This window comes from Cyrtonyx montezumae, unplaced genomic scaffold (assembly GCF_038088225.1).
Source record: "Cyrtonyx montezumae isolate F1298 unplaced genomic scaffold, pur_monq_1.0 scaffold_17, whole genome shotgun sequence".
Lineage (NCBI taxonomy): Eukaryota > Metazoa > Chordata > Aves > Galliformes > Odontophoridae > Cyrtonyx > Cyrtonyx montezumae.
In genome coordinates, this window is record NW_027071903.1 from 5739036 (window position 1) to 6027393 (window position 288358).

At 39.7% G+C, this 288358-nt stretch overlaps 12 protein-coding genes across 12 annotated transcripts; 6 read left to right on the top strand and 6 right to left on the bottom strand.

The window, feature by feature from the left end:
• Positions 1–1119: 1119 nt before the first annotated feature.
• Positions 1120–74119, top strand: CMTM3 (CKLF like MARVEL transmembrane domain containing 3). Its single transcript, XM_065733143.1, has 6 exons — positions 1120–1129; positions 65817–65949; positions 70331–70486; positions 71857–71952; positions 72710–72827; positions 73893–74119. The coding sequence occupies exons 2-6, from the start codon at positions 65845–65847 to the stop codon at positions 73919–73921; spliced, it is 504 nt and encodes a 167-aa protein (XP_065589215.1). The 5' UTR covers positions 1120–1129; positions 65817–65844; the 3' UTR covers positions 73922–74119.
• Positions 3482–42614, top strand: BEAN1 (brain expressed associated with NEDD4 1). The gene is made up of 6 exons (XM_065733140.1): positions 3482–3674; positions 4420–4491; positions 10559–10693; positions 30144–30353; positions 32134–32275; positions 41724–42614. The coding sequence occupies exons 1-6, from the start codon at positions 3644–3646 to the stop codon at positions 42073–42075; spliced, it is 942 nt and encodes a 313-aa protein (XP_065589212.1). The 5' UTR covers positions 3482–3643; the 3' UTR covers positions 42076–42614.
• LOC136046545 (uncharacterized) lies at positions 45426–49149 on the top strand. Its single transcript, XM_065733141.1, has 2 exons — positions 45426–45747; positions 46324–49149. The coding sequence occupies exons 1-2, from the start codon at positions 45442–45444 to the stop codon at positions 47803–47805; spliced, it is 1788 nt and encodes a 595-aa protein (XP_065589213.1). The 5' UTR covers positions 45426–45441; the 3' UTR covers positions 47806–49149.
• TK2 (thymidine kinase 2) lies at positions 52953–62845 on the bottom strand. The gene is made up of 10 exons (XM_065733142.1): positions 62695–62845; positions 62479–62516; positions 62245–62319; positions 61234–61287; positions 59712–59801; positions 58016–58089; positions 55212–55300; positions 54802–54881; positions 54217–54297; positions 52953–53847 (listed from the first exon to the last, which is right to left on the bottom strand). Exons 1-10 carry the CDS (start codon positions 62813–62815, stop codon positions 53749–53751), a joined length of 801 nt encoding a protein of 266 aa, XP_065589214.1. The 5' UTR covers positions 62816–62845; the 3' UTR covers positions 52953–53748.
• LOC136046549 (chemokine-like factor) lies at positions 62910–65324 on the top strand. The gene is made up of 4 exons (XM_065733145.1): positions 62910–62995; positions 63080–63238; positions 63618–63713; positions 65165–65324. The coding sequence occupies exons 1-4, from the start codon at positions 62933–62935 to the stop codon at positions 65267–65269; spliced, it is 423 nt and encodes a 140-aa protein (XP_065589217.1). The 5' UTR covers positions 62910–62932; the 3' UTR covers positions 65270–65324.
• Positions 74120–85401: 11282 nt separating the features above from the next.
• Positions 85402–113861, bottom strand: CMTM4 (CKLF like MARVEL transmembrane domain containing 4). The gene is made up of 4 exons (XM_065733146.1): positions 113528–113861; positions 97137–97313; positions 88217–88315; positions 85402–87318 (listed from the first exon to the last, which is right to left on the bottom strand). Exons 1-4 carry the CDS (start codon positions 113711–113713, stop codon positions 87145–87147), a joined length of 636 nt encoding a protein of 211 aa, XP_065589218.1. The 5' UTR covers positions 113714–113861; the 3' UTR covers positions 85402–87144.
• An 11194-nt stretch (positions 113862–125055) lies between these two features.
• Positions 125056–150908, bottom strand: DYNC1LI2 (dynein cytoplasmic 1 light intermediate chain 2). Its single transcript, XM_065733147.1, has 13 exons — positions 150787–150908; positions 150005–150078; positions 149483–149599; positions 143362–143592; positions 138865–139031; positions 138470–138563; positions 137930–138065; positions 137150–137261; positions 136319–136378; positions 135495–135536; positions 134993–135110; positions 132265–132381; positions 125056–126927 (listed from the first exon to the last, which is right to left on the bottom strand). Exons 1-13 carry the CDS (start codon positions 150879–150881, stop codon positions 126821–126823), a joined length of 1470 nt encoding a protein of 489 aa, XP_065589219.1. The 5' UTR covers positions 150882–150908; the 3' UTR covers positions 125056–126820.
• Positions 150909–151703: 795 nt separating this feature from the next.
• TERB1 (telomere repeat binding bouquet formation protein 1) lies at positions 151704–166436 on the bottom strand. The gene is made up of 18 exons (XM_065734198.1): positions 166311–166436; positions 165289–165399; positions 164958–165086; positions 164356–164487; positions 163804–163864; positions 163612–163727; positions 163376–163498; positions 162758–162913; positions 161564–161695; positions 160801–160926; positions 159663–159844; positions 158593–158933; positions 157347–157387; positions 156299–156427; positions 155075–155242; positions 154516–154593; positions 153037–153154; positions 151704–151794 (listed from the first exon to the last, which is right to left on the bottom strand). The coding sequence occupies exons 1-18, from the start codon at positions 166390–166392 to the stop codon at positions 151731–151733; spliced, it is 2289 nt and encodes a 762-aa protein (XP_065590270.1). The 5' UTR covers positions 166393–166436; the 3' UTR covers positions 151704–151730.
• Positions 166437–167397: 961 nt separating this feature from the next.
• NAE1 (NEDD8 activating enzyme E1 subunit 1) lies at positions 167398–178880 on the bottom strand. Its single transcript, XM_065733148.1, has 20 exons — positions 178803–178880; positions 177739–177842; positions 177576–177636; positions 176662–176692; positions 175977–176048; positions 175577–175656; positions 175073–175182; positions 174657–174766; positions 174035–174097; positions 173743–173806; positions 173038–173129; positions 172378–172437; positions 172151–172284; positions 171148–171223; positions 170761–170800; positions 170053–170139; positions 168953–169045; positions 168430–168544; positions 168309–168358; positions 167398–167638 (listed from the first exon to the last, which is right to left on the bottom strand). Exons 1-20 carry the CDS (start codon positions 178856–178858, stop codon positions 167529–167531), a joined length of 1608 nt encoding a protein of 535 aa, XP_065589220.1. The 5' UTR covers positions 178859–178880; the 3' UTR covers positions 167398–167528.
• Positions 178881–182782: 3902 nt separating this feature from the next.
• Positions 182783–190933, top strand: CA7 (carbonic anhydrase 7). The gene is made up of 7 exons (XM_065734241.1): positions 182783–182846; positions 184757–184954; positions 187353–187471; positions 188080–188175; positions 188430–188492; positions 189981–190136; positions 190429–190933. Exons 1-7 carry the CDS (start codon positions 182807–182809, stop codon positions 190549–190551), a joined length of 795 nt encoding a protein of 264 aa, XP_065590313.1. The 5' UTR covers positions 182783–182806; the 3' UTR covers positions 190552–190933.
• Positions 190934–195861: 4928 nt separating this feature from the next.
• On the top strand, positions 195862–199560 carry PDP2 (pyruvate dehydrogenase phosphatase catalytic subunit 2). The gene is made up of 2 exons (XM_065733170.1): positions 195862–195920; positions 197900–199560. The coding sequence occupies exon 2, from the start codon at positions 197959–197961 to the stop codon at positions 199558–199560; it is 1602 nt and encodes a 533-aa protein (XP_065589242.1). The 5' UTR covers positions 195862–195920; positions 197900–197958.
• Positions 199561–277256: 77696 nt separating this feature from the next.
• On the bottom strand, positions 277257–280573 carry RRAD (RRAD, Ras related glycolysis inhibitor and calcium channel regulator). The gene is made up of 4 exons (XM_065733149.1): positions 280211–280573; positions 280055–280128; positions 279380–279584; positions 277257–277949 (listed from the first exon to the last, which is right to left on the bottom strand). The coding sequence occupies exons 1-4, from the start codon at positions 280563–280565 to the stop codon at positions 277672–277674; spliced, it is 912 nt and encodes a 303-aa protein (XP_065589221.1). The 5' UTR covers positions 280566–280573; the 3' UTR covers positions 277257–277671.
• Between the last annotated feature and the right edge of the window lie 7785 nt (positions 280574–288358).

A 288358-nucleotide genomic window follows, 5' to 3' on the forward strand; every position in this document is an offset into this window, starting at 1 on the left:
TGAAAAAATGTTACATACTTAAAATTCCATCCTTTTAATTAAGACAGCTTTAGGTACAGAAGGATTTCCTTTTGTTAGTGATTCCGCAGTATGTCCAAACTCAGAAAACCCTTAGCATCTTGCTGGGAATTCATTTTGGTTTAATGATATTCAAATCCATTGCTTGAAAATTGCCAACCTGAAAACTATTCTCACCCTAAGATTTCTTAGAAATGTGAATTAGCAAATATTAAATAAGCAATTGAATTTGAAAATCTAACCACCCATCCTCACCCAGCAGGGATCCCATTCACTACAGATCTTAAAAACATAACTGAGCTCATTGCTTGCCATTACCTCTGCTTGAAATACACCAGTAAGTCAGCCATAATCACTGAGAATGAAAGAAGTGAGATGGGGGCACTGATGCAGGAAACCCAGAAGTGCCCCATGCAGTGGCCTGAACAAAGAGAAGGATACAGTGGCTATGCTAATATCCAGGCCATGATATGCATGCAATATCTCAGACTCTTCCATTAAACATAAAATGAAATCCATCCCCACAAGGTTAACCCAACTCACTACACTCATGGAAGTGGACTCATAGGCAGTGGAATGATTTCATACATGTGGCAAATAGGAGTTATCTTGAACCTGAAATCAGCAAACCTGTTCCTCTCCCGTGTCAGTTCAGGGCTAGGTGTTCTATTTTGAGCCCATCAAATGTCACACGGTGCTTACATCGAACAATATACAGTGCAACATCAACGTATGCATCGCTTAGCGCCATTACACTGACATTTCAAAGGATCTTCACTGCCAGAAACCAGCTCAGTGTGAAACCATATGAACAGATAGTTCTATGGAGATGCATGGAAAACCTCTCTACCAGCACAGTTATCACTGGGATAGGGCCCAAAGGGTGGCAGTCTCACACCTGGGAGATGCCCTTGCCTGGCAGGCCAGGGCTCTGCACACCCCTGTCCTGGGGCTGCTGTCAGCAGAGGATGAGCCAGGTCCCTCCAGGCCCCTTTCAGCCTTCACTGCTGCACAGTTCCCTGAGATCAGTGGGAAAGGCACATGACTGCACAAATTTATGCCACACATATCAATCTGTGCAGCTGCTCTCTTTTTAAAAAAAGAAAACTATGTAAAAAATCTCTGAAAATAAAATGTCAAACAAAATGCTGCCGTTTTTCACAAAAATTAATTTCAAAATAAAAATTAGGCATTCAGATCCTCCATGCCAAAATGAGGGTGTTTTTTACAGTTTAAATATTTTTGAGAAGCAGGATGAGTATGTTTGGGTTCTGCTATCTGTGCAGGTCTGTAATAGCATCCCTGGATTAAAGGAAATGTGGAATCATCCAAGAATATCAGCCTTCAGCAAGGCTTCTCACACAGACTGCCTTTTAGTAGTACGTGGGAAAACAACCACCACTTTGTAAACTTCCATCTACAACGAGTGCCATCCCAGACCTTACAAAAATGTACCCAAGCTCCTGCCTCACACGCTCCTGATTTCAAGAGCTTGGGAGAAAAATTCCTCAAGAAAGTGACACCATTCAGAGGAGACACAGCAGCTGTGAACCGCTGCTGCAGGCAGACACTGCTGCTGGGGTACTGCCCAAAGTGTGAGGGCTGACCTCAGCCCAACAACTGGTGTGGCTCAGGAGCATGACTGAAGCAAAGGTGGAGCGCATGGAGTGAGAAGGTAAAATTCTGTCACACCTCCATACACACTGCAGAGTTGGAAATCAGGAAAGTGAGCAAAACGTTTGCCAAATGTGAAGTTGCTGCCCCAGAACTCGAAGTCAGCTACCTGTATATTCTCAGTTTGTCAGCTCTTTTCATTGTCTGAGAATAGATTTTGCAGCCAAACACGAGGCTTGCAGCCTGCTCGAATCAAGGTTAATGCGGATGCTGGCTACACATGAGGCAGTGTTTGGGAAAGATGTCATCACCAAAATCTGCATAAGTGCTGAACATTGGAAATATTGAAATTTAAGGTGGAGAAACAATCTTAATATTGTTAAGCACAATGTTACATACACAATTGACTCTTCACTGGGGAATCCAGTAAGCCAGCAGGCAGCCAGCCCGCCTGTCAGAGCTGACAACCAGATGCCCAACCAGATGACCAAGGGCCCCAAAAGGAAGTCAAGTGGCTTCCAGCTAATGAAGTGGTAAAGAAAGAACCTTTCAAGGAATCGAACAATCTGATGGGTTACTAATCATAAAATTAATATATAGTGATGAGTTAATTACATCTGAGATACGAAGATTTTGGCAAAAAGCACAAGAATTGCTGAGCTACAATGAAATATACTGATAAATTTCCAGTAACCTCTTCAACCACCTGAGACACGCTTAAAATGCTTGCCTGGAATAAAAATAAATGATAATAAAAAAAGAAAGAAGGGATCAATAAGAGCATCTAACTTCTTACAGGAGGACCTTAGAGTTCACAAGCTTTCTACTGACCTTAAACTTCATTATACCTCTGCAGCCAACACTTCTGACCCAGGGGGAAATGAAACAGCCCAGGTGTGGATTGCACAGCCACTGCAACAGGAGGGAACTGCTCAGAGGCCACAAAATCACGGCCAGCATGGAGCTGCCCCACAGCTGTGTGCTGCATTGCTCTCTCAGGGCAGTGTATATGGGAGCACTCTGCACTGTCTGCTTCATGTGGATGAGAGAAAGGTACTGCCAGTACTACACAGTTCCTACCTAGATCAGTCCGAAGTGCTGTTGAATGGCAACACCAAGAGGCTGTATTTCTCACACTCTTTACCAAAGCAGCAAATAATTTTGCTTTTTTTTTTACTTTTTCTTACCACAATGATCCATTGTGAAAGTTCATGAACACCAGTACCACTGTGGTTCTGTTGTGTGTGGTTCCAGCACTGTGGAACTTAGCATTTGTAATGAGGAACATCACTGGGGATCTCAGTAATAACTGGATCTCCCTATTGGAGACGGCTTTCATAGAATAACTAAGGTCGGAAATGATTTCTAAGACTAAGTCTATCCACCGACCCATCCCCACCATGCCCACTAAACCACGACCCACAGTGCCACGTCTTCACATTTCCTGAACACCTCCAGGAACAGTGACTCCACCAACTCCCTGCAGCCTGCACCACCGCATTACCGCTCTTTCGGAGAAGAAATTTCTCCTAATACTCAACTTGGATCTCCCCTGGCGCAACTTGAGGCCATTACGTCTCGTCCTAAGGGGCTCTCAGCCCTTACACTCGCCGCACATCTCCGGCTGCCCGCAGCCCCAGCCGCCCGCAGCGCCGCGCTCGGTTTCCCGCAGCCGCCCCCCGGCGCTCTCTCTCCCTCCTTCCCTCCCTCTCCCGGGGACACCAGAGGGGCGGGGAAGACGCGGGGCCGCCCCGAACCCGCCGCGTCGGCACCCCCGCGGCCGGGCCCGGCCCTCCCAGATGCGCGGCCCCGCGCCCCGCGCCCCGGCGGCGGGCAGGGCCGGGCAGGGGGAGCGGAGGCGGCCGGCGCTCGGGGGGAGGAGGTCAGCCGCCTCCGCCCGCCCCTCGCCCGCGGCCACCGGCCGCGGCCCCGCACGCAGGAGGAGGCGGCGGCTGCGCCCGCCCCGCCGCCCGCCCGCCCGCCCGCCGCCGGGGAGCCGCGGCCGAGGCGCATGGAGACAGCGGCCGCCGCCGCGGGCTGGGGTAAGGCGGGGAGCGGCGGGGCCGCGCGTGGAGCGTCCCCGCGGCGGGGGGCAGCGGAGCGGGGGCGGCCGCGGGAACTTGGTGCTGCGGGAACCCCCCAAAGAAGTGCCCGCAGCGGAGCACCGTTGGGGGAAGGCGCTGCGGCCACGGGCAGGGAGGTGCTGCTGCCCGCGGGCCCCTCTGGGTAACGGCGGGCACTGAGCGGCAGTGATTTAGGGCACGTCTTACCCGCGTGTATTTTGTGGAGTCCAAGTGTGTATCTTTGAAGTGCGAGTTATAAATGTTAACGCTTAAATGCACAGGCGGAGCGTGTGTATTAGATTTTACAATGGATTCATTCGGAGCCGGTTTGCCACACGCACGTGCCTGGTGCATTCAAGGTGTGCTCAAACAAAGCGGGAAGCGGTGGCTGGCTGACAGCGGCAGGTGCCCGTCGCGGTGGCTGGGAATGACTTACAACAATTACCATATTTACATAACACAGTGCTGTTTGTACACGGGGCTTTGAACCTCAGGAGCATAAAAGCCCTAACTCACAAAATTTCTCGGACCGGGGGGGATTCCTGGAAGTATGAAGCAACTCCTTGTTCATTTCTTCTGCCCCCATTCAAGTGCGATCGGAGTGCACATCCACATCTGAGATGTGTAATGCTGCCCTGTGCCCACGGACATACAGCGTCTCCTCTGACATCTGCTTCAAACCGAAACCCAACAGCTATTAAGGACTTTTTCTTTCCCTCCACAGTTCTTTTCTTCCATCTTCTCCTCGTCTCTGGGAGCTCCATCCGCATTGGGATAGGCAGCAACTCCAGCCTCTGTAAGTAGTTTCTCCTTATGTTTTAACTGCACTAACGCATGCTCACACCTGTGTACAGCTGTAGGAATAATGTAGCTGAAGTCCTCTGGCAGATAAACATCAATCTGTGAACAAGCAAATCTCCTCCTGACCAAGGAAACAACGGAGTTAATAGAAGCTGGGATCTTCACACAGACAAAACAGAGATGGGTGAAAGACCTGCCTGCAACAGAGCCACACAACTTGGCCTCAGGCACAGCTAGTTTGATATATATTTTTTAAATACTCAGCATTTTCTCCCACAACAAATTAACACATAGCTGCTGCAACTGGTCTACATATTGAGCACATCAGTCAAAACTGATAGCATTTTGGCACTCGCTAATGTAATGTGGCTAAAAAATTACTTCCAATCACTGAAATAAAATGCAGACATTTGCCTTCCTTCCACTCTTCTTATGACTGACTTTGGTATTTATTACATAGAAGTTTTCTGAAATAGAACACTGTAAGAGCCAGCTCTGCCCGTGGCATTGCCTGTCCTTCAGCAGAAAGCCACACATGCGAGAGGAACCACACAAGTATGTCCACACCCCTTGACAAAAGAATGAAACAATACTGATGGTTGTAAGCAGTAGTCATTATTAACAAGCAGTCAGAACCGCAGCCGCTGTCTGCAGTTTGTCAGTGAAGCACCCAGTGCTGTGGGGGCTGCAGCCAGCAGTGGGGATTAGCTGGGACCCTCCATCCTGCACACACCACTCCCCCTCAGAGGACTGAGAGTCCCTTATAATGTAAAGAAGCATATTTTAAAGTCAGGTAAAAGAAAACAAACCAACCGGTTTTCAATGATACCTTCAGTGATTCACTACATACATATCAGCTATTTGAAGAATGTGGCTTCTTTATAGCTAGAAAGTGACAATATAATTATGTATGTAAAGATTTGTGTGTCTTTCTGATAACTGTTTTGGATTATACTGTCCCAGCTGTTACATCTCAGAGTACAAGGAGTGCTCAGAGGTTTGTGAAATGTTGGTTTGGATGCCTGAATTGAGACAAACAGAAGTACAAAGTATGCAGAGTGCTTAACATTTGGCCTTAAGACTCCCACATTCAAACCTGTGCTCTTCCTGTGCAGCATTATCTCACCAAGCCAAGAAGGAACAAACAGGCTCATGCTGTGGCTTTCTGTACACAAGCACTGCAGCCAGGCTCAGGGATGTGCTCTAAGAACACTGCCCCTCTCCCCCAAACACCCAACAAAGTTTAGACCCTGTAACAATCTACTCTTAATTTCCTTTCAGTGATTTTTCCTCAAAGCACAGATGTCTTCTGAAGGCAGCACAGAGGTTCCCTTATCCCTTCACTTAAATATGCAGCCCAGTTTCCTCACTCCAAATGCGGACAAGTAAAAGGTGTTCAAATGCCTCCAAAAGTACAACTTGGAATTCTTTATTCTTCTCCCCTAGTAAGTCACATCTTGCTCAGTATCTTTCTTCCATCGATTTATTTTATGATGGCTGGGTATCATCTCAGTTACTCACATCAAGAATGGTTTTAATTTATTAGTCTGGAATCCACACTAGGAAGGTATCTGTTTCTCACCAAGCCTGACAGTTTCCCAGCCTCGTTTATGAGGATGTAGGCTGACAACACCAAATGGTTCGTTTTCCCTTGGTTTCAAAGACCAAAGACCTTGGTTTCAGTAGATTCTCCCCACCCTACCTCCCATGCCTGATTTAATTTTTTCGTGAAGAGAACAACAAACTAGAATTCATTCCTGTGAAACTATTGTGCAGAAGTACACAGATTAGAGTCCAGCCTTGCTCCCTACTGAATAAATGGTAATAATGGCTTAGTTTTTGAAAGAGAGCTGAACAAATAGCTAGAAGGAGTTAGACTGAAAAGCATCTCAAATAAGTACAAGGGGAGATGTTCTGGAGCTGCTGAGCACCATTAGCTCAGGCAGTCCATCATTTTGTTACTGTATAATGACTGTATTTGAGCTAGATGTTCAGTGCAGTAGATGCCCAGACACCTCTCATATGATGCTGAGAGGCAGACAGATCATGAGCTTTTGTGGTCTTAGAAGTAACTGTCTTCAGATGCTCTGGAAGTTTGGCTTCAAATTGAGAGCTGGCGGAAGCAAACAATTCCGTAGGCTCTAACAGCATTTATGCAAATTGTCAATTTAGCTCCAGATCTTAATACATGTGATAAAAATGAGTGCTGTATACACTGTTCACACCTATAACAATACGTATTTTGCAACAACTTCCTGCACTCCCTCAGACTTTTTGTTTTAACTGATGATATTATATGACATTAAGAAACCTACAGTCTCCAAGAGCCTGTGTGAAAATACTTTGCTGGAAGACATTCCAGCCAAAGCCACTTGATCACCACCTATTCTTCCTGCAGATCTTGCTTGTACCACACACGCTTTCCCTGGCCTCTGTAAGCTTCCATCATTCAGTTGCAAGCATGTTAATCCCTTTATTTTTATCATTACAATTAGGATCTTCCTTTCAGAATTGTTTTCCTGCATTACAAGGGATATATAAATAAATAGTTCAATACATGCAGTTTCATCAAGTTTTGCTTTTAAATCTCTCCTCTTGGAAATTAATCTTTTTTAGTCTCATGGTTTAAGGGAAACAGCTCTCCAAGCATATGATCTATACAGGTTTTCAGCACATTCACTTGATGCTGATTTACTTGCAGAACTGTGATAGGACTACTTCTATCAGTGCAATGGACGCGTAGAAGACCCAACTAAAACTAAGGCTTTATCATGTCGGGTCCTGAACTGAACAGAGCAATTGGCCTTGTCCATCCAGATTGCAGGTGTCGAGATAAGACAAAAGGCTGGAAGAGAAAAACAGTGACAGAGACATTCATTGCTTTGGATTGCACAGCAATCTAAGGAGAAAGGCAGGTGCTCCAAGCTCCTGGATGGGTATCTGCCCATTACTTGGCACACACACACACTGCAAAGACAGAAACAAAAAGCAGCTATTTGGGATGACTGACTCTTAAGTATAATTTGAAATGGACATTAAACGACACCAATATTCAACTCCTCATACTAAATATGCTGGTAAATTCAGATGTTCCTTTAGAAAGAATACAGGCCATTCAATAGCAGATTGACAAAACAATTACAGTGTATTCATACCATTGTGTGCTGGGGTACATGTTGTATGGTACACTGCTTCACCTCAGTCCCAATCGGAAACCATCATAACATATAGGGAGAGCACAAACTGGACACATCTAGAACAAAAATTTGTTGGTTTTTTTTTCATACTGCACTGTCCCTTATGGTAAATGTGATGGTTTTTGACTTCTTTTTTAATTTTGCAAGACAGTTTGAAGGAAAATACACAGTTGAAAAGTACATACAAGGACATTTTCTAAAAGGACTGCACCTTAAGCTAAATTTGATGTGATCATTTTCACATTCTTAAATTACAAATGTGAACTTCATAAATTCATTCAAATGTGTACTGATTTGGAATAGAGCCCCTGAAAACTGCCATCACCAGCGTGGGACATTTGGGTTGGACCAGGTCGGCTTAGAATTGGGAAGTGTGTCTCTGGAGGAGACTTTGTTAGCTCCCTGCCATCCACAGGAAAAACTGTTCTCAAAACTATTTTATCTCAAGGCAAGCTGTACTTAAAAGACAAAATACCATGCTCTAGCTTCTACCAAGACAGTTTCTTTTGTGAGAAAAGGCATTACTTTCCAAGATGATGTTTCTATCTGTACTCTACAAAAGAAATGTGATTATCTAGAATTTAAACATTACTATTGGTTCAGTCAGTGCTAAGGACCAATTTTTGCCTTCCTCTGTCCACAACTGCTCCATGATGTCTGGACTTCCATGTATTCCTAACACAAAATGTTTGTCTATTTTTTGTCCCCAAGTTTTAGTGGGTATTTTGCAGCTTCCCTTGGGAATGGTTGGAATTTGCATTATCTGGGTTCACAAAAGACATATTTTACTTTTGCTATACCTAGGGCATGTAGCTTTTGGGGATAGGTTTGTATACACATACTCTTCTTTTACTGTTATTGTCCCCCACTGCTTTTTAGCTCAAAGAATTGCATCTGCCATAATGTTTCTTACAGTTTACAACACTGGTAGTTCTCCCTGAAGATAATAAAACATCGCAGTGGTTTTCTAACATTTTCATAAGGTGCGCATCCCAAGGTGGCCTACAAAATTCAGGAATTGCTTCTGGAAGAGACCAGAGAGGCATCTGCTTCCAAGTCACTTTAAAGTACCAGTAAAGTGAAACAAGAATTTGATGCCATGTGAACGGAACTGCAGGAAAATTTCTTATACCAAAAAGGGATGAAATTGTAGCCATTGGTGTATGAGAATTGTATCCAACTAACACAGAGTCTGAACAAGAAAGATATACACGACTGCAGCAAAGTTCTAAGAGGATTACAATAATTAGGGCAACTTCAAACTAGCTGATGAACTAAGTGGACTTTAAGGAAAATATGAATGTGTTCATGAGATGCATTCTGGGACTGACTGTTTTAATGAATTTGTTAATGTTTTTTCATTGACATCACTTTCTTGGAGATGAATGCCTTCTTAATATTTGCAATGACAATATAAACAGTCTAAAGTTAACAAAGTTGTTCTACTTCTACAATGTTTTGTACCACGAAATAATGATTGCATAGCTGCTGATTCTATAATATTTTTATTCATTGAGAAACACAGACAGGAATCCCCACAACCTTAACTGCAGGGAACTCTATTCCATGTTACCCAAAGATTGTTTGAGATGGCCACCCCGAGCACAGCAGCCATTTGGGAAATGTACTGCAAGGTATTCCAAGAGCACAGAACAGTACGATCTGATTGCTGGGCTCCAGACTGCAGAGCTGCCAGGTACAAGCATACAATCAAAGACTTACTGCAACATTATGTTGTCAATGCCAGCAATATTTATAAATGCATTTGGGGTACTGACATTTTCCACTGGAGCAGCTGCGTGGAGAATTGGAAATCATGACCAATTACTCCTCGCTGCAGGATTTTGCAGCTATGAAGGCTAACAAAAAAAAGCTCTGAATTATAAACACAGGAGAGCTAACACAAACCTGATTTAGTGGAATTGACGGTGTTCCGTTGGGCACCAATTGTAACGTGGCCCTCTGCATGTTTGCTTTCAGGAGCTGGTGTTGTTTGAGTCAGGTTTGAACTTTTACTTGCCTGTATTTGGAATGTTTTAGATGGTTCATTCAAAGTAACCTGAATAAAGCTGTAGTACCTAGGGAGATTTAAAGGTGATTTCTGAGGAGTTTTTCAGCACAGAGGTCTTCCTTGCCAAACTTCCAATACTTTTTATTCTGTCATTAATGAAGTTTTCTTTCTGTTCTACTTCTGCCCCTCATTATTTGAAGGCCTAACAAAACTGTACAACAAAATGATGTCAACACTTTCTTTTACACACGCAGACGCACTTGTCAGAAAACAGCTGCCTTTTATCTACCATTACAGAAGTCCACGTTCAATAGCAGCACTAGTAAAATGTCATACAAAACACCCACAAAAAAACAACAAACATGAATAACATTCTTTGAAAAATATTCTTTCTTTCTATACTCTCTTTTCCTGGATAACTGTCAAACTGGTAAGGGGTTGTGAAAAAGTTCTATGTACGACAGAAGCCACAATTCAGACTTATGCAAGATAGCAAATTCTCTTTTTTTTCCCTCTGTGTGTATTAAGCTGGGGCAAAGATGGATTGCTTTGTTTTGGATGTTAGAGCACGTAAGTAATGCAGGAGGCTCTGGAACACGATGCCCTCATAATTTCTTTGTTGTATTTCACCCAAAGCTCAGCTGTCTCCAGCACTATTTAAATGATCAGAAACAACAGGCTAGGAGGCATTTGGTCGGGTCTCTGACCTTTCTCACATCTAACAACGAAGAGAGCATTTGCACCCCCTCAGAGGACATTAAAAATGAGGTGGACTGACTTTCAGTAAACACAAAGCTGTGTTACTCGGGAAGGAGCTGTTACACAAAGTCACCAGTTGTTTCTCTCCCTTGCAGATGAGCAGAGCATTCTGCCATGTAAGAAGGAGGAACTGCAGTGTGGCACCGGGCTCTGCCTCTCCAACTGGCTGCGCTGCCGCTACAGGAAGGACTGTGGCCGGGACTACATGTCCATCCAGCTGACATGCTCCAGTGAGTCACCCTGCCCTCCAAAGCAGGGCACACTCCTGCAAATGTGGATCCATTTTATCACTGAATCTGTCTGCAGCACTACACTGTTGCATGCAGGAGATTTGGTTTAGTTTTCCTGTTGCAAGGATATGGATATTTATAGGTTTATTTACTTACATCTAAATCATTATTCTACATGCTGATTGCAAGTGGAATAGTAAACAAATATCAGTGGTAGTGGGAATGGAATATTTGGTTCAGATCAAAATGCATTAAGCTAATGTATTGTGAAGGATGCTGCTCTGAAATGCCAGTTGGAAAAATAAAATTAAGAAGCCTAAAAAAGGGCAGGCGTCATTGCCAGAATCAATTAGGCACTGGCAGCTCTGCAGAGCAGGGTTGGCTGGGCACCCTGCTCTCTAAAATGGCAGCGTGAATAAATCCGCAGCAGGAGATCAGAGCAACATCTGGGGAACAGAGCAGAGGGAAGCAGTACGTCAGGTCAGCAATACCCAGTGCAGTTAGCCCATCATAAGGTGATTGCTGCAAGTGCTGCAGAGGCTCAGCCATTTTTTTTTGTCACAAAAGTTGAAAGATGACTTGGAGGATTTCTGATGAAACACACAAACTGTGTGTTGTAATCCCAGCAGTAGCCATTTACAAGCAAACTTCTAAGCTTTTTCTGTTCCTGTTTTTTCTTGTTAAGTTTTACTTGGTCATTTCAAGCTACAGTTTTAACTGATATATTCTTTTTAACATATATCCATTTTGTATCTAGCAACATCTAAGAGCACAAATACTTTTAGACATTACAAGTGGGACTGATCACATACTGCCGTCACTAATTACCTGCCAGAAACGTGTTGAATTTGGTTTCTGAGTTAACCCTGTACACAAAAGGCCATAGCCACAATTCTACAGAAATTCCAGACATTAATACAGAGAAAGCAGACTGACTGCTCTGGGAACAGGAAAGAGAACAGAAACCTGATTTCCAGGGGTAAGCCTGGCACGTGGCATCCTCCAGACACAAGAGAGCTGAAGGCAAAGTGCAGGCAGGAGCTGCTCAGCTCCAACTGCTTAACCTGCATATCCATGCTTGACATGCAAGCTGGCTTTGCAGTGGAGATCAGGCATAATACAACACTCTGTAGAACTGATCACAGTCATTAAACAGAGCAGGCTCCAGGTCTGTGGAGCATGGAAGGATCATAAGCTTATTATTGAGCCTACAGAAGGACAACAGTTAGCGTGCACAAGAAGACACAAGGCCTGAAGGGAGGCAAGACCTCAGTTTCTGCTTTAGCTGTTAACAATATCAGGAGAGATTAGAGCTAGTCATGGGATTTTCTGTGGCAACGTGTGGTGTGGTGGTGGAAGATCTGTGTGAACACAACAGTTCTAATGGTCCTGTATCTTGCCTGGATCATGTGAAAACCTTTCAGCAACATCCATCTGACAGAAATATGCATTATTTACTGCCCTTCCATGAAAGTGTGCATGAAGTAGGAAATAAGCGGCAACCAGCTCTTTTTAATACAAGTAAAAACCTATTTTTTCTAAATGCAAAGCTGTCCATTCAGCACTAATAAGCTACAGCAGTGACAGCTGGCAAATACTGTCAGTCAGAGGTTTGCTCTGAACACTTTACAGATTTAAGAGCTCCAAACCACAAAACCAACAGATGATTTGCAATGGTTACAGAAGTGCTCACAAATCACAAACTGCCCAGAGGAGAGATTCATTATTTTTCCATGGAAAGGCTGATTTTCAATTCACAGCTGAACTTGAGAGCAGTGTCATCCAGCAAGGCACTAACATCCATCACTTCATCTGTACCTTACAGGCGCAGGAATGTTTCAGACAAGGCAGGTGCCAAAGCAACTATGTTGTGTGCTAATCCTACTGACCAGCAGCCAGGCCTGTTACAATATCAGCACCAAAAGGAAACCTGTATGGAAAGATACACAGTTACATCTGGGGTTGTCTGATTGCCCCACACTGTGAGCACTGGCAAGGGAAACGTACATTTACTCCAGGAGATCTTGGGTTTGTCAGAATCCAAGAAGAGTGTGTGAGATCTGGTTTTTAAACACTGGCAGTGCAGCAGTCACAGAAGCAAATTAATGATAGATAAAAGGGAAATGATTCCTGTTCACTGTGCCATTAACACCTAACTTAATATAATGAATTCGCTTACATAGGCATTGGGTTGGAATAAAATAGCATTTATAAAATGAGGCACAGTAGTGCCTGTAATGGGGACTTCCTGTGTCAGTGACACCACCACGCAAATAGGAGAAGAGCTATGCAGGTAAGCAGAACCTCAGAAATGGTGGTTTCTCCCACTGTAAAGTAGGTTTCTCCATAATTCCTCAGCTCGCAGAGATGAAGTAGTTCTTTTCATAGCATACTCTGGGAGCTTAATTTTAGCATTTAAGAGTCAAAACACTAACACAGAAGTATTTTATTTAATGTGCAGCTACCATGAAATTCAGTCTAATGGGGAAGAGCATCAACTATTTAAAGTGTGAATGTATTTGACTGTCCTTCCTGTATCAGCAAGCCAGAATCAACTGTATTCTTGCATCTTTATTCTCTTTCTCTCCCTTTCTCTTTCTTATGCTCCCTTTTCTGAAACTGACTGACAGTGATTTTTTGCCATTAAATCCCCTTGAATCAAAGACAGAACCATGGCTGTCATAACAAAAGCATTGTACTGCGGGAACTAAAGTGAAGCTGCCCTGAGAAGCAATGCATAGATTTGTTCCAGTTGAGAAAACAAGCTAATATTTCCCTTGCCATAAGAGGAAATCAAATGTATAATCTTTGCTCAAAGGCTAACCACATATTTCTTCAGAAAATACAAGCAGCAAAATAGTGCTGACCTGTGGCACTTTGGATGTATTTGCCTCACGTACTCTTCTGCTTCCAGCAGCCACTTTAGAGTAGAGGCTCACACACATACCAACTTTTCAGCTGTCTTTTTGTGTCTCATATTACCTGTATGTATTTTTTATGTATTTCCCATATGAGTGGGACTTTGTTTGGTCTGTCAGTGGAAAGGGACAAGAACTCATGAAGATGATTTCACAGAGGTTCAACTTGTGCTGAAGCTGTCTCCAATCTGTTATTACTGCCCAAATAGGAACATGTTTATTCCTAAAGTAAGCTGCTAGGTAAAGTTCCAAAAATGGGCAAATATTTGGTGTTCATCTGTATGGTACTGCTATGCACCACTGAAATAGACAGTAAAGCCTGGTTTTAGTGACTATTAAAGAAACGCAGATGAGAAGCATGGCAGGGCACTGTCTTGCAGGAAAGAACTCCAAACATGAGAGAACCCATCTGTCCTGGTTCTGCCAATTTGTCCTGAGAAGTCATTTCTTTTTACTTTAATTTCACTTCTTTGCCTTATAAATGTACATAACTGTACTTATCAGCTTTGAAAATCACTATATTATAGGCACCGTAACACCTTTAAAAAGCAACATAATGCTATTCCTTATATTCAGAAATACCTCTGTAGCACAAGCTTCTCTATTAGGGCACAGACTTCAGCATCCCAAAAAGATGATGAGAGGTAAAGGGGAAAAACAAACAAACAAACAAAAAAACTGCCTTCTGTTTGGGGGTGCTGTTGCAAATCAGTTTTATAATCTTGTTAACTAATTGGCAAATTGCTCATTGCGATGATGGTTTTAACGATCTTGCAGTTAAGTTCAGAATTCACTGCAGCATGTTACTCTTACTTTTTCTCTGCTTGCTTAGTCACAAGTCGATGTTTTGGCCTCGAGTTAGATTTCAGTTCTTTGGAGCATTCATGAAGTCTGTTTGTTTCATTAGGAGAATTTAGACTGCTGTGGCAATTACTATATGGAGCTTTCCTGTTACAGCAGTACATGGCTTATTGCATACTAAAATGTAGTTGCTGGATTTGATTCGGAATGTAATGTACTACATTATTCCAGACTGGATTAGCAAATCTAATGGCAACATCCTCCTCTTCTGTATCTTCTATTTATCCTTTCTAGAGATCAACTTGAAAGGCAGCTTCTTCCTGTGCATTTATGTTCATCCAGTACATCCTTCCTTTCTATTTACTGACGAGAAGTTTCATTTGATACATATTACACTGCTTGCTGAGGACCAGTATTTGTAAATGTTGCCTGCTCATATACTACCAACTTTTGTAAGCAGAAACAAACACCAGACGTAACTGAAATAGCCTTCAAGTAACTGTTAGTTAGATCAGACTTTATCGGTGTTATGCATCTTTAGTTTGACAGCTCCTGTTTTGCAACTGTAGGGAATAGAGGTTTTAGAAAATAATGTGCAAAGAAGTTGGGCTTATAGTAAATAAACAGAGCCTGCATGGCTCTGGCACCCTTCATTTCCTAGCTAGACAAATTAGAAATAACAAATGGAAATCAGTAGCCTTAAGAAAGTGCCCATCAGCTAGACAAATACAGTTCCCATAGCACATGAGTATCCCATGAGTAAAACAGTGATGTAGTTTCTGAATAGACATTTCAGCAGTCTCTGAATTGGAGAGTTTATTATGAACAAAATCAGGGGTATTTAAAGCACATGAAGTGTGCACACAAGCACTTTTCTGAATGGAGACCCAACTCCTCTGTCCATAATATCTTTCTCAGGAAATAGCAGAACCCAGCTTTTTGGCACACCAGATTTACAAGACATTAGTTAAGTGTGAAATGCTATATGCAGTGAAGTGAGAATAAGATGAAGAATAGAGAGCAAGTAGAAAAAGGTTGGCAGAGCCAGGGGTCATATAACCTCCTTAAAGTCCTCAACTCAGATTCATCTTAAGTCATGAGAAATGATTTGGTTGGTTTCTTATGAGTGCCTAACAGAAGAGGTTTGTTCAGATCATTGCACTGCAATATTGTTTATAGCTGCCAGTCTTTGTTTCAGAGAGCACAGTGGCAAATGCATGCATATTGTACAGAAATACATAAGCAGGGCAAAATATAAATATGCAACGGTAAACAAGATCTTCTTTTTATCTGTCTTACTCAGCACTGTTAGACTCTCATAAACAACAGTAATTCCCAGTACTCGTAAATGCTGTTTATAAAGGAACTGAATGCTGCTGACATCCTTTCTGCAAGGAGAGAAGCAGAAGTTGTGCCACAGTTTGCTGCTGGGAGGGCCAAAGAAACGTATGTGCTGACGGTGTGAGAAAGGAAGGCTGAGGAGCTCAGTGTCTAACTTAGGTCATGTTCTAGGTGCTAGGAAGTTCTTCACCAGCTTTGTAACACTGTGCCTGTCATGAAAGCTATGTGGGCTTTGCTGAGTGGTTTTCTGGGAGCTCCACGTATTTTTATAACAAACTTCAGGGCAATTGCAGGGATTACATATGTTTTCTGTGAATTCAGATGTCTGACCCCAAGACTGTTGGATTAATTTGAACTTGAATTTGTAAAAATATCTGCATTTATGTACATAAAAAGCAGTGGTGGAAGCTGTGCCAGGTGAGGACAGGAGCAGGTTGGCCACGTGCCTCTGCTCTAACAGCCATGCTGGGGATTCTCCCAGGAGAGAAACATGTCAGAACTGACACAGTGTTTGTAGCAATAAGCTGTGTTGGCAAAATTCTTGTAGATGTCACCAAAATGTAAATGAACTCCACTGACTCAGGGAAGCAGTCTCCAGAAGACAGACACAGAACTTATTTGCATTTAGCAGAGGATTACAAATATCATTGTTCTCTCAGACCGAGACTCTTGGCTCGGTGTCGGCAGTGCAGAGATGCGTATCTTTTCCTTGAAGCTTTGAAACTGAAAGAATAAAATGTATATCCCTGTGCTTGTCAGCTAGCTGCTTTTCACACATTGCTTCAGGAATCCCAATTCTGAAGACTGGGAATATGGGGGAGTGCAGGCACAGTCTAGATATGCTGACACTGTGCAGTTTCAGTTTATTGTTTGGTGCTTGAGAAATTGCCTTCTTTGTCTCATGAGAGATACTGGCATCCTAACAGCTTGCAGGTTGACAGTGTTGAACCTCTTGACAGTAATACCGTGCCCTCCCTTTGAAAAGGGAGCAAGCATTTGGATTTGGAGGCCAGGCTGCAGTTCCTGATGAGCCCTGCTACACAGGGAAGCAGTGCCCTGTCACACACTACGTAGAGCATCTACAGCACCACATCTACAGCACCGGTACCAGGATCATTCTGTGGGGAATCCTCCCCCTTTGGGAGTTAATTCACCCAAGCCAGAAGGGAAGGGATCAGTTAGGAAGCCTCCCTCTGTCATCTCTGCCATTACAAAAGACAGGTGAAGTGGCATTCACCAAAGGGAACTAAAGCATGCCTAAAAGTCAGCATCTCTTATACCATGCTATAGAGACATGAAAACCTTGTTTCAGTCTGCTAAACTGCAGTGAATGAAGCCTAATTTTATCAGTAGGAATTGCCAGTGAGACTGAGAAGAGCTCTTTATTAAAGGATGATAAGTGAAAGTTAAGATTAAGGCTGACATCAGGCAAACCGACTTCATATTGATCTTGATTTGGGATCACAACACAGTGACTATTTGTGAAAATGTATGTGCATACCCATTTGTAGGAGGCAGACATGAGTTTGATGGTTTTTGATATTAAATTATCTCAAGTAAGAACACAAAGGACCGTGTTTACAGAGTCAGGAAGACTCTCAGTACTTCCAGTGGAGAAAAAAAAGAATCACTGAAATAATAGAACTATTACAGAAAAGTATATTTCAAATGTAACTCAATACACTTGTAAATAATGATTATAGTTACGCTCCTAACTTATAGATGCTTCTATAGAAGAATAATTAATCTGATATCATATCATGATCATTATACATACATATGCAAGTATACCAAAGCTGCACATGTAAAACTAGCACAAAAGCCTGAATGCAGTTTGGAAAATCAAAACAGAAAACAACAGCATCTCCCCAGCACATCCTATTAGCATCCTGCTCATTTTGATTCCTAGCCCAGTTAAGTGCCTGCTTCTTGGTAATTTCATGTTTGTAAATAATTGAAAGATGAGCAGATAACTGAGCCAGTGCACAAGATAATTTGACTTGATTGCTCACATAATGACTCAGGAACTGGTGATAATGAAAGCTTGTTCAGACAGAGGAGAAGTGGTGCAAAAGACAGTAGAGGGTGCCACACTTCATCACTGATACCTACCCCATGGGCAGTGAGACAGTACAAAAAGAAAACTTGTGCTAAATTCTTCACAGGAAGCGCAATCATAATTCATACAGTCAATAATCATAATGACAAATACTATACATTGTTGTGCTTCACATTATGCATTATTTTTGTTTCTCTGTAATTTTATGAGGCTGATATGTGCGTTTCTCTTTGCAGAGCTTTTTGGTAATCAAACTCTGATAAAGGGGAACAGAAGCAATAACCACACAAAGTGCTTGTGTGTCTCCAATTTTGTTTCTCTGTAGACAGGGTTTAACTCCAAGTAATGCCAGGGAGGAACTGCAGCAGGAACTTTCAGAACCAAAACCCTCACTGAACAGTCCTAGCACTTCTTGATCAACAAGGTTGCCTACACCTTCACAAGCAGTCAGTGCTTGCGAGCTCAGGTATATTGTTAGCAACAAGGCCATCTGTTTTCATCAACACTGTCTTCCTTAGCCCATCCCTTAAATCTGGTATTTCAGCAAACTATGCAGCAGCTGCTATTTAGAAAAATCTGTGATCTCATCCCCAGAAGGACTTAACAGGATCGTATTAACGAGTGAGACAGTAAATATCAATACAGCAGTTATTTTAATAATCCAAACAGATTTACTGTATCCTACGCTGTCAGCACAAGGGAAATCAGAGAGAGGGTCTGAAGTGAAAGTTCCTGCACTGTGTGCTACTCAGTATGGCCTTTAGAACAGACTGAAGTATGACAGCGTGCTCAGGCCACTTTCCCCAAGTGTTTAATTGCATGGTCACTGTGAAGACAGTGTCCAGTACAACAGGGACACATCCCACCGTATTTCGCCAGGATTTTATGTTTCTCTGGTAACCCTGGCACACCTTTTTTCCTCTTTTATTACTTTCATTGCTACATGATTTTCACAAAGAAGCTTTTTTCAGAATAGTGTTCACTTCTTCAGCTCACACACAATTTCTTCTGTGTTATATAAAATTGGAGGTATTTTCATGCTGTCAGCTCATTCACAAAGTCATTGGCTATTAATGCAAAGAATATAAAATTTCAATGTGTTTTAATATCTGATCGTCTTTTACATCTCATTGTTCACACATAAGACACTGTATTGGTCTATACTTCCACTCCAGAATCAACATAGCAGCACATCCAGCTACCCCATGCAAATCCTACTCATGTAGAGCCAAGTACACACAATTAAAATATCGAAGTTATAAATTGTTCTGACACGAGTTTTTTGCATTGCCCTCACATTCTGAGTTCTCCTGTACCGAAGGACTAGTTTTCTGTTACAAAATTGTTGATATCTTTCTGCATATATTTACTTGTGCACTTGAAAGGGATTAGAAGAGGATCTCCCTTCACCCTAGACACTCATTTTTCCCATCAAGAATCCTAGAGCTTTTTCTCAAAAATTATTTTTTTAAGTGGTTAAATGGGAGCAATTTAACAGAGGGCTTTCCTCCATGAATATTGATGAAAGTAAACGATATAGAATGGCTTGTATGAAGGTGTGTTGGGTGTTAGCAGCCCAGCTCAGAAAACAATCAGGAGTCAATCTGTGCTGCTGCAATGGACTAATAGCCAAAGAAAGATCATTTAGCCTCAGCTGAAAAATCAAATTGTGTCCAGAGATGAAATCACAGTTAATTGATGAACTGTAGGAAGAACAGTTCCTGACCTTTAACATCCGACTGAACGTACAAAGCACATCCCTTTGATGTGCACACTGCAGCTGCGAGGTGGGAGCTGCTTGGTATTTCTCCATGCTGTTCCAAGCAGTATCCCTAGAACAGCTTTTATTGAGGTAGTCCACCTACATTTATTTCAAACCACCTCTGAAAACACACTCATTTTCTGGAACTGATATATTTTCGTTGTTTGAAATGCTACAGAAATAAGCTGGGCTTACAAACAGCCTGTGTTCAGGTTAACACTTTGTCAGGTGCTCTCTGTGGGCATTACTGAGGATCTAACCTACAGTACTGCTTATTACAAACACCCATAGAACCCTTATACATCAAAATTTAATCAACTTGCCCATAACATATAATTATTAAACAAGAGCCTCATCTAAGAAAGTGTGCTCTCAGGTAAAGGCCAATTCACATTCTATTCTTACTCGGTGTCTTTCCATTATTTTCTCACCCAATTTCATTCAGTGGCAACGCAGAACAATACTCACTGCAATTTCTGCTTTCTGTACAGACAACTTTTTAAAAACCTCTTTGAAACTAATAAACAGTTATAAGAACAGGGAGAAATTACCACAGTCTACTTTTCTTATTGCCTTGAAAGAAATTGGTGCAGCATACACAGACAGAAATTTCTGAGGGCATTTGTAAATGTCAGCCCTTATGATGAGTCTTGTTATACAAGTTAGGGAAAAAACGAGGACTTATAACTTCTCAGCAGACAGGAAGGTGCAGTACCTGCTCTAGCAGCTGTCAGCACTCACCCTGTGCTGAAGCTGGCCCCATTTTATGTTTAAAATATGCACTCAAGCATTCTGCAGTTTATATAGAAAGGGGAATAAATATATAAATATACATCCCTAAGGGCCAAACTTTTTTCAAGTCCTTCTGCCACCATCTCAAAGAGCAATATCATATTACTTAAGCACAATGTGGAACCTATAAAACAAGCTGTACATGGAAGGCAGCAGTGTTATGTGACTCCAAAAAATACACTCCTTACTTTCACCTGGGGAGAAGTTGCTTTTTGCAGCCATTCAGTAGTGCAGGTCTTCTCTCGTTTGTACCTGATTCAAACACAAATATGGAAGAGGGCAGAATACCTGATGTGGACCAAGTGGCCCCTAAATGCTGTGCAGAATATGTGTGGGAAGGGCTTGGCTGCATGACAAGTTCTGTACTCTGATTTACCAATCCTCTAACTAAACAAGTCTTCTACAGCAAGCAACTGGGTTTTAAAGAAAGGGATTTTAGCCCCTAGGTTTTACAATAGTAATGTCTGAGTAATGTAATTTCTATAGATCTTCTAGTGCCCTTGAATTTTCATGGTTCCTTTAGCAGTAAAGACAGCGGGTGAGTGCAGCCGTCCCATGAATCAATATCTGTTTTGCTACTATCGACATTCCTGCAGCTGTCTCAGCAGAAGCACTGCTCAGACAAAATCTGAGTAAAACAGCTTCTTAATGGTACGAGAAAAAGCCCTTATTTATGCAGACAGATGCTGCTCTAGCTTTTACAGATACAAATGATAATGTAAGTCATACTGTAGGCACTGTAAGTTCTGGGGCATCAATACCATTATTCATATGGAACTGCATAACAACAGTACAAAGCCATTTTAATTCTTTCAGAAAATTTGAGTAATCTTAAAAGGAAGACATATTATATACGATAAGATACATTACATATCATAACACATCTTAAAACAAGATCTTCCAAAGCCAGTGTTTGTTACCTGATTTCTCTCAGCACCTATGTCCTGCATAACTACACAGTATGATATTTCTGTTGTAATTATTTTATATGAATTAAATATCAATCATTACATTTTTTCCTAGTAGATTATTACTACTGAATACAGGGGGTGAGGATGGATTAAGAGATAGGATCATTTCTATAAGCAAGAAGCAGTGCATAGCCAACAGCACTCTATGAGCGGTTAAGGTATCATGGGGATAGGATTCCTGAAGCCTAGTTAGTAGTTTAACCTCGGGGCTTTGTTGCAGGTACCATCTTTATTGGCTGTTTCCCAGAGTTTCAGATCACATGAGCAGGTCACAGATTGCTGACATGCTGGTTTGTAGAGTTATTTTAATAGTTCAGTGCAATGATGGGAAAATGCAAAACTTCAAATCTTAAAGGCAAAGAAAAGTTTGTAAGGAATCGAACTTTTCCATGTGAAAGTTGCCTTTTTGATTTCCCCCCAGTATAGATCAGGTTTTCTGCCTAGGCTACATCTTCCATAAGTTATTGTCTGCCCTATAGGTATCCCTGTAGGTCACAGTGTAATTCAGACATAACTCAACCTCCGAAAGAGAAGATCAGAAACATCCAGATTCCAGTTCAAGCAGACACTCTGATGGGGTAAAACAAATAATTATTTTCTAACTACAACTCTTCAAAACTATCCATCTCAAAATAAAAAGAAAGAATATTAAATTGCTACTTTTTTTTTTTTTCCCCTCAAAATAATACATTTATTCTGGAATACCAGAAGTTCTCATAATACAAAAATTGCCCCAGTCAAGCTACTGCCAACCTAGGCTGGATTTAAGCTTATGAAAGTAACTTTACCTTAATGGATAAAATAGGATTCTCATCATACTTATTTCCAAACCCTAACATGGAGTTTCTGAAAAAAAAGTAATAGCTTAAGGTCCCGCTTATAAAATTGTATTAGTTCAAAGTTATTTGTGTATGAGAAAATAGGGGAAGAAATATATTGTCCATCACAAAGTGGGCTCCAAAGTGATTTGTTTCACTGCAATGGTATTTATCATGTTGATAAAATAGACCATGAATCTGAAAATTGGTAGATTTTTCCTGTTAATTTGAAAGAGCATCTACACACGCTGCTGTGACATCAACATAATACCCTAAAGCCAGAGCATCTGAGAAGATTTATTTTCTGAGCCCTTATGCAGTCTCATTCTCTTTTCTTCTGACATTCCCAATTTGCAGGCTGCTGGTGATCCAATCTTATTCATTCTAGCTCTATAATAAGGATGTCAATGCAAGTAGAGAAAAGTCATTATCTGATAGCCAGTAGACATGATAAAAAGGCAGAGTTAGGTATCTCATAGGAAAGGCCACCCTTTCTGCCTTGGATGAGCTCCTCAAGGTCATGGGCAGCTTTTATACCTGTAAATATGCACCTAATTCACTTTAAGCCGAGTGCATCAGATAACACTGAAATATTCCTACCATACAGTCTGATGTTCCAAATAAGGTTTTAATGTTTTTCTCTCTTTTTATTTTTTTTTAACTATAAATCAGTACAAAGCTTTAATTATTATTAGAACATATGTACATACTGAGAAAGATCAAAGAGACTATGTTAGCTGCAGAGAAACAATCCACATTTATGGGTTCTGCCTGGTTAATAGAATAAACATAGCCTTGGCTTATGCTGGAACACCTCCCTCAGTAGCAATAATCAGATGAGACAAATTAACCCTTTGAATACAATGATATTTACCTCAATTTTAAAAATAACAAGTATCACAGTTGCAGCAGCTGACAGCAAAAATGTATTTATTCTTTGACTTTGACAAATGACTATTACATACTAGAAGATAAGCTGCCATCAAGATCTAATTAATGGGCTCTCTCAAGAAGTAAGAGAATGAAATAGTGTGAGTTACAATACATGAGCTACGAATTATAGCAGCTGGTCTTTAACCAATGAGCGTGTACTCCATGCTATGCCCTTTACAAGCCACAGAAGGTAAAAGTTTGAGGCAGTCCGTAAGATGTTATTACTGAATATCAATTGCATCTTAAGGGGCAGTTTAGTTTTGTGGGTGCAGAGCAGAAAAACATACATAGATAGGACTAGAGTACATGACTGGCCCCTGGGCTACACACAGCAGCAGCAAGCAGTGGGAAAGAGAATTAAATATGCTCCTGGGTCTCCTGAACTGAGAATTCTCCTTTTTCGCCATATTATTTATACAGCTCTCATAAATCTAATTAATAGAGAGGATAGTTTCCAGATTATTCTGGTCTTCCATTCCCTTGCTCAACTCTGCTACAAGATAGTAAGAGAAATGTAGAAGGACCAACAACGGCCTTAACTGTTCTTCACATCGTCATCAGTTCCTATTAAATACCACTTAAACGTTGAACATAATAAGGAAGCAGCTGCTCCTCTGTAACACTGGAATAATGTGATATACAGTGCTTCCATAGATGAACTGGTATGTAACTAGTGAGCTGAGCGGTTTTATTCCTCTGGTGCTAAAAATGCAGGGACATGAATTTGCTGTAGCATGACAGTGCGCACTAGTGTGCAGCTGCTTGAGGGACAGCAAGAACTCAGATGTTCAATGCACCGAGATGTTAAGGCAGTGACACTAATGCATCACAGCTGGCACAAGCCATTGCCACAGCCAGACTTAAAAAACTCTTCACTCAGCAATTCACTACCTTGCAGTTTTTAATGATAGCTGTAAGCTTACTATACTTTCTCAGTTTTTAAGACTTTTTGGGCCTTGGTTATTCCTACCTAAGTTTGCCATCTCAGTTTCTTGCAATCTACTTTAGGTTCTACAGCAGTTATTGGAAAACATGACTAGTTTCTTCCCTATCTGAACAGTTCAGAATGAGGCAAACAGAACACAAGTGAAAGCGCGGTGTTTTCCTCTTTTTATTAAGGATGAGGGGGCAGTGGAGAGAGAAGGATTAGGCTTCAGTTTTATCAGTGAGACTCTTAGACAAGGAATCAGAATAAAGCACAGATCCATAGGACATGTTTCATGGAAAATGTGCCAAATGTCACATCTGATGAAAGTAAATACTTATGAGAACAACTCAGTTTTGTGGAGTAACTGCAATCTTTGAAATGCTTTCACTACAGCCAGAGTCTGGAAAGGTTAAACAAAAATAAAAACTGGTTAAACTTCCATTCCATTTAAAAATGGCAGGTTGCTTGCACAAAAATAAAAGAGTAGAACTGAGTATAAATATAAATCAAATCCCGATTGGATTTTGACCTGGAGCTGCTCCCGGTTTATACGTGGGATAACCACAGCAAATCCCATCAGCAGATGGTATCCTGGTGTTTATCTAGCATAAGCAACTGTTCCCAGCCTTTCTTATAATCCAGAAGGAAGAGCTTTGAATCCAGTAGAAGTTCTGGGGGCAGGGATTTAGCTCTCATGGGGCATTTGCATTCAATGACTTGAATAATATCTCTCTCCCTCACTACAGTGATGCTCTGTACAAAGTCAGCAGCTGAAATCCAGAACCTTTTCCAGTTTGTTTCTGTAATACGCCTACTTTACTCACTTTGTGAGCTCCTGTCTGGGAGCTGCAGAAATAGGCAGTGTGAAAGCAGCTGCAGCCAGAGGCCTATTCCACAGTACAGCAGCAAGTGCATAATCCAATTGGTCACTCTTGGTCAGACTAAATCTTCATCTTTGATCAGGAAGTGTTCAGAAATGAAGAATCAACAAAATTTCTATCACTTCCACCAATCTAGTTCATCTGTGGGCCTCACTGGGATCTCTCAACTCCTTCTTGCCATCTGCCAATCTCCTCCCCTTGATAAAGAGGCTACAGATTCCAACACTGTCCCAAAGAGGGAAAAAAAATGAGGCAATCAGAAACATGCTTTTTACTGCTTCAGTGTTTGAGATACTTTACTGTGATCATTTGAAATCAAAGCATTATCCTATACTGAGCTTCCTCCCACTTGCTTCCAGTCCCATATGCTTCTGTTAATTTGATTCATTAAATGTAATAGGAGGAGCTAGATCAACCCCAAATAATTGTACTAACCCAGGGTGTCCAAGTAATGCCACTGCTCTGTCAGTGTTCTTCAGCTCTAGTTCAGAAAGTAATTGCCAAATCTATTCTGTCTTCAAGTGAAGCTTAACTGACCCCACCAGAGATGTAGAAATGCACGATAAAATGCACATCAAATTTCAGCCTGGGAAACAAAACCGTGACTGTATCTGGAATGACCCAAGTTCACTGACACGTCTGCATTCTGAGACACTGTCCTCTGGCATGATCGGACCCAGCTGCATCTACAGCATCAGTCACCACCAAGTTAGACACAACAAAGGAGCATCCCTTCAAAAAGAAGTTTATGAGGAGGAGAAACATACACCCCAGAAGTCCAGCTGTACTACATCTCCTTCAGCAAAGTTGGTCTGTTGAGATGGAAGGATCACTGAGTGTAATAAGATACTGTCATATTTAAAGGACTTTGTAGATGGATCATTTATTGTCTAACAGCAAACGGATAGTGTGGGCAATTTTCCACTAGTATGTTAATTCTAACTGAAGTGTTTGCTCAGCCGTATGGGCCTCCTGCATTCACAGAGCAGCCATATGGGCATTGTGCTCCCAGCTGCGCCTGCCAGAATGTTCCGTTTGCGTTGTGTTGGGTTACAGCTCTCATCACTGGATAAAAGCAGTGCTTTGTGCACACAGTGTAATTCATACTTAGAGGACTAGATCTCAAGTATTTGTGTTTGCATTGATCACACAGTGAAATTTCATTGAAAAACTAAACCCCTCCTCAAAGAAAAGGTTAGCACACTGCTACTGCTGATATTCGTATGGACTTTACATAAATTTACAGATATTTCTGTTCTGAGTGAAAAAATAAGACTTTTTATGTACAGAAATATATAGTTTATCAAAAGAATTGGTATTTGGATAAAAGAAGAAAAATCTATTCAGCATTCTTTGCCAGAATAACATCTTCTTTCAAAAAAAGAGTGGTCAGGTGCTGGAATGTGCTGACCAAGGAGACGATGGAGTCACTGACCCTGGAGGTATTCAAGGAACATTTAGACACTGTGTCAAGGGACGGCATTGCTTTGAGTGACATGGTTAGAGAGAACTGTTGGTGATAGGTGGACGGTTGGACTGGATGATCTTGTACGTCTTTTCCGACCTTGGTGATTCTATGATCTTTTGCCTCCCCAAAAATTCAAAACAAATACTTATGTGAATGCAGGGTCTGTAGTCATTAGTCACCTCAGTAGTTCCCATTGCAATAAGTCACTGTGGCTACTCACAAAGCCTGCAGGTCTAGAGTCACAATGTCAAATTGAACATAATACCACCAGAGAAGTTTATCAACCACATATTGTTTTAGGATCTGGGCTAAGGGGAGTGATTCATTCCTCTAATAAGAGCAATACTGTAATGTATCCTGTCTCTGCCAGAGACTTGGTTTAATTAGATTAAGAACATAAAAAAAGAAAGATTCATGAGAGTAAGAAACAGCAGATAAAACAGACATAGAATGACTAAGGGAGCCCTGAGAACATTCTAGATAAATGGGCTGCCTTGTAATAAAAAAATCACTCCTCAAGTACAAAAGGAGAGTACAGAATAGTACTTTCTGTCTGAAGTCACCACTAGCCCATTAAATTCCTATTAAGAAAAACAGGACCAAAAATTAGCGCTTATACTGAGTGGCACCACAGGAGCCTCCAGAGGAGTCAATGTGCTCAGACACAAGCTGATTTCTATAGCTAAACTTTAAAAAATCTTCTTTAAAAGTCTGCTCTACTGTCTTATTTTCTTTCCCATCCTGTTAGCCAAGTTGTTAACATGCTGTCCCAGCTTCATAAGATCTAATAGCACTCACTCAGCCTCTCTTCTTTTCCCCTGAATTTGCTGGGGAGTCTGTCACCAGTTCCAGTTCCACAATTATTTGATTTCAAAGGGAAAACCACAACCCAGCAGCATATGGAGGAACCTCACATCCCAGCTTCACCCTCTCATCAGGGTGGCAACAAAGTCAATTCTTCCCTTAATTCTGTAGTGGGAAGTGTCTATAGCAGGGGGGTTGGAACTACATGATCTTAGAGTTCCTTTTCAACCGAAACCATTCCATGATTTTCTGTGATAATTTTGTCATTACAAGTAAGCTAAAAGTACCAGTACATTATCTGCCAGTACTTTCTGTTCAATTTCAGAGGTGTCAGTTTCTTGCAATTGTGATTTAAACTAAACTGCAATATTGACATCTTTCAAAGACAGAATTTGCAAAACTGACCAAACAGGGCTACTGAAAGCCAGCAGGAGTACATACTGCTTGGGCACACTACCAACACAGATAGGTAAAAAACTATACAAATGGAAAACACAATTGGAATTTTGTAAACACTGAGAGAAGTTTAGTTCTGGCACACTGGCTGTAGGACCTGCCCCTCACTGCATATCCATTTCCTCCAAATTTAATGCTACAGGATCACTTTTCAGAAAATTCAGTCTTTCCTTTTGGCACATAATGCTTTGTAAAAGCTCGGCACATTTCTTGGCTGTCTGTCTTAATTGCTCATAATGATTCTCAGCCAACAGTCGGGTGCTTCTGAAAAATAAAAACAGAAAGAAAAAGCAAAGCTCCTGCATGCTAATTCCCTAGTCCGGTTTAATATTTCCAGTCAGTTCCCTCAACGTCAAGTGTCAGCCAGTGAGAATTTACATTGGCTTGAAGCCATCGTCGTTCAGTCTGTTGTGACTGCAAGACACCAAGTAGCATATCCCAAAGAGAGCTGGGAAAAGCGTGGATGTTTTCAGAAATCTATGTAGAACGCACTTGCACTTGTAAAAGCATACAGAACATTCAAGAGAGCAAAAATCTGTTAGTTTTAGTTTCTGTAGGAAACGAATTATCTGCTCAACAGGCATATAGCCACATATAAAAATATATTCATGCATTATTTGAAAGCTACTCTTGGTATATATATATACTGCATCTCCAGTAATTTCTTGCATCCATAAAATTCTGTTTTACTCATGCATAGTCTGGTCCTGAGCAGCTAATGGGAAGGGGGAACTTTCCAAAGAAAGTCAAAGACAGAAATAAAAATGCATACGTTTTATTACTTTAGTCACCTGTGAGTGGTTTACCTCACAGGTGACTTCTGGCCAACTAGATTTCTGAAACTTAGGACCAAAGGCACTTAAAACATCCATGTTGTTTCTCACACTTCTCATAGGTTTACATACTCATAATCTATAAGTTAGAGTATTTGTTTGCCTAAATTTTAACTGATCTGAAACTTCTTTCACCTATCTAGTTGCGTTAGTCTTCTACACCATATCTCTCTCCATACTGTGTGTCTCTGTCAGGGAATAAGTAAAATGGGAGCCATAAAAACAACTTCTTTCTGTTTGTAAACTGGAATGTCAAATGACTAAATCTTCACTTGCTCGCATCATTTACTAAGGTACACATTTCTTGCAGGCTTACATCATTTTATAGGCTATCATTAATTGTCACAGGTAGCAGACTGATTCCGTTAATCACCTGCATACTTAACAGTGTCATGATCACCACTTGGCCACCTCCTAACGTCAGGAGTGTCAGAGTCATCGGCTAGAAGTGAAAAACTTTCTAGTCAGAGAGTGTTCCAAATGGATGATTATCTTCAGATTCATTGTAAAGACCACTATATTTCTTATCTTCATTTTGTAGTCTCACTAAAATCTATTTTTAGTAAATACAAGAACAGCTTAGATGGAAAAAAAGTAAATATAGTCTTGTAAAGATACTGAAACGATCAACAGAGACAGATGGTTTCCAACATTTGGGCTGAACATGTGCATCCCTACACTGCATGCATTGCTGTGGTATCAGTTGGGACCCAGAAATCTTCTTGCAATTATTATTTTTTTTTTAATTTTAAGGTAGAAACAAACAGTATCATCATCACGTACACTCTCCTCATGGGACAGACTCCATTAATCCTTAGCACAATTTCTTCTCTTCCCAAGTACAAACTTTGTTTCCAAAGCTCTGCTGCCTTAGGCAAACAAGACAGATTTCCAGCTGCGAAAATTCATTTTTATCTCTTTAAAGAACACATACTAGTGCAAATTTATCAGATATGTAGGCTAAATACAGTTACTCTTTACTTAGATTATGCTAAAGCATACACAATTTAGAAAATATAGATAAGCAACTCAGTATCTCCACCCCTTTTTCACAAAGAAATGCCTGAAGAGAAGACTTGGAGCTAACAGAATCTGGCAAGACCCCTTTTAAAGCTTTTTCTCTGACCGACCCACAACTCTTTGAACTCCTCTGCTCCATATCAGTGTCTTGGGATGCAGACTCATCCCACAAGCTAAAGGATGCCCTGTTCTGCAACAGCATGCTCCTCTGCTTCACTCCTACCCAAAACTTCCACTACAAAACCCTGGAGCCTTTTCATAACTGATAGCAACACCTGAACCCTTTGTTCTGTTTGGGAGTGACATTTTTGAGTTTCAGAATACTTCCCTGAGTGGTGAAGTTCTTTCAGCATCAATCAGTTTGTGACATAAAGGGTCTTTCCAGAAATAAGCTATGCAACCATTGTGCAAGATATATCGTTGATTCCAGCAGGATAGTTCCCATAGCAGGAAAATGATTGCTTAGTGAATCCTCCAGAGTCAGTTAATTAACAGCTGAAGAAATTGGTCTGTGAAATGGTCTTTCCCTTACAGCATGAATTTGTACAATAGATTGTTTTCAGGCTGTCTCATAGCACTTCAAAACACCTTTAGTTTTAGCATGTCTGACCACACCTTATGCATCACTTTTCCTCACTGACATATTCTCCATCTTTGCTGTGCAGAAGTTCACCTGAACCAGAGCAGCCCGGCCAGTGAACCCTCCAGCTACAGTGAGAATGGCAGTGATGCCAGTTTACTTGTTTCTCCCCTTCTGGTGGCTGGAGTAGTGATCGGACTTGTGCTGTTTCTGTCCTGTGTCACCATCATCGTTGGCAGTCTGCGGAAGGACGGACGGCTGAGACATCCACATCAGAGGAGAGATGCTGCTTACGGTAAGAAACCAGCTAAAGAGAGTTCTTGGCATTATTACTACCTGCTGCTATGGGTAACAAAGAGTTTGGACACTGTGCAGCAGTGCAACGGCATCTCTTGAAAGGTGTATTTTCCCTGATACAATGCATGAGTTTTTCTCTGTCATTAGACTCCTGATAGTTTATTTTCATATACCACTGCAGCTCTGGTGTATAGCATATATTGTGTATTTTTGTTGGACAGCCAGGAATCTTTCACTTCTGCATTAAGCTACAAGACTGGCTTAACAATTACCTCTTTTCTTACCACTGAAGTTAAAACTGGATATAAACAAAACAGGGCATTAAAATGCCACAGAAAACTGTCAACATAATTAAAGACACTGATTTACTATCAAAAACATGTTGGTTTTTTCCCCCCTGTTCTTTAAAAGGACTTGCAGGTACAAAGGTGTTGTTTTAGAATTAAATTTCTGGCTAATTTGGGGCTTGCTGATCCGAAGTTAAAAGCCACTTGGTCAAGGAATTACACAGTTTGATTCTTCATAATGTAAGAAAAAAACAATTACTACTTTGTAAGTATCCAGATAGTAAAAATTCAAACTGTAAATATAGACTCATGAAGTGCTATGTAAATTTCACCTCCTTTGAAGTCCCTGAAGTCAGGCCAAGTGATAAAGGACAATTTTCAAACTGTTTCTTACAAATAACAATACTAAAAAAAATAGGGAAAAAAAGCATTAAGCATGGGGACATTTTCAAAGAAATTCAAGAGAATCATCTTCAACTAAATTGTGCCAGTCTGCCTAAATGAAAATTGTGTGTTAGCAGAAGACATCTTGCTATGTCAGCATGTGTCCCCCAGCCAGAAAGGGATCAGCAGGAGGCACGGTGGAGCTGGCTGCCTTCAGTGCCGAGCAGAAGGAAAGCACAGCACCTGATAGACTGTTAGTGCTGGTACAATTCCTCGAACACAGGCTGGTAGAGGTGAATGTTACCAGCAGGATGGACGTGCAGTTCAAGAACTGCACAAGTGAGTCCTGCCCTTTACTCTCTGTTAGAGAAATGCTGCTTTAATGTCAACTTAAAAGCTGGCCTCTGCCTCCAGGAACCATTTTTTAAAGCACTGAGTGAGACGGAAGGATCACTTCATATGGAAGAATAGGGGAGTTCAAGGAGTTGCAGCATTTCCACAATTCAGGACATTCTTAAGGAAATTTCAACTGGAATGCTGAGCATTAACTATCGTCGAAGATACAAAATAGTGCCTACACGGCATTAGGAAACTCCTGGAGAAGCTAGCAGGATTTTTTTTTCTAGTATTTTCCAGTTTTTCTTCTTTTTCTGCAAGCTCTTCTAAGAAGCACAGCATATTCTGAAGATACGCACACTCACAATCACACACCTAAGCCTGCTTTTAAAACCCTTTGCAGAGCTGGCAAGGTTTGGATGCGCACATTTCCCGGGCACATCAGCAGCCCTGCGAGTGCTTTGAAGTTGAATGCAGCACGACTTAGACATTTTCAGCCTTTGAGGCACAAAAGCTTTAGACTTTTGCACTTCGTAGGACATCGCTAAATATACAGTGCTTGTGCCAGCACTGCAGCTCATCCACAGTGACACAAGCTTCTCTTAAAAGAACAGAAACATCCTGTGAAACCTGATTACTATAAGCAACAGCAATTCTGCCTCAGATAAGTTTTGTTTTCTGTTTTCTGTTTTATGGCAGTGTTATAAACAGTAATAATGTCTCAGTGGAAAAAAAAAAAAAAAGAGCAAACAGTAACTGCTTGTTTTCCAGCTCCAGATGGCTTCTCTTATGGTGGCTCTTTTGGAGAATTGAGATCCACCTGCATGGAGGAGTTTCCCCCAGCTTTTGATTTTGGTTCCTATCTGGATACACTTTCTCAGGTCAACATCATGTATCCTGATTCACCTCCACGGTAAGCCCTCCTCTAAGTTTCTAACCATTATAGTCCTGCACTTGGAAAGCCTCCTAAGGGGAAAATAAAATTGCTAGACCCAACATCCACTCCAACAATGCAGGTCATACAGACTGCCTACGAACAGACTTTGCTTAGTTTAAGCTCAAGTTTTCCATGGTAGAATGGGTTGACTAAGTAAAAGCACCTGTACAGGCATTTCTCATCTACTGATATTGATAACTTTGATAGCACATGAATGAAACACACAAATAAAGTCATCTACGAACATCTTTTTTTTTTTGGAAGAAATTGTTTTTGAAGTTTCACTTGTGGAGGGAGGTTTTTTTCCCAGAAGAAATGCCTAGCTTTGGTTTCCTACTATACTGGTATTGTCTGAGAAAACAAGCCATGTCTCAGCTGGTGTCCATCGAAGTCCCACCCAACCAGTGTTTTACTGTCATTAGGTTAAAAGAGACGTCAGATTAATATCCCCTCAGAACCATAACAGACTTCAACAAATTAAACCACTTAGCCAAGTTTCCAAATAAAGCATATCTGTTCCTGTTGCTGCAAGGAATTTTCCTCTCACCAGCTTTATTTCACTGTTTGCAAGGATTTTAAAGCCCTTCCATTTTTCTTCTCTTCCAAGTACCACTAGCAGCTCCCCATTCCCTAATTCTTGCAGAAGTTATTGTGAAATAAGCAACCAACCTTGAAATTGACCTTTTGGTTTTTACCACCATTGTTCACACACGTTAAAGGTATGACAGCATAAAAGCAAAGAGTCAGTCTGCTCACAGCAGATCCCTCCCAGTGCATGTGGAAAACGTCTGAGTATCTCATTAGTAAGCCAGAAATTTAAAAAAAAAAAAAAAGTCATAGTGGGCACGTATTCATTGCAAAACTAAAAAAAAAAATTCCATATGCCCAGAACTCAGATATTCACATATGCCGAGACATCACAGATTACGTTACACAAATTAGTATGTAACACAGTCTCCAGCATCCCTCTTACCTGTCACTTACAATTGCAAAGCTAGCAGATGTTATTTGACAATCTAACTAATCTGACATGCCTCACAAAATAAAAATAGCTCTTAGTAAAACAGATTTTTAAAGATACTAAAACTTTCACGTTACACTTACTACGAACTTTACAACTGTTAAAAACAAACAGCAAAAAAAGTATTACCAGAAACTGCTCTAAACCTCTCCATATTTTCCAGCAAACCTCACTTCTCTGTTGACTGTGATGTCAATATCATTATTCTATCAGAAAGCACAACTGAAGAAAACACACTGTTCTGGAACACCTTGTAACCACACTTTACCTCTCAGTCTGGGATCGTTTATTCTATATGAGCATCTGTGAAGGACAGCTGCCAGTATAGCAATGTAGACTGAACCTGCACTGTGGAGCTGTAATTGCAGGAATTTGTAGCATCTAGTTACCTGGGGTAACAACATCACCACAACTGACTCATTTTCAAAGAGAGGCATTTCAGGAATGATACAGCAGTTTCTTCCATATCTGTATGCCAGAGTTCACACATCAGAAAATACAAGAACTGCCCACAAGTGACAGAAGTTGCTCTTTAGACTATCTGTATACTCTCTGTATGCCTCACATGCCATGAACTAATGCATGAAGAAATTCAGTTACTCCCTCCAAAGAACCAGGAGAAGGAGCATTACACAGAACAGGCTCCAGGCTTTCCGTAGTGTGGTACATTACAAGCAGCAAATAATGGGTGATCAACAGTTTTTATTTCTTTTAAGCAGACTGTGTTTTAAGTTAAGCTGTGCCCTTTAATGACTGCTTGTATACGTAAGCAGTAGGAAGAAGAGTGGAGAAACATTTTCATGTTCCTGCTTTAACATGTTCACAAGAAGTGGCTACACACTTTCCCAAGTGTTTCTGAGGTCTCCAGACAGTGAAAGCATGCAGCAAGGCCACAAGCATCAGGTGAGGAGCACATCAGGCAGGCCTTAATAAGAGCTCTTCTGAAGCAGCCTGGTAGTATGAACCCATGACCGCTGTTTTTTTCTATTCTGGGCATGTTCTGCAAGCAACCTTTTATGTATTATAAAGCCATACTAGAAAATAAATGGGCTTTTAGAGATAGTGTAAATATTTTAGCAGAAACCTCACATTGTGAAAAATTATTCTGTATCTGGTATCTAAACTTGCAGAACTTCATATAAACCCACTTACAAATTTACACTGGGGTTTGGACCCACACCCACAAGCCTTTACTAAAGAAGTAAATGAGCTGGCACATAGGAAACAACTTGAATGGGCACTTGGCCAGGCTTCTAAGAATAAGCCCAGATTCCACAGTACTTACTTCTTTAGCACACAGGTCTCAAAAAACTATTCTACAGGTTACCTCCATTTCCAATCAGAAAGCTGCCCAAAGCTGGATTTTCTGTCTCTATGGAGTTTCCTGTTTGGAAGCTTATATGTGGATGCACGTGGAGGACAGCACTAGACAATCTCTGCTTCCATGTGCATTCTCCTCTTCTGTAACCTGGCTGGCAAAAACTGCCCTGGTTTCTCCCCTTGCTCTACAGAATCACTCTGTGTTGGAGGGATATACAGGTGCTCAGACTGTTGGCTCCTTGAGATTCACCTGGAAGCTGAAAGGACCCCCAGGGGCCCTCACTCTGACTACACACAAGTGATCATTGCTTATCCCACTATTCTGCAATTCTGCGTAATGTGTCAAAAGGATTTTTATTATTGATGACTTTTCTTACTGCCACAGAAGTTACATGTTTTAGAAAAAATGTTTTGGCTAATCGAAGTCTTATTAAATTTTACGTCCTCACAACACAATTCGGAGAAATGTTCAGGAAAAGAGCTTAAAAGGTGGCTGAAAGTGAAGCTATGCAGAAGGGCATTTAAACTTACTACTGATACAGCATATATTCCACTGTAAGTTTCTCTTCAGAAAAGCACTGACTGAGAAGCACTATATGATTGCACTGTATTATGTGGGAGCCTAATAAGTTTCTCTACAGCTCTCTCTACACAGTCCTCCATGGCATAAAACCAAAGAGTGCATTTTCCAATGAATAGAGCATCAATAAAGCTGTGGAGAATTTGGACTGATGGATGCTAACAGCAGGAACTGGTGTCAGATGCAGCCTTGAAGCATAAACAAGACATGCTTGACCTCCCATGTTTAAAATATCACCAGGATCGGTCTTATTCCAAATTATAATGTTTTGAAGAGTAGGTTTACTGAAATGCAATTCCTCCTCCTAGTTTATGCAGTATAAGATTAATGCAAAGCTAAGATAGCATACCCAAAAGCTAATAATGCAACTGATTGCACGGACAGAAGCAAGAAAGAGGTAAAGGCAGCAAGGGAAGCAACTTCATTGGCAAATACCCTTCAACACACATTTGGAATGAAAGAATTCAATGAGTGAAAACTAGGTGTTCTTAATATGGTTTGCAAGAGGCATCAGCATTAAATCATTGCACACAGCAGTATCCTCAAACATACCATTTTAGTAAAAACATGCTTTCTGAGTTGACCAAGGGGTGACGATAATCAGTTCAGAACGGTTTCAGTAGATTTTGTATTGAGGCTTTAAACCTTGAAGCAAGCAGAACAGGAATTTTCACAGGAGAGCCAGAGGTGTGTGCTCAGCCACACATCCTCCCTTCTGCAGCTGTGCCACATCTGGGTGCTGCTGCAGCTGTCCCAAAGATTGAGCTGAACAAGAGCTGCTCCTGGAACCATTTCAGACCTCACAGTGCTGCCACACCAAACAAATAGCTAAATTCAAATCCAGAAAAGTCGGCTAAGTACAAAAAGCAGATCGACATTTAGTCAGCTGTGATCACATTTCTCTCTATTTCAGTGGTTTCTATCAAAGAAAGAAACTATAGCTCATAATTCAGTGCAAGCTGTATCAACATAGCAATGCAGATTTTCTGTAGGAACAGAAGCTGCCAAGAAAGTGATCAGCATTCAGTTATAGCTATTCAAGGTGCGGCTGCCCACTCTTAACTTCCCAGCTGAAAATTCAGTACAGAATTTTAAATATATATATATACACACACACACCATCAATGGGAAATGAATGTAAGATAAATGCCTTAGGATGTTAATAATTTTATTGCTTTGATATCTAAATTGAAAGTTGCTCTTGAGGCTCAATGTGATTATCACTACAGACATTTTCACTGATCATTTCCTTACATTTTACCTTAGATTTAGAGCAATATCATGCACTGAGTTTTGTCACTAGCTTGCCATAGTTGCGAGCAGTTACAGAAAAGGCCTGTGGTCAATTTGTCTTGACAACCCCCATCCACAGACATGCTCTTAGGGTAATTAATGATTTTCTAATGAATCTGAGAACTCAGTGAACATCTGTCAGATTGATTTTACATGAGTTGTAGAAAGGAAAAATAAAAACAAAATAAAATGGGCATGAACTTACCGCTTTCAAGATATTAAGGGTCCCCAACACTTTGAGGTGGTATTTTAATAAACAAATACATTCTGGCTGCCACTTTAAGAATTAAATAAAGTGAATAACTGAGACAAAGGAACATGAAATTATTTGCTATTGTATGAAAATAATGATTAATAAATGACTAATCAAGCAGAATTTGAAATAGTTTGTAAATGGACCTATATCCCAAATGGAAAATATTAATATAAAGAATAAACCTAAGAAAACACGATGCCTCTTGAGATATGCCACTGTAAGAGCAGTTCAGCCAACAAAAGTAACCTTTTCTCACAGGAGTTACACAGTTTCTTTCTTAGGCAAAAACATCAAGTAAGTATCCTTGGTGGTGTTCTCACCATAGCTTAAACCTGTCAATGCACATATTTTCCAGGAGAGTATTCATGTTTACCATCATTAAAAGTCAGCAGCTCATCAGCAAAACTGAAACAACAGAGGAGCAATTTTAGTAGAGTCGCAACACATAACAGATGAAGAAAACAAAAGGACATCTATCTCACTGTTTCATTCCCCAGATTTGCCTTTTATTCATTAGCTCCTGACTATGACTTAAAAAATTATCTGTGTAGAACCTTCTTCTTTCCCCAGGGAGTAGGTCATAATTTATGAATGACAGAGAATTAAGTAAAATGGTTTGTGTTTTGTTAGCAATACAACTTTCTAATGCTTATTGGAAGGAGACCAAGCAAATTTATTAAGTTATTTTTCAGTCCCCCAAACAATCCAAGTCAACAAAGTCAGCTTGAAGAGCCACTGTATTTAAGTTATGTTCTCTTCTTTGCAGGTCACACTTAGATTCAGCATGATGGAGTTAAAAGGCATCAGTCCTCTTTCCCTTTCCTAGCATTATTACTCCTTCAAAACTCAATAGCATAATCTGTGATGACAGTGAAGTTATTTTTACAAGAAACAGGGCAAAGAAACATAGACAGCAGCACATATCAGTGTCAGTAACCTTATCTTGCCTGTCTGTAAGGCACCATGAACCTTAAGGTACTATAACTGGGGGGAAAAAAAAACAGTTTGAAGTGAATTCACCACAAGTGCTACATACACCCGAGGAGGGCTTTCTATGCCTTAAAAAGAGACAAATGATGTTGAAGAGAAGCAGTATAACACGTTCCTGTAGTCCATTACTAAGTTATGGTAACAAAGTACTTTCTGAAAGCACTTGTTTTTTTGGTCTGAAGGGATTTTCCTTGTGAGTGTTGTACTAACATCAAACACCAGGCATTTTCCATGTGAGCGACAACTTCTCAGAACTGAATCCCAGATAAAATGACTATCAATGTATTTTTTGCAAGAAGCTAAGCAAGCATTTTTGGTTCCACACTGAAATCATGCAGCTGAAAATGCAAGAGAATAGAGCTTGCATGATTTCAGTGTGAAACCAAAACGAAAAAGAGTGGGAGCAGCAGAGCATGGGACACTTCCCTTTAGCGTCATGGACACTGGCTCATGTTGAAGCCACAGCTCTATACAGGTCCAAACTCTACAGCTGCCAACATCTCGGCTAGAAACAACAAAACTAGTTACTGTACTTAAATGATATGCATATAACTATAAATTTAATATAAGGAATGATCATTACTGATTGTTATCGATACAGTGGTTCCTGTTAGTGGTAGCCCTCATTATACAGCATCGGTTCCTCTTGCCCCCTTTGGAACTGGGGTCCATACTGGATTACAGGGAGGCAGCTCCTTTATGTCTGTCCCAGATTACTCTGGTTGCAAGTAAAAATAAAGAAACCTCAAAGCTATGTCAAAAGCTCAGAGTACACTGCAGAAACTTTGAGACTACAGGTGCAATGCTTTGAAGAGAATATAGAAAACTTAAGTATCCAGATCATAAACTGCTAATGCAATACAAGAGTTTACCTTAAAAACAAGCTACTGGAATGATTTGTAATTGCCTTCCTCACCATAAAGTACTGCCATGAGCTATAAGTTCCTTAACTGAAAAGAGATGTATTCATTATCCATTCTAAACAAGAAGAAAATAACACTATACAAAATCATAGAATCTTTTCAGTTGGAAGGGCCCAACTCCCCTGCAATGAACAGGGACACCAACAGCTCAGTCAGGTGCTCAGAGCCCAGTCCAGCCTTACCATGAATGTCTCCAGGGACTGGGCTTCCATCACCTCTCTGGGCAACCTGTACCAGTGCTTCACCGCCCTTACTGTTAAAAACATCTTCCTTTTATCCAAGCTAAATCTCCTCTTTGAGATTGAAACCATTTCCCCTTGTATAACAACAGACCCTACAAGTCAGTCTGCTCAAGTCTGTCCCCTTCCTTCTTATAGACCCCCTGTGAATACTGGAAGGCTGCTATCAGGTCTCACTAGAGACTTTTCTTCTCCAGGCTGAACCTGTTCCAGGTTTCTCAGCCTGTCCTCATAGGAGTGGTGTTCCATCCATCCATCCCTTGGATCGTTTGTTTGCATATATTGATATTTGATATTGATATTTGGAACAAAACACCAAAATGACAGGTTTTAAATACCATAATTTGCCACCTATGTGTCTTGATGCATAAAGGTCTCCTTCACAAAGACCATTTCAGTATTTATCTCGCTAGGCACGTTAGTTTTACAGAGCTGAGCTATAGTCCATGAAAGATATCAAATTAAATCCAAGGGAAAGAAACGCAGATGATCAGATAACAGCAGTGAGCAGAAGGCTCACACTGTGCCCATTCTCCTTCAGGTCAGTGGCAGATTCTGGGCGCTGGGCCCAGGCCCAGAATCAGCAGACAGAGAGGCTTCTTCCTTTTTGCAGCTCAGCAAAGGGATTCGCAATTTTCCACCTCAAAACTCAGATTACTGTGGGCTTTCCAAAACCAGAACTCTTTTCCCTCTTTTGCTATGGTAACAGGACCCAGCAGGTGCTATTCATTAGCCTGATTAAATCAGTCAAAACCAGTGGAAAGATTTCAAATAAATGAACTGTGCTTTAGGTCAGCAAAATGTAAATTAAGTAAAGATGCAGTTCAGAGGTAGTAATCCTGCAAACAGAGATTCTTCCTTGATTCTCAGTCTCTAACTGAAGTCTAAAATCTTGTAAAAGAGCAGCATGTTCACTTGGAAGTTGCAGTGGGCTTAGTGGAGACTGGACTTCAATCTCTTCCACATGCTGTATAAAAACAATTCAGCTTGTTCCTGAAGCACCTAGCTGCCTTCTCAGGACCTTCAGAGCACAGAGCCATGCTTTTAAATTCTGATGGAGAAGTCAGGATTTTCTAATCTGCATTCAAAACTGTTGACCTCATGAATATAAAAAAAGATAAAAAAGGATAAAAATAAAAGCACCTCTGGATATTTGAGTGGTTTGTTAAGATAGTGCTAAGATACCCCTTCCTTACTGAAAAATTTCTCTCCCCCCAAAACCATTTTCACCACGCACTCGTGGAACAATAGCATCAAAGCACTCTGAAGGAAAGGTTTGAACGAGTGCAGCAGGATGCTTCTAAGGCAAGGGCCTCTGTGGCTGATTTCAACAGGTTTAAGTTCTCTGTAACTGATTTGAGCTGCCCTGCTGCTAGTCACTTATAATCTACAAGCAGGGTTTATTAGCTTGGGTTTAGCCTGGCAGCAATGCAATTACAGGGGCAGAGAGACTGCCTGCAGTCCACTGGGAGGACATGTGCTAAATATCCTATGTTTCAGGAAATATTTGAGATCTTAATAGCTAGCTCTGCAGTTACTGCAGTTAAGGAAATGGGTTCTTAATTTGCCTGGCTCCAGCAGAATTGTTTTTCAGGTCAACTGATTGGGAGAAGAGTGGGAGATTTTGGCAGTGGAGAGGGTTTCTGCCTTTTTTTTTTTTTTTTTTTAATAGGAACCATTTTTGCCTCAATCTAATTAAAAATGGTCCTGAAACAATTAAACAAAGCAGTCATAAGTAAAGCAGGTCCAACGCTTAAAACATGATGCTATGCCTCTTAATCAATTTTGCCTGCATAGACAGTGAGCTCAGAACCTTCCTTCAAACCACTACACCTGGGATGGTCTGATAGGAGAAACAGAGTCAGCTGTTTTCTGGACAAACGGGTGATGCTAGGGCAGCCAGGTGGGGGACCCTCCAGGTAAGGGGCCAGAAGCACTGCTCAGCAGAGCCCAGCTCAGCACCAGGCTGCCAGCCCAGCAGGCTGATCTGCTCTAACACCAGGGCAGCAACGCCTCAGTGCAGGTGGAGTAAGGAGGCAACAGTCTCCCCTGGCTCTATCTTAATGGCACAAAGCCTGGACAGTCCTGAGCTGGCTCTGCACAGTAATCCCACAGACTGGTCTTCCTTGCGTTACTCCAATTTAGGAGGAGCGCAGTGGGGACTCTGATGAGTCTCAGAATGGTCAGCATGAGTCTGTCAAAATTATTCATCACAGCTCTGCACCTCCGCAAGGAATCCTGCTGTCCTGCAAGTACAGATCCACAACCCAGACAGCCCACCTGTGGCTTCAGACTGAGTACAGACAGAAGGATGTCCTAAGGACTTGTGAGTCAGGAAGGCGGGATTTAGTAAAGTAGTCCATCTAAAGCTCTTTGTACCTTCTTTTCATAACTGAAAAAAAAGGCAACACTGCTTTTTCCCCACCCTTTCTTAAGTTTGTCCCTTGCAAAGAGCTGAGATGTAGGCTGAACCCTGCTGCAGGGCCAGCAGTGCAACACCGGGCATAGGTACAACAGGCAAGCAGAGCCAGGCTCAGCACAGGTGCAGTGCTGCAGCCACAGCTGTGCTTCTGACAGCATCTGAGTTTCCCCAAGACCTCAAGGATTATCCTCAGGTGCCTGGAGATGTGCTTTTAAGTGATAAACTCTCAAGTGCCTAACATGGCAGGGTGAGCGAGGATGTGGGCTGAGGAACCACTAGACGATCCTTTCCTTCTCACTTTACCTGCCCCTGTTACACTGACAAGAATGTACTGTGGCATTTTTCACAGGAATCTAATGAAAAATTTGTTTTTCTTTCAGCTATGATGAATGCGTGGGGCCAGGAGCAACGCAAATATATATTCCTACAGATGATCCCCCCCCATATTCCCTTACGGACCCCTGTCAAAGAAATGAAATATCCATAAACATCAGCCTGGAGGAGGAGGAAGAAGCGTCAGGGACTGCAGGGCAGGCAGCATGCCATGCCACCAGGCTACAGGGCTGGCAGCAGCCAGTCCCATCCATCTCTTTGTCATCACTCCCCACAGAGGCTGCTCCTTGCTACGAAGCCGTGGTGCGTGAGCACAACATCCCCATCCCGCTGGTGCCAGTGGAAGTACTGAAAAACTCTCCCTCTGACTATCAGACCGTTCTGAGCCAAATCCTGTGAATAAAAGGGGCTTTGTCCTTCCAGCTTTCTGAAAAACTCAGACTGAAAAAAAACCAACACTTAAATGGAAGAATAAAGCCTCTTAAAGTTTTACCTATTTTATATCTTTACTAAGGGATGTAACGGGATCGTTTTTTTTATTTTTTACAGTGAATTTTGAAAGTTTACCTGAATTTCCCTCTTTGTGCTTCAAAGCGTTCCATGGTGTCACACAGCACAGAAAAGCAGCAGTGGTGCATCTGGCCTTCCTGAAGCATATCAGATCTCACTGCTGGTGCCACTCAGTGTACATATATGTTATCCAATCAAGTTTACTCCTCGATTTTATGGTAATTTGCATGCTTTAGAGCAGAAGGGAGGAGAAGAGCATTTTGTTGTCTTTGTAGGCGTCAGTAGTACACTTTATCCAGTGTCTTGGCAACAAAGCGTTTTTTTTAATTCTTTTTCTAAATATGTATACCCATAGACAGAAACAGAACACAGCCTGCAAAACATTATCAGCACCGTACGGGAGCCAAATAAAAAGAGGAATCTTTTGATACCTGTGTTTTTTCTTCAGATACCCCAGCCAGTTCCAAAACCTGCAGCAAATGTTTCTCAAAGGTGAGGAGCAAGCAGTGGGGGTGGCAGTAGCTGCCCCAGCACCAGCTATGTCAAGGGCACCACGCCCAGCTGCATGCGGCCCCAGGGCTGCACATCACTTGCTTGGCATAGGTGGACAGCACCTGGAACGCCAGCAGCTGCTCCATGCTGCTTCCCATCCCACTGCCTACACTGTCAGGCACTTCAGTTATGAGTCTATAGGATTAAGAAAGGACCCTGACCTCCAGTAACTGAAGAAGCATGAGGTGAATAGTCAATGCTGGCTTTGGCACACTCAGTAACAGAGAACCTCACTTTGTACAGAAGCTCCTCATATTAGACACGGCCCTCCTCGCTGACATTTTGCTATTCACACTAGCCCTAGTTCATAGGCTTGGGCTTCTCACACACTCTTCTGATGGATGCTCGCAGGAGCAGCAGAAGGAACCCACAGAAATGAGTTTCATCTTGCATGGTGCATATGGTCTCCACTTAAGGATCTCAACCAAGCACTCGTCAGCACAGTTGTCAGAGGCACATCTGCATTAGATCTTAGAGATTCTTGCTGAAAAAATGTACAATTTTTACTCTGCTAAAATGGACTTCAGGTTATTCCCTCACTAAGGATAAGTAAAAAGGAGTAGATGTAAACATGTAACTGTGTTTAACAGCAATCATCCATACTGGTAAAATTACATTTCAATTTTCTGTAAATACTAAATAATTTCCAACTGTAATCATTACTGAACACTCCAAAGATTGATGCAAATATAATGAATATATAGTGGGGAAGTAATCATTTGGTTATGTTCTGTACATCATACCATTGCTGAGTCATATGCACATGATGGGATCAGATAAGTAAGCATTTTTTTCCAAGCAGATAACAGTAAGTATGCGTTTTGCTAAAACAAAAGAAATCTTTCACAGATCTCCAAAGTTTCCAATGTGTTACACCCAGAGCAACAAAAACTCACAATTTTGTACTGCAAAATAAGCTGGTGGGCACTGCAGAATCTAGACTACATTCAGTATGTGTAATTTAATGCATGAAGTACCAGTGGAGACCATTCTGTGGCACACAAAGTATCCTGCAATAAGAGACAGAACTCTGCACTACACCAGGGCCAGAAGAGAAAACCAACACAGAAGTTTAGTAGCCAGTTTTATTGGCAGGAAGATAAGAAGCAAAAGGAAGCACAGAGGTTACAGGACACGTAACGCGGACAGACCAGAACTGTGGGCTGCTGCTGGGGGCTGGAGAGGGAATCTAGCAAGCATCAGAAGGTAAATGTGATTTTGGTTTTTGAGCATGTGTTTTTCCTACCTGTACAACAAAGCTGAAGGCTCTGCTGAAGGCAGGCCATTCACAAGTGTCTGCTGTGTTATACAAATACTTCCAGTTTCTGTGTGTTCTGGGCAGTGCTTCTGTTGGGCTGACATGGATTTCAGGCCCTGACACTACCTTTATATCAGAGGAAAATAATTTGATTTTACAGAATAAATCAATTTTAAGCAGACTTCTGATGAAAATGGGAGATTTATATTTTATGTCACGATAGAAATACTTTCCTAAAATTACAGTAGAGTGAATCAAAGTCGTTCCTCGTGTGAGGACAGGCAGTACCACCACGCAGGCTGTACGGCAGCACCAACAGCCGCTGCTCCCTGCGCTGTGCCGCACTGTGGGGCGGTCACCCACTGTCACACAGCACAGAGGGTGCAGTGGGACTCACCCATCCCAACAACCAACCAAAGCACACCGAAAAATGTCAGCAAAATGGACAGAGCACTTCAAGAGTAAAAGTCAGATCCCATTAAACTCAGAAGAAATTCAAAGCCTCTTATCAGACTTCCTCCTGAACTCTGGCATCACTGTAACAGTAATCCTAAGACCAAGCTGAACGTAGGCCTTGTGTTCATGACATGATTAATAGGACGCAGACTGTTTGGATATGCTGTTTCTCACCCGCAAGACAACAGCGCTGTAATTCTGTAGACATCTCCTCTTAGTATATAGATCTTTGCATACACCTTTTAGTAACGAACATACACACACTCAGTACAGCCTCTGTGCTTTCATGGTGCCAGTGTCACTCTGAGGCACTTCAGGAAGCATTGGAAACCACCACAAACACATCCAGAGGGACCTCGGAGAATCACTACAGCGCAGTGACCTTGAGACAGCGAGGACGACGACAATGTTTCCAACAAAACCCTTAAGCACAGCAAGATACACTGTATTTCCTGAGCACGGACCCCAGACGGGCTGCCAGAAATTCCAACTGGGGAAACAGACTCCGCACAGTTACAGTCACAGACTCCCACGAGCTCGGCCCAACGAGGGGCAGTGCAGGCCGGGCGGCCGCTAACGGCTCCGGGCCATCGCCCACGCGCAAACCCCACAGGAGCGTTCTGCGACGACGCGCGGCCGCGGAATGAAAGGAGGCCGTTCATCCGCAGCAGCAGCACGCGGATCCCACGGGGCCCTCGTGGCCACACGGACCCACGGAGAAAAAATCGAGGCCGCCTTACCTCAGCTCGGAGTCCACCGCGCCGCCGCCCTCACACGACCACGACGACCGCGCCGCCGCCACGCGCTTCCCGCTCTCGGGTGACACCGCCCCCGCAGCGCTGCCCGACGGCCGCCAGGGGGCGCGCCCCTCCGCCTTTCGCTTTCGGTTCGCGGCCGCCCGCCCCGCGCACGGACGGCCGGGCCGGGCCTCCGGCGGGAGGGGAGGGGCGGGGCGTGGAGGGGCGGAGGGAGGGCGGCCCCGCGGCGCCATGGAGGAGCCGGCGGCCGAGGAGGAGGAGGGGGTGCTGCGGGACTACGTGGCCTACTACGCGGCCCGGGGAGCGGAGGGGCGGCTGGCGGCGTGCGACGAGGCCGCCCTGAAGGCGAGGGCGCGGCGGCTGCCGGAGCGGCGGGGCGCGCTGGACGTGCGCGGCGTGGCCGAGCGGTGCCGGAGGGCCCGAGGGCGGCGGGGCGGCAGCGTGCTGCGGGACCTGCTGAAGGCGCTGGAGGTCCTGGAGCTGCTCTGCGTCAACTTGCTGCTGTCGCCGTGGAGGAAGGAGATCAGGTCGCTGAAGGTAGGCGGCACGGCCTTCCCCGGGGCCGGGGAGAGATCTGAAAAGAGCTCGTTTCAGAAGGGTGCTTTCAAAGTGACCTAATTCTGGGAAAGCAAAGCTAGAGCAGAACTCTGAATCACTGATAAAGAAAACGATACGTTCCTGTCACCCGTTAAAAAATAGGAGGAACACCTCTTTAGGAAAAGTTAAACCTTAGTGATTGATTCCACCAGTCCTCTGTTGAAAAGGTCTTCTTGTTCTTCAGTGGAAGACAAGACTCGCATCTGAATTCTCCAGTTTGATCAAAATGATTCTTTCCCTCTCCTTTCCTGCATATTGATGCTCTTGGCTGCTACCTTAATGGTTTTAAACTGGCATAACATCCCTGAAATTACTCTGCTACAGCAAGCAGGCGAGAGGCTGACAAAATGACACAGTTAGAAAAGCCTCACTCGAATTCAAAATCCAAACTTCCAAAAAATAGTTTTTAAAAAGATTGAAGTAATTTTGGAAGTAGTTTTGTTCTTATGGAGTCTTTCACGCTTCCCCCGTCCCCACCCCCAAAATGTTCATCTGTTTTTCACTGTTCTGTTTCAGACGTTCACGGGCAATTTTGTCTACTATGTTCAATCTGTGCTCCCAGATGACATAGTAAAAACAGTACTGGAGAAAATAGGTTACATTGCAACAACAGCAACAGAGTTTTCACTTGTCAGAAAGAGAAACAATGAGGAAACAAAGCAGACTGCCTTTGAAATATTCCTGGCAAGGATCGAGTGTGAAACCATCCTCGAAATGACAAATGAAGAAAAACACAGCGACTTGGAGAAGACCTTGCAGAAGAGATCACAAATGCACTGGCAGCATGAAAATAAGGACAAAGAGGATCAGACGCCTCAGAGAGAAGAGACTGAGAATCCAGAAAACAAAGAAAATAGCGAAACATCTTTGTGCCTTGCTACTCAACAGAAGCCTTCAACTAATAGCAGTACGTCCTTTGAAGCCGCTCGGAATGTTCAGATCAAAGATGACATGCCTCACTTAGCACTAACTCAATCCACTAACAGGGCTCAGGAACACCAAAGGCAAGTCATTAACACGGTACACTTTCCGGGCAAATGCTCAGACAGCGAGGACTTCTTGATCAAATATAGTGACATTGTCATAAGACAAACACCTATTTTCAGTGAGACTCTTTCTCCAGAAGCTTTTGAAAGAAAGCCAAGAGCCAGCCTAAGCGAGGACTGTGTTTTGTCACTCTCTGCACAGCCAGCTGCAGATGAGCTGTGGTCGGTGCCGCTCTCACCAGGAGCGAGCGGTCCACCAGCCTTTGCAATATTTGCTGACGGCGTTTGTGACCGTAAGAACTCTGAAGAGTATGAAGCTCAAGGAGTCCCCGAAGAATCGATCGAAGCAAAAATTAATGATGCTATAAACTGCGTAGACCCAGACCCTGCAGACAAACCCAGTGAGCTGAAGTCGCTGCCATACGAGGATGTCTCATCTGTCCAAAACTGCAGCATCCCTAGGGAAGAGGAAGTCTGTGATCTGTCATTAACCTTCACAAAACTACAAGTCAAGGACACTCAGGAAGATCTGATGTATCCAATAGAGGAAACTGGGCACCCTGAGTCACTCTCACGTGCAAGGACAAGTGACAGGAATATAAGAGAACTGAATCATTCCAGAATGAAATGCACATACTCAACTAATGCTGAAAGGCAGAGCAGAGCAGCTGCATTTATTGAGCCATCTTCAGATCTGTGCTGTACTGCTGGGAGCTTGGAGGAGCCCACTAGTAGTTCTGAAGGCAAGAGACTACTAATGGATAATGCACGCAGGGCTTCTGAGTGCTTCAGGCACATCAGAGAGCCCCCTAATCCCACCTACATTCCACCACAAAGTATTGATGTACGGTCTCCAAGCAGAATAAGCACCAGTCCACAGGGCAGAAGGAACCTCTTGCAGCCTGACAGTGAATCCAGTGAAGTAAAACCAGAGAACTATAATTTAAAAGTAAACGAAATCCAGGAGCCTTATGTTATTATTGACAAAACTGACCACGGAATGTTGTGCTAGCACACTTGATTCTAACAGTGCTTTTTATTTGCAATTTGCCTGGGGTTTCCCTGCCCTAGCTGTGGCCTTGATCATCTTTTCAAAGGAGATAATTAGCTTTGACAAAGCTAATCATAAATAAACAAAAACACCACTACTCTCGGACAGTAAATATTGAAGTAATTGAGCAAATTCTTAATGGCTCTTTCCTCATGAAATCACTCCATTTAATTCATTAACCAGATTCCATCTGGCTCTAATTAATGCCTGAGGTCTATTTTTAGAATATGGCATGCTGTACAGTGACAGGAACAGGTAAATATTTCTAAACTGGAAGGCTCTATAGTGTTAGAAACACTGCTGGAGTGTACTTCTGTTAATCGTGGCATTCCTGTGAGGCTGTGTTCTGAGCTAATCTTTCCCCTATGTTCAGTTTAAAGATAAGCTTAGAAAATTAGCATTCCTCTAAATTAGTATAAATTGTTTGTACCTGACTTTCATCCTCCCAAAATGTTAAGAGGAGCAGGTGGATTATACTGGAAAAGCCTCAGGAGCTAAAATGGAAGACCTGCTTTTTGCACAAACTGATGGAGTTCTGTCATCACCCAATTCCAGCACAGTAGGAGGAACACAGCTTTGACTGAACAAACACCAAATGACAAGACTTCAGCTTTGGATGGTGTTAAGGGGTTGGGAGAAAAAGGTATTACAAGTTTGCATACAGAAACTAGTATTTCTGCACTGGGTCTGGCTGAGATGAAGTTAACTATCTTAATAGCAGCTATGTGGTGGTGTGTTTAGGATTAGTAGCTAAAATTGTTGATACTGCACTTGCATTCTGGCTGTTGCTGAACAGCGCTTGCACAGCTTCAATGCCTTCTCTTCCTCACTCTGGCCTCCACTCCAGTGGTGGTGGGCAAGAAACTGGCAGCTGGAACAGCTGACCAGATTTAGCCAAAGATATTCATACCATATAACATCATGCTCAGCAATAAAACTGGGGTAAGAGAAGTTTTTGGTTTGTGGCTTCTTTTTGTCTACCTTTACATCACTTGTTCTTTTTTTCCTCCCCTCTTCCTTTCACTAATTAAATCTATCTCAAACCAAATTCTTGCTTTTGCTCTTCTGTTTCTCCTGTTGTGCAGGAGGTTGAGCAAACCAGCTGTGTAGGTGCTTAGCTGCTCACTAAGTCAACCCACCACAGCCTCCTTGCTCCTTCAAGTATTTATCTGTTCTTCCTAAGCATTTTAGTTTTTATAAGATGCATTTTTCCCCCTGTGGGGGTTATTAAAATTGCATTTTAAATAGCATGTTGTGTCAAATATTCAGGAAATCTTAATTAAGAACTGCAAAATCCCCTTCTCATCACAAATAAAGATGTCTTACAAGTATTTTGCTGACCACCAGCACTATAGATCCGTGTACCTAATGTGCCATTTTAATCTTTGCTGTAGCAAACAGCGTATACAAGAGTATTTAATAGCAAGTTACATATTAAAAAAACACTAAAGTTGGTTTCCCAAGAAACTAAAGACAGCCACTTGAAATAAACCACATGAACAGCCAAGCTGCACAAAATGTATGGAACACAGAACGGATATGTTCTGAGACTCTACTTTTTGTTAATGCTTTTGTATCTGGATTGAGGCAGAACCTCCATGGTAGATTACCAGGACTGCTAAGTATGCATCCGGCCTGCATTTGGAGGGAGAGCTGCTATCCACTTGAAACACTTACAGATGCTTTCAATCAATTTTCTTTCTGCTGCAAGGACACCTTTACCTTTTCTTCCTGTACAAATAGTAGGCTCCTAAGGTCTTGTACTAGAAGGTACTTCCACTTGCAAATCTGTATGGTCTCTACAGACACCAGCTTTACAGATACCTGTGAAGAAACTGGATTTGAAAAACAGCTGAAAGAAAAAACAAGACATATTTAATATGCGTTTGGCATCAGCCCTCCATACAACTGCTTCTGCGTGGGCACGGTACCAAGAACAGGGTTTAAAATCCTTGTAAATACAATTAGATCTGAGAGACAGACAGAAGGGAGAGCATGATTTCTGACCCCGTGTGATAGTGCCCTCCTGTCCCTGCTGCTATTGACCAGTACACCTCTGCTTAGCTAATTAACTTAAAGAAGAGCAACCACTTAAGCAGTACTGTTAGCCTGCAAGAGAGCTGCGTGAGCCTCTTTGTAAAGAAGGGTGATTTGTGTTTGTGAAATGTGTGCCTATCCCCTTGTGAGCTGTCAACTTTAATTGTGCTACAGCTGGCCCTGATTGTCAATGAATTGAATGGGGATTTACTGACTGTTTTTATGTCTTTCCATCAGAGACACAGGGCCAGCTCTGTTCCCAAATTTATATGCTACACACAACCACTCAGAATGGCTCAGCTTTCCCAAGCATGGGATTAGAGAAATTCTCTTTTGATCAGTGCAGACACAGAGCTTAGGCACCAGACCCAGGAGCTGGCTGATATTACTCCATTGCACTACTTCTCCCTGACGGGTCTATTTAAATAGTTGTTTTCCCTCCTCTTAAAATTCATATCACACATACATCCTTGTCCTGTCTAGAGCTCAACAAACACAGTTTGGCTTCATAATCAACTTTCTGGGTTTTTTTTGTTTTTAAAGCCAATAATGTAAACTAACTTTCAGCACAAAGACAAACAGAGCATACAGGCACTGAATGAACAAACAATTACAATTTGCTTCAAATTACAAATGAAGATCTTAAAATACAACTTGTCTGCTGAGACATAAACAAAAGCATACTTAAGAGGGACTGAGAAGGGCATGCAAAGATAAATGTCTCTGTTGTTCAGAGTGGTCTCCAAACAAGCAAAAGAAAAAACATAAAACCAAACAACCCACACGATTTCTAAAATATCACATTTATTTATTTAACTTCATGTGTATCTGAACACTGTGAGAGTTATAACCAGTAACCCACCATCATCACTAGAGGCTCCATCCAGTGAAAGTTAATTGGCACTGTTCTCTTAAGAGACACAGCTGATAAATCCTAAAAGTTTCCTTTTCACAGCATTAAACAATATAATCTCCTACAGTGAGTACGGAAATGGAACAGAATACAGCAGCATGTGCAGAGAAGCTCACTTCCAGCTCAGTATTTATTGTGGGCAGATGTGAGGGAGAAATAAATTATTTATCAGACAGGAGGTTCACCTCAAAAATAAATACAACCTAGTAGCATGGTACCAGAGTAAAAACCAGAGCTCCTCTACTGTATCACACCTGCCTGACTTCTGTACGTGTTCAGAGAGAACACTCTTAAAGCTGTATGTCTACACAACAGTTAATCCTCATCCTAACATAACACAAAAAAATATTACAAGCCAGTTTCTCTTACAAAACAAACAACAAAAACCAGATAAATGGCACCTGGACTACACACAAGATTATATTTAGGTTGGAATTAATCTTGGAACTACTAGCTTTTTGTTCTGAGACTAAACTTGTTGACAGCTTGCAACTGTTAGCCCCCTCAAATGCTGAGGAAAAAAAGAAGTAAAAAACCATAATCCTCACCTGACTTTTACCTGCTTTAGAAATGCACAGTAATTACTTCAACCTCCATACTCTACAGGAACAAGTCCTCAGACAGGACAGTAACTTGCTAGGAGAGCCATTATTTGCAAGAGCACACAGAGCTTCAAGTCTGAACATTTTAATTGCAACTGATGGCAGAATACCCAGACTCTGCAGGAGGAAGAGCACTGAAAAAGAGATGTTGGATTAGTTCCTGGTGTTGGCAGTAGTTCTGCATGCTAATTACACCAGTGAGCACAATTATCATCAAGGCTTCTTAGAACCTACAGTTTTGGACATTCACCTCTGAAAAGTTTAATCAAATAAGCAAGATTTAAACATCCTCCCCATGCCAGGAAAGAGCACACAGAAGGCCAGATGAAGAAAATGCAAATGTTTAACATTTTGATTTTTGCCAGACTCTCTGTCTCTTCAAGTCAGTTCATGTGCTGCTCCCAGATGTTACTGACTGCCAGGACACCTCAAACAGAATAGAGTAAATACTAAAAGTCCAGAAAACATATCCATCCAGATGAGGTATGCAATATGCAAAAGAGCTAATCAGTTCTCACACAGCTTGTAGTTTAGATGTGGAACTCACTGTGACAGGATATTACGTCAAAATGCTCATAAAGTGACAAGTTTCCAGAAGAAAATTCCACCGTGGGCCATTAAAGAGAAACGTATAGCTCAGGAAACCAGAAAAAGCCTGGAAGAATTTTAATGGCAAATGATCACTTTTTCTGAAATGGTTTACATGCTGTTCCAGGCTCTCGAGGTAAGGGGAAACTGTACCACAAAGGCTAACCGACCCACCACACCCATTGTTGAGAGGTGCTAAATTACTAGCATTTTCTGTACAGCAGAATTAAGTGTTTCTTCTCTGGACTGCCAGGCTAGCGTGCAGAATACACACCACTGGCTTCTACAACTCTCAATCAGACTGCAATGAACAACAATCTGCAGACAACTAAAACAGACAGAGCTATTTCTAGAGCTTTTTTCTTCTCTAAGAGACAAAAAGAACTTTGAAAGTTTAACAGAATGTCTCCAGAATGATCACTATTCCTGTACAAATAAGCTTCCATAAGATAATTATTTAATACATAAAACCCTACTTTTAAGCTAGAATTCTAAACCTTTAAAACAGAACTGAATCAAGTTCACAAGCTTCAGCATACTAATGTAGCACTCACTTGGAAACACTCTGCGCACTGATTATTTCTAAGTTGCACTGATTTAAAAAATAAGTAAATAAATACCCCACTAGAAGAAATAAACTGCATCTCCTGACTTGGAAAAAGCTGCAGTCATTTCATCTACAGCTATCTTCAGGTACATACAGCTACCATAAAACCACAAAATAAAAAAAGTGAGGTAACACATGAAAAAGCCAAGTAACTGAAAATTATGGTCAATAAGTTACAGATGTTCAAGCAGTAAGCAGTGGAAGACAACATTCAAGAGGGAAAAGTAGAAATAAAGAGCACCTCAACACATAAGCAAATAACCCCAAGAATTAAACACCCATTACATTTCTCTCTTTCCCAAGCCACAATAAAATGATCAAGGTATATACTCAAAGAACCATTTGTATATTTCTTTATAATAAATAAAGAGCAACTCAAATATTTAAGAACCCAGAGCAGTTAAGAAATCAATTATTTTTAGTAGTTGTATCGCCATTTGAAAGGAAATGCAGAGTTCCAAACACATTGTATTTTCACCAGTCCTCAGCTCAGCTATAAGAAGACAATTTCATGAAAACAAAGCCCCTTTAAAAACTCAGCCTAGAAAAACCCTCAGAACCACCATGCAATCAGTCTCAAAAACTATCTAACTATCCTTTTTCCACTGAATTTCACGGAACTATGGTAACACATAAGTTACGTTCAGAACTACAGCTGCATTGTGATGCATTGTAAAGCAGAAGAAAATGAGTTCAATGAAATGCACTGTACCAGTGCAGGCAGAATTATAGAAAGAACCCCTACACACCCTATTCTGACACAAGCAGAGCTGTTTAACAAAGCCATCTGAACGTGATGCACAACAGGGCATCCCTCCTCTTGCACGGAACTGCTTTTTAAACCACAAAAACAGAACTGTCATGGGAGGAAAGAAAAGGGCTATTTTATAGGAAACAGCAGTGAAATGGAAACGAGAAGACACATTTTAACAAAATAGAACTGACTCAGTAAAGTCGACTGAGAACCTAAAAACTTGGAATGGAACTGGATCATACTCTGTTTATGATTTGTGCCTGTACATTTCGTAGTGAGAAATTCACAACACCCTACAAGGCACAACTCTAAAGCAGAAACCATTAAACTCAAAAGTTTTACAAATATTCAACATTGTCCCTGTATCAGACTTTATAAACTTAAAAATACAACCATAAGTTTTCTATAAATGCTGCTGCATATTATATGGGTTTAGTATTTGGTCCCGGTTTTCTTCATACTTTTCTATCATTTTCTGCATGTCATGGTCAGCTCCAATAACCTTCAAAACAAAAACATTAATGTTACAAATAATTACATCATAATATATATTTGCTTCTGAGCAAAACAGAACTATCACTGAAGCACTCCTAAAAAACTGTCCAATTAGTTCTCCATTCAGAATTTGGCTTTCACTGGAAAGCTGTGTGTCTGATCCTGCTGCACAACACAAATGAACACCCCACAAATTCCACCTCAGAGTTACAGATCAGACTTCCACTAGACACAGTGGACGGCTACAAATGTTTTTTTCTCGAGTTATTAACAAAGCACCTTCATTTAGTTTAATTAACGTTCTTATTATTTAAAGAACACAATGCCACTCCCCTCCCCAACACGTTTATCTGGTTATTTCTAAAATTATACTTACAAGCACTGGGCAGGAAACTTTAAATAGCGTATGCTTAATGAGCCACTCTTCATAGAGCTGATGAATAGCTTCTAAATATTCCTAGAAAAGAGGCATTCAAATTACACACAACACCACCACAACAGTCAGCCACAGCACACAGATTCCTAAAACAACACTTGCAGAAGTCAGCACGCATGACAGATCATTTTTGTACAGTAAATCAAAATGACACAGCGAGGGAATGGAACAGGCTGCCCAGGGAGGCAGTGCAGTCACCATCCCTGGAGGGTGTCAAGAAAAGGGCAGATGTCACACGGAGTGACACGGCCTAGAGCAGTGACAGGCACGGGCTGACAGCTGGACTGGATGACCCTAGAGATCTTTCCAACCTTAATGATTCTACAACTCTAAATACTGAAGTTTTAATTTGCAAAGGAAATAATGGAGTACCTCATGTTGGAAAGGGCCCCCAAGAATCACTAAGTCCAACTCCTCTGGGCAGTAAAATTTTGAGGTACACTCGAGATGTGATTTTAGTATCTAGATCAGCATTATTATGTTTTTATGCTCACTGAAGCCACATATATTGAAGGAACTCTTTACCAGAGGAATGATTTTCTCTTCTTCTCTACATCTTCTCTTTAATCTCTCAAAACAAACTTCAGGAGATGTCTGCAGGTAAACTGTCATTAAAAAACAAACAAACAAACAAACAGGAAAAAAAAGCTATGCAGCTATATATAAGGATAAGCTTTAAAAGCAAAGAGGAAACTACACAAACCATGGAAGGAAAGGGTCCTGATTCAGGTACCACCACTCAACCTCCCCCTTTGGTGTTACTGCTAATCAGTCCATGAAGTATCAGAGCACCAGGCAGCATGAATGCAAAGCATCACAGATGCTATCATAATCAATAAAGTGACTATTTAAAGCCGAAGAAAAAATAAATTTTTCACCTTACAATAAAGAAACCACCCACAAACATGCCCAACCAGTTCCCATCAAAATTTTACCAATCAAATCAACGGAAACATCAGTGTTCTTCTGGATCCAGTCAAACCATTCAGTCAGGACAACATAATCCACCTCTGGCATCTTCCCACTGCACAAACATAAAGGTCATCATTCATTAAACAACACACAAAGATCAGTTCTAAACTCATTTGGACTGCTTTTACTTTTTCTAAATCTGACTAGAACTAATTTCTATTTATTCCAGCATATGACCAATAAGAACACAAACATTAATAGCATTATAAAGCAGACATTGTACAAAAGTTCAATCTTTTACTTTATCTGAAAATGCTTAATAGCATAAATTTCTATCTTTACCAGTTAAAAAAATCTTCCCTACTACAGTTAAGAAATAGTTACTTAGTGAGTAAGAAGAAAAAAACATTACATTGACACGCATGCTAAGATAATAAATGAATATCAACTGTCTTTGATACTCAAGTTGTTTATGTCAGGTCCATTTCAAATACACCTGAACCAGAAGGGCTTGACTGACTAAGGAGCACTGACAATTCATTATAGAAACCAAACAAAAGAGCAGTGGAAAAAAATAAGTAATTTTATTTATTTTTGTGATGTTATTAAGAATTGCTTATTATATTTTCACTGGTATTAGAGTCTTCGCATATTGCCATATTCCTAAATACTCAAACAGTGTTAGTTTTGGATTATTTTGTCTTCAAAATGAATTACAGTAAGCCATACTCCACACTCTTTCCTAAATGTCTGTAACTGAAATACAGGGGAAGAAAAAGATCCTATTTAGAGACTCCTGGTCTTCCCAGCTGAATAATTAAGATCAATTGCAATGTTTTAAGTGGCACTGAAGAAATGATTCCACAGGTTTCCTCAACCATTCTCTTGGCAACATCTTTTGATCACTTGCTTCACCATTCCTAAAGGGTACACCCTCAATTCTGCACTGATCTCTCCTGCACACAACATGCCTCTGCCCCTCTGTCAGCCCCCTGGATAATCACATGAGGATTCCTGGTCTGGTTCAAGGTCCATAAAGATGTAAGTTTTGCTGCATCTCTTTGAGAAGTCTGCTGACATTTGAATCCTACCAAGGTTTTATTGCAAAATTAAACAAATGGAAATAGCTATATATCAAAAATAACTAGGAACTTGTGAGGGTCAAAGTAAATTGTTCAGGCTTACCCTAAAAAATATCATATATACTCACGTGCACGCATTCAAAATTCTTCTACAGTTTTACACCTAACGTGAGCACGTGTTTCAGTGCTAACCTCAGATGTGCAATCACAAGAACTTGGACACTCGTGTATCTGTGCATGCCAGAGAAGCTCTCAGCAATTGCTCACAATTTAAGCTTTCCATCACCATGGTAAATCTTATTCTATTTCTCTCTCTGGGAAAAAGCCTGCAAAGCCAAAACACAAATCCTGAGTGACACTGGATCAAAGAAGAGCTGGGATCCCTGATATTCCACTGCTCTCCATCCCTTACTTAAACTAAACATTCACCTAGAACAGGATTTGTATAGTCTTGCTTTGATAGCAAGGGATTCTTCCCCTTGTTTTATGTATAATCCTTTTACATGCACTTGTATTTTGGTCTGCTATTGGTACCATCAGCTGGCTTCCCATCAGCTGTAACAAAACAAAGCAGGTGCCTTCTGTCCAACACTAAGGAGCACTAAAGCTATGAGACATCCATAATGCCCTTCAAATTTTTATTACAAAATTAATACACAGAGCTGGCACCTGCACACTTAGCCTTAGTTTCTTTTGGGACAAAAGCTATCTGTCTGCAGAGAAAAACACATCACTAATTAAAAACAAGGAAGACATTCCATTTACATTTCCACTGTACACAGACAGAGTAAATAATGTCTCTTCCTGTTCCTGTTTGCCTCACATCTGACTGTCTCGCAGTAACTTTCACACCAGCTTCATAGCTGACCAGAAGACTATGAAGCACAGATGCCATCTTGTGGCACGCACCTGCTCTCCCTGAAGACAAAGTTAAGAAACTGGTTTTGTCCCTTGAGACCACTGAAAAAGCCATTAAAACAGCACCACATATTTTGAATACACAATCAGCATTATAAAAAAAAAATACCAGTTCTGGTTCCTGCACTATTTTATTTAGTATGGGGCTGGTGAGACTAGGTAGAGTGCTTGTGCTATCTGAGACCACAGTATTACTCCCCAGAACAAAATAACCTCGGATAGACTTGAGTGCCCACACACACTGCAAGGCTGGGAGGAAGGGCCCAGTTCAGACACTGACATTTACAGATCAGCAGTTCTCCCTCTTTACTTAACAGTTGACCAAAGGGTTTCAGTCAGTATTGATCCTACAAATCCTGATCCTAAGCCACAGCACGTGAGAGCTGGAAGGCTTGTTGCTCGAGTTCCTGCTTGCAAAGCACAACAATCCTGGATGCTAGGTTTGGTAATACCATCTAGTTCTCTCTCTCTCCTGCAGTATTTTTCTTTATAACTCCATTTTTTAATTTTTTTTTAATCTATTCTGTACATGCTTGCTTTGATTTATTCAGCTGGAGAGCAGATAAATGTAATAAATGGTTTTATAAATACTAAAACATTCTAAACTCATCATCATTTCTGAAGAATGCTCACATCTGGCCCGGATCCTATGGACCTGGATCTACCAGCAGACAGCACACCCCATATGAAGCACTATGCCACCCCAACAAAAAGCTAACCAAAAGCAGACTGCTCACATACAAAATTACCAAAGAAATCATTGATTATTGATTTTTTTTTTCATTTTATTAAGCAAAGAAAATAAAGTAGAAAACAAAACACCATACCTTCTATACAAATTTTCTACAAAAATATATTTTGCACTGTGAATAGATCTCTCCATCATTCTCACTGGGGAAACCTAGAAAATAAAATTCAACAGTCACCAACCAGTTTACATTTTTTCAGCATCTGTGTCTCTTGAAGCTCATCGTTTCCTGTATATTATGAAATACATAACATTATCAGATCTTCCAAATCTTGAGATTAAAAAAAAATAAAAACAATCACTGGGGAAGGAACACAAAAACTATTATTAATTGCAATTGTGGTCACTACAGTGCTAAACATCTACATAACTAAATTGTTATACATAAACAAGTTTTGAGGTAACCACAGCAGTACTCCACTCAGAAGCTGAAGTTAAGAAGGGACACAAAATAAGCAGCAACCAACTTAGGATTTACACAGCAGTACTGCTGCTACCTGAATGCTGCCATCTTCAGGTGTATTACCGTGTCAATAGTGCAGACCTTACAGCAGAAAAATAATAACACAGATCTGAAGTTCTATTTTCTTGGTAAGTTTGCTTTCCTCTCCACAGATGCAAAAGAAATACCCTGATTCTAACTCAAAAAACTTATTACATGAACAATCTTAGGGCCTAAGTGTCCTACAGTCAGGGAATAGAAAAATACAGCACAGAGTCTGTCAAAAGGTGTTCAAAGGACAGAGAAACAAACAGATCTTGATTAGAAGGAAGATAATGTGAATTAAGACAGAGAAAGAAAAAAGACAAAAAAACAAGAGGGCAAACCATCTGAAATGGTAAGAAAAGTAAGTACTTTTCTTAACAGCAGACTTGAAGCCACATGGTTTTCTTATAAGAGATGTGTTTGGTGTTTTTTGTTGCTGCTGTTCAGACAAAGGACCTTAGTTCTACTTGTTGAGCCTAAATAGTCAATATTCAAAGTTTTAACACACAACATTGTATCCAGTTTTCAAATCCAATCCAGCAGCATCTTCCTTTGAAATAGACACTGGTTGATTTTATTTTATTTTCTTCTCAGCCAGAGTAGCATCTAAATGCCTTTTGCAACATCCTTGGCACCTCTAATGAATGTGGCAATGCGCAGATTAAATGTTAAATGTTAAATCTGTGAGCTTTCAGGTTTATCTGAGTTAATGGATATCTAAGCAGAAGCCCAAGAAAACTGTCTGCAAAATAATAGCTTGAAGTTATGCGTGACACACGCGTGACACTGGCACAGGCTGCCCAGGGGGGTTGTGGAGTCTCCTTCTCTGGAGATACTCACGACCCGCCTGGACGCCTACCTGTGTGACCTGGTGTAGGGAACTGCTTTGGCAGGGGGTTGGACTCCATGATCCCCTGAGGTCCCTTCCAACCCCTACGATTCTATGATTCCATGAAATGAAGCAGAAGAGAATTTTAGTGGAAGCATTTTGGAGAAACACAAGAAGCAAAAGCTAAATCTGTGCTAAACAGTGTGGAATACCTTCATGACAATGCATGCCAAAGGTCAGTGTGATGAAGATGCTGCTGCACACATAGCTCTTAAGGGTGCTGGAAAAGAAGCGTGTGCAGAGTTTGTGATATGTGCATCATCAGTGCATACTCACTGCAGGAACAAAGAAAGAATGCACAGAGAACCCTAATCTTTTGATGCAAGATTAAATTCTTATTCATAACCACATCTTATCAACAATAACACATTAAGCTAAAAGAACAATATATTTATTTACCATTGGTCTGGTATGCTGCTCCAACATTGTAAGCTGTATGTAAGTCTGTAAGGTTATCCCCCATCTTGAAGCATCCTGGTACATTAAGCCCTGGGGTTTGAGATGGAAGCAAGACAAAGGCTTTGGATTCTTTGTTTGGTTCTGTGGTTTGCTTTTTTATTATTATTTTTTATAAGGATGTGGAAAAAAAAAAGTTGTATACTTCATAAACTACATCAGAATCACTAAAAAATACCATAAAGCTGTCAATACGTTTTGAATTAAGCAATCATTTGTGCTCCACAATGCACAGCTAAGAACTACAGCCATGGCCCTTATGACATGAGGCAGGTGGAACGGCCACTGACACCAACAGGAATTTCTTTCTCTGCATCTGGAACAGCCAGGACCAAGGCACAGTTCATTTAAAACAGTTCAAATATATTTACTAATTAAACAATGCTAACATATTTCTGTGCAGTCTCAGACTCAGTACAACCAAGTCCAACCAGAAAAGCATATACAATTCCTGTAAGCATGACCTGGGCCCCAGAAAAGGTCTTTTAACACAGACCATTACAGTTGCTTCTCCCCAAGGGACCCTCAAGGCATTTCTCAATTGTTTTCTGCAACTTCTCAGATTCTTCTTCTCATTCCTTCAACTTCTCCAGTACTGCACATCAGTCTATCCCGAAGTGCAGAAATAAATTACCACTCTGACCTCCTTCCTTCCCTGTCCACAACCAGAACAAAAAACTAATCTCAAGACAGACTGCTGTGATTAGACACGACACAGCCCAGCGTGATTTCCCTTTTCATAACAAGGAAAGCATCAGCAGCTCCTAGATGGGAAAACTGACTTTTCTACAGGAACTATGCTAGCAGTAATGGCATCAGATACGTGTTCAGGCACACATGGGTAGGGCTGTACCCACAATGCTGTGTGTGACAGCAAATTCCACATGAGTTTGAGCACAGATACACATCTAACAATGTGATTTCAACAATGGAGGTGATCACCCAAGCACGGAAGGCTGACATCACATACCATTCAAACCATTCCAGACAAGAATTATCCAGATACGGTCAGAGCACTCAGATCATTGTCACATTTGTGCTCCGAGGCTGTGACCAAACTGCAAGGAACGGCAACTACCCAAAAGACAAAAGGAGCTCTCAATGCCCAGAACTGAACCTTCCACACTGTTGGCAGTTGAACAATATTCATAAATCAGATGCTGCTCACTTTCTGCCTTAGCACAGTTCCAGCACTTGGAAAGCAGGCAGGCACGCTGTCCCTCAGCACTGAGCCATGTGAAGACCAACTGGTAACCTCTGCTGAAACCAGACTTTATAAAAAACGTGTCCATTACCTGCACGTCTTTATCACAGTAAAAAAACTCTTTCTGCATCACAAAGCATTATTTTTTGCTCTATGAGATCATGCCCACACCTCCCTTAACAGTTTCAGTGACTCATAAGAAGTCCTCCTCAGTGTATTTCTAAAAGAACTGCCATCGCTGAATTTGTTTCTGTTGCTTACCAGGATATTATGACCACGAACATTCCTCCATTTACTCACTGGTTCTGTCAAAACCTTATTAAAAAAAAAAAACATCCCATGTTAAACATACTTAAGATTTGAAATAAATTCCTGATCTTACAATGCTGCAACTACCTTTAATAAGTACTTGTTTAATAAGTCAGAGTATTCAGGACATGTACTGAAAAGCTCACCCCCCTTTAGTTAACAGCAGTGAATCCTGAAATACAAAATGTAATGATAAACAAAAAAATGGACAAGAATCATTTCCATACTATTATTTTCATATCACCAAAGCAAGCCTTTGTTTTGATTACATAATCCTGTATTTAATTTCACTTTTCAAAGCATTTATCAATCTGATGTAGAAAGAATGGTTAGCTGATAATTGATTGTATTTCATTTCAACATCCTACTCATTTCTTCATGAAATATTTCACATGGGATAACATTTATTAGCAAAGGAACAGGAAATTATAATGCTATTCGAATGCTTTTATTTTTGCCATCTAAAAAACAACACGCATTCCAAAGTTCAATAACGTTTACAATCAATCAGAACAGCTTCTGCCTACCATAAAAGCCCCATCTGTTCCCTGAGGGTCTGAAACTCCAGCAGCACCACTCAGTGAGGTCAGTTAACTGAGTTTTTAAACAATACTGCACTGAATGCAAATTATCATTTGGGTTAATAATTCTTTATTCCAGATGGATCGTTAACAAAAAATATCTGCAAACCCAGCATTCCCATGTGGAACTCCAAGACCTTTTATCAAATTTGTTCCCAGATCCATCAGAAGAATTATTAACCATATACTACAAATCTCTTCCACAATTTGGCAATGAATGGGAGGAGGCAGCACATGGCTGAAGGTGTGCAGCCATACAAGCACTGCCTCACAGCCTGCTGCTGCTGGCTCTGTACCTAAGAAAGGACAACAGCTCTAAGTTAGCTGTGCTTCTGCCAAAGCAAACAGTCACTGCACGACGTAAACAACACAAACCCAGTACCTCGATGCTGGTAGTTTGTGCAAAATAATCCAGGCACGTTGTTTTCCCACTTGCAATATTCCCCTCGATGCATATCTGACAAAATAAATAAATAAACATTACTGCTTTTAAGAACTGTGCTACTGCGAAGGAGTAAAGAGCACACGCACACAGCACTGACACTGCTCCGCACTGCGGCGATAAAGGCACAGCCACTGCGCGCATCAGATGCCGCTCTGAACAGCAAATACTCACAACGGTCTTTTTATCATCTTCTTTTATCAGATGCTTATCTAAAACGGGAACAAAAATAAAACAAAAAGCGAGTTACGACCAGGAAGGAAAGCTACACACCAGCTTTACTGTGCGCCTTTAAACGCGAGCCCCTCCGCACCCCACAGGCCCCGCTTCAGCGCGGCGCGGGGCGACCGACGGAGCACGGAGCGGGCCCGGCACCGCCCGCACACTTACAGGCGCCGCTCCCGCCCGGCCCGGGCCGGCCCCGCAGCGCCAGGCCGCCCACCGAGCAGCTCCCCGCCGCCGCACCGCTCCTGAGGCCGCGCCCGGCCCAGGCCGCTCCCAGCCGCCACATCGCCCATCCCCGCCGCCGCGCCGCTCCTGCGGCCGCCCTCACTTCCGGCCGCCCTCACTTCCGGCCGCCGGCACGCCACTTCCGGTCACGGGGCGTGGTAAGAGCCGCGGCGGTACCATGGAAGCGGTGGACGCGGCGTTTCTGCGCTCCGCTCGCGGTGCGCTGAAGATCGCCCGCGTGGTAAGTGCCGCGCGTGTTTGTGTGCCCGCCGCTCCGGGCGCAGCGCGGCCCGGCACGCGGCTAGCGACATTTCCGCTCCCGCAGGTGGTGGCTTTTGCAGCCTTCGTCTGCTTCGTCGCCTCCCGCTCCCACGAAGCCTACACGGCGCTGGCAGTGATGGAGGCCGTGGTCACGCTGCTGTTCTTCCTGCTGTACCTGCTGAAGCTGGACAAGAAGCTCTCCTGGCTCTTCTGGCCTCTGGCCGTGAGTGCGGGCGCGTTGGGGCGGCGCGGCTCAGCGCTTCTCACACCTGTGGTGGTGGGCGGACCGCTCTGATCTTAATGTGTTCTCCTCTAGCCTCTTTCTGTTTGGTTTTTTCAAATATACGTGTTGTTTTAGTCTATGGAAGCGTAGCCGGGTTCCAGAAATTCAACTAAAAAAAAAAAAAAGAAGAGAGGTGAAACGGGGAAGTTCAGCCGCACGGGTGCTCTTTTCCGCACCAAACCACTGGGTGGCACCGTTGGTCCTACGTGGTTCTCGCAATTTAACCCCACCGTCACGGCTGCACGGCGGTTTCCTCCCGTCCCGCCCGGCAGGTGTCGGTTACCGCAATAAGCATTTTGCCTCCGCTGCCTTTTTGCAGGATATTTTCAACTCGGTGATTGCAGCTGTGTTCCTCCTAATCGTGGGCTTGTTTGCAGTCATCATCAAAACCAATCACGGGACGCTGGCTGGAGGAGTGAGTAGGAACATATTAATGGGCTTTGGTTCTTAAGGCGAATATGAATTGGTAGAGTTACATTTTTATAACACTGTAAATAATGTGGTTATGGAAGAGGACACCAACAGAAGTGATGCACGTTTAGCTTATCTCATTTATTAGATGTGAGTAACCCGCCCTTACTGCCAGAGCTTGAAATTCTGGGTGGGAGAAGACATTGTTCTCTTAGTGCCATCCAGTTCAGTTACAGGATGTAAGGGAAACACCTCCTCTCACTGAAGTAGTGGCAGCACATACATGCTGGAACTTCCCTTGTGATGTGTGTTGTTTCTCAGTTTGTCAAAGAAAACTACAGCACTTGAAAAGGTCTTTTCACACTGAAGATTTTCATATGCTTGTAATCCAACCAGTTCACTAGCTTAAGCAAGTGGTATTAATTCAAAGAAAAACTAATGTGACTAGCAAACAGCAAAGGGAAAAACTCAGTCTTGAACATTTTGAAACTTCAGTTTCCTCACATACAAACAAAGCTAAAATGTGATGAGGAACCAACAAAATAAGGAAGAAAAATCACCCGGGGAACTTGTCCCATGAAGATTTTCAAAATCAGCTTAAGAGTCAGAGAGCTGCAAAGCTGTGTCTTCATCAGTACCGACAAGCTAAGCAAAAAGGGTGCTTTGTGAGTGGCTGCTAGGAAATAATTTCTCAGTGGTGAGATGAGTAGCAGTTAAAGCTGAGGGCAGGAGACAAGCAGAAAGCTTGGAGAACAAGTTTGGGCAGAATGTATGGCATCTGCAGTGCTGAGACAAAGAGAACTGCCCTTAGGCTTGTGTTCCTAGGGCACAAGCTGTCTTGAAATCTGCCGTCCAGGAAAGGTGTGCCTTAGCACTACTCCTGCTGATCAGATATTGCAGTTTTAAAACACGCTGGAATAAAAAAAAAAGCATACTCGAGATCACACAGGCGGGAGCTGGGCAAGTTGTGTGTGCAGTCGTTCTGCAGGCACTGCTCCTGCTGCCTGCCTGAAGCTGTTTTCAAATACTTGTATGCATTTTCTCCAGTTTCAGGTAGAAGCTTTGAACTGAAAACCTGAGAAGAGAGGCACTGTTGCTTTCCTTCTAGGCTTGTTTCCGCAGCTGCTCACTTGACTTTGGGCTAAAAGTAGGTGAGGCAGTTGTTACAGAGACAGCAGGGTTTTCATTTTGGATAGAAGCACAGGTTTGGCTTCCCGTTCAAGGAGGAACCTCCTTTCCAGCTCCTCAGACAAACATCAGACTGAGCCGGGGCGTAGACTCCTTTCTGACAGGTTGAGGGGATTTAAATATGGATGTTATTTATCAGCTGTCTCACATCACAAGTATCTAAGCCAGGGCCAGCTTAGGGAGATGTAATTACTGCTGCTTTGAGGAATGGTAGGTAAGTCACTGCAGCATGAGAGGAAACTGACTGTGTGATTGTTACTTCTGCAGGTGCTTGGTCTTGTGTTGCTTGTTCTCTGTGTTGTCGACGCCGTTGTCCTTTCCCAGAAGATCAGCATGAGCAGACCAAGGGAAAGGAACACTCCTGCAAAATAAGACTTCCATTGCAGTGAAAGGAGATCCTCAGTGGTTGTTTTACTGCTCACTTATTAAAGAATATGGATTTTCGTGCGTTCAGCTTTCAGTGTTTTGCAAATGTTGTTGCTAAGTACTCCTACATTCCTGGACGTGGTTTCACTGTTGCACTCTCACCGTTTTAAACTTCGGAAGATTGTTCCGTGTGTAAGAAAGTTACTTTTAGAATTGTCTTAAATAAAAGCCTGTTATTTTACGCTCTTTGTGTAGTTGAAGTGAAAACGACTCGTGTGTTAGCACGCTGCTTAGAACAGATCTGTCACCCTCGCTGGTGGCCGAGGACCCCATCCACGTCAGCCTCCCCGGGCCGAGGAGCAGCTGATGCTGCGCCGTCCCTCGGTTTTCACGTTGCTGGGGATGGCGGGGAGGGGCCGGGGGGGTGCGGGCCGCCCCGCCCCTCCAGGGGCAGCCGCCGCACGTTTGGGGGATGCTGAAAGGTTGGGGGTGGGTTGTGGTTTTTTTTCACGTTTCCGCAGTGTCATGATTTCCGCTTCCCTCCTTCAACCAGCAGCCCAAACCCCGAGCGTCCCGCGGCCATGGAGGAGCCGGGGGCCGACGGCGAGCCGCCAGCCGGGCTGCGCTCACTGCTGCCGCGGGAACTGCTGTGCTCCCGCAAGGGGCAGCTGCTGCTCGCCGAGGCGGTAAGGGCGCGGGGCGGGGCTGCTGCTGCTGCGGGTCGGCGGAGCCGGGCGGGCGGGGATGGCGGGCGCAGCGCGTTCGGGAGCCCGGATAAACGCTTCCGCCGCCTCCTTACCTGGGCGGGAGCCCCTCCTCGGTCGATAACGTCCGGTTTCGATGCGCGGACTTTAGGCAGAAGGGCCGACCCGTGCAGCAGCACCGCGTGGGAGCGAAGGAGAATCCCTCCCGGGCAGTGGGTATTTAGGAATGCAGTTCGGAACAGGGCCGGGGAGTTACGGGTCGTAGGGCGCAGCTTCGGGAACGCCCCGACGGCTCCAGCTCCCCCCGCCCCGCGCTCACACTGTGGTCGCACTCGGGAGATCGCAGAGCCCGATTCCTCTCTGCTCACTGGCGCGCACCGTCATTACGTACTGTAACTTCCACTGGAACTCCCTGTACAACCCTCCAGCCACTCAGTGACAACTGCCACACAGCCTGGCTTTGTAACACCTCCAGAGGATGGTATATTTGAGAAATACCGCTGTGGTCATGGGATCACTCACCCTTCCGTTGCCGCAGGGAAGTGCTGGCTGGTTGTGCTTCCTCATAGCGGTAAGAACCGCGCTGTCCTGGCACAAGGGGGCTTATCCGAGGGCCGGCCGTCCCGAAGCTGCAGCCCGAGCCCACCCTGAGCTGCTCGCAGCCCCACAGACAGCACACGGCAGCGGTAGTTTCTCTCCAGTAGTGTGAGTTTGGCCAGGAGAAATCCCTGAGAACCGCAGACCCCTGAATGAATCCAGCCTGCATACAGCTAAAGGAATACGGGGCCGAATATTTGAAGATGAGCCTACATTACTATTAAGTGTAACTGTATCCAGCTTTAACTGTGTGTTTGTTGCTTTGAACGTCTGATTCCTCTGTGACATAGTGCTGATGTTGGGTGGGGTTTGTCCAAGTGCAGATTCTGAACAGTGCCTTTTATTCAGAGCTTCTCATTACTGTTACTGAATACATCATTATTACCCAGCACCTTCCCAAGGCACAGGGAGTGCACTTCATCTGTCAGTCTCTAAAGTCATGCAACTATCAGCATCCCCACATGGTAGATCAGGGCTTCTCTGTGCAGTTAAATAAATACCAAGTCATTTGTTTCTCTTCAACGTCAAAAAAAGCAAACCATCAAATTCTGAAAAATGTCTCCCACTGAAGCAAAGAAAGCAACTTGCAAATATACCTTGGCTGGAGTGGATGGTTCTACTTACAATCTGTGGCTGAAAGGAAACCAAAGTTGGCAAATTCCTTCAGCCCAGTGACCTCACTGGCTAGATCACTGGTGGATGTCACTTCATTACACTGCTTTGTTTTGTCCAACACAAGCAACCACCATACAATCAGTTCAGCTGTCATAATTTTACCACATCTCACTCAGTGCTAACCTTTAAGACAAAGGCCACTCAACCATTCCCATTTCCTTATCTTGCCCTTCTTGAGGTCCTGATGTACAGAGTGGACAATCTGGACTTCCTTTGGGAAGGAAAGCCTTCAGCCTTGGCAGAACACTCATAAAGAAACTCCAGTAGCCCAGGACTTGGTTGAGGGCAGCTTTTTAAAAACCTAACAGTGAGGTACATTCTTCTATGAAGTGAAAGTGGATGTTCACAGTGTTGGGGTGTGGTTCTTCATGTCAGCATGTACGTGGCTCTGTGGGCCACCAGTGCTAGGCATTCTGGCTCTTCCTCTGGAACAAGTCATGCTGCTGATGAAGCTGATAGCTGCTAGAAGCTTAATTATATTCTCAAATGTTATTCAGAGAAGGAAGTTGTTTTGATCTTCCTATGAATTTTTTATTCCATCTGGGACAGCCATGCCACCACTGAGCAGCAGTAACATCAAATGTGCGTATATGCCTCGCTGTCTCTCCTGATGCTGTTTATTCTTCCTGTCTGGCTCCTCTGCTTTCTAATTACCACCCTCGCTGACGAAATTCCCTTTTTCCCCCTCCCCTTTCTACTCTTTCCCTGTGTCATTATTTCTTCCATGTACTTTAAAACCCCTGCCTTCAGCTGTTTGTTTTCCCTTAGCACTCAAGTTGCTGTTTTAAAGGTCAGTATACCATCCATACTCTCATCCTCCACCAAAACATTTTTGTAGTTCCTAATAAAATATGGTATGAACATATGAGATCTTCCTGTGTAGCACAATGTATAAACCATTGTGCCTGTCCTTTTCCTCTTTTCTCATCTCTCTCTGAACTTCAGTTCACGACTGAAACCTCCCTGCTCTGCACACAGGCTCCTTGCAGACCCCCGTGCCCCTGGGTGCAGCCAGCCAGCCCTGCTGCTGCATGTGGGGGACCAAGAGCTTCACCTGCACCAGGAGTGCAATGGAAAATTAAGGAGCAGAGATCACTGAGGCATTCCTCTCTGCCAGCAAACAATAACAAAATACACTGCTGCCCAAAAGAGATCACCACTAGCCACTTCTGAAATATTTAAGCCAACCTGTTGTTCTCTGCGGAGAGTATATGAGCAACGCACATTTAGCCATGAGCAGTGAGAGGAGCACAGCAGGGTGTGTGTAGCTGTGCAAAATGATGTCAGCTGTTTCCTGGCATCCATGTCATCCCCAGGGGCTGCACTGGGTCTCTGTGCACAGGGGAGGCAAACGCCTTCACATATCCTGCCTGTGACCTCAGCACTGCACCAGTCCTCCCTTACAGAGCACGTTGCTTTAAATGTTGGAACTGACTGTATTTCACACCTTGAATTGATGGCTGGTTACATGATGAAGTCTGCAGCCAGATACTGCTCCATAGCGAAGGCAGCCACAACCACACTGACCTCAGCAGCAGGAGCAGCTCAGGCTCTTGAACTGCTCTCAAAAGATGCAACCCCAGGGGCAAAAGAAAACCCATAGTGTGAATACAAATTAATACAGCTGATAAAACATCACTCTCCCCATGTAAAATACATCAAATGAGTTCCCTTGCTGTATGAAAACTCTGGTAAGGCTGCACAGAGTATGCAAGCAACAGGCAAATAATAGGATAAATATTAACAGAACTCAGCTCTGATGCAGACCAGTTTCTTACAACCTAACAAAACAGGAACAATGCATAAGCTTTTAAAGATAAATATAGTTTCTTACTAAAAATGTCACATCCTCTCAAATTTCACCACCCAGTCCTAATGAATCTAAACAATACATTCCAGTCACTGTCATCCTGGTCAAGAACTGACTAATTCTTCCTGAATTTACAACAAAAACTTGCTAATTCCTTACATTAATAAATCACTTCAGCAGGACTGAACTGCTTATTTGCCCCCTAAACATAAATGGGCTCTTTTGATACATGTATTTGTGGACTGAGTGACTCTCATAGGAGCAATTAATGTCTTACCTTTCAAGGGTAATACAGGTATTTGCTGAGGTACAGGTGATGCTCTCACAGGAATGCACACCTGCAGCAATGAAAAAAAACCAGAGTTCTGAAATTCAATGAAGCAAATATACTTGTCATCTCAATTGAAACATTTAAGACTATTCAGGAAGCCATATCTGCCTTCCAAGGTGCCACGTGGGAGGGAAGTATGTCTATTTTTAAGACTAGATGAACAAGGATGTCAGAAGCACTCCAATTGAAAATTAAGAAAATCCTCCTTATCTAGTCCTCAGTGCCTACCCTATGGCAACCAAAACCTTTGGTCACTGATCATTTTTCCTGCCGTAGAAATACTTTGAACCATAAACTGCATATTAGTGTGTATTTCAATTGAATGGGAAAATGTGCTATTTGTAATTATTTTCATAAGATACATTAGGTTGGAAAGGACCTACAAGATCATCTAGTCCAACCATCAAATGGTGACAAATAGATCTACAGGGGGTAGCTAATACTCTCTAAAACGGTTGTCCACACTGAGAAACTGGAACCAGGGACTAAGAAATCACAGAATAACTAACTACAGTCTTTTTTATCCACTATCAGTAGGTGTGATTTCTTTCAAATGTAAAAACATTAGAAATGCTGAGTTACTTTGGGTATCTGAGCAATGATTTGCATTTCAAATGTGACCTGTCACGGTTGAAAGCTCAAAGCTCTGCTTGCTTGGCAAAGTTACACTCCACTTCCAGAATTATGTTGTCAAGAGTTGTTTACAATGCAGAACAAATTATTGGCTCCAATAGGTGAAAATCTACCAAGCTCTCAGGAAAGCCAATTGTACGCATACTGAAATAAATGACACAACTTCATATTTATTCCTCACCAAACAAGAAAATTCATTTTGTGCAAAAGAAGTAGGAAGCAAGATATGCCATCATCAGCCCAACTCTTCAGAGCTGCTCAGCTGCCAGAGGCTCTGCCATTCCATGCAAATAACAAGTGTTTTCCTTTTACTCCAGGTGCTGTCATTTATCATCTTTATCTGCTATATTGCATCTTCAGCTTCCGCATTCATGATGGCACCACTCCTAGAATTTCTGCTGGCATTGTTTCTTTTTTTTGCCTATGCCTCTAAACTTAATGAGAAGTTTAAAGGACTCTACTGGCCTCTGACAGTAAGTGAAATGTGAAATATAACCACAGATTTAACTGTACAGTATAACTTCAGAAAAGGGATGATATGGAGTTTAGGCTGGCTGCTAACAGCTTTTTGTTGTTGTTGTTGTCCACATTACCTTTCATTCAAAAGGTCCCAAAGCACTCTTTAAACTATGTTCTACAACATACTACAGCCTTTGAGGTATTGACACAAAGCACTGCATTATTAGAGCACAGGATTCATGCCTGATTTGGAGCAAATGGTTTTCAGAAGCAGCCAGCATCATCCTCAGTCTGCCCAGTGCTGAGGTCTCAGTGATACTGCTCCACTTGAAGCAAAACTGAGGCATACACTTGACTGTTACTAAATTCTCAGGTAAAAGCTGTTTAGATGCAGATACTCACATGCATTTAGATACTCATATGCAGACAGACAATTACTCGTGTTATGTGAAGATGTCCTGCTGCTCTTGCTGGCAGAGGGATGCTCACTCACACAATTGCTGGCTGCTCTTTAGGATATTTTTGCATTTGCAGTTGCAGGTAATTACTGCTCAGTGACCACTGGATGTCTCTGCTGCTTCAAAAACACAATATAAAGGAAGCATTAATCTAGCAGTACACATTCTTTGAAAGTAAATAAATCACTAATGCAGTCAATTTGGGCTCTCCCTTTGGTATAGCCTTGCACGAGTTCACTTTTAGTGAGATCTGAATCAGTGCTCTCCATCTGTAAGAACAGCATTAGGAAGGCCTTTGGTGGATAAAACAATGGTAGTGACTATGAAAGTCTGCCTGCTTTTCAGATAGCAATCTCAATTTCATCATCCAAAACTAAGAAAAAAACCTTTGTATGTTTATTATCTCCATTACCACAATATATTCCAGCCACAGAACGGAGGTAACTGACCTCACTCTGACTCCAGACAAATTAAGTTTCTCATAGGAATTGTCTTCTGAGACAGTAAATTACCCATCCCTCTGCCCTGAAAAGGAAGAATATCTGATCGTGAACAGAGGTCAAGATACCATTCTTTCAGCTCACGTGATTTACACATGCCCTACGAATCACAGTTCTTCATTTATTGAACAGTTCACAGATAAGGCTGCTCCAGCACATCACTGCTTGTGTTACAGGGCATGGCTCCTGCCCAGCAGAGCTGCTCTCTCAGGAGATAATACCAAGATTTCAGTCATACTTCATATACAAGTATTTCCCAGATGAACAGTTCATTTGCTGCGAAGTACCATGCTATAGTCATGTTCCAGCATCAGGGAAGTCCAGTAACAACATCCAAGGTTTACAACTGCTCAAGTGATTCTCAGAGGACTGTGTGTGTTGGAATTACGTGACTGATCTAATACTGTCACACTGCCTATCTTACAGGATTTCCTGCGCTGTGTCACTGCTGCTGTTATTTACTTTGCCATTTCAATCGCTGCTGTCTCAAAATACAGTGATGGAGCATCCAAAGCAGCAGGAGTAAGTAGACCACAGAATCATGAAAGCTCTCCTCTTAAGTAGTTTGGTGAACTGTGTATGAACACACATCAGAAACAAATTCTGACTCCACTGCAACTAGTAAACACTGCCAATTAATAAATGAAGAATTTGCCTAAAAAGCAGGGAAGAAATAGTTCGAAAAACAGGCTCAATAAATAGCTGTTTTCATCCTAGGGCTGCTGCTCAAAGTTAATGGTGTGACTTTGGGAAGACACTAATTCTGATTTGCAATTTCACTAGCAGTACAGGGAAGATAAAGCTCAACTGTTCCTGCAATAAACAAAGATATTCAAATTTAGGGAAAACAGCAGTAATAAATAATACATCTAACTACTAAGGATGGTCCCAAGTAAGTAATTTCACCTTTGTGCTTCAACTGCATAATTTTGCTTGCATAAATTGAAACAAAAGCAGTCATCACTTTTACCCTCTGGTGTATGGGCTGTTCAGAAGAGAGCCTTCACTATCACCACTGTGTGTTCAGAAATAAGATACAGCTTCTCCAGTTGCAAATTGACTCTAGGCATCAATAATTTATGCACCATAAAATTTGCATAAAGACATGACATGCTAGTGAAGAACTATACCCAGTACTGGAAGCCACCGACCTTTACCAAGCAATCCCAAATCATACACAACTTCAAAACAAAGGTCTTACTGTAATTTGTCACTCGGTTAATTTGGTTTGTCATTGGTAGACATGCTGTTAAGGATCACATTTATTTTGCCATTTTAGGTGTTTGGATTTATAGCCACAATAGTGTACGCTATCGATTTCTACATTACATTCAATGACCTGGTTACTTTTCTCAAGCAAGGCAGTTCTGAGTCCCCTGAAAGGCGCAAGTCAGAAGGTAGGTAAAATCTTTTTGGCCATACAAGCATGAAATGTGATTCTCTATTTCACCCTTTGTGTGACAGCCAGAGCACTCAAACAGCAAGAGTTTGTATTCTTGGCTACCAACATTTCATAGTAAGTTTTTGACTAAGCCATATTATGAAGATCCTCAGTATTAAACCAGAAGAACTGGAATGTTCGTGATTTATTAAGAACCTCACAAGCCAAGAATTTGATATTTAGTTTCTCAGAGTTGTGTGGCATTTAACTTTGAACTCCTAAATCCAATTATAGAAGTTATTGTGCAGCACAGATTTTTGTGAAAGATGACTTAAAGGAACAGATGATAGGAAACAGACTGTTAAAGAGATTAAAAACCATTCATCCCTGCCATTTGAAATGACCTCAGAACAAGATCAGGTGATTAGGGTGTAAAGTTAGAATCTTACTGGCCTGGAGATGGAGAAAAACTCTTCAACTTCCATACACGTGGTCATGCAGCTGAGTCGGGGATGTGACCATGAAGGTGTTCTGCCCCACAGCACTGCTGCTCCAGCACAAAACCTCGTTTATTCCATGGCTGTCAACTACAGGGGACAGAATTCTCTTGCTTCTTGCAAGCTGTCTCATCCTTGAGCAAGACGCATCTCTATAGGCCCACTGGGATTTCTTAATGCCCTTGAGCTTCTGGCTTTCAGGTCTGTTTAACTGGCAGTGCATAACCGTGACCTGCACCGAACAGCAGTACTCTGGTACAGGAAGCACACTGTAAGCAGGCTTCCTCCTGGTGGTCACACTAACAGAAATATCCTTGCAACTTCTTTCATTTGAACCGCTGTCTACATTGCTGTTGTCCAAGTGCCTCCTAGCAGCATTTCTGCCAAGAAGTCCTTTGTCATTTAAAGCTGTATTAGCAGGTTAGTAAGAACTGGCACGTTACAAATTTCCTCCTAAATATGCCACATCCTTCGAAGCAGGCACCCACAGAGGAGCAGCAGGTCTCTCAGCAAGAGCCAAAGCTGCTCCAATTTCCAATTTGTTCTCATTATTGTGTTTTATTTGGGTTTGTTTTAAATTTCAGATGAGAACTCGGATTCTGACTCAGACTGAAAAAAACAAACACCAGCCGAGTGTGAAGGGAAGATAATCAAGCACTTTCCTCTCTGCTGAATGCACTGCCAACTGAAACATCTCTCTTACTTCAGTCTCAATATTCTCTTTCTACATCACTGTTTATGGAATCACCAAAGCGTAGGGCAGTGATGTAGCAAAGGAGACTATTTCCAAGACCATTAAACACTCTTTCAAATATAATATCAGAAATAAGGATTCACAATACAGAACTAAGGCTTCTACACATTCCAACCTGCTAGAGGTCTACATCCAAATAACCCTTTGTTGTTCAGCACTAGAACGTGCTGAGTATATGGGAATACAGTATTTAAAACTTACAGCGGAACCTTTAACATGCTTTATTAATTCCAAGTCTCTAACACTTATAGCTTTAATACTTCTTGCTGTGCCAAAGAAAAGAGGCTCAGAATGCCTCTATCTCACTTATATTTTTCTTGATTAACTACCAGTATTGATCTCAAGTCTAAGCATTCCACTATCTCAACCACATCAAGGCACAGATTATAGTTGGTTTCAGTACATCACTATCTACTGCGTAAATGTTGATAGCAAACAAGTGACAACTAGAAATGAGCAGCAAGCACAGATCTCAGAGTGTAATGGTGCCTTAGGTGAGCTGGCTCGTCAGACATTATCACTTTTTAAGCTGCCTGGATGGGGTCATGTTCTCATCTTCTGCAATTTCACCGTTCATGTGGTAGAACAGAAGAGGCATCTTATCAGCCCCTTCCTACCATTTGTGTGGAAGCCCTTGTATGTGTGCTTGCACATATGGGTAAGGAAGGCTTGCCAGATGCCACCCAACCACACTATCTGCCTATCAGAGCCTGCACATGTTTGCGTGCAAGGTATCACCATCTGATCTCATGCTCTGTCTTGCCAGCATTGGTCCTCCAATGAGAAGTAGTTGCTCTGCTGGGTCCACAGAACAGATGATTGTATCTGAAAAACTCAGGATACCTGGGCCCCCAGAGGGCAATTTCCTTCCACTGTGAAGAGGTAAAAAAAAGCCAACCTCCAAACTGAAGAATGTCTGCACAAAATGAATTTTCTCAGCCTTCCTCCTCGTGAAAGGACAAGATTTACTTTAACATTTTTGGGGAAAACCTGAATTTACAAGAATGTGCTTTCATGGGTAGCACAAAATAACTTACAAGGTGTGTGTCCACATGTAAGCACATGTTACTTGGAAACAGCATGGCATGCTTCTCATATATGGCATCAGGTATGTTTCAAAGAAACTTGTATACATTAAAATAATTAATATAGCAGAACGTGTTGCTTAAAAAATAGTTAAAATGAGAGCAGATGGTACTAACAATAAATGAAAACAGAGCAAAAACAGCAAAAGCAGATTTCATTTGGATCAAAATGACTGCTTGGGTTCCAATTCCCTGCTGGCAGCTGGCTGCTAACAGGCAAAAGCACGGTACCTGACAGCGAGCTGGTGCTTGGGAAGGTGCTGGCCAGATTTGGAGATGCCTACCAGGCAGCTTCTACAACTCCTGTTCTCAGACCCCTGAAGGAATAAAAGCAAACCAGATGTTTGCTTCCAAATGTGATAAAAAATCTTTGCTTTTATGAGAAAGAACTCGTTGGACCTTTTCTTGTTTGAAACCCTCCTTTTTTTTCCTCTCTGTTGTCATGTTTTACTGACACTCACTGTGACATCAGGGGATCTGGGCTTTTTGTATTCAACTGTTTTGTATTTTTTTGTATTTTTTTAAGTGTACTGCATGCCACAGCCAGAAACCAGTACATGGTTAATATTTAGAAACCATGCTGGATTAAATCTCTTTTAATAGAAATGTTGGATGTCTTTACTTAAACATCACACTTTAATACCTTTGCCTCTGACCAGTGGGAATAACTCTGACATGACGGACACTGCATGCTGGGAAGCAGAGGACAGCAATGGCAGCCAATCACACATGGTTACATGTTTTGCAAGGAGAATCTTCACCATTACTTAAACAAAGAATAATAGATAACCAAGCATTAGTTTTTGCATATTTAGTAGGCATCAGATAATTAGTGGCAAGTAATAACATTGTAAAATAAGAAGGGTAAACCCAAAGGACACACAATCACTAGAAAACCTTGTTAAATTTACACATCAGAATACTCAAAATCAACAAAAATCAAGCAAACTTGCACACTGGTCGCTTCAGGACTTCATCAAGCACGCGCTGAATTGCCTGTTCACACAATTCAAGTATTTGATGAAATCATTTATTTCTAAGCAGTTAGCTCCCAGGGTCAAGTGGTTGCTTGATTCCAGCCTTTTAAATAAAAAGATCTGTTCCCACGATTGAAATAAAATACATTTGGGTATTTTATGAACAGCCTTTCAGAGAAGAAAGTCCAATTAAAATAATTCCTTTAAAGCCAATACTTTAAAGTCTGGTGGATGGCAGAGGTAGTCTGCTTGGCTTTTGTCTGGCTTCTTTTCCAGACTTTAAAGATCAAAAGCAGTGGGAGCACCGGTTTCTCTGTAATTCCAGATTCTTCACACAAGCCAAACGTTACACCTGTGGTGTGCTGCCTTATTTTATTTTGGTGAGCCAGCAGTATCATAATCAAACATGCCTCTTCAGTGGCAACACTCTCATTCCAAACAAGCTGTTCACAAAACTATACAGGTTGATGCCTTCATTACAACTAGAACTCAGTAATTTTCATTCTGAATTTTCTGAGCTTGCTGAACAGCACTCAGCAATGTTGAAACCTAGGAATTCAGAAGGCCTTTCCCTAAACCCTTCCAATTCAGAGGCTCTGCAGTCCTTTGCACACGCTGCCCATTACTCCAGGCTGCTTCTCACCTACGTTCTTCAAAGTCCTGAAAGCCTTACATTTCCAATTAACAAAGTGATTTCCACAGTACTATTAAGCAATACATCTTAGCCCACATGGTATTTGAGAAGCATGCATTCACCAGCCTGGCATGCTTAAAAGCAGATGACTATTTAATGCTTGGCATAGCAAGCAGATGTTTTTAATTCATTACGCTTTTGTTCACTGCACAGTTTTCTAAGCCTATATTTTACAGCTGCATCTTCCTCTGCTAGGAAAACAGCAGCCTGCATCATGAAGTGATGAGTACTTGCCACCAGATACTCTAGTAGAGCACGTTTTTGACACCTACACTTCTAGAATGTGTAAATAAAACAAAGCGTATGTACTGCTCAGGCTCAGATAAACCTTCTAACAGGTAGCTTATAACTTCCAACTTTTGAGAGATTAAAAACAGTCCTTCAGCAGTCAGGATACAAACTGTCCCCTAAAAGCAAAGACAAGGTACATACCATCTTATACTTTTACGTAAGATCCATCTAGAAAGCTTTGGAACTCTGAGCTTTTGTCGAGGAAGCACATGAAATTTAGATAAGCACTGAGAACATGAGCCTTCTTACAAGATACTGGAACTCTACGTGGAGTATTGGCTTAAAAGTCAGGAAGCAAACATCTGCTTTTTCTAAATAAATAGAACTGATTAAAAGAAATAAAAGCACACCCACCTACACTGCATCACAGCTCAGTCCTTTACTGGAAGATGTCACAGTACTCAGAATGTTGTGTAAAACTTAGATGGTAAAACAAAAATAAAATTAGATGCATTCAGATAACTCAATTTTTCCACCTACTACCTTGAAAAAGAGAACAGTGATACCAACGTTCATTCTCATCAGGCAATACTTGGGCTTTTATTTTATGTGTTTTGGATGTTGTCCATCACATTTTGTTAGCCCAATCCACTGCATTCATTAAATAAGAAACCAATTATAGTCTTCCCAGGAGAATGAAGTCAGTTTTCAGTGATTAAAAGACAGAATAAACATGATTTATTCTATTCCACAGCTGACAAAACTTCTCTTGACCAGGGAACACCATGCCAGCAGCAACACGCCATTACATCCAGCTACCAACCATTTGGTTTCTTCAACAGCAATCAATTACATTAAGGTCTGATCTCTAAGTGAGTCCAACAGATGGAACACAGCAACTTGTTAAAACCTATCACTGCTCACCTCTTGGCACAGGCAAAATGAACCAGTCTATCTTGGTGAAGAGATGCACAAGCACATGTCCCTCCATAGTGAATCCTTCCACAAAAGCTCACTGATCATACCCCAACTAATGTTACCCATGTCTGTTATCCCCGTGCGGGCTTTCAAGCATGCAATCCACATTCCCAATGAATGAGTATTCAACAACCTGTTAGTCTCCCCAGCTCCTATCCTCATTAACTCCATGCTGTCACCTTGCACCAAAGCCATCTGAATACCCAAAATACAGACTGCATCAAGGTAAGATACACCACCTTCAGCCCAGGAGATGGCAGAGCACAACCCACGCACTGCTCATTTCAGTCCTCAAATCCCTTCTCAGTCCAGAACACGATGCTGCAAACCCAAAATATGGTATTTTGTTGTTCCAGTGTACCAGAGAAAACTCCAGAGGTATCACAGAAAGCTCAGGCAGAAGTCTTTTGTTCAACTGTTTTTTTAACCATAGCAACTGCACGTGCTGGATAATCAACTGATCAGCTGTAACACTGAGTTTACATATTGCCTTTACAGATGAAGACAATGTTTTAGTACTTTAATACATTGATTTATTAAACAGGAAGTCCTTCACAATGATTTCATACTATATTGACCCAAGTAAGTGTTAGAAAACTACAATTTTCCCTACATACAAAAATACAGACTTTTAACACTTTGAAGACATGATCAGAAGAGTACCATGAAAATCCACAGAGCTCAAATCTTCAAATATCAGAAGGAAAAAAGACAAAGACATCTAAATTAAAAATTTACAAAAAGTAATGTGCCCATATACAAAAGACTGGAGAAGTAAAATGACATTTCAAACTGATAAATACACCACTTAAATTATGCTAGAATCGTATGGATTTTTATGATAAGGACTGCTGTATTCCAAGATGATTCTTCAACTTGTGTTTTTGTTTAGCTTAAAACTAACAGAAAACAAGTGCACCACATATTGAAAAACCATTACTGGTGTAAAAAACAAGTTAGGGGTTGTGTTTTCTCATACAGTTGCCTTTGAAATTGTTCAAGCGTTAACAGCGTGATATTCACAAACAGGGATGGAAGATGCTGTGTTTACACATGTAAGCTACTGCTGTTAATAATGACAAGACAGTGATCACAGCCAGTTGGTACTTCTACAAAGAGCACTGATTTCATCAGCTGGCCTGTGTGCAGCCTAATTCAAAACACCAAAAGTACTTACCAAATAACGTGGAATAGCTTCAAGGCTGTACGTGGGCTCTATAGAAACGCTTGCTAGCTCGTGAGATTCTTCACATCCTTGACTCAGAACATGCTTTTGGTGATAAATGGATCCCTGATCCTGCAGTCCCCTAAGTCGATGGGGAATTTTGCCTGAGTAAGGACAACAGAGCCAGGTTCTGCATTTGCAGCAGCATATACAGAACGCTTAAGAGATTTTCCTTGGCAATACATTACAATTTTTGTACTTCAAAAGCAAGACATCAAGGGTATTACATAGCAGAAGCATACCCATAAGTTAGAAGGAAAACTGCACCCCCTTCGCTCAGTGCAAAGATGGAACTCTAACCCACTACCTTTGTCTGATACTTCCGAGCTGTTCACAATTACACATCTGTCAGTATAGGAACTATACTCCCGAGGGACAAGTCCTACGTTCAGGCCCCGATGTTCCTTCCTCAGACACCATTAAGCATACATACAGCTACTGTTAGGAATGTTTAGACTGCATCCACTATGTTTCTCTAGAGGAGCCCAAATTAGTACCGTGGATACAGAGATCCCACACTGAGCACTTTATACACTTTGCAAGCAAACAGAGTTAAAATTCCTTCTACTTTGCTTCAGGAACATGCTTCAACTTCCTTTCAGGTAGCAGTTGAAGGCAGAGCAGGGCAAAACTGAGACTATTCACAATGAAATTCACTACACAGCACAGAGGTAAGGCAATGACTAGTAGCAACAAAAGCAGAAACAAAGCACAACAAAGCCAGAGTTGTAATAGTGACTCACATTACAAAAATAGTGTTTACTGCTTTAATAAATTTACATCTCAATTGCTGTGAATGACAGGTGTTATACCACATATGGAAGGCACCCTAGGTGAAGCAGTATTTCGGTATTTGTTTACAATTCTGTGAAGAGACGTACAAAGTGTCAACTTTCAAATCATCATTGAGCAAATAAATTGAAGATTGAGAAATAAATACATAGTTTACTATTTTCGTGTGGGTTCCTGAACCCTTACAAACTTCAACATATACAAATAGTTTCAAAATGACACTAACACAGAAGAGAAGTCTAGACAGATAAAATGATTAGCTAAGTCATTTGTTATGTCAAAACTGCTACAGAAATCATTTAAAATGCAATTAATTGGCCACAATATATAAGTCAAAGTATCTTCTTACTCTAGAACTGTTAAAGCTGGATGAACTGTAGTGCTAAAATACACTCTCCCTCTGCAATAATCCAACAAGTAGAAACTGGTAAACATTTAAGATTAAAGTATAAACAGTAGAAAATGAAGGTAGCAAGTGTTGTAATAGAAGGGTGCTAGCCAGAACTTTAACCTGTAGACATCTGGATAAATGTAACATTGCTAAGAGTACTTGGACAGAAATCCTTCAGGATTAAAAGGTTACCAAAAGTGATACATCAGCCTAGTTAACAGAAGGTATTCTCTTTCAAACACATGAAGGTTTTAACTCAAAATGTCTATTGAGACATTTGCACAAAGCAAAACAAACACAATACCCTGAAATTTCCCATATTCTAGACAATAGTCTTTGACAGTCAGCAGAGGCAAACAGTCATATTTCATTCCGTTACTCACATCCAGATGTTACTAAAATAGCTGCAGGGACCAGCCCCAGTCAAAAACAAGGAAAAAACAGATACTCTGTTAGTAAGATCTGGCTATTGCTTTTTGAAATGCTGAGATGTCCTCATTCTGATTTATGAAGATAGTTTCCATATCCTTCCATATAGGCTAACTGGTTTGTTATAACTTCTACCCATGAAGACCACAGTATACAGATAAAACCTTCATAGTAAACTCAAAGCTCTGTTATAAATACATCAATCAAGGTAACTATGTATATTGTATATAAAATTAAATATCTTCTATCTGCCAAGCATAATTTAAAAAGGAATATCTGTGGCTAGTTATAAAAAAAAATATTTATTAACCCACAGAGATTAAAAGGCAATTTCACTAAGTCATCCATCCAGCACATTTTTGAAAGAGTTGTACTTGGACTCTGGATAGGTAACTTCACCTAATCATGTGCTCATGATAAATAGATTTCTGGGCATATATAAGAACAATTCTTAAAGCTGAATATTCCCAAAAGAAAATTAGATTTTGTACGCTCTAAATTAAAGGCTTCTATCAATCACAGTGTAAGCTGATTTCTTTAAGAAAGATTATTTATAGAATACAAATGGTTCAATTATAGCCTATTTTAAAAAGACAATGCAAAAATAAGACCAAAACAAGGAACCTTCTCAGGCTGGGCAGTACTCCTCTGGCTCTATCAAACACTGATTTAAGTGACAAAAAGGGAAAATATTAGGAAAAATTCAGAGGCTTCCTGAATATTTGTATGAATTCATTTTTAATCAACTCCTTCTGTTAAAATAAAGGTAGAAGTTTTTTCCAAAAAGTGTTGAAGGCAAAAAGCAGAACATTCTGCTGGGTTTCATACCCATTTCAGTTTCATACAAAACAATTACTTTCACTGCCATTAAGATTCAAATACATATCTATATCTGCACATTCTCTTTTATCTTTGCTGGCTAAAAGGGCCTCCAAACAATCTGTGATATTTTATCTTATAAGCAACAAAATCAAAAGTCTCAGATCCAGAAATGCTACATGACAGCTTTACTCATCTCAGTGGGACTATGCAGAAATCCCAGCCTGAAAAGGATCCTTTCCTCCAGGCACAGAGAGCACTCCTGAAGTAAGCTCCTAGGTCCTGCAGGCCACTGAGAACCAACCACTACATTTGAGCTGAGAAGAAGTTATTAGCAAACATACCTCAGGTTTTAAGGCACACCATTAACAACACTGGTGTCAAATCTCTCCTACCACACTGTATGGCCAGCACAGCCTTGGAATTAGGAAGAGAAGAACACTTCTAAGCCTCTGCTTTGTTGTTGTTGTTATTTTGTTTTTAAACCAAGTCAAAATGTCTCCACCTCCACTAAGATGTGAGGAAGACACCTTTCTTTCTGCAGTAGGGGATTATTCATGTTCACAGATCATTTTCAAAGGAACAGGTTACCAAGCATCAAGTTTGGTTTTCTCCCTTCTTCCCACCCTTTACTACATCTCAAATTCATAGTTGTGCCTAACTTTTCATCTATCCTAACTCAGGATATTTGGCTCCAGAGCTTTCAGCATAACACTGTACTGATTTTCACATACAAAACTGTTCAGTATCTCGTTTGAGTAGGAAAGAGTACATTATTTTCTACACCATTCGAATAGCTACTAAGATGGAGAGGTTTATGCCCCAAAATCATTCCCCCTCCTCAAAAAAAAAAGAAAAAGAACACACACAGGTAAGAATGCTTATAAATACATCACTGCACAAAAAATAACCAGCAGATTTAGAAGATTTAGAACAAGGACTGAAGAAGATGGGGGGAAAAGGGTTGCATTAAGAAATCATGTATTAAATAAGCATTTGCTGTACGTGCATGTTTCCAAAATAGCACAAAGATGGCAAACAGCAGATTTGTTTAGGGTCCTAGAAGTTTATGGAAAACTAAAGGTTAACTTAATTATTAACACTCCACATGCAGCTCACAGCAGAACAATTCTCCTGGTGTGGTTCACAGCACTTGAAGAAACAGTAAGCCCTCTGCACTAAGAAGGGACAATCATCAGACGGCACAATGCAGTTCACAGGGGAAAAAGAAATATGTAATTAACGACTTACATTTTTTGCTCCCTTTTCCCCTCTTCTTTCTAGACTCAACAATGAAATATAAACAAATACATTAAAACAATTTAGATAACATGAGATGCACAGTGAAACACAGCATAAAGCCTATAAAGATGCACCCCATGTTACTGATTTTATTTAAATTCACACCTAAGAGTCATAACAGAAAACGACAAGTCATTTCCAAGGCACAGCTCATTGCTGACACCACACTTCTGAAACAAAGCCAATCATGGACAGTACAGACTGAGATACAGGCATCAAATCTCAAGGGTCAGCACCTTGTCTCTCAGAAAAGACAGAGGTAGATGGTCGATGACTAATAATAACCTCTGAGCATGTGGCTCTTTACAGGAAACTTAGGAAGAAACACGAGTAGTATTATGCCAGATGGCTTCTGAAGTAAACAGGGGAAAAGGAAAAAGAAATAAAATAAAAATCCTCCAGCAGATCCATCCCCAAACACCATAAGCTATCACAGATGGGAAGAGTACCATGCTTAAGCAGGACATGGGACATGGCTATTCTTATCTTCCTCAGACTGAAGCAGTCACTACACATATCAAAGTTGGAACAATTAACAAAAACTAGATATAAAATAAGACAGATGAGGAATTTACAAAATGAAAGGAGCAAGCAGAGGGTAAGAAGGAATCAACTTTAATAAGAAGAATTAAGCTGTCAAATCATTCTTAATTATCATTTAAGAAACCTACTTCTATAGTAGGCAGTTTGCATATCATCATCTGAATGTATGAGAAACTGGAACTAAGGCTGCCCAAACTGAGGAGTATTAACAGGAAAATACCTATTCTAACAACACCAAGAACTGTGCCATTGCTCCAGTCACTTCATATTAGTTCATCTTTCAATGCCTGTGCACAGCATGCAACATTTGCCCTCATTTCTACACATAGAAATACATGGTGATAGCAAATTAGTTTTGACTTAGGAGGATTAATCAGAATGCCTTTACCATTTCAAGCATCCTGTTCCCACAAGATTCATCTGTTTAGCTTTCATTTAGTTTTATTTACAGTGGTTTTTGGATCCCTTTGTAGAGCTAAACAGCTCACTTGAAACTAAAGAAAATTATCCCTAGATGCTCAGCAATGGCAAGCAAGACTAGCTGGCTGGAAGAAGGAACTTAAGTGTCACTTTTCTAAGTGAATTAAAAAAAAAATCAAAAAACCTTTCTGACTCATTTTCTTCCATAAGATATTTTCTTTTTTCTTTTTCTTTTTATTCTCCTCTTTTTAACAGCTGCAGTTTTGATAACAATCTTAACAAAAGATTACTACTTCTTCAATACACCACGGGAAATTGTAGAGGGGGTGGAATTAAGAATGCTTATGTCAAATATACTCAATGTTTCAATTTTAGTTGTCTCAAAGCTACTTTAATTCCCTTTTCTATAATCCAAATAGCAAATAATGTCTCTGTAGAGTAATAAATGCTTAACTTAGATTTTAAGAAAGTATATACTGTACAATACTAAAATCATCTTTGGTCCCCAAAATAAGGAAATTACAAATTTACATTTGTTTTCCTGTTCACAAAGTGTACCAGATAGTAGCTCTTTTAGAAAATTAAAATCATCATATTCTCTTTGAATTCTACCCTGAAAGCTGTACTAAGCTCAAGTCACGAGTGCTGGAAGTAATAAATATTGTTCTCAACTCAATGAAACTTATTTAACGTGTAACAGCACTCAAAGTCATACAGGAATATTATACGATAAGATGAAGTATTACACAACATTAGAAATATAACTATCATTCATACTAAGTAAGCATTTGTCATTCCAGCTAAAGGTAATCAACTTTTTGTGATCTCACTCCAGAAAAGGCCCTGTGAAGTTATCCTTTGTCCAGGTACAGAAATGCGTACAGATTTGAAAGATATCAAACTCATAAACCTGCAGATGCATGAAACCTCCCATAGATACCTCTGAGAAATTAAGAGGACCAGAGTCCTCACAGAGACTACAGAGGAGGAATAGGGCGTTCTCTTTCATACGCACCACCGCAGTTCATTCATTAACCAGCATCAGGCAAGATGCACTCATAATGAAAAGCATCTGCTTACCCTAACACCTAACTTCCATTTCTTGACTTCAGATGTGGGTACCGTTTCAGAAGTATCCATCCTCTGCAGAACAAGATTCTGGATAATTTTTGTAATAATGTTTATGCAAAGTGCTTTGATGTCCATTTACAATTCCAGTCTAGATGTGTCTGTACTACTTTCAAGTGGAGTACTGGAAAATGGAAGGTCTAAAACAACTATACTGACTTCAAGAAACTTATTGCATGTCACACTGAACACAAAACTGTCATTTATGTTTCATGAAACACCCATTAATTCTGGTCAGACATCACCTTAATAAAACATCGATGTTCTAAACCCAGCAACAGAGGTTAGCTTCTATGGTCAGTTTAAAAAAAGATCGAACATTACCTCTGGTGCTTTTAACAAAATACAATAAAATGTTAATACAGTAACTGGAAAACCATTACTAGTTTAGAAAGGCAAGTTTTCTTTAACCTCATCAATAAATTTTAAGTAGAAATGCACAATAGACATAAAACTCATGAAAAATGAAAAGACATTGGTTTTGTTACCAGTTTTCCACAACTCAGTGTAATTCCATTGCTTGATCCAAGAATTGCAATGTAAGGTTCAAATCTGGAACTAGGCTGCCTCTAGTATTAAAGAAGCCCAGGCACTTGTGCTGACTTTCTGTTTGGTATAACATAGTTTTAGGTATTTAATAGTCACTTGTCTGCAGTGTGTTGCCTTTTGTTCTGAAATTAACTGCGCTAAATCACTTAGGAGTACAGCTAAACAAGAATAATGCAAAAAGTGTTCAAGTCTGGTATCAAATAATGGATTACACAGATAAAAACACCAATCATAAAAGAAGTTCTGAGACATTTAACTCAACACTGCAGAATTCAAGTTTTTATCAGAGAAAATACCTTTAACTTAACTGCAAGTAAAATCAAAATAAGAAAACTTCAATTAGGTAAATCCATTTCTAAACAAAGAAATATTAGAAAAAAAACTTTGTTTTTGAATTTGACATGTCTATCAGTTTCCCCTACTACCAACAGTTTGATTTTAGAAGAAACAAAGTAATCCTCTAAACAAGAAGCATCTTAGATGAATTATAGTATTGCAATCTTAGAAACACTTTATATCATAAATTTTTGCTAGTTACTGCTTACCCTAGGCTTCTCAGAAAAGTTGAACCTTAAAAGAAAGAAGAAAAAAGGCATGACTGGAACACAGGTTTACCAGGTGACAATTCATCCTCTATCTCCTTTAGTACTGTGCCCCTCAGCCTCCTCTTTTTCCACCCAGCCTTCCAAGCTTCCTCCACCCTCTACCATTTTGGCATGAAAAACAGCATATATCCAACATAAGCAGAAAGTTCACATACTTGCACTGGATTCATTATGGTGACCATTCAGTAAAACATACTAATCTTGCACAAATTCTGATACAAGCAAGGTCAGGCACAAACTGCATGTGATGATTATGAGTAATCCAAAGGATAACGGCCTCAGCATGAAATCAACAACCAGGTGACAGAAAATTTCATGTGGCAGCTAGGTGAATGAACCAACAATGAAGCAGTGTGAGATCCTGCAGGTGAGAACTGCACTGTGGTGCCAAGGCTGCACAAGGAAAGGTACAGAGTGTTGCTGGACACGATACAAGGCTAAAGTTATTGCTATTTGCCCCTCACTTCCTTTTCATGTGTATTAAATTTGCTTCTGGTGGATTTCTTCCTTACATTAAACAACCAAGATAGCGCTGGTCTTAGTGTTTATGACAGATGAAACAGTGGCAGAACATGTATATTCAGAGTTTACTATTAGAAAAGGGAAGAGAAGTTCTGTGCAGTTAATCCAAAACATTAACATACTTCAGAACATATATATAATATATTATACATAATATATACAATATATGTATATATATGTGGATGTCTTAAAAGGATCTTGCTTTCAAAACGTCAGCACTCACTGCTTTCATGACAACAGCTTCTGACTCAATGCTTCTCTGCACATATCTTGGCTGGGCATTCTTTGCCACTATCTGATTTTCCTTTTCTTAAATAAAGAAAAAACACTTTATTCCGCGAGCAAGTTCAGCACTTCTCTTTTCCCTCTGCAGTCCCATCTAGATGTTGCTTTCATGCATCCAGACGCTGAATCTCAGGGCGATGATCTACTTCTCTGGATTCTGTCCGAGCACGTATGTAATCACTGGTCTGCCGACTGTTTTGTTGTCTGCTGTTCATTCGCCACTTTTTAATAGCTAAATATGTGTTCACAGCATACACTGCCATTGCCAAGAAACCAAATATCTACAAGTAGAAAGACAATTTTTGAAATCAAGAATAGTAGTTTCATAACAAATTCCTAAGACATTTTCTGTTTTACTTGCACTGATAGATAATCACAGCCTACAAAACTGATGTTGATTTTCAACTAGAACTTGAACTGAGAACGTGTGAAAGCTACTAAGATCAGTGATCCAAGAAAACTAAATTCTCTGTTTACAAACACAACAATTAGATCTTGCAATGCAACTTCACTGGAACATCCTCTTCTAAGAATGTACCTCTTCATCCAAACGGTTCATTCATTCCTTGGAATGCTCGTGACAGTGAACAAACGACAAGAGAAGAGATGACCAGTCTAGACTACCAGCCTATAGCAGGAGTTGATTTGCAGGTCTAGGTGTTCCTGCAAAATGTGTGTGATTTTCAACATCTAGGTTTGAAAAAAGCTTGACAGCTCAAGGACAAAGTTATTTGCTTGACTTTATTGTTTTAGATTCTAAAATCTTTTAAGTATCACTATACTCCATCCACAAAAATTGATTTCTTGTGAGCAAGAATTCAAGAAGATTATGGATAAGAAGCTTTTATTTCATAAGAAATTTTGACTATACCTTTTCTGTAAACTCACAATATAGAGTTATATCACCTAAGCTAGGTATAGAGAAAGAAGCAACACTAATAAAACTGGTACAGCATTCTCAGCAAGCTGTTTTCCTGTTCAGTCATGCCCCAAGACTTGAGACTAAATTAAAATGAAATCAATACTCTTAAAACCAAAACTAGTGCACAGCTAACTCTAAAATTAGAAACAAATTGGGACGGCAAAGGTAACAGAAGTATCCCAACAATACAACTAAAAGATTATTCTTGGTTTTAATTGTCACTTAAGCATCACAAAGAAAGAAATACAAATTCTTACCACAGCAGCAATTTCTGCTCCAGTTTTATGGTTTAAAGCAGCAAGTACTACAGAGGCAATGAAGAAGAAGAAAGTGCTGAGTCCAGTGTTGACCAGATCCTAAAAAAAAAAAAAAATAATAATAATAGCAATACTTCAGCATTATTAAAAAGAAAAATCTACTTCTTTTTATTAAAGCTGATGAAACAGGAGAAGGTTAGAAGAAGTTATACTTTCCCCCTTCCTATGCAGTTTATCACACATAAAAGATGTCAGATTATTACACAGGAAACATAGTATGCGTGCACATAATTATTTGAATTCTTTTTGCATACTAAGTATAAATAAGGCACCACTGTAAATTCTGGATGTTTTACCTCAGTGTCTGCTGGGATTATTAAGAATCAACTGTCAGTATAAGCAAGGGGTAAAGCTGTTCCATCTCAGCTGACACTGAAGTAATTTGAATCTCCAGCATTAACACTCCTGGAACCCTCTGCTCTCTTTCACATTACAGCTCTCCATGCACTGCCCACATAACACTCACGAGTTATACTACAAGTTCTTTGAGGCCTTATCTGTTCACTATCACACATCCTGCAGTCCTTCCATGAAGAACAGCTGCCTGTATTGTACGAACACGCAGGTTTATGTATACCTATCACGTAAGACTGATGTTTCAAAGTAGACACCCTAAAACACGTGCACAGAAACATCCTAGAGCATCTAGGTTCAGAGAAAACTCTTGCTTTGTTTTAAGCACCAAAAAACGCTATGCATCATGCAGTTCAGGTATTCATATGCTGCACATGTCACTTGAAGTTCAGATAATCAGGCCTTATAAAAATCAAAGCTCAGTAACATATCACTGGGAGGTAACTAAATTCTGAATGGCAAGTTATTAGCACAGAAATAATAACATCAATACAAGACAAATTAGGAGCATGGACCTTAAGACAAAAGAAGTTCTAGGCTTGTTAGGGAATAGCTGTTTAGCATGTTATTGAGCATTTTTTGCATTTCTTTAGATAAGTATTTGATACTTATTTACATGGCACTATTTTTCGTACACTACACAGCCATAGGAAATAAGAGACTACCATGGTAACTGAAAGAATGGAGGAAGCCAGGGCTCAGGTAGATCTGTGAAGGAAGCAGAGAATGGCAGCTCAACAGAAATACCCTGAAGGAACCTGAAATCAGTGAGAGGTGGATACTGTCACATCTAAAAGGGATGGAAACAAAACCTGTATTCAAATTTGCTGTACAATTCAAACTGAGACAAAGAAAAGGAAAAATCTAAAAGACTAAACAAGCCAACCCCACCATTTAAAAATACCCAAACTCATCACTACTTTTTAATTAAAACTAAAGGACAAATTTCCTCTACATGACTCTTAGACATAAACCAGCTCACTTCTCATCTCTGCTCCATTTACTAGAGAATATTAATTTCATGTTTAAAAGCACACCTTAAAAGTATTGCAAGGAAGTATGCTTCAAAACCTGAAGACAATTTATCCTATATACCCTATACTCTTACCCTATAACTAGGTTCTGGCTATGTAACACAAAGACTTTGGACAGGCCACTGTCATCCAGTCACCCTAAAAAAAGTTTCCATGTACAGTGAAGAAAAAAAGTTGTTAAACCTCCCAACATCTGTTTCTGTAGCCATCATTTGAGAATATTTTAGTAAATAATTGTGAAAACGGAAAAATTCTGGTGCTGTGCTGCTCACAGGGACAATGAACCATTTGAGGGCAGTGACTCAGTGACTTATCACTGTTGATCAATCCTCATCTAAAAAGGGGACTTGGCCTTCCTGAGAACCTTCCACTGCTCCTCACTTTTTCTAATAATGTATTCAGACTTCATGAGCCCAGGGAGGCTGTCTTAGCAGGAAGGAAACACAAGGAAGTTTCCTAAGAAACAATTACCATTTCTTCACCTGCTACGTGAATCAACTACAGACAGATACTTTATATCTCTGTTCAAGACCAGTGAGACAAATACTATCTTGTCTATAACACAAACAAAATTGCATTTTACTTATATAGTTACTTAATAGTTACTGCCATTTTAATAATAAAATTTCTTGTCTAACAGAAAACAAACTCTCAGAAATAGAGATATTAGAGAAGAAACTACATTCCACAATTTCTCCCCAACTTGGAGTTTATCAGATCTACCTGCATGTCTGAAGTCTCCAAAAAGAGCTTCTGTTCTCATCTGCAAATATCTTTTCCCAATATATGGCTAACAAATAGCATGAAACATCTTCATCGAGTCTCCAGGGTTAACAGGCATGCTACCAAGGATGTTGAAAATAAATACTGAGGAAACGGTATCCACACCAATGATGCCCTTGAGTTAAGGGATTATTTTACAACCAACAGGTATGACCTACAGAATGAAGATGAGATCCTGGGAGAAATAACTGAGAACTTCAAAATTCCCATAGGTAAGCATCTCGACATGCAATGCCATGAGCAAAAAAGAAGAGAAAGCATTTCAACATTCCTCTGGACATATGGATACAATAGGTGCAAGGTGGTTGTATTACCCTTGTAAGGGACATCGGAATGCTGCACTCTGGTCTGCTATCCACATTTTAAAAATTATGTTGAAAACGACACGGTGAAAAAAAGAGCCACAGAAGCTACTTGAAAGGAGGATAACATTTCTCACAGTACAAATCAAAGAACCTAAGCTGCACTGAATACAAGAAAAAGACTGAGCTGTGTGCACAAAGATATTCACAAAACACTATGTGTTCAGAAATTTTAGCATGGAGAACCACACCAAAGCTAACAGGATATCAAAACTAGCAGATGAACAGTTAAGAACAAAGACATATTCAAATTTACTTTTATCTGTAAGGTAGCTAACATTGGAACAAACAAACTGAAGTTGTGTCCCTTCTTATTTCTTATGATCCAAGACTGTAATTTTTTTTTTTCCAGACGCATTTTGTATTTCTACAGTACCACACTCACATTTGTGTTTACAAAGGACCTAACAGTTCATTCCATCTTATGGTTCTGATGCACTCATTTCTATGTTTTCATCTTAATTGTTTAGGTCAAAATCCTTTAATGTAATTAATAATTAATTGGTTCATCCCTTAAAAAGCTAAAACTAATGTAGTCATTCATGTCCACAAGTCCAACTGTTTGGAGCTTAAGGTAACAGTAACACTGTCATACAGGTATGCAATAGTAAAATCACAAATGTCTGCATCAGTGGAATCATTTAATCCCAAACTTGGTATGTACTACTTAGGCAAGAAAATAACCTACGATGGTTTTGGAAGAAGTCAGAGCAGAAAGAAAAGAGAATGAAATACAGAAGAAATTCAAGAAGCAGAAGACACTCCCTGAAGTAACATAGCTTTTCTCCACATACGAGAAAACGAATAATCTTGACAATAAAAAGAATAATCTAATTGAAAAAAGATGAGTCCTTTCAAATCTGGCCATGATATAGCTAAAGTTCTTACTATTATATTTATAGACAAAGTAAAAACCACATCACACAGACAAAAGAATTTCTGCTGAAATTACAGCAACCCCACGAGACAGTATGCTGTGCCATAAAACACTCTGCAAAGCTGCCATCCATGACAAAGAATAAGATCTATGAGCTGAACCAAATCCACTCTAGACAACTGCCATTCCATTTCTCCTTTGCAAAATGATTTAAAATGAAAGATGGACCTCTGACCCCTTGGTATGACTCACAAGTCATTCTGTTCAGTCACCAGCAGTCCTAATAGAGGGATTAATCAAAAGGAGAGCATCCAAGGACACATACTGCCTTCATCACCAATGTGTCCTGCTCAGGAGCACAGGGCAAGGTAGACACCTTAACTTAAGGATGTAGATGTGTTTCTGCCAAGACAGCATTTATGCTGAAGTAAGGTGAGGTTTTCTTCTGCTTATTCTGCTATAAAGTGGGCATTTCTATCTACATAGGTAATTAGACAGTATCCTTCAGTTTTTAGGTTGTAGGGGCTGAGTAGGTACAGGTTTCTGGGTTAATGAGGATGGAAAGGCTGAAGCAGTGCTAAGAATGAAGTCTGCTAAGAGACCTGAAAACTTGTAGTAGCTCCTGAGCACTGCAAGGGACAAAAGCTTCAAAAGCTTCTGACTAGCATTCCTGTCAGTTCTCTAATTCAAGCATCCCTGGTCAACCTCACAACCTTATTCTCTAACCATACTATTACACATTGTAAGAATGATTTTTTTCATCAGAATTACTAAGTGAAATAATGGTTTCAAAAGCAAAATTAAGTTATAGGTAGAATGAACTAAACTAACTGTATAAGCATTAATCCCCATCTCTTACTTGGGATTACACAGGTAAGGAAGCCTTTCACCCAGGTAGTCAGCACCAGCTTCTGCTATTCAAGACTCACACAAACATCACTTCCCTCCCACAAACCATGCCCAACAGTTCCAGAAACACACCAGAGGTGTCCAGGGCCACTCCAGCTGTGCAGAGGTGCCCTACTGCTCTCTTCACCAGGCCTCACTGCCTCCCAGCAGTTTTCTGAGAAGCCATCCTGCACACGGATGGGACCGCTTTTCCTCACTCTGCAGCAGACCCCACTAGCAATAAGTACCAGGCCAGGCAATACTCCAGGGTATTCTAAGCTTGTGTTTGTATTACTCAAATAATAACACATTACTGTTTATCAGCCTGCACAAAACAAAGAACAAACCTGAAGGAAATAAATTCTGATCATCTTTTTAGATTTGGGTTTATTCACTTTCATCCTTAGAAGGCATCACTATTTTGGCAATACTAAAAATAAAAGCAAGGAAGAACTTTCTCCTTCAACAGCTAAACAAGCCAAAGAAAAGCAAGGTATTTTCAAAAGAAATAAAAAAAAAGAGCGGAGAGAAAATAAAAATAAACAAATTTGCCCAGGGAAGGTCTTTGAAGTACAGCTTTGTAATTACACAACTCAGAGCCAAGGCTGGCGAGGACCTTTGTCAGTCTGGCACCACATCAAGGTTCCTGTCAATTACCACTGTCAGTTACTTGCCCACAAGGCTTTCTCTCCCCAACAACTGAAAACAATAACAAGAAACCTTTAAAGATGAAATATTTGCAGGCAGGCAGCACACAGACACCACCACCCATGTGCGTGCTCAGAGATGCACAGGCCTGAATCCGGAGTGGTGCTTCCCAGGGACCCATTCCTCGCTAATAAGCCCAGTAGGACTGCAATTAGTTTGCGCTGTGCTCTACCCTAGGCCTCACTTCTGAGGCTGCTCTATATCGAAGAACTCCAAATTCAGAACTGCAAAGATACTTCCACAGTTTCAGTGAATATTAAAAAATAAAAATCAATGGCCAACATCTACTGAATTTTGCTTCTTGTGTACAAAGACATAAACAGTCCATTCCACTGGCTGATTGTAGAATAACATGTCTTATGACTTGGATTTATTCCATCATTCAAACTCTCAAAGAAACACTGTCAAACTCCATTTCTCTGCCATCATTTTCCTCCCTCCCCATATCACCTCAGGTACTGCAGTACCCCTGCAGATCCCCCCTGGACAGACAGGAATTCATCAGAACAAAGATACTGCAGACACCTCCATTACATTTTCCACTGCAGCCTTACAAGAGGGCTACAGCATTCACACCATTTGGATGCAAGAACTCAAGCTCTCCTTGAAGACCACATGAGATTCAAACAGTGGATCAAAAAAGAAATAGTCAAATACAAAATGAAGGAAAGATGAGGTAACACTTCCAAGCAACAGCTCAGCAGCCATCTCTGCTGTAATGTGAACTACATTCCCCTATGCCACTTACACTTCTCCTTGCAGAATAGGCTCCCTTTCAGTTGTGAAGCATAAAGGAAATGGAAATTTCCACTGACAGGTTCCCAGATTCTGTATAACACTGATAGTGCCGTGCAACAGACAAGTGACTGTTCTTTCATCTCACTGCAGCAAACCCGTCTTTCCAAGCAGGGTTCTATTCTCATCTCTCCTTCTCCAAGCTTCTTTCATGTTTATCTCAGGAATATGTAAAAGTGGCTGGCAAGTCTCTAATTAGGATGAAAACAAAGCTATTTTCCTCAAATGGCTAAAAATATAGAATACAGAAAATGACAGATCTAGTATACATATACATATATAGCTCTGCTAGATACAGATTCTTATTTTCCTCCTAACCTCAGACAGAAAACAATATTCATAATGCATTAGAATAGTCTAATTTATTGCAGTACTAAAGGAAACAGTCCTGAACTGGACAAAAGCAGCTGATGGGCTAATTTTCCAACATGAGGGATTGTCTGAAAAACAAATAGTTTTCCTAGAAAGTTTGTGAGCATGCTGAGTCTAAACGACTCCTGACTACACTTAACAGTATAAAATTGTTTCAACCAACAGCTTCTTCACCTCACACAACTTCAAAGAGCAAGGTTTGAGACTTTTCACAAGGGAAATACTTGTTATAAAGCCAAATTATCTCTTAAAAGCACTACATGAATTCCAACATAAGGATTATTTTTTTCCTAGAGTATTCAGGAGCGTGGAAACATAGTTCAGAAAGCAATTCCTGTAATAACCATATCAGAGAGGCTGGACAATTATCAAAGAATAAAATGCCAAAATAAACAGAAAGAAAAGTGATGCAGAAAGCACACAACTCCATTCCTTAATTCTTTGCTAACTTTAACAAAGTTCTTTCCAGCTAGCATTGTATCAGAAGCCTACAATCTCCCACTCTGCACCCGCAACCACGGAATACAGCTATTGGAAAAATGAAGATACTCCTACACATCTGTACGATCAAAGGCCCTATCAGACTACTGATTATTAAAATAAGTAAATAATCACAGGAGGAAGGTTGATCTCAGCAGCTAATGGACATCACAAGCTTCCAGTTCTCATTTCTGTTAGAGATCTCTGGTATACATAATCAAAAGAAGAGACTTGTAAGATGATAATAACAATTTACTTTTATCTCTGTTGATAAGATTAAAAAAAATAATAACAACCCCAAAGCATTTGCAGAGTATTCCATTTGCCCTTCAGATCAAAGCCTGACTTGTCACACTGCTCTAAGTTGTTGAGGTGCTGGGTTGAGATGTGATAATCCCCCTATATAGAGGGCTCAAACCAATTTTTTTTAGTTGCATTTTTAAGCATTTCTTTTCTCTACAGATCTCCAACACTGAGTGCCAAGCAGAGATACACAGTGCTGCACTCAAATCAGCAATTCTTATCACTTCTTTATCAGAAAGGTGGTACTCAAATTTCTAAGAAGTCAGAGTGTCTGAAAGGACCCACCCGGTTACACCACTGATTATCCCCTACATTAGGTAGGGAAAGGCAGTAAAAGGCACCCTTCTGTATTTACATACATTCATCATAGTGTCACAGCGTTCCTGTAGGCAGTAAAAGTATGCCAGAGGGCTCAACAGAACAAAAGCTACTGGCACAAAGGAGCAAGGGCATGCAAAGTCGTTAACTTGACTCTTCCAGTGATCCAGCTCAGTCACGGTCACTAGGAACACCACTAACTGGTCTCCTGATAAAAATAATTTTGGTCTAGCTTACTTTCAACATAAGCTGGGTCTAATATTCACTGTGAAGCCACTCTTATCACACCAGGAGAACCATTTTCTGTGACACTGATGCCACAATCACGACCTCGCACATCCTACCAGCAAATTACAGAGCTGTGTCATTTACACAGGCTGTTGCTGTGATGTCTATTTAACAACAGGCTGGTAAAAGAAATCACCTTCTCCCTGCAGTTGCTGCATTTCAACTTGCCGTGAAGATGAACTGTGACAACACTGGCAGAAGAGAAGGAGAAAAGGCAAGACAACCCATTAAAATTCCAGTGGCTCCACTGGTTTAATTTACAAGCCGCCTACCCCACCTACTGTTTCCAGTCACATTCCTCAACCTATCTAACTAATCTAACAGACACTCCTAGGAAGAGTTCTCTCAATAAAACATGCATTCCCAGGGTACAAAGAATCTTCTATTTTACACTCCTCTCTCATTTTAGAGGGGTCATTTAGGTTTACAAACAGTTATGGTAAATATGAAAGCTGCAGCAATTACTGACATTGAAAAAAAAAAAAAAGAAATTACACAGAAGCCTAGAAACTACTGTGAGTAGTCCACAACATCATTTACAATAGTACATTAGAACATAGACACATATATATGTGTGTATTATCTGTACTGTGCAAAAGAGTTGATACAGATATTGTTCTTACGATGGCATCTTTCTGTAGAGTTACTCATGTTGATTTTGTGATCTGTGTTTCTGCAGCTCACTCTGAACATTTAAGTCATAATATAGCATGGAAATGGAGACTTGTACTAAAAGAATGTGCACTGCCAGCAGTTCTTTTCCAAAGCTCCTTGTATTTGAGAACACATCAAGCATTGCCAGTCAATGTTTAATAGTTAGGGGTGTAAGCAATCCAACACTTAACTTTCAGAGAAAGCTTATGATCTTTTTTCCCAGTGATTACATTAATCTGTGTAAGAAAATATATGTAGCACCAGAATCCTAATATAAAAAACAGCTCATGAAAGAACAACAGGCTACTGTAAATATCACATCTGTCAAAGTTAAATAAATACCGACTGCATTTTTATCCACTTCATCAACAAACAGTAATTGCTGGCAGCAGCAGAAGTCTTTCCTTCCAAAGAGAATCTGCCAGAAAATAATTTTAGCTCTATTTAACATAGTTTAATCTTTCTACACTGCAAAGCTCATTCTACTGTTAGTACTCAAAGTAACAAAAATTGTGCCCTTCAGTCAGCGTAACGAGTATTCATACAGAACCTTAAATATTAGCAGCAGAAAGTAAAGTTCAAAGACCAAACTTAAAAACAGTTCTGCAGACATTTTTTAGCAGCAAGGATTTGTATAAACTTACAGTGAGATTCCAGTTGATCTGTGGTATTCTTGTGTGAAGATTTAGACTGAACATAAGCAACAGAACTCCAGTAACCACCAATGCACTACAGCTCACAAACTCGAAGAAATAAAGGCCTTCGCAAGGGGAGCATTCCATGATGGTCTCTATGCAGATGAATGCAATCAGTGCCAAAACCTAGGAAGAAAAACAAGTGGAAAAATATAAATAGATCTCCACATTTTGAAAATAGCCACAAGTATTCCTGAAATTTCCATTGGGATCATGATTGGTTTACACTCAGGAATGTGTGATTTCAGTTTATAACAGGGCACTGCCTAAGAGCAAAAACAAAAGCAAATTAATGCAAGACTTTCTGGGTATCTCCTGTTCAAGAAGGTCTATTTTAGGATAATTACAAGGCGTCCAAAATCAAAGTGATGGAGATACCCTGAAATGCAGACTTTTGGCTTAATATGTGAAACGTACCTCAAACATTTTATTTCATTATATCCTATTCCAAAACTTTCAAAAGATCAAATGCATTTATCTTTTGGGCTAACATCAATCTCATTTATGTAGCATTATCACAGCATGACAGTAAAAGGCATTTCAATAAAGCTATTGCCATCAGCTTGAAAACTAAGTACACAGATTCAGGATCTCTACCACCTTCCAAAAGTGTCTGCCTGTTTTCATGTTCATCATCATCAATATGCTCTATTTTACATGAAAACACATTCCTCATTTCCATACTGATAAGAAAATAAAGCCAGTAGCTAACATTGAGCAGAAAGCAACTGAACTCCTGACACTGTAAACTAACCATTATCCAAGTTAGAGGTATGTCACACCCAATTCAAAAGCAATCTTGGCAGACTGCAGATATCTGCAGGAGTTTAATTCACTGCTTAGGATGAAACAGTAACTCAGTACCTGCTTCCTGCACAAAGCTAAAATATAGAAGACAACACACAGCAATATCAGCTACCATTTACACCTAGAGAGAGTATAAAACTTACGTACTTAAGTGCATGTTTCAAACTGATTCATCTTTAAACATAAATAGTAAAGCAAAACCAATGCTATGGATGCTTCTCCTACATTTTTCACAGTAAGCAAGCAAAGCCTGTAAGAATTTTCTGCCTTGTTTTCAAGACAACACCCACCCACCAACCCACTCACATTTCTCAGAAAGAATTCACTTTTTTGCTCCACCACAAAATTCTGCTGAGACCTCAGTCAAGTCACTTCAATTTGAGGGTGAAGGACGCACAGAGTTGCCTCTCCAAAGCTAAACTTCTCAAATGGAACGCCCTGCAAAAACCAAAGTTACCAGAAGCCACAGTACCAATCAGTTTCTTCTACACTGTGCTTTGCAAAATTCTGCAAATACCCTTTCTTCCAGCACTTTCTATACTTCATATACTAATTTCTGCTTCTGGCTGCTATCAGCTAGACTGGCACTATGAGGAAAAAAAAAAGATTCTGAAAGAATATTTACCACACTGACATCAGCAGTAATTCCAAGTACAGGACAACACTCCCATGCACTGCCTTTGCCACATACTTCACAATACAGTAGCTAATTTAAGCTTAAAAATAGACTAAAACAGAATGAGTTTTAATAAAAAAAAAAAAATCACACTTGGCCAGGAAGTCTCTCACAGTTCATTTAGCATGAAGTCTTTAGAACAGCACACGCTAGACTAATTTTTGCTGGCTAACCGAGCAGGCTGATTTTGAAACAAATTCTGAACAGATACCCAGTGACTGAACATTTGAAGCCGGTTTGTACCCTTGGCAGTGAATAGCTACAGATGGCTTAAAAAAAAAACAATATGCATTGAAAAATCAGAATCCAACTATGAATTTAACAATGACAAAAAAAAAATAAAGAAAACTGTCCAGAAAGCAGCTTCATTTTACAATACAGCATGCAATTAAGTGCATGTTTTCTGTGAATGCAAACCTCAGAACTGAACAGTGAAATTTTAAGAAACATGGAAATCTACAAAAAAAAAAAAGTCTCAAGTGGGATCAAAATCCAGGATTAATGCTAGAAGTCACAGTCAATTGGCAATATTGAAACTTCTAAATATTCCAGTATAATAAAGTCTCCAGTGTCCTTGCCACCACTTCTGATGTATTATAACCCTAATAAAAATTTTATTGCTGTAAAGGAAATGGTTTTGCAATAGTCTCTCAAAATACTGTAGCACAAGCTCAAACAATATTAGGCTCTTTTTCTGAAAATATAAACAGCTCTGAACAGTGCCAGCCATGTCAGGCCCAAGGAGCCAAAACCCAGGGCACGTGGGTCACTATGCTGCACAACTACCACTCAGCAGACACTGCTCTCGTCGTGCTGCTGACAGAATCGCACGCTGCCTTCTTTCCACACAGACAGAATGCTTCTTCAAGCAAATGAACGTAGTCAAAGCTATAAAAAAAGCCAAAGTCCTTCTTACTTTTAGAAACAGAATTAAACTCCGTACTAAAGAGACACTTGAGGGGGAACACTAATCATTAGGCATTGTATACTCCCAAGCTTGGATGAATATGAATTCAAGTGCAGTTGCTCTGAAATGTGTTAAGATTTCCTTTTCTCCCTTAAGAAATCACGGGAGATGCTTACGGGTGAGATGCAGCCCCCTAAGAACAGCACTAGCTGTACACATTTCAGATGGAGTTGACCTAAACCATTCCAAACACCAATAAAGATGGAGGCATGTCACCAGTGTAAGTACCTCCCTTAGTGTGCAGCATTCTAGGTTGTGGCAGCCTGACAACACTGGTACGCCTCATTAGCACACTCGGAAGAAAACCTCAACTGCTTCAGATTATGATGGAAATTCTGACAGCAAAGCTGAAGCTGGATTTTGAAAACATGGGCAGAGTAACACACTACTAACACAAGCGTTATCATCGTGAGTGCATGTGGCCACCCCAGTGAGTATTTCCATGCAAACAATTCACTCCCAAACTTCTGCACGTCACAAGTCCAACTAGATGCATTACTAATTTTCTAAAGACTATATACTACCCTCTCTACTAGAGCTATAGATAATATTTTCCTGTTAACAGTCTGTTATTTGTCTCGCAACGAATGCTACAAGAAAAAATTAAAATTCAAATTAATTACCAGAGGAAAAACTATCCTCCCACACAAACTTCGTTTTTTGCAAACACTAAAAAAACTTAGTGTTTATTGAGAAATACTTTCTTTGAAACACTTGGATGATCTTGTCCCCCTACACATTTATGAATTTGCCAGGAGCATCCTCCCAATTAATTACATTACTTAAGGCTGTGTACATTCTGCAACACGAGCCAAAGCAACTTGCCAAAAGCTATGGTTCTTCCAGTGATCAAGTTCATTTTAAAAACAAACAAAAAAACCAACATGTTAACATTGCAAGAAAAACAACTCATTTTCACTGCATTATTATGTATACGGAATAGATCATTTCAGATTTGCTGTGTAAATTAGGCAGGGAATGAATGTGATTTTGGCACACAGGACACCACTTGGTTGATGTGTCTGTAAAGTAGACAGATCTGATCATAAATAAGTATGAACGAACCTAGGAGAGCTGCACAGCAAGTCTGGAGGTGGGCTGAAAGTCTTCGGACAGAACTCATTGCAGGTTTAGAGTCAACCATTTCGTCTGCTTTTCCTGCAGAGCTCCTTAACTGTAATGAAAACATCTTCCCTAACAACAGGGGCAATCCTTACTTTGGAGTCAGACCTCTTTCTGTACTCCAGGATGATCAGCACCAACCAGAAGTTCTCACGAAGCAACAGTTCCAGGGTTGCTTCACTGAGTAAAAATGAGAAGTTGAATGTAGTGGAGATCTCCTCTTACAGGAGTATCTGCTTTCTCCTACAAATGACAAAGTACAGCTTTCTTGGATAGAATCAATAAAGTTCCCTCTGATGGATGACATGAAACTTTTCAGTTGCTTTCCTTGCTTTCCTCTGCAGTGAGTACTTTGGGGAGTTTTCTATTCCATCCTAATTTGTTCGATGATGTAAGATTTATAACCTCTTATTTCTTTTTCCTCTTTTTTGAGGCTCGGTTTTGGTTTCCCTTCTATTTCCACCCTTCCTGAAAGGAACAAAGGAGGTACCGCATCAATGTGAAACTCAGTCCCTGCAAACACTTCTGCTAATTCTACTGGGCACACAGGTCTACACAAAGGCACCCAAGGCCACCGGCAAAACCACATTTCCCTCAAGCAAAGGAGATGCAAATGTCAATCAACAAAAGCAGGATCAAGAAAAACAAGCTTCGCAGGGGAGTTGAGAAGCTGGGGTTGTGCGCAGACTTGGGCAGTGTGCCTCAAGCTCTGAGATGGAGGAAGCTTCCCAGGTGCCTCACTGTCCACTGCTGCGCAGTGCAAAAGCAGAAGGGAGAAATCTCCAATGACAGCATCAAGTGTAAGTATTATTTCCTGATAATGATTTGGGGAGCTATTTGGTTTTAATTAACTGGCAACCTGTTAGCCAATATCACTGTTTGGAACACCTAGGACTGCCAAGGTAATTCACGTACAATCTGAGGCTACTGCACTTCTATTTAAGAGTATCAAAGCCCACCTGAAGGTTTGATTCAGAAGTCACTGGCTGGAAAGGGATGCAGCTACTACAATTAAGAGCCTGTTAATTATTGAAAGAGAGCCTCCATGCTTGGATTCAACATTCTGTGATTCAGGCACATCAGCTTCATACCATTACTGCAATCATCTCAACTTTCCTGCAAATTCCCCTGGAGAAGAGCCCTTAATGAAGAAATCATCTGCCTCAGGGCTATGTAAATGGCTTCTATTTACATCATCATCTTGGCAATGCAGGCACGTCAGACTTAAAACACTGTGTTTCCCCAAACAGAGAAGATGTGTTACGACAGGCACCGACGCCGAAAGCGAGCTCTCGGGAGCCTGCTATCGCTCCATCTCTCCTGTCAAAAATCAAACATGCCATGCTTTATTTTTGGGAAAAAAAAAATAAAAAATAATCCAACAACTTTGCACTAAAAATAAAAAGACAGTTCTGCAATGAAAACCAAGTTAAAAAATGACAGTTTTCCTGTTTATCTAAGAGGTTACCACAGAAAGCCTCATTGTGTGGTTCAATGACATGATTATGCATCATTTCCAAAAACCCACTAAATGGTCAGCATTTTTTTCTGCCTGAAAAATACCCACAGAATATCAGTAAGAATGTCACACTACCAAGACATTTTTACATCCAGATTGTTTAAATTAATGGTACGGTACAACACACATGCACAAAATCGAGAATAAATTGCTTTTGCACCACTTAAAGTATCTGAAGACACTAAACTTTCTTGAATTAAAGTCTAGATTTATTGTTCTCATTTACTTGGCCCAGCAGTCCTAACTTAATGTATGAAACCAAGCGGGTCTCATTCCTTGCAAAGCACATGCATTTCCCACATCTAAAACAGCTGGCACAGAGATGAATATTTGGGATCATATGGCTGAAACGCAGTACTGCTTCTCCAGCAGGAAACCATCTTTTACCCGAAGCAGAAGAATGGCTGATTTCCCGACTGCTCTTCGTCTGTATCCTTAAGACCAAAAGAAATGTGTTATTAACTCTGGTAATTGGACTGCAAGGAGCTTTAAATCACAAATGAGCATTAAGCTTTTCTTAAAGGCAAATTCAGGAAAACGATGCTTACCAGAGAAGGGAGCTTAAGCGAGCACAAGTAACTCAGCACCCTGCATAAGCTGTGCTCAAATGGCACAAAATATAACATGGAACAAATTCAGAAAAATACTCACCAAGATCTCCAGAATTCTACTTGGATTTGGTATTACTGGTTACAATAGAAACAATAGCAGAATTATTTAAACTTCAGATCCTCACTGCACCTCTGAAGTTTTGCACTTAGCTGCAATCGAGTTTTCACCCTTCCTTCCTTCCCCTTTGGGTGCAACACGGCAAGCTTTCAGCACATTAGAGATTGTGGAATCTTTACTAAATCAGCTGATAGTTCACCACCACCATCCATTTTCTGTAACCTTCGAAAGACTGATCCACTGCTGACTTCCCTTCCTCTCCTTAGGCAAAAGACCAATTGTAAATACAGAACATATTTCTGAGGCCGGAAACATTTTGCTGGCGCATCTTAGGAGTCAAGAATGAGGGTAACTTCTTAACGCTCAAAGTTAACAACAGAAAGATACTTGTTTTGAAACACTAAGTATGACAAAACTTACACACTAGAAAACAAACCTAGACTGAACTAAAAACAGAAGGGAGCCTCAGCTGACTCAAACAGAAATGCACAAGTTCTACAAGTGAAATTAATCGTGGAATCTAGAACGGAAGAAATCTACAAATAGTGACTTATTTCCTGCTCTATATGCATCCAAACCGTGTTTTGCTTATTGCCTGGACACACCTACACAACATTCTTATCTGCTACTTTTATGCAAAGCCAATTGCAGCTCAGATGCTGTAAAATACAGTATGTTTTGCAGTAGGGAAATGTTTGGGGTGGGGTGGGGTTTTTTTGTTTTGTTTTGAGGGTTTTTTTGCTTTGTTTGGGTTTTTCTGTTTGTTTGTTTTTAAAGAAAAACAAATATAGCTCTTCCTGTTACTGTCCAGCCAAATAATCTGGTTGTTTGTTGTTGTTTTTTTCACATTACAAGACTATTATTCTCAAAGAGAATCCACTGTAGCATTACAAGTAATACATCCACAGGCAGATGGCTGTGATGCCAAAAGCAGCAGAGGCCTGGCCTGCAGGGTTCCTGCACAGGAATCCCGAGAGCTGTGCCACCTCTGCATGGTGCCATTTATGCCTACAATGCTCCAATCCTAATTCCCCAGGAATGGCTCAGAGCAGCAATGGTGCCTACATTTCAGCAAATTCTCAATAGTGACAGAAGGTAGACGAACCCACCTCAGCAATGGCTTCCTTGTACCATGTGGCACAGCCCTGATGCGCAGCCATGGCAGACCCACTCTGCTCCATGCCACCCTATCACAGCCCTGTCCATCTCCATCTCCTCCTTCCTCCCTGAAAAAGGAGCCACAGCCTGCACAGCAACACAGCTCTTGCAGGTTAGACAAAAACAAGATGTAACATCACCTGTCCCATAAGAAAAAGCCATCAGCAGCTCCATAGCAACACCATTCCACAAGGCATCCATCTGAAGGCAAACACACAAGGAAGGCAAACAAACCTTGCAAACTATAAGCAGCTTCTCCCACTGATTCCTTCCAATAGGAACTTAAGCCCCTGATGTACTTAAGATCCCTGAACTACAATTGCTGGATACTGTAATTCCAGGTATGTTCATAATGACTGCAAGACAGTAATGAGCAGAAGCCCAGCACAACGAGTTGCACATCTTTACTTTGCTCAGCCATATGCTGTATGACACACCTACTTCTTACACAGCCATGCTCATAAATGTACAGGCTTACCCTAGATCCACAGTACACCATATTTTACCAATGGCTTCAGTGGGTAAATATAAACACTCCGTTACAGCAGGTCATTTTCCCCCCTCCCTCTTCACAGTCTCCTGATACTTGAAGCTTTGTTTTCCTCTTCTTTGCCTCATACTCATTCTGATGGATATCTGCCAGCATAACCCTTTACAGCCATCATCCCAAGCTTTACAAGGCAGACTCTGCAACAACACTGCCTGCTGCAAAACAGCAAACATGGTAAATCATAGAATCACAGAATGGTTTTGGCTGGAAGGGACCCTTAAGATCATCTAGTTCCAACCCCCTGCTACAGGCAGGGACACCTCCCTCTAGACCAGGTTGCTCACAGCCCCGTCCAGCCTGGCCCTGAACACTTCCAGGGTGGGGGCATCCACAGCCTCTCTGGACAACCTGTTCCAGTGTCTCACCACCCTAATGGTACAGAATTTCTTCCTAATATCTAGTCTAAATCCCTGTGAGCAGCCCTACAAGCCTGGCCCTGCCACACCACTGCCAGGAGACAGAGGGACACACCAAGGGCACAAGTCCCTACACAACAACTGCTGCAGGTGGCACCTCAGGCTTCAGGGCTGGTAAGGAGCACAATTAAAAATGTGGAAATTCCTTAACTGTGAAGCTAATCAGTTCAGTTTCTTCAAGTCTAATTTTATCACAATTTGACTGGCATTTGCGTAGCATGTTCTTAGACACGCAGGATAAGTCAGAAAAACATCACACATTCCTTCAGAGCTGCACTAAATTTAATTCTGTACGCCTTGAATTCTTCGCATCCTCCTCAGCCATTGGCAGCTGCACTTATAGAGGGAGAAAGAGGGAAGGAGGAAGAATAAAATGCTTTTCCAGAAGTCCCATTTACTTCCAGTCATACTCATGCAGCGTTATTAAAATAGTAACACTGTAAAAACTGACTGAAGGTAACAGAACGGGGAAAAATTTTCTCAACAGCCGAGTTCAAGAAGAGTTTAGCAACCCTCTCCCTGTTGTCACCAAGGAAGAGGAAGATGCATCTGAGCTTCCTCAAGATGAATGGTTTGTCTTAACGACTATCATAGTAGTCAGTTGCACTGAAAAGCCCTGGCTTCATTTCAGCACTTATTAGTTTTAAGAACGATAACATGCTTTCTATTACATCAAGCTGCAAGAACTCACAACTTATCATACATTTGCCATTAAAAAAAAATCATCTACATACAGCTACCCTATTTTCATCTTCACGCTGCACACGTGTTCTGTACGCTGTGCGCACACATGCTCTGTGCTGGAACACAACACGTTCCTGACATCACACTTGTGTGATTCTCTAATCAAGTATAAAGATTTGGGCTACTCCTGCAGTCAGGAGAATTCTTACTTCAGCTCCTAAAAAAAGAAAAATCAGCATTTCTCGTTTGGCTTTGTGTTCCCATGCTCACTCCTAAGCCAACCTGTGCTGGAAACCACACTAGTTCAAACAACACTAAAACACAGCACCACAAATTCTGCAACAAACAGAAGGATGAATTAATTGGTGCTAAAGACTAAAGGTGTACTGAAAATTGTCAAGGTATTTGATGTGTACAGCCTCAAATTTCTCCAGGCTGCTTGGGTATTTCAGAGTAAGCGAAAGTTCTCTTTTAAGACTATCGTAATCAGTCTGTATTCTTTAAAGCTCCATTTAATCCAAATTATGAGAAAACATCAAACATCCCACAACTACTAAAACAAGAAAGGAATTTTAATGAGAAAACAATCAAGAACTCGGAGTAGTCCTAAGGAATCCATTAAAGTTTTTTGGGTTTGTTTTGTTTAAAGGAAATGGTGCAAAATGTCCTTGCGATCCCAGCGTTCCCAAGATTGCAATCTGAAGGCTCCCTTAGATGCCATGCCTTAAAAGGCAAAAAGAGTCTAGACATACTGGTAAAACAGAACATGAAAAAAATAGATGTAGGCCAGAACATTAAAGAGCACTGCCAGCTGTAGCGGGGATTGCGTGAAGCCCTCAGCCCGTCCCTGCTGTTCACACTGCCTTACAGCCATCCCAGGCAGAAAGGAGCCCGCAGGCCCTCTCTGCACAATGGCAAATTCACCTAGTTGGAATTTTATGACTCGGGAACAGATCTGCCCCAGCACTGAAACAAACTCACACGCTGCAGGCCGAGAACTATAAAACCTTGGCAGCACACAAGCCTTAAGGCTCCGGCAACATCACGCTGACCTGGTGGGCTGCCACTGTGACCGTCCCACCACACAGAGCCAAACACACCCAGAGCTCAGGGACTGCTCCTCTAGCTCAGGAGGAGCATGTTTTTTCTAAATGCTTTGAAGATGTTACCAAGCATTACCATCACGTTAAATTAAGTGATCCTAATGTTCGCTACAAGGTTTCATCTATGTTAGCCACGCGTTTCCAAGCATTAAGTGCAACTGTTAGTTTCTTTCAGAACAGTCTATGATTAAACTCCTAATTAATTTATTCATCACAGTCCAGTCATAATATCAATTATAAGAATTATTTCATGGGATAAAGGTGACCAAACGTTATTACCTACAGCACTGAAGTATTTCATTATATTTATAACAGCTGCGATTACTACTTCCTCGCATGAACATTTCAGTTTAAATTGTACAAAAGTGCAGAAAACTACTAAAGTGGAAAGGCCCATGTTTAATTACACACAATTCAGTTACCCAAAGCCACATGTCAGCCACGATGCCATTCAAATAACAAACTGCAGCGTGACTACACGCTTCACCCCAGACACCTACTGCATGTTGGGACAGGGCCCGCACCGCTCGGTCCGTGCCACCCTGCTGAGTGCTGTGCAGCTCTGAGACCTCTGCACACAGCCAGCAATGCTGCTGACCCATCTTCAGCTGCGACTGTCTGTTTACATCTGTTCTACTTAAGGTTTGCCCAGTAAGCTTTTGCTTTCCTCCTCCTGTTACTCTGAAGCTGTGATGGTACAAGCTGTGGAGAAATCTAAACATGACTTCCATGTTTTGGAAGCTGCTGACTGCATCAATCACATGAGAATTAATCAGGTGACTTTTTTTTAATTCAGAATGTACTTTATTGAGCTCTAACTTAGAAATTATGATCACTATCACCAGGCTGACAGCAGATGACCTATTGTTAAGACTTCTGTTCATATGTGCAGACAGAAAATATCAGGACTGAATTACTGGTTGCAGGAAGCAAGGCAGGTACTTCTGACACACACCTCTGAGCAGAGGGGGATGACTATCAACAAGCATGAAGATGAACTAGGAAATTGCACTAACCAGCAATAGAAGTAACTGATTCCTCCGGTACCGCTTACATTACAAGAAAACCACAACCTCTTAAATTTCTAGTCCTTCTCCTTGTCTTACCTTAAAATGATCATTAAATCTCTAGGGAGGCTCATCACAGAAGCACAGGGCCCTCTGAAGGCCATGCAGTCCATCCCCTGCCAAGCAGCTCCCTGCCACAACTCGCAGAGGAAAGTGTCCATGCAGGTCTCTGACATCCCCAGAGGCGAGACTCCACCACCTCTCTGGACAGTGTGCTCCTGTGCTCAGTCATCCTCACAGGAGAGGTTCTTCCTCACCTTTGTACAGAACTTTCCATGTTCCAGTCTGTGCCCATTGCCCCTTGTTCTGTCGCTGGGCACTGTTGCAAAGAGCCTGGCCCCATCCAGCTGATTCCTGCCCTTCAGATTCTTATAAGTGCTGAACAGACCCCCCCCCCCTCAGTCTTCTCCACGCTGGGCAGTGCCAGGTCTCTCAGCCTCAGACAGATCATCAGAAAGGTGAAGAGAAAAGAAGCTGAATTCCAAACCATAACCCCATTAGAATTACACTTCTCACTGCAGCATCTACAATGCATTATGTATCTAGTTCCACTTATGCTGCCTCATAGCAGGAGGGAAACAAAACAGCATATATATCACAGAGATTATTGACCTTTTTTTTTCCTGAAGGCAGAATTTAAAACTATCGAGCATCTTAGAGAGAAATTTCTAACCAGAATTAGGAGTTTAGAAGCAGCAGAACAGCCCATGTCCAGATGGTGCTTAAGAGACACCAAGAAGGAAAGGTTTTTCCCGTGGATGACAGCTGCTGCATACAGAAACAACAAAAAGCAAAGCTAGCCGGTGTTATCTCACCATTTTTCCTTCTATGGTAAATGCCAGTATAAAAATATCACCACACAGCAATGCAGAGCTACAACCTTTAAAGAAAAACTTTCCAGGGAGAAAACAAGCGTCTGAGAGACGCCCAACAAACATGGCCAACCTAAATAGGATTTCTAAGCATGTCTGTGTATTACAAACATTATCCTTTTAATACGATATTGCAAGTCTTTTTTTCTAGGGCTAGATGCCAAAGATCAGCAGTATCCAATGTCACACTTCCAACCTATGCACAGAAGCTACAAATAGCACCAAGAACCCAAGCTCAACATACAACATGCAAAGTCACAAGGACTTCTTACACAAACACAAATCTGCTGTTTGGAAATAGCAGCAGAATACAACACGGGAGCTACAGTTAACTGCAGAATGGCAATAAATTACCCATGTAACCCTCACAAATACCAGGAGAGGTGCACAGAATACCACAGGCCATGAGACAGTACCCAGTACCATGGGACAACAAGCAGGGAAGAGTTGGACAAGTCCTGAGATGCTGAGTACTGAATCACACTGACCAGGGGGCACTCAAATCATCCCACTCATATCACTTTTGGATGGGGGGATTATGAGCTGAAGGCACAGAAGTGCTGTGGTAATTAAACAAGGTGGTTGATTACACCTTGCACTAGTACAACTAGCTGGCAGTTATCTTTCTGCTTGGAACAGCAAACATTGATTCTATCTTTTCCTATAATAAACAACAAGAAGTCTCAATAGAATTATGGTAGGCACACGGAGGTATTGTAGCTACCAGAAACTTTTTGCACTTTTAATTTTTCACTGCAATAGACCCTACTAGCAAAGAACTTCACTGTAGTCCTGGCCGTAACCAATTTCTGGATCTGGAAACATGTCATGATAGTAAGCCACACACAAAACAAACAAACAAACAAAAAACACAACCACCCTTTTTCCAACATTCAGCTACTCTCCACCAATGAAGATGGAACTTTTTATTCAGAAAATTGTGAACACATGAACTGCTATTCCCACCAGATTTCGTCTAGCCCAAAATCTTGCCTCCACAAACAAGCAACAGCATATGGAACGGGAACCAGACCAGAGAAGCACGCAGCGGTACTTCCCAGAACGCTCATCAGTGATTTGCAGCCCAGAGACCTCCCAGGCAGTAGTGCTATCTTCCTGAACTGGAATCTGATGGTTTTTTGGAACTGGCACGTTAAGAAAATGCCTTGTGCTGTCTGGGCTGCAGGGGCCATTACTACCTACCACGAACACCACCCCTCCCCACAACAGCACACCATAGGGTTTATGACACTGCTCCTGTGAGAAAGTTGCTCCCCAGTCCTGCTGCTCCAGATGAACCATTCCTAACTACCACCAGTACCACAAGACTAGCTCAGTGCTGTTTGGTAGTTAAGTGCTCCAGTTACTTGATCCTAAATCAACTGCCTGTGAAAACCTAGCAGGGTTCAGACAAGAACAGTGGGGCTCCCATCAGGATCCTGACTTGTTTCCTCATTGCTCAGCTGTGCCCTGACTAGAAGCCCACTGGGAGCTGAAGTTCCCAGAGAGACACAGCACCAGACAGCAGGCAGGCATTTCCCACAGGAATTTCAGTAAATGTATTCTGACACCCAACTCCAACAATAATGGTATGACTCTTCAAGATGCGGAATTATAACAACGAAGGAAAGACAGTAATGCGTTTAGAAAAGCTGCTGCTTTTTTCTCACACCTTCAATTTCATCTACAGACAAACAACTTCCCATGAAGCCTTCTTCCTATGGCAAACAAGCATTCTCAGGAAAGGAGAGAGAGATTCAGTTAGGGAAAGCCATGGGAAGGGCAAAAAAGTACTGAAACAAAACAAATCAGTTGAGGATGTTCATAGGAAAGTTTTCCAATTGTATCTGCTTCGTTGTGCAATAGTCTCCATGGAAGTATTAAAGCCCCCCAAAGCATGAGAAAGATAAAATCATGCCAGAGAGAAACAGAAATAAATTGCAAAGAGCTTTTCTGCTCTCACCTCCAAGGACAGCCATCACATCCCCACACTGCACACAAGGGTACTAGATTCTCTCGACTTCTCCTGTCCCAATGTGCTCAGCACCTCCCTCCACTCCTTCCAAAGAGGCCCACAGCTCTACCCAACCTCTGCTACATCAGCTGCTTCCTCACATCCAAACACACACACACAGCTGTCCCATCGCACAGCAAGGTGCAGCTGAAAGAGCTGTTCTGGAAAGCTCACCTAACAACAAAGTTACCAAAAGAAATCAACATCTGCTCAATGCTTAGCTCTTCAACAGGGCATCTTCCCTACTACTTTCACAACAGTCTTCATATTTAACACTAATAGTCGGAGCAGTCAGCCATATATACTACCAAGTTGATAAACTGACTAATGAAAATCACAAATATTGAAATAGTTATCTTGGTTTATATACCCACTTCATCATTTACAACACACAGTGATGCTCACCCACATATGGGAGCTTAGGAAATGAAAGCCAAGTGAAGACCTGGAGAGTACTGACCACTATGTAACCATTAATGCTAGCACACTGCACGGTGGCAGGGCCCCTCTAAAGGGCAGTCCACGGCATATTCTCTTCAGATAGGAACAAATGAGCTAAAACTGTTCTCTCATCTACCAGCACCTCCAGCCTACCCCTCACACTGCTTTCCATCTTGCACAACTCCTGCAGCAGTGTTTCGAACAGATGAAGACAAACCCATAGCTACCAAAGTGACAGCCCTGCTGCCCTCCACCCTTCCATTCAGGCTTTTGCCTTTTCCCAATTCGCAATCCCTCCTTTTGTGAGCCAAAACAGGACACGTGGATGCTGCCAGGGCAGTGCCCAGCAGCCCCACCCCACGCGTGGCATAAGAGCTGCGCTGCAGGAGTCCTTAGTGGGACGTGAATGCAAGAGGCAGTGTTTGTCCTGAAGTGGTAATTCTGCCTGCCAACTGTGAGTGTGTTTTAACACGAGCCCTGATGCTAAATGAAGCGTGTGCACTGTCATCTTTCCTGCCACATTTTTTTTTAAACCAATATTCAGAAATGTTTTATCTCAAATGCTTTTTTGTTTTTTAAGGGGGGCGAGGGGAGCTTCTTATCTGAGCAATAAAGGAGTTCCTCCTCATTTTTAAAAACAAGTCAGCACTACACAACGGCCTTCGACACGTTTCAGCTCCCACAGAACACTGAAAGGCATTATTAAGCATTACAACAATTAAATTACATTTGGCAAATAAGCAAATTCATGCATCATGGAATGAGTTCTTCCTTCTCCTTTTCCAGGACAACTGCTTCTGGTCAGCACACAGAACTCAGCAGCTTGCCTCACCGGACATTACAAGTCAGACAGCTCCTCTGGAGCACAACCACACAGAGCCTGAGCTCTTGAGGTGCTGCACAGGCCTCCAGCCTACAAGCAGCTAACACAGCCAGCTCCCGACTGCAGCATTCACATGCTCCACACATGAACTACAACGTGCCTCCAGTGCAGCACAGTCCGCAAACCTCTGAAATTAGTTCCATATAAATCCAAATGTTTTAACAATAATGTTTTAAAACAGTGTTTTAATAAGAGTGGATTTATTTACTTACAGTCAGTGGCCACTCACGGAGCGGCAGGCTTTGAAAGCGACGTGCTGCAGTTATCAGCGTACTACAGAAGAGATCAGAAGCATGATCTCGAGGGCAGAGGGCTTTCACCTCCTGAGCAGCCCCACAGCACAGCTCGTACCACAGGGCTGGCTTCAGCAGCACAGCAACAAGTTGGTGCTGCTTGGACTGGCAGGTCCTCCAGCCTCACTCCTGAAAGCACACAACTCACACACAGCTATTCCCTGCTAAGGGCACTCATGTAACACTCCTAGATTTTGCTCTATGGCATGGGGACAAGAAAACAAAAGCCGCTTCCAAACGCTGAATTTCACTGGGTTTCTGTAAACATGGTGACAGCACAACCTGCTGTGACCCTGCACTCGCTGCTGGACTTGTGGTAATCTGACAGCACCTTAGGTGAAACCTGTTTGTGCAAGCTCCTTCTAGCACAAACAGCAGTGGTTTCGAACACTGAAGTAATGCATATGAATTTATATTTTTAAAAACACTACAGCTCTCAAAGAACTCATTCACTTTACGGAAACCATTCACAGCACCACATAAGAAACTACAAAAGCACCTATCTCCAACTTGCTGCCGTTTTCATGACACCCTTTAAAACCCATTTGCTAATTTCAAACCCGTGAGCAGCGTGCAGCTGCGAAGCGTGACCCATCCGAGAGCACCGCCGGCAGCACCTGACGTGGCCGGCAGCCGGCACCGCGCTACTGCGGCGGCGCCTCGAGGAGTCCCAGCCAGGCAGCGGAGCTGCTCAGCGCAGGAGGAAGAAACGCTGCATGAATTCTCTTTCAGAACAGAGAAACGCTGAGGTTTGTGTGTTTGTTCTCAAGGTTTCTCCTCACTTCGGGCACCGAGGGAACCGGGACGGGGCAGCTCCGGCCCTGCGCAGCGTTCCCCTGCCGGGAGCGGTTCACCCTCGGCACTCCCGACACGGCGCCCTCGGGCGGGCCCAAGCCACGGGCACGCGGCGGGGACGCGGTGACAAGCGACGGAGGTAACGCCGTTCGCTCATCCGCCGCCCCGGCCCGAGGCCGGCCGTCCCCGGCCGCAGGTCTCCGAGTGCCCGCAGCCCCCGGCGCGGGTCCCGCTCCCGCCCGCCCCGATGGAGGAGGGCGCTCCGGATGCCCCCAGGCTCCGTTCCCCGCGGCGCGGTACCCACCACCTCGGCCAGCTTGATCCTGCCGAAGGTACCCCTCAGGTAGTCCAGGTCGCAGCGGAGGCCGCCCAGCCCGCGGCGCTGGCTGACGGGCTCTGTGGTGGGCTGGTAAGGGCTGCTGGCCCCCGAGATCATGGACGTGCTGGACGCCTCGCCGTCGAAGCCCTCCAGGTCCTCGCCGTTCCTCATGGTGCCGGGCTCGGCGCCGCCGCGCTGCCGAAGGGCTCGGGGGGGAGGGAAGGGGAGGCTGAGCCGCTAGCGGAGCGCCGGCCGCATGGCCGCGCCGGCCGCGGGGGCTCCGTCAGGCGGAGGGGCGCGGGACGCGCGTATACCGCATGGCGCCGCGCCCCGACCCGGCCGCCTCAGCCGCTGCCCCGCGCGGGAGGAGCCCGCCCCGCTCCGCCCCGCCGCAGGGGGGCGCCCTCGCCCCGCCGAGGGCCGCGCGGAGCCGCCGTGCCCGCGTGCGCCTCCCGGCCCGGGCTCTCTCCGCGCCGCGGCCCGCTCCCTCCCGCCGCTCCCGTCCCGGCGCGGCAGTTCCGACCGGGAACGGCGCTCTCGCCGCCGCCGCTCCGCCCCCCTGCGCTCAGCGGAAATGGCGGAGAGAGCCCGCTCCGCCCCCGGCCCTGCCCGGCACCTGCCCCCGGGGCCGGGTTTGCCCGCCCCGCCCGGATCCTCCCGGCTGAGGCGGGGCAGCACCTGCCCGGCGCCGCTCCGTGCCCCGCGGGCGCGCTGCGTCCCAAAGCCGCTTCGCCCGCTCCTTGCCTATGCTGTATTCACGCTCCGTCCTCGGCAGAAGTCCCCATCGCTGAATACGCACGTACCAAAATAGTGTTGCTATCGCTCTGGGTTATTCAAGGCGGTCTTTGTATTCGCAGAATTGCAGCCTTTGCTCTTGACATCACGTCTGCCCCTTTTCCAGGACTGTTTCTGACTTAGCACTCCTTTCCCTCATTTTCCCATATAGATTAATTCCTCTAGCACTTCTCTCTGGCCCAAGTCTTTTACCAGCACAGTATTGCTGTTTCCCAACAACACGGCTATAAACCTTGCAATATTTTTTTTCCCATTATGTTCTGCTTCTTTATCAGTTCTCTTGGAGCCTCCTTCAGCATCTTTCTTTCAGAGGGTTCCATCCAGCACCACACGGTTTTTAACTGCAAGACATCTTTCTTCTGTCCTTTGGCTTTGTATAGGCAGATTCTAAGAAGTGGGGCCAAAGAGACAGAAACAAAAACCTGGATGGAAAAAGTCAACACTTTGATCTACGTGAGCAACCACGGCATGGTTAACTGGAGACAGAGCAACAGCATGCAGCCAAAAGACAGCTTCATAGCTTCTCTGGTGCATCCTGGTGCTGGAAAAGGCTGACATTCTCGAGTGAAATGAAGAGCAAAGAAACATATCCAAGAAAAGAAAATAATGCCCTTCACCAAAGAGCAAACAGCAGGAAAACATGAGCAAGGTGTGGAAAAGGATGAAAACCTCTTGTCCTTGGCTTATACCAAAGCAGCCTAACACCATGAAATCACAGATATGAGGGGAAAACTGCATGCTGGTGCTGTGATGGACTAACAGCTTTCTACAGTCTCATACTTCAGATCTGATCTAGTTCTGGGGAAATGAGAAGTCCCTCACAGCTCCTTTCCTGCAGGAAATATCACAGCAAGGTAGCTGCCACTTACAAGAGCTTCTCTCAACTTCAGGCTCTACAGCCATTTCATGTGCATGGGCTTTCCACACGTACCTATACATGTAGCATTTGTCTGGAGGAGCAAGCATGCTGCTTTGAGAAAGCTGTTGTGAGCATCGGAGCAACATTTCTAAACATCCAGTGACCAGTATTTCAATTAATCCTCTGCAGTTCCAACCTGAACAGCAGTAAAGGAGGAAAAAGGTAGCACTGCAGAAGGCAACTGAAGGTCAAGTGGAGAGATGGCCGACTGATTCAGGAAAGCACTGAGATGTTGAGAGACCTCAATTCCATTTAGATTCCGTTCTCTTGCTTAGCTTCTGCCTTCTGCGCAGCCTTCTGCAAGCTTCCTAAGAGCTCCATTTTCCCTATGAAGTGGAGGACACAACATCCAAATGAACTTAAAATCATCAAAGCACTCCGAGAATGCCGCCAAGCACGAAAGCACTGAAAACATTCTGTTCTTCAGGGAGCTAAGTGCCTGCGTCACGAAAGCACGGCAAGCACTCTGCTGAAAGCCTGCAAAATGTTATCTGAACAACTGTGGGCTGTGCTTTCAGCAAGCGTGTCGACGCCGTGTCAGACCATGGTTTCATTCTACCTGTGTCTGGGGCAGCGGTACTGAAATCACCAGCCGTGCCACGCTGCCCCTCCTGGCACTGCGAAGCACGCAGTGAGCTACCCTGCTGTAAGTGACACAAAGCCAACATCAAGCCATACTGGGGGGGTTTCTGGCATCCTCCTGGATGGGTGGGTGGGCTGGACAGACTTGGCAAGGGCTCGTGAGGTTTCTGCCAACATTTAACAAAGGAATCCTTTACGCACGTTCTTGCCTGATACGGCACCTTTTCACTGTGCTCTGTAGCACTCAAAGGAAAAAAAAAGCCCACATTTAATATGTAAATAAAAGTATCGATCCAGTAAAAAGGGCACTGCGTTCATCCAAGGCAAATCACATCGCTTTCAGATAACTCTATTTCACGAGTTCATGAGCTTTTCAAACAAAGCCTTCTGTTTCACTGCATGCCTGAACACCACGAGGAAAACGGGGAACTGTGTCAGGAGAACACCACAGCACTGAGCCAACAGCCAGGTCAGTCTGTTTGTCAGAAGAGACTTCACATCCTGCTACAATTTGAGTGAAGAGTGGAAACAGGCAAGAACCTGGATGCTGTTCATAGGCTCTGTAATTAAAGATCTGTATTGCTATAGAACGATTAAGCCAGCTTTGGCAGAATTAAGAATTCCCCATCAGAAAGAATCTCCAGGACTGTGGTGATGTACAATAACCAAGGGATAATCTAGGAGTAACAAATGAGAAAAAGAGGCTTTTAAATATTACCACTGATCACACTGAGCTCATCATCAGCTATTCATAGAGCTTTTAATGAACTTCAGCCTTCAGTAAACAGCTTTTAATAAACTTGTGAACTTCTTCTGGGTTCATTTCACTGACCATATTTATATTTCATTTTCAAGATTAATGTATTCTACTGCAGGTGTCTATAGCAACTTAAAACCAGATTTTAAAAGTTGCATTGGTGTAGTTTTAAGGCACAAAGTATTCTAATGTTCATACACTAAGTTTTTAGATCTGAACAGCACGTATTGTGAGGAAAATGTAGTTAAAGTGTGAAAGGAATTGGAATCCTAACAGGAAAGCTGCATCTATGCAAGTACCTGAACCGAGCAGAGGTTCTTTAAGAAAATGCTCCAGTATTTCCACATGACCTACCGAAGGGAAGGAGCACTGGTATGCTGCCAAATTCCAGGAGAGCTGAGCAGTGATTAGAGTTTAACTCAGGAATCAAGAGGATTTTTTGCCTTGAATTTCTCGATGTAAAAATTTCTGAAGTGCTCTCAACTTTTCAGTTAAAAAAAAAAAACCAAACATCTAAAAATGGAATAAGGAACTTGCTTTAGGATAAAGCCTGGTAGCTTTAAGTGCCTTATTTCAGCAAATTCTCCATTTTCACAGCCTGAGTGTGGTATGCACACACTGATTCTGTAGCCACTGGCAGCATGGGAAGCAGGCTGAGTCGGTTATAGAATAACAGTGTACAAAGTGGATAAGCCACACAAGCTCTGAGATGGACCTTCAGCAGAAGGACAAATGGATGCAATGGCAGGGAGTCACAGTCAGTTAACTCTAACTGGCAGAGGATGGCCAATGCTGAGTGGGGCAGGGATTCCCACCTGACCTCAGCCAGGCACAGCTAAGCACTACTGGGCAGCCTCCCAAGCTAAGAATACTCAGCACAAAGCCACCCCAAGAACAATGAGAATAGTTCCTTAGTTAGGAGCCAAAGCAGCCATACAGAGTGAAGTACCAAGACAAGCAGACAGAACAGAAGGGACCTAACTTAAAGGGCAATGTATAAATGCTTCTACTGCTCCTTCCACCGAACATTCTCAAAACATTGATGTACATACTGGGAACACAGTGCCTGCTTCTCGATCCCAATGTTTGGTTAGGGTATTGTAGACAGGTGACTCCACAGAAAGTGACACTCTTGGCTTTTCATCTGGTTAAGAAACTACAGATCTAACAACACAGAGCATCTGTGAGCCCTGCTCACATCTACACTGATATACTATCACATCACCCCATGCATAGTTCAACTCCTTCACTCGTATTCCAGCACTCAGCAAAACAACCAGAGCAGCCCTGGAAGGCCTTACAGCCCCTGAATGTTTGTGTGACCAATGCCTTCAATATGCACACCACAGGGCAGCTGTACGGTCACACAAACAACCTGTCCCAGGGAACTCCATGGGGTTGGCTTCACTTCTGATGGGGAAAAGGGGGTAATACCACTCCTGGAATTTCACCATCAGTAAACAGAACTTCCCCTTCAGAATAAGAATAAACAAAATTAAGACACTACTGGCAATAAAATAAGTCTTTGCAGACTGATTAACATTTTGCATGCTATGAACAATGAGCCATTCAGAGAGAACTTTTTTTCTCCTGGACTAGAAATTGACATCTCCTTCAATGGCATCTCCTGGCCAGCTCTCTCCCCTTACCTTCCATGCTGCTGAAGCATTCACTGACTCTTTTCACCTCCAAAAGCCTTCATGGACATCTGCAACCTGCAAGTGCCAGAGGAGGATTACGCGGCAGCCACATGTGGGATGAAGGGCAGTGGACTTTCTACACAAGGGAGGTGAAATTAATTTCTATAAAAAACAGAAGCAAAGCCTCATGTTCTTAAGAAAAGTGCCAGCGGACTTTTAATGATGCTGGGAACCAGCCAAGGCCGTGGGTTGTATTTCTTTTAAAAGAATTCTGTATAATGAAGCAAACTGAAAAATATGCAGAGAGACTGACAGCAATGTTTACTTTATTCATGGCACTACATTTATTCAGGAAGCAGAGGGGGGAAAAAAAAAGCAACCTGAACTAAGAAAAAAGGTAGTCTTCTTCCAATAGTACCATAAAAACACACAAGCCTAGAACAGAAGGTCAGGGAACAGCAGTTCCCTCTGACTGCACGGCCACAGCCATGCTGCCCAGTTGTATCTAGAGTTTCTTTATCAGGAGATGGAGTGAGGAGGATACAGCAGCCCTTCAGAGGGAAAGGGATCGTTTCTATTTTTTGAGGAGGTAGAAGAAAAATTGTATAAACCATGTTTTACAAACAAAGTTTTAAAGGTCTCTCAGCAGGCTTTAAATAAAATGTATAAATAAATACGAAGATGAAGTACACTCACTGCATTCTTTCTTTCCATGGATGAAGCGGGCCAGCGAAAACAACTGACCTCAACTGTTATAATACTGCTTGCTGTTACGTAACCAAACCGTGCCGTTCCTCCTGCCTCTGGTGGAGAACTGCGAAGGTTTTACTAGTTCAACTTTTAGTTATTCTTCAGAATTTGTTTTACCTACAGTTATTGCTTACACCAGCTAACGTGACAACAGTTCAAAGAACTTAATTCACTCAACAGCACTTAATTCCTACATGCAACAAAACTTAATATTCAGCAAATTTGGCTCTTTCCCTCACACAGCATTTCTTTCTTTAGTAATATGGTCTTCTACATGCAATGGAAAGTTTGGGCTTTTTATTTCTTTCAACAGGAAAAATAATTTTAAGTCTTCCATCACTAGCTATAAACTCGAGGCAGGCACACTGCCCCAAATGTACAAAGCTGTATAAAGCGGAACTAATAAATCCCAATTCCCTGCAGACTTCAGTCTTCTCTTCCCACCTTCCCACTCACCCCTCCCACCAAGCCCAGTGACCCAGCACCCCCCCAAGGGTCCCCTTTCACACGCAGTAGGCTTAGCTCCTATTTATGTCCCTGAACTACTGCTTGAGCAAAAGAAAGCAAGTGCTCTGCCAGGTTCCATGTGTGCAGACTGACAGATCTGCACTTGGCCTGTCTCGCCTGCTGACCAGCCAAACTTCCTTGGCAACGCTTCCCTAAGCACAGGAAATCTTGGATCTGTCTTCTCTACTGAGCCACTAATTTTCATGCAACTGGTATTAGCTCAGTGATCTCTGAGATCCTTCTCAACTGAAGTGGCCCAAAAGACTTAAGTTGTTTTTAATGAGGGGGTAGAACAGGACAGAGCACAAATGCAAAGGCAGAGGAAAACTGTGGTCAAAGTAAAATATTTTAAGTATGACAGCATTCTGTTATTAGCTGTGCTGTACTTCTACTCAGCTTAAAGGTGACCTGGGGAGATTTTGACAGGCTAAGTTTTAAATGTTTTAAATCCTGCCACTTTCACTGGCAATCTCCCAGCCCTTCAGAACAGCATCGCAAGGCGTTGCTTGTTTTTAAATCAAAACATCCCAACACAGCCAGTTGAACAGCTGCTAGTTATAGCTGCCTTCTGGCAGTGCTGTGTTTTTCTGGGTCACGTGTGCTTTTACCAGGAAAATGAACCTGTGTAAAATAACTCAGGTTTATAACATACATAAATGTTGGTATTAATTCAGCAACCTGATACTCTTACATATATCAGTGACCTATATACCACTTGTTTCTTTCAAAACCAGCCCCTGACAACAGGAGCCAACAATTATTACTGAAAGGTACTGTTAGATGTCAAGTTTGTCATTCGAGTCACAGTAAAATTACTGCACTGATGATAGAAGTCTGTATCACTCCTCACTGACCTCCATGCCTAAGCTACACAAATCCTGTCCTGGCTTTGGCCAGAAGTACCTAGAGCTCACCGTCGCCTTTTGCTTCTGCTTTGGATTTCAGAGATTTTCTCTGCAGTCAGTGACTGATCTTTAAGAAAATGGAAGTTTTCCATAGTAGCTTCATCAGCTGAAGACTTTTATCCTATTAGCCTGCCAATACATTCCAAAACAAAGTCAGTAAACCAAGTCCTTCACAGATAATCACCTGATTCCTCCGGAAAAATGAGGTTTTAACTTGATAGTGATTTATCACCCACATCAAACAGTTTTCATTAACCAACCACAGCAAGTAACGTTAATCTCCACCTCTGTCCTACCACTTACAACGTGATCAATAAATTAATGCAAATCTGAGTGTAACATCCAAATCTGCTCTGCAGCTAAAATGTGTGTTCAGTCCTGTGTTCAGACACAGACTTTAACTACTGAGACTCAGCCCAGCCACACATTACCCTCCCCTAACACCTGCCCGCCACTCCTATCTGCTATTGGACTTCCCTGTTCCTGGCTCAGGCCTCTATCACCTTGTACTGCAGTTAAATGGCCAGTGTCAGAACAAAAACCTGGCTGGGATCTTTCTTAGTGGAAACAAGCACAGCACAGGGCAAGACAAAGATTACAGCCAATCTCTTGGAGCAATGCGTGTAACTTAGAGAGCACTGCACTCTAGCTCAAAGTCCAGTGAACAATTACACATAGACTCTTCTGCTCTAAGCCTCAGTAGCCATCTGAATCCATTATCTTTTCACTAACCATATTCTCTCTTTCCTGTCATTTAACTTAATTCTAATCCTATCACTTCAATCCCTCTATCTAAGAGAAGTCCTTGTTCTTTTGAACACTGTCAATCTGGTAAACAAGGTGTCAGAGATTTAGGATGGCTTGTTTCCTTTCCTGTAGAATTCACTATTCTACTGCAAATTGCTTTCAGCGTTCATGTGAGACCATTCCTGCAACCATAAAGCTGTGACAACCTTTCTGGTATATTTTGAAGAGTTTCTGACATTTTTTAAAGCATTTCTACGAAGATGACATTTTTACATGACTATAAAGCAACACTGAGCACTACATACAAACAAGCATTAACAGCCTCTTGGCTTACACTCACAGTGAAAAAATCAAACACTTTTCAAAGCATCTTGTGCACTCAAATTCGGCTCTCTTGTGTGCACGGCCAATACTACTGTCTTTCTTCAGGGCTGGACACTGCTATTTAAGCTTTTGTTCTGAAAGCAAGGAACCAGAGTGCTTGGTTGAGACTCAGAAAGAAAAATGTTTAAGTCATATTAGGGAAATTCTTAGAATTGAAACTGCTGCTGAAACTGAAATTAACGGAAACTGCTTTCATTTGCAAAAATTTTGCAATTTGCTCTTTGAAGGCATTTTGCCTAAAGAATCTGCCACACGAGAATTACTGAGGGCACATCACAAGCAAAAGATAACCCATCTTAAAGCGGCACGCGAAGCAGCACTGCTCACGGACACTGATCCTCAGTCTGCCACCATTTGGAACACTGCATCTACAGAAGCCTGCGGTCAAATACAGTTAATAATTAATTGTCAAGGAGAGAGGAGTCAAAGATCTTTTTCTCCTAATAAAATTTACAACTAGTAACATTGAATCTACCACACAGCAAGTCTGCAAACAATGGCAATAGAGAAAATTAACTGCTTCCTTATTTACAGCATTATCCTAAAGACAAGTACACATTTATTAGCATGGTGCACGTGCCAGCCAGTACGGACAATTCCAGTCTTTTACAACAGTCATATTTCTAACCAATGTGAGCACTATGCTCTCAGGTGCACTGCTGCATTTGGTACAAGAAATGTCTAATGCACCAACACAAATGTATTTTTTTCCTTTTAGTCAGCTTAAGGCAGACTTAGATGCCCCCACCTACACAATTTACAGGCATCCATGATTTTGAAGCATCACATTACCAACTGAAAAGCAATTGAGAAAATTAACTTCCATGTGCTTTGTTTTTTTTTTTAAATGTATTTCAATTCCAGGTGTTACAGAAGCACTGATGTACACACACAAATCAACACATGCTTCATTCACTTTTCTGGAAAAGCAAAAACATGCTAGGTCAGATTCTGCCCTCACCTACACTACTGAACACCCACTACTTGGAATGGCTGATCATAAGGCACAGCAACATTTCAGTGCAGACAACTCGGCTGTGAAACCAGAGCCATGCAGTGACCCAAAGCATTTGTTCAGACTTGTTGACTTTCTTAATTACTTGTGCTTAAACCAACTTCTCTGCAAAATCTGAGCGGATCAGAAAACAAATGAGAGCGCTTTTTGGAATTAAGCTGCTTCTATCCTCTGAATATATTGCTTGTTTTAATTAAAAAGATCGAGCACCATGCAAGTTTTGCTTTTGGTACAAAACAGTAACTTAAGACATTTCACGTAGAATGCAGAAGCAGTACCATTCCAGACAACTAGAGGCTTTTTTTAGGTTGTTAGCAACACCCTGCGCACCAGCAGCCCTTCCCTTGTATGTATTTGAACTACAAACACTCAGAAACAGAGTGATTTTATTCATGCAAAGTTTCTTATCTGAGAACTCTATATGCTAACAAAAGCCTGCCACCGCTGAAAAGCCAGAGGGCTTAATACCACCTTCTGGAACAGCAGAGTTAGGAGAAGATTCACTCAGAGCAGGTCGCTTAGAGCCTCCAGCAAGATGTTTTACAGGGTGTAATAAAAACCATGTTAACTCATGTTTGTTGGTTTTAAATTTGGAGGCATTTGCCTTTAAAAAAAAATTCAAAAACGAAACAAACAACCCATAACAACCCTACAGACAAACAATAGCAAAGTACACACAGGAGTTACAGGGGCATTCCTTCATTACTATCCACTATTATGGTTTTTATGAATAAAGTCATTTCTGGCTTCAATGCATCTGAAGATGGAACTTTCATTTAGTTTTGCCTCCAAATACACTTCTCATCGTATATTCAAAAATTTTCTAAATTGTTTTCTAATTTTCTAAATCTTGTCTTGAACATTTTGCATTTTAAATGGACTTTACTGTATATTAATGAACTCATTTAAAGAAACAGCATTATGGTAACTCTGCAATTATATTTACTATGTGGCTTCATGAAGATTCACTTCAGCACGAACTACTATTTTAGAAATCAAAAGCTCAGTTGGTTTCTGTAACAGAAATGACTCACAAACATTAATGAACTAGAACTTCAGGCTATGCAGGAGAACAGAAAGGCATCCAGCTCAAGTCACAAATAAACAAGAAAGTTCCACATACCAAAGAGAAAAAAAACTTACTTCTGCTATTAGCAGTGAGGAGACTTTTACACCATCCAAGTGACTAGCTTTCCACCCTGTATACAACAGTACGAGCCAACTTAATTCTCTTGTCCACTGAACTCACTGATGTTCTGCTCTCACAGAAGCAGCCCTAGAAGGGTGGTCTTACAAATGAAAAAAAAATAATAATAAACATCACAGCATAGAGCAGTCTGGATTCGTGTTTATTGAAGCCAGTAATTAAAGATGTCCTTATTTTGCCAGCACTAGAAAGCAAGATTCCACATGACTGCATACTGCACCTGGTTAAAGCCATACAACTGGACTAAGGTTTGTCTCATACATTTGCAGTCCTAATTGTAAGCTGGAAGAAAATGAAAATAAAACCATCACCCTACCCCACTCCACTTTCCTCCACCCCCCCCCCCCCCCCCAAAAAAAAAAAAAATCCCTTAGTATACAGGACAGTGAACTTTCATTTACAGCATGTATATTGTTAAGTTCATGATGTACAGAGCAGTCACTTTCAATGCAGTTAAATTAAATAAAATACGAAATTCAGTTTAAACAGTTTTTTTAAATGCCAATAAAAAAAGTGCAAACTTAAAATCAAGCAGCATAACCACAGCATTTTTATGGAGGGCCAATCTTTAAACTTTTATACTTGCTTCAAGTTGAATAATTTCATTTTTTGTTTTCTTAGTTTAACAATGAATAGTAGATGCAGTCATCATAATGCATATAAATACAGTCATATAATAGTTTAAACAGTCTACCATACAAGTGTATCTGCAAATAAAATGAAGTTTCACTTGAAAATGTAAAGGCTGTTTGCAATTGGCCTTTGGTTCCAATGCTTGAAGACACCAGAAGAACAACAGTGCAGCTCACCAAAGCTGGCAGACTCTGGCAGCCACAGGATGCTACATTACTTGCAACTCTTTTGATAAACTAGGAGCATTCACTTGCAATTAGAAACTGGAAATCTGTTTCTGTTTTGTCAGAAGCATCTTTCTGCAAAGCTGATAAGTTACTATACATTATCAGTTTTGAACAATTTTAGTATACTTAACACTTTTATAAAACTGGAAAGTACTTCAATTGTAAGTTTTAGCTATATTGCTAGAGAAAGTGCTTATCAGGTTAGATGGCTAAAACACAATTCTGGACTGAGGTTTTCGAACTCTATCCCATTACAATCATACACTTATCCAATTTTCCTGCCATGCCTTTGATGTTTCAGTCTCCAGACTCAATTCTTAGTGTCAGAAGGACAGAGTGTAATTACTTCTGGTGTGGAAACTTGCAACTGGCACCCATTACACCAGGAAGTACCTCCACATACCCATCAGCTATCCACAGTCATAGTCTGTTAACCAGACAACTGTGTAACTTCAGGTCATACCCTTTATTTTAAAAAGTTAAAAAAAAAAAAAAAAGAATTCAACAAAACTGGCACAAATAACATGCTTACATTGACAGTTGTCAAAGTGGCAAGTAAATACTCTTAGCTTCCTAGATAATGTTTAGACAGACTTACATGAAGGACAGCCTCTTGATGTTACACAGGATTTGAAGTTAACATCCAGTACTGTGTTAGTGGTCAATCTAATTCCGTATATTTAAGTAACAGTATATATTAGGGAAGTTATATCCAGACACTGGATTTAGTACAACAAGTTTATATCAACAAAAAGTAAACTCTGCGTAATTCAAACTGTGGTTTTTCCCTTCAGCATTAAGAGCACAGAATATGCTTGGCATTTTTTAATTTATGGTAGTGTGTACATGTAAAAGAAGCATACCGTATATAAAAATCAAAAGTGCCTTTTCAGTAACCATAGCAGTTTTGTTTTTACAGAAGGATGGTTTTATGTGACCACGGACAGAACTCCGTCACAGTAGCGGGGACAACCACAACCCATCTTTCCAAATGAAATGCTACATTAAGAAAAAAAAATACAAAACAAGTTATTGACTATGTTCATCACGTACACATTCGTACTTTTTAGGTTACCTTCAGAATTGGAGTTGGCTGCACCTGCAGCAGATGTGGTTGGAAAAAGGGCCTTGAAAGTTTTTTAAAAACTTCCACAGGTATAAGGCAGGAATCAGTTTTAGCCTGGTAGCTAATATTTAGTTACAAAAAGTAAGAAATAAAAATACTGAGAAGTGTTCTGTAGCACATTTCATTATGGGAAAACGATACGTCACCAACCATTCTTCATAGGCTAGCCTCTCGGCATAAAAAAAGGCAGAAGCTATCAGAAAACAGGACTTAAAATTAAATACAAATTGCCAAACTACTGATTTTAAAACAAAACCAAACAGTGACTGTTTGTACTACAGTGCACAATAAATTCAAGCACCTTCTAAAGACACATCACACATTGTGCCAGGCACTTGGATCTAAACAAGTTTAAGTTTCTCCCTTTGTCAGCTACACCAGAAAGGGCATCCACACTTAAGACTTTTTTTCCTTCTAAACTAAAACAAGATTTATAACAAGAATAAATTCCCACGATGCTTAGTGTTTGGCCTGGAATTCTCCAATATAAAGTAGTCTTTTTAAAACAGTGATTATTTACCCTATGCAAAACACAGGATTTAACAACATCGCTCCTCTCCAGTCAATCCAACATTCTAGTTTCTTACTGAGTTAAAACTGCTTCCCCTTTTAGGGCTCCATCCCCTACCTAGGCTTCTTTCACCTAATTTATGTTCTGTTACACCACCACCACCTTTCCAAGTATTCAACGCATTTGCAAACATACAAGTAGCCAATTCCAATAATTCTGGAAGAGGATTTCATTTCTTTCCTGCCTTACGTGCAGGCAGAAGTAGTATTCTAGTAATAATTCTGCATCTTGCTTCTCTGTGCTCTTCACAACAGGAAACGCAGCTGCACCTGCTTACCTTGAAAACCAAAAGGACTGCCCTACATAAACTCTAAATGGTTATCTTATACAGAGGGATTTTATATGCAAACTTCCTGAATGTGCACTTTATACTGGGACAAGGCAATGACATAGTAAGCTCATTTCCCCTGCCCCAAGAAAACTGATAGCATCTGCCATAGCAGAAAATTCCTGGTCTTATCAGATCAATATACATAGTTATTTGGTCATTTATTTATGTATTTTTAAGCGCTATCAAGCTTCATTCTCTGTTGGAGGAGAGCCTGTTGTTACCATAGAGTCTGGCTTGCGAGTCATCCTATCCAATTCCTCTTGAACATTTGTCAAAACTGTTTTTTGTCCTAAAAAGAAAAAGGACAAGGTTAAAACAATCTACCTTCCAGAAAATATTTTAACTGATTGAGTACATGCATCCAGAAAATCATTTTTACGTCAATGTATTATTTAATTGCTTCATATTTCATCACCTCCCCAAGAACATAGGGCCTGAGTAAATACAAGGTAACACCTGCAAAAAGGCTGACCTAAGATTCAACTCACCACAAAAAATCAACATGCTGAACTACACAGAATTATAAAGCATGGAAATATCTGCAACATACACTAAAGGAACTGGTATCTCAAAAACAACCACACTAAGGATTTTCTATAAAAATTAATTATACACAATTCTCATACTAGTATGTATAGCAAGGAGGTTATTTCAACAAAGATTTTAACCACAAGCTCTCCCAAGTATGTAGGACACCTGCAGGAAAAATCACATTTGTTTGGTCACACTTATTCCTGATGCATTTTAATATTAAACATCTAACTCTTTTATGTCTGCAGACAATGCTTCCCTTAAGAAAGGGGACATGAACTGTGTATTCATTTAATATCTCAGAGCCATCATTTCAAAGGACTTCTTCAATTGAAAACAGACACACTGAAGCATTTCGTGGAGCAGCGTATCATACATTTTTATATTAGATTCAAAACTTTTTAACAATTCTCCCACCAAACTACAGTTTAATTCCCTCATTCTGAAAATTTTAAACTCACAGATGAATTAGTCATTGAAATATATTCTAAAGCTCATAGCGTACAAGCATTTAAGATTAAAAAGCTATATTTTTAGACAAAAAATAGATTATATAACCATGTACAGCTTCCTTACACAGCCAAAGAATTTAACAAGCATCTGTTTTCCAGTTCAAATGTGTGTGAAATATTAGGTGGATTTTTTCCAGGGTACATGCTGAAAACATTAGGAAGGCAAGATTTGACTGTTGGAGATTTAAGTGTTTTTTTCCAAAGTACAAAGACTAAGTTAAAAGGCTACTTTTAATCACTGCTTAGGTTTTAGATTTAAACACTGATCATAAGCCACAGGATTCTCAATAGCATTTATTCAAAACATCATTATTTAAACAAAAATTTAAAAAATAAAAAAATGTAATAAATTTATGATTTACAATACAAAAAAAATTTCCCTTGCAGACTAAGGGCATTCTGGTTTAAATAAATAAAAAATACTTGAGCAAAAGTATGTCTAAACTTAAACCATGGTGGTTTTTTATTTAACAAATGAACCATATCATTACAGTTGTCTCTTACGACTACCTCATATCACAGGTGAAAAACACTGTCAAACTACTGAAGGATACCTAGTTTTACATACTCCTCACTACCACTATCAGAGATGATCACTCTACAAGTGAGAAGTAACAAAAGTGTTGTTATGAAGAAAATTAAAATTTCCCCTCTGTTGTAAACTAAATTGATATTTGCTTTCAGTTCCTCTACAAGAATATCGTCAAGGACAATAGTGGCCTTAGTCAATTAAGTGTGTGCTGTACAACTACATGCGTTCTTCTTTCCAGATTAGTGAGAGCTGGGAACTCTAGTTCTTCATCTGGAAGGGTAAAGTCAAATGTTAAAAAGTAAAAGGATCTCGTCATGAATAGAAATGAAATTAATCTTTTATATCTGCAGGCATGTAATGAAATAAAAAGTTCATCATAGAATCCATCATTTGAAGCTTTCTTAAGAGTCAAGGTCTACAGTTGGAAAAAGAGTACAGCAGCATTAAGGCAAATAGGACAAGTGAAAAATTGCACAATATAGAAACAAACAAGATGAGTCTACCCAGATCAGAGTGTTCTCTCAAGTAAGACATGGGACAAATCAATCAATCAGACTGATCAGTATGCTGAGATCCATAACGTCTCCCTCAACCTATAACCATTTTCAACCACAGGATATTTACTACTGTGGGAGAAACAGACAATCTCTTAAAAGCTAAATATTTTTTACTGGCAACCTGCTGAAAATGTAGGGCTCCTAGAATAGTTTAGATTAGATACTTAAAATCCTTACAGATATTATTTTAGCACAGTTATTCACATGGAAGAGGCTGCCTTAATTCAGTCTTTCTAACCCCACAAGTCATTTTAAGATACTCTCCTCAACCCTTCCACAAAAGAGCAAGTAACCAGCTGCCTTTATAAACTCAACAAGAGCTTTTCAGACATCGGCATTAAGTGTCCTTCTTACCTTATCAGGAAAGTTTAATCATACACTGGTTGAGTATAAGATGTGAGAACAGCAGCTGACAAGGAACAGGCATATTCTCTTGTGACTGAAAGCCGACAGTTCTGTTCCGAACGTGAGGGGACGAGTGTGAGCTACCAACTTGATGCAGCCAAGAAAAGTCAACTGCAATCTTGAGATCACTCAGGAGGGGTATTTCCACCAAAGAAAGAGAAGTGCTGTTGCAGGCACTACAATGAGATGTATCTGGAGTGCTGCACACAGTTCTAATCACTCATGTTCAAGAAAAGCCAATGATGGCAAGTAACAAAGAAGAAACTAGCAGAGAAAACAGCTCAGCTTTTATCAGAAGGCTAGAAAACAACTCATCTAATTTAGTCTAATAAAACAAAAAAAGTTAAGAAAGGGTGTGTGACTGCTGTCTCTAGATGTTTCATGAGAGTAATTATTTAAATTAGAAGTTAATACTGACAAAAAAAAAAAAAGCAACTAGTCATCTCTGAGAACTCCTGAAGGCACATGATGTTCTAGATGACTGAAAGATGAAAGAGTAAAGCTCATTAAAAACTAGTTAGTTTTTACTCTAGTATTTTTCCATAAAATGCAATGATGGTTTAGATGTTTACCAACAGCCTAGCAGCACAGTTACATGGATCTGTTACCAATAAGCTGTGTCAAGCCAACCAAATTTCTCTCTATGATAGGATAACGGGTCCTGTGGAGAAGGGAGAAGCGGTCGATATCACATCTCACATAACCTTCATATAAACTAGAACAAACAGTCTTGATTTTTCAGAAAAAAATGAATAAACTCTAATTCATAAAATTACCCATTAATTATCCATATTACGAGTCAATATTTAAGAACAGCAATCTACCCTGTCCAATTGCTGAAGTTACCAGATATGCAGGTTACATTCTCTAAGAAGCCACAAAGGATTTTGAACAACAGAATTAGAGGTAAAAAGTTATTTATATAAATGGTCAAAAAACAGCACGCAAAATAATAATAAAACAAAAAAACACTGGCTTTGGAAATATCCAGGTAATTTAATAAAGACTACAAAACATCCTAGTAGGAGGCGGAAATTGCATTAAACTGTCTGTACTGCTCTAACAAATCTTGATCAAGATCACACGGACAAAAAAAAAAAAGAACCCTAGCATCATGCTGTGATGGATAAACAGGAACACAATCTGTAACACAGATTAAGTAATTTCTACTTGAGGCTGACAAAGGCTTGACTGAAGTACTGCATTCACGTCTGAGCACCAAAAGAAAAAGGTCATCTGAACAGGCAGTCAAAGCACACAGTATAACAGTAAGAATTATCAGAGTCATCGATACGCCCTACGAGGAAAGGCTGCCAAGTGTATTTCTGCAGTCTGGACAAGAATCACAAGAAAAGGCCCAGAAGCATTTAAATATGCAGAAGATCACTCTAAAGAAAGACAGGATACACTCCATCTCTCCTGAAAACGATGAATAGTACTGGAACAGAGATATACCAACTACAGTCAGTAAAAAAATAACAAATTACGTTCTGGAATAGACTTCCTGGAAAGATGACAATGCATCTGTCTCAAAAGTTTTGGTTTTTCTGGTGTTTTTTTGTTTGTTTGTTGTTTTTTTTGTTTGTTTGTTTTGGTTTCTTTTATCTTTCGTTGTCTTATTATTTTTTAAACATCACTCAGGGACTCCAAAACTGACTCCACTTTGCATAAAGAACATTAATGAAATAGCCTCTAAAAATTATCTCAAGTCTTACTTCTATAAAAAAAGATACGCTGACATTGCAGTAAGTAATCACAATGCTGAACTGGATGAGCAGTGTTTAATGGGAGACAGAACTCTGTTATAGGACAAAACATAGTATTTTGTAGTGTAGATAAAATTATGTAATGTAAATGAAATGAGGATATATAATACAAAAATCCTTTTATTTTGACAGTAATGAATAAATTTAATAAGGAGATCTAATTAGGAGATTTACAGAATCCATAGCAGATGTTGGGAAAAAAAAAACCACCACAAAAAATCATACCCACAAAACACCAACTTCCTAGCAGTCAAATTCTAGCCATTGTGAAGACTTCAGATTAGGAAGTGTCATGTAAAACTCTTCCCATTAAGTAAATAAATAACTGAACATACAGACTTCGTTTTACTTATCTAGAAATAGTCTCAGTTCAAATACACATGCTCCAATTATTCCTCTTGTTCTTTTAATAGCTATATCATCAATGTCTGGTATCATACCTCTTTTTTTTTTTTTTTAATTTCCAGTTCAGAATGTTTGGGTTTTACACTCTCCTCTAAGCATTACCATAAATTGTGGTTTTAGCAATTAAATTCCAAATGAATTCACATATCCAGGATTAGAAGTAGAGTATCCAGCAATAATTCAGTAGTGAAATAGTTCTAGAAGTAAGGAAGGCTCTTGAGTGTACAGTGTGATGGGAATGCCAATACTGAAAATGAACATTAAGCAATCAGCAAAGAAGTGAATTTCTAAGAATGGCTCAAACAATCATGCACTTTATAATGCTTGATTTTGTATAGATAATATTCTACTGGTTTGCTTTATTTTCATCTAAAATAGTGTAATTGCTCCTTAATAAATAACTCATATAATGTAGTTATAGGCACACACACAGAAAAATCCACTCGATCAGTTGTCAGTTGTGTTGAACCATAACGAAGTAATAATAATGAGATAATAACTTCAAGCTGTTGTACTACGTAATTCATTTAAACCTAAATGATGTAGAGATTTCAGTAATTCAATTGGAAACTACATCCTAAACCCAATGAAATGCTCTTCTGTCAAGTAGTAAAGTGTCAGGAAGGCAAGGAACTCTAATGTAAAAGATTAGCACTTTCTAAATACAGTCAAGAATGAAATGTTATTTACATCCTAGCAGCACCATTTCTATCAGAGAATTGAGTATAACAAGTTTAATAGAAGCCCTGAGACACAAAGTTGCAGTAATATAGTTCTTTAAGAGAACTTCAAGTGCACATTCTGGCAGTGCGTCATCTGTCAAGATCTGCCACTTCACTGACAGCCTGAAAGACACAAACATTTAGGCTGATGTGTGTCAAATAAAATATTTCAAATATGCAGTAACAACTGCAGTACCTGATTTCTTGGCTGCACTTTGCACTCCTCCAGCACCAGGACTCCCAGGAGAGCCAGTCTTTTTGCTCAAGAGACTGTTAAAGAAACTAGCCAAGACACCTTCACTCGCAGCATTATCTGAACAAAACAAACATACAAAAAAACAGACTAAATATATTTGAATATTTATACAGTAGTTGCTACTGGTGAGCTTATTTTTTCCCATACAAAGATAGCATTTACCAAAAAAGGAAATAAAACTCAAATATAGAACAGAGTTATAAAAAAGAATCACAGAATCCTTAGAGTTGGAAGGGACCTCTGAAGGCCATCTAGTCCAACTCCCCTGTAATGTACATCACAGCTAGGTCAGCTTGCCCAGGGATGAGTTAGCAATCACATCACTAGGCAACCTGTCCCAGTGCCTCAACACCCTCACTGTAGAAGATTTTTTCCTTATATCTAACCCAAACCTACTCTCCCTGAGCTTGAAACCACTTCCCCTCATTCTATCACCTCAGACCCTGCTAAAGAGTCTGCCCCCTTCTTTCCTGTAGCTTCCCTTTAGATAATGAAAGGCCACTATCAGGTCACCTCGCTGCCTTCTCTAGGCTAAAGAGACCCAGCTTTCTCAGTCTGTCTTTATAGAAGAGGTGCTCCATTCCATGGAACATTTTTTGTGGCTCTTCTTTGGATGTGCTTCTATTAAGTCCATGCCCCTTCTGTACTGACTCCTCCACATCTGGATGCAATACTCCAGATGAGGCCTCACCAGCACAGAACAGAGGGGCAGCAGCACCTCCCTCGACCTGGCCACACTACTTCTGATGCAGCCTAGGATTCAGTTGGTTTTCTGTTTTCCAGAGCACATTGCTGACTCATGTCCAGCTTTCCATCCATCAGTACCCCTAGGTCTTTTTCAGCAAGGCTGCACTCAATCTTTTAATCCCCCAGCTTGTATTGCTAATGGAGGTTGCCTCAATCCAGGTGAAAGATCTTGCATTTGGATTTACTGAACCTCATGAGGTTCACCTGGGCCCACCGCTCAAGCCTGTCTAGGTCCCTCTGGATGGCATCAACTGCACCCCACAGCTTGTTGTCATCTGCAAACTTGCTGAAGGTGCACTCAACCCCACTATCACTGTAACTGATGAAGATATTAAAGAGTATTGGCCCCAGCACCGACCCCTGGGGGACACCACTCATCACCGAACTCCATCCAGACATTGAGCCATTGACCATCACCCTCTGGACTCGATTCTGCAGCCAGTTCTTCATCCATTGAACAGTCCACCCACCAAAACTGCATCTTTCCAATTTGGAGAGAAGGATGTTGTGGGCTATCACATCAAAGGCATTACTGAAGTCAAGACAGGTGATATCAGTGGCTCTTCCCTTGTCCATTGATGCAGCGACAATTGGTCATGTCTTCTCTTTAGATTATGTCTGAACTTACTTTGACCTACAGAGATACCTATAGGGCAGACAATAACTTATGGAAGATGTAGCCTAGGCAGGAAACCTGATCTATACTGGGAAGAAACCAAAAAGGCAACTTTCACATGGAAAAGTTCGATTCCTTACAAACTTTACTTTGCCTTTTAAGACTTGAAGTTTTGCATTTTCCCCATCGTTGCACTGAACTATTAAAATAACTCTACAAACCAGCATGTCAGCAATCTGTGACCTGCTCATGTGATCTGAAACTCTGGAAAACTGCCAATAAAGATGGTACCTGCAACAAAGCCCCGAGGTTAAACTACTAACTAGGCTTCAGGAATCCTATCCCCATGATACCTTAACCACTCCTAGAGTGCTGTTGGCTATGCACTGCTTCTTGCTTATAGAAATGATCCTATCTCTTAATCCATCCTCACCCCCGGTCTTCTCCCTTGTTGAAAAGACACTAGTTCTTTGCATTCGATGGCAAAGTCAGAAATAACTCCACATCAATGCTCTTGTGAGAATGTTTTGTGGGCTTTTTTTCCTTCTAAAAGCAGTATTACCTACATACAACTTAAAGATTTCTAAGTCTATTAGAAATAAACTACACAGAAGTCCTAGAGCAATCTTTCATACCACGCTACTCTGCATAAATCAGAACTTCCTTATCTAGCAATAAGACACTATCTAGAACTTCGGGAATATTTTACCCATCATAAGTGAATTATATTACTTAATGAGTAATTAAAAATATTTTTAAGAAAAATGTTCTTTCTACTTTCTTAATATTAGAGAGGATAGAAACCATGCAATAATGTGGATTCCATCTTGGGAGAAAAGAAGTCAGTCAACAATGTGGAGACACGCCTTAGGACTGAAGGAGGGGAAGAGCTATCATTTCCAAGTTATTTGAGGTACAAGAGAAAATTACATTCTTGAGAAGATTTAGTAGAAGTACAAGGGTCATTGGGGATTCCAGAATAAATTATAGTAAGTATAAAACTGTATGGATTTTAAACCAGTCTCCACTCTGATAATTCAACCAATGCATAAAAAAATGTACTTAGGCAACACAAAGAATGTATATGAACACTGCCTAACTGCTTGGCAATAACAGAACTCTACTTCAAGTCATACAAATGACAAAATCAAACACAAAAATCTGGATCGATGGCATAAATTCATTCTTGTTATTAAACTTGCCCTATACTACTAATGAATAAATTCCAAGATCTTTCGTTTTTAAAAACATTTTTTTCCGAAAGGGAAACAAAACATTAAAAAAAAGTAAGATGCTAATTCTTACTTTTAATATTTGGATCGGGTTTCTTAACTGATGTTATTGGTGAGGCACTAGGTACATTGGCAGGACCGGCTCTGCCTTGAGTTCTAGGGGATCCTGCAGGTCCTCTTGCAGGAGATTCCTTAAAAAAAAAAAAAAAAAATCTGTATCACACAGATCAGAGAAGAAATTAAATGAACTGTTTACATAAACTAAATGCAATATTAAAAAAAAACTTTCATATTGGCACTGTACTCTATACACCAGAGGAGATAAATAAACAAATTCAACACAGGTTATTTTGGGTCTGTGCTTCTACTAAGAGAAAGAATGAATCAGTGTATGAAATTTTCAGTTCAATAATCATCAGACATTATTAAAATATTATCACATATTTCACAATTTTCTGAAGTTTGGAAAGATCACGTATTTCACTTTTATAACATGAACCTCCACAGCTTAGAATCTTTCTCTTTTCCCTAGAAAGAAACAAAACACCTCCTACTCTTCTCTTGGATCTACTTACTGATGCTCTTGTAGGCGTTGCTGGCTGTTTGGCAAGGAATGACTGCAAAAAGAGCAGATAAAGAATGTTAAATATATTTCAGGAACTATAAAGGAATAAAATACAGTGAAGCTCACTAACCATTAGTTCATTTCATCATTCACTTTTCTGCTATTTATAGAATTCCTCTTCAATATTTATATACTTCCAAACTTTATGACTAGGAGACAGCTAATACAAATAAATTTCCTTCTGTCCTTTGTCTTAAACAGACATTTCAGAACCATAAATCAGAACCATAGACACTCAAGTCTGTGTAACCTTTACGATACTTACAATCAACTACACAGAAAACATCTATTAGCTTTCTTTTAAATAACTCTACATGTGGAATACCAATACATAAAAATCATAAAACCATGACACAGAGCAGTTGTAATAAACAAAGGAAAATATCAAGACAAAGCATGGCTAAATTTGACATCCTGATGTCTTTCAAGCCTTTAGGTGTAAGAAAACAGCAAAGCTAGGAAGTTTTAAAAGTACTTGTTCTTTTAAAGATCAACCTATGTACGTTGTGAAATTTCAAAAAATCTTATTCTTCTCCTTTTGAATGTTTTTTTGTTTTGTTTTCAGAATATTTTCCTTCAAATTTACCAAGATCAGTGGCCATATTCTCTACTTGCGTGTAAAAATATATGCAAGTCTTAGCTCACAAATACACTTGAAATTGCAAAGGTAAGAAGTCATTATCTTGTAAAGTGTATGAGGAAAGGAAAACTGGAGGCAAATAACAATGGAGAGCTTAAAGCAAAATCTTATTAAATAGGGCTTTGTTTTTTTACCTGCTGTTTCATAAGAAACACTTGCTCGTCTTCTGCTGCCAGCTCTTTATCATGGACTAACTGTTGAAAAAAAAATTAAAAATAGAAATTGACTTTTTTTGTCTTCGTGGTCAAAAGCAAAGAAAAGGAGGCAAAAGTTCAGCACAGTTACTTAAAAGAATTTAACTTATTTCACACACTGAAGTAATATAGAAGAAGCTGCGATTAAAAAATATTTTAAGTAAACATAGTCATCTAGCAAGGAAGCTAGCCTGTGGAAATTCCCCTCAAAAGAGGAGTACTTGAAAAAGACAAATATGGCTACTTATTAAGTTTACTTTTCAATCTCATCAACATATCTTCAAATACCTGTTTTATTATCTTACTCTGTAGAACCTCAGATTCAATCCACAGCACCCAAAATCATTACACTGACCCTGAAGCAATTTTGACAGCTGATGCAGTCCCAAGAACAGTTAGCATTATTGTCAGTGATACAGTAACATACTTTCTTCTTTACCGAGGCCTGTTTCTTTCATAATTGCCTCAAAAGCACTTGTGAAATTGTTCAACTCTTACAATACCATTCTCAGCTTTCAAAATGAATTTTCACACTGCAATTCCCAAAAGGTTCACATGAAATGGATGATTTTGCACTGCCTTCAACTCACTAGGGTGAATGATTTCTTTGTATTAATATCTTAAATCAGTGGAAAATAAACGCCTGATGATTTAGGCAACTGGACACAGAAAAAAAGTATTTAGATTTGAAGGTTTTCAACACTGCTGTTAGCAACCATTCAAGTAAACTGTACTTCTTTGTCAGAGGGGGAAGAATTTACTCCTCCTTACCTTTCGTACAGGAGGTTTTACAATGAAGTCCTCATATGCATCATCTGGTTTCACTGTTGTGAAGTTTTCATGCAAAATTGCAATTTTCTTTTCATTGTCCCAACCAGCAGGTCTATGAAAAGAATTGAAGGAAAGCTTTGTCTTTTGAGCCACAGAAATTACAGATACAGAGACCACTTGTTCTGAAAAAATGACACAAACCATTCCAGTTTACTTATTGTTCTTTTCAGAACAGCCAATATACTCCAGATATCTTTTATCTGAAGTAACAAAATCAAAGCACTCCAAAAGTGGCACTTTTAAAAGATGTTTCCTACTTGCTGAAAGCACATCAGGTATGTGCTGAAGTCCCTCAAAAGCTTTAATTAGAGTCATTTTAGTTTAAAAACAATACTCAGAACATATAATTAGAAGAGATATCTAAAAGTATTTCACAGATATAAAAAAATGATGAAAGAGAGCAACCCTCAAGTCTCATTTATTTCTTTAAGTACTATTTTCAAAGACTAGTTTTGCAATATGACATCATTTTCATTAAAAAAAAAGTACTTGTATAAAGTATTTATTTAAAGTTAGCATTATTTCCTTTTTTTCCTGTTAAATTTATTATAGTATTTTATATACTTTTATATATTATTATTATAGTATTTTATATACACTTCCAACATAGCAGTAGGATACACTAAAATAATTGATGTAGATCCTCCATCTTTGTGTACATAACATCTCACATTTAATAGAAGCAACAGGCTTTCAGGCTGCTTTGTACAACTGACTTACATAAAAACTGCATCCTTTTCCACCACTAAGGCAGGCGTGGTAAACTGAAAACCGTATGTTTTATGTACAATGTACTTATACAACAGATCAAGGTTCTTTTCCTCCTTAACTGACGTATAGATCAAGGCAGCTCCGTCTGATTACTTACTTAAGGAAAAATATGTATGATATAATTTTTAAATTACATTAGTTATTTCAAAACAGGAGTGTTGTGGTCACATATCTATTAGATCCATGCTCGAGAATTAAAGACAAAAGCTATCACCACACAGCATTTAGGAAGAGAAAGGAAGGAAAACAAAGGACTCATGAAACTGTTACTGACATAAAAATTAAGCACCTCTCAGTCACTTAACTTTAAAAAACTGCATGTCGTATACATTTTTAAACACCTTCAAAACAAGAAATGCTACTTAACAAATAGCTAAATACAACTTCAACGTGCAATTCCTCAGATTAACTTTATGCATAATTCAAAAATAAAACATTATTTCCTTGCTTCCAGATTTCAGTAAATCTCTTCAGAGCAGGAAAGGATACACTGTAAGCAGAATCTACGAATGTGTGACTGAATGAAGTCAAAGTGTTCCTCCCTGTAATCATGCTCCTTCTCTAGTACACTCACTGCATCACACTGGAAGAACAGGAGAAAAACAAAACCAGAAAAAAAAATCAGTCATTGAATCCCTTAGTATTACAAACACCACACTTAATCTAAGCCTCTGGTTTTAAAATGCCACCAATATATAAAAATATAAAGTGATCAGCATATTATTGCCCTTCTGCAAAATTAAAAATTGACATTGATGATGAAGCTTACTTTTAAAAGAAATCCTTTTATTATTACTCCAGAATAAATTGTGCATAGCTGTATAATCACACATTATAAAAGTGATTAAATGTTTCCACAGCAGCAAACAGAACTAGAAACTCACTTTTGTACAAACTACCAGCACAGGAATACCAAGGTTGTGTGTCAGCACATTTTCTCCAAGTGGCAAAGAAACACTTTCATCCTCTTGGCCAGAAGAAGGGCCCCTTCTCTGGGGTGACCCTTGGTAGCCTTCTTCAGGTTCTACATACTCTTGAAATTCCTTTATAACTACAAAAATAAGAGATATTCATGAGACAAAACAAAGGAATTAGCTGCTCTTTTCAGACCAGAAGTAATGTGAGCTAAAGATTTTTATCAGTGACTAACTTGAAATCTCCTTTTTTTTGTTTTTCTTCAAAATGAGCATTCCACAAGAATAAAATGCAACTTCAAACTTTGTTGCCTCTTCAAACGCAACTCTCCTCTCCAAAAATTTATAGCAAGCTAAATCAAGTACAATTTGGAGTTACTATAAACCAGCAACACTGGTTACACAAATGGACATTCCTCAGTTCAACCCATTTCATTACAGTGGAGCTGCCAACAGAAAACGTAGATTTAGTTTCACAACTTAGTCTACATTTGGTCCAATTTATATCTGGTCTTGCAACAAAAACATGGTAAAAATGTAAATGGACACAGAAAGTACTAAGCTGAAACAGCCACTCTTACAATAGTAAACTTATAGTCCATTACTTAAGTTCCTGTTACTCTACATTTCTGTTACAGGAGTCAAATGCTATAAATATAAAGCATATACTGCATATATAGAGCATATATATACTGCAGACTCAAGGATACCTAAATGTTACTGAAAGAGACTCAGTTCTATTCTGCAAAACTACAACTGAGCCTGCAGAAAGTGAGATGCGTTCTCCCTTTCCATGTTATGGCAGGGCAGCATGTTCCACTAATATTAAACACTATCAAACACTGAAGCATCTAAAAATAGTATCAGCACCATTACAGAAGCAAAGTGGGACCCACACATTCCTTTACCAAGCTGGGTGGCAGCTCCTTGTGTGCCACAGCCCAGTCCACCACCCCTGGACAACCACTCCTCCACCAGGGCCTGCAGCTCCAGCATGTGCTCCCATGAAGGTGCCCTTATTGCACACACAGTCCTCAGATCCACAGTGAGAGCAGATTGTGCATACACTAAGGAAAACTCTTCCACAAGGCTGAATGGTCAGCACGTTCACAAAGAGCCTGTTGTTCAGCACACGCAGCCACGTGACATGGCCATCTGATACTTCTGAGGTTTAGGAAGTGGTAAAAACTCAGCAAAGTTTGTAATAGAGAGCTTACAAAATGAAGTCACTGTACCTTTTCAAAATAGGAAATACTTCTGTGGCAGAACGAGATGTGGAAGAATGAACAAATCAGAGAAATAATTCTGCCCAAAGCTGCACAAATGGCAATCTTCATAAGAAACGAAAGTCTGTCATTCTTGTGAAAAACAAGAGCTCTAGTTCAGAGCAAAGTTAGAAGAACAAATGCACAAACATGGATCACTACAGTTTCAAACATAAGAATCTCCCAAGAACCAAGGAATTTGTTTTTTTAGTAATAAAAACGAATCCAGTGACTTTTAAACCTGGGGAGGCAGTGCCTTCTGGTGGAGAAGAACTCAAAACGTTTTCAGGGAGATGCCCTTGGTCGGTACTGCCTCACATTCTGCAGCTGGAAGCAGAAATTCCGTTGTACCCCACACACAGGGAGGCAGCAGCTCACTGCCTGACCCGAGCACCAGGGAGGAACCCTTTGACACAGAGTGAGCACTGCACAACCCACTGCTGCTGCCCATTGTCAGTCCTGCACACAGCCTGCTATTAACCCGGGGCTAGCACTGAGAAAGGCTACAGAACACAGATCCAGTTAGCAAAGGTATTGCTGAACTAGTAATTATGGATAAAAGCACGTGAAAGCTGTACTGAGAAGCTCCAACATTTGGATCTTGAGCAGAAGAAGCACCTGCTTCTGTGTCCTGCTGTGAGCAGTTTGAACAACAGTGAGTAACAGGCTCTGGAGCAGTTTGTCAAGGCTCCCCTTCAACCCCCACTACCATGCAGAATTTAAGTAAACCTGTATCACAAGTGCATCACAACTAACTTCATGTCTTGTTGTAGTAATTCTGACAAATCATAGTTTAAGTATGAAGTTAGAATACACAAACTGACACTGCTTGTTGAAATCCAGACTGGCTGAGTGAGCAGGAGCAGCTCAGTAAGAGGACTGAGCACACACAAATCACACTCCTGGTATATTCTGAACATTTCAGCTGTTTTCAAGGCAGTCTGTTGCTTCCCTACATGTGTCCTGCCTCCCATTGTGGAAGCTGTTGAACACAAAGGGAAGGCCTTCTCTGTGCCAGATGGAGCCTGGCATAATCCACCCAGCAGAGCCTGGAGTCAGTATCTCAAACAGCAAACAAAAAAGGCAGGTGAAGAAAGACCATAAAAACCTTGAAAGCAAAGACAGGCAGTCTATATTTCAATTTAATTCAAAAATGGTGAGCTAAAAACATTTTTGTTCTGGAAACAAGCAGTAAGATCCTTGTAATGAAAAAAAAAAAAAAACAGCAACAGTTCAAACAGATACTAGAAAACATTTCCCCAGAGCGGACAAGAACTGGAGCAGCCAAGCTGACAGCTAGCAAAAGCACTGCAGCCAGAGCTTCATCCACGGGCCCCACTTCAAGTCTAGAAGCAAGCATAAGGGCACACAGTCAGATAAGCTGAAATCAGGAAACACGTACCTCCATGAGGCAGTATGCTGCAGTGGGGCTTTACTGGCATGAATTTAGGAGCTCTCTGCACCTGCTCTATGAAACTTCAGCAAGTGAAACTTTGCAGGCATTGCCTTTTTGATGGAACAGTCACAAAGCAAACTTCAGACACACGTGCTTTTTATTTTCAAAGCAGTTATGCTTCAGAATACGGCCAGAACTATGATATCCATTTCTTGGGTATACTTCGCTGTTATGGCAGCCAAAGTTTTGAGCAGAAATTTGGCAGCAGGGACAGTCTATACAGAAACTTAAAAGACACATATGAGAGCAGACAACTATCCTCCACAGTGACTGCGAGAAGCAGCAGGAGCGATGCCCGGCAGCGACAATGAATGGAGGCCACGTTTTACCTGCGTGTTCCTAACGGACCGAAGTTCACCGCTCACCCACACGATGGCAGCAGAGCCCTACAAGCGCAGCTCATCACACATTTTCCTTTTCCCTTGACTCTCTCAAAAAGCAAGATACGCCAGGAATTTCTAAGGTACCTCCAGTTATAAATGCTCACGGCAGTACCCCTGGAATGTCTTCTCAGTTCCTGACACTCAGCACTAAAGCTGTACCACGACTGCAACTGGCTCCTCCACACAGCGTGCTCTTAGTGAAGGCTGAACACACTTTTCTGTTGGAAAGTCAGCTTTAAAAACGCTACCAATTCCACGTTTATTCTGACTGCCACAAGATTTGGTGTACTTCCAAAAACACAAATCAGGTTAATAGCAGTATTCTGAAATCAAACCATGTTTCCATCTACTACTCCTCCCCAAAAATAATGCTTTTTCCCTTTTTTTTTTTTCAATATAATCTGATGATTAAACTGCAGATGGCTTCCATCAGCAAGTATCTGCTTTAACCAGTACAGAGAAGTCACAGGCCTCTTGCAAAAGCAGTATTTAACATTCAGAAAGGAGATCAGCTATAGAAATACATCTGAATGCCCACATGCCAAACAGATTACGCTGCTCCCTAAAGTGAACTTAAGGAAGCTATGAGACAGAATTTGCCCAGGCTTATTAAACACATCAGTACAGCCAGCAACCAGCCCTGCAAATAAACAAACCAACAACAGAAAGCAGCGCCCACCCAGGATAGGTATCCACCTATACTTCAGCTGAAAAGGAGCATGTTGCTAAGGTCTTTTCCACCAAAGGAGTTTCTTTTTGGAGTAATTCAATATGAATACAGAAAAAAACACTCCACATTATTTTAAAAGAGGCTGCAGGAAGCCAGATTCCTTCCTGCCACAGTTACGCCAGGGAAGAAAACTAAATTTATACAACATTCCTAAAGTCACAGGGTAAGAACAACCAGAGTGAGATGTACCAGGACCACGGTCTGAGGCTCATGACAGGCAAACACGAAAAACATACTGGAAACACAGTAGGGAATGGAACCTGACTTAGATACCACAGGAAAGCAAACAGCTCACTTTGCTGCTGAATTGTGACACTGTTTTTCAAAACATGATTATGTATAATGGACTTTTTAAGAAAAGGTCTTTAAAAAAAAAAAAGAAACTATCAAAATCTCAATATTGCAAGGAACTTAAGAGAATTCACCTGAAATTTTGCTAGTACAACAAAACTGCAAGAGTTCTTTTAAAGCCTAACAGTCTATGAATCATCACTGTGATTGTAACTTCAAAGCAATTGTTATCCAAGTTATTATCAGAACAGTAATCCGAATAAGTTTATAATTATCAAAGAAAGTGGCAAAAGACAGGTTAAAAAAAAAAAAGCAATAATGTTGGGATGCACAAAGACTTACACTTCTGTTCCATGTCTCTCATCTCTTCTGGAGGAATTTTCAGCTTATCAATATGTTCTTGCAAGACACTGGCCCATTTCTGTAAAGACTCCATAACAGTCCAAGGTCTAGACATATCCGCAACAAAGACTACAATGGTGTCTTGGAGGGATTCGGCAGAAACTGCAAACTTGAGCAGCCCTTTGTGGTATAAGTCTCCATCCAGAATCCAAACATTACAGCGAGTATGATCTGAAAAGAAGAAGCACAGTTGTAGCTCAAAGGATGTCAGCCTGCTGCTTCACTAGCCTAGGAGTAAACAGAGGACTTCTTCAGTGTCAAAACAGAGCCCAGCTACCAGAAGATCCTGTCAGCTTCACACAGTGCACATACAAATGCCTAAATTAATTGGTAGATGCTTCCATTTGAACAGGACTGTTGATTCAGCATCTTTTTACCTAACACGTAATTTCAGCTCCCTGGCTTTCATTATTGACAGGTAACACAACAGTTTTTAGATATCACATGGCACTTCTCAATTTGAATATGTATATGGCAAGTAATCTAGCACCAAGTTCTGAAGGGGCTGGGCACAGCTGCGTGCAGTCAGAAAGCCTTAAGTGTCCCTCAGACACTGCTTTAACATACCAATGACATCTCACAACAGAAATAAGCTGCAAACAAGATACAAGCAGTAAGCAGCTTAGGTTTCTAGTGCAGGAGTAGGAGGAGCCAAACACAGGATAAAGGTAAAACGTACCAAACTTTAAAGCTATCTGCCCTTAATTCACAGTGACTTAATACTGGCTTCTACTTATAGTCTCTTCGTAGAGTTAGTACAGGACAAAAGACCTGGTATGTGAGGTTTGTGTTTCTCCCCATGGAATCTGGATAGTGACTAAACAATGTTTGTTGAAATGCAAGGGGAAATAATCATCTGGAACAGGCAGCAAGCGTTTTGCCTCAAACATGGACTTCAACAAGAACTGCAAATGCAGCATCATCCAGGAGTGACGCACTAAGCACTCTGGACAACCAAATCTAACCACATTACATGATCCTCAGACACCTCCACTAGGAAAGATAAAAGTCCCTTTGTTGTATCTAGGAGACTCTTTGTAGTATCTCTTTCAAAGCGTTCTCCATTCTGTTCCAGATGTCCAGAGGGTCTCCACAAGCATTACAGATGAGAGCTGAATTATGAAATACATGTACTTGGTCTGCAAGCCAATCCCTGCAGAGCACCCAATTTCCCAACTGCTACTGAGCTTTATAATCAGTTGTCCCTGCATTTCCTTGACATGTGTTCCAAATCTTTCAGCTGCAGAAAATAAATCCAGCTCTGCATCTGTCAGAACTTCAAGGAAAAAAACCCATTAGGATCAAAAAATGTTGGCTCTAAAAAAGGCAAAAACTTGACTGAAGAAACTGGAAGGAGAAAAGAGCACAGAGATATACATACATCCCTTGCTAATTAGGCCTTGAATAACATTACAGAATCGTCCAAATTACAGACAGATTACATCAAGATGCTGCACACAGGCAGTCTTCCTTCAGCATCTGTTATCCTCTTCCTTAGGTGTTGCTAGGGTGTCACAGGGCGTTCAATCATCAGCCATCATACAAACAGGCCAGCAGCTACACTTCTCAATTAAAGATCTTACTGCTAATTGGACACTTCAGAACTGCCTTTTGCAGTGACAGTTAAAAATAATTATTGTGTATTTAAGAAGAACACCACTCATCAATTATTGTTCCCTTCCCTCCTCCCCCATACTCCCTGGTACCACGAGAACTGTCACAGAGCTGGATGCTGAACTGAAAGCTATTGGAAGGCCTCTGAGGGAAAGTCTGGTAGAAGTTTGGAAAATGTCATCACAGATACAACAGTACACGAAACTTCTGCACAGGATTCTCTTACCCATGCATCCCTTTGCACATTCCCAGAGGCAGAAGTCTGCAGTTGATAACAACCCCATGAGATTTCTGTAAGTTAGAGGTTCTTAACAGACAGTGAATATCACAATGTCCTCTCAAAACGATCATGAAACCTTTAGGAAACTAACTTAAGTCTACCTATAAGCTACAAAAAGTTACAACTCTCATTAGCACTTCAACACATTCTCCTGTGGTGACTGTTGCAATCACAAAAATGACTTCCACATCTTAGCAGGTACGAAAATTTAACTGATCTGCAGTCACTTTTTCATGCCAATAAATAAAGGTTAGAAAGATTTCATTTACTAAACACCGTTGTCCTATTTATGGGTTTAGTTCATAAATAACATCTAGAGATCTACTGAAACTAGAATGCACAGTGGAACTGTCACTCAGATGAAATCAACCTGCCAAGACTGGAAGCCAAACCCCCATATTAGGGCAATGTAATTGTGAATTTGGTTTCTTGCCTTTTTTACATATTTATTTATTTTAAGATAACACCATGTAAAAATAACAGGTGAAAGCTTTTCCTCCCTTCTTACAGTAAAAAGTCAACCATTAGGTATAGCTGGAGATTTTCATTCAATATGAATATGAAACACACCTAAATCACTGCTTGTTTACAATTTGGCAATGACTTGAAGGCAAATTCAACTTAGTCAGCACCACGTCAAGCTCCCCATTAGTCATACGATGTGAATGTTAACTGGACCTTTCAGCACAGCTACAACATGAGATGCCAACACAGAGCAAACAATTACTAACTAGATCCTGCTGGAGTAACAGGTGTTACTAACTAAAGACTATTACAATCACTGCTAAGATTACATTTCCAAATCCTGCCAATACCTTATCCTTAAGCCTCAAAAAGGGTTTTCCATCTTTGATGAATTTTACTTCAGAAGCTTAACTCTGTGAACTGAAATGGCATTTCCATTATTCAAAATGTATCAGTGGTAATTAGATATCCTTCATCAAAGCCATAGAAGAAAACTTTCAATAGAATTAAAGACGGTGACAAAAAAAATTCCCACTGGAAACCAGTGTACCAGCAGCCCTTGGCTCACACTGCAATAACCAGTTCAACTGGAACGTGCACATAGTATGACTGAGGCCAGTCCAAACCTGAGGCAAAAAACAGATGACATGATTTTCTTACAAGTATGAATGACTGCACCTCACTTGCACGTTTGGCACAGTCAGAGCCAACTGTATTGCAGGGGTAATCTGAAGACCAACTGAAAGATCTCCACAGTATTTATAATTGCCTGCTAACCCATAAAGTATTGCTACAAAGCCAGCCACCTGAACAGCTGATACAGTTTACTTCACTGACCTTCTGCACATCCTCTCTTCAACTGTGACCCATCACAGTGAGACTCCAAAAGCTACTCCAGAAATAAATCCTGTTATAAAATTATGCAGAACCTCTATCTACATCCTACCAATTAAGACAGCTCTGAGAAGCAGACAAACAGCACAGACACAAAGACACCTGTTCAACACAAAGCCAAAAAATTCAAACTTACATCTCTGGGAAAAGCCACTAACAGAGGACTCTATGGCCTGAGCTCAAGGCTGTTAAATATTCTGAGATAGCTCTACAGATAAGGCTGTAAGTACTTCCATCCAGATGAACTGAGGTGTCATGTACACAGAAGCCATATGCTCAAGGGATATATGGTACCTTAGGAGAACCTCTCTCTCTCAGTACAGCTGGTTAGGCATCCCAAGACACTACGTGATCAAATGCCTTAGCCAAGGCAGAATTTGGGACAGTACCCTAGGGAGAAAATTTTTCAGGCAGAAAAGGTCCAGTACTGAAACTCTAAGTTATCCCAAGGCCTAGGGACCAGAGCAGCACATGTTACATCAACTGTCTAATTCCTGACAGAAACAGAACCAGTGGTGACATGTATTTTGTCATCCAAGCGAGGTATCTGCCACTGCCAAGAACTAGGCAGTAACAATGAAAACAAACAAGTCACTGGGCAGCTATATTAAGCATAGAGGTGCTCAAAAAAATTCATATGCATCTGTTTAACTTCCATTAGGTGAACAGACAAAAGTAAGCTAAATCATGCACCCGTGGTCACTCAACAAGCAGCAAAGTGACTCTCCTTCAAAGACAGGAGGAATCAGATAGAAGAGTCCTTACTTTAAGAAGTAAGACAGGAAAGGGAGCAGGACATGGAAACAAGAAGCAACACAGATCTTCTTGAGACTTGCAAAGAGAGGTAGGAAGTAGATAATGACTCAGCACTATGATGAAAATATTTTCCATGGAAGCAATAGACTCTCATGAAAAGAAAAAAGGTCTTAGAGCAAAGAAGTCTCCTAGCATCTGGAAAAGGAGCTGACAAGACCTTCATCCTGATGTAGAGCTCCAGTTATCAGTGTTGACTTGACACCTCTGGAAATAAATCCATGTGGTTTGCTGGTCTCAGGTAGACCACAGTACAATAAAAAGCAGATGCCCCAAAAATGAGTATATGACAGTAAGCTCCTGACCGCCTCTCTCCTGTTTCTTTCACAGCTTCAAAAACTATGGAACATTTATAAACATTTTGTTTCCCTAATAGATACACACCTAAAGCATACCAAGAGTTAAAAACAAAACAAAGCATGTCCTGGAGAAGTCAAAGTGTTAACTTCGTCTGTTAGGAGGTCCTGACCCACTTTGCTATTTATTTAGCTTGCTGATGACACTAACAAGACAAATAGGAAAGACATGGATATTATTAGATCCTAACATATCTATTAAAGGGATGCATGAAGACCTGAATTATCCAGCTGAGTCAGCTAGTCAAAAAGGTCTCATTTTTTTCCGCTGCACCACTGACAGAGTTCTTCTGACAAGCTTCTCCTAGCCACCACTAATACTTATCACTTTCAGATACTCAGGAATAGCCCCAAAATATTTCCACAGTAGGGACATACTTGAAGCTTAAGTGCATCAGAAAGAAGGCCACATCCAACATCTGTCTGCTTATAATACCATCTCCTTCGTAGCTGCCCTAAGCTTGGCATCACGCAGCATCTGAACAGCCCTAAGGTTTTTCACTCTGATGTATTTATGCAGTACTGAAGATTATGCACAATGAGAAAGCACACATGATGAGAACCTCAAGCAGTAAGGGATGGCTTCAACACAGAAAATTACACCACAGAAGATTTTTAGGAACTGTAAGATTAGGCAGCCACCGATGACACGGGCAATGTGCTCACACATTAGCTGCACTGAACCCAGTATCTAAAGACAGTTTATTACCACATGAGCACAGGACCAATCTCCATAACAACCAGACACATATGGTACTTAATAACTCATGCAAACCTTCAGAACATTTTCAATTCCAAAATACCACAATAGGATCTTCCCAGTTCATGTTCTTTTCAGGAACAGTTAAACCACCATTGTTGCTTCCTTCTTCCCAACTGTAAACTCAGAAGGTAATGAACAGGAAAACCACCATTCCCAGTTTTGGGGGAAACTAACTAACAGAAAGAGGTCCAGTAGTTTGTCCAAAGAAGACAGGTAGATTCAGGAGCAAGGGTAACGAGCTCACTCTTCATCTCTTCCTGTCTCTAACTTTCAGCAGAACAGATGAAATGACATTAACAGCATTCTCACCATTATACCAGTCTCTTGCCTCCCAAACACAAAAAAAAAAAAAGAGCTATCATCATCACCAACAGCAATAAAAAGGGACAAAGAGACAAGCTACAATTTGTGAAATGGAAATACCAGTTCTGACTTCACATTCTGCTCCTTACTCATTCAACTCTAACAAAATTACTCAGCTACAGTTCACCAAAATTCCACACACTGCTCAAGAAACCAAGAATACTTCAAACCCCAAAATACATATTAAATTTTGATCCAAAATCCTTATTAAATTTTGATATGTATCATTACCTTTCTGCAATTATAAGGCAGTTCTACCAAATGGCAATACATCTGCTTGTCACTCAATACCAGCAGACTTATCTACCTTGAAATTAACTGGATCCTGAGCTACATCAATAGGTCAGGTGCACTTCCACCTCATTCACAGGTGAAGCTGTAAAACTGGCAAGAGATAGACCAAATCTGAACATAAAATGCCCTTCATTTAAGAAATCATTGTACCTCATGAAACATACAACACAACACTGCTTCTTAATTACAGTAAACAGATTACATGTAAAATGACCTTACCATCTCTGTCTTCATCGTGAATATTTAGATATAAGTATTCCAGTCCTCTTCCTTTTTTGCCATGTTCTGCTCCCTGTATTTTAGCCATTAGTGTGGTTTTACCTGAGCCATCATCACCTGCCAGTAAGTTTTGATAGGAAAGAAAGACAGTTTCAGAATTAACTTGAACAGAATCTCAAAATACACCTGGAAATGAGAAGTCATCTTGTGTATTTTTGGCCTATACTTGCTGGGTTTTTTTCCAAGTATTCCAGCTGAATCCAATGGTTTATACCACAACAATAAGAAAGAAGCACTTCACCATCCATCGTTACCTCCCATTTATCTAAATACACTTTATGAGCTTAACAGCATAAAACAAAGAGAAAGTAAAACTGCCAGCCTAGAGAAAAGAATACCCCAGATCACGTTACAGGAGCTAATTTTATCCAAGTGATGCGTCAGTGTGTTCACATCATTGTTCTAAATGTGCTTTGCTTCAACAGGAAGCAGACAGGCCTCATTCCTGCATCTGCTACTTACCAAAAACAAGGATATTTTTGCCAGAGGGCAGTTTAGATCTTGACCGCGTGGAAACTTCGCTCAGTATTGAGGACCTGGAAAGGCAGAAGGCGCAGTCAGGCCGACAGCACCAACACTGCTGCTGCTGACAGCGCCCCGAGCTGGGCAGACACACACGGGCTGAGTTACACTCACCCTGCTCACAAACCACGTACGACACAGGTAAGAATTTCAGTTCATTTCCCTTTTTAATGTTTCCAGAAATAAGTCACCTTTGTGAGGAGAGCTTTGACAATCCCTAGAGCATGCAGCGAAGTTTTTCTCCCTTAGCAACGGTCACGTCGCTGCAAAGAATGACTTTCCAATGGATGACTAACTCTTCCCACAATCTATTACTATATTTCACTCGCACATTTTTCTTCCGTTACTGCTATTTTCGAGAGAGAAGTGCCTGCAAACAAGGCTGCGGCCTCCCAGACCCCATCCCGCCGGCTCCTGGGAGGTAATAGCCGCACCGGCCCCGCACGCCGCGCTCCCCTCCCAGCGCCGCGGCCTCACCCCGCCCGCGGTGCTCCCCGCGGGCCGACGCTGCCCGCGCCCCACCCGCTCCTCGCTGCCGTCAGCCCCACGGCCCTGCCCCGCCGAGGCCCGCGGCTCCTAACGCCGCGGGTGAGCCGAGGCGGCCCCGCGAGGCAGGCGGCCCCGCCGTGACAGGCGCGGGTGCGCCCAGCAGCAGCCGCCCACCCCTCGGCCCGGCCCGCCACGGCCGCGGAAGGCGCGTCCCCACGGCCCCGGCCACTCACCACAGGTTCTGCCCTTCCTCCTCCTCGCTGGGGAGATCGGCGCCGCCGGGCCCGTCCGGCCCCAGCAGCTTCTTCTCCACCAGCACCGGCGCCATCTTGCCAACAGCCACCACAAAGAGTGACCTCACTGAGGACCCCGCTCCGCCCTCGCCCCGGCCCGCCCGCCCGGCTCGCCGCGCTCCCGGCCGCGCCTCCGCTCCGCCGCCGCCCCGCCGCCCGAGCCACCGCTCGCAGCCGCGCCGCGTTCCGATCAGGCGGCGCCCGGGCAGCCCCAGCAGCGCCCCCCGCTCTGGGCGGGGCCGCGTCCCCCTGCAGCGCCCCCTGGTGACTCCGCGCTGCCCGGATGGATGGGGATGGAGCGGTGCATTCTAGAATTTGACTTACGGAGACAAAAGGAAATATTCCCACTCCCCTTCTCACACCCCTCCAGTAAAGAGCACTGACAAAGCTATTTTTCAGCTGCTTGAGTATTTGAGTATGAAAAATGAAGTGCAGAAGATAATAAAAACAGTTTTTTTAACGCCTTTCATATCAGCATCATCTTTGGCACAAGTCCTTCCCTTCCAGGCTATCATGCTTGTTTTTAAGCACTTGAACTACATCATTGTGAAAGCCAACTGCAAAGTAACTAAACTTTTGCCCTAATAAACTATTAATCAGAATTCAAATAATAAGGCTATCATGGAAAATGTTACTAAGGCTTTCACTAAAGATTAGGTGAATACTACACAAGCAGAAGTTTGTAAAGAAGGTTCAATTTTTAAAAACTAAAAGCAACTTCCACTGGTAAAGGCTTTATTGGCATTATTTATAAAAACATATAACTGAAATCTGCAAAACATAACAATTTCTGTTACGAATGTTAGTACGAAACATGAGTCCAGACTCATCCAAATTCTCTAAAGTTGGAATTGTGACTATACCTCTGTTAATAACACTGCTCTTCAACTTTCTGCATCAAAATCCAAAATTCTCTTGAAAGACTTTGATGATGATCCTTGTTTTTTCCTAGTTTCTGTAAGATGGAGATAAAACTATCAAGACAATTGCTCTCACAGAACACAGCACAGTATTAAAGAAAACTTAGGAATATAAAAGCTTGCCACTAACCACCCCCCACATACACATACACACACACACCTTTACCAGAGTACCACAGAAATGCTGTCTACTCCATCCATAGACCACAGCTCTGTGCAAGGAGCAACACGTGAAACAAAGTGAAAGCTGCGACAAAGATTCACCAACTGACTGAACCAAGAAAACATCCATTTTCTAGTAAGCATGAGTATTAACTCAGTCCTTAACTAAAACTCTTTGTACCTTGTCAGGTGGCACCAGATGGTCAAAGGGTCTCCAGAATCTCCCAGTTCAGTTCTCCATTAGCATAAAAACTGATTAGATTACATGAGAGACCATTCAAGCCCATGGTGTGCACAGCATTGAAATGACACAAAGATCAGCCCAGCCAGGACAGCTATTTCTTCCAGGCATGTACTATTTCTATACTGTGCAAACTTTCAGAACTTCAGGACATAAGCATACTTCCATATCCATTATTTGAAAATAAACTAACAATAGAAAAATGGTTAACTTATTTCAGGGATGTGTCACTGCAACTGCAGTAGAATCAACATGGAAGGATATGTATTTAATCTGGTTCACTCTGGTACTGTCAAAGCTGACTTTAAATGAAGCTGTACAGCTTTCAGTGATTTTACAGCTATAAATACTCGAGTGCATTAGGTTGCACACAGATAACCTCATCTTCATCGGGTGAATGTATAATGTTTTCTTTTAACTGCTGGCACGTTTCTTTCACACTCTCTTCAGGTTAACATCTTGTCTTTTTGGAAAGCTATGGCACTGTGAACAAGGCCAACCCTCAGCTCCTTTGAGCTAACTGTATTTGACTGTAAAATTGGCCGTAGTGCCATGAAGGAACATTTCTTCTAAAAACATGAATACACACACATTGCCTTATTCCCAGTACCAAATTCTCGTCAGATTTTTTCTCATTGCTGGCAATAGCATGTCTGAATGATGTAGGTACTGGAAGCAACTAGCAAACAATAGGGTTCAACTGAAAATAAGCTTCAGTAATGCTATGACTGAAGCTACAAGAATATTAAAATTCTCAGCCATTTGTCTCCAATGGCAAGCATGGATACTTTCTTCAGTGCCCTGAACCAAAGGTAAAACCTCATCTTTCAGTTATGCTTACTACAAAAATTCATTTTCTGGTGATACTCACATTTTTCATATGAAGGTAACAAGTTATATTTTTCAGTTAACTGAGCATTTTTACTGTGTTCATATTTATTTGAGGTATCTGGTTTGCTTTTTCTAATTGGAGTCAAAAGAATACCTTAAAAACAATAAAACATTATGTATTATACTTCAGGAAAGAACAAAAAAAACGCAGGTAACATTTCAGCAACTAAAACTTATGATACCTTTGGAGCCATTTTGCTATCTGGCCTTTGGGAAAAGACTGAAAAATCCAGTGAACTTCAGAAAACATTTAATTGTTAGTACTATTATATAGGTGTAATGGGTTCTTAAGATTATCCCAGCTGCTCTTTTCAGTGAAGTTTTCTTTAAAATTTCACTGAGTGTCATAGTCAAATTAGTTATTCTTGAATCTGATTTAAAAAACATAAAAGTCATCTACTAGCCATTACCAGAAATTAATTAAATAATGAAGTAAACAAAACTTTTGGGAATAGATCAGTAAAAAGAAACTCCTGATGGGTGGGCTGAGATTTACAAAATGGGAATGTTCTGATTTTTTTGAAGTAACATTAATGTTCAAAAATTTAAGTACTGATTTAGAGAGCTGCTTTAGCCTATGTTAAAATTTCCAGTCATCAGTCCTAAGAGACAGTTTTGGTTCACAGTCAGTGAACATATTATTAATATTATTACATTATGATTGTAGTCAAAGCTCTGCAGGATGTACTCAGAATCACCAGATTCTAAAGAAAATTCCTTGTGAATTCTGTAAAATATACATATCTGCAGAGTAATGAAAAGAGTCAATTATAACTTACTTTTTCACTATGCTATGGAATAATTTGAAAGATACATGCTCCACAATGTAAACGAACAGCTGTTGTGCATTATCAAGATGAGCAGGTTTTCTTTTTTTTTTAGGGGCAACTGATGGTTGTTTGAGGAAACTGATGGAACTTATTCTCACTTCTCTATCTCTATTTGTCAAGAACATCTTAACCCCTCATAATGCAGGACAGGTAAAAAAACATTTACTTAATTTTCTGATAGTTTGCTTTCTGATACTTGCTCCAGTATTGTTGTATAAATCAAGTTTTACACTTCTAGCTATTTAGCACACAGACTCAAGCCTGTATCAGAACTCAAAAGGAAAATAAATAGGTACTATAGGATAGCACAGCTATGATAGTACAATAGAATTATGCTGAATCTAAGAACAGTCAGATGCACTGTGCTCTGATCCTGACTACATCTTAAAGCACCAAAACAGAACAAATAGAGGATGGCATAAAGGTAATCTACCAGGATTCACCGAAGTACCAGAAAACTTAATCATGAAGTAGTGTAACAGTTTCACAATTACAGAACACACATCAGCTGACAGCGTTTTTATGCACTCCTCAGAACATTATTATATACACAAGCTCTTGTGGTGAAGCCATCCAATAGAATTACTCAGTTAAGTGTTTTTTGCACTAATTTCCAGTGCCTTACTTTGGAAATGATCCTGTTTGCTCTTAAAAGCTGTCTCTACAAGCTGCTTTCCTTTCTTCACTGGAGTCAGCAGTATTTCTAGAAAGTATAAAATGGACACCATTAACAATGCCAGAAAACAGCTTTTTTTTAATGCTTCCTTGAAATCATAAAAACCATTGGATGCACTTTTAGTTAAGATGAATTATTTGATTAATAATTATAAGCCTCCAACATCCTTTAGCAGTTAATACTAGAATGAAACAAACTTCTCACAAGGTTCATCCATTGACATTTATTTCAACTTTCTATGTTCCCTTCAATTACTATTTTACTAACTCTGGCAAAAAAGACAGCATTGTTTACAGTGAGGATTCATCACTGCTGCTGAAAAGTACACCAAATCCTCAAAACAGAAGCAACTATCTCCAATCTCAATAAATTATTGGTAAATCCTATAAAATGAGTGAGCTTACAAGAGTAGGATAATCAGAATTAGGCCAAACAAGTCTTGAACTCCAAATGAAATTTAAAACAATAAGGATGGTTACTAAAAAAAACAAACCAACAAAATAATTACTCTCATAAGCTGCATGTCTTTTGTTAGAAATAGATGATTTCTGAAGTTTCTTTTTGTATCTTTCTTCAGCTTCCAGAATGACTTTGTGACGACCACACCGGTACAGACAAGTCTGCAACATCTTATTAAAAGTTCTACTATTGACAGACAGTCCTGTTGCTGTACAACCTGGAAAAAGAAAAAACAAAATAGAGTATTGCAGAACTGCATGACTGCTATGGCAGTCACTGTAAAATCCAGCATTTTGCTGACTATGATTACAATTTAACCTCCAAGTTTTCATTACACATCTCAAAAGAGGTTACTTCTGTACTTTTTTGAAGAGATTTATTTCTCATTTTATACTCCCTAAAAATGTATTTTCAATGTGACCTATGGAACCAAATCATAATGAACTTCTACTCCAGAATTACTAAGGCACAGATCCTGTACAGAAGTAAAAATATTGATGGGATAGGAAGAAGGGGATTCTGTTCTCTTTGCAAAGAAGGAAGGACTTGTATAGGAGCTAGAACATAATAGATGTTTTTGCTATACCTTTTATTGTGTTGTAAGTTACCTGCATTAATCTGAATAAATGATAAACCTAGCTTATCACTGCCCACTCAGACTTCCTGTTTACTTCTGAGGACACATTCTGTGCTAACCTATGGTTTAGTAACTCCTAAGATGTTCTAATTGCTAATTATGCAACTTCTAAATGCTGAATACCAGCAGCATTCTCATGGTCCACCTGTAGGTTATATTTATGAAGGAAAAGAGGGAGCAACTATGGGCTGTAGACATGGACTGCTGTAAAAGATTGTCCATACTTAAGAGCAGTAAGGCAGAAAAAAAACCAAAAAAACAGAAGAGCTGCATAAATAACAAAGAATATTATTATAGAAAATAAAAAAGCAAATTGAATAGGGGTTCATTTTTTTCCTCCTTCTTTCCAAAAAGACAAAAAGAGGAAAAAGGCTGCTATTAAGCATTCTTGTAGCTACAATGTGCTCCTTTAAGCTGTTTTATATTGTTAGTAAACCCGCATTGAGGAAAGATATATTAACCAAAATTGGAGTAGGTTAGCTCTCTGTCAACATTCATGTTTTGTTTTAAATGCAGAAAAAGGAAAGGAAGATAAAAATTACAGAATAAATAGTTTCCATAACGTCAAGCTTACTTACTGAATTGCTGGCTCTTCAGTTCTTCTTTTCTTACCAAATGGAGACCTGAGATACTTACCTAAACACATGAAATCTGTCATTTTAAGGGATGTAGTTGTAATCAAATTACTTATATCATCCTTGGTTATCTTTGAGCAGCATGAATGTTGGTCTAAATTAGGATGGAAAAAAAAAAAGAAAATGCATGCTTTTTTTCAATTGTATTTTCTATTAGTAGATTACTAGGAAAGTTTAACTGGCATAACGGCAGAGAAGCTGAACAGAAATTCCTGAAGTTAAATGAATCATATTGTCATTTTTGTAAATCCAGAATAATCACATTTAACTGAATGCTTACTTTTTATTCACTTTTCTAATGAAGCATATTGTTTGAACTTGAACAGTCCAGAATAGCCCTGTAAATATATATTGCTTAATGAAGTCCTGTGAACATTAACAATATTTAGATTCTGATGCACAAAGCATGATGTACTGGAATAATACTTATTCTCTATCTACATGTGGAGATCAGCTTGGAGCCTTGTAAAGCTACCATTCTGGCAAACACTAAAGTAATGAACGTTTTTTTTAATTAATAGTAAACTACATCATGAGTAAAGATTTGATTGACCAGATTCTGACTCTGAAATAATACCCCAGAGAAAGAAAAATCAACGCAACTCCAAAGAACTCATCCTATAACCACCTACACGTGTTCAGTATAGATAGCTTCAGGCAGAAGTCACTCTCACAGGTAGGTTCTAGCCTTGCTCTGACAAGCACAGTACAAAAGCAGCTCCCCTGCAAATTTTCTATTAAGGGCTTCCACTTTTCAGTATAGATTGCATTCAGACTTAATGTTAAATATTTATCTGTAACACATTCTTTTGAGTAGTTAAAAAAAAAAAAGGAAAAAATATGTATTACAATTAAAGCAGAATAAATATTCTCCTAATAAAACTGTGCACGATACAAAATTACAAAATTCAGTTATAGAATATATATCATGTATTTTGTCATCTAATGATATTTTACACCTGAAAAAAAGTAGTGATAAAAGTAAACAAATTAAAAGTTAATTAAGAACAAAATTATTGAAAAATAATAATACATTTAGCTACTTGTACCTGATACACTTGCCTTTCCTGTTTGTTGAAGTAAGCATCTCCTAGAAAGATTAACAATGCAAACAAATTTAAAACAACATTAAACTGTACATTCATACACATCTTACAGAGACAAAATCAAAGAAAGCTCTAAAGAAATACATACTCTATTTATCCTAAGTTACCAAGCAAGAAGTATGCAGCACAGTACCAAGTGTCTGTGATTAGCATTCCTTGCAGTGCTCTTCAGCACGGCTGCTCCAGCATCAGGAACACAGTCTTCTCAGGGGATGTGCTGTTTCCAGACTAATTTTCAGTTCTGATTTATGCCACAATTCCATACACATTAAACTTCCACAGTCTTCACAGTACTATAGTATTCACACAATGTAACAATTGCTTTTACGCAACCAACATGTAGCCATGGTACCACAATCATGTATTTTCCTGCATTACTACAAAGTCACAATATATTATATGCTAGTAAACTGCTCGAGAGTTGGGTTCAGCCAACTACATTAAAAAAAAAAACAATAAAAATAATAACACATATATTCCACATATAAATTCAAGATCCTGAAACCTTCAATTATTCTTGTAGATTGTCCATTATTAATTTTTTGTTCATCAGTAACAAAGACGTCCACGAGAAGGAAATATGGAAAACAAGCATTCTGTTAGACAAGTGGGTAAAGAAAGAGAATAGTAAAAATACTATATATCTTTTTCTTCTCACCTAGCAAAGCAATTGAATGTGAGGGAAGAGCAGCCTGAGAAGAAAAATGAAGTTTTCTTCCTAATTCAAAGGCATTAAAATGCAAATTCTTGCAGAACAGTGCTGTAACTGCTGTTCTCCTTCTAAGTGCGCATTACAGAAGTATTCTGGTTTCATCCACACCAATGGGTCAGTTCCTCAAATAATGATCAGTAAGAATTTGAAGGCCAAGATCTATGGATGCTTTTTAACCACTAAGTTCAAGGCAACAGAACACAGCCTGTAACTGGCTCTGTATACTCACTGTCAGAATCCTACCATTAAGAGAAAAAAGGAGTTTATAGACTCTGCAGTACCACTGTCTATCATCTTTGGTTTCTGATGTCAAAAACACTCGTGTAGAATATTTTCCCGGTGGATAACAAACATTTACAGCTTTTTGCTTGTAGCAAAAGACAAAGCTAGTAAGCGATAACTGAAAAGGCTGCCATTCAATTAGGAAGTTACAATCAAAGGCAACTTACTATTTCTACTAAAATGTAGGATACCTACCTTATTTGAAGAACAGACTGACTTTTTTCACAAGCTGTTTTTTCATTTATACTATGACTTTGACTTGCAGTGTTTGCCTGCAGCTCATGAACTGAACATGGAATGTCATTCTGTTTACTTCTTCTAGCAGAAGTATTTACTGGATTCACAGTCAATGCAGAAGAATTTACAGCTAGAGCAAGAACTTGATCATCCAGCTTAGAGGTTAATGTTGGACCACACAGTTCTTTGCGTGTTCTTTCTATGCATGCTTTTGTATCACTGAGATTTACTTCATGGGATTCTGATGCTTCAATACTGGCTTCTGAAGTCCTGTTGAACAGTCCTCCTTGCACTCCTTCCTTTATTGAAAAGCATTTGTTAGTAACTATACAAGCTCTATAAAAAACACTAAATGAATCTAATAACAAGAGTAACTAGAATAGACCAGTTTAACTCCTGACTGAATTTAGAGCCAACAAAACAGCACAGCTGACAAAGGAGTTGAAGGGATAGTTACTAAGTCATACTTTCAAACTGAAGTAATCGATTTGCTACTAATACAGGTCACTAGAAGTTTAAGTTTACCTTAAGATCCAGCCAAGTAACACAAAAATTGCTATTCCACAATCAGAGATGCCATCTAGTTACATGGCACAAGGAAAATATAGAATAACTATACCTTATTTAATGTTCACATTTGTCCATTAGCTATCCTGTCACAGCAGTACAATCATGAACATTTCAAGCATGCAGATGAAGATTATAAACAAAAATGATAAGCAATTAAAAGAAAATGGAGCTGTTGCATTTTCCAACCTATATGATCTCAACTTTGTAGAAAATCTGATTTTATAATCAACTAAAATGGCTCATAAGAATACAGATGCTTGCATTCCCTGATTGTACTGCACACTTCTAGTTTGTATTTCTAAGTATGCATTATGTGCAATAACAGCAAAAGCTGCAGGTTGTAGTTTCTCATACATCCAATGTTTCCTCTCATTTCCTATCCCACAATGAAATTATCTTAATAGTTTATTTCCTATAGCTCCTTAGACTCTCAGAAAATCTGTATAGTTTTATTCCACCTTGGTAAACATGCTAATCTCATCATGTTCTTTTTCAATCAAGTTTATTCTATGCAGAATGTCTTTTGCTTTCTTCCAGTAGTTTTGTTGACTTCTGTCTCTGATTTGCACATCCACCTCTGGCTCTTCTCCATTCTTCACACTCAGGGACTTCTCATTTACTGTCAAGGCTAATTGTTCAGCTGCATAAAACAGAAATAAAAATTACATTACATATTTTATCACTGAATATCTTAAACGTTGATTATATTTTAGTACTCTTGAGAGTCAGGACTCTCAGTAATTTTCAGTGCAATATATGTCCCCATTAATATAAATTTATTCACACGTAATACACTTCAAAGTGAAACTTCAGTTACAAGAGGCGAACGCAGTGTTTCAGTTAAGTAATCATTGAGTTTGCAGTTATAGCTGTAGCAACCTGGCTATGCAATGACACTGTGCTCTAAGAAATCACCTTATCACGGACTTATTCCTAACTCAACTTTACTCATATGGCTTAAGAGGAAGAAACAAAAAATAAACACTTCGTACTGATGGACACTAGAAAGCACCATATCTTAGCTTTACATTAAAAAATAAAACTCATGTATGCTTTTAGTGCAAAATACATGCTGCTTTTTACTAACTAGCACTGTGTAATACTTTGAAGAATAATGTAAAAGGTACATTTCTGTTCCACTGGCAGTATTACACAGTCAATAAAAAAAAAACTTATAATGATGACTGAAAATATAATCTGCCTTAAAACTAAATAACATTTTTTAATATGACAAAGTAATGGTAGCTTTGGTGATTACAGGCCTGATTTTCCACTGCTTTAGTCTCTAAATGTACAAAATTGAGTACTAATTTGGTGTGAAATCATATTTTGCACATCACATATAGATGGAAAACGCATTAGAGACTGGACCTACACATATAGGTCACATAGGTATTACTGCAACATCACTGAAATTTTTACTTTTTCTGCCCACGTACCACATTAATTCTGTGGTGGCAATATACAACTCTTGCAGAAAATAAACACCTTTGAGTACACAGAATCACAAAACTCTTACACTTAAAATCATCTAGAAAGTCAAGAGAACTTACATATGTAAACCATCTATTTTTTGAGCAGTAACAGTAAGCTTACTCATTTGTTTGCAGTTCTGCAGCACAAAAGTAGCAGCTTTGTGTAGTTCCTCATCTTGAGCTTCAGTCAGAACCTGAATCATAAGTGGAAGACCATTGTTCTTGAGAAGTTCACACTGGTTTTCTTCTAAAATAAGTTGTAAATGAAAATTTAGTTACAACCTCATATACACTTAATCTGACATGTAATTTTAGAAACCAAATCCAGTAACTTTCAGGGAAATTCTAAAAATTCTAAAAAAAAAAACCAAAAAAAAAAACCCAAAGCAGAACACAATTGTAGAAGATTCTTATTAAGAATACAAGTATGCTGTAATGACTCTACTACCCTGGCTGCAGCAGAAGCACTCAGATCACAGTTCAAAACTGCTGTAAGAAACATGAAGGACTAAGCCAAATCACACAGCAGGCTTTCATATCCACTTGACTGTAGTCTAAAATATTTTAATTATGCTTTGTAATTCTTGACCTCTAGTCTGAACATATTTATTGTAGAATTTTTCAGGACTAGATGAGTTTTACCCTGTGATCCCTAAAAGCAGCTCTGAATTCTTGCACAATAGCTTGCTTTTCTTGAACTCTTGAAGATACTATATTAACAGGTTTTGAAGTTGAGATGGAAACAAGTTTTTTTTTTTTAATTAGATTACATAATTTAATAGAATATCCCCTTATGTTACGAAATCTGATGAAATAATACCACTGAAGCAGCTAACATATGAGAATTCAGTAAAAAATATGGCAGAAAAGAAAAAAAATCTTACCACAGACTTCAGTGCAGTGTCCAATTGTTAGAATAATGCTCATTTTTTCTCCTGCATCCAGAGTGTCATTAGACAGTAGGTTCAGCAGTTCTGACACAGTGTGATACTTTGCCAAAACAACAGTCATGGCAGCTATTATGTTGAAAATAATTTGAAGAAAAATGAATCAGATAAGAAGTAAATAGGCAGCCTCCAAAAATGAAATTATGTTTAACTAACTGTAAGAGGATCTCTAAAAGCCTTGGAATTGAACTGTCTCACTTCTGTCTTACTTTCATTTCAACAACTTAAATTACCACACCTCTAATGGTGCAGTAATTCTGTATGTGCTACATCCAACACTGCCCTTTTCTTTAAATTGTACTCTATAGAGATCTGAAAAATAAGGGTTTTGCAGTGTGCAAGTTCTGCAGACCTCTGCTGAGTTTTTTCCACATCCTTCATCAGTTCCAGAAGAGAGATGCTACAAAAGGAACAAGGAATATTCCCAGTAAAGAGCTAAAACCTTGCTTAAACTGGGAACAGCACAGTTAGTATATGCATGCTGAAACCTAATCCAGTCACGTACTAATTTCTTTGAAACCAGGCTCAAAAACAGTGCAGGTATATTTTCTTAAGGTTTTTGAATTCTTATTTAGATAGCACTTAAGACAGAAGCATGAAAAACACTAATCATGGCCAGCACTATGATTCATTTCACAGAGTCTTCTGATGGAATAGACGAAGTCATCATTAAGCTACCACCATCCAAACAGTAAATCAAAGTAAGGATGATTTGCAAACATAGCAGGAACCATACTCACATACCTCATTTTATGTAGCTCCATGCTTGAGCTAGTGCAGCTTGTAAGTACAGACATAGGCCTACAGAAGCACAGCTCTAACTCGAGGATCCAAGCTTACCACCACTCCCAGTACTCAGCTCAACTTACAGAAAGCTAGCACCAGCAATTTCATTTTGTTCTCAGTACGAATTTCCCTACGTTTATTTCAACTATCCCACTTCAGATTAAGAGAATCATTCCCAATAGGAGTTTGAACTTTATAGGTTCTGCAGTACATACTGGATCTGGTTGTACGTGACTTAATTGCCTTTTATATCCATTCATACACACTTCTTCACCAAAACTAGACTTGAATAAAAGGCATTTTAGAATTATCAGATATAAAAGTGGCAGCAGCCTTTTCACTCACAGTCATTAGCAATGCAGGCATCCAGAGTCTTTGTTACTACTATTGCAAGTTTTGTGCTAGAGTGACTCAGACAGGAATCATCATGCATCAACTTGATGAGGACTTGAGCTAATGTATCCAATCCTCCAACAGCAACAAAATATTTCTGCGCATGGGCTTAATGAGAAAAGAAAAAAAGTATTAAATACTACGTCTCAAATCGTATCAAATTGTTTTAGCATTTTCTTAATTTGGACCATTCCTGTTTCTCCATGCACTTCTTAATCATTTACACCCAAATAAAGAAATTGAAGTTGGATACATGTTCATCCTGAGAAAAGCAGTAACTGTCTTAAGATAAAACACATGGCCCTAACATGTACATATAAATGGTAAACATTATGCCCAAGATCCACCTAAATTCACTGTTTACCAAGATGCAGTAATGACTTCTATTTGTAAAATAAGTTTTACAAATTGTTTTTATTAATGACCTTGTAGCCAGGGAGGCCGTTTGTATTCTTAAGCACAACCCAGTGTAAGAAGCAGCAACATAATCTAGTTTTCAGTGTAATACTAATAAGAACAGCAAATGAATTTGCACAGATTGACAAAAAGAAGAAATTAAACATAACTTACAGTTATTTGCAACCGTGAGGCCAACAAATGAACAAATAGGACGAACTATCTCAGGCTCAGTGCAACTTTCTAGCCACTCTTTTGCACACCGGAAGACTGAACAGCAAATCCTTTGATTATCTTCTGGGAAGGTAAAAACAAATAACCTCAGATCCAAGTGTAATATGAAATTTCAGCTGAACAGTATAAACGAAAACAAAATGTATAATTTACCAGTTTTTAACAGCAGCACTTACCATTCTGAGGATTGTTAACACAGGCACATAGAGTGCTACAGACTGAAGACCACAGCTGATAGCAGCAATTCGTACTTTCATCTGACAGATTCAGCTCAGAAGTGGAAAGAGTCGTTCTGTTTAGGAAAAGAAAGCAAACAAGTCCTAAATACTCTATTACTTTTTCTGCTTGAACAGCAACTGCTTATTTACCTGAATAACTGCAGCAGGAGACCCATGCAGCCTGTTTCTCTGACATAGGTTTGCCCCCGTTCTAAAATTGAACACACAGCAGACTCAGGAGATGCGTGCAACTCAAAACAAAATCTTAACATCAAGTCTAACTTACATATTTCAATCTTCCATTCCCTAAGCAAATACATCCCTTTCCTCAACAGAGGATCACATAAACACATTGGCAAATGCATTTTCTTTCTTTCTATGCTTATTTTTTCCTACACTTCATCTGTGACTACTGGTTTGTGTTACGTTCTTTAAAAACTGTAATTACACTGTTAGAACTGCAATATCTTTTCTTATTTAATGAAATCCCAGTAACCAACCATTTACTTGATTTATTTTACTTACATCAATGACCTCTTCCAATCTAAATGATTTTACAGTTCAGGTTTATTTACATGCAACCTTATAAATAAACTTTACAAAAACATTACTAAGTGTTCCAAATTTCCATCATACAGACTGGCAAACATGAAAAGGAAACGTGAATAAAATGTGTGTTATAATGCATAAAAAAAAACTTACTATTATTTGAAACCAGTGCTAAGATGACATAAACAGACATTCTTTTCAAGTTCAGACCAGAATCCTTATTCATTAATAATAAAATGAGCTCTTCAAATAATGCAGAAGTACATAAGGTTTGTTGGCAGTAAACTGAAACCAGAAAATAAAAACCATTAAGTCCCAAAGCAAGCTATTTATAATCTTTAATTAGTTTTTAAATACAGCAAATAGATGCTCAGCTGTATCCAATACTGGTGAGGGGAGTAAAAACAGGCCTACAAAGGGACTCACGAGCTTCCTCATGTCATCAGATCTAAATTACCCAGGTACCAGGCAACCTTCAGAACAGTCTATAAGTCATTACACTCGTTAACGAGGCAGCAGAGCTGCCTGCTGTCATACAGACATGCCAGCTGCATAAGTACCGTACAGACAGATACATTAACCATATTCCTATGCCTTCAAGTCTGGGGGTGGTCAGTGAAATAGTGGTAGATTTGCTGCCTTATACATAAACTAATTATTCTGAAATACGATTTTTTATGCAAAAAAAAAAATACACACAAATAGATACGCAACATTATCATGACAGAATTAGAAACACACAAGCTGTTTATTACCATTACTCTCTATAATCATTCCTAGTGTAAATAGAGCTGCTTCCTTCACGATGGCATGAACACTTGACTTTGCAAGATCATTTATAAACCCCAAACCACCAATTTCTCGTAAATATTCACTTGCTTCACCTACAACAGGATAAAACAAGAAGAACAAAAATTAAAGTTTTGCATTTGTTACTGTGCAAAAAGAAAATCTAAACATTTTAAAGCTACTTAAATCCTACATCCTCTGGCTAATGTTTTCTCTCCCCACAATGACAACCAATTTCTTAACTTACATTGCAAATGGAAATGATCACGTTGTTTCTAAAGGAAAAATGGTTCTTACTATTTTGTTGACAAATTGAATAAATAGTGATCAAAGCCTCCTTCTGAGATAAAGGGCAGTCCATCTGGTATTTAAGGCATTCAAGCAGTAAGTTCAAATCTGTTTTCATATCTAAAAGAGAACAAAAATGAAGTTTCACATTAAATGCTTTTTTTCTATATATAGATTCATTTAGTATTAAAGTAAAACTTCCCCAGAACATAGCATGGGTATTTAATCTGAAGAAACAAAAGGCAAGCAAAGCAAGGAGCTACCACTTTCATACATCAGTTAATAACAAGTATAACCTGAAGATATTCCTATCCATAGTGATTTCAGCATGATCCATAGTTAGTTATTTGAGCACTGCTTTGCTAAAAGTAGCAATCTCATTTTAATATTTCAGGATTTTAATTGTTATTTTGTTGTAAATGCCACTAATTGTTAGTAAATGGGATATACATTACTAAATATTATGTTTTCCACTTGCAACCTGTTTTAAGTATAATTAGTGAATAATAAAGAACCATGAAAATCTGAGTGCATTAGGAAGAGAACTGGGGCGGATTAGGCTAAATGCCAATACTTGCTATATGGTGTTTATTTAAAGAAGACTGAATCACTTAGCACAAGAGGTAGCACCTTGAATCAGGTTCAAGTTTGGAAGTTTTTACAAAGCATTTGAGGAAAGGGGCAAATACATACAACCCCAAAGAGGTAGGTAAATGACAATGATAACTTCTTTCTTAGACTTTTTTTTTTTTATAATGAAGTGACTTGGCAGCAGCAGATATTGTCTATCTTCAACACTTGCACAGCTGTGGATTTCTTTAAAAAAAATCAAGTACTAGAAAAAAGGTGGGTAAAATTTAGCAGGAAAGTGACTTTATTTATTGTTTGAACAAGGCAGGAACCAGAAGATTTGACAAGGAAAAATAACATTTCCCTAACAATTCACCTTCCTTGTAAAGACTTATCACAGTCTACTAAAATTTAGTAAAATAAGTTCAGGTAATAAAGGAAAATGATTTCAGGTATCTTACCACACTGCATTTTCTCCACCTTTTGATTTTCCATTTTTGGTTGGATCCCTGTTCTCATTCTACAATGGCAAGGAAAAAGCATTTTCGCTTTGTTTAGATCAGCAGCGTATGTAGTGTCATACACAGGATAAGTGTTTGGTTTTTTTTTCCCCAATACAATCTTTTACAGCTTTCAAGATCGGACACACAAACAGTTTAATATGGCCTTGCGTGGCAGAGCCTTCCTCTAGATATACTCTATTCCATACTGACATTATTTACAGATACTGTGTTAAGGCAGTGGCTTTGAAAGTGAATGTTTTGCAGCAATATGAGCAATTCCACAGTGCCATTGTAGGTCACCAAAAAAACACCTGCAATTAGAAAGTACACCCAGCTCTGCCATTTATCGCAATAAACCTCAAGTCTTCCTTTACAGCAGGCTGCCAAATTTGTCATCAACCAAAAGGCAGTGAGATCATCAGATAATTTCACATAATCAAGTCTGGCACCCAGTACCAAACCATCCACCTCCTGCTGCCACTAAACCAAAACTAACGCTTTATCTGTGTCACAAACAAAGGCAATAACGAGCAGTAACCCTGGCACGGAATATTTCTTACACCAAGGCTTCACTTTGGCTCACCAAAGTCATACATGTGTAAGTAAAATGATCCACAGCACGGGTTCTACATCAAGCTGTACTGCACTCCTGGCTGGGGCGAGGATCTCGGGCAGCCCTTGCTGCTCCCCCTGTGCAGCGGGGAAGGAACCGAAGCGCGGCCTCAGCCAACGGAGCCGCAACACACGGCGCTGTCCTTCTCCACACTACGTCGCACATGTGACTAACCGACTTAAACCTCCGACTTAAACCTCCCCTCAACGGCTTCGCTCCAGGCGGAAAGCCTTCAGGAGCAACAAAAGCAGACCGACGTAGACCAATGGCTCTGAGAAACAATCAGCGTCACCCGACGAAGCCCAGCCCAGCCCAGCCCGCCCCAGCCTTTAGTCCGCGCCGCCCGTTCCCCGCGAGCCGCTCCGCGCCGCCTGAGGAGAGCGGGCGCGCGCCGTTCCCGCCCCGCCCGCCCGCCCCGCAGCGCGGCTCCAGTCAGGGTTTGGGATCACTTTATTCGTCCTCAGGAGAACAGAAACATGACAGCCGAGGGAGTTCCGCGTGCGGCCGCCGCCCGGCAGCCCGCCCCGTGCCGCGCCAGCCGGCGCCCAAGGGACAGCGTCATCCTACAGCTGGAAAGTGGCGGACGTCTGCGACATCCCGCTGTAAATATAGGTGTTGTTAAAAATCACGAACTGCCCCGTGATGACCTTAATGATCTCCTGAGCAGCAGCTCCTATAAAGGAAATAATAAAAGTCACGTCATTGCAAGGTGACCTGAAGCCCCACGAAGGCAAGATTCCCCTCCTGCAGCTGGCTCCAGCTCCTTCCCGCTGCCACAGGCTCTGACAGAGCCCTCTGTGTCACACCAAACAGAACATCACCCAGAAGTCATGTATGAGTTAACTTTAAACATTTTGTTGTAGTAACACCTGCAGATCGAGTTAAAGTGAATGGTAACGGTTATCTGTACTTAACCAATACTTAACATAGAATTCATACTGTATTATTTTTTAGGAAAAATGTGTTAATATAAAATGATGTATCATTTTAAATATTTGGTATTACCATGAGTATCATAATTATTTTAAGTAATTCCTTAAAAAAAAAAAAAAGCCTTTTTCAAACAATCTTAAAAAATCCCCTTTTATTAATCTACTAGAATCAATCCACCAGGATTATTTTTTGTTTTCCTTGGTTTCTTCTGACTCTAAATCCTTGCCAGCCAGGGTAACAAGTGAAGAACAAAGGCAAAGGAGCAGGACTTTGTTCTACCTTTGACTACAGTCCACAGTAACAGCCTTATCTCTAACAATACCATGGCTTTAATAGATTCTGAGGCAATCAGGTACAACTGCAGGTTGCTTTGTTAATTATGGACCTCAGAAACACAACAGCACTCTTACCTCCCATGAAGGCAGCGACAGCATGTGGCTCAGCAGCTCCATAGCGACAGCTGGACAGTGAAGTAACAGTTAGTATTTTCAGGTCAGTTTTACAAGGTGACTTTTATGGTCTTATACTTACAATTCATGAACATAGTCATCTTTCACCACTACAGACAAGCCATGCTCTTGTAAGAAACTAGTAAGGCATGACTTCAGTTTTCCAATATCATCTTCCACCTGATAGTTGTAAACACCTGGAAAATAAATTCACCATTCCATCACAGAACTACAACACAATATTCAAAATTAATGGGGTTAAAACACAACTTAAATAGAAATATTTCAGAAAAGAGAAGCCAATTAATATTAGATTAATAACAGTAGACTAATATTTGATCATTCGTTTGGTGCTCCTCGTGATAACAACAAGTTGCCACATTGCTGAATTAATTCATAATCCATACAACCCACTTCAGTGGTATCACTTTAGATAAACTCCTTAAGTTTCCCCTAAAATAACTGCAATATATTTACCATTGTTAAAGTTATGTTAATATGAAAACAAAACCAGAACAAATGTTTCACACGGAGTTTTTAACTAGTGTTGTATTAACTGCTGGATTTTTGCATTTCTTACGCTAACACAGCTTACATTAACATACCTGGATATCTACCATGCTGCTTATAAAATCTATCAACAGCCCGTAGCATCAAGTACAACACTACTTCACTGTCCGGGTTATCCATGTTAGAAACTGAAAACAGCAAGAGTAGTGATTAGCTGGTACAGATTGTAACACAAAAGGCAGGGTTCTAGCGATCTGAAAACAAGTCACTCCTGTAGATACATTTTCTGTTGTAAGCAGAAATCTTAAAAAAAAAAAAAAATGAAATCCTTGCCACTGAGAATGTAAATGGGTCAACAGGCAGATAGCTGATTTCACGTGACAAAACCATACTGTATATATCTGTTATAAACTCCATTCAGTGAAGATATTCACGTTTTAACTCTATCAGCTTCTGCATTAATTGGGATATTCATAAGCTGTAGTTTCAAGCTTTGCAACACACACTTCACAAGTTATAATGACTAATTACAAACCAGGTCTTTTAATACACAGTTTAGTAATTTTTCTAAGCAATAACTACTACTTAAATTGCATTAGGTGCTGTCCACTAATTCAAGAAGCATCTACCAAAATTAGGAACACTGCAAAGCTTATGTATACATTTAGTATATACATTTGTGTAACTTTTAGAAGACTTGCAGGGCCTTCATCAAAACCAATATTGATTTAAAATATCTCCAGATTTTTTTTTAATTTGTGCAAGTTCAACAACATACAACAAATTGTTATAAGGTAACTAGTTTTCTATTTTATGTACTTATAGAAAACCTGTGAAAGGTCAGGACAATGACTGTAAAAACTTTCAGCCAGGCAAAAGCACTGTTCCAGCTCAGTCACAAATAACTGACACACACAAAAGAGAAATTCAAAGAAAAGCGATGTTTTATTTATGTGCTGTCAAAGGTAGAAACTTGAATTAAAAAAACAAACCGACAGTGATCTGTAAGGTCACCTTTTAATTTGCCAAAAATCAGAATTAAATCAACATTCTGGAATTGACAAAACAATTCCAGTGGATGCCAAATTATAAAACCTCATAATGAAATAGTATGTGTAACACACAATACATTTTGACCACAAAACCATACACGTTGAAAAAGCAATTAAAGTATGTGTCAAAAAGGAGTACTTACTAATTTCATCCTTGTTAAAAGTGTTTAAACCATATTCTTCAGACATTGATCTACATCTCACTACACGAAGAAAAGCTGAATTGCTGCCTAAGCAGAAAGTGCAGAAGGAAGAGCATTACTCACTTGAACATGTCATCAATTACTGAGCCTATGAATCTGTGTCTGATTTATTAAAACTGGACAGTAGAACTAATCACTGCATCAATGATTTTCTGTTTCTTCTGGTAGCTCAAACTACTGAGTATTAGACAACATTCCCATGTGTGACTCACAAGTATTTAGAGCCCTCCTTATTGCTTATTTGGTTCTGGATTCTGAACATAACTGTTCTGTTAATGTAACAGCCCACAGTGTGCACATCTCCTTTACAGTAATTCACCCACACAGCCATCAGGTTCATGTTGTTCTCTTCCATGCTGAAAACAAACATGGGTTCTCTATTTTCCACTAATATATCTTCACCTAATATTCTAACAGTATAGCTGTAACAGTATTACTGCAACAAACCATCCCAATGTGCAGCTATAGCCCAGAATTCAAAAATGTGGATTTTTTTTAAAGACTCCCATAATACAAATGTAGCTAATGATCAATGCAGCATCTCTCAGCGGCATGCTTGCAAGATGCCAATAACTCCATCATCACCCAAACACTTCTGAATATTTCATTATTTTCATAATCACTGCGAGAGAATCCAATCGTACTCACAAAGTAATTTCAGTTCTCTCTCTGAAATCGATTCCGGTGCCTAGAACAGAGAACACACTACCACCAGTACACACAACGACCAGACAGATCACATCTTCAGAGACATTAATACATGAATTGGGAAATAACTATTTGCTCTTTTAAAGTAAGTTCTTCGATTGGTAAATAATACAGCCATCTATGCATTTTGTTTTTATTTTATATGAACAGACCAAAAGTGATACATAAAAGACTACAATAAACATCACTGGAAGTTACTTTGGTATCTTTTCAAGGCAATTAGGTAATTAAGCTCTTTCTAATCTGTCTCTTTTGACTTAGTCCTATGTAGAAAAACAGAGAAAAAGTATTTCTATCCTGTTAGGAATGCCATGTATTTGTAGTTACCTTGCCTAGGGACTGTAACAACTTAGCAGCATGGTTACCCACAGCAGCAATATCCTTCTTCGCTTTTTCACGGTATCTGACAATAATAAAATAGTCTTAATAAGAGCATAAAACTATCATCTTAGGCTTCCCAGTGAAGACTGTTTCTTTCTGGTTTATATTATAAAGAGAAGACAAAAGGCACCACAAATGCAAGCAAGCTACCTCAAGACCATGCATGCCTCTCTGCACAACTGTCTGTCACAGCTGAGCTGCTGATTTACAAGCTACATGCATAACTTCCAGAAACCCATCAGTGTAAAAAACGGTATTACAAACAGTTGGAATAAGAATATTAAATTTTAGAAGAGCAGCTCATTGGATTCCTTCGTTGGGTTCCTACTGCTTCATTAATTTCTGAAAATACAGTAACACTGTTCTGGCCCAGTAACTCATGATGTTCAGGACATACAGGAATAATTAAGTTTATCTTGAGAATAAACATATTCAAGGATAGCCTTCCTAAAATCCTGAGTCATGCTAATGCTGCTTAGCATTTGCATTGCAATTACTGTTCATTCACAAGTCCTTGCCCTTTACTGAGCATTTCTTTAAAGTAAATTAATTATTTAGGAAATTAGTATTTCTGTAACAGTGCTCGCAATTCTGGGGGGGGGGGAACACTCAAGTGTGTTTAATCAATGATTTTAAGTAAAGGTTCTGAACTGCAGTAGCTGGGTTATGGGATCTCTTATCAGTAGGAAGGTCTTTACTACATCTGAAACTAAGAAAGGTAGCCAGTTAATACTTAAGGAAACTAGGACACATGAAAAGACTTATGCCCTAGTTACAGACAGCAGATAGGACTACACAGACCAGATCAGCAGGGCTTTCTCAGCTTCTCACCTCTGATGCACAGTTTTTTGTATTTACTTTTTTCTTAAATACAAGTCTGAACTAATGAAATAAAGTAGCAGTGACTTGTTACTAAAAATAAAACAACCACAAAAGAAAGGATACTTACACATTTTGTAATTTGATAAATTTACTGGAGTCTGCTATCATATCAGGAATTGTGCCCCTGACAGGTAAGCACCCTTGCCCCTCATTTGCCACAAATTCCTTAACAGCTCGAACCAGAATCCAGAAGGAAGGGGACTAGAAATGCACAAGAAAGTAATAAATAATGCGTAAAGTGCACATAATGTTTTTTCTACATTTATGTATCACACACCTTAAATTACTCATTACCTGCTCTGTGAGATTTATGCAGCAATCATCATTAAAAATCTCTTCGATACACTTTGGAATCTATAGAAAAACAAATTTTGGTTTACGTTTACTTGATTTTACCTCTTGAATTACCACAATACTCACTACACAGGTGATCCAACTCTAAGTCATCTCAGAGTCAAGTACTGGATTTGCTTAGTCAGAAGTTCTTTGCAACCCTTCATTTCTTTATAGAATCAGTACTGTAGCCAGCAGCTTTGATACAGCAAAAACTTCAAGGAACACTTTCTCACCCCTAGCAACTTAAATCAAAGATCATCCCCACCAGTGACTGCTAGTTCTGTATTATTATAGCAATGTGACTTTTAGATTCTCCTTTGCAGATTAAACCTGGAGAAGTTTGAGAGGAACACAATAGTGAGCTCTGGTTGTGGACTGGTTCTTTCAAGTCATCAAGAAAGCAGCTTCCCTTCGTGAACAAGGAAATCAAGAGTTTGCATAAGCTCCAGTGTTACCTAGTCCAGGTCTGTTACTGCACATGATTTCAATTTTACAATTGCACTAATCCTCTTTTACCTACGTATCAATGTTCCAAGTGGAATCACTGCACTAAAAGTAAATGTTCTCAAAAAGTAAAACATTTGGTACTACTTCAAATTTACTGTACATTTATTTTACCTTTGTAATACTTAATGCTGTGTTCACATTTTTTATAGCTTCTTCAAAGTTCTCCTCATCTTCTGGAGTCCCATTTTCATTCTTAAGGATCCCTTATTAAAATAAGAAAAAAAAAAAAAAACACGTCACAATGCCCCAAATGACATAATTTTGGTTTCACCAACAGAGCACATTAGTCTTGGATGTATCTGAGGCATAAAAACGCATTAACAAAAAATAAAATCATCCCACAAAACACTGATAGAACTAGCCACATATACAGTGTACTGATGTCAAAAGGAAGTTATTTATTGCAAGGATAACAATTATTTCTGTGAGAGAAATAAACAAGTTTCACAATCATAAAATTAATGTAGATGCTGCTTAAAAAGAAATTAAACTCTCCTTTTGATCTCACCTTTTTTTGTTCGTTTGTCTATTTTTTGTTTCTTTTTGTTTATTTGTTTTTTTAAGGTAAATGCTCATGAACCCAGACAGCAACTTCAATTAAGGAGTCCAGTTAAATACTAATTTAATCAAAGTTAGCCACTACTGTTCAGCCAGACACCGTGGATGAAGGTGACAGAACCATTAGCAGCAACGTACATGTCCATCACATTTCAGTGATGAGGAAACACCATTTCTCAACCATGCAGCGAGAGCCCTTGAGAGAACTTAACACATTTCTAACAGTACAGAAAAATCAACTCCTAGGATATATATTACCTTGTCGGATCAGTTGTCTGAAGGCTTCTTTTTCTTTGTAAGTTTTAGGCAACTGATCACTTTTCTAAATTTAAAAACATAAGAGGTTTGTATTAAAGATACCTACTAGCATCTTCATTGTGTTCAAATTGCTAAATTCCACTAAGTTCATCTGTATTTTAATGAGTAATACTTCTATTATTCCATCTTGTTACATACCACCAAAACAATTACGTAGCTCAGAAAAGACAACTACAGAAGTAGTAATGAATAATAATAACAGGCTAACAACTTGTCCAGTTTTGCATTATACCTCATTGAACCATTTTGCTAGATACTTGGCAACAATCACAATCCATGGAGTGTGGCTGTGGTCCTGTAATTGAACAGCAGAGAAACTACTGTCAGTTTTGGAAGAGACAAAAACAAGAAACAAATGAGGAGCTTCCTTTAAATGTAAACTTTAATATCCCTTCCCTACTTTAACACGCATGCTGTGTTCCACACGTGGATTCTGGAATAACACTTCCTAAACACTGCAAAACAAATTATTCTTTTGCTTTAAGATGGAGTGGCTGAGCTAAGTGGAGCTGTTCTGAAGTGGAACTTCCATTATGCACAAATATTCTGCAAAGCTCTGCAGCAGTAAGGAAGTAATTCGCCATTAAAAAAAGTGTGTTGGGAAAAATCTGTCTAATTACAAATTGTGTGTGAATATTCCTTATTTCCTAAGATCTACTCCTTGCTAAAGATTTAAATACATACCATATCATTTGGGCCACAGGACAAAAGCACTGCCTTGTGACTGATTTACTGTTACCTCTGTTCAAGTAAGACTAATCACCATAAAAAGGCATCTGCCAAGAGACATTTTCACAGAATCCCTGTTCTGTGTCAGCATGTCTTAAGGAACATACTGCAAACCACACACCAACCTTTTTGTCCATGTGATCCAAATCATAGGACTGAATGTGTTCAGTCAGTTCTGGAAATGGCTTGTCCAGTCTCAGATCTTCTAAGGCATTGTCAGGATGAGATTCAACAACTGTGAAAGAAGTTACACAATGTGTTCCATTGTTTTATGCCCAACCCTCAACACAAACCTATACTCCAAATGCAGAGCATCGCCTGCTTGGTTAGCTGCTTGATTCTCAAAGTGTTTTGTGTACTTTAAGGTTTCAACTCCACTATCTGACATGAAACTATCTGTTGCAGTCCATAGTTCCTATAAATTTCTCAGTGTACTGGTAAGGAACTGCAAACAACATGAAACTTCAGAAATACTGAATATCTCCCAAGTTTTTGACCTCAGATATGGAAAACAATCTCAAAAAACCCGCAGTCCTCTAACCTGGATGTTCCTTGATAACGACTCTCATATAACCAACCAGTCCATAAGTCCTACAGATCAGCAGAGGAATGTTAGAATTCCAGAGGAGTTCAGCCAAACGTAGCACTGTACTGCAAGGAAAAAGATTTTCTTTTTTCAGATACACCACAGAACAGTAGTTAAATATGAAGTCAACTCTTGCACAAGCTACACATGTAAAACATTCTCTATGACAATTCCACTACTGTGATTCTAAGTGCAGAGAATTAATTTCCTTAAGGAAAGCATTCTCACTGATGAATTTATCCTAGGCTGGAAATATGTTTATCTGTCACCTTGCTGATATTAACTCCATTGTCACAAATACTCTGAAGATCAATTCAGGGGGAAAAAAAAGTCAACAAACTGGGAAAGAAAAAAGATTTTTCTTTTACACAGACACATATAACTTCTACTGCTTTCCTGTAAGCAAGTGGGATGCAAAGGGAATGCATTAAATATTAACAACTTTAGATGATTCTTTACCTTTCTGATAGTTGTGTTGCAACCACTAAGTTAAATCGATTAAAAAAGGAAGGGTCATTGTCTAGAAGTTTCTCTGGACTCTGAATAGTAGGAAAAAAAAACCAACTATGTCACAGAACACAATAAAAATTTCTGATAACACAAAGACTTTCCAATGTTGAATGTAAAACATTAAGCAAAAACTACAAAGTGATGATGAAATTACAAAATAATGCTCAGATACACAGATCTACTTTTTGCAAATAATAACACCTTCTTGAAATGCCCTTTTATCATGGAAGTACTTAAACTACAACACTTCATAGACAACACAGTTATTTCACAGTCATCACACTGTAACATGTCAGAAAAGAATAAATCCACAAATACTTGGGGGAAAAAAAGAAAGAAAAAACCCAACCTCTTCCACAAAGTTTCCAGAAACATCACTATTCAGTTCTTGCAAAAGTTCAGTAGCACTCTGGGCACGACTCTTTTGGAGCAATGAAGAGCAATGAAGGTTAGCTTCTTGAAATGCAATTCACAATACATCAGTACTGTACATGTACATGGTAAAGAGGTTTTTTCATAAGCTAAGATATTCCATGCTTTGTTTATCTGGAGGAGAAAAATAAACTCACCATAATGGCAAGTTTAAAGCACTCCGAGATCAGTTTTAGCAATATTTTGAAAAGAAAACAACTGCAAAGCTATTTCTGAACGTCCAGGTTTGTTGGAACATTTTTAAGAGTTACTTAAGGCTTTTTTGTACTCTCCTGTTCCTCTGGTTTCAACCCCTTCACCCACTCACCCTCTGCTCTGAGCATTAGTCCTTCAACCACAATTCTCTTCCACTTTATGCTTCCAAGGACATTCTGAATCAAATCCTGCTCCTTTTTTCATTCACTCTTCCCAAAACTGAGTTTGTCTTCCCATGTATGAAGAACTCAAAAATATGCACAGAGAACTTTGTTAAAGAATACAGAGTTTTTAACCTAATATATATGTTCTGGGGACCTAACACTACATTTGAGTATTTACTCAATATATTCAATCTTTCACTAAACTTAAAGTGACATCTTTAGACAGTAAAGTTACATCCTTACCTGACCAATGTGGCTTTTTTGCAGAAAGAAACTGAAAACGAGGTAAGAAAAAACACAATATGTGGATTTTTATTTCAGAGGAAAACAACATTAAAAGCCACCTTCTGTAGTGCAAAATATATTGCTGACTCACACAAGCAAAAAATAAGTTCCCATTGAAATCTGCTTCTCTCCTCCCTGCCTTAGTTTTATTTTACTCATGATCAGTTTCTTAAGGAAAACTTTCACTGCCTCAGCCCCCAATCTGAAAAATAAGACAAGCCAAACTCCTCCAGAAGCCAGGGTCATGCTGCAGATTCATTTTCACTAGGCTCATTAAAGACTCATAAGTACTTATTTCTTCATGTAACAGAATATCCTTACCCCACATATAACCCCCTATGAAGTCAGATATTTGTAGCTATCTACCTGAATGGTAAGAGAAAGTTATGTAGAATTAATAAAGACATTACTTTTGATAGGAACAATCTGTAATGTTCCTCACCCTATCCCTCAGCTATGTAAGCTAATGAAGGAATATCAGTCACAGTCTCACAACTGCGAGCTAACAAAAACACATTTTGTCACCAAAATTATTATACCACTAAGGAAGATAATTTGAACCATGCTGAGGTACAAGCAAATCTTATTCACATCTCAGTGACAGCTAACAACTTATTTACATAAACTTGATGCATGAAGAAAATAGACCTATAAGGTATGAAAACATCAACTAAAATGTTTATCAGTAAATAACAAATTGCTGACCACGTGACGCTGTATTTCTCACAAACATCAAAAACCAAAGGCTTGGAGAAAAACACACAGGATTAAGAGCATGAATAATTTTTTATAACTTAAAGAGAACAGAGATGGAACAACTTAATAAACCCCGTTACTTCCCCGCTTGCATACGAAGCCAGTGACAAACCTACTTATTTCCAACATCTTCTCCAGAGACCCGATTCCCATCCACAATTGTAAATGAACCAATACCTTAGTGGAAAAACAAACCAAAACAACGAAGTGTGAGTAGCTATCTGTTACGTGCACCCAGCAGCCACGCTGTGAGCAGCCACACTGCTCGTGGTTACTTACCAGGCAGCACTAAGTTTTTGAGTATTTCAGTTCCTGTGGCTGTTGCATTTATCACACAAACATGGGCAGACTCTAACGCTTCTTGTCCATGGTCACCCCACAATCTATAGTGGAATAAAAACAGAAACATTCTGCAAATGTTTCACTTCTGTTGGTAAAGCGAATACAAAGACATGAATAAATAAAAGATTAACCCATCACAAACGAAGGCTGGCATAGTTCTTCCCATTCGCTGTTGAGAAGGGCTGACCAGCACCAACTGAAATACACTTTCATTTGATAAGTCACTGCAGTCAGTATCTCTAAGGAACAAACTTATCCTTTGGCATTTCATTTTCTCCATCTCCATTTCTTATTCCCTCCATACAAACACGCACATGTTTCCTATAGTAACATACCTAACTTTTAAGGCATGAGAATGGGTCAAAACACTCCTCAGGCAAAATTCACCCTTGGAAAGAAATCTTGAAACTGAATGCTTGTTTGCTAAGTCCCATTATAAATAATACACCTTCATAGCCTGAGACGACAGAAGGCACCTTGATGCACAGCAGCAATGAAGTGACGTGCCGAGCTGCTGTGCAGGGGCAGCCAGCCCCGCACTTTGCCTGGGCCACGCGTGTAACCGAGTTAACACAGGTAACGCACGCGGTTTCTTTCATTTACGTTTAACGTTAAGACATTAAAACCAGGAGGGAGGCAGAGCCACGGAGCCAGCAGCTGGGACACGCACGGATGACCGCGGAGCGGCAGAGCGGCCCGGGCTGAAGCTGCGGCCACGGTGCACTCATTCACGGGGCTGCGATTTCCTCCCTGCCGCCCACCCCATCGCTCCGCGTTGCTGCCGTGTCCCGTTTCTCACGGCCGGCACGGGGATCCCCGCGGCCCGGCCCGACCCGAGCCCGCCCCCGAGCGGACCGCTCCCTCCGCAGCGCCCCCCGGCCGCGGGTTGGCCGCCGCTGCGAGGGCCGAGCACGGCCCGGGGCAGGAGGCGCCGGATGGGCACGGCAGCACGCGGCTCCGAGCGCGGGCAGACAGCGGGCGAGGCGGCCCCGCCGCGCTACCTCAGCTGCCGGTCGTAGCGCTGCTCCTTCAGGCTGGCCCTGCCCGGCTGCGCCATGGCCGCACGCTCCACTCGGCGCGCGGTGCGCATGCGCGGCGGGGTCGCGGGGCGGGGCGGCCTCAGGAGCCCTTCCGCGCCGTGTCCTCCCGCGGCCCCGGCTCGGCTGTGCCGTCGGTATCGCCTCGGGTACCCCCCCGCACAGACCCGGGGCTGTTAGCGTCATTACTAGTCAGTCTGCGGACGGTAAACCCCCAAATCTGCCGTACTTGTGCTCTGCTTCTCCTCCCTACGGGGGGTTTGCTGTTCCCCACTGACGCAAAGTGCGCAGCAGCGCAATCAGAACAGAGTTATATATTTTGCAGGTGACATTTTAATACAGCCTGGTGCTTCCTCTTTTCCCATAATGCTGTGTCCCCAAAAACTTCCTTCTTCTCAGGCTCTGTGTCGGCTGCCACAATAAACCCCTCAGTTGACACTTGAGTGATTGCAGGAATATTCAGTGGGAACGGTCTGTCTGCCCGAACCACACTGCTCATTCTGTTCCTGCTGACTGCTATAATTACACGGCCTCCAGTGGTCAGGCCATAAATTATAAGAATTACCCTCTCACACTTAGTTCCCAAACACAGTCCCATTTGGCATAAAGCAGCCAAGTGCACGTGGCTTTAAAAGTCAAAGACGAATTACAGCAGAAGTGTATGGAGGCTGCGAGCTCCAAGGAACCAGGCATCAGTTCTCCTTTTCTGCCCCACCTTGCCCAGTTTCATCTCAGTATGACTGCCATTTAGAAACTGGCAGCATCAGTAATGGCAACGTAAGAAGAGAGATGAGCTGTCTGGATAAACCAGATACCCTCAAGAACCTGAGGTGTAGGCAAGCTCTGGAGTGATGAATGTTTTAACACTTCATCAGCTCCTAACTATTCTATTCCAGAGGCTCTGAGGTTAGCAGCCTGAATGCAAACTGCTTGTATTTCTGCCATATTCTGTTAACAGGCAATGACGCATCACACACATATCTATTAAATTAAGAAGGCACATGACAGGTTGTTCAAACGTGTGTTGCCATCATTAAAGATGCTCAGCAGAAAGAACTGCCAAGTTATGTAAGCCAGTGCTCTTGGAGTACCCTTCAGCCATTCGCTTTGAAACCCATTGACTTCTCTTTTGTGTTTCCTGAAACAGAGCTCCATCCCTCTACAGTGATGCAGTAATATCCACTAAAAGCATTGTCCCCAAGTGACATAATCTCCTCCTGTGAATACTTCCCAGTGACACCAGATCTGTGTCATGGAGACAACTCACCTTAAAAGTTCAGTTTCTCAAATCTTCATAATTTAATACGTTCAATTACAATTTGGCAACCTAATCTTCCTTGGAGCTTTCTGACAGTAATGGTTAGTACTTACATAGCAATTTTAATAAAGGGGCCTTAAATAAAATCATAAGAAAATGAAACTAACTCTATATATAGCAATGGGAAAAGGAAAGTGTCAGTAGTTCAGTATCACAACACAGTGACAGGTTTAGAAGAACCTATTTGCCCTAGGCTGCTGCTCTGCTCACCCACCATTACTTCTCTTTTCAAGGGGAATAAAGTGGTAACTGTGAAGACTGGGGAAGGCAGAATTATTCTTTCAGACATCTTGAAACTTTTCACCATGGTGGATGGAATTCTGCCTTCCAATCATTCAGGAAATTTTGAGGTACAGTCAGAGTCTGCAGGAAATTTGTGGAAATCACAGGTAATACATTTTTAGCTTTTCAATGGAGAAATCTACCTATTACACATCTACCACCCTCTTCTTCTCAGTTCCTTAAGTTTGGTTTCATCAGAGTGATGCAATTATCACTAGTTCAAACTAGTAATATTGAGACCATAATTTGATTACTCCTTCAGCTTGGAAAGTGATAAAGGATATGTTGAGGACAGAGTCAGTGAAAATCCACAATTAGAGGCAGCCAATGTCAATAGGTGTGGGGATTAAAGAATAATCTTGTATCTGTATATGCCACATATCCTAGCCTTAAGGAAATGTTAATTTTTACCTCAAAAAAAAAGAAAAAAAAGAAAAATAAACAACGAGGGTGCACATTAAATACTGTGCATATAAATAAATATGTACTAGAAGATATGGCTGTCATTCATAGCTATTATTTCATGCTGTTTCTTTCTTTCATGAACCATCACTCCTCTTTTTCACCTTTTCTAAGCGAGCTCTTTAAACCTCCTCTTAGCAGAGTCCACTTCCAGTCATGCTGCCAACATGTTTTCTCTTTCCTCATTGTTTTCCCTTTGACATACACAACTTCAGTGCTTTTGAATGTGAAGAGATAAAAGGTGAAGTGTTGAATGGCATAAACGCACATACACATTAAGCCACTTTGACAGTACTGTGCCCTGAGAGCAAAATTTGAGCCTCGGTTTTCAAGGTCTTCTTGAAAACAGTGCTCCCTGTCTTGAATAGTTTTCCTCTTGCCTCTGCTTCACCAAGATGCAAAATTCCTCTTGCCTTTCTTTTCACTGTCAAGTGGACTTCCACACCCCATGTCTACAACAGTTTTGCTATTTGCCTGCCTGACCCTGCCGACATCTGGTTGCTGAATCCAGCACAGAGCCAAAAGAAGGTGAAGCATCACAGTTTCTCCCAGATGCATTGTCCTAGTAAGCAGCTGAGCTTTTAACCCAGCGCCAGCACAGCGGGACCATGTGGAGGCCGTGTAGTGCACAGACACACCTGCAGGGTCAGTGCCTTCTGCGTGCCAGGTCTGCTCAGAGACCTCAGCACATCACACAAGTTAAACAGAAGTAAATGGAGGAGTGGATCTGAGTAAGTCATTGTAAAACTGCCACGTGGATACCTTTACAGCAGTTTACATCCCTTATCGAGTGATATAGCCTGCATCAGTAAATCTCAGAGGTTTTAAAGCTGACTCCCGCAGAAAGCTCCTGTAAAAGGAGATGAATTATTACAAGGCAGTACAAGAATAGAAAAAAAATGCTTGAATGCTTTCATTGATTTTTTTTCCCCATTTTCTTGATTGCATAGCAAAAGGATTCCTGTCTGTGTGCTCCTGTCTTTATGGAAATCAATGATGTGTTTGTAAAATGCAGCCTTAACAGATGGCTTCCCCTTAGATCTAATAAAATTGCTACCAAGGAGCCATGTTTCTTACTAGGAAACTGTTCCAAAAGCTTTTAAAGTACAGACTGTGCCTCCCATTGTAGCCTTTGGGTTTAGCTAGGTGCAGGCAGCTACTGGGTTACAGCACTTTGCCAAGGCTTCACAGACCATCTCCTTTCCTTGGTCTGGCAGGCTTTGTTTCCTAATAGAAGTACACTATTTACATTCTTGTCTTTAAGAAGTTTCTTTAGGATTTCTATATTTAAAGAAAATATATCGGATTGTCAGTGTATCTTCAATTGTTGTGGTCCTACCTTGTTTAAGCATAGCATAAATCACTCTTTTGAGATGAGAACACTCTCCATCTAATCTAAGCACTGCTTCCAAAGTTGCAGTTACAGTTAACTGGCAACATCTGTCTTTTTTTTTTTTTTTCAGCAGGAGAGAGTAAGAAAAGAGGGCAGCAGCCAGGTGATGTTTCTCCCTGTAGAACACACAGGAGAAACAGACAGTTCCCATCACAGTCTGCACACTACCATGCCCAAGTGCTCAGAGTAAGCTATTGCTTCCCTGTGCACAATGAGAAAAGGAACTACTCCCTTTCTCTAAATCTAATTCCCAAACAATTTTTCTAGTTCCCCCCGGATGACCTTGGTTCTTCTCTAAGCCTGGGACCCCACTGACCCGAGGTTTGCACTTTCTTTTCCCTGCACTGTGTTAGCACAAGGAGGAGCAGGAGGAACTCGTCCTGCCGGAGCTGCTCAGGCTGCTCTGTGTCTTTAAGGGGCTGACCCGATCCCCCGGTGAGCCATTATAAAGGCAGGTAAGCAGCAGTGCTCGAGCAAGGAGCTGAGAGCTCAGCAGGGTACAGCTGTCCCGTAATGACTGGTCACCACAGTTGGGGATATGGGCAGGATGACGGTAGGTTATAGCGTTTATATGCTGCATCTTTCTGTCTTCTCCCATTCGTTTTCTTTCTAGAACTGTTGTCTGAGTCCTGCAGATGCTGCCTGCATCTGTATGTCTGCAAGCATCAAGTATGTACAGCAGCTAATTAATTACTTGATTGATCATAGGTTGCCCACAGAAAGTGGCACCTGAAAGATGCACAAACTCATTCCTTCTGCCTTTTGTTATTGCAATCCTCCTTCCTAAATGGAGGGAAGCAGTGCTGAGCAGTTTTGTCATCAGGCTGCAGATATTACAGATGGGTCCCCTTCCAAAAACCTGCTATGAGGATGATTAACTATTTGTCTCTCCAAGAGCAGTTCTTAGAAGACTTAGTGGAGCAGTAATAGACCTTCTAGTTCTGTGAAGCTGTTGAAATGTGACATCTAGGCTTCCAAAATGAATAAAATGAAGTATATATTACATATTTCTGGAATGTGAATAAATTGTACATATCAGTATTGTAGATCTTATTGAACAAATTGTGCTTTCTGATTTGACAGTCTTTAATTTAGTCATCCTCCCTTGCTTCCCGCCTACAGGACTGTGTGTCAGAGTGAGAGAATGTGTGAAACTACTGAAAGATTTGTACAACAGTGTTTCATGCCACCTGTACCTTTTGCAGAGCCTGATGGCTGAATAACTTCTGTGTAACCTCCAGGAGCCCCTCTCTTCTGTTGGGCTCCTGGCAGCAGCTATTCTACGATTGCTGCAAGTCTAAAGTCAGCTTTGCTTGAATGCTGAGTGAAGCTGGTTAGTGCCTGTAGATGCCATTACATGTTTGGATGCCTAGGTGCCATTAATAAAGCCATACATTATCACAAACTTATAAAAAACAAGTGATATTGCTGAAGCTTGTATAACAGCATTTAAACTCTAGCTTTCTTTACAGATGGGCTGATGAAAGCATATTATTTTGCCAGGTTTACTTGTCAGAAAATCTTGGAGATGAGAGGATCATGGTCACCCTCTGTATTACTTACCCTCAAAGAGGCTAAATACCTGTGCTTATAAAATTATAGGAAAAATCAGTTTGTGATATGTGAGACTGGTGCCATGAAAAAGTCTTCATAATCTTCGAGTGAAATTGTTAATGTTTATATTTCCTGAATACGAGCAGTAAAAAATACAATTCCTTCCTGCCCTACTGAAGTGGAAAAAGTGGTCAGAAGTAACTCTCCAGTACGTGGAGACTTTTATTATCTCAAACAGCATGATGGTGTTCCAGCTCTAGCAGGAGAGAGCAAAGTTACTAAGTTGGTCTTTCACCCTGTTCTACTGGGTTCAGCAAGTCCAGAAGTGTTAATTATAACACCATACTTCTTTCTTGGGGCACAAAGATATCGTAATGGGGATGAGTGAAGAATAAAGCTGCTTCAAAGACTTACTGCAATCCCAAAATGACTTTAAAAATAACTGCATAGTCAGTAGCAAAGAGATTGAGTCATCTGCATCTAATCTGAATCATTGGAGCTTTTACATTATCTTCCCTAAGAAGAATTGAATGGTTTTTTTTGAGGGAGTCTACATGTGCCTGCATGTGTGCTTACATCTGTGTTCACCTTGGAAGGACTTCAGATACCTTAGAAATCTACTTACTGACTCCACAGAAGTTTAGTGGTGCAAGTAAATGAAGGTGCAGTGGTCTGTCAATGTGCTGTGGCTTCCCCAGTGTATTTTGTGTGACATATTTCAATCCCCCGTTTAGATGCAGACTGCTAATAAAAACACAAAGCTTAGAATTTAAATGAGCTTGCCAAATGCCAAACTTTGGAGTCATTCCTGCTCAGCAAGCTTTACTTCAAGCCTCATGAAATCCTGTAATAATTGCATGCATGTAGAAAGAAGAAAATAACGATGCTTTCTTTTCTTTGATTTTGAAGGACCTTCAGAGTGGCACAAATCTTACCCTATTGCCCAAGGGAACCGTCAGTCACCTATTGATATCATTTCTGCAAAAGCAGTCTATGACCCTAAGCTGATGCCACTTGTTATCTCCTATGAATCGTGTACCTCTCTTAACATCTCCAACAACGGCCATTCAGTTATGGTTGAGTTTGAAGATATTGATGACAAGACAGGTGAGATGAGCGCATGATCAACTACCCTGAAATGACACATTTTGGCTTAGAGGTGGAAACAGTCAAGTACACCTTATGCAATGTATAGTTTCAGTTTAGAACAAGGTATGCAAATGAAGTCCTTTATATTTTGTTTTCTTGAGCTTTATTTCTTGTCTTCACTTCAGACTAACAGTGCTTCCCATCTCACATTTGTATTGGGACAATCTGTTTGCTTGCAGTGGTTCCTTTTAAGTAGGAATTATCAGTTTTGCTAGAGAGGGAATCCATGCAGGTCTCCAGCACTCCTAGACCACAGCCAGCAGAAGAGTAGGTTCACACGCTCCTCAGTGCACTGTTTCCATGACAGTCCATATTGAGATGTTAGTGCTGTCTGGCTCACTCCCAGTTTACATCCACCAGGCCAGATAAGGGAAGAGGATTATCAGGGATGAGGTCATATAGTAACTGTAGTGCAACAGACCTATTTTTATTTGGGCCAGTCGCTATTAGCTTGCATTTTCTTCTTTCCTCATTGCCTCTTAGCAGTCCAGCATCTAGAAAAATGGCAGGCTGCAGCTTATTTTGATTTGGCTGCAGCTTGTGGATGTTGCCTTTGTATATTCTTTTCTCTGGCTCTTGGCAGAAAGTATAAATGAGATTACTTCTATTAATTCCACATGCATGGTAAACCTTGCTTTTACAACTGGGAGAGGGGAAGGAAAGAGGCCAACAACTGCAGAGTTGGAATGGAGACGAAGTATCTCTGATAAATAGAGAAGTGTGCATTTAAAAATACTCTGAATAATTTTTAACCTATCAATTTTTTTCACCTTCTATTTGGATGTGTATATTGATTCTAGATAAATAGGATACCTTAGGTATTCAAAACAAGTTACTTTCTGTGAAATGTTTTTTCTGAGCTGAGATCCCCTTGAAAATAGGGTCAGGGGATTAAAATTCTTGCTATTTAATTCTAACATTCCTCATCTTGAATGGACCTAAACAGTGGCCCAGATTAATGGTCAGGTTTTCAAGTATAGCTACTGAATTTGAAAGGAAGACTATATGCTCATTTTCCAAAAGCTTACTGCATAAAAATACATTAAGATGTCATCCTACAAAGAACTTCTAACATTTTTCTGGAAATACTATCTTAGCTTGCTAACTGCTTTCATGCAGTTCTAAGTTAAATTATATCTACATACCAGTGAACTTTATCCAGCTTTAGAAGTTTAATTTAAGGGCATTATGCATCGCTGTAGATAAAACAGAGAGCACAAGCAGCAATTGAGACCTCTGCCCTTTTTATGTTATGCGTGTGCCATGTTTTAATAACACTCAGCAGGAAGAGGATTGCTAGGAGCATAAACATTTAAGAGTTTTTAGTTGTTCTGAAATAGGTTTAGGCTTTGCATAAATGGTACAACAGAATTCTGACAGTAATCCATCACAGCTAGATTTCTTAAACCACTGAGACAGGTGATGCATTTGATTAAGTTGAGCAAAACATACAGGACAACATGTATTTAACTGCAATACTACGAGCACCACCGTGGGAAGGCCATTTTCCTGTACAAAGGGCAGCTGGAACACTGCATATGGGAGCACACAATGCTGCAGCTTTATATTTGTTTTTTAATAAGATGTTATAGACTGGAATGAGCTTACACATGTAAGTGTACTTCAATCTTTTTAGTTTAAAACTTCAGTTTTTTCATCTGCTGAGCAAAGCTTGATCAGCTTAGTGCTGTTTAAAAGCACAAGAGAATTACCAATGATAGAGCATCTTAAACATTCATCTTAAGTGTTTTTTCTGAATGATGTATGAAGTTTCTGTGTCACTTTCCTGTCTTCATAAGGTGATGTGAGGTTATAAATGGTGTTGTATAAAGAACAAGCTATCATATAACCTCTTTTATGGGATCAGATATTTAAAGGAGGCAGAATATAGAGATCCTCTACCAGAAAGAATACACTTCAGAGGAAATACTTAGATGAATTGACAGTGCTCAATGTGTTTACGTTCTACTGCACGAAAGTAGCATGTCAGTGATGTTTTAGGTACATAGGACTTTTTTGGTCTTCAGCTTGGGCTTTGTGTTAAAAAGGAAAAGCCCAAACATAATCATGTTACCATATGTTCATATGTCGAATTTATTCTTACAAAAAAAAAAAACCTTATAAAATTCTGTATTAGTAGCCAGTCAATATTCACTTTAAATTAATTTTTACATGAGTTCAGGTGTTTTCCATGAATAAATCTAGCCCTTATAAATAGCTGGACAATGTACCTCTTTTATCTTATAAACCAGGAAGGGCACAATAGTACCAAACAGCAGCTAACAGTTGTTAGGCTTTAGTAACAGGAAGCTAAAAACCCTGAATACTTTGTTTTTTTTGCTTTCTTTTTGCCTAGTGATCAGCGGTGGTCCCTTTGAGAGTCCCTTTCGACTAAAGCAGTTCCACTTTCACTGGGGGGCAAAGCACAGTGAGGGATCAGAGCATACAATTGATGGCAAACCTTTCCCATGTGAGGTAAAATTTTTTACAGATGGGATTAATTCATATGAGTGATGCTGACAAATAGCTTTGCAGCAGGGTTTGGATTTCCCTCAGGGTTCTGATAGTTCAGTGTGGTTAAATCAGCACAGGCTTCAATCAGAATTTTATTCCTTACATTGAAATAATTTATCTGTTGATTACTCTGTCTTGGAAGTCCAAACTTCTCCCCCACAGTACAGCTTTTACTTTCTCTGTGTTTCTGTGCTTGCCCTTTGTCTCACACAAGACTACTTCTACATCCAATGGTCCTCTATTGTGAAGTTCAGTCTGCTACACACAGCTGTGTCCTCTGTGTTATGCAGACAGGAAGGATATCCTGGTAAACATGATGTTGAAAATCAGTGTATACCTCTACCAACCTGGCACAGTTAACCTGACTACAGCTGAGGATCACAGCCTGTGGAATGATCACGGCTGATGCCACCCATAGCTTTGAAATAGCTTCATCAGGAGGCTCTTGAGAATTTTTTGCAGAGCTGGGACAAGAGATAGGCCTTTCTCATAACTATTAAACAGGTGACAACCTATATTGACAGCTTTTAACACTGATCTGTGTAATTCCTATTTATTTTCCTTTAAAGCTCCACTTAGTTCACTGGAATGCCAAGAAGTATGCAACGTTTGGAGAAGCAGCAGCAGCTCCAGATGGCTTGGCTGTAGTCGGTGTTTTCTTGGAGGTAAGAATCACAAAAATAGCACGTTTACATGATGAAAAGCATTATACTGTCAAATGTTTGAGAACTGTGCTATGTATTTGAGAGGTGCTTAGGGAAAACAGATGACTTACTGGAAGCAGTAACTCATTGCAAATTGCTGTTAAATCTACTTCAGTAGAAATCTTGAGATTCAGATAAAGAAAACAATATGCCACCTATTCAAAGCATAATTATAGTTGTTCTTATTTAACCTATCTATTCTATTACTATTGTAGATTGGAAAAGAACATGCCAATATGAACAGACTCACTGATGCTCTGTACATGGTAAAATTTAAAGTAAGTTTTAAGTTGTTTAGATTTTCTTCTTTCTGGGACATCATTAGAGACAAGCCGTATGTTTGACACAAATGGAAAACCACTTGGCACAGATCCTCCCATCATCAGAGCATTGCTGTAGTTGTTTTCTTCCTTTGCAACACCTCTGCTCTCTTCACATCCAGACCTCAATGTTTGCCCAGCCTCTGGTGCCTCCCCAGGCTGTGCTGACCCCACTGGTCCTTCAGGGGTTTTGCCATTCAGGAAGTATTTAATTCAGAAGTCCCATGACTCATCAGGCTCTCTTACACTCAGCAAAACAATCAGTTTCCACAAGGCCTGACCTTGAAAAAGTCAAAGCTCATTGTTCAGGTTATTTCTGTAGCAAGGCTCTGAGAGGGGGCAATCATCATGTCTATCTATTCTTGGAATGATAACTCACGGTACCTTATCAGGTGTGTCCAAGAGCTCTCAGTGCAGCTATCTGCTGCATTCTGTCAAGTGCAAACCAATTAGATGATCACAAATATTATCCTTTCTGGATTTATATGGACTTACTGATGCATTTCATAAGATGTGTAAGTTTTAATATACAAAATATATTCTAACATGCAAGTAGGGATATTATTACTTGCTCTTTTGTGCATGTACATGAAAGATAAGAAATGAAGGTAACTATGGAACAGTATGTAGGTTGTGGACACATTAAGTGATATTTTGATGTTTAGCAAGTGACTTCTACTTCAGAGGAAAGTGTTATACTTCAGTTGTAGTGATGGAAAGCCTGCTTGCTTGCTACCAGGAGCAAACTGCTCAGCCTACTCCTGATTAGCAACTCCACAGACTGCTGGACAGTGCTTTCTGTGAGTGACTGCATTCCTCTCAGGTATTTCTTATTACATTGACAGGCTGGAAAATCTTGTCCTAGGCTGTGATAGCCAAAGTGATCACTGCTCTAGACAGAGCAGCTCTTGCACTGGCCTCCTGGCGATCCACTTTGCTCTGCTTTTAGACTTGAACAACTGACTTTTAAAACTGATATTTCTCCCAGAGCACTGACTGTTTTAGGCCAAGTTTCCCACAGCTTCAGGTTTTCTACTGAAATAGAAGCAATGCATTAATAATTGCAAGTAACAAGATGAGGAACCTTGCCATGATATCCATAGATCACACTGAACATTATACACTTCCTACGCTGTATTTGGACGCTTCATGACAAAAGCTGAACTTCTGTAGAGGCCATAGCATAAAAACACCAACTCCATCAGCGAGCAGCAGAGGTCACACTTGCCACACAACAAAATGCGATAGCTGTCTGATTCTGTCTTCAGGCTTATGCTCACGTAATAGCTGCTATGAAGCAATTGAATCATTACACACTCTTCTGCTCTCTTGCTCTTTTGTTTCACTCCAGCTTTTTGTTGTTGCTTCAAAAAGACTTTAATCTGCACTTGAATGTTTGATTTTTAAAGAAAAAAAGAGAAATTTCAAGTATCAATTGTCTTCCAGGGGACAAAAGCTCAATTTAGAAGCTTCAACCCCAAATGTCTCCTGCCTTTGAGTCTAGATTACTGGACATACCTTGGGTCTTTGACAACGCCGCCCCTCAATGAGAGCGTAACATGGGTAGTGCTGAAAGAGCCCATCAGCATTTCTGAGAAACAGGTAAACTTCTGACAATCTCCCAATTCTTTTAGGTTTTGCCACTGTATGTCTATGGGTAATGACTGTTTTGCTTTGCAACGGGGTCAAGTTAACAACAACAAGACTGACTGGAATAGTCAGTCTGTTCAACACTCAGGGATTCTATATTTTCCTATTAATACTGTTAAAGACCTTTGCTTAAACCTATTTTAAAAGCAGACTGATGTACTGAATATTTTCCTTTGGTCCTTTTTCAACATTTTTAATATGAATTGTCTTTTTAAGCAGTAAATTATCTCACATGAATTTACAGCTGGAGAAATTCCGCATGCTCCTCTTCACCAGTGAGGAAGACCAGAAGGTTCAGATGGTGAATAACTTCCGCCCCCCTCAGCCACTTAAGGGGAGAACGGTTCGAGCTTCCTTCAAGGCCTGAAGAAAACTCATAATGGCCCTGGAATATCTAAAAGCTTCCACATAAGAGACCACAGATCTGGCATTTAGGTCACTCATGGAGCACACACGGCAGCCATTTCTAAGAACACTCTGTACTTGAAGGGGGACAAACATTTTCTCATGCTGTATTTTATTTGAATCGCACTATTTTAACACAAGCTTAGATCTTTTTTAACCTGAACTCCTTTTAGTGTGAAGAATAGATGGTGATCTGAAGCATTCTCCAGGAGATAAGATGAAACTGAAATCCTACTTAGTAAAAGATGGAAATAGGTGGGAATCTATTGGTGCTGATGGTTACATCTCCTGATTGTCTAATACGTGATGAGTCAATAGTCGAAATTTGGAGAAATTAGGCTTAATTTTTTTCTTAGACTGTTTTCAAATAAGTAATGTAAGTGCTCTGTGATCAAAAACAGGCCATGTTGTTCATTGCACAAGCCTGTTTAGATATAAATTATTTTAGCCTATGCAACATACATAATTATAACTCCCTCATTAAGTTTGTTGAGAAGGAACATCTGTAGCAATTCAGGTAAGTACTAGTGGCTATCTAAATTGTTCAAATTCTACCTCATTTAAGTGATTTGCTCTGCAATGTGACCTCCTTCAGTGTCTGCCCTAAAGAATGTAGATTTATTTTTTTCACTCCTTATCTTACGTGGGTAGACCTTGCACTGAATGTACATTACTGCACAAGTCATCCCATAGCTATGGCAAACTGTCAGGGATGGTCCTGGCAAATCTGAGACTTCATCATTGCTGGATCCTCTTACATCTTCAAAATAGTTGCTTTAGAAAAGCCACGTTTCAGTACTGCTGCTTCTGCAGCTTAGTGACAAAATTCTTCAGACCTCTGTGTCCACTAAAGAAGAACAGTGATGTCATCTGTACCTATTGTTGGTGTATTTTTAGTTACTTTATTTCTAGGTTTCAAATGTTTTACTTAATCTGTATATTTCAGACAAATTGCAGATGTTTATTAGCTTTCAGCTTCTTAAATGAAGAATCCCTCGAAACTGTAAACCTTAAAATAAAACCTTAAAGGAGGAGAGGGGTGGGAAGGGTGGACTAGAACATCTACAGGTGGTTCTCTCTTTTTGGAAAGGGAGACAAAAACAGCAGGTGTGGTGCATGCTACAAGGCTCAGATCAGAATTCTTGACCTAAATCCCATATTTTTTTTTTTTGGTACACTTGACATAAAGCATTCTATTCCTCAGTTTATTCTTCTATATCTGAAGGTAACACTAATATCTATCCCACAGTGATACTGTGAGGGCTAATTCAGCATTGGCTTAAACTTGAGACTCCTATATAGAAGATGCTAGAGGAAAAAAAAAAATCATCATAAAATGCAATGGTTTTAGCTATTATTAATGTAACTTGGCTAGTTATGCAAACAGGTACTGCAAAAATCTATTTATGTATCTTAATTTCTTTATCAAGTTAAATAAAATATATTTAAAAATCATGTATGCATCTATTCCTTTATTTTGAACAAGTTCTCTCTCCCTACATACTGCAGTGCTTTTTCTTGGACTCACTTTACAAAGAAACAGTTGGATATCTTCAGCTGATGCATCCATCTCAGACTAATGCAAGATCTGATTGCTTATGGCTTTGGTTTCACAGGCACTGATTTTGCTATGGTAGAATAATGCAAACATATCATCCCTAAAGTTTCAGGGCATTTGTTCCACTACCTGTGTTTAAAGGCTATTTTTGGTCTGTGCCACAACTCTTCCCATCCTCTAGGACTAGCAGTTCCTGCTGTTAAGTTGTTAGCCAGAAGAATGAACTACATTTTGTACATCTTTAATGACTTTCCTGTTGTCAGAGTTAAGTTTTTGTTATGCTTTGCTATGACTCTTATTTCCCTGCTGCAAGTAACATGAAAGACCTTTTAAAATGTAAAAGGTCCTTCAGAAGAACTTTACAGATTGCAGAGCCAAATTGTTTTACGGGTATAAATTAGGCCTCCCTTTTGGAATTTAACCAGTATCACTTACATGTGTTTTAAAATAGTAAATTGCTGTAACAGAGCTGGTTACTGATCTGTATTTCCAGCATTTTCTCACTCTGAGAAACACTGGGTTAAGAGGGTTTGTATACCAACAGCTAGGTTCAGTTTTACCCAACTGTGACCATTTGCTCCAATAAAAGGAAAATCATACTTATCTAAAGTGTGTCCATTCTGTGACCTTGACTGTAGTACTTAAGCTTCTTTAAGGGTGGTTTACTCATGAACAACAGAAGGGTAATATTTAGCTCATGAGGTTATTGTAAAAGCTTAGATATTGTAAGGAGCTTTAAATGCTGAATCCTCCAAGGTGTTCAGTTACTAAGAGGTGCTTAATACACCTTGTTTTAGAAATACAATTTTATCTCATTTACAGCTTTTATTGGTGGCTAATTTTTTTTCTTTTTTCATTACTATGATGAAAAAAATATAGTATCATAGAATGGTTTAAGTTGGAAGGGACCTTAAAGCTCATCCTGTTCCAGCCTCCCTGCTACCTGGGATCCCATCCAACCCAGCCTTAAGCACCTGCAGGGTCGGGACATCCACAGCTTCTCTGAGTAACGAGTACCAGTGCCTAACTGCCCTCTGAGTAAAGAATCCCTCCCCCGTGTCTAACCTGATCTCCCCTCTTTTAGCTCAAAACCACTCCTTTGTCCTATCGCTATCACCCTGTGTAACAGATACGTCTCTTTCCGCTTATAAAGTCCTTCCACTCCCGGTAGGCTGCAGTGAGCCCTTCCCGGAGCCTTTCCTTCTCCAAGCCGAGCACTGCCAGCTCTCAGAGCCCCTCCTATGGAGGCGCTCAGCCGCCGGACGCCCCGCGCTGAGGACAGACACACAGACACACAAGAGCGATAAAAGCCAGGCTGAACGTGACACCTAGCGGCTGCCCGCTTCCTCTCCTCGCCGTCTCTTACACTCAAAATCCCCAAAACTCTTTTTTCAACCTACTTAGCGACCATACAGCAGATGAGAGAAACCGTAACTTTGACAATAATTACTGTTAAAGTTATAGGCAGTTATAACTGAGACCCGTGTGCTGGCTGGACACACGCAGTCCTTGAAACCTCTTTATCAGATAAAAACTGATCTTGCAAAACAAACTCAGTAGGCCGTTACGTCACTTGTGATTTTTTTTTTGGTAGGCTGGAGATATCCTCTCCTGATAAACTTCACACTCCATTAAGTTCAACTGTTTGGCTTCAATAGTTCAAGCTAAGAGTCACCTGAGTTTTTTCTACCATCTGCAAGCAGGAAGGTTTAGAGGCAGTTTCATGGTACAGCTGATGTGATCTAGTAGTGATTTATAATGATGTTTTGTGACAGGTGTTAATTAACCAAAGTAAAAGCGTCGGTGGAAAAATGTTGTGAGGCACTTTGTCACGAGACAGGGCTCGTGGTGGTGTTCAGAGGTCACACAGATAGAAAAGTGACCACTGCAGTTTAAAAAAAGATAAGCCTGAACAAAATAGATCTTATCTTGTGCTTTGGGTTAGCTCTTTTCCTCTCTGCAGGCAAAAGTGACCCCTTCATACATCACGCCTGCAGTGCTGGGGGCATCACGTTTTTCTCAGTACATGGAAGGAAACCCTCACAGATTGATGAGACCTGACCAGCTCCAGCAGAACTACCGCATGGCTGCGAGGCAGACAGCATCCATACCTCTGCTGCTGCCACTGTAATACTGCTTGTACTACCTCTGAACTTTAATCTTTGATTCCATTTCATGTAAATAGAACGGAATATTAAATGCAGGAATACGGGAGTGAGCTCAGCCTGTTCCTCTGCTGGAGGAGAAAAAGGCATAAGGAGGAGAGGGAAGAAAGGAATATACTTGTCTGTACGTGAGCACTTCCAGTCATGCCAGATGTTCCTGCACCAGTAGGTTATCCTCAAGAAATGTAAAGGCCCATTTACAGAGGTACCGGACTCTAACTGAGCACGCATGTCATGTGACAGCGGTTTTCGCTTTAATTTGAAGCAGTTTATCAGCAAGATCTGATGAATGTGATGTTACGATCCAATCCTCCACATCAGCCCGATCACATACATTGGATAATCAATATAACCTCTGCAACTTCATTTATAGACACACTGCTTTCATCACTGATGCAACAGCAGGGGTTAAATGAAGGCAAAGAGCTGGGATGACAGTTGCATTTACCTCTGTTTGTTGACATTTCTTGCAGCTTGTTTGCTTTCCCGGTGTTTGCATGTTTGTTTTAGATTATATAGGAAGATCAGAGATTAGAAATCTGTTGTGTAACCAAACCAGGGATTGCAATTGCTTTAACTGACACTGTGAACTCTAAAGTTTTCCCAGTCTCATTCATGATTTATTTATTTTTGATTCTAAGAGATCTCTGCACGTGAGGTGCTCGTGTACCTTTTGCGATAGTTCAAAACGTGACATACAGCAAATAAAAGGCAAGACACTGTTCATAGGGCAAAAAACACCCAGCAAACTGCTGCTTTTCAAGGCCCTGAGCAGGAAGGTACGCAAGTGTTTTGTGTACTGGAGATGTATGTTTCCCTTCATAAAGGCAGCTGAGGTGCTCTGCTGTGCTTTCTGTGCCACGGCAAGTCCCAGCTCCACCTGTGTTCTACCAGCTATCCTCGCGTGTGATGGCCACACACTCACTTCCTTAGGGCCCGTGCCTGCGCAGCACCAAACTAAACCTTCCTTCCCATTTGAGGAAAATATCAACTAAACTTTTTCTGTTTGGAAAAAAAATGTGTTTTCGAGCACCATGGCAACCAAACCATTGCTGCCACAGAAATTTGCAATTCTAATCAGATATTCCCGAGGGGAAAAATACTGCAAGCCCGAGCGGTCCCGTTTCTTTCCTCACACCTCTCAGATGAGGTTTTATCACTGCTGCAGATGGCACAGAAGCTGAAGAAGCCGTTAGGTTGGAATGAAGGCTGCCACGCATTAGTACGGGTAAAGGCTGACGTGGAGGACCCCCTGAGATCAGCAACGCGCCAAATCATCACCGCCCCTCCTCGGCCACAGCGGCTCGGACGAGAACATGGCGCAGGGGCGGGCACGCTGCTCCACGCCCCGCCCTCTCCCGGCCACCGCCCCTCTCGGCCCGGCCCCGTTCCGCCGCGACCCGCAGGAACCCACGGCCCCGCCCCGTCGCCGCATCCCTCGGGGCGGGGTGCGGGGGGGCGGCTCCGCCGTCAGCCGCGCGGGTTGGGCGGCGCGGCCGTCATTCAGCGCCCAGCGCGGCACGGCCCGGAAGGTGCGGGCGGTGGTGCGGACGCGTGGAGCTGCTGCGTGTCCGCCCCGCGTCCGGGGAACGGAGCCGCGGGGGTGAGGTGGGTGCGGGGCCGCGGGGGCGGGAGGGGCCGAGATAGCGCCGTGGCCGTCCGCCGCTTTGTTGGGGGAGCGGTCACCCCCTCTCCCCCGTCTCCGGGCCGCGGTGCTGGGCGGTAGGCGTGCCGCGCGGGGAGCTGAGCTTTATGTAATTGGCTCTTGCTTCGTGGACTCCTGCGCCTTGCCTTTCGTAGCAGTGACCGCTGTTCCGTGCAGCTCGGGCCGGGCGCGGCTCCCGGCGGCTGCTGCGGGGGCACCGACCCCCGCTGGTTAGCGGTGGGTCTGGGTTTGTGTAACCGGCTGTTTCTTTGAGTTTTTTAAGCCAAGGTTACGAAAGTCATCTTTGTTTCTGTGCCAACTGGCTCAGGAGGTTGGGACCAGAAAGAAGAAATAGAGCGGTTAATGACCTGGGAAGGGTTGGCCACGAAGGTTTGTCTGGTACTGCTGCTGTGCTTTGCTTAGCTGCTTTGGAGTGGGCAGCGTCAGCTGTCTTCACCTTGACTTAGTTTAGGTTGTACTCTGTGAGCAGCAGAGCACGAGGCGCTGTCAGATGTTGTGGTCCCTGGAGGCCGTGGGCACGCACTGAGCAACAGACTGACACCGGCTGTGCCATGTGCTGACCGGCTGGCAGCAGAACTGTGAACCAGAGCGTGTCCTCCTGGGGCCCCCAGGATGATGGTGGTGGGAGCTCGCCCATTCTTCTCCTCTCTTGGCCGTGGTGGTATACTTTGCTTTCATTTCCCATATGGAATTTCATTGAAGTCCTTGGGTTGTATCAGTTGGCTTTTTGTTTAGAATAGTTCATGATTGTGTTTAGCTTCTGCTGGTTTCTTACAACAGTTCTTAATGCAGCTGTCTGTACTGACTTCTTGCTTCTCCTCACTACGTACCCTGCTAACAGTTCATATTGCTGTTGTACACAGCACCTCTGGGATAAGCCCTGGAGCTCCTAATGGCAGCAGCACCCTCAAGTGGTTCAGAGCTCCTGGAAAACTGTAACTGATTGCCGGTGTGATCTTCTGGGAGTAATTGTATTTGCAGTGCTACAACACAATTAGCTTTTCAAATCTTTGGGGCAAATCTCTGTTGTGGAGTTAGCATCTAGTTGTGCCTAGCAGCAGTTTGTGCTTCCCCCAGCTTGAACGCCTGATTTAAAGGAGGAAGTGGTGTGATGGACCTCTTCCTTGGAAACTGAAGAACCTCAGGTGACCCAGGTTTCACTGCTTTTGGCAGCTGAGCTCTTCACTGCTGCTTGTTTTAATTGCTTTTTAAAAATGAGTGTGCTTAACTGGAAGCTGTAAAAGTTACCAATAAAACTGTGATATAACTTCCTCATTGTTTAAGTGCACGATGCTGTGATAAACAGTAAAGCTTGACTTCAGCTGTGCAAAAATCCTACCTGTGTTAAGACCTGGAAGGTATAAAAGGAATCAAGCATGTAAGCTGGAACAGAATTAGAAAGGCAGGCTAGCTTGCTCTAGACAAGATCACGGCAAGTTACATAAAATGTTAATCTGCTTGCTGTTTCTTTCAGTTTTTCTGTAGAATTTGAGTACTCTTGGTTTTGATCTTTAGAATATATTAATAGAGCTGGACTGTAGCAGTCTTTTTAAAAGTTGGGCATTAATTGCCACTTAGGCTGAAAAATTTGTTGGGGTTTGTTTCCTCTGTGTCTTGTTAGACAGGGTATTTCACTGAAAAGTTACGTTTCTTGTAATGTTGGAGCTTCTGCTTAGCCTTGCTGTAGTCACAAAAAAAAAAAGAATTAATTGGTGAGAGACAGTCATGTGCTAAGTTAAATTCACCAAGGTTATAATTAAGTAATGGAAATAGTATCACTTCTAAGACGCTTGCATCCATAGCAATTTGAATGTTTCTGGGAGCTGTAGACTTCTTCGTATCGCTATATAGAAAATTGCTATATAGAAAGCGTCTTGTGAAACTTGCAAGTCATATACCTTTATCTATTTTTTTATTGCAGACTATAAGGGCATCCTGTTTGACTGAAGGAAGTCACTCCTACTCTTGGAGTGACTTACAATGTCAAGAACTGTATCATCCTGGATCTTGGGCTCAGCAAGGAACAGCTTTGTTTTCCAAAGAAGAGGACGTTTGTATTCCATATGTGTCCCAAACAGACACAAAATAAAATGGAAGCTTGTTTTTTCCAGAGCACTTCTCTACCCTGCTGGGACCTGCAGCTTAGACAACACTTTCTCCTTAAGAAAAGCATTCAGGCACACCTCCACCGAAGAAGAGGAATTCTCTTTTCAGTTGTCTCCATCACAAATTAATGACATCCTTAGAGCAGGTGAATTATCCCAAAAAATACTGGATTCCAGTTGCAAAAGTGCTAATTCTGTGTTGAAGTTTGAAAGTAACCAACTGGCATCCAATACTCCTATTGAAGACCGCAGGAGTGCAGCCACTTGCTTGCAGACCAGGGGAATGATGTTTGGTGTCTTTGATGGCCATGCTGGTTCTGCTTGTGCTCAGGCAGTGAGTGAGAGACTGCTTCATTATATAGCAGTTTCTCTCATGTCTCGACAAACTTTGGAAGAGATGGAGCTTGCTGTGGAGTGCATGAAACCAGTTACTCCTATTCTGCAGTTGCACAAGCATCCAAATGATGTAGAGTACCGAGAAATGTCTTCACAGTATTTTGAGAGCCTCCGAGTTTACTGGCAACACTTACTGGATCTAGACATTGAGCCAGGATTTAGTTTGGAAGAAGCCATGATAAGTGCATTCAAAAGGTTAGACTCGGACATATCACTGGAAGTTCAGGCTCCCCAGGAAAATGAATTGGTGAGGAACACTGCCCTTCAGGTAGCTTTTTCTGGTGCAACGGCATGTGTAGCTCACATTGATGGTGTTCACTTGCATGTTGCAAATGCTGGTGATTGCAGAGCGATTTTAGGGGTTCATGAAGAAGATGGAACTTGGTCTGCTCTCCCTCTAACCCGAGATCACAATGCCTATGATGAATCTGAAATCAGAAGATTAAGGAGAGAGCATCCTAGATCTGAGGAGAAAACGCTATTTGTGAATGACAGATTACTGGGGATTCTCATGCCCTCCAGAGCTTTTGGAGATGTGCAATTAAAATGGAGTAAAGAATTGCAACACAGCGTTATTGAGAATAGCGGTGATGTTGAGGCTTTAAATATTTATCAGTATGTTCCTCCGAACTACCATACACCCCCATATTTAACAGCAGAGCCTGAAGTCACATACCACAAACTAAGAGGCAAGGATAAGTTTCTTGTTATTGCTTCAGATGGATTATGGGAGATGCTCAGTAATGAAAAGGTTGTAAAACTAGTTGCTGGACACCTTACAGAGCTTCATGTGCAGAAACCACAACTAGCTTTTGAGAAACCAGTTAATTTGGGTTATATGCACAACCTGTTACTTCAGAGGAAAAACAGGGGTATTACCTCACTGGACCAGAACATAGCGACCCACTTGATACGGCATGCAGTTGGGAATAATGAATATGGGGAAGTGGACCAAGAGAAACTTGCTGCAATGCTGACACTGCCTGAAGACCTTGCCAGGATGTACAGAGATGATATCACAATTACTGTAGTGTACTTTAATTCAGAAGCAATTGAAAATTATTACAGGGACAACAAATAGAGACTTGCATTGCTGCTATTCTGTACTGCCAGCCAACCTTGATATCAAAGCCATTACTGTTTTTCCTTGATAGTCAAGCTGTTTCCAGTGTTATAAACCTTCTTGTTACTTACTAGTTTTGGGGAAAAAAAACCAAAACAAATTCTACATGTGAATTTGTTGACAGTTCCCTGGATTTCCAAGTCTGTACACTGAAGAAAAATGTTCTGATAAAAGTTCACTGCAGCACAGCTGAACTAAAGATTGCTGACTCAGTTCTGATTGCATGGGAACTGCAGGTAAAATTTTACAAATGAACAAAGGAGACAAATTTTGGCTAGGCTGGTAAAAATTTAATAGGGGTGTGGGTGATACCTGTAGCTGTGTGGAGCGAAGGGAAGTCCTAATGTTATAGAAAATGAGTAGCGTTCTCCTCGAGCACTGTAACTGAATTCAGTAAACCTTTATTTGATGTGACAGTGTCAGGTACTCGCCTTGTGTATGCAAAGCTTTGTTGTAGAGACAGCACCAAGGAAGGTGGGTCAGGCAGCCCTGAGACTGTTGGACACTTTTTCCTACTGTTTTTTTTTTTTTAAGCTAAGAAACGAAACTGTATTTTCTTCAACAGTGATGTGTTAATGCACATTCTCTTAACTGCATGCGGATTTGTATGACAACACGAAGCTCAAATGCACACAAGGGACTTTGTGGTCCCCTGCTCAGGAATTAACATAAGAAATTCAAGCATTCATGCTCCTACTTGCCTAGAGGCTAAATCCTTTGCATTAAGTATAGATCTATAAAGTGCTGCATATGAAATACAGCTGTAATTTAAGTGAAGTTTGACAGATTCAGAAGTTGGAAAATACATCTAAAAGGTGAATACAACAGAGCACACAATACCTTTGTCTTCTGATGGGACTTAGAGGACAAAAGTGCTGTTAGTAAAATATTTAATCTCTTTAATTTTGCCTTTTGAACATCAGCTTGTTATATTTGTAGCTATGATTTTATTTAATGAATGTACGTTCTATTCTGTGAATGTATACTTCTGTGCATTTTAAAACAGTTTAATACTGTTTTCTAGGGCAGTTATCTAAAGCTTGCAAATGAACTGTGCTTAAATTTCACATATGGTGTTCTCCTGTGGCTCTTTTCCTTGTTTATGCACATTAGTAATTGTTGGCAGCAAAAATGTGTACTGGGAGTATAGGGCTATTCACTGCTGTTCTACTGTGTGGGAGCCTGTGTGGATGTGGCAGAGCAGATACAAATATCTTTTTTTTATTTTAATTTCACTTAAAGCATTATCCTTCTGCAATTTTACAGATGAAAAAGTGCTTCAGTTTTCATTTTGAAGTTTAAAGAAGGTGAGATCTTGTGTATAAACTCATAGTAGTTGTGGATTTGGAGCTTTCCATATGCTTTTTTTCTCCAAGTAAAACTTAAGAATGCTTTTTTTTTTTTTGGCATCTAAGTCATATATTTTTGAAATATGTTAGTTTCTTATCAAATACTCATACAGACTATGCATGACTAGATGTAATTCAGTATTACAGTTGCAAACACTGGATGCTAACTTACACAAAACTTTTGCTTCAGAAGTTTCTTCCACTGGTACACAGTGGAATATGTGCAGCAATTCAGCTGGTGGGCAGGTAGTTAGGTACCAGCAAAACAGGATTGTCATGAGACATCTGACATTTATGTTTTGGTGTTAGGAACTGCAGGAGGGCTTTAAGTGTGTGCAGCATCTCATGGAGGATGCTGAAATTCTTTTCTCTTGGATCCAATAGTTTAAAATATACCCACCTTCCCGAGGCCAGAACTATGGAGTCAAAAATGTTGTATAGCAGTAAAAAGCAAACGAGGATGGTCAGGCTGGGAGTTAACCTTAGAAAGGGTTGAGCCTAACTAACTACGAGGCAATTGGGTGAAGAAAAGAGCATTCTTAAACAGCATTCCTGAATCTCTTTGGCTTTAAGTGAGCTGTTCCGTTTGCTCTGAAAATACCTTGTGATTACTTACTTGCTTCATGGTTGATTTTTAGGTGTAAAGCATGTGTTACTAGACGACCTCTTTTTACAGAAATTACTTGGCAGTGTGGCTAGAGGAAGAAAGGGCCTAAACCAAACCACATTGAAGCTGGTATCAAGTGATACAGTTCTGAAGGTGATCTAGAAAACTTGTGATGTACAGCAAGCCACCTAGCACAAGGAAAATAAAAATAGACTGTTCTGTTCTTTTCTCAAGTAGAACCAGAGGTGAAATCTACGTTCTCTTTGGGAAGAGTTATTACAGTACTCTGTTAAACCGATTAGCTTATTGTTTTGTTTAAAATGCAAATCACAGATTTAACCATACACTCCCTGGAATTTGTTGCAGGCCGATGACAGCAGTATGTCCTGGTATATGGTAAAGAAAATAATTATTCTATCAGTTTGAATTAGATCACAGACACCTTCATTTTGAAGTGCAAGCACAGCTAATAGGTAATAATTAATAAACATTGCATTTTGTCACTTGGAGAATCAACAGTGTTTAATTCTGTGAACTTAATGCCTTAATGTGCTTGTGCAAGCACTCTGATATGAAGACTTGAGAGCACATTTAGATGCAAGTCCTGCAGTATCCATTGTGATCAGAGTGTATTTTTCTTTAAATACCATGACTGTCTAAAGAAGACTTGTTCAACCAAATTATGTTTCTCAAAATCTCAGATGTCTCAGGTGGGTATTTTGCTGTGTAGGTAACACATCTGAGATGAAGCGTGGGTGTAAATACTAACAGAAATATTATTTTCTCCCCTAATATTTAAACCTTAAGTTGAAGCATAGTTTTGCCACTTTGTTTTCTTCTTCAAAACTTATTCCATGTTCTTAAATGATAATAGTTATTATTGTACACACCTTCATAATGTACTTGATTTTTTTTGTAACTTCTTTGCAGATTGGGGAAAAATCACTGTTTTTGTAAATAAAAATATTTGTCACATTTAATGTTTAAAGTGGTTTTTATTAAATGGATGGAGGATTTAATGCTGTGGCCACACATCAGAATCTGACATTCTTTCTGCTGAACACTCACATGAGTATACACTAGATTCCTGAACAGAGAAGGTAAATATTCAAGCTCAGTTAAAAATAAATAGTTTGAATAGACTGTTAGTTTCCTTAGAAGCTTGTACCTATGCTGTACTCTCACAATATAAATAATTGTTATTATGTAATTACATCTTAGCTCCATTGAGATTCCATTAAATTTAGTCAGTCAGCAGAGGGAGCATGTGTTCCCTAAGCAAAATGGGCTGTGTGCGCTTTGCTAGATTTGTCAATCCATGCAAAAATATTATGTCTTTCATAGGCTCGCGTACATGTGTTCACTTGTTAAAAAATCATTTCAGCATTTGCACTGTGTGCTGTAACAGATTACAAGCATGATGTCTACAGAAACACTGATAGTCACTGAACTCCAGCAAACTGGTGAGAGTTCATGTACTCTGTCTTCGAGGTCTAACTTTGTTTCCGTTAATTCTAATTATTTTGCCTTTTTGCAGGACAAAAAGAAAATAAGGGGAAGGTAAGCTCTTTAAACTTTGAGTCTGTGTATGTGTATATGCATGTATTCGGTATTTTTAGTCAAACAAAGGCTCTATTTGGCATTAAAATTCTCCTGAGAAGAGCTGAAAGTAGAACTGTTAACATCTTGTTTTGTCAGCTAGTGGTGACACTGTTGCTGCATGCTGTTTTCTGTGCACTCTACTACTGTAAGGCTTCAGTAGAGAAAGTAGAAAAGTAGGTATCCAAGGATTTGTTGGGCTACAAAGCATGGTTTGACATGAAGAAGAAATGTTTTTACTTTGTATTAGCTGCTTAGAAGTTAACCTACAAATAATTATAAATTTCATATGAAACACTTGATATTTTACTAAATCCCTGTCTTATCTTGGAGAGCCAGTTCAAGCTGCTACTGTCAGATTTCTCCAGTTATCAGCCAGGTTAAGAAAGAGTCTTATGCAATAAGAAATAGGTCAGCTGCTACTCAGCAACTTTATGGCCCTTTTGCCCCTGCCAAATATCTGCACGAACAAGCATCTGGGCGTTTGCTCGAGTTTGACTTCTTTGAGTCTGTGATATTGGAGCCCCTAAGAATGCTTTGACTGAGGCTCTTCTAATGACTTGAAGGAATAAGTTGAATGAGAGCAGAGTGGTTGCGGGGAGAAAGCAGTATTGTAATTTCTATTTGGATTAAGGAAGTAAACTTCTTAACTGGGCATTTCTTAAAGAGGAGCAAAAAAGATTACTTTTTAATAGTTATTTTTCTGAATTAGAATGAGATGGGGGCAGAAGAGGGATGTCAGCGAGCAAGGCTTAAAGGTGCTGGAAACACAGCAAACGTGAGCAAATAGAGTGAGCTGCTTAGCTCAGACTGACTTCATACTTCTCTCACACCAGCTGAAAGATGCTAGCTGTGGAAACACATTGTAGGCATCAGAAACTACTTACTGTTAGCTGAGGAGGAGGTGAGCTTTGACAACAGAACCTCTGATATTCTCTATTCTATTTTTGATCAGTATGCTGTTTTTTGCTCTCTGAAATGGTACATGTTTCTGTGGATCGTGAAGTCATAGATCGTGACTTCATGCTTCACAGTTTGGAGGTGTTTAATTTAACAAAAAAGGATTTCAGTTTGATTGCTCTACTGAGTAACTTTCTGATTACCAACCAGTAGAACCGAGGTTGGCCAGAAGATGTCAGATGAGTTTTGCAGGAGAGCTATGTCATTCTGATGACTTTAGTATGTTTTTACTTTTAGGTATGTGTCCCTAACGAATTTCAGGTGCTGCTGATAAAAAACCCTCAAAACTGGGTAATTTAAGCAGGGGTTTGATTAACTTCAGGATTTATTGATTTTATTTTATTTTTTGCCAACATTGGTTTGTAATGGCTTTGGAATAAGCTTTGGTTTGTAATAAGCTTTGGAGAAAACCTTTTCATTGTCTTAGTGTTGCTAGATGCAAGAAAGTGAAAGTGAAGCATCTTCCCTGAAGTCATCAATTGTAGAAGAAGGAAAAATTGCTTCCTAAGCTGAGGAACTGTTTGCTGAACTGTTACCTGTCTTCCTGGCTCCTGCTGTCGTGCAGCTTGAATGCTGCAGATGGTCACAGCTGCCCCATGGCTGTGCTACAGTTTAGGATGTTAGCTTTTGCAAGAAATTCTCTTCTAGAAATTAAAGAGAAATGAGGAGCTTGCTTCTGTGAGATGATGGAGATCTACTCTTCGGTCTTGGCGTTCATAGAGACATTTTGATCTTTTGGTCCACTCTGTGTCAGCTGGTGTGTTAGAAAAAAAAATATGAAGGTTTGAGAAGTAAATTGGTGTTATATTTAATGTTATCTGCATTTCTTTCTTTTGGACATACTTACCTGCACTGGATGCTGCTGTTAACTATTGAAGCTTGTATCTCTTACGTTTTCTTGCTGTTGCCCTCTCCATCCCCAGCTTTTGCTTTCTTTTCTTTACTCCACAGTGATTAGTTCTGTTTCTTGTTCTGGGCAAATACTTCAAGAAAGGGCAACACTGCTTTCTCTTATACCAACACAAAGGTTGTTGTTTCTTTCCTCCACACGCAGCAGGGGAGGGAATTTTAAGACATGCATTCAGCTGGGTGCGCACAGATGTGATTCTGTGAGCAGCAAAATAAAAGCTCTTCCAACTGTTTGGCTGATTTACAGCATTGCAGTATAGTACAGCAAGCATCAAAGAGCTGAAGTACTCAGTGATACAGATAATGGCTTTGTCCTCTGTGTCATCACAGGTAAGGGATGGACTGTCCTTGCAGGCTTATTTTACCTTCTGTTTAATCCCAAACTTCAGTCTGAGATAATTTTGAGCCTCTGTTTCTAATTGCTTACCATGAGAGTAAAGTAATTCATACAGTTTTGGCAACTCAACTGTAAGATTAAGATGATGAGTGGAATTGAAGCAGAATAAGGCTGCTGTGTTTGGGTTAGAGTTGATCGTCTGTGGAATAGCTCTATGCTTGGACTTGGCTCAGATTCTGATCTCAAATCCATTTGATTTATTCACTAATCAGACCTTTCATGTGTTCTTTCTATTAAAAATGAAATAGAGTCATTTGACTCGGTTTCCAGAGGACGTACATCAAGATTAAAATCTGATAGGATTAGGGCTAATGCTGCCATTTATTAAGTAAACCAAAATAAAAACAGAGTTAACTATTCTTTTGGCAAGCCTATGTTAAGCACAGACAAGCAATGCGTCCACCCCTAACTGATGTTTTCTTACATTAATGAAACTTACTGTTTGCCAATGGTTTTCTTTGGTGTTTTGAGAATTCCCATGTAAATTCTTATTTTGAATTAAAGGTATTTGCAATTTGTGTTTAACTGTGAAAATAGTTGAGTAGATTTCCTGAAGACCCCGATTGTTTCTCAAAAAACATGCCTGATACTGCAGGAAAGATTATTTTTCTTATTGTCACTTTAAGTAATGCCTGTTCTTTGAACTGTTTGGCTATGGATTGTACTAGTCAATATTCTGAAAGTTTTTTTTGTCACATTACATGGAAAAGAGCAGAGGACCTCTATAGAAACAGTGCCGCAGATCTCTCCTTTTCAAATAACGTTACAAAAAGAGGTGTGGAGTTCAATGACATTTTAACTTCTGCATGTGCTTTTCCAGTCACCTGACATAAAAGTAGTTGTCCTCAATTATCAGCATTTCCTTTTCTGGAGTGCTAGTTAATTTTTAATTTTTTTTTCCATTCAGGCTTTTAGAGGCATTCTATTGTTGTTTTCAGTGAATGCTGGTAATAAATATTTCTGCATTATTCAACTGCCAACTCATCTTTTATTCATTGTGCTGATGAAAACAATCTCCTCTGAAATTTCTCTTGCTTAAAAAGTTCAGAAACTTCACAGATGCAATAGATCCCTTTTCAGCTTAGTGTGTAGATTTTCTATTGCTTTCTAGTAGTTTAAGTAAAGCAATAGAAAGCAATCTCATACATATAGCATTAAGTGAACCTGCTCAATATTGCACTAAAAAACATGTATCACAACCTCTTCAAAAAAAAAAAATATATATATATATATATATTCTCTGTTGTGAAGTGGAAAATGCACTGTTGTGCTCTCTTTGTCACATGGAAGTATACCACCATGACATCCTGGGATGTAGTCCAGTGTCAATTGACCTCTTCTTGAAACGCTTGTATTGGTTAAGAGTCTGAAACTCCTATATGCGTGCATTCTATTTGCAGAGGAGATGTAGCTGTAGATGTACAGTACTCATGACTCTAGAGATTATACATTTATATTCTAATGGTGATGTAAGGCTATTTTAACCATTAGCTGATAGGATGTATTCCTATCGCTGGGCAGTTTTGGAACTTTTTTTTTAGCAGTAATGGTTTAGATCAAAAATCTATTGATAGCTTATTCAAGCTGAAAGTTTCTACTCATCCTCGCCAAAGTATTTCCATTGTTCCATATTATGTGCAACTTCCATTTCAACTCTGAATTCATAAATCATAAATGAACTTGAAGTATTCGTTTCTCTCTTTCAGCACTACCTTTATCTAATATTTGCTGACATAGCTCATTATAATTTATTTTTTAGCATGGTCAGACCTTGTTTTCTGAACAGAAGAATTCATTGTTGGAAAGGATTCTATAAATAAAACTTAGAGGGGACAAAAATGAGAAATTCTAGCTCAATAGCATCTTTGCTGGAACAATCTGATCTAATATACAGGAATTTTGAGCTGATGAAATAAAAGTAAATTTCAAAATTGGCTCTAAGGGGTTGTGTTTTGAATGGTCTATTATTATTTTGCTGTTAAGTGTGATAGAAAAAGAGATTCAAGGCAATATTTATTAGAATAAGGAGAAAAAAACATTATAGAAAAGGTATGTATACCGTAGGTTATCTTCTGGTATTTTGAGTTATCTTCTACAGGTGAGGCATGAAATAAAAATCCTCTTACAAAATGCTCTCCTGCTCATCTTCCTCATATGCAAGAGCTGTCTTTTCTATCAATGCTAGGTGCTGAAGTGGTAAAACAAATTAATGGAGAAGCTATTCTAGTTCAGCATCTCAAGTAGAATTACTAATGGAAAATATGTGAATTTTCTAAACTATCTAGTCTCATGGAAGAGTCTAGGCTTATTGCTTCAGCCTAGAAATATGTTCTCTGGGGACAGTGAACCACACACAAGTTCTGCACTGAATACGTCTGGCACGTAGTACTTTCCAGAAGCTGGAAGTCTGGTGCTGAGGTGTGCATAAAGGCTTTGTCCTAACTCTTCCTTTACTGAGTGGGTTCAAATGTGGCTGGATATGAAACTAAATCAGTCAGGATATTACATGATAATAAAACTAATGCTTTTCTTTATGTCCTCTTTCCCTAGTGATAAACAAAGTATACTGATTGCACAGGGAAAGACCCTATTGTCCTGAGACACAGTAAGTAAAAGGAGAGGAACTGTAAGCTACTTTTCTAGGATTTTTCTAGGATAAATCCATTTGCTATTTAAGAATAACATCTCACTGTTTCTACTGTACTCTTAGGACATCTTCACTTCAGCTTTCTTACTGAGTAATAAAGCTAGAGAAATTCATCTGTTGACTCTAGAATGAAGGGTTCACAGGTGAAACTCATTATTTTCTTTACAACATTTAAAATATATGTTTATATTTCAGTAAGAGTCCTGTAATAAGGAAAGATATGCAGGTATGGGATGCAGGCTTTGAGAGGCAGCTGTCAGTATAATTAAAATTACAGAAAGTGAATCTCAGTGTAGAGTATGCAGTCCAGTGTAGAGAGATCTGAGCTAAGTCCAGAGTTATACAGCAGTAATTCAGCTCTTTGCTGTATTAATTAGTTCCGCTAAAAGAGAAACATTTGCTTGGCTAGTTGGCCACAGTGAACCATGACTTGAACTGTATGTATATCCTCTTATCCTCTTCTCTGCTTGCTAAGATACATACTGTTTCTCTGGAGGAACTATCTATAGCAGATTATTGTTGTCATGGATGGAACTATAATGTGAAGTGGTGGTCTGGATGAAAGCCAGTTGCTAGACTTGAAGACAAGGCTAAATCTTAACTCACAGTGTGTGCAGTCACTGCAAGTCATTACGTATAAGAGAATTGAAAGAGTTCTCATTTTCCAGTATGCAAGAAAAGCAATTAAAAAAAAATTAAACTGGGAAGTCATGTTCTTATTCTGCTTAATCTTAATACAGTGGGCATTAATTCTGTCTCCTTTCTTGTACTTATCATTTCAGTTGTTAACCCGTATAAATTCTAAGTGATGTCAGTCTTTTCTCCTGGTTTTTTGACATTGTAATATTTTAAAACTGTCTTTTTCACTTCCCTATTAAGAAGGAATTTCTGATGTAAGAGTATTTCTTTGACTAAGCATTCTGTGGTAAAATTACAAGGGCTGCTCTGTTGGCCTGTGACATCAGAGATGGATGTTGATGGTATGGCAGTAGAGGTTGCAATATTCCATTACATCTTATTGCCATGTGACAGATGGCAGCAGAGGAGCAGTCTGGCAAATTGGCACCCAACATGGAAGTGCATATGAAGCAACAGTGTGTCATTGAAGTTCTCCATGCAGAAAAAATCGCACCCATTAACATTCACTGACACTTGCTGAACATTTATGGAGCCCAACCAGTGGATGTGAGCACACTGAGGCAGTGGGTAGTGCATTTCAGCAGTGGTGGCAGTGACAGTGAGTCACCTTCACTGATGCAGATTTTTTTGAGGACGTCATGCATGCTCTTGTTCAGTGCTGGCAAAAATGCACAGCTAGTGGATGTGGCTATGTTGAAAAGCACTTGAGAATTTGCTCTATCAAGCAGTGTTATTGTGCTCTTTGTTGTAATTTTGGAAATAAATAGAAATAGAAGGTATTACTTTCAGACTGACCTATATAGATCTATTGAGAGATAAAACTAGTGCATTTAGAAGCCACAGTGAGGGAGACCGAAGTTCAAAGATCTCTGTATTCTCTTATTTGTCTTATTACAGTTTTCTATCCCTTCTTCAAAAACTCAAAGCAAAAGAAACAAACTAAAAAAAAAAAAAGCATGGTCACAGTCCCTAATTGAAGTTGCCAATTGCTGTATCATCACTGAGTAGTTCTATGTATAGATGTTGACCTGCCTTATTAGTCATCAGCAGCCAATATTACAATCTGACTCATACCAGATTTAATTGGATACCGATGGATGAGTGAATTGTTTCAGATAAAATAAGAAATTACTTAAAAGTGTTACTGTATTAAACCAGGCTCTTTTGCTTTCTGAAAGTATCTTTTTAAAACGTATGACATTGAATATACAAAGTCAGAGCACGGTAGTTTCCCAGTATACTGTAAAAAGGACAGTGTCCTTAGGAGCTGGCTGACCCCGTGTGTACTGGATTTCAAATCCATTCCAAAACAACTGGTGCACATCAGACGTGCCCAAGCTAGGTCAGTGAACCCAAACTCAAGTTATTAGTTAACCCTCTCTGGTTATACCATTGTTAATGCAGACAAGCTACAGAGTGAATTTTAAGAAGCTGTTGTATTTTAGTCTTAGATGTTTAAAGGCTATGATTCACAACCTTTATTCATTAATGAGCATCTGATTCATTGGTGATTATAGTAGATATAGATTTCTATATTGCAGTATAATTGTTCACACTGCTGTAGAAAGATTATGTAATTATTTCTATTACCGATGTTGTATTGGAGGATTTATTGCTTGTTTGTAAAACCTATCACCTGGCAAGCAAGAGTGTGGAACAATCTCTGCTTGAAAGAGGTTTTAAGTGGTCATTTTTTATTTATGAAGAGATTGGGACTGCTGGTTGTTGGTTTTTTTTTGGTTTGTTTGTTTGAAGCTTCAAAGCATATATGCTATTTTCAGTAGGGTGTAGAAGCAAACTTTCACAAAAATAAAAAATAATTGTATGCTGGCTTGGCTAAACTGAAATGTTTCATAGCCACTTTTTTCATAGTCTCACAGTCACATTTGGATTCTCTAGGGTAAAAATCTGAATGTTTGGAGGATAAAAATGCTACAGGGAAATAAATCCTACAACTCATTTACATTCTCTGGGAAGGAGTGAAAAGCCTTAATTTTCCATGAAAAGGCTATTCTGAGCATCCATCAGCTCTTTTAGAATTTAAATGGCTTACCTGGGAAAAGTTCAGATGAAGTAGAATATTATTTAGGTATGCAGGCTACGTATTTTGGTATATTAAGTAATTTTCATGCATTTCTACCAGCAAAATTATAGGTGTTTTTTTTTATTAGAGTACAGTTTTCTGCTTCTCTTAGTTAAAGGCAGATGTTTAGACTCCTTCAGTTCTTTGTTGTTGGCTGTGAATGGCAAGGTGTCTTTCTTCCCAGCTCTTAAACTTTCAATCAGTGAGCTGTACTCCTCTTTTTTCCTGTTGCAGTATACTGTTTTTTCTCCAAGCCTGTGATGTCTGTGGTCTCAGAGACCTGGGTTCCTTTGGTGTATGATATTGTCATGCCTTTCTGGGGCCTCTACAGGGCTCTGTGAGGAGTCTGGGCTGCTCAGAGGAGCTCAGGAGACACCCATACAGTCTCCAGAAGCCTGTATCTTGGAGCACCTAGAGGCTGTCCCATTTATGGAGGCCTCTTCTTTGTTTCTGTTTCTCATCGTAGATTGTAATAGGTAATTTAAGCTTCTCTTCCATTTATGTTGCACTCACAACCAGCTCTTCTCTTTACATCTGTGCTCCTGTTATGTGCTTTTCACTTAACTGTTTCCCCTCCTTTTGATTTCCAACTCACTTCCATATTAGTGACCCACCTGACGTAATTGTTGAGTGTTTTCACATGTCTTCACTCTGTCTGTAATCAGAGTTCAGCTCTCCCAGCTAATCAGAAAAGATTTCTTGCTGATTTGGTCTCAATCAGGAGACCGTGGTCTGTCCATCAGTGCACTCCTTCCTTCACATCCTGTTACTCTTTTCATGACCTCAGTGCCAGTAGTATTTGTGATCCATCATGTGCTGTCAGTCCTCATCTCTCTTCATTATTTTCTCTTATTATCAGTTTGGCTTTCCTGTGCTACTTTCACCTTTGTCTCTTATCATGCAGCTTCCAGGCTTGCCTGGTGTGTCAGCCCAAGCTTTGGTGCATGGAACATTTCCTGAGAAAATGATGTTAGGGTTGCTAATCTTGCTGCTGGTATCTTCCTACTCCTTAAACTAAAATTAAATTCTTGTCCAGAATCTTAATTACCTGCTCGCCTTCAACTCATTTCAAAACAGTTTTGCTTATTTTCATCTCAATTTCTCTGGGAAGAGAAATCTTTACCTTACTGTGAAGTTTTCAAAACAACAGAGCACTCTCCCTTTCCTTTCAGCATGAAAATGATTGATTCTTTATACTTTCATTTGTCTTTTTTTGAGGAGATGACATTCATAGAAGTTTCATAGTGACTGTTACCTAACAGCTGTTTAATACCACAGAACATGTGTGATGCAGACAAGCTTTTCATTCAATTTGATTTTTTTTCTCCAGTGTTTATTAGGTTCCTAATTCATGTTAAAATGTGTTTAGGATCTTTAATTCTTCCTCAGCAATGTAGCAAATGGGAAACTAGTGGGAATATTATCCATCCTAAATGCTTAAGAAATACAAGTGCTTAATTCAGTGAAAAGTGGCACTGATGAGGTACATCCAGCCTTCAGGCAACATGTCTGCTATATTGTGATACATTTACTAAAGGCTTGCAAAATGAACACGAGCGTTCTCTTAACTTTTTTAACAGCCTCACAGTCTATAACTTGAGCAGGCTGATTCAGGCTGAATAGTGAGGACACAATGCTATGAGACTTTAAGAACATGCTCATTTCGTTTCACCTGTTAAAGAAAATTTGTAGTGATAACTAGATTTGAAACATGTTGCTTCATGTGCAACGTAAGCGTGCATCATCCCTTATTGTAAGCTTGCTCATTTCAAATCCCTTTATGGATGGTCACTAGCTAGAGGCCCATTTGTCTTAGCAACAGCACGGTGTGGATATTTTTCATTCTTTTCCTTTTTTTTCTTTTCTTTTTTTTCTTTTAGTGCTATTGCACGCTTTATGGAATTGCCTGAGAATTCCAGGGGTCTAATGTGTTGCTGGGAGAGCTGAGCTGTCTAATGGTTTCATATTCTAAATGCTTTCTGGTGATGTCTCATGATTGAAGAAGTTTTCTCTTTTTGGGATGCTTTTACTCTGAATAGGAAAATAATAAAGGAGATTGGATACTGAGTGTTTTTAATGTAATTTGCTCCAAAATGGTTTGTTTAGCTTTCAGGTACTCTTTGGTAAGCAATAACTCAGTTCTCCCATACTGTGTCTATTTCAGAGAGAACTGAATGGGGCATTAGCAACTCTGCAAAAGTTACTGTGTATTCTGGACTAATGGAGTTTGTGTCTATGATACTCAACTTATCTGAGAACAGATTTGTACTGGTCACAAACAGATTTGATCTGCCCTTCCTGTCCTAGATCAGAAAGGTCTTCCTGTAATTTCCAAGAAATTATTCTTAGAAATGAGTTCTTAGTTGCAACAGCAACATTCAAGTTTCTTAAGGAAAAGATTCATTCACTATGAAGGCATGATTATAGTTGTAAAAACATGAAACATTTTAGGATCAAGAATGTATTCCTTTTTGTGGTTCCACTTGAGCAAAAGGAGGATACTCAGCAGGCATTTCTCATATTTGGGTTTTATATGTTCTTCCAAATATATGTGGGAAACAGAATAATTGACATAAATAGAAGAAGGAATAGTGTCAATTGTGGGTAGAATTTATACACTCTTAGGGATGTTCATCAAAGACAGAAAAAGTAACACATGGGAATAAATGCATCTTTGTAGATTTCTATTTCAGGAAAGAAAGAACAAACATTGCTTTGCCAGTAGCTCACAGCTTGTATCTTGAGGGCAAGGGAAATTTTTTGAAACGTGATGCTGAACACTGTCTGTCAAAATTGCTACGTTTCTGTTTTTCAATGTGGATTATTTAGTCTTCTATAGTTTTTGACTGTGTAAATACTATAAACCAGGTGCACTTCCCGTGATTCCAAGCTTTATCTTGTGCTTTTAGGAGTTTGCTAATGCACATTGTGTTCACATCTGCTGAGAAGTGTATGTCCACTTCTGGAAAGTGGAAGGTCTTTCTATGTGAGCTAAGAAGTGTGAATACAGGTAAGTTTGTCTAGAGGAAATCCCCTGGACTAACTGACAGCTGGCTTTTAAACAGATTATTAGAACTCTTCAGTTCTCAGTAAACTTCCTACTATTTAGCTGACTTTTACTTGCCAATTACACAAATATCTATCTCCTTATCAATTGTGTGTATTGGGATTGTAGAGCATCTGACTCAAAGTTAGGTCTGCTTTTTATCAATCGTCTGGCCTGCTGTCAGCTGAGTCCTCATTTCTGCCTAGCACATCAATCTAGGGATAGGACAGGCCTCCCTGAAGATTATGTTTGACAGTAATGCTCACCCATGACACCAGGTTTTGAAAAAGTCTTGGAAATGAACTGATAGCACTGATCTGTTAAAAGCACTGTCTAATGTTGTTTTATGGTCTCTACAGTTGATAGTTACTGATTTTTTTTTTTTTAAGTCTAAATTACAAGGTGATTTCAGACATGAATTATGAGTTGTCTGCTGCTGGCATTCACTGTTTTTGGAACTATTTGGAGCTTATTCCAAATAAAGAAAACTCAGAAGCACTCACTTGTACCTGGCAACCTGCTGTGCATTGTTCCAAGTGTTCTCATTTACCTTGTCTGACTCAGTCTGAGTAACGTAATCACAAACCTTGTGTATTTAAGGTATATAAATAGTGTTTCCAGTTAAAAACAGGCAACCAAACCAGTAGAAAAATAAAAGAATTGAGGTTTTGACTTCTTGCTTGGGGATTAATCTGGAGGAAATCTTATCCTATTTCAGTCACTAAATTCACACTAGCATAACACAGATAGGGACTTGATGCGGGTATTTGTAACGTACCAGAAAGTTCTCCACGGTAAGTTATGACTATCATCCTTTAAAGTGAGTATGTAAGCTGATAAGGCAATAGTAAGATGAGCAATAGCCTGAACTAGGGTTTGTTTACAAATTAAATTACTGCATGTGAACTTTGTAGAACTACTAGACGTGTCTTCCTTAGACAGTTCTTTGATGAAAAATAGTGCATAGTGGGATACAATGTCTTTGGTAAACAGAATGTGTAGCTAACCTCAGCATGGCACAGGATCCGAGGGCAGCAAGCAGTTACTGAGGCACAATGCTCCTCAGTTAAAAACTACTAGTGGCACATTTTGTACACTGTTGTACTATATGGCTGCTTCATTTTGGTTCTGAATCACGGTTTGCTGAAGGAGATCTGCACCATTTCTCTTTATAAAGGGAGGTCATATTCTAACCTTGGAGCCTCTTTGTGCATGTGAAGTAAAGTTTGTGTAGAGTTTGCACAAAGGATAACAGAAAATACATCCTGTTTCCTTACCCAAGCTTAATGCCTTGCTGTAAGACATGGTTGTTAGTCACTCTTCAGCAAAGATTTGGTCTATCCTAGAAGATTGTAACAAAAGAAGTTTCTTCCATTGCAGTTTTCTAGCTTTTGTATTTCATAAAATTAAAAGAAGTGAGTGGAATCTGGTGTATGACCATGCAGCTCCTCTCTGATCATGGTGGTATCTCTCTGAAGCTTTAATACTTAGCAGTATTTCAGTATTTTTACTGACTTATAGCAGATTTAAAAATCAAACCAAAAGGAAGGAAACTTTCTCATATTCTACATGAGCTACAGAACAGCTTATTGTTTTACTAAGTATTTTTCTGCTTCCTGTATTCAGGTTGAAAGCTTAGTTTATGATTCTCTATTAATTTTAGTTGTTTGCTTTCTCTCTTCTTTTTATTTTTTTCTCCAAGTAAAGCACCTCCTGAAAAATGGAGTGCAAGATAACATACTTTCCCATGGGTTAATCCCTGTCCACAGATGTGATTGTGGAGGTCTGAAAAAGGTGAAGTAGAAATCTCTGAAGTGTAAGAATATAGACATATGTACATTGTATAACTATGTTTAGAAATAAAACACTTTCTTTCACTGAATTATCCAGCAGTAGTAATAAATTTTTGATCCTTCAGTTTTCTTACATTCTTTTATTTTTACTGTGTAGGGAGAAAGCTTTCCATGACTTTATTGTCTCTAAGAGTTTCAAATGGTCAAATACTAGGAGGAGGGGGAGATTACATATAGAGGGAGAACAGTTTACTAGTTGGATTAACAGCCATGAATAAATTCATTGGACAGCATGCCTCTAGGAGGAAAGTCTAAAAGATTGAATTTTATCTTAATGACCAGTGTATATTAACATTAATGAACAATAAAAATAGTTATATGCAACACTGTATTCAGCTGCAGCAATTTGATTCCTATGCTTTGTATCTAATCTTGTCAGACTTTGAATCCTTCTAAAGTAATTGTGAAATGGATTGCATTCAGCCGTCTTACAAACATATACCTTGAGTCTATCCAGCTAAAATAGGACAACTTGTAATCATCCTACTTTCAGCCTTAAGCAGCCTTAATGCACTGGTATTTAGGTCCATATTTATTTACGAAAGAAACAGGATCCTATTCACTGACTTACTGTGTAATCAATTTCAAATATTATTTCATGCTGATGGAAGTGCCCGTGATAATGATTTTTTTCCCTTATAGTTTTATTTTGTAAAGTGATTTTTAACTCATATTGATCAGAAAGGAAACGTGAGCAGGAACTCCAGCCAAAAAAAGCATTACTGACAGCTGAGGATGTTTCAGATTTTCTGATGATTAACCATAGATTTCTGTGCTTTCTTACTTTCCCTCCACTTGCCTTCCCTGAATTACATATGTGAATTGCTGTCTTTGTTCTATGTCTGAATATTGGCAAGTGCAAGGTTTGCAAATTTTCTAACTGCAGACATAAATATTAGACCATACCAGCGACTAGAAATACAGTTAAGTCTGGAGGCATATTGACAGCAAATTTTCAATCCCATAGAACTGATATAATATTGACCTAATAACTTCAGCCACAATTTAAAGAGATGGGTCAGTCAACCACTAGTCAACAAGTATTATTGTACCTGTTTGCTGATGTGAGTCTCCCAGGGTTTATGGTCTCCAAACCTGAAGATTTTCAAACTTCTTTGTGTAATCTGTTACATATGCTTAATCACCCTTATTACGAACAGTATTTTCCTTACGCCTTTCCCTTATTGCATCTTGTGACTATTTCTCTTTGTGCTTCTCTGGTGTCTCTTTGAGAATAGATCAGTGCTGTCTTCTGTATAAGCTCCAGCTTCAGGTGGCAGAAGACAACGCCTACATTCCCTGGCCTTCCTTTCTCTGGGCTAAACAAACTTACTAAACAGACTCTTGTCATGCATGAACTATAAAACAGTATTGTACGGTGTCATCACCACCATTAGCCAATTCACACGAATGAGCTGATTGAGATGCTCTTCGTTTCATGGTGTGACAGGTGTATGTGGCTGTCTGGTATGCAGTTTGTCCTTCATGTTACTGTCAGTACTGCTGAAAGTCACCACCCACCGCTTCACTGTGCTCACATTCACTGCTCTCCATAAATGTTCAGAAAGCCTCAATGAATGTCAATGGGTGCACATTTTTTCCAAACGGAGTAGTTCAGTAACACACCTTTGCTTCATATACGCTTTCATATTGGATGCTGTTCTGTCAGACTGCTCCTCTGCTGCTATCTGTCACATGGCAACAAGGTGCAAAAGAATGCTATCTGTCACATGGCAACAAGGTGCAAAAGAATGCAAAAGAAAACAACTTCTGCTGTTCATACCACCTACATCTGCCTCAGTCACTAAAAAAAATTTCTTTTTAAGATTTTAAGGTTGGAAAACCAGATGAGATTAAATTAAGTATGTCTAAGTAATTCAATAGAGTGTTGGCTGACATAATAAAACAGCAGGCATTACTTTCAGAGCAGCCCTCGTACTTGTAAGTCTTCCCATAGTTACTTTTCACTTCCAGTTAATTCAAAGCAATTTTTTTCTCTTCAGTTACATTAAGCATCAAATCATCAGACCCTCAAGAACCTCTTGAAGTGACAAGCCCTTAATATCTCAGCAGCAATGTGGAAAACCTCATGCGATAGCACAGTCTCCATTTTCTAGGTCAGTTGTTTCTCTAGCATGTAAAAATATGCAGCAGAATAAACACATTTCTCTATCTTTAACAAAAGCCATAAGTACTCTCATAGAACCTGAACTGTGTGCAGAACTGGTCATGTAGGCTAAAGATCATGAAACTTTCTCCAAGATCCTGTGCCAAAAATAGTGGATGTTTGGTATCTGAAATCAAAGAGCTGCTATAAAAAGAGGATTCTAAGCCTGTGGAGTATCCATGCCATTAGTCAGGAGGGTTTATTTTTGGAATGAGCGTTGACAATGCCACTTACAATCAAGGCAGACATAAAGTTACTGAACCGTGAGCTCCAGGAGCAGTGTTACACAAAGAGCACTGTGACTCTCACGTGAGGAAAGCCAGGGTGCATTACTATCTGTGAGCTTTCTATCTTAGAGAAGAAATTATGATTATATAACCAAACTACATAATTCTTGATGAAGTCTGAGCTCTGCATTTTCGAGAACAACTTAAAGACCCTATATTTGATGACCCTTTCTCTAGGCCAGAAGGGTAAGATGCTGTTCATTGTTTATCAGCCAGCAGTGGTCATTTAAGTGTCAGAAGATATGTTTGTTACCCAAGAGCAGAGTTTGAAGGCTCTCTGCTATTGCAGCATTTTCTGACCATCATGCTCAAATTCTGGTGTATGTATATATATATATTTTATAATTGAAGTAGAAATTTGTGTTTCCAAAAAGAAGCATCTGTCCATTTTTCTAGTCCTCAGTACTACTGTAATTGAGGACTTTGCAATCTTACCCTTAAGATCCCCTGCAAATATTTTCAAGCAGCAAAACAAGGCATGATTTGTTCAAGGTCACAGAAGAAATCTCTGATGGACCAGAATGCAAGTTTCCTGAGAGCAGCTGTTCTCAGTGGTCCTTCTGACAAAGGATATCTTTTAGTAGAAGACTTTATTTCAAGTGATAGGCTGAATCAATTTATTTCGCTGGGCATCTGGAGTGGAGCTGTGTCCAAATGCAATCTTCTAGCCAGAACTTGCTGCAAATGGCAAGACGCCATACCAGTGTGCTGGTAAAGACAAAACTGAGAGAGCAAAGCAGGCAGCCTAGCCAGTTGTTCTTCTTCATGGCTGCCTGCTATAAAGCACATGTGGCCTAACGATACTTGTCTGGTCAGAGAAAGACTCCTGGTGAGCCCTATTATCTGATTTGCACAGGAGTAGTGGTGGTATGTAGGCATTAGTCCTTTTCCTGATATTTAAAATGAATAAATTATCCAGCTTCAAATTCAAATTTCTTTCTGAAGCTGAGAAAGTTATACAGGTCTCCACATGAAACAGATAGTAAATGTTTTACTGAATTTTGTATCTCAAAAGCAGAAATTGTACAGGTAATATGCAAGTCAAAGTATTTGCTATGATACCTCCTTTGGCCACAGTTTCATAACTTAATTACACAAATATTCTCACTTTCTCTGAGGGACATGAGTCCCCTCATTAATTTATGATCAAACTCTGATATTATATTCAGCTTTTAGAGGTGGTAATAACTAACTCTGCTCTTGCTCTTTTTTTTTTTTTCTCTTGGTATTCTTTTGTTTTTAATATTCTTCCTTAAAATAAGCATTTCCCTGCTCACTCTCCTCTGATCTTGAAGAATACTGCAGACCACATTTTTTTCCACTGTGGTACTGTGGTATATGTCTTATTTAATACGTCTTTTCAGGCTACATTACTCAGTCCAGCTTAGGAGCAGAATTTGGATAGTCTGCTAATACACAGACCATCTAGGAGCTCTGTAGAAGTCGTCAATAACTGCTAGAGTTCTACTTCACTTTCTACAGAATTGAGACTATGAGGAAAATGTCAGAAAAATTACAAAAACAAGGCAGGGAGGGACTTCCCTATGCCTCAGAGATTATTACAGGTATACACAGTGCTCTGACCATATCTTCCTTTCTGCAGAGTTCTGTTTCCAAGTCACACTTTTACTGTTTATGCTTCTTTGAGTTACATAAAATCCTTTTCCAACATGGAAGATGTTTTTATCCAATTCTTACATCTCATGTTTGTCTCTGGCACTGATGTTTAAAATTACCTTAGAAGTTCAATTTTCTTCCACAAGGAATGATTAAAAAGACTAAAGAAATTGTCAGTAGTGTGAAGAAGGCCTGCTTCTTTTTCATTTGCACTATTGCAAATGTGAAACAATTCCACTGAATTCAAAATCAGTTCTCTCAAAGCAAAACTAGAGTTGGAATGCTGCTGATGCCAAAGTTTCTTTTACAGGTTCTATAAATACACATTTCTGCACAAATGCTAAAAAAAATTAAGTGATTCTAAAAACAATGCAATTATTTTGCCCCTGTATTCTTGTAGAATGAAATTCCTGCCAAGTTTCCAGGGAACGTGTTTGATAAGGACTGGGCATCCTTGTGACCTTACTAAATACTCTCCTGGTGTGGGAATACATCTTACACACTGTGCCCAGTAAGAATAGTAACATTGCTAACTTTGTAACAGATAGCTAAAAACAGACTACTTCACACCTTGTGTAAAATATTCCAGTATCTCATGGATGATGTGAGAAAACCAACGTGTGAGTGAGACTAGAGATTTGATTTCAAAGAAAGGGGATGAGACGAGAAAGCTCAAGTGATGACTCCTGGCTAATTAGAACTGTCTAACCTGGCTCCTTTTTGACTCTAAAGTTACGCGTGAAGGTTTATATTGCAACTCAGCCCATTAATGATGAATAATTGGATAGGTAACAGAAGAACTCCCATCACCTTCTTTCCGTAGTGCACTGATGGAAAAACATTGCTTCAGAGATTAAAATTTGAATGATGTGAAGAGTATAGGTGAAATTACTGAAGTAAAATTCCACAAAAATACACTTAAAAAAAAAAAAGCCTTTAAAAAAAGTCACCTCACATATGGGGCTGGAAATACCTCCCTTTCTTTACTTTCCCCACTTATTTTATGTTTTTAATAAATTGAAACTGCATAAGATAACTCTGCAGTGATACCTAAGACATCTCATCAATTTTACAACTAAACCCAGATATCGTGCTAATACAACTTGTTACTGAATATGACTTTGAATACTTTATAGGTGTTTTTTACTGTTAGTCTGCAGAGTTCACTCCATAATCAGGCTTAGCAAAAATTTTGAAAGAGTACAATTTTTTCTTGGGTTGATTAGATAGCCAGCAGACAGGTTAGCTTAGTTCCAGATGGCTTCACTACCTGATATAGACCAGGATATCCAAACAATACATCAATTTTTTATTATTAGTCAAGGCTGTGAAGTTTGACAGATTGCAATGGCATTGAAATCATTGTTGTAGTTTATATTTTTGAATACTTTTCACCTAAATCTGTGTCTGCATTGACATTTCAGTGAAAACTTGTGATGACTCAGTGCTAATAAACTTTAATACAATTAGGAATCTTCTTTGTGTTTGACAAAACTCCGACAAATTTTCATAATAGCTTCTATTGAGTCTGACTTTCAGAAGTCCCTACCTCACATTCTAGGAGTGATAAGTTATTTGAAAATTCAGACTAAGCTTTGTCAATTGTCCTATTTCAAAGCACTTGAAGTACTTCAAGTTTACATGAATGACTAAAGCGTTTTGGGGAAACAAATGGCAGGAGATGCTTTATAGATACAGAAGTTTGCGATATACTTGCTCAGAAACACAAGAGATATGTTCAGTATATATGTGTTTGGATTTTGCATTTGAATGATATCCATGTTATATTACTTTTCTGAAGGATCTGGAAGTTCTCATGTGTCACTTCCATTGCTTAAGCCCTAGCTGAAAGGGTTTCATTATTTAATACTTTTCCCACAAACATTAAAGAAATTCATGATGTTTGCTTCACAAAATACAAAATTTCAGTGAAAATTCCTATCCCATGTCTGAATGGATAGCAAAATATTTTATTTATCACATTTGTTTTGAGAGGAAATTGACATGAAAGTATTAGGATTCTAATAGTCTTGTCCTAAATCATTCATGCTCTAAAACCTCCCCTCTAAAAGATACAGTTTCTCAAACATCAGAGAAGTCTCACTTTCAACCAAATGAACTATTTAACTTGGCTTTTAAGATTTTTATGTAATTTCTATTTTGTTGTTTGCTTGTTTTTTAACATGCAATTTATTAAAATGATTTAACAAAATAAAGAGCATTTTAACTGCTCTTCATTATCTTATGGCATGTTTTTACATTTATCTCATCTGTTCTGCAAAGAAAATACTACAAGATGCTTAATCTGCTAATGATGGGCTTTTTTAATATATCTTGATCTGCTCCATGCTCTGCAGATATAATTTTGAACCAGAGTCTGCAGTGTTCTGGGAATCCTTGCATAATCTGGAATGTGCCATAAATAGAACATGCACTCAACGGAAGGAAAGCGTGACTTATTTTATAACTATATGCTTGCCACAGATCCAACTTACATCCAAAGTCAAATCGTTCTTGTCAGGATTGCCAAGATGCCAGTTGGAAGGAGAAAGCTCTTGCAATGTGCAAGGTGACTTTTCAGAATAAAGGGAGTAAGGGAGGAATGAGGTTTCTCTTCTGCTGTGTAACTGGTTTCAGTCCTTTTACTGTGTTCTTCACTTATTCATCTTGTGTTACTCACCCACAGTGAGATCAGATTGACAGTTCTAGATGACGTGTGGGACACTGTCCTGAGTTATGGTCACTACTGAGTCTCAATTGATATCAGCAGGTCTAGCACCGAAAAGAGCTGAGCCTTTGCAACATGTGGAGATATGAAGACATAATCAGTGAGCAACTGTATCTTTATTCTATTTCTGTGTGCCATTCACAATTACTGATCTGACATAAGAAGGACTGACTTGGAGAGCACTATGTAGCCCTCAGCCAGCACCCAGTGAAAGTGAGATGCAGCTCTCATTAAAGAGGGCTCCTTTCCTTTCTGTTTATCTATCTATCTATCTATCTATCTATCTATCTATCTATCTATCTATCTATCTATCTATCTATTTATTTTTTCATACCAGCATTGCAAGATCTGCTGGCAAGAGTAGGGAGAGGAAGCAGTACTAATGCAAAACCTGTGACTGGGTCCAGATTTCTGTCAAACTGGTTGATTGTTTACTTTTTATTTTTACATCCTACTTTTTTCAAGGACATCTTGGAGGAAGAAGGTGGCTCCTTTTTGCTTTTTCAGATTTGTGATCTCTTAGTATTTATGCCCTCTTTATCTCTGTTCTTCTGAACATTTGGGGTTCCTTGCAAAGAACTTGATTTTGTTGTAGCTAGGGAAAAGACTGAAATACAAATGTATGGATTTTTACTCACTTTCTGTGACAGCTGATTCTTCTGTCTCTGCTCCTCAACTAGGTCATCAAATAATTGCTACATCTTAATTCCCAGCTACCTGAAATGAAAAGTATCAGTCTTTGTTCTCTAATTTCCCAAAACCTTCAATTTATCAGAAGACCTAATCTTAACGTAAAAATCATATTGGAGGACCACAGTAGGAGTGGACAAATCCAAGCTTGTTAGCCCACCAAGGCTTTCTGAATATCACTGAAATTACTGTTGTTTTGAAACCAGAAAAAGGTATTTTGGGGTTTCTGTCATCCTTACTCAATGAGGGACAGTGTTACTTGAGGCTAAAAGATGGCTGCAAAGCAGCCCCTCTTGGTAGCTTAATTCCTGATGGCTATGGTGTGATTTACACAGCAGAGGGAATCCTTTTTTTTTGCTATCTATTTAGCTCCAGTGCAACTCTTTTCTTCCCTGCCAGGAAAATGTTGTGTGGCTGCACTCCTTTTATTAACCGTTTCTATTTTTAATGGGCCTCTTGAGTTTACTGGCAGTTGGTATTACTGAAAGCAGACCTCATTCTACTGCACCCTACACTTGGGTGCATTTGGGCATGTGTCCAACATGAGAAGGAATATAAAACCTCTTCTGCAAAACCATTTGCATGAGAGCTAGACTACAATGACATTCTGCAGTGATGTTACAAGATATGTGCAAACTCCAAAAATATATTTGGAAACAGTTTCCAGACACATGCTTGCAACTGGGAGGAATTTTGTTATTTTTCATAGCTCAGTGTTGCTTTTATCACGTGCAAGGAGAATCAGCTGCCAATTGCAAATGAGTCCTGCAAATATCTTGCCTCCAGAATGGAGAACTTGTATGTAAAGCACAGGTTCTAAGCAATTAGGAAATAATCATTTGATTAAAAACAATGTATGCATTTTTCTCCTAATCACAGAATTATAGGGGTTGGAAGAGACCTCTAGAGATCATCTAGGCCAACCCTCTGCCAAAGCAGCTCCCTAGACCAGGCTGCACAGGTAGGCATTCAGGTGGGTCTTGAGTGTCTCCAGAGAAGGAGACTCCACCACCTCTCTGTGCAGCTGTGCCAGTGCTCCATCACTGCACTGTGAAGAAGTTCCCACACACATTCATGTGGAACTTCCTATGCATCCATTTGTGAATATTATTTACATTTTTTTAAATAACTATATCAAAGAAATACTTTCCTGCTTTGAAGGTTTGGAAGCCCTAAGAAATGTTTGTAGAGCCATTATTAGCACTGGCTGAATGTACTGAGACCTTCAGGGTGAGCTGTCAGCATTGTTCTTTAGACCTAGTCTGTTCCAATCAGAAAATCCTAGTGATGTTGGGTTATCCTATTTTGTGTAGTCACAGAGTTAGTACAAAACAAAATCCAAAACAGAATATGTTAGTGGAAATTTTCATTATTCCATTATTCCATTCTAATTCTAGTCCATTTTCTGCCATTTGCATGGAAAAAAAACAACAAAACAAAACAAAAAAAAAAAAAAAAAAACAATCCCATGGTGACTCTAGTCTCAGAAACTTCTTTTTGGTTTTAATAGGAAAAAAGATTACTTTGATTACTACTTATCAGTTTAATGCTTTGATCCACAGTAAGAAAGAAGAAAATGTGAGGTGTATTAAACCAAAATTTGGGGATCTCTTTTATAAGAGAAGTATCCAAATTGCTGAAGGCTTCTCTAACATTTTTGCTTCCTCGGACTTTTTTGAATCCTCAGATATGGGAATAACACTTCACACAGCTGGACCTCACCAGTGAATCTTCTCTGATGAGCTCTTGCTCCTTTAGAAGCCTCTCAGCCCCTTTGTGAAGTAGGAAAATATTCCCCTGGTACAAAACCAGCAGACTGAGGAACTAAGGAAGAAAATCCTCTGGTTGTGCTCTGAATACATCTTATAGTAAAACTCAACTGCTTTGACTTCCATTATACTCACAAGATAAAACTTGAAACGTGATTGAAAATGCCTGTGTGAGAGCTTGGCATAATGCCTTGAAGCATATAAGGAAAAAAGTATTGTTTCCTGTGAGGCTGATTAAGAAGGGATGTGACACCAACGTGGGGCTTTGGTCATTCAGGGGATTAGTGAAAATATGTCACAAGGCCAATAAGAAGTAAAAATTAAAAATTAAAGTCAGTTTGAGTTTATGAAAATAAGAATAGGACACAAATCATTTTTTAGGAGTTCAGAAGAAATATGAAAAAGCAGGCACTTGTTTTTTTTTCAGATCTTCGATAAGACTTGCTAGTAATAGACAATCCCTCAAAAAAAATCAGGCTTTATATCTAATAGCACATTTTCAGGGACTTTTTCATCTTTTTTTCCAACAATGTCCAAGAAAGAAAAGAAGGTAAGAAAAAGAATATGAGTTGGATCCAGAAAGTCCTCAACAGTCCTTCCCACGGTGCACACTGGATTTTTCCCTTCCATCTGTCTTCTGTCAGTGTCTTTGAAAAAAACTACAGACAGCAGAAACCTCTTATACCCTGGAGGTCACTGTCTCTGGAATTCGTTTGACAAGATGGTAAGAATGCTCTCTTTGAGAACAGTGACTTCAGTCGCTGGATATTCTCAGCCAAGGAGAGAAATGAGGCTATTGATCCCATTCTGGATTTGACTTATGAGAGAAGGAAGAATCAGCTGAATTCCTAGCATAACTCCACTGGATTCAGAGATGCTATAATCACAATTGATTCAGTCTGTTGAGAGGATATTTTCCATAATCAAACGCTCAATATAATTAATAATGGTGAACCCCACCCACGTTGCTTGTTGTTCTGTACTCTCTGCCCCCACTCCTAGTATTTCCCTTTCTTCACCAAAACCTTGTGATACCTTTTTTTCTGTTTACTTAGAGCTCTATGCTAAAGCAGTTACTTAGTTTAAACTAAGAGGGGTGATTTATAATTCCTTAGCTTCTGTCTCACATTTTCTTCAAATAGGAAGTGTGTCTTTTTTTCATTTGGTATACTTGTCTGCCAATTTTTAAAAGAAAACCATTATAAGCCATGGGATTGCCTCAGTTACTTTAAAAATCCTAGGATGACAAAACTCATCAGGTCCAGTTGATGTGAAAACTCTATAGCCTTTATTTTTCCCCTTCTAGGTCAAAACCTTATCCCTTTCTCATTGGTACTGTTAGGCCTCTGCTATTGCAACTGATATTTTTTTATGAAAGATTGTGGAAAGAGCTCATAAACACTTCTATCTTTTCCAGAGCTACCATTCATTTGTATCTTCCAAGCAAAGGTCTAAAACTTTCCTTAGATTTATTTTTACAAACAGTACGTGCATGTACTGCCACATACCAGGACTGATGTAACTAACAGATCCTATTCCAGGAGTTTCTGCTCTGAAAAATGTTTTTCTTTTTCACTCCATGTGGCTACAGTTGAGATTTCTTACAATTCAGATATATATAGCATCTCCTTTTCTCCTGCAGAGCCTAAAGTAGTAACGTTTTGAGATTTTATTTGGTCCATCCTAACAAATTTCTAAAACACAGCTTTACTAAATATACTCAATTTTATGCTTATTGGATTACAGACAAGAATGTTTTTCTTCTGAAAAAATAAGAAAGCAGAAATTAGGAGATTATCTTTTAGAGACATCATGATTTAATCACATAATTGCTCACAAGAACACAGATGCTCGAGAGTCACATGGAGGATGGAAACATACTCATCACTAGGCTAATAGCATCTTTAATTGCTGTCCTTACAAACAAAATCAAATTAGTGAAGAAGATTTCAGCATAATTCAGTTTACAGTGTGAAGAAATCCTGATCATATTTAACTATTTTAACAAGATAAGCTGCTATCTAAACCACAAGCTACAGTTATATTCCAGCTGGGTCAGAGTAAGTGTGACCAGGAACTTAATTTCTTGACTTTTATATATACATAGCATGGAGAGTTCAGTACACGAGTTAGCAAAGAAATGCAGCCTAGCTTGGACAGGAGATAGGAACTCTGATGTTAATTTTCTTTCAGAGTCTGAAAGTTGAGAGGTGTTCTCAGAGACTGGGATGAAAGCTTAACCAGTGCTGAGCCCAATGTCTTGTTAAACACAGCAAATTATAACCTCCCTCCTACCTGACATCTGGCAGCCAGTGACAGTAGAGCCAGCAGGGTTCTAATGCAACCAGAGACAGCATATATTTCTGAGTCTTACTCAGCTCAGTGAGAACAAGCTATCAAGTAATATTATTTTCTCAAATATTTCACAAGATCTTGAATAATGGTGGAATTATTAGCAGCTTGTAATGCCAGATTCACTAGCATACCTATGCTTAAAGATTAGGCACTTGATCTCAGAAGCAGACTTTCCAATATTGAGCTAAGGTGAATCTGGAAAAGCAAGAAGGAATTCAGAGTCATGCTGAGCAGGAAGCTGTATGCTTTTTCCTTAGGGAGTGGTGGAGGCAAGCTGGAGCTAACAAAGCATTTTACAAGTTATTTTATTCTCTTGAGTCAGGGAGGACCTTTGGTTGATTCAGATTCTATAGCTCTGATTCCTCTTCCAAATGACACCACTTCTGTCCATTCACTCACTAAGCAGATCTGGTCTTCCTTTCTTCTATTATCTGACACTCATCCTTTTCTGGTAAAGGCAGTTGTCCAGGAAGGAGATATAAAGATGTGTGTTACTCATCCCTCTTGCTTAAAATATGTGTACATGAAAAAGCTTAAGACTGATTTCCATATTCTCCATGCTACAGAGCTGTTCTATCTTTATGGTACTGTAAAAGAAACAGGGAAAACTACAACTGACAATGTCAGGTATCTCCAGAGCTACACAATTTATTTATTTATTTACTTATTAAAGCTTTGAAATAACTGTTTTGGGACTCAGTTTCAAATTATATGCAAGTTTTATTTTAGGTACCAAAGCACTGGGCTCCAGGGATTTATCTTCTTGAAACCCATGTGATCTCAGCGGGAGTTTAATAAATTCCAAGATAGTCTCATTAATTTAGACTAGTGAAGACTTCAATTTGCTTCAGCCCTTAGTTTCATGCAAAAGATATTGCAGTTTGCAAGATCACTCCTGGCATGGTAAAGTAGCAGCAGAAATATGTGGTTTACCTTTCCTGTTTGGTTGCCTTCTATGGTTGTCTCCAATTACAATAGTTACATGTTCCTCAGTGATATGAGAACACCCTGAGACTGGAACTTGACTGTTTCAATGTGCCCTGGCTTAGCTTAGGTTACTTGTTCCTTTCTGAGTTGTTTGTGTGCTGTTCCCTTGTCTTTGCTCTTGGGCAAATGCTAAAAATAAGAATTTGCTTATCTAATTTGTATGGATCTTCACAGTAAATGTGATTTCACTGCCTCCCTTACCCTCGAGCAGTGGACAGATTTTCCAAACCTTATGACTATGGACTATGCATTCATTGCTGTCATAAGTCAGAGTATTTTTTCCTTTTAATACTGACATGTCAAATTAAGACACACAATTTTTATTTTTTTTTCCATAGGGAATAGTTAGAGATTATAGTTCCTGTTTGCTCTGAATTGGGCTCTGGGCCCACTTATTCTTCCTCCAAACCTGTCCTGTCACTGCCTATTCTTCCAAAACAATTCAAAACAAGTTCTTATTTGTCAACTGCGACTTTATTTTGTGGGAAATTTTGTTTTTAGAAAAATGAACTGCAGTACAGAGGTAACCAAACAGGCTTTTTCTGCTGTGGTTTAAATTTTATCAGAAGACACATTTCAATTGTCTCTATCACAAATCAGTAGAAAGTTCTAAAACTTAATGTCTGCATGGCAGTTTGAGACATAAGCTGGTTATTTAAGTTTATCCAGACACAGTTTTTTCTGTTTTATTCCACATACCCAAAATAAGCAGTTTAGTTCATGTTTTAAAAGGCCTAACACATAGTATTTTTCACAGCAGGAAGCAGGATAATCAGTCCAGGTATTTATCATACTGAGTATTGGTCTTAGGAGCTTCTATCTGTTTCTTTTCTCTTTGTAATGTTATCTATTTTAAGGAAGATTAAAAATGCATTTTCTCTTTCAGTATACCTAAACTTTTTTGTGTTGACCTGAGCAAATGATATTGAGAACAATGTAGTAGTAAGCTGCAACAGTTGCAAACTTCTGTGTGTCCGGGCTCTAGCTGTCGAATTGTCTTCACATTTGTGGGGACTGTGTAATTGAGGATTGGTTAATTTGAGTGGCTTCAGTGCATGTGGAAAAATCCTAGGACAATGAGAATACCTTTGTCCAAGGAAGCTAGTCCAATAAGGAGAGCTATTGAAAAAGAATTTGTGAGCAATAGAAGTTATAATGTCCCCATATTGTTGGAATTTTGCCTTTGGAGAAGCAGAACTGACACTGCGCTTGAGTAACAAATTTTTGCTTAACAAACACACTAGGAACATCAGAACAGCTCCTCTCCCTCCCCCTGCCACATATCTGGAGCCTAATCTGAACCAAAATTATATTAAGAGCACAGGAGCTTAATATACAGGGTCTCATTTTAGCATCCATGCTAGGGATCAGCAGGCAAAACCTTTAGTATGAGAATAGATCTTTAGCCAGATTCTAAACCTAGATGCATCAGTATGGATATAAATTAATTTTCAAGGCTCTGGTTGGATCTGTTCAGAAAATTCATTTTCTCCTTTCTCCTGTTCAGAAAATTCATATTCCTCTGCAATATCTTTTTTAAAATTATTATTATTCTTGGAGAGGTAAGATTCCTTGAGGTAGTAACGAATCATCTAAAACATCTGTCTGACCTCTCTGATAGTGTGATACAGTGGTAAAATAGGTCGCTGTAGTTTAGAGTTGCTTTGGAATCTACAGTGGAGACAAAGGAGTTGAGACAAAGGAGTCTTTAATTGTTCTATGGACAATGAGATGAGTTATTATAGGGACGATGATGTAGAGAGATAAGAAAGCTCTAAAAAAAATTTTTTTTAAGATTTTAAGGTTGGAAAACCAGATGAGATTAAATTAAGTATGTCTAAGTAATTCAATAGAGTGTTGGCTGACATTTACAGGTTCTTGAAAGGCAGTACAATTTCAGTGGAATAAACACTTAGCATAGTATACACTGACCACAAAGTTACACACTTCTGGACACATCAGTATGTTAAAATGTAGGAATAAAAGAAAGGTTAAAAAAGGAAGGGAGCAAAAGGGAAGATGTTTCTAAGATTAAAACTAGGAATCATGTCCTACCAATAAGACTTGGAGTAGTTTGCAAGCAGTTATAGTTTGAGGTATTTAAAATAAGATAAATAACAGCATTCTTAGCAACACAAATTTTTTCTCTAAAGGTAGAGAATGAAATGCTTGTCCCAGAAAAATTAGTGGAAGTTTTTGGGGCCATCTGAAGTTATCCATAGATTGTAAGAATAATTTCTGAAAAGTACTTATGGCTCAAGAAAGTATAAAGCCTGTCCACATGGCAGTTCTGGTGAATCTTAATAATTTGTTTAATGAAGAAGTATAACTAAACCAATGAGTTGCTGGAATTAGGTCAAGGCCTACAAGAGGATATTTAATTTGGCATCTGTGAAGGAGTCTGGATTTATCATGTGTTGTTAATCTAGGTATTCTGCTTGTCCTCATTTATCTTCCCTTCATAGCTACAGAGAAGGTCTTCAGAAATACATTTCAGCATGTTAGGAAAACTGCCTTTACTCACAGCTAGTAATGAGGAAATAATGTAATTAATTGCTTTTATGTAATGGTACTTGGCAAATTAACGTGGACTGCTACACAGTAAATAAAGCTAGTGCTATTTCTGGAATACCAATTAGAAACATCTTGACCAAAGACTTTAGAGCATGCAAACTTCTGACTGTTTTTTCCTTCCACAGTAAACATTGACATCAGCAGCTGTTGTCAAAGGTGTCTCTCTAGATACTGAGAGCTTCTTTATCACTACTGAGTAACAGCAGTGCAGCCTGTACACTGTACTCAGCTGCCTCTGTCACAGTTCTGCAGCTCCTTACTCTCTGACATCTCTGCTAAGCTGACAAGGGCATTCTGTTAATTCCACCAGCTCCTGGGGATGAAGTGATGTGGTCTGAAATGAGGCCATCCAGTGTGGTACACTGGAAAGCAGGAAGCTACTTTTCATTAAGATGCATTTCCAGCCAGAGCCATAAAGTTATTGTTTTGGGGATATTAATAGTCATCTTTGGAAGTTAATAACCTGGGGTATTTAATAAGTGCTCCTTTCCTCCATAGTATAGAAAGTATAGCTGCACCTACTAACTATAAGTCTACTGACTGTAAGTCTACGCAATCTGGAAGGAGTTTTCAAGGACAACTTGCTGAACAACTGCATGCAGATCAGTGGCAGAGCATTTCCTGTGTGAAGTTCTATGCACACAAAAGCATAGTGTGTTGGCAGAAAAGCTTTACTATCTGTGTTTGGTAAAGGATCTTGCTCATTCTGAGAGGATCTGTGTGTAGGATTAAACCAGGAAGGCTGCCAGGCTACCCAGTGACTCAGAGGAGGAACTCCCTTCATCATGTGGAGAATTCAGAATCAATGGGTTGAAAAGCTGAGGCACGAATGGTGGGGGAGTTAAATGGGCTTCTGTCACACATTTGAGGATCTGATCCTGTATGAGTCAGACTATGCAATAGAAAAGTCCCTGTGTTGTCCTAAAATCTAAAACCAAATTAATCTTTTTATCTTTGTAAATGGGTCAACGAAACAGAACCTCTCCATCCTAATGACTAGAGATTCAAATAACCTCTTTGCCTCAATTTGTAAAATTTTAAAGTAGATTAAATCATTTGTTGCTATTACTGCACAGCTGTATCACAAACCAAATACATGAGGACATTTTGAGAGGATGGATTTTTTTTTTATGGCTCATAAGACATTTCCAATATACTATCTTTAGATATTTCATCAATCCATTTACACTGATTTTAAAGTTCCCTCTCCATTTCAATAGCAAATTCCAAATGAAACATTTGAACTACTATTTATGACATACTGTGGGAGAGCTGGGTCTTCTGCTGATTACATTGTAAAAGTTCAGAACTGAATTAACTTCAAATACAACTAGGGACAGTTTCTCCCTGCTAATCCTACTACGAAGAGAAAACAAATTGAATTCAAATGGATAAATCTTACTTTAGTTATGGGTCCACTATGTGATTTGATGTCTGGTTGCTTGCTTTTGACCATTTATATTTTTATTACTGGTATTTCCTTCTCTTTTGGACTCTTATATTGGAACTGCTCACCAAAAAAATCACATGAAATAGCTTGTAAAGTCTTAATACCTGGTAATAAGTAGATCCACAGCTCAGCTATTGTGACGCTGAAGTCCTCCCAGGTCTGGCACTGCTGTGGGGACAGCCACGTGCAACAGCAAAAGCCCAGTTGCAGGCTGCTTTCATCATCTCTGTATCCTGAAAGAGGAGAGAGGGCTAAAGGACACAGGTGGCAATCAGATGGGATGGCCGAGTTCCTTCTCTGCTTGTGGCAGCAAGGGGTGCATTAGCTGCAGGCCCGCCAGCTTGTGGGCCTGCTATGTTGTGTGGTGGCCATCTTGCCCTCAGCATGCACTCTGGGGCTGTTGGCGCCAAAATCTGCATCCATCCTCAGGACAGGTGGCCATCTTCCTGTCACCTCCACCCTCTGGAGAAGTTGGTACCTGTGTGCACTGCCAGAGAGACAGCTGTGAATATTCTGAGCACCCCAGGAGGCCTCAGTGGCCCACAATAGCCTTTCCTGGAAGTTCTCCATGCATGAAGACCCCGGGTTTCCACTTAAACACAGCTGTGGGTCACCAGATCCCCTGAGCTGTGAAGAGGCAGTGCTGAACCACATCCTGCCCTCTGAGCCCACCTGTGGGCTGATTTTTATGCCTCATCCACAGACCCCTCACCTCTCTGTGGATCTTCCTGGTGAGGATCCTTTCCCCCTCCCAGCACCTTGCTCTGGGGACGCTCATGAGGACACTGACCGGTATGGATGTGCCCAGCTGGAGGCAGCTCCACAGTGAGCAGCACTCTTCCAGAACACCAGGTATGCCAAGGAAAGAAGCTGTTGTGTAACTCTGATACCCAGATGTTAAAATCCAGTCCTTCTGAAGGCTGTTTTCCATCGTTCTCCTTTTTCTGCCTGCCAAGGAGGCTATTTGTATATTCTGATACAGTCACAATGCAGTAATGCTACCTTTGTGAAGGCCCTTCTGCAAATGGTGGGAATAAATAGGCAAGATCCAAACTGGTCTGTCCTTCAGTTCTATGTTGCCTTCATTTTTCCACAGCTTTTGTGCTTTTTCTACGAGTGTCAGGAAGCTCTAGGCAGGAGGAAAGAGAATCTCACAGTTAGCTTTTCAGAGCCTCCCCATTTTTTAAAGAGCATACAAGCAGTATGCCAAGCAACAGTGCAAAGATAAGGAATAAGGTGTTTTTTTTTTCTTCGGGTTTTTCCAGAAGTATCATCTGGGAGGTTTCTCTCTTTATTATGAGGTGTGAACCTACTCAAACTGGCTGACCACCTTATTTTAAACATGCACTGAAGCTGTTAACTTCAAACTCAGATGTAGGCTTCTTCCTAGTCTTTGATATTGAGAATTTGTTCTAAGTTTGTATGTGTAAGTGAAACTTTCAGTTCTTGTAGTGCCAGCACTGAGTTACGTGTAAACCTGTTTTCATAATGCTGAGGTTTTTATAATATTTTCTTTTTCCCCCACAGCTGCAGGTGATATGCAGAAATATCAATGATTTACCTGAGGGACTCCTTCCGTGGACACTTCCTGTGGGTGCATGGGTTAGTACTTTACTTTCACAAACCATATTTGCTAAGCTAATAGGCAGGAGAAGGAAGCGTACATCAGTGTTTGAGGTACAGAATTATTGTAGCCAGCTGTAGACACAAACTCTAGATGTAAATACTATCTTTACTAAGCTTAGTGTTACTCTTTATTCAAGCTGACTTACAAGAGGGAGAATTTAAAAGATTATACTTACAAATCTGATGAATCACGTGTTTACCTCATAAGATTCAATTTTAGAGCATTTAATTTGTTGATGTCTTACAATCGTATGTGAGTTGAAAATGTATTATTATTGGTTTTACTGGAGGAGATTTTGTTTCAAAAACCATAGTAATTCTGCTCCTTCTCTGGTGTTTTATACACCTTTATGTAATTGCTTTTCTTCCAAGGCATTTGGAGCATTCCCCATAGAAACGTACATTTCTCAGGGCTTCTGTAGATGAATTCTGGACTGCAAAGTTGGGTGGCTGAAAGAAAGGGAAAGACTGATTCTACCAGTTAGACCTACTGTTGTTACATGTTGCAAAGCTAATTCTTTGCCTGAGGGTATGTTCCTAATTGCTTTAAAAAAATAATAAATCGTGGTCAATACCTTTGGTCTTTTGAGGATATGCTGTTTTTGAAAATGTACGGGGAGGGGTATAGTCTAGCTTTCCTATACTGTTTCCATTTGTAATGTGGTACCTGTTAGAACCCCAGCTGTGATTTAAGATTCTCACTGTGTAAGACACATAGTTGAAAATACATTCTCAGCCTCAAAGTTCAAGGTATCTTTATGACTTTGTTGTTATATTTAACTGTTTTCCTGTTTATTATATTTGAATGTTCTGTTGCACTTTATACCTCTGTCTTGGTTAATAAATATGGGATTTTTACTGTTTGTTTTTGTTTAATTTTTATTTTTTAACTTAAGAATTCCTGAGCTCTAATCCCATGCATGATATTGATTCAGTGTGGGCAGAACTACTGACTCGCTCATCAAACTCTTCATGATGAAATGTTTCACCTTTGAAAACCTGCTAGTAGTCACCACCTTATGTGGATAGCAGTAAAGGAGTCCTTTGGAATAACCTATGCCCATTTAAAACACTTAAGCATTCATTTGTAATAATGTTTTAAGATTGATCTGTTCCCTGATCTTTTTCACCACGTGCTGGTCACATCCGTTTTGTGGGAACGGTAAAGTATCAATGAAAAAACAGCGGAGAATAGGGAATAGTTTAACTTGACAATATTTCCAATAAAATATCATGAAGATTCCATTTAGGATTTATGGATTCTGTGTGGATGCTGGAATCAGTTGGCTCTGCTTACTTAGGCAAATAGGAATAGATGATGAGAAGCTGTCAAAAAGCAAGGGATCTTACCAGCAGAGTTAAAAAGTGTCAGGAAAGGTACAGTTTACTTGGAGTTGGAGAATATTCTTTAAGAATCTCTTTTCATGCAGACGTGTTCTTATCTACTTCCCAGGCCATTGGGTTTGGTAGGCCTTTGGTCTGACCTAGTATGCCTGTTATTTTTTCCCACTTGGAACTTTTGAAGGCGAGCAGCGGTGACAGGGCAGCAAGATGGGATTTTACAACCATACAAATTTCTACTAAACAATTTGGAGAGAAAATGTATTCTCTTGAAAATGTATGAACACCATAGCTTTCAAGGGAATACTGACATTTAATAGGTGTTATAGTTCATTTATTTATGTAGAATCAGTGTGTTTGAATAGCAATATGGTCCAATTGCTACAATCATTCTATTAAAAGTGTGTGGATCCATATCCCTTCTGGGTGGTCATGCATTTTGTTAGCTTAAATATGCAACTGCAGTAACATTTCTAGAGGTGGATGGAACTATATAGTAACCCTGAAAAATGTGAAACAAGTTTACAAAAGGCTTTCTAGGAGAATATTTTGCCTCTAAAACAGTACCTCAGAAGGAGATTTCTCTGACGTCCCCTAATGCATCACAAGGATCATAGTATTTAAAGACATAGCATTTAAATTTGCTGCCTTTTACTTGAACTATTTAGCAAAGTCTGCATTTTATATCTGCCATATGCAAATAGTAAGAGATTTTCTCAGGACTAAATATCTACTTTACAATTGTAAAGGCCTAACTTTTCCTGTTAAATACTTCTATTATTAGTAGTATAAATATTTTTATATTCTTTTCATATTCAAGTGCACCAAGTGAAATTGCAGCCTTGTTGGGTTCCTAACAAAGCAAACAAAAAAGAATATTTTATCTAAATAGGTGACGATCTGTAAGGTTAGAATAATCTTTAACCTCAGAGGTAAAATGTTTGTCAGTGGAGTTAAGAATGCATTTTCCAATTTTTTAATGAGTTTTAGTTGGATGTAACACTGAGACTAACTGGTCATATCTTCATGAGGTGGGAACTTCATAATTTCCATAGGTAAATTAAAAATAGAAATATCTCTCTTTTTATATACAGATGAATGTATTCTAGCTCCCAAAATCAGATACTAACTGATAATTACTGCCTTATTCATCAGATTAAAGAAAAACATTGTTGAAGTAAACAAATGGGTACATCAAATAACAAAAATAATAATAAATTGGACAGTGCTTGCAAGCATCTGTCTGTTTCTGTTCCAGAACAAATATTTGCTTTATTTAAGGTGTTGCTACATTTGGGGGATAGGAAGAAGTTAAAAATACTCTCATATTTACATTCCTTGTGCACTAGTGACTCTATTCTCATTTTGGTTTGTTTATTGAATCATTACTCATTTCAAAGATACCTTTGGACTGGCAAGTTGTCTCATTCAGCCCCTTTTTGATTTGCTATTTCTGGATCTGAGTAAATATTGCACATTTCTACCATGAAAACAAAGATTGTCCAGGAGAGAACTTGTCAAAAATCATCAGCATGTCACTATACCCGTCTGACATTTGAACTGTCAGAATTTGCATTTTAACAAGTGTGGTTTCAGCTCACTTAACTGTTTTCTGCTTGAATGTTAAGGTAATTCTGGCAGAACACGCTTTCTGAACTGCTAAAAAGATAAAGTTCATCTGAATTACTTCAATAGAATGCTAATGGCCTGGAGACATAGTGGTAAAGCAGTTCAGGCAACTCCATTACATTCAAATACACAACGTTTGACTGCTGGAAGGAAATTTCAAAGGACAATCAGTGTGCTTTACTTAAATCTAGAGCCATGAAAATAATCATCATTTGGTACTATCATCTTTGTTTCATCTAATTAATGGTACTGAGGACCTGTGCTATAATCTTCTAAATTTTGTGTAGAAAAGATCATGTTTTGTACAGGCTAAAGATAAAGCTTCTCTCTTAACTGCCTGCTATCAATCATTCAATCTTATTTTTGATCTTTGATAACAGATTAGGTATTGTTGTTCAATACCCATTTAGTTCAAGCTGTGCAGTTTCATAATCAATGCTAATTTCTTCCTTTTTACTGTGAATTTGATTACTAAATGCCCTGTCCTCGCAGTGATGTTCCTTGCAAGGGAAATCCTTGTGAGACTGCAAGGAAGACTGGACCTTAATAACTTCTGAAGATACTTTTGAAACCAACATTCAGTGTTCTTAGATTCTAATTAGACATATCAGTATTTTTCAAAGGCTTCCAACTAAAACGTGCAAAACTTGGAAGATTAGAAGCACAGTTTACTCATAAGTCACCAATGCAATGAAGAGAATACTTATTAGAAAAAGGGAATCTTTGAATATGTGTTGGGGGTATTTTTTTTCAACTATCTCAAAACTATTAATTGTGATAATTTTGCTGAAAAATACTCACTTTTCCTGGCACAAGGAGGCCTGTCAGACAGACTGACTCATTTCCTGATATTTAATATGTTCAGAATTCCCTGCCAGGTAAGACAGTGATATTTTCTACTTTCTCATGAATAATAGTCTAAAATCTTTGCTTATGTAAGTGTTGCTTCTCTCAAAACTTGGAAATTCTCTCATTTTCTCCTAAGAAGTGTTCCTACTTCTCCTTTCTGCTGTCTCCTTTTCTGTGATGAGGAAAGGTAGAACACAAGCTCAGTGTTCACAGTCTGTCGTTAGGCTTAAAATAATTCTATTACTGCACATTAGTCAGACTGTTAGTGGCACAGAAATTCTATATCACATCTGAGATCTGAGACTACAGAATTCTCTTGCTCTCACCCAAGTGCATATGTTTATTCCACAAAGTGAGGAATGATGGGGTTTAGTCTGTTTTTTCGGGGGTATGTTTGTGAACATATACTTGTTTCATTCACAAAGAAAGCCTCTTTTGAACTTCAACAAGGTAAAAAATGCTTCTCTATCTAGTTATCTCAGAGATAAGTCTGTGCTCAAATCCTCTCCCCAAACTGGGAGGAGGTAGGATATGGATGCAGGGTGCAAATTTAAACTAATCCAAGAAACTTTTTTGTACAGTATGAGGGAATATAATTAACAGTAAGTATGTAGCTGTTTGAATAAAAGCCAATGACCCTCAGTTTACCAGCCTTGTTGCTGAGATGTGCCTCATACTGGGTTATTTGTCAAGAAAGCTCTTCAGATAGAGCAGTTCTTCATGCTTCCACAGGTTTATAAAATTGTCCCATCAGTATTTTTAACAGATTTCAGTAATGCATATTTTTATAGATGGGACTTTCAGTTCCTAAACAAGACTAAAGATTTCTTCCTTTTTTCTTTTTTTTTTCATTTTGGTTCATTTTGGTTTCCGTGCAAGTCTCAGAACTTAGCCTAAACAGAACATGCTGTACGGCATGCCCCCGGGTTTGCTTCTGCTGTCTCCCTGTGCCTACCAGCTGCCATCAGTCCGCTTTATTTCCAGTTACGTGTTACTAAAAACAGGCCTGAACGTACAGATGGTGAATTTAATCATTTTACAAGTTCAAAACTACATCAACCTCAATTGTAAGAAAGCTTCCCTTCCCTCATTACGAACAAGAGAAATTACTTTCCTTGTTACAGAACTATGGAAGCACTCTGCTAATCCACTCAAGACAGATTTTTTTAATGAATTACAGATCAGATATCTAAACTGCCAAAAGCAGTGTCAGCTGACTGACTGTATTTCCATTTCCAGTGTTCAAATGGCAGCCTAGTAGTAAGGAGCTGAAGTTTCATTCCACTAGTCTATAACATAGACTGCATTTATTTAAGGTAATTTCCAACTTCCAATAAGAGTAGCTTTCATGTTGATCGGTTTGTATATATTGCAGCTTTACAGAAAGCTGTTGGTGGGATTCAGATATAACATTAACTAGTGAGACACTTCTATGATGAAAATATTAAGTATTTGAATTTCTTTTTCTAGATTCAGGTTTAGGTCTTACTGTTCATTTCCCTTTTATATTGTGGTTGTATCGCTGTCGGTTTCTTGCACAGGAGCAACTTCCCTCTAAATATAGTCATGCAGAATATTTGGTATTGTGGGCTAATGGGATAACAATCTTATTTGACTGGGAAAGTTGTAAATACCAGGTGACAAAAGCAGTATATATTTAATAAGTTTACATACAAGATGTTAACAAAACAGTAACATTCCTCACAGTTCTTTTGGAGTGGATATTAACAGGGAAACTAGCATGTGAAGCAGTTTGCCTCTTCTATTCTTGAAGGTAAGTGTATAAGTATCCCCGGCTGCTATGTTTTAAGAAGAATGATAATTATTGATAGCTTATGAAACTCCTTGTTGCAAACATAATTTCTATACACGATCACAAAGCCGTCTTCACAGAAACTAAACCTTTTATTAAAGGAAATTTTCAAAATCATTTCAGGAATAGCCTTACCTCTCTCACCAAAGGACCCTTCCTTGAATCCAGAGATCCTTAAGATCACATTCTAGTAAAAGAGTTTACATGACTTTGGAGCAGAGTTCCAGTTTTCTGATAACTTATGTGTATATGGTACAGTTAAACAGGTGTAAAGTGACTGATGTAGTCTGTTCTGAAAAGTTACCATTCATCATCTGATGTGTACCACGGCTATCCTAAATTACCCTACTATGAAGCAGAATGGCTTGTTTAACCTTGCAAGCTTTTCTTTGCAGATAGTTTAGACTAAATTTGTCTTCCAGCTGCCAGGAGAAGTCCTTTAAAATGCAGTGTGAACAAACTCACAGAACTCTAACAAAAACACAGGGATTTCAGTTATAGAAAATATTCCTCAGATTACTGTGGGTTATTGTGATTATTGTGGTCTTAATTCTTGATATTTTATAGATGTAGGGAACAATAAAGAGCAATGGTACTCTGTTCTTTCTGAATGCCGTTACTGAAGAGTGTGGATATGAAATGAACACTAAAGCTTTCGCCTTAAGTTCTTAGGATACTTATTTGTAGTCCAGTGTGCTATGGATACAGTTTAGGAGTAACTAGGAAAATATTTCAGTGAATGCAGTTTAAGCCTACAGATCACTTAGCTTATCAGATAAAAGCAGAAGATTGTTTAACTGCACTGTTGAATAATCTTTACTGGATTTATACAGTTTATAAAACATAGAACTTATGAGTTCTACAGCACCATTTATTGTTGCATTGCTTTGTCCCATAAATTTGCAGTGTGTATGAAATTGCTAGCAGCTTTGCAGACAGATTTGTAACATTTTATTGCAGTTCTTTATTAACTCAAATGCCCTCATTTCCCACTTCTACTGGACCATGGAGTATGTAAAGCAGAAGAATGTTTTTGGTTTTAATCTTGTCAGCTGATAACTAGGAGTAAGAAACTAGTAGGTAGGCAAGAGGAATTCCTGTTTGAGGTAATAAAAGGGAATTAAATCCTTTTCAGCAGAATTAGTTGTTTAAAAATGCAATCATATGATGGAGAAATACAGCAAGTTATCTATAGACAATCTGACCAAGATGTTCTATTTTATGACCATACACAATAATGCCACATTTCTCATCAAGGGCACAATGCTATTTTCTAATAATAGAAAACTTATGTGTGAGAAGTGGGAAGTATAATGTCCATCTAATTAGAAATCCAGTTTCCACAGTAGCTGAACTTTTATTTTGTGCTGTTACTCTCTTGCTTGAGCATACCTTACTCTAAGTTGAGAGGAGTCTTACCTTTGACTTGAACAGGAGCAATGTGAAACACCTTTTTTGTACTTTGAGATCTGATCCTTGAAAAGAAGGGAGGAGTGGCATTTCATACAACTGGAATTGGTATAAACTCAGGCACTCATACTCTAGCTTTCTCTGTCTCTTCATCTGTTACTTTTAAAACCAACACAGACTTTCAAACTGGGATGAAAAGTAATTACCATTATAATCATTGTTTCCTTGGTTTATGGAAATTTCCAGAGTCATAGAAGTGAAGCTTAACTTTGAGTTTGGTTTTTAAAATGTCCCTTCCCATAATGATTTTTATGCACTGAAGTTCTGGTCCATCCATTCACAAACAACTGGTAAAATAAGCTAACTCATCATTTTACCAAAGCGTGCTCTGGACTGTGACATCAATTCATGAGCCTTATTTGCTCCAAGGAGGCCAAATGAACAAAAGTAAATATCATAAGAAAGTATTTTTCCTACTTACTCCCAATTCATATTTCAAGATAATGAATTTTAACTGGAATAATCTGTAAGAGGGCCTTGCTTTATATTTGTGTATATACATAAAATTACGGAATTTAGAAGGAAACAAATGGAACTTAAAGCAGAGATTGTCAGCAGTGAAATATTTTAGCCATAAAATAAGGGATTTAATATTTAGCCATAAAATAAGGGATTTTTTTTTCTGATAGAAAAGTAGGTTTGAGATTTGTTCTGTAGACACATGTGCCCAGAGTTCTAGTACTACCAACAGTGATGCAGAAATCACTGTGAGCTTGTTCTTTGTTCTCCAGTCTTCTGGTATGTACTGTCCTTCCTTAGGACACAAGGAAATCATCACTGTGATCAAAAAGAAACTGAAGAAGCGCTTCTTTCAAAAGATAAGGGAACCTGTCATAGGCAAATAAATTTCATGGAGGAGCCTGAAACCAAAATGCCTCATTCGGAACTACCTTCCTGTCTGAAAAACCAGAGATAAAATTCCAGGCATAATTGAGACCAAGACCTGCTGTGTGGAGCTGTAGATCTTAGCAAAATCACGTCCCTCCCAAGGGAGTCTTTGTTAATCACCATTAATACTGACCAGAACATCCTAGTTCTTTTTTGACCATAATTGATGTACAACATGATCGTTATTTATACTTCTGTCTTAAAATAGAACAGAAAAAAAAAGGAAGCGTTTCCCTAAGCATTCCATTGCTCTCCCCTATATCTCTGAGGAGAACGTTTTGAAAAAATCCATGTATTTTTAGCTACAACCAGCAATGTCAAAAAGAAATTGTTAATAAAGTTCCTTTAAGATTGCAAGTAACTTGTTCAACAATAACAGCTTTTCATCTCCTCTTAGTAAAGTCAGCTGTATAAAGTAACATTTTTGAAGAAGTGCTTGGATTGTGCTCAAGTCTATACTTAGCAGCTAAGTTTCAGTTCACAGAATGAAGGTTTAAATCTTACGTGGGATACTACTAGATACTGGTAGAAGTAGGTGAACAATTTGAAACAACTAGATGGTGAAATTTGTTAACATTCAAACATTATATGGGTCTGTGAGCACATACAAACATTTAGATACCATTCAGAATAGTTTGGAATCCTTCCATAGGAAGGACAGTAGCTCTCTTGAACTCCTCAAAACCCATAGAAAGGATATCTACTTTAAACATATGTTAGTTTTTCAGAACTGGCTGATACTGTTTAAATTGATGTATTAAAAATCTAGTTGAAGCCTTCACAGAGATGATAATGGTATCCAACATGAAGCTGTGATTATTAGCTAAACTTACTTCTGTAAGGATCTTACACTGCTGTGCGTGAGTTGCTCTGGTAGTAGGCATATTGTTATAGCCCATAGCTGTATTGCTTATGAGGCTGAGATCAATACCCTTTTAGCATTCTTGTGTGGCTGTATTTTGACAGCAGTTGAATTTGCACAGCAAAGCCCATTCAGATAGATCCTTTGTACTCTACTTTGCTGTCCCTTTAACTATGCTAGCACAAGAATCAATTACTAGGTTTGTAGCATAAGTCCAAAAGCAGATATGAAAACATAATAGTGGATGAAGACTCGGTAGCTCAGTAAGATAGTATTACAGACAAAAAATATAAACTATCAATTTGGGACATACTGAGAGCAGGAACAATAGGTTGATAAAACCTGAAGTCACTTCAGATGGAGCTCTGGCTAAAAGCAAGCACCTTGTGAAACTGTGGGCTGTGGGTAGGAGTCTTTTTTTTTACTCTTATTGCAGCACTGTTCTAGTGAGCTTTGGGCACTGTAAGTGTTCTAGGATTGTGTCTCAGAATTGCTTCTCTTAAATTGTCGCCTCTGTTAGCTACAGTCGATTACTGGTACATTTTATTCTACCTGCTTAAAATGATGTCTTTTCAAACAAATGAATACGTGTAAGTGAAATCACCAGCAATTTTTAAACATCAGAATGTTACAGGGAACATTGAACTCAAGCATACACTGAATTACATACTCTTAAAAATAAGTGCTAACTGATCCTTTAAGTTATTATTGGACTTTTGAAACATCTTAGGGACTAAACATGCTGTGCATGTCTTTCTCAAAAAAAAGATCAAGTAATTAAGCTGGCAAATCATATATTGGACTATCATGAAACTTCATCTGCTTCTAGTTCATACAATTTATGAATAGTATCAGACCCTAATGCAGAAGAAATCACAAGAAATCATGAATATTTATTTTCATACTGCCACTAAAGTTAATCAGTCTTTGATGTAGACCAGGCTATGAATTAAGTGTAGTGCTTTCTGGTGAGGTTTGCATTCGCTTTCTTTTCTCCCACAAATCTCTTCTAACAGTACAGATCACCCCATAACCATGCTGTAGGAGATCAGCATATAATAAACTTCATGTTCAGGTTTGTCAATAAACAACTGACATCATCTGATGTTCTGGCCCACTTAACTAAGAGACATATTTCCTCAAGGCACATCTCACAGGGATGTAACTGTTGCAACTGGTAGTTGCAAATCAAAGAAGAAACCCTCAGTTGCTTGAGCTGTACCTCTGTGTAGTGCCCTAAGTTGACCAATTACTGCTTGACCATGTTTTTAACTTCCTGTGGCACCCACTATTTAATACAGTGGCCACGTTTTAAGGAGGCACTGAAATGTAACATTCAAAGAAAGTGCTTCTCATATTGCAGTTCAGTTTGGTGTAAGCACTGAAGTAGGATTGTAAGGGAAGTTTTTGGGTTTTTTTTGGTCACGTTATGTACTCAGAATAAGGGCACCAGACTCTGCCTATTCAAAAGTAGGAGCTTAATATCATCTAAAAAGTACCAGTTCTGTTCTTTTGCAGCTGATGGACCATACTTAAGGTGTACACCGTGTATGTTTAGCAAACTAGTGTCCTATGCTCTGTTATTGAAGTAAAATTTCTTATCAGCCCTTCTTAATTTTGTAGTTCAATATTAACTTCAGTAGCACTAGATGTAAGGAAGCTCTGTTCAGACGATGACTGGCTAGGAGCAAAGCAGGTGACTTTCCTTTGGATGCTGGGTGGAAATAATTTTCTTCAGTTGTGCTGTAGTAGTACTTGGCCTTTTCCTTGCCAGTGAATAAGGATCTAGAGAAATATGACTACAGTATTCTTAAATGGATCTTGTAGGTCACTAACAGTAGCAGAAAAAAATAGGTTGGCAATCTGTTCTTAATTTTAATTTAAGATGCTACAACTTCCTCGATAACAGATACAACAACTTATCCCTTCGAGCCCAGAGGCAAAGATTTATATACAATATAAATTGTAGACAGTCTTCCTCCGATGCCCAAAACTACTGTGGTCCAGATCCAGTTGATGACCCATTCCATGCTTTTTCTATGAATCATTTTCCACTTTTAAATGTCATTTGCTCAGTGCTGTGTCTATGTTCACTTACAAGCCTTCTAGGCTGCAAGGCAGCAGGTGTCTCTTCATGAATGTGGATGATGTTATTTCTTGCCTTTCCTTCCTGTGTCCTTTGCGTTAGCCCTTAAATAAATTTCACTAAGCCTGTCAAACAAGATTTACTGTTTATGTAGTCTCATTTTTAACAGCTCATATTTCTTTCTAGTTTTGTGATCTCATCTCTTATTCATGCGTCTAAGATCTAGCCAGCAACTGAAAGCAAGCTCACTTCATTTCTCCTTTTCTGCTTCTTTAGTACCTTACTTTTCTTTTAGTCTGTCTCTGAAAGTGAATACCACTGATATTAAGCATTGTCTTTATGCCAGCAATTTCTATCAAACATGTTATGCACTGTTGTTTTCACCCAATAATCATATTTGAGCCTATAGTATGGAAAAAAAGGTTTCGGAGACTACTTACAGAGCTATTAAGCAAATAAATGATGTGAAGAGTTTCCATATTTAAAATGTTTGGCTAAAATTTGTTGTCTGAAAATATAATGAAAAGGGAGGGCATTTTATTAAAAGTTGAGTGCATTTTATCCAAATTGGAGGTGTGTGGGCACAAGTACTGGCTTGAACAGGCATTATTTTCTCACAGTTTTTCATGCATTATAGATAAGACAAACAAGGATAGGAAAATAATTTGCTGTCTATATTCTGCTGAAGCTGCAGGTAATTTACCAAATGCAAAGGTGGCTACTCAGCAACAAAATGGACTTAGCTTTTGCTTGTGGCACAAAGTAAATATAGCTTTCATGTACATGCTGTCAGGTTAAAAAAACCTGTTCTTCCTAAAATTTTATTTCAGCAGGGGGAACAGTATGGTGTAAGTTAACAAAAATAGCATCAAGTAAGAAGGTATGAACTAAATTTAATATAAGGCTACTAGGAACTCAGTGTTATAATATGTAGTTTTTAGGAAAATGTGTGTTTTTCCTAAATATATCAACTTGTACCTGGACTTTATTCAGCTTTTGAGGAATTTAGTAGGTAGCTATTTTCTCTTAATCTTGTTTTGGAGCATGGACTCATTGAGAAGCTTAGGAAGAGATGATAAGTCAGACTTTTAGTGTAAAGCTCACTGTGAATATCGCTTTTATTTCACAACTGCAAAAAAAAAGAAAACAAAAAACATAGAGCCAGAAATGATGTGGTCATTATTCTAATAGTGAACTAAATCCTTATACAGATTAACCAGGGAGGTTAAGGGAATATAGCAGCAAGCTCTCCTGTGAGTATCCGAATCTATCTCTCGACATGCATCACAAATGGCATAGGCAAATAACTTCCTACTTTCCCGTGAAAGATGTACAAAATACAAAGCTCAACAATATATTGGTTGTGTGAAGGTGTTTTAAGATCTTCTACCTGTGTACTGCATTTGCAGTGAAATTCTTACATGATTTGCTGCTGAAAAGGGAGCAACATGACTTTTTCATACCCTTGCTTCATACTGTGGGTACCAGAGTCATAGGAGCACAGCTCATTTAGTTTGTTCTGTCTGATTCCATCAGTACATTTTCCAGATATTTTTCCTTCCTCTTCCCTTCCTCAGGATGGAGGAATGGACCCACCTGTACTATCTGCAATTAAAGATGATTCAGAAAACCTCCTTGAGCTTTTCTTTCTCTTGTAATCCTATTTCTTGATAGAGTTTTCTTTCTCAAAGGTGCTATCTAGTTGAGATTACAGGAAAACAGAGTTGCCTAAAATTCTTCTAATTATTTTGACCTTTAAGAAGCAAAACTGCTCCATGTGTTCTCACTGAGCTTCCAAAAACGCTGAGGGCATATTTTGCTCATAAGTACTTGTATCTGAAGATGTACCTAAAGGTAAAGATCTGAAGCGTGTGTGGGGGGACAAAAAAAACCACTTAAATTGTTAGCAAATTAGCATTAGCTTGTATTAGAAGTGCTGTCTGTGAAGGAAGATAACTGAAAATGATTTCTTACTGTCTGCTTTGTGTATGCATTGTACTTCAGATGAAGTTTTACTGTCCAGTGGTAATAGCGTATGCTCTGGGTCCCAGACAGAGACTTCCAGTGGTTAAATTAGTGTGCACACCTGTAAGAGAATGTCTAGAAAGGACCAACATCCACAGAAGAATGTGCATGATTGTGCAAGAACTTGCAACTCTGACAATTTCAGAGTACATCCTTTCTTCTTTCATCTACAAGATGGCATGCTTTTGAGTGCTGGGCCATCAGTACCGCATTAATCTGATGTGTAAGTGAAGATGTCAGAAGTACAGTTTCTGACTAAGCTCTTCATAAAGTGCTGCATATTCTAAGGCAGTAACTCCCTAATGAACTTACATAGTAATCTAAGGAAAAAAAAAATATCTGTGATGATCTCTGTGGCCCCACTTTAGTCCTTCTTTGGTGCATCTGTCTTTTTTTGAATTCTGAATGCTTATTTACATACACAAATGCCTGACATTTTATAAGCACAGATTTAGAAACTGCAGCTGGAAATGTGGTCTCTGCTGTCTTATTACAACATTGCTGAAAAGAAATCTTACAGTGTGTGTGACTCATGCCTTGGATGACATCATCTAACGTCTGGTAAATAGATTTTGAAGCAGAATCAATGTAATGCAACTTTGTTGCATTTTTCATCTTTATTTAAAAAAAAAAAAAAAAGGATAATACTGCCCTCCCACAAAACCCTTTATTAAATCGGAGTAGAACAAAGGCAGAGGAAGAGGAAGTATGATCAGAGGATTACAAGGGAAGCTTTAGACAGATGAGCCTATGAATTCCAAGAGATTCAATCATATGTCATTTTGACGACATGAATTCATGTTAATAATTCTTCAATTACAAATATAAATTGTATGGTTATGAAACCCCTTCTGAAGCTAATTGACAAAAATTTAGTGCATGAACTCTTCTCACTTGGAAATGTGAAGAAACAGAGTGAGTAATGGGCTGCTCATCTTCAAATCACTAATCTTTCAAGCAAAATGTTGTAGTTTGGTAAAAGTAATAGAAGCTGATATTTGTTAGGCCCTTGCATACAGTCCTATTCTCAGCCCCAGAACAGAGTGTTTTGATGGAAACAGACTGGGAACACAGCCCCTCTGACACCAGTGAACCTGAAGGTAAAATGTTTAATCTTAATTGTAGAAGCTATTAAAATTATCTTCTGAAAGGTTAAGCAACTTCCAGTCCTGATTTTGAAGTTGTTCAGAATTGGGCTTTTGGACTGCTTGATACTATTTATATTTATTAAGGATGAATCATCATATTTACTTATCACTGTAATTGTCTATAAGGAAAAATGATCACAGTCATCTAGTTGACCTTACCCTCCCAAATATATTCAGTGATTTATCATTCAGCAGTGTTTCTGGCTGAAGGTGATTTGAGTGCCAACCATTATCCACTGCAGACAGCTCACTATAGCCACGTGTGACAGAAATGAATATTTAAGTTGCAGAACTTGCTTTCACAATGACGAGAGTAAATTCCTCCTCTATTGCCACAGCTATGTGTGATTCAGGCAGCCTGAAAAAGAAGCATTTCTGTTATTTGGAACATTTTTTAGGTAAATAGTTTGGTGACGTCATTGAAGTGTGAATCATGGTGGAGAAGCAGTTTCTGGAGCAATAAATGTTTGGTGTCTGTGCTGCTGTGCTTGAGTTTACAGCTCTGATCATTAGAAATAGCCTGCTACTTTTTTTACAACTAGATTGCTTCCTAGTGTCTGCTAATTCCTGAATAGTTTTTGCAGAAGAAAAGTCACAATGAATATTGACTGCTGTATGTGTAGTTTTTGGGGGAAGCTGCGGAATCTGCTTTGTGTAGAAACTGCCAATTTGGAGTTCAAAGTCCAAAGCTTTTGAAGCCTGTTCACTTGTGACTTCATAAGATGCTCATGTAGCTCCATGATAAAAGAGAAGAAAATAGCATATCGCAGCAGCCACTTGCAGAAGTCCAGATCATAGAGAAACATCAGAATAAGAGTTCCTGCTCTTAACAAGGGTTGCCTTTCATGAAGAATATTTTGGATTTGACTGTCTTTTATTTTTCTATCCCTCGTTAGACTGCAAAAACTTTCAAAGAGATTATAGACTAGTTGTACTATTTTGGCTAGGAATATTCATGACCAAGTAATGTAAGCTAGTAAATCTCAATCAGCATCCATTTTTTTATAACATGTGGTCACCAATAAATTTGGATTAAAACTGAGGACAGCTGTCGGTTTTGTTATTTAATTTTCTAAGGGAAGAACTTGAGGTTTCAAAGGCAGGCCTCATAGGTGTTTTTTTTGTTTGTTTGTTTTTGGTAGGGTATTTGTTTTGTTTTAGGGCATATCCAGCACTTAAAAATCTGTTTCTTTGATTAGATTTGATGTTCTTTTATTAAATTTCACAGAAACAGTAAGATTAAGTGACATTTTTGATTACTTGGCCAAATCATGCCTTAAATCTATCTGAATACCAGCCCATTTCTTAATGCTTTTTCTTTTGCCTCTTGATGTTTGCTCTTTCAATTATAGCTCCTTCCATTTCTCATTCTGTTGCATATGTAACAAGAATTGTTCCTTTACTTCAACTGACAAATATACTAGACTATTTTGTAAGAATCTACTGTAAAGTTTTTAACAGAGCTTTCTAAGTTGTCCACTGTGGGCCAGCAAGCATAGCAGGCACAGCTCAGATCTACGGGCAAAGAATCACTAGGATAGAAAGCAAATCCTTCTAGATGTGTGACTGATATGTTGATCAGTGGGAGGAAGTGCACTGTCTCTTTCTCTTGGTAAGTTAAGAATTTGCTCCTCAAATATTAAATTTTAGAAATATGAGCAAAGCTCAGTGAAATCAGAGGAGTTAAGCAGAGTGTAAGAACAAAGCTGAGTAAGGTCAAATTAGTTTAGTCTGGGAGAATGCTATGGATTTTTTCTTTAGAATGTGGGATCTAATTAGATAAATAATAAAATGCATTCAGAAATCTGCCTCATTTTCAAAACCAGTGATTTCTGGATCACAGTTACTACCGCATTATTTCCAAGTTTTAGTTTAATCTTTTCTCTCTGTTTCCAAGTTTTCAGAGCCTGGCCACATCACTCCCACTGACAGCATGTTTAGATTCAATATATCAAGACATAGTGCATGAAAATACAATCTGCAACTGTGCTCTCAATCATTGCTTTTTCTTGATGCTTTTGTACCTAGTGAGCTGTGTGGTGCTGCTTCTTGTTCTCCAGACACAGTCACTGTGTGAAAAGGAAAGTTTCTAGGAGAAGGTGGCAATCAGTAATGGCATCTGTGCTCCGCCTAAGCAGCCATTAATGCCTGGCATGCCCAAGGAAATATTGGTAGCCCCAGATGTTAAGGGCTTTGAAGAGTATACACTTCTGGGGAAGCAAAACCATTAGGCAAAGATGGGACTGCATTTCATTATACAAGGCTTCCAGAGTTCAACATGTGTCCCTCAAATATAATTTTACCACATTCCTCTTGTTTCTGTGCAGAGTATTTCCAGGAGCTTACGCTGAGATATAACAGGTCATATTTGTTAAGGAAAAACTCTTTCAGATGGTAATACAAAATGCATTATTTTTGTAATCTGAAAATTGAATAGAAGTCTATTTAAACTCTCCACATTAAAACAAAACTTACAAAGCCTGATTCTGAGTTAACATCTTCCATCTGTTTTGGACAGTTTGTACTAACATTGATGTTTGTTGATGATACCCAGCCTTGTCCAAATCTCTGTGTACTAGCTCGCTGACTGACAATTCTCTAAGTACCTTATTTTGAATATTCTACTTTACCTTATGCCACCTTTGTCAAGAGCTAAAACAACCTTTTAAGTGATAGGCAATGTCAAAAAGTATGTTTTGTTGCCCTCACAAAAAAGGATATTATCACTTAGCATGGCTGTCTACTTAAGAGCATTAGCACTTTCCTTGGTAACACTAAAAATCCCAGGTTTTACCCTTTCATTGACGTCAGTAGAAATGTAAGACTGGTTTACACAGAAGTAAACCAATAAGGATGTACTGCATTATACAATTACTAAAAGATCATCTCTCATCTTCATTGCCTTTATTAGTGACTCATATAGTCCAAGGACAAAATCCAGTGTTTTAACAACCTCTGTTGTTGACTCTCAGAACTGAAGAAAAATGGATCTATATAGTGCGTTTTACAGCCCATACCAAGCAGGATTCCTACTAGTGTGGGGAAGAGGTTGGCCAAAGAGAAGTGCAAAACCATATCTTGACAGCCCCATCTTATCCTAATGAAGATGACTAGAAATAATTCATGTTATTTGCACAAGTGCAATGACTTAATTGTATACTCACTCTGTAATGTCAGTTGCCACTTCAGTTACAGCAAATTGCTTGATTAAAGTTAAGAGAAAAACTGAACACTAATTTCCAGGAGTTTAAGACTATATGTTAGGAAGGAGAAAATTTAGTTCTTTTGTTTTCTTTTTTTAATATTTGCATCTCCTCATCTCTTCTGCAGCTCCGTATCACATTGTGATAAGCTTTTCCAGATTAAAAAAAAAAAAGAGAGGAAAATATCTACTGTTTATGATGTTAGTTAAATTACAGTGAACTGAGTATTTTCTTTAAATACTGTTTCAGCTCCGTGGAAAGTGGTAGTGTTTGGCAGTGATGGCAGAAAACAGTAGATGAGTGGAAATGTTCTATGCACTGTTAGGGAACAGTGTTAGGACCTGGATCTTCATCCAGTTCTTGTATATCTATAAGATTCTGTTATATCACAGTATCTGAATTAGACTACTAAAACAGAATTACTGGAATATGAACTTGTATGGAGTGAGGACCCCACAATTTTATCTTTACAAAGTACTGATACAATGCCCTGTCTGAGGAGTACATTAGTAGGTGCTGTTGTGTTACGAATAACTGCTAACAAAACTGGTACTGGCACTGCAATGTAGGAGGGAAACACTTCAGTAAATGGTTATTGCAGAAGAATTGATAGAGAAAGTTTAAGTAGTTTTCAGCTGATTCTGCCTTTTGGTCTCTGGTAATCTATTGTCCATTTGCTCTGATTCTTATCCGATTCTTCTGTTTTTGTTTGTTTGTTTGCTTGTTTTTCTTTGTAGAGATCTTATAAAAATACAGGAAAAGGAATTTAAAATGCAATGCTGCTTTTTATTTCAGAGTTTGTTTTTCAGATATTCTTCATGAGATGCTAGATAAGATATATGTATTTGAAGTGCAGGACAAGTAGAAAATCTGCTGTGCTTTGACTTCACAGCAGAAAAATGAGCTGTCTTTACTGTAAGGCACTCTGTGAGATAATTAAGAATTAAAACATTAAAGATGAGTTCTACAGAGGTAGACTTAATATAGTACACCCCAGGTGAGGGCACAATGGTGACTATGCCCAATGTTAATGTCACAGTCAGAGTAAAGTCCTCTTTCCTCTTTTGTTTTTGTTGGTGATGCTTTTGGCTTTTTTTAACCATATAAAGTTTTGTGTGTTTTGCACTATGGACAGGAAAAAAAATCCTAGCTGTGAAAGCAAAGCTCAGAACAGTAAGATATTTTCATAAATGCTGGTTACCTCAGATATTCAGAGGAAAGGAATTCCAGATTAATGGGTCAAACACAGAGCTGGATTGTCTGTAAATAATCTTATATCATACATTATTAAGAAGTGAGCATGCTGGACAGGATTAGTCCATAGACTGGCAAATATCTGGGCATGTAGTTTAGAATTTGCCAGATTGCATTACATTAAGACAATTCAGTACTAATGACATTTACCTTGTTATATAGTACCATAACAGAGGAAGCCACAGCAAGTTCAAACTATAAATGGAGATGAATAGATAAAAATGCAATTTTAAAAAATTGTGAAGAAGTTCCTATTGTTTTTCCAGGTGTTTGCTGTTAGAAGTAGTATTCTTATTTCTACATATGATAGGAAATACCATTATCTTAGAATTTATTAGCAGAATTAGTCTCATATCTGAGGTCAAAATAGAAATAGTGAGATTTGGTTTTCCATTCCAAGAGAAATCCAGAATAATACTAGAAAATTCATAGTTAATCTGGACTATTTCTGATGGAAATTATTATCTAACCCAGAAGTTTTAACTTTGATGTTTAAATTTAGAAGTTAATTTTAACTGAGAAATCTCTTCTAGAATGTTAATTTAGAAAACTTTACATATCACAATTTTTTTTTTTGGGGGGGGGAATTCTATCCTCCTATGTAAATTGTATCTGCAGGGTGTTATAGCCTCTTAATCCAAGCCTATTTTAACTAGTTGGTTCACAACCTTCAAATGATTTCTTCCCTGACTAAAATCCTGTGGTACCTTTGCATACACATGTTCATGTGGGTAATTTAGACTTCAGAAGGTTTCCCACAGATTTTACTTTAGAATTAGAGAATTTAAAATTCTTTTAGCTCAATTATTGTATTACCTAGAGAGATTAAGCAGTCAAAGCCCAATACTGCCATGAACTTTTAAAATACATACAGTATTCGTGTCTTAGTAATTCTAGAATAACCATTAAGGATAACTTCACCATACGAATTCAAGAAAAAAGCAGAGTAAGGAGAGAAGGAAGGAATGACACAAGTATTTTTGCTTAGAACTAATATATATCTGAGATTAACAAGTATCCCATGCAATACATCCACTATTCCTCATGTGATCTATGGAAGTGCAATTAGATTTCAAAACAATGGACTAATCTTTGAGACAAAGTATCAGACTGCGATTGGCATGATTCTTCTCCTAGTAAAGTTAGTGAAATTTTTATCACTGAGTGTAGTGGGAACAAAGTTAGCTCTACCCTTAACCTTTGTCATAGCTGTCTACATATGGAAGTGATCAAGTTGTAGAGTAACTGAATATTATTCAATACTCCAGGGTGCAGTTCTCTAAGATGTCATCACTCCTTTGACAGCTAGCTATTAGAGTAAAGTTTCCAAGTCTGGCGTGTTAATCTGTCCTCTCTGAGATCAAACATTGCACCTTCTATAATAAGAATGACAACATCTTATTTGGTGGGTAATTATCAAGGGTGCTTGGAATCACTTCTAAGTTTTGTGCTGTTTATCTCACCATAAAGCTCTCACATGGTATTTTAAAAACTAATATCCAGATTTCGATTAAAATGTCATACATCTAATTCAAGTTGGGCTTAATTCACAAGAATTTTCTAACCTAAACAAATCATATCTTCAGAAAATAATTTTTCAGAAATCAAGGGGAACTTTGTGTTGTCCCCGTTCTGGATGGACAACACATCTTCAAATGTGGAAGAGCATGTCAAAATTCTGACTTGCCCTGCAAGCTTCAGGTGCCACTTGATGTTTTGAAGAGTTCTTATGGGTATGCAAACACCCAAGTTAGTACATTCAATTCTTCTGTTATTGCAAATCATTGATAGCTGGTACTTGGATTATAACTTTACCCATTGGTTTATAATTATATCCTATCCTAGAGTAGAAATGTGATCTGAAAGTAAGGTTTTAAAAAGAACAGTCTGAATGTGAACATGTCTATATGCATGTGGTATTTAGAATAATTTCATGATCTGGGAGCATTCATTCTGCTTTTTTTCAACATCTTGAATTGGTTAGCCATTCTCTGACTCAGTGAACAAATTATACAAATAGGTTCTTGACCATTCATCAAACATAGCTCTATTCGGGAACAGGTAAATATGCATGCACATCTACACAGGTGGCTCACACACACATAAGCAGCAAAAAATCATACTGCTAGACAAACAAAAGAATAAAATTTACCCCAGTACAAGTTTAAAGACACAAAACAATGCATGAGAGTATCTGCATTCAGTCACACACGCAGATCAAACCCTTTTACAAATATAAACAAGTAAGACACCTACTACAGATTCAAAAGAGCTGCTGGGACTTGGTAAATGATACACCATGAACTTTCAAGGTTTCTGGTTATAAAGAAAATACTTGATGCAGAAACAGACATTCCTTAGCAGGACTGCCTGCCTGTCTGCTGTGAGGTCTGTGACACTGCATGTTAAGATGTGAACACGAAGTCTGTCACTTTTCTGAGCAAAAACCCAAATCCCAAGCTGTTTAAGTTTAAAGTGATGAAAAAAAGTGATGTGTTCATTATTAATCTTATTAAAATTTGTCATTAATGTTTTCATTCATATAAAAGCTCTGCCATGATCTGCAGTATAGGTGTAACAGTTGACTTATTTTTAACACTAAAAAGAAAAAAAAATATAATAGTCTCACTGAGTCCTACACATCCTTGAAATGTTCTGTAAGCTGTACAGGCTACGTAACTTGTTACATAAAAGTTCTCAATACTTTTTCAGTACTTTTTTCAATATATTTTATTGATTATACAAAGCCTATTTTATTAGCAGAAGAATGAAAAGGAGAGAAAATTGGTCAGCAGACAGCTAGTTTATAAAATCTCATCCTTTTCTACCTTTACTGACTGCCTTGAGCTAGAGTGATTGATAGAAGCTTACCTTTGTCTGCTCCACATAGCATGTGGACTGTGCTGGTAGATAACTCCAAACTGCTGGCCTATCTACTTAGGAAATGTAGCATCACCAAAGCATGCTAGGGTTTCAGTCTTAACCAGAACCTGTGAAATTCTGCTGTAAACTTGGCTGCAAAAATGGCTAAAATTATTTTCTGTTTATAAACTCTCATGACAAATATCGATGATGCATCATACTGCAGTATTTTAAAAGGGAGATTATTTCTATAGAGATGTTCAAACACACTAATTGTGAGCACTATTCTTGGCTTTTTATACTCCAGAGAGAAAAATCTAAACCCTGAAGATAAAACATGTATCACTGACATAAAATAGACTTCAGAATCCCAGATGGCAGCTTGCAGGCTTTCCTGATGTATGGAAGTCCCAGGGCTCTTTCTATAAATATCAAGGGTCACATGTTCCTACATCACTGAAACATCAGTAAACTGTTCTATCTGCTTCAAAAAGTGGGACAGTTGCATCATAGTAAGACATCTAAAAAATCCAAGACAAGCAGTGTAGACAATGACCTGTACTGCATATCTGTTTATTTGGTTCAGCATTGTTTCTTAATAGTGACAGTTACAAGTAGGTGGATTGTTAGATCAAGTTCAAGAGGGTGTGAAAGGGCATTTAAAGAACAATTTTGTTTAATATCAGTGTTGCTGCCAGGTCCCACTTTCTGTAGGAGTGTCCCAACTGCTTTCTGTGCTCACCATTCTTTCTGAGGGCTCAGCAACTTCTAGCCTCAAATCTTTCATTTCTCACTGGGCCGGATGCTGAAGTTTCATAGTCATTGTTTTCATGCAAATTAGAGTTGATTTCTGTGGTATTTTAGGGAAACATAAAATTAATTACATGGTGAAAATTAAGACTTCGTACCATAGAAACCTCTCTGGAAGAAGTATATAATACTGATATAAAAAATCTAGAGAGCTAATGTTTCAATTCAAAACAACAAAATCCCAATTTAGTCTTATTCAAATGTTCACTATTTTTGTTGTTGAGAGTCACATTCTTCTTTTATCCTAGTACCATCTTTCTGGCTTCAGTAGAACTGCACTTATGTGACTGATATCAGTAGCTGAAACTTCAAGGAAAGAGTTTAATGGATAAGGCACTTAACAGAGTATAATCCTAGATTGATCACAGGCTGCCTGTATGATTTTGATCATATCACTTTCTCTAGTGTCCATCTTCCTCTGGAAGAGACATTAGCATTTTCACACTGTCCAGAAATGCTGCAGAAGCTGTCCATTAAGAGTGGCAATGTGTCATACAGGGACATAAATCTTAGAGTTGTGAAACAAAGGTATTAGCAGTCAAAAGATTCTGTTCCTCTGGCCTTATCTTTAAGAATCTTACTATACATGCTACATTTTCTTAATTCATATTAGCAAAATCACCTCTGTACTCAGACCTCCTAAACGATAGTTGAAAAAGCCGTACTGCGGCTTCAGGCTGATTGTTCACTGTATTTATGCTTACCTCTGTCTTTCTCTGCCCATCTCTACTGTTGTGTAAACTTTTCCAACTGGATCCATTGGAAAAAGACTTGGGGAAGTTCTCCTTCAAATAGCAATGGTCCTGTCAACTTGGCTTTTGAACCTGGAATAATGGGTAAAACATTCATGTGAAAGTGTAGATAATTACCTGGTCATTCTCAAGGAGCAAGAGTCTCTGAAAAACCATTAAATTACATTTTTTGCTGGTAGCCACAGAAGATTGATATTGAGAATAAGTAGGCATAGAAATCATCTACTTGGAGCACGGTCTAGGCACACTGCGGGGAGAGTATGAAGTTCTTGTTCTCTCATTCCTTTTTCTTACTGGAGTGTGTTTTTTTCCCTTTTGTTACCTGCCCAGCATTTACTGAAAGGATTTATTTGTTTTTGTCAATTCATTTTAAAGAAGCAACAGACCTTGAAATGCAATTGAGGAAGACAGCATTGCTCTTACATGTAATGGCAATACACTGTCTGCTTTTAAAAGTAGCTGTGTTTGAAGACTATACTTTCGCATAAGAAGGTTTTAAACTTGTATTATCAAAAAAATGTTGAGATATGGCACAGTAGCTGTATAAGTTGTCTGGGAAACAAGAAACACTGGGCTGGAGCTTGGGTTTTACCAGGCTCATTCTACCTATCCATAGGCAGACTACAACTCCAGAGTTTCTATTGACTTTGACTGGTTTTCTAGATGAGTATGTAAATTCACAACCATCACTAACTCCTTCCTCAGTTACTGTAAAACACATTAAATTATGCCTGCCTCCTACAATACTACAGAACTTACAAGAGTAATATTTTCAATCTGCTTTGAGATCCTTTGAATGTATAATTATGATATTATTCAGAATACAGATGAAATGCTGCAAGCTTTCAGAGTTTCACAAACAGAAGCATTTTTTAATCAAATTCAGAATAGTAATAATGAAACTGAAATCAAATAATGAAACTCTTCTAGCATTTTTGGACATTTTCTTGTTGTTAAATGGTGTAACTTCTCCACAGTGAGTAAAATAAAAACCTGACATCCTTCAGCAAACTGAAAGCCAACTCATTTTCAGATTGATTTAAATATGAAATTAAATCACTAGAGCTATAAATATTTCTGCAGCTCTGCACTAGTGAAAAGCAATAAATACTTGCTCCAGACAGCCTAAGGAAGAATGGATAGCAAGCCCTGAGAATATTACAACCAATTTATTTATTTTTTTGCTGTTGCCATGGAAATTTAGCTACAAACACTTGTGTTTACACTGTACAGTCCTCATGAAATATAGTTCGTCTGTTGCTTTTATAATATATAAACCCTTTCGACTCCATGGATGCTGAACAGTTCCTAACAAGGAGAAAGTGGAAGGTGACTGTTATAGATGGGATGTATGCACTGCTTCAACAGTTCTCAAAATAACAAGGCAAAGACATTATGGAGGACTCTTCTAATTTAAACATCCATTTGTTTATGGTAACATTAATGTGTTTCTTGGGTGACTTTGTTTAGGTTTTGTGCCTCTTAACCCACATGACTGTATTCCCAAAAAATGTGGATATAGTCATACAACTCATCTCCCTCACTTGATTGCTATAAAGAATGAACTGTGCAATCTGTAATCCATGTTTAAAATAAGATAGTTATTTTAAGCAACCTTGTCCTACACCATCTTCAGATGCCTGAGGGATTCCCTTTGGTGTTCCAATAAATAGAACAACAGCAGGCTTTACTGTGCATTAAGCAATTATGTTTTTCTCTTACTGCTCAAACAATGCAAGCTGAGCAATTAGAAAGAGTTGGAGTAAGACACTGGCAAACCGCAGTTTTGATTTTAAGTACTTCAAAAAAAAAAAGTAAAGTTAAGACAGAAAAAGCATGGTGTGGATTAACTTATGCAGAAATAATCAAAACACAGCAATCTAACTGTTATTAAACTTCTTCATGTCATTTTCACCAGTTGTCACTTGAAGGTCATATAGCTGTGATCCATGACCTCATCTCCTAATTAAAACTGGCCCATTGCCATATACATTTCTATTTTGTCTTCCAACATGCAGCACACAGCAAATCTGCTCTTCATAATGAACCTATTCACATTTCTGCAAATAGACAAGAGAAGGCTGATTTTAATGGGATTATTCATATGTGTAAACTAACAACAGGTTTGTAGGATCAAAGCCCATGTTCCTAATCCACAGGATTTATCCAGAGAAGATTTAAGATTACAGGAGAATCTCATTTCAGTTGAGTGGAATGATCTGAGTCAAATGATTTCAAAAATCAGGATTTCATGCTTTATCTTGAAAATTATCTGAGGATAACTTGTATTCTGGAGTTATGAAAGGAGAATGGCACCTGGAGCTGTTTTCCACAATTGCAGTTTCCACTGTTGCTAGGGCATGATATCCAGGAGCCCAGTTTCCCAAAAGTAGATTATAATTGCTGACCTGGGATGTGTCAAGTACAGAGATGCCTCCATGTAAATGAAACATATTATATATATAATTCTTTAGCAAAAGCTTGGCATCTGGTCTAGGGACATTAAATTAAGCTTCAGAGAGATTTTGTATGATTCATTCTGTGTATTTTCTATGTTCATTTACTGATGGTTCAATTCAGTTTTGTTACCACCAGCTATAATAAGGTGATTAACATGACAGCTACTCTATTCATACTAGAAGGACAGAAGGCAGAAGGAAAGAGCACCAAGAAGCTCAAGTACTGCTGCGACAGTTCAGTGCCTCAGCTTCTATGATACTCGTTTCTTTCAGAGATTAATGATAACTGTACTGAAGTCTGCTGACTGTCATGGGTCATGTGCTACCAAATCTTCACTTTAAGATGAGTGCAGCAGCAGGAGCAGTCTGAAAGGAAGGGAAACATTGCCAGGAAAAGATGTGATAAAGAATGTGGCATCCCTAAAGGAAAGATGTCAAGAGGGAGGAGAACTGCTTTGCTCAGTGGCAGATGAAGGAATAGGCAAATGAGATCTAAATATTATGCTGATTTTGTTCTTGGTAATATTGTGCCCTGTATTCACAGTCACTTACCAGAGGTGATATTCATTTTCATGACAATATAACTGTGCATCATATGACATGGGATGTTCTTTTATGCCATGAAGGGTGGTTGGATTAAGAGCTTTCAGAAGCTGTATATAGGAAACTGTCTTCATTATTTTTCAGCAGAGGGGTTGGACAAGCTAATGTACCTACATCAGCTCCTAAATCCTTAGGCACCAAGCATCCTTAGCTGACTGGCATTCTAATGTGTTACTAACTTCGTAAGGCAGAGCAGAGATGATGTCAAGCTGACTCATGATGACCAGTGTTTCCTTAGTGAGAATAGACTCAAAGCCCTGAGAACTCCATCAGTTTATCCCTGAACTGCAGGTCTAACTCAGACCTCATTCTACCCCTCACTCTACTTGCCTTTTCTGTGACCAGAAGGCAGCCCATTTCTAACCACTACATGTAGACTTCTCTTCGCTGGATTACCTTACTGCTTCATCAGTGCAACTAATCTCTTTGACCAGAGTTACAGGAATGTCAGGAGTGAAAAGGGATGTAGAGCTTAAGATTACATTAAAGAAGTCTGGCAGAGAGGGTGCAGATTTAACTTTCAATGTTCTTCCCTCCTACAGTTCTATTGAGCTGGTGATGCAGTTTTCTGTATTAGTTCTGTAGTGACTAATACCTGAAAGTCATAGAAATTGCTCTGAACTCCTGAATGAGGGAACATGTGCCCTTCTGATGTCACAAGAGAGACAGAGAATGATTTTGTTTTTATATCACAGGCTGAGATTTGTATCAGGCTGCTGTGTAAGTACAAAAATAATAGCAACCAGGAGGTAGAAAGCAGGAAAGCCAGGTATTTTTCAATCTGTTCACAAGAACAGCTGTATGGATAACATTTATTGAACTGTAATTGAAACAAACAAAATCAAATGAATGACTGCTTCACTTTAGTTGAAGAGCAACAATACTACAAGGCCTGAAAAAATCTGATTTTATCTGAACCTTCATTTTTGGAGTTGTTTAATTTGATATACATTTTTAGTGAGAGTTTTGTTAAAGCAGTTTCCACGTGAGCTGAGAAACAAGCTTTGCAGCTTGAGTCTGCTCTGTGGTAGAATATTCAGAAGATTTTTCTCTGCATAAAGCATCATTTGAAAAATGTCTGAGGCAAGAGAATCAACTACAGAGACAGGCCACTGAAACTCAGGCCAAGACATTCATTCTTTAGTTGACATAACATGTGATTAAAAAATTCTTGATTGATGTTCTATTTTGAAGGAGCAGATATTTTGCTTCTTAGTTCCTTTTTTCATCATATACCATTATTCAATTTTAAAATTTTTTTTAATGGAAGCAATGTTATCTGGTATTTTATGCTCCCATGTCCTTCCTATTTTCTCTCTATTGATAAAAATAATAAGCATAGCTTGTATCACAGTTGTAATTAGGGGTTTAAAAAAAATTATGAAGACTTATTTTACCCCATACCCATATGTATTGACTTATTTCAGTAGCACTTTCATAATTTGTCTATGTTATGATGTATGGACTTGTTATTTTGAGAATCTCTTGCACAATACACAATGACTTCAGATGCACAAAATGAACTTCGAAAAGACCATTCACTGCACTTCAAAAAATGAACCCAACCTGTTGTTATTGGTGATGCATCATGTGAATGTGCACAAAACATCAGGCAAATGTACTGTTTAGGGGGATCATAGCGTTGGTTGCTTAACTCAGTAAATTGTCCTGGTATGAACAATGTCATTTTTTCTCTTTCACTATTTTAAAACAATATTGCTTAATCTTTCAAAATAAAATTTGCTTTGAAGTACATGGCCCCTCTGCTTAATGCCTTTTGTATTCTGTACTAGAGGTAGTGGTCTTAATGGTCAAAACCAAGCTCTACCTTAGTTTATGTGCCTGTTTTGATGTAGCAGAGAATTTCAGTTTGTAGCTTAAGCAATCGGGTGGCATTCACTAAATGTCAATTTAATGGTGTTATGAGAATCATCTGATTTGGCATACAATTTCCTGTTCAAAAACTTCATGTCTTTTCTGTGGAGCAAGATAAGTTGAAGATCCTACAACATTTTCCAGGATTATTCTAGGGAGTAGGAATTAATGAAGTGTCTATCTCAACACAATATATTCCCATTCACAGGAGACCGGATACTGGACATTGAAGAAACGGTTAATATTTGGAACAGGAATGAGATTCAGAAAATAGCACTGGGAAAGCATTTAAGATAAATGTCGGTAATCTAGCAGTAAGTTCTGTAGCACTACATTTCTCCACCTATTTTTCTCTTTGTTCTGAAGGGTTTTTGTTACAAATTGTAGAGAATGACAGGCACCCATTAAAACTCATTTAGCTCTCAAACTATTAATTCTGCAGCTGCTGTGGCATGAAGTAACTTTTGCCTCTCACAAACTTATGGAAATGCAATGTAAACCCTTTACAACATCTACAATACAAAGAATATTGCTGTTATAAGCCACCTTCTGAGACTGATGCAAAGCAGCATGACCAATGCAAACTAAATAAGGCAAATCTATTGAAGAAAGCATGATGTTGAAGGCAGCTGAGAATTTCAGATGAAAAGAAACACTTCTCAAAATTAATCAATGGTCTTATTCTTCGGCTTAGATCTCATTTTCATCAGTATAATAAGCCGGAGTTACTCCTGATTTCTGACAGTGTATGAGGAAAAGAGTACCAAATAGGTCATATTCTCTGCTGAATTTTGCTTTGAATGACTCTGACATCTGCACTAACATTAAAATACTTCCTCTTTCATTTAGGAGCTTTTAATACTATTTGTACTTGCTGTGTAGGGTAGACAAAAATTGATTGCAGCCTAAAGTAAATCCCTTTGGGACATTTATATATGACTAAGAGGACTTCTAAAAATATGATAACATATTATAAAAGTGTATTTTGAAGGAGAATGTTTCTATATGCTTGCAGGCAAAGGTGATCTATAGATTGTGTGCCTTTACAGGATCGCCTCAAGAAAATAGCACATTACCTTGTCTGTCATCACTTCATAATGTCCATAATGTGTTAAATGAAGTGGTCTAAAATGACTTTTTATTTCTTTCTAAGCCACGCATTTCCTCCTGCATTGTAGGACCACTTGAAAAGTTAAATATATTAGTGGCTGCACCTAATTCTGCACTTTGATTTTAGTAGAATGTGAGCAGACATAGGACCAATTCAATAGATTTTTTGTCATGATGCCAGGCAAATTTCCTTAGTATACCTATTCAGAATTTTCCCCAAATCTGACTGGCACATCCTTTGCCTGCCTTTTAAAGCATTAGAGCTTATGTGATGCAACAGTGCAACAGATGACCAGAAGATGCCTTCTCAGATACCACAAGAAATCCCAGTTATGAGATACATTGAAACAACTCCTTCTGCTGTAGAACTGAAAGTCATCAGTGTAGCCCTTATTTTACATTCCATGGCATCTTAATGCTCATCTGAAGATGTCATTTCCTTTCTTTTCCTGACCTTTACTATTAAATCTTCAGGAAACTCTTCCTACATTTTTCCAAAAACAGGATCATTTGGATATAAGGGCTTTCAGTACCAACCAACTTAAAACAGTGGTTTAACAAGGTTAAATGTTCTCACCCTCTATGGAGGTCCTAAATCACCTCTACTTTCATATTAAAATACTGTCTCCTTCTGACTTTGGTTAGCCAATAACATTTGCTGTTCAAAAATATGTTGGGAAGTTTATCTATAGAACTAATGATAGAGCAATCCATGTTTCTAAAATAGTCTCCTTTTAGCCTGCTTATCTCTTCCCTGACATTTCTTCCAGAGCATCAGTGAGCAGGCAGCTTTGTACTGACATCTGAAAGCTGCTCTACAGCAGCAGTGTGTAAAAGGCTATGGAACAAGAAGTCACATGGTTTCTATATTTTATCTGTTTACTGTGCTCATAATGCCAAATGGCGAATTAAAAGAATGCCCTAATCCTGAAGAGTAATGTGTGATATTTTTCCTTTGTACATGTCATTATCTTTGTGGAAGGAAGGCTTTTTATACTTGTTCTTTTAATATTCAGCTCATGTGTTCTCTCTGGGAGAGACAATGATTTCAGAAATGTGTAGTATAAACATTACATAAGATATAAATTAAATTATTTTAATGAAATGTTTGATTAAATTTGAAAAGATTAACAAATGTGAATCCTAAAAAACTTGAATGCTGGAAACAAAGGGGCATGCCTTTTTAGAAGGGCACTGGGGTGATTGGTGTTACCTTGCTAATTTTGGTAAGAATTGCAGGGAGGACATCCTAACCACCAACATGTGGTTATTTTCATCTTTCACCATTGCTGCTCTGCTTATGGAATTCAGTACTGAATACTCACCTTCATCTCCTGCAGTTACCTAGTTCTAAATATGTTTTTAATATACATAATGGAGCTGTAGGAAGGCATCTATTAATTGTTACTAATAAAATGCATCTGATATTAAGATCTGCTATTTAAAATGCAAGTGGAAAATATAAGCTAAGGTGTGGAGATAAGCTTCCTCTGTCATTCATATTCTCTGTAGCCAAATGTGGTCTAAATTAGTGCTGGGGAAAGTGTCTGCCTCACTATGAGTACCTGCAGATGTACAGTCTAGTTATGAAATAGATTGTAAAATATGATTCTGTTGTGAAAAGTGCTCAGCATTTTAAAAAGGCAACTATGAAGTTGTCACTGTGAGATAGGTAAACCCCCATGGCTTTTTTCAGACACTGTCATTAGCTGGTGAGTGTGAGTATTTAATGCACCTGAGAAGGTAGGAGGTAAGATCTAAGATCTTACATGACTTAGATCTGCAGAAAATGCCTTCTCAATCATGAACTCAAAATAACCCATATTCTTTAATTTGTAAATTAAAGAATCTGATAACTGCAAATTAAAAAATCTGGTAATGCAGGATTATTTTTCAGTGATAATTATTTTATCTTCATTTCTTTAATTAGCATTATTTTCTACTTTTTTTTTTTTTTCCTCCCAGACACTCACTTGTCATCACCTGCTCAAGCTGTTTCTAAAAGTCAAGGCTATTAAGTCCTTCCTTTCTCTGGTCTCCAAGTACAGTGCTTAAGCAATAATATACAAGCAAAAACAGTACAAACACAAAAGAGAAGGGGTATTTAAATATGCATTTTGCAAATACTTGAACAAAATGAACATTGATCAAAATAAAAACTTTTTGGCTGTTTTTTTAAGTAGTATGAGTTTGAGGCTTTAGCCTCTATTTGATAGCTAGGATATTTGCAGAAATAAATGCATCTTTAAGTTACTATAAGAAGAAGACTAACTGGCATCAAAATGCCATTTAACTTACTGCTCAAAAAAATTCCACAGCTATTTTCTGAGTAGCTTTTTAAGGAATGTTCAAAATATCTATAAATACTTCTTTTTACATTAATTTCATACCCATTAAAGTGCACAGATCCCGACTTTGTGAGTGCAATTGAGCAGCTGTACACTCCAAACACACTTTTAACATTCCTAAATTCCCCTAGAAAAAATTGCTGAAATCCTGCTCTCTGACTAGTAGTACAGTTGTACTTAGGCCATGTTGTATGCTCATTAATTCTGAAGATATCAGGTGAGGAATAGGATACTAAGAACAAAAATAAAGTTACAGCACCGTTGCACAAACCTGGACTCCATCAGTATTGAATTTAAGGGTCCTAGCTGGTGATGCAAAGCACAGCAGCAATAAAATGGAAGAGCTCTGTTCAAAGTCAATTTAAGTACAGAATAATGAGTTGCTGAAGCGCCTATTAAATGGCAGATGGTGCTTATGGCTAGGAAGGAGAATGACTGCATTTGTTACTCTAACAGAGGACAGTTACTGAAGTCAAAGAGGTTGTTAGGAATTAAGAGACAAATTTAGCATCAATGACATTTGTTTTGGTTGCATGCTCCGTGATAGCATTGAGCTGTAGCTTAATCGTTAAGTTAAAAGGACTTTAGCTTTATTTTCTTTAATAATTATGATAACTTCTCCAAAATATCTTTGTGCCTAACAAGATCCCAGGATAGAGACAGTACATGGTATAGATTATTTTCAGTATGCATGAATATTTAAGGTGAGTGGTTCCAGCGAGCAGTGCTTATACTTACAAGTTGAGGATATTTGCTTTTTGTCTTTTATTGTGCAAAGATTATGTAGTATAAAAATTGTAGAATTGTAGACAACATATATCCAATAATATCAGATAAAAATACATTGATTTCAATGTATTTCCTTGAGGAAGAAGGAGGATTAAAAAGCAAGATAAGACTGAAAATGAATTTCTGATTCGCTGCAAAAGCTTTTTGTAAACAGCACCAGGCTGGTGTAATGCACATGAACCACCCTACCGTATTTGACTCCTACTAGTTTTACAGTGCTATCATTTCCCTTAACTTCATGGGGCTAATGAAGAGCGAAAATGAGGGGAGAGAACAATCCCTGTAAAGTGCTGGATGGGTATTTATGGTTGTTTAAGGAATTTTCTGTTGTCAACTGTTATTTTGTCAACAGCGCTATCTAGATTGTTCTTTGAACACAATGCAAACAAACCGCTACAGTTTGAATGTACTTCTGCACATTCTTTTCTGCTATTGAGATACACTGTTGATAGCCGTGGAAGATCCTGTAAGATAAATAAACCTCTTAATCCAGACAGAAGAAATATTTTCTTTTTTTCCCTCCTGAGAATGCACTGTCGCTATGGCAATGTAACCATTATCATTCACATTCAGTGGTGTTATTCCATGGAAGTACGTCCAAATATTCCCTATATGGTGCATCACTATAGGGAGGGAAAAAGAACAGGAATGGTTTACAAACTGAATCTATAACTCTTCGTAAAAGTGAAAAGTTTACAAGACATTCTGTTAGCAATTATTATAGTGTCCAGAAAGTCACAATATTAAAGAAACAGAGACTGTGCTTCCCTGATGCTGATGTCACTACCTAGAAGCCATTAACACAAGAAATGTTATTGGCATAAATACTTTAAAATAGAAAGTGTGGTGTTTGAACGAGACTAAAGATGTCAAAACACAGCATCACTCCTTCAGTGAGGAGAATGCATATGACAGTGTGCAACTGTATGTACAAGAGGTTTACCCAAACCTTTAATAGGTGTTCATCATGAATCTCCTTCAGTTATCAGCTTGTTTCCATATTACTGTATTGGGTCATTGCCTTTGTCAGCCCACACCTTTCTGTACCTAATTATGGAACAAAGGCATTATTAATGAGCACTCTGTAGATAGATATAGTGCAAGGTTACAGGACTCAGTTCTTCCATACTCATGATCAGTATCACTGTTCATGGTACAAACTCTGGAGAAGGTTCATAGTGTGCTTTAGGTACAAAAAAAAAAATACTTTTAGTGATCCAGAAATCCTTTGGTATGAAGGACTCTTTTGGTCTGTTGTTATTCCTCCAAATTCTCCATGATGATAGATTACTGTGAATCTGTATCTGTGTGCTCACCTGACATGTCTGAATGGGCTCAGCTGCCCCTCGCTGAGAGCTTACTTTGTTCCAGGAAGCTGGATTTAAGGGTTGCCCCTACACAATGTCCTTGGCACAGATCAATCAGTAATGCCTGGCTGCACTGGGAAGCTACAACTTTGCCATTTCCTAGGATGGATGGAAATGGGGTGAGAAAAGAGTTAGATAACCTGTGCAGATAAGGTTTTCCACAGAGGTTGCCTTAGGGTGTACAATACTCCCAGGCCTCCTTTCCATTGCACTTTTTTTTATCTACATGAGCAGTGAAATCATCTGGTTATGCAGTGTTTAATACACTGCATAAAAATTTTACAAGATACTGTAAAGAGTTGGATTCCATATATTTCAGTCTGATCTCACAGCAGCGTAAGTTTGATTAAATATGGTAACTCTTGATTTGGGCCATGAATCATCCACTTTCTTAAGAAGATATACAGTTTTAGTCACACGAGTAAGACAAATACAGGTGGATGATGACTTACATAGCCTAAGTAAAGCATGCCTTTAGAAACTTAGCTTAACTGGATGTTTAAACACATGAACTGAGATCATATCTAAGAATTTGTCTTGAGTATCTTTACTCTCAGCAATAATCCAACATTTTTTATTGAAAGGGACATTTCATATTTAAAATGGAGAGTAGCTAAGCTCACGGATTCCCTTAATTTAATTTCCTTAATTTAATACCAATTATATAAATATGAATATTTTTTACTACATTTAACTGACAATAAATTTAACAAGACAAGGAAATCCAACAATAGATGACTAGTTTTTATTTTTCCTATTATAATCTATCAGTGTCATCCCAATGTCTTTTAAATATATAATTCTTCTGCTAACAGAAGAGCAATACAACAGTGGGATTCCCAGTATCACAAGGGAGCAATATTAAATTTGACTTTAATGAAGCAATCTATTCAGTGTAGTTTTGATATGTTATTTAATGCACATCAGCTTGTATAGAAGGGCTCTAATCATAAAATACACTGTAATAGAAGGGTGTTGAGATATTCTACTGTGCATCTTCAAAATGTTGTTCTTAGATGTGATGATACCTCTCGGGAGGATTTATCAATGACTTGGCTTAGCTGTCCCTTCTCCAGTGGCTTGAGCTTCATAAGCCAGGTACAATCCTGGGCAAAGAGGTGGCGTGAGTGTGAGAAGGTCAGCATTCCAAATCCCCTGGCATATGCTTAATTTCCTTAATTAAAGTTGTTCTTTGAACTCCATAATGCTCTTCAGAAACACAAGCACATAATTATGCTCTTTGGTTCATTTACTCATTACTGTGGTAGGAGAGTAATGCATTTGTAGGACTCTGATTTGTGCTCTGTTTTTAATCAAATAAAATGAAACATTTTTCCACAGTGGTGTTGTTGCTGATTGCCTCCTAGATATAGAAATATATTTTGGTCTGTAGTCATTTAAATATTCAAGACATTGGAAAAAAAAGTAATCAGGAGAGCATTCCTGCATTCATTTTAATTTCTCTGTCTGAATGCATCCATCTGTCAAAGCAGTCTTGTGCAAAATAAACAAGAAAAAGAGGTTTGAATTCTTGTTATGCATTGCTTGCCAATTTTTCTTAAATCTAACTAAAAAGTTTTGAACTACTTGTCTTTTTATGCCTCTTTGAGTTATATCTTTAATGACAAAGATAATGAATATCTTTCCTATGATCAGATCTAAGGGAAAACTCTTAGTGCCTTCAACATGATTAGCATTTAACCCATAGTACTTGCAAGCAGGGCTGGGTAGGAAATCATTCTCCCACATGAGTTTTGGAGAAATTCTTTTTTTTTTTTTTCTTCTTATTTCTGGCTTCAGAACACTGTTTCCACTAGGAAACATGGGGAAATGAGGTAGGAGTAAGACAGGATCTCATAAAGCAATAATTCTGGAAGTTAGATTTGTATCAATCTGTATTTGAAGATACACTTCTTTTGACTAAATTGCAATGGCTCCGAATTAAGAAAAACAAATATAAAAATATAACACTTTGACATTTCATCCCCTTGCTGCATCCTCCCAAGTAAGGGGCATTTTAGAACAATTTGCTTTGGGGACTTTAAACATTCCTGAGATAAACTTGAATATCTTCTCCTGTACCATAAAATTACAGAGAAGGTTCCTGATATTTTAGCACAAAAGGAAAAAGCACATGGGTATACAAAAGACAAAGAAGCATTTGAAAGGGTGGGATTATATTACACTATAGATGTATCTTCACAGGTTTTTAATAATTCAACATATAAGATGCTCAAGCCTTCCACCCCAGACAGGAAAAAAAATACCAACAACGGCAACTTCATGGAATCTTATATGGATCTAATAAGGACACTTCCCACAGTTACTGTCACTCTTGAACTTCACCAGCCCTTTCTTTCTGAAGGAGGAGGAGAGTAAGTGAGGAGATGACGCTTTGTGATGCAGGATGTTTTTCACTGAGCATGGAAGCTTAGAGACAAGTGATGTTTTGTTCCTCCACTGTTTCCCCTCCCTCTCTGTACTTTTCCCCCACTCTGCATTTACCCTGGCTGTTGTAGTTGCAGAGGATGTGATGAGAACAGCAGGCAGCAGTGTGATCCAGAAGTCCACACCACAGCTCTTTTCTGGCTTGTGCATACACTCCATCCACTATCTTCAATTTCAGATGAGACTGAAGTGGAGTCAGAGATGGTTTCATAAACATTACAGTCCAACCTTGAATGTAAAGGTCAAGCTGCATACAGATGTCATTTGAACACTTTCCTTTTGGCTGAGTTCTTTATGTGACTTGTAAGTGCCAATGGGTCAGTCTTCATGTCACATCCAAAGTAAAAAATCCTTAAAGAAAAAAAAAGGAAAAAACAAGTTTGGCTTCATAGATATAATTTTAACTTTGATTGTTGCCATTGAATATACCTCTTCCAGCATAAAAATAAAAGTTTAGTATGCCTGAGCACTTCCAAAACTCTTAAAATGTAACCTATAAACCTTTCGATGTTTAGTATTCAGGAGAATATTAAAAATGCTTGTCCACTTGAGGAAGACCTGGATTCAACACTCAGAATGCTAATCTGCCTTTATAGTATTCACACATACAAACTGCTGTCAACATTTCTCTGTGGCTTGTTCCTTTGGGCTGAATGTCTGCTCAACATCATACTCCTCATATGAGAACAGTATTAGGGATGTTTAGGCAGAGTCTTTCTACAAGAAATGAAAAAGCTCTAAAGCAAGTAAAACAGTAATTGTTACAGGGCTCACTTCAGGGGCTGGAGATCAACCTGTGTTGATGGGAGGGACAGGTGAGAGCAGTGTGAATTTAAGGGGTCACAGTCCAAGCCAGCAGAAAAGAGTCAGAAATTCAGCCAGCTCCTGATTTCTCTGATTTCTCCATCTTGCTCTTGAAACTTCACTTTGGGATTGAAATAATAAAGACATGTTAATTAATTACACTTCAATTAAAATTGAACCAATTGCTAGCCAAATCAATTTCTGTAAAAATAACTAAGAATTTAATTTTTAAGTCATTCTGTGAAGGCTGAGGATGAAATTAATTAGAAAGTTCTTAACGCTTTCTAGTTTTGAAGATGGCGTTAGAACACAACATGTGCTGTTGTCTAGAACCCTCAAAACCCACCTGAAAAGAATTGCATATTCTGTCAGTGATGAATCTGAACCTATAGAAGGTACAGTGATACATATTTGCACCCTCAGTCTTTGTTCTGGAAGACCTGGCCATACAAAGTTTTCCTCTGCTACTTGACTAGCTCTGCTTTGGAATAAAGTTAAGCAGACAGGAATGGATACTTAGCTCTCCAGGATCTTGTAAAACTGAAGATGAATAAGAGATAGATCTGCAGTCTGTCTACTGCTCTTTTTGTGCTAATTTCACTTCTCTGCTATAGCTTTTTTTAAAGTATTATCTTTTGAATTAGTGTGTAAGAGAAAAATAAATAAATAAAACCAGTTCTGCAGTTACTGTGTGCATACAGATGCATTGGTTGTGGATTTATGACAAACATATGAACTCAGTGCCTTTACTTGTGTTACAAGCAAAAACTTATATTGGTAACAATGAAAAATAGGATGAAAACAGACTAGCACTGTAGTTTGTATTGTATTATGGGCAGTGACTTTAGATCTGTTGCCAAGTATCAAGAGAAACACAGAAAATACTTATTATTGATAAAGGCTGATGAGTTCTGTTCTGTTTTGTTTTGTTTTGTTTTGTTTTATAACTAGGCTATGCACTGTGAGCTGTAAATCCTACATGGAACTAATAATTTGTTGAATAAAATGTTCTCATTCCTGTTTTTAAAGATCTTGAAAACTTTTCCACTGCTTATAACTTTCACCATCTTGCTTTCTTTGAGATTTTTAAGAGTATTTACTTTGTAGGGCCAGGCAGGAAGGATAGAAACATAAGAGCTCTAGTAATAGTCAGAGGGCAGAAGACCATACACAACAATATAGCCTCAGAGATTTCCATTGGAAAAATGACCATGGGGAAAAATGAAAGGCGGCTGTCAGATTGCATCAGGTTTTCTTCTTTTTTTTTCCCGTGAACAAATTAGTTCAAAATCTTCCATTCCTTTTTGCCTTGCGAATGCAATAGTACCCCTGACATTCAAGGAGAGAGTAATTTAATTTGCTATGCTGTCTTAATCAGGGACTTATGTGCAGCAAAATCTGACATTTTTATCTAGACCATATTATGTAAAGTAATGAGCTGGGGGACCAGGTTCATGTTACAACTGTTGACAGCTAATGTTTTTCAGTAAGTCATGCAGCAGCAGATGTTCCCAGCGTACTGCTGAGCAACTGCAGCAAGGGTGACAATGTGTAACAGTGGAGGTTGGAAAGATAAAATTGAAGTTGACATGAAAAGTGTGTGATAAAGGAGCCCTATAACTGAGATACCTCTGACTGGGAAATCTGTGAGAAAATTGTTCAGCACTTGGCTGATATCCAAAAAGAGTTAGGACATTCTTTTTATTGAAAAGTAAGTAGATGAACACATCTCAGAATTTCCAGTAGAAGGCCCACAGTGAAGGGGGCCATTGCAAGTTTGCATGGTTTTAAATTTTACTGTATACTCTAGTTCAGTCTAGATTTATTTCTGTTGTTCTGTGCTTTTTCCACCTTTGAGATGCAAGGCTAATAAACAGGGCATGATCTCTTGCAGGTGCCTTTGCAGTGTCAAATGAACTAAACTGTTGTTGCTCAATACCTATGGTAATATGATAGCTGCAATTAGAAACACAGAGATTGTTCTCATTGAGCAGCCTCGAAACAAGAAATGGTGTTGACTTCATAGTGAGTTCAGCAAGCTGTGCTGAAGCCAAGAAACATGCAGCAAAGTGAAGCAATGTCAGCATTAGTTATGTCCAATGCTATTTGCAGCTTTTCTAGATCATCAGCTCACTTAGAAACTTATGGGAACGCAGGCCAGAGCACAGGAGTTATGTTCTCATTGTGACCCAGCCGGCTTAATTAACGTGGTTATATTTCCTACAGTGTGGTGCTCCTGAAAGCTCTCTGCTAAGCATAATGCATTACAATAATCCATTCTAGGGTGACAAAAATTTCTATTCTTCTGCCAAGATGTCTACTGAAACAAAAATAGTAATTCCTAAGGCAAGGGTCTCAACCTTCAGTGGCACTGCAAGCCTTACAAAAGTGTAATTGTTTATGCTAGTGTAATGAGGCTGATTAAAGTGGAACTTACTGCCATAAAGCTTTTTATAGGTTGTCTGTACTACTTTGAGTAGGAGCAACTTTTAGTTCTGCACTGGCTTTCCAAATCCTACCCTTTCTCCAGCCCTTGTTTTGGGCCTTTAAGATTATTTTAAGAGCATGATAAAATCGATATCTTCAAATGAATTCTGTTGATCTCTGTCTCTGAATCTATTTTAGTTAAGATTAATATCTTCTTCAGGTCCTGTGATGAATTTTATAAGTAATAGAAAAAAAACTCAATTGGGTCCTAATTGGTTTTCAGTGAGTCATTCAAACAGAACATTTATAAATCAGGAAATAAAAAATAAAAAGAACAAGAGAAAGGGGAGTCCATAGAACATATATTACCCATTTTACCTGGTTTCCAGAGCATTTTCATGATACATAATTAATAGCAAGGTAATTGTTGGTGAAGAACTCAGTGTTTAAGTAAATTCCTTAGCCTGCTTTCTACCTGCTAGTGCTGCAATTCTTAGTACAATTTTAGGTTAACAATGATGTTCCCATTTGGATTTTGAACAGTGTTAGATAAACCATATTTGAAGGTAAATGATACATACTTCATTCTCTTTTTATCTCTTATTTCTCTATTCAACATCCTTGTCACAGAACACAAAGACAGTTGACGTTTACAATTTTAATTTTTAGACATTAATAACTTCGGGACTACCAGAGATCAGATGTTCCTTCATCCAAACAGGGATTCAAATTGTCCATTATAATGCTAGAGATCATTCCTATAAATTAAATGGCAGCCCTGGAATGCACGGACAAGATGCAAATCTAGATTCAGGGAGGTCTCAGTGTTGTACATGCAATTTGTCTGTGCATTGTCCCTGAAAAAAAAATAAGAGAACTAAAGCAAATTTCATCATAAGTATTATCCCACTTTTCTTAAACTACCTCTTAGTGACCTTTTATCATGCACTGAATTCTTATTCACTGTCAACACACTATGTTTTCTTTCTCAGTAACGAACAGTTGTGTTATGCAACGTTACTATGTAGATCCTGGCCTCATTCTGTAGCTCTATTTTGAGAAAAACATCTGAATGAAACTACATTTTTGGTGATGTTATGTCTTCCCCAACAGTTTACATTTCATTTCTATTTATGTGACCCGTTTTTACACTTTATGTTTTTGGCAGATGAGTGAATGATTTTCTTCACATTTTTATACTGTGAAGAGTTTTACAGAAGCTATTCTAGAAATAACAGGCAGAGGAGTCTTTGATTTGTTTACCTAATGTATGCATCACATATAAAAGGCAGTGTCCTTCCACTGCAGATGATAATAATTAGAGTTGGTCCAAATGGATTTATGCCAACACAAAATCCTCTATCACAATCAGCTGTAACAGAAACTTCATCTGGCAGAACCAGTGAAAGCAATAAAGATTAAATGACTGTTTCAACTGTCCCTCCAAATTAAAACTGATGTACACTGGCAAAAAATAAGAGAACTCACACCAATGTTACCGCTGACACTTGATTCTGTTCTGGTAATAACAAGAGAAAATGCTGTTGTCTGGAACTTCCACTATTTTCACCTGACATAAATTCACTCCCATTAATGACTAGAATCTGAGTATCCACCTCAAATTACGGAAACCCATAGGTGACTGTCAAATGCTTGAAGACAGGAATAATCTTTTGAAGAAAGTTGATTTTTGGAGGCATTTGGCCTGTTGGTGATGCATGTGTACTTTCAAAAAATGTTCTTGGAAATTGCACTAAATTATATCCTAGCAATTAATATTTTTCAGGTAGAAAGTCTTCCACAGGCTACAAAATCTCTGCAAAATAGTATTCATGGTAATGCTTCCGTAGTATGGAATATGATACTGTTTCAGAGCAGGTTATTATCAAAGCTGCAATAGCACTGAACCCTCCCCATATTCATGGACCAAAAAAAACAAACCTGTAAGTACAAACAAACAAGCAGAAAACCAACAGTGCAGTGAGGATTTGAATAAGTACTTTATTGTACAATACTAACTGTTTGAATACAATATAGATGAGCCTACATTTCCTTCAGGTGATTCACAGTTTACTGTCTTGCAGTGGCCTGTATAACACAATTGTAAAATACAAATTCTTTTCCAGTTTATATGAACTCCTAGAAATGTACTAAACAGGAATCATTTTTATGCTTTAGAGCTGTCCAAACCTAATCTCTTCAATTCCCAAACACAATAAAAGTTCTGATTTGTAGGTCAGCATATGCAAAAAGTGCAGCTCTTAACCATGACCTTGAGGAGGTTTGCAGCTGCAGTTGTGTTGCAGCGTCTTCGTAACACACTGCACTTTGTAAAAAGATACACCTCCATCACTGGATTTCTATCACATTGTATTCATTATTGACAGAATTAAATCTTGAAAGTCAATCTAGATTAAGTGTCAATCCTCTCACAGTCATTCTGAAAACATAGGACAACCAAAAGGCAAAAGCTTTGCAAACACACAGGTAGCAATACAAAATTTTGTTATAGCTTTAATATAAGCATAAAGAAATCTGTGCCAGATTTATGCACATCGGTTTGGACACTTCTGCAGAATGGTTTTCAAGAGTCAAGCATTTTCTTTGGTGCTGATAGAGAAAAGCTTCAGTGTGAATAGACATCTGGTGCCAACGCTTTTGACCGTGGTTAGACTTTTCAGGGATAACAATGTGCCAGGAAGCAATGCTAGCGAAAAAAAAAAAAAAGCCAAATCCAAATAAAAAGCATCATCAGGTAAATGTAAGCTTTGGCTGCAAGGCAGAAATTCTTGCTTTGGACCTCACTCAGGTCACAAAGCAAACACTTCCCTTCTCAAGAAAACTGATGTGACCTGTTCACAACAACATACACTAAAGCCAGCAGTTAGCTCTTCCAGCAGCACATCAGGAGGATAAGCCTATGGAGAGTTGTTCAAGCTCAGGGAAGCTCACATTATGCTGTAACAGCTGATGCTATTTGTCTCCTTCATGGGAAGTGGTAGCCCCTGTAAAATCATGCAGAGAGCTCCCAGTCAGCGGGAACAGTCTCTTTAAACAATTGGACTCAGCTAGTGAGAGTGGAAAGTGATATAACTTTTTAGTTAAGTGTTTTAGTGACTGTGAGAACTGAGTTTGTGGAAGAATTTAATGTAGCCTTTTTAGAGGAATTTATAAAGTATATGCAATCAGCCTAAGTTATTTACTGAGGCATGAATGATTTTTAAACTCATGAATAGTGAATAGGTAAAAATCATGGAAACATGTAATTATAACACAAGACTTGAAAACCAGCAGTGCTAGAGGCCACAGTGGCCCACAGCTGGAGTCTTTCACATAGTATTGTCAGGCTACTTTGAAATTCCTAAAGCTACTGAAAGGTATTTACAGGCTCACAAGTAGATGGGAAAATTACACTGCTCCCAAAAGAAGGAAAACAAACAAATGAGAAGCAAGACACAAACAATGAGCAACAGTAAAACCCCACATTTGCCCATTGGCTGTCATACCAGGCCTCCAAGCCTGGAAAGATGAGCATTACAAGTTTCAACTCATCAGCATGGACAAAAACCTAACAAACTAAAGGTATTATTTAGAGCTCTTTCTGCTAAAGCTAACAAGAGAACTAGGTTGAAGATAAACAATAACATCAAGATACCCCTTCCCAGTATCAGCTGCTGTAATAGGGCATTCATAAAGGCAGGATTTACTTAAAAGAACTGTCTGCCAAAGACCAGGACATAGTATTCCTGATACATTTCATTCCAAAATGTACATATCTGCATAGATCAGTTCAAGTCTGTAATTAATGCTTTATACAGTGAAAAAAGGTCAGTATAAAAATACTGCTCTCTCATTCTTTATCCATACTATGAGAAAAGCACAGTTTATTATAACAGGAAATAATACTTTATTATAAAATCTGCATGTAAACAAGTAACAAATTAATTGAATAACAGGTAATGGAAGTGCAAATTAACTTCATAAAATGATATCTGTTCAATATTTAACTATATATATATATATATATATAAATTTGTCTTCCTTCCATTTTAATGTGGTTCTACTTCCTCCCACCCCATATTTAAATTTAAAAAGATTTATCATTGCTCACTTTATACTAAAAAGAGTGTACGAGCCTGCGTACAAGTTTAAATTTTGCTCTGCAAATGACGCAAGTCTGTGGTAATACTTATTCTTTCTTATCTTTGCATCTCTGGTATCCACAGGACAAGAGGATATACATAATATATATACATAGTGAAAACGTGGGCATGTCAAGCCACTTAATTAAAGTTAGTTCATTTACTTGTACACATTGAAACAAACCATTCATCAGTGAAGCCAACATTGTAAGGTAACTTCCAGACTTGCTTGTGCACCTTAAGGCAATAATGAGAGTCTCAGTTGATAAGTCATTATTTTATCACCATGAGGATCATCCATACACTTCTCAACAGCCAACTGCTTGTTCACCTCCAACATGCAACACCTGGCCTCGCTGAAAGCTTCTAAAGCACAGATAAGTCATGGCAAGACTTTGATTTTGCTTTGAAAGCCATCTTCTTGTTGTTCTTTGCCACAATTCTCCCAAGAAATCGCTTTGCCTTTTTGCCTATGCTTTCTCTTCTTTTTGTGTTAGCCATTCTCCTAGCATTGTCTTCTTTACTGTCTTTCCGAAGTCTAATTTGCCGAACAATACCTTCAAACAGGTCCTTGACATTATGATGAAGAGCGGCTGAGGTCTCAATAAACTTGCAATCAAACACAACAGCACAGGCCCGTCCCTCTGTATGGAAAGAAAAGAAGGGAGATGAGTGGAGACATATTTTCTCTTCATATATACTAGCATGAAAATTAAAAAAAAAAAAGAAAAGAAAAGAAAGATTAACTTAAAAAAAAAAAAAATTTGTTTCCAGCACCAAAGAGCTTTATTACACAGCAGTACATTATATATTTGCAGTCATGGTTTTGTCCCCTTACTTTTCATTCTTTTGTTGTGGTGTGGTCAGAAGTCTTGCATGATCAGTGATACTGACTGTAAGAGGCAAAGGTAGCCCTATGGGTAGACAATTTCAGTGTCATTTAAGATCTATAGCTGATTTAAGAGAAGGCCTTGTTGCATGCTTGATATCTGATAGGAAAAGATTGTGAGGTACAGAAAGAAGAGCTAGTTACTATTTCTACCAGAAGTTGTTGAGCAATCATGCACCCTAGCCTTGCTGTAAGAAGTGGGAGTCTTCTACATCAGACACAGATTAAGCTGATGCAGATCAAAAGGTCGGGTTGTTATATAGATTACAGCAGAAGTCATAATGCAGTCAGCTACTGGATTTGATTATGACTGCATTTGAAATAGACAGTTTTGTCCCCAGTGTTTCAGGGATAAACATAACTCTGGAACACTGCTGCATAGCAATTTTCCATGTCCACCTTGTGGTGGACAATGACAAAGCTGCAAGTCTGAGCAAAATAATGTCAATTCTAGGACAGGTGAACCATGCACTGCCACCATCCTGCAAAGAATGAGAATCCCCTGATGAACTCGAGTCAATTCCCTGTGCAGGCATTTAGCACAGGAAGTATGCCAGAACCAGACAGTGAGAAATGGTCCTTCAGAATCAAATATTTCACAGTATTCTTCCCAGAGGAAGGAAAAACAAATTTTAATATGTGAAATTAACACTTGGCAGTTGTTACTGTACTCAAGTTGCTGAAACGCACACTGGAACAGCAAATTCTCCCTGACCACAGATGTAGATGAGATACAAAAAGTCTGTGTGAGCCCAGTCTGTCCATCTCACATCAAACATGATGGAATCACTTCTAGAAGAAAGGGCTGTACTGTTACTGCGGGATCACCATCGTCAAAGACTGCCTGGGTTCTATGGCGTGGCACTCCTGTCCCTTAAGAAGGCTATCATACCTTGAGACCAGCAACTGCTACATGCAGTACAGCTCTACACAGGGCAATAGGCAGCTCTGAAGCTGCGTGTCTCCTGTACTGCAGTTCAGAGCCCAGCTCTGTGAATGAGTCTTCCCCCACTGTTTCCTGTGGTGCAGAGTCCCCAGTGTGAAACAGCTAGCTTGATTTCTCTGGTGTGCCTCCAATTGTACATTTTTCTGCATCAAACTCAGGCTACTTCTTTTGATCACAATCCTCTGCTGCCTTTGCTACTAATAATTTAGGCATTATTGTGTAAATGAATTGTATCTTACCATCAACTGAGACTTCCCGGGACCTGACCAGGTCGCTCTTATTGCCCACGAGAATAATAGGAATGTCTTCTGTTTGTCTTGCTCTTCTTAGCTGGATCCTTAGTTCGGAGGCTTTTTCAAAACTAACTTTGTCTGTTACTGAATAGACAATGATGTAGGCATCTCCCATCTTCATGCAGTGGTTCTGAAGCCATTGGCTGTCATCCTAAAACAAAAGGAGGCAAATAGATTTACTGCATTGAAAAAGGTATTTGGCACTGCCTAGTTCATGATAGAACTACTGTAAACACATGAAATATTAGCTTAATCTATTTGAAAACAGCAAAAGCAAACCAGCCTACCAGAAATTCTTAAAATCTTTGTATTGTTTCTAGAAATAATTTCAAGTCTGCACAGATTGGATTGTCAATCTCCAATTGTGCAGGAATTCCTTGGGAATGCCAATGCTCTCTTCAAAGCACTGAGGGATTCATAGACAGGTTTCTAAACTGCTTGTCTAGCCATGAGAAAATATTTGCAAGGGAGACTGAAGGCAGCACGAATTCTGTTTTTTCAGCCCTTCAGTGTTACCCATCTGACAGTAAATAGCCAGACACAGCCGTTCCATTGCTACACGCTTTCGGAGCAAACCTCCGATCAGTCCGTAAAGAAAAAGCATCTTTGAGCTGCAAGTACCTGCTCCCAGATATCGAACACCACGAGAGACGCTTCTTCTCCATCGACCACAATCGATCTGTCGTACGTGTTTCCTGGAAGGAAGGCAGTGCTCAGTAAAGCGCCGTCACCCCGCGCCCGCCGCCTCCCGTGCCCCTCCGGTGCCCGCGCCCTCACCGGCTTCCTCCGCCTCCGCGCCGTCCTCCACGCCGCCGAAGATGCGGGCCAGGCTGGTCTTGCCGACGCCGTGCTCGCCCAGCAGGATCACTTTGTATAGACTGCCGTCCGAGTCGCTGCCCGAGGAGATGACGGAGTCGGAGGAGTCGGAGGCCCAGCTCTCCCGGTGCGCCTCGCCTGGGCTGTACGAGGTGCAGCGCACCAAGCCCGACAGCTCTTCCTGCGGTAGAGCGGCCCGCAGGTCCCGCTCGTCCACCGGCATGCTGCGCCGGTGCAGGTGCTGGTGAGCGGAGAAGGGCATGCTGCCTCGCCGCTTGTCCAGGTAGCGCAGCTTGTCGCCGCGGTTCAGAGTCATGGGGATGCCGCGCTGCGAACGCGGAGAAACGCCGTCAGAACCCCGCGCTCCCCGTTCCGGCCCCGCGCCGCCGGGGAGCGATGCCGCGTCCCGTCCGCCCGCCTTACCTCGCCGCTCGGAGGAAGACCAGGAGGGATTCCCCGCAAGTGCTGCTGCCGTCGCCGCCTCGCCGCTATTTATGGCTGTGCCGCCCGGCCCTCCCCGCCGTGACGCGCGCCGCGCGGCTGCCTGCCAGCGCCCGTGGGCTGCCGCGTCCGCCCACGGAGCATCAGCGCGCAGCGGAGAGGAGCGGCGCGGCACGGCACGGCACGGCGGGGGTGGGGAGCCCCGGCGTGGGCTGCCCTACCCCCCCAGAAGAGCCGCCGGTGCCCTCCGCGACGGGAAGCGGGGGGAACCCCGCGTCGGTGGGGAACCCCGCGTCAGTGGGGAACCCCGGCTGTGCTCAGCCCCGCCCGGATTTTGCTTTCCTGACGCTGCACCGAGGGGAAACTGAACATGGGGCTGACGGTGCACGCGGACATATTTCCCCATCTTGTTGTGCCCTGTGCCATGGCCCAGGAGCCGTGTTGTGTACAACATTGTTAGGAAAAACGTTCGCAAGTGTGCAAAATTTGCATCGCTTCGTGCTTGGATTACTTAATATTCAGGAGCGGGTGAGGAGAAAAGCTCCCGTGCTAGGTGCTGTGCTGCCACAATACAAAAGCTTGCTACATGCTGCGTTAACAGTTTCAGAGGCCGATTTAAAACATAAAGGTCAAATTCTTCTCTTGATTTCACCTGAACAGCATAAGTGAAGCTGTGAAGGTTTTATCTTAAGTGGCACAGTCATTACCGTGTGATCAAGTGAGAAAAGGGCCGAGCAGATAGCCGCTCTGGCGTGCTGGATGGCTCACCGCGGCACAGCTTGTTTTCTTAGCAACCGCGACGCGGTGTACATCTTACAGCCAAAATAGCCCTGGCTCCGGCTCCCAAAAGATTACAGCCTGGTCAGTGCGGGAAAATCCCTCTGACTTTGTGTAGGGACCGTTGCCATCAGATTAGTAAATGCTTAAGGTTATAAATCAGCAGCTGAAACAAGGTTAAAGAAGGCAAGGAGACAGGGAGGTGATGGAACGTAATAAACGGACATAGGGAATCAGGTAAAGGAAGAAAAGGCATCTGTGGGGATGGCCTCCGCAGTTGCATAGACAATAAAATACTACACAGCGACTGAGAAACATCTTTTCCTTATAACGTGTTCAGTTTGTGAGGCTATTTAACTGCGACAAAGAGGAACATGTAAATGATCTATAGGGTCTGGCTGCAGGGAATGGATTTTTTTTTTTTCCCATGAAAGCGAGTGAATGTTTTATTTTCAGGAGCTAATTATAACTGCAGTTCATGCTCTTGGGGTGGCTTTGACCCCTTTGCCCTGATAACTGCAGTTTAAAGTGTTAATGTGGCAGTTAAAGATCACGGAGTGCTTGCAGCACTCCTCTGCTTGTCTCAGAACAGCACCGAAATAGCCGCGTCAGTTCCAATCGTCGGTCTGGTTGTTAGAAGCAGTGAGTGCTTCAATGAGATGAACAGTTACGTAGCCGTGGTTTGCGCTTTAAATCACATTTAATCAAACACATTTTAACATTAGCATTTGAAATGCACGTTGGATACTTAACTTGGGTATTCTGAAATCTACCAAACCGCCTCGATTAACCTGCATTTTTATGCAGCCAAAGGACTAAATATACTTCCAGAAATGTTTTTGCTTCAGTAAACTTTATAAAAAGTTGAATATCTCTGCCTAAAATTCTCACCTCAAAATACTGTGATTGTATGAATTTTTTTGACCGCTCCATCCTGCTGGCTTCACTATGTGTCAGTCAAATTTAGAAGCTGGAATATATATAAATAATAATATATATAATAATGTAATATATTATATAATGTGGGGATATTTTTAACTGTGTGGAAGAAGGGAAATCTGAGGGGCATCAGAACTAAAGAGACTGTGCTGTTTCTATGGCACATGTGGCATTATTGTTTGAAACCTACCTAAAAAATGGGAGCCATTTTTTGTTCCAGCTCTTTTGCTGATGAACAATGTGAATATTTTAATGATATAAATGCAAGATAGAGCCCTCACAAGCCAAAACAAAACAAAAACAAACACACAAACAAAAGAAGGAAGGCATATGAAGAATGTTAAATAAAGACTAAGAAAACAGCATTTCAGCAGGGAAAGAGTCTGAAAATAGAAAATACCTTACATAAATCATACAAAAATTCAGGACCATGTAGCAAATGTTTTGTTTTGAGCCAGCAGCAAGGTACAAGTACTGAATTAATGGTTACAGAATACCATCACGGTTACAGGATACAGTTCTGGCACTGGGTTCTGCGAATCATCCTTCAGCAGAAAGTGAGATGGCCTTGGATTAGGTCCCCGAGGCTTCACTTGTTCCTAGAGGGATGACTGCAAGTCATCTGGAGGAGTGTGGTGCCAAGGCAGTTAGGGCTGCTCCTGCTGCGGGAGCTGTGCCTAGAACCAGAGAGGGAGGATCACAGGGGTTACGTAGCTGCTTTATCTCCCTTGATCCTAATAGATGGAGCTATTCTGTGAGGTTGGAAGGAATTAACAGATAATTCAGGTTAATCACTTGAGACATATAATATGCTTCTTTACACAGCATGTAATTCTGTATGTTGTTCGCTATTGCTACATACATATATTCCCACATACATTGCTGCAGCATGTCATGATTTCAGTGAGATGCGTATGAGACCACACAGACCCAAGATGCTGATTTAAATTTCTTTGGAGGACTTTCAGGCCCTCTCCTTTCTCACCTGCCCTCCATTTCCACTTCCACAAGATCCTACTTCTAGCAAATATTAACTGTCATTTATTTTTATGTAGAAGAAACTTTAACATCTTATTTTTCTATTCTTATTTTCCATTGTACTAGCTGCTACTGGCCTAAGGTTTGTTTTAATTTAGTGCTTCTTTCACATACTGTATTTGATGTTTTCAGTAAGCCTAGTGTACTGTTCATTATATATTGAAATGGAAACAGGAAAATTTGTAATTTCTTTTAATTTTACATAGAGCTAGGCCTGGAGTCTGTCAGTGCTGAAGGTAAGAGTCTGCTCCATCCTGCATGACAGATTGGAAGTACATTGAATTGAGGTTATCGCTGTAGCAGTGCTACCATCTGTGATTCTTGAGTCCCAGGTGGCTCTTGAGCAGTTCAAGTGTTTATTCCCTGCAGCAGCAGTGCCATAACCAGCAGCAAAGCTGCAGTCAGGAGCCACTGTCTATCCAGGTCCTCACTGAGTGTGAGGAGGGAATAAGTTTTAATGAAAACAACAAGAAAATTCTACTGAGGCCAAAAGCACTGGGTCATTCTTGGTTCCAGATACCCAGGTTAACTCTATCCTAAATATCAGGGTGTTGTGTTCCTGGAGGCTCCCATTTTTTAATCAATCCAAAATCTTCACTTTTTAATGGTTACTGAGCATCTGTGATGTGTGTCCTGTGCTTCTCAAGGAAGAATTCAATCTGAGACTCAATAAGGAAAGAAACACTGGTGTTCTGTCCTGTATTATGGGAAGTTGAGCACAAAGCTCTTGAAAATGGATAACATTTTGTTTCATTTGTTTCACTTCATCCTTGTATGATTTTCATTTTGAGTATTTCAATTGCCCCTTGTTTATAGTGCCTTTCCTTTGTAGTTTACTGTTGTTAACTGTCCAGTCTCTTTTTCCTCTCCCTCTCCTTCATTTCTCCTCTTTACTCTTTCCTTTTCCCTCATCTTTTCTTCTTCTTCCTCTCCCTTTTTTTCCCATTCATTCTCTAGCTTTTGAGAAGTATCAGTGTTCTTTTTAGTGCACTCTCTTGTCATGATTACTTTTCATCATATGGAAGATGTAAAACATGCAGTATGATCCTGTTGTTCCAGTTACTTATTTCTGTGTTAACAAAGCTTGTGCTTGGACTTTCTTTTTGCTATATTAGATGCAGAGTACATTTTGTGGTTTAAATGACAAGCACAAACTTTGCAGGGGGTACGGTCATAACTGAGAACACATAAGCTGACATCTATCCCTTTCCCCTTAGGATTTTCAGGTAGAAAAGCAGAATTTTGGAGGAAGAATTAACTGTGATTCTGCCTCATCAGTGTTTATTCAAGGTTAAATGTCATATTACAAACAGTACTTATACTTTTTACATCAAATGATTATTACCACTGAATTCTAGTTTTTGTTTCAGTTGCTGTCTTACATCGGAATTGTTTCACATTTGGTTATAAATATTAGAAGTATTCGGAACAGCCCAAAGAGTGGATAAGCAGAGTGAGGCTTGGGAAAGTATTGTTCTTAGCTTGGCTCTATGTTGGAAGTTGTGTGTTTCTCCTCTTCTTACTTTTCAAGTCATCTGCACTGCCTCAAGTCTAATTAATCAGCCATTATGTGGGTGAAGTTATTTCTACACAAACTGCAGAGATATCCACAAAGGTCTGTTCTTGCCAAGTTACAGGAAGCATTACTCCTGCAGAAGCATGAGTCTGGCTCCCTTCCAAATACCTAGACTAAAAAAGAAATAGCAGCTGTTATTATTATTTTAATGACAGAACTGAGAGACTCGGGCCACTGGGAGAGAAGACAAAGTCAGCAGTAGGAAATGTGGTTTCTATTATTTTTTTAACATAAGCAAGATAAAAACTGTTACAGAGAAATGAAGAAAACACTTTTTCCTTAGCTTACTCTTTGTACAATAGTGCAGACATGGTCTAAATCTTTTCTCCGCACAGCCCTGTGATTTTACACACACTAGTATTGTGTGCTGAACAGTTACACACAACTGGTTCCGTTTGTGTGTTGTACGAACATTAGTATTAGACCTTTCGTGTAGCATATGGTATATTGCATTATCTTGCAGATAATATGTAGTGGTGTAAAAGCAGACAACAATTTGAACTGTACAAATGGTTGTATCAGCAGTGGAGCTTTCAGTCTTAATGTTGATTCCTTTGTCTGCAGTCCCAGTTACATCCATACTGAACCTGCACTTAGACATTCCCAGGGCAGGGCAGTACAACCCTTTGGCCAAGGAGCTGTGCTTATTTTCATAATTACTCTTGCATTTAACACAGCTAATGTTTTTGACTGGGTAGTGATAGCCAGGTGCAGGGGCTGCAACAATGAGATGTGAGAAATGCGAGTTTTGGGGTCAATAGAAATCAACATAGTGCAGAGTTCAATTGTGTTGCCAAGGGAAAAATGTAAACAGAAAACTAAATAAACCCAGTTATTATATCTATAAAATTAATCCCAACTCGATTCCTGTAGTGGAAATGCTAAATCATGGCTTGAAACGGTAATTGAGCACGTGGTGCCAACCCAGGGGAGCTCAGCTGCATGCAATGTACCTGAGTGACTGGAACAGGTGGAGCCAGGATCTACCTCTTCCCTGGCCTCTTTTAAGGGTTGGTAGTAGAGGCAAGTGTATTTTGCTGGTGATCTCTATGTACGTTAGGCCTTCTGATGGTAAGCAGACTCTTCATTTTTGTGTCTGCTGTTGTGTGTAAGGAAGATCTCTGTAGCCTACGGCCTTGCTACTCTTCTGTTATTGCTGTGCTTTCCATTGTGTTACAGTTTCTCTCACAGTTACTTAATTTCTTCCCAGCTCCAGACCAGAAATTCTAAAGCTCACCCGTTAGCACTGCAGACAAACGTGGTATTGTTTGTGTTTTAAAATACAGAAGCGTGGAATGGGTGAGCTCTAAATCTGTTGCTTTTAACATAAAGTAAATGTTTCTGTTTTTCTTAGACAAGAGAGTGTAAAAATAACTCAGGATAGGAGTGATTGGAAATATGCTTCATCTTCCTGCTACTCTGAATTTCTCACCGCTTTGAGTAATCTCACTAGCTTCCAGTACTAGATAATCCTTGTGACCAGCTGAGCCAGGTGAATCACCCCTCTGAAATAAAGAAGTTGTGCAAGTGGTGTATCTAATTTCATTTTTCCCTGTGTGGTTCACAGTCACTTTTTGACAAAGTGCACTGCAGTACCAACAAACTATCCTGTTACAAAAAGATGGAGAAGAGAGTTCTGCCTGAATCTAACTATGGATTTGCACTTCAGTTTCTTAGATTCAGTTCTATTTCCTGTTGACATGGTGACCACTTGTGGTGTAGCGTAGCACAGTATAAGGCCCAAAACTAGATAGACCTTTGGTTTCTCATAGCCAATACCAAATGGATTCATTAGCATATACTGTATCCAATCAGCTGTTTGCTCTTATTGCATTTCAAGTTTGGAGTAAAATAAGAATGTGATGTAAGGTATTTCTATAATTACTTTATTTTGCTACCCCTGATTCCTTTCTTTCAATATTAAATTTGTCATGGCTAAAACGCATGACACACATCTTCCATCCATGAGTGGAATGCTAAATATCTGCTTACAGTTCCTGTGGAATGTATACTTCTTGGTGTGAATTTTAGAGGCCTCTTCCATGAAATATCTCGAAGCCTGATACCATGAAAAAGGTTCTGAATCTACACATTGCAACAGACAGTTGGTTTAAAGAGTGAGCAAAATAAATGGCTGTCTGTCCTACTGAGAGGTACATAGTGGTAAGGAAGGGATTTGCAGTGTAAGATTCATTACTTACCAGCAGTAGCTCTTGGCAGGAGGAATGAATCTATTTACAATAACAAATTAAAGGAGTTGTACTGGGTCAGACTCAACTTACCTCCAGTTTCCAGCAGTCAGCAGCTGATAGCTGAAGAACTGGCAGTGAAGACGTGATAAGCAGTTAAAACTGACCCCATATGCCTGCTGTGTTTTCCTGTTGTTTGTAGACTTGTATTTTTTTTCTCTGTGCCTTTCTAATTGTTTTTAACAATTTGTTAATTGTTAAATTGTCTAATTGTTTTTAAAATTTGGATTATATCTAAGTAATGAATAATCCCAAATAAAATCACTGTATTACAGATGCTACCATGGACGTGGCAGGTGAACAAGGATAAGTATCCTTGCAATGAAAACCCCAAAGTAGGAGTGGGCCTGTTGTCCTCTCTGGAAGTAAACAACATACTTCTCATCCTGAGACATGTAGATCTGTCACCAAAGAAAAGAGGTAAGGCAGGAACATAATTTATTATGTTAGTGACAATATCAAGTGAAACTTTAACTGTGCTGCCCTCTCCTGTGTATAGGATGAGGAAAAGGACATGAATTTTTAAATCTATTTTCTTGCACAGAGAAATTTAGTTCTGGGTCCAGATGTGCATTTAATGCTCAGAATAGCTGCATCTTACATTAAGGGTCCTGATAGGGACTGATGGTGACAAGTATTAAAACATAGCTGCCCTATTGATTTAGTTAACAAAGTCTGATCTTGTTTACCATGTGAGGAAAGCTCAATTTCTCTTTCATTTCAATATGGAAAAGCTTGAAACCAATGAGAAAATCTCTTACTCCTGGAGGAGACTTATGAATTTGAACTGGAAAGACTTTATGCTTCTTTATTAAACCCAGTATGGAATTTATAGTTATCTTCTCCTGTGCTGAGTGATGTCATGGAATCACCCATGTAAAATGTGTAGGAATTTGGATGTGAAAGATTTTATTATCTGTTTCAGGAGGAACTCAGAGTTTCTGTGGCTGGAATACACTTTTGTGTAACAACAGTAAAAGGCATCTCAGCTTCTTGTAAATTCTCATTTTCTGCTTTGCCTCTGCAGCTATTTAAGATAATCCCATGAAGACTTTCAGCATGCTTATTACAGAGATAAACTAGAATTGT

Excerpts from the sequence above, each read along its gene's own strand:
- LOC136046549 (XM_065733145.1), top strand. The coding sequence starts at position 62,933 with ATGGAAGCGGTGGACGCGGCGTTTCTGCGCTCCGCTCGCGGTGCGCTG. Across the intron at positions 63,239-63,617 it reads GGCTCTTCTGGCCTCTGGCC|GATATTTTCAACTCGGTGAT; the intron begins GTGAGTGCGGGC and ends GCCTTTTTGCAG. Across the intron at positions 63,714-65,164 it reads ACGGGACGCTGGCTGGAGGA|GTGCTTGGTCTTGTGTTGCT; the intron begins GTGAGTAGGAAC and ends TTACTTCTGCAG.
- CMTM4 (XM_065733146.1), bottom strand. The coding sequence starts at position 113,713 with ATGAGGAACGGCGAGGACCTGGAGGGCTTCGACGGCGAGGCGTCCAGC. Across the intron at positions 97,314-113,527 it reads GGATCAAGCTGGCCGAGGTG|GTTTTGGCACTGATTGCATT; the intron begins GTGGGTACCGCG and ends TTTTCTTCCTAG. Across the intron at positions 88,316-97,136 it reads AGATCAACTGGAATCTCACT|GATCTGGTCAACACTGGACT; the intron begins GTAAGTTTATAC and ends TTTTTTTTTTAG.
- DYNC1LI2 (XM_065733147.1), bottom strand. The coding sequence starts at position 150,881 with ATGGCGCCGGTGCTGGTGGAGAAGAAGCTGCTGGGGCCGGACGGGCCC. Across the intron at positions 139,032-143,361 it reads GAGAGACATGGAACAGAAGT|TTATAAAGGAATTTCAAGAG; the intron begins GTAAGTCTTTGT and ends TTATTTTTGTAG. Across the intron at positions 132,382-134,992 it reads ACCCGATCCAAATATTAAAA|ATAATGCTGCGAGTGAAGGT; the intron begins GTAAGAATTAGC and ends TGTTTTGTTCAG.
- BEAN1 (XM_065733140.1), top strand. The coding sequence starts at position 3,644 with ATGGAGACAGCGGCCGCCGCCGCGGGCTGGG. Across the intron at positions 3,675-4,419 it reads GGCCGCCGCCGCGGGCTGGG|TTCTTTTCTTCCATCTTCTC; the intron begins GTAAGGCGGGGA and ends TTCCCTCCACAG. Across the intron at positions 4,492-10,558 it reads AGGCAGCAACTCCAGCCTCT|ATGAGCAGAGCATTCTGCCA; the intron begins GTAAGTAGTTTC and ends TCTCCCTTGCAG.
- CA7 (XM_065734241.1), top strand. The coding sequence starts at position 182,807 with ATGACTGGTCACCACAGTTGGGGATATGGGCAGGATGACG. Across the intron at positions 184,955-187,352 it reads AGATATTGATGACAAGACAG|TGATCAGCGGTGGTCCCTTT; the intron begins GTGAGATGAGCG and ends CTTTTTGCCTAG. Across the intron at positions 187,472-188,079 it reads GCAAACCTTTCCCATGTGAG|CTCCACTTAGTTCACTGGAA; the intron begins GTAAAATTTTTT and ends TTTCCTTTAAAG.
- PDP2 (XM_065733170.1), top strand. The coding sequence starts at position 197,959 with ATGTCAAGAACTGTATCATCCTGGATCTTGGGCTCAGCAAGGAACAGC.
- TK2 (XM_065733142.1), bottom strand. The coding sequence starts at position 62,815 with ATGTGGCGGCTGGGAGCGGCCTGGGCCGGGCGCGGCCTCAGGAGCGGT. Across the intron at positions 62,320-62,478 it reads AAGATGATAAAAAGACCGTT|ATATGCATCGAGGGGAATAT; the intron begins GTGAGTATTTGC and ends TTATTTTGTCAG. Across the intron at positions 59,802-61,233 it reads TTCGTGGTCATAATATCCTG|GGCTTAATGTACCAGGATGC; the intron begins GTAAGCAACAGA and ends CTCAAACCCCAG.
- RRAD (XM_065733149.1), bottom strand. The coding sequence starts at position 280,565 with ATGACTCTGAACCGCGGCGACAAGCTGCGCTACCTGGACAAGCGGCGA. Across the intron at positions 279,585-280,054 it reads TGTTCGATATCTGGGAGCAG|GATGACAGCCAATGGCTTCA; the intron begins GTACTTGCAGCT and ends CTTTTGTTTTAG. Across the intron at positions 277,950-279,379 it reads CCGGGAAGTCTCAGTTGATG|AGGGACGGGCCTGTGCTGTT; the intron begins GTAAGATACAAT and ends CTTTCCATACAG.
- LOC136046545 (XM_065733141.1), top strand. The coding sequence starts at position 45,442 with ATGGAGGAGCCGGCGGCCGAGGAGGAGGAGGGGGTGCTGCGGGACTAC. Across the intron at positions 45,748-46,323 it reads AGGAGATCAGGTCGCTGAAG|ACGTTCACGGGCAATTTTGT; the intron begins GTAGGCGGCACG and ends GTTCTGTTTCAG.
- NAE1 (XM_065733148.1), bottom strand. The coding sequence starts at position 178,858 with ATGGCGCAGCCGGGCAGGGCCAGCCTGAAGGAGCAGCGCTACGACCGG. Across the intron at positions 177,637-177,738 it reads CAAAAACTTAGTGCTGCCTG|GTATTGGTTCATTTACAATT; the intron begins GTAAGTAACCAC and ends TTTTCCACTAAG. Across the intron at positions 174,767-175,072 it reads CGTTATCAAGGAACATCCAG|TTGTTGAATCTCATCCTGAC; the intron begins GTTAGAGGACTG and ends CTTCTTTCACAG.
- TERB1 (XM_065734198.1), bottom strand. The coding sequence starts at position 166,392 with ATGCTTTTTCCTTGCCATTGTAGAATGAGAACAGGGATCCAACCAAAA. Across the intron at positions 163,865-164,355 it reads AGCACTGGTTTCAAATAATA|AACGGGGGCAAACCTATGTC; the intron begins GTAAGTTTTTTT and ends GTTCAATTTTAG. Across the intron at positions 163,728-163,803 it reads CTCCTGCTGCAGTTATTCAG|AACGACTCTTTCCACTTCTG; the intron begins GTAAATAAGCAG and ends TTTCCTAAACAG.
- CMTM3 (XM_065733143.1), top strand. The coding sequence starts at position 65,845 with ATGGAGGAGCCGGGGGCCGACGGCGAGCCGCCAGCCGGGCTGCGCTCA. Across the intron at positions 71,953-72,709 it reads GAGCATCCAAAGCAGCAGGA|GTGTTTGGATTTATAGCCAC; the intron begins GTAAGTAGACCA and ends TTGCCATTTTAG. Across the intron at positions 72,828-73,892 it reads TGAAAGGCGCAAGTCAGAAG|ATGAGAACTCGGATTCTGAC; the intron begins GTAGGTAAAATC and ends TTTAAATTTCAG.